Source organism: Manacus candei, unplaced genomic scaffold, assembly GCF_025592945.1.
Source record: "Manacus candei isolate 608988 ecotype Guabito, Panama unplaced genomic scaffold, ASM2559294v1 h1tg000026l, whole genome shotgun sequence".
In the NCBI taxonomy this organism is placed as follows: Eukaryota; Metazoa; Chordata; class Aves; order Passeriformes; family Pipridae; genus Manacus; species Manacus candei.
In genome coordinates, this window is record NW_026138074.1 from 2,889,915 (window position 1) to 3,120,356 (window position 230,442).

Here is a 230,442-nt window from a genome sequence, read left to right on the forward strand (position 1 = left end):
AAATTATTTTTTCTGCATGAAAACAAAGGGGGAAAATCAGGGCAAACAGCACATATTCCCCAAACCCAAGTTTTTACTCAGGGAAGTAAATCAACATTTTTTATTTCTCCTACTGTACACAAAAGTAATTTCCCCTTCCAATAGGTTTTGAAACTCAGAGATGTCTCATTGGAGAGACATTTCTAAGATTTTTTTTCTTTGTTAAGAGGAAATTATTCCCCTGGTAATAAGTGAGGCAAAATCTATCTTAAGGTAGTGACATTTTTGTTATTTATGCCAAAGGCAGACCAGGTTCTTAAACTGGGGAACAAATGGACGTTCTCCTCAGCCACGGGGATCTGTTCTGCTGAAATCCCTAGACTGGGTGAAGGAACCAAACAGGGTTTTTGGAGAGATAGAGAGGGAAAATGACATTAGGATAATTTAAGGGGCAGCTAATCCACAATTGCCTTATTCCTGAAAGGGAAGATGTTCAGAGAATTCACGAGTTTTACATGAGGCCCAGAGGCAGGGCAAGGTGCCGGCACTGAACTTGGCTGTGACGTACCCAACACTCACCTTTTGGTGGACCCACCATCCGCTCACTCAGATCTTCCTTGGTGAGTGCCAGCTGCTCTGAAAGTCACAATTTCTTGGTGGTGAGAGATAATTCACCCTCAAGGTCTCTACAACGCCAAAGCTTGTGGCACAACCTGTGTGCACCTCCCTGTTCGGTCGAGAACTGGGCGATGCAAGCGTGTAGACCAGCCCACGGTGCACCGCAGCCTGAGGGCTCCGGGGCGGGTTACCGAGAGAGGAGAAATGGACACGGCAAGGAGAAAACGGACACTTTGGGGTTTTTTGTGTGTGCGTGTGGTTTTTTTTCGTGTTTGTGGTTGCGTTTTTGGTTTTGGCTTTTTTTTTTTTTTTTTTTGGTTGGTTGGTTTTTTGGGTTTTTTTTGCTGGCGCTGCCCGGCGGGGCTGAGGGTTCGCCGGCGAGCCTGAGATGGTGCCGGCGGGAAAGTTTGCCGGGACCTCACATTTGCTCGTTTTCAACAGCAAAAACTTAAACCCTCGTCACTTTTCCCGAAAGGAGCAGATTCCCTCCGCCTTTCCCCAGCCTGGAGGGACGGCTCGCGCTCCCCCTCCCGGGCTGCTCCAGCAGCGTTCCCAAGCAGGGAGCCGCCGTGGGACGGGGCGGGAGCGGGAGAGGAAGGGAAGGAGGGAGAGAGGCGGCCCGCGGGGCCGCTTCCTCCCGCTCTCCCTTCCCCGTCCGGCCGGCGCATGGAGCGGACCATGTCCCGCAGCCGGCAACGCTCCGCCCCGGGCACGTCCCCGCCGCCAGGTCCCGCCGGAGGCTCCGGCCGCATGGCCCGGGGTTAGAGCCGCGCCCGGCGGCGGGAGCGGGGCCATGGGGACGGCGTCGTCCCTGGTGAGCCCGGCGGGCGTGGTCGGGGAGGTGATCGAGGACACGTACGGCGGCGGCGGCGAGGCCTGCGAGATCCCGGTGGAGGTGAAGCCCAAGGCGCGGCTGCTCCGCGGGTCCCTGCGGCGCGTTGGCGGCTCCCGGCCCGGCGGGCTCATCGGCGCCAGCTTCAAGTCCACGGCCTCGGTGCAGGAGCTGGAGTGCGTGGCCGAGTACGAGCGCCTGAGGAAGGAGTACGAGATCTTCCGCGTCAGCAAGAACAACGAGGTGGCCTCCATGGTGAAGAAGGAGGCCAAGCTGGACAGGGAGAATAAGCGGCTGCGCGCCGAGCTACAGGTAGCGCCCGCTGCCCCTCGGGTGAGGGGACTGAGCAGCAAAGCTGGGGCTGCGAAGGACTAGTCCCGCTTCCCTGGGAAAGCTGTCAGGGAGGCGGCGGGTGCGAGGGAAGGCAAGGTACTGAGGGAATGGTGCGTGCCCCGGTGCTATCCTGGTGAGCCATAGGGATGCCTTCAAGGTGTGCGTCTGGGAATGGGGACCGCGCCGTGCGGTCGCTGTGGTGACCAGTGATAGAACCCGTGGGAATGGCCTGAAGTTGTGTCAGGGGAGGTTTAGGTTGGATATTAGGAAAAGACTCTTCCCCCAGAGAGTGGTTGGGTAGTGGAACAGGCTGCCCAGGGAAGTAGTCATAGTACCAAGCCTGACAAGAGTTCAAGAAGCGTTTGGACGATGCTCTCAGGCGCGTGGTGCGATCCTTGCGGTGACCTGTGCAGGGCCAGGAGATGGACTCGATTCTTGTGGGATCCTTGTGGGTCCTTTCCAACTCAGAATATTCTGTGATTCTGTGATTCTCTCTGCCCTGCAGTAAGGAGAGATGTAGGGTGCTGGGATAACATTGTAGACAGACCTGAAAAGTAATCTAACCCCTTTTATCGGTGATAAAACTCAGAAAAAAATGCTATATTAAATGTTTTCAGGCACTTCAGAAAACTTACCAGAAAATACTTAGGGAGAAAGAAAGTGCCTTAGAAGCTAAATACCAAGCAATGGAGAGAGCTGCTACCTTTGAACACGATCGAGACAAGGTCAAAAGGCAATTCAAGGTATGGCTTGACTTTTCTTTTTGTGGGGAAATGACCAAAAAAAAAAAAAAAGATGGATGTCACTTGTTCATGTTCCCTGAATGCTTCTCCAATATCTTTCATGAAGACCTCTCCTTCTTAAAAAAACCTTGAAGTGTCATAGCCTATTTCCGTTAAGGTAATCCTGGCAAAACCTCTCTGTGAAACTATGAGGAAAAAAAAAAGAAAATAAATTTTTAAATGTTAAAAGAAGAATATGCGGTGAGGCACATTAAACTAAATTCCTATGTTATTCGAACATGGGAGTATATTAATTTTTGAGAGTGACAAGAAAACATGGGCTGCAAACTGACATGTGCTGAAAGAATGTATAAACACAGAGTTCCATTGTTTCTGAATAAATTTTATATATTGCATTGTAAGGTTTAACACCTCTAGCTTAAATTAAAGAAAAATGTGTACTGGTGCATCTCTTTTGACTGCCAAAATATGATAGCCAGTTAAAGACAATTTGCACTTTCTGGAGGAATGACTTGAAAGGGCCGATACTTCTGCTGTTCCTTTGCTGCAGATGACACTTCTACCACCCAAAACAGGTCCTTGTTCTGTACTGTTTTCAGGATTCTTCTTATCCTTAATTGTAACTGGTGTTAATGTTTGGCAGATATATAAAAAGAGGATTGGTTTTGACCTTACTTAACAAAACGAAACTTGAGAAATATTTCATTTTTTTAAATTTAAATCTAGGTTTGTGTTTTTTTCCCCAGATGACAGTAATATTTTACAAACAGGACATCTGGAGATGCTTGATCACTTTCTATCATAGGAAATTTAAATTTCTGCAACAATAATAAGGAAATACAAGATTATATGTGATTGTAAAAAAATTACATAGAAGAATAAAAGGGAACCTTTGAAAAAAATATTACATGTAGTGATTTCAGAAGACAATAAACTTTAAAAAGTGAAGAGAGTTATTTGCCATTTTTAATGAACATACTAGTGCAGGCTTCTAACTTTCAGAATGGTATGCTAAGGTTTAAAATGGTAACATTTTAAAAATAAATAATTTTAAACTATGTTTTCCTGCTCATTTATGGACTACTGATGGCTTTGTGTTCACATTTTCATGCTTTTGCCTGCTAAATGAATGCTAGAAGCTTATTTTTCCAATTGAAAGTAGATAACATGAGTTCAGGAACTGATACTGAATTTTAAATTTTTTTAATTATTACCTGCTCGTAGATTTTTAGAGAAACTAAAGAAAATGAAATTCAGGACTTACTGAGGGCCAAACGAGAGCTAGAAGCAAAACTCCAGAGACTCCAGGCCCAAGGAATCCAAGTGTTTGATCCTGAAGAGTCTGATTCTGATGATAATTGTACAGATGTTACAGGTGAGAATTTTATCCCCAATATTTTATGTTGGAACATGACTGAAGTCTCAGTAAAGCACAAGACAGATATTTATGTTCTTGTGAAAAAGAGTTTTATTAATCCAGATGAAAAGCAGCTTAAAGTGGTTTAAGAGATAAAAGCAATGGACTTTGCAAACTTGTTTTAGATTGTGAGAACCCCACATTTCTAGTCTTACACATGAATAGACGATGAAGACCAAGTACTGTCTAGACACAGTGACTTGAATGTTTTTTGAAAATTGTTCCATGAACAATTCTGAGTTTTCTAGTCTTTTCTGAGTTTTCTGATCCTAGATCTGAGAGATCATGCTCTAAAGGATCCAAAAATCACACCTGAAACTAGAGGCAATCTTAGACACTTTGGATGATGACATAAACCAGTCTCAGCTGCTGCACTTCTCAGAGTAGCAGAGTTAGATATTTACAAAGATGAAGTGTATACAAAATCTTGTTTATGCTGTATGAAGTATTTGATATCATGGGAAGTGTTCAGATGGGTGCGTGATCAGTCCACTGACTTTGTATCTGATTCAAAATAGAGCAGTAATTATAGCAGACTTAAAACTCCTCAGGATGACCATTAATTCTTGCACTATAAGGGGTTACTGAGGAAAAGCTGTGTGCAAATGCTGTTGCTTAACCTTTGTTTTGCTTATTGAGATATGTCAACCATCACATCTTGGCAGGAGTATTTAGAAGTGGAAATGTTTCAAAATACGGTGATTTTTTTTTTGCATAGTAACTGTGCAGTATCTCGGGCTGCATCAAAAGCAGTGTGGCAGCAGGTTGAGGGGGGTGATTCTGCTCCTCTGTTCACTCTGGTGAGACCCCACCTGGAGTGCTGCATCCAACTCTGGGATCTCCAGAACAGGGAAGACATGGACCTGTTGGAGCAAGTCTAGAGGGGGCTGCCAAGGTGATCAGAGGGTTTGTTGAGCCTGAAGAAGAGCAGGCTTTGAGGTGACCTAATGGCAGCCTTCCAGTACCTGAAGTGAGCCTCCAAGAGAAATGGAGAGAGACTATTTACAAGAGCATCTAGTGACAGGACAAGGTAGAAAGGCATCAAACTGAAAGAGAGTAGGTTTAGATTAGATATTAGGAAGAAATTGTCTACTGTAAGGTTGGTGAAGCACTGGAACAGGTTGCCCAAAGAAGCTGTGGATGTCCAATCCCTGGAAGTTTTCAAGGACAGACTGGGTCTGGTATTGAGCAACCTGGTGAAAGGTGAAAGGGGGGTTGGAACGAGGTGATCTTTAAGGTCCCTTCCAACGTAACCCATTCTGTGATTCTGTGATTTGATGAACTTTAGTGGTATAGAAAGTAGTTTTCCTTTATATATTTTTTCTTTCTCCTTTTGTATTAAATTAACTTTTCAATTCATACTTCCATTCTTACCTCATTCTAAGTCTTTTTCAGTTTCCTGATTTTCTCCATGGAAGGTTTATTTAGTGTCTTGAATGTTGTGTATTGGTGGGCAGAAGTGTAATCCAAACATATTATGAAGAGATGCTGTCAAAGCTGTCTCAAACAGCCCAGATTTCAATCCTGACCTACAGCCCCTCTATGCTTTTTCAGTGCTGGAGCAATTCCTGAACAAAAGTTGTTAGTTCTGTGGTGGGCACAAATGACTGTAGCAATACTGTGAACTGTTTTCCTGATTTGTAATGCAAGTCAGTATTTGAACTAACAGATGTGAGCAATCTGTGTAATAGCAAATATTAGCAAATAACCTCATCCTTAACATCATGGATTTGCATTACCTTTGAACAAGCACCCATTTAGAACTACAGCACATAAAGGTGTGAGCAAGTCTGCTGAAGGAGAGAAAAATTGGTCAGTGGCATGTGGCTGTAAGTTTCAGCTGGAGTATTAAGGACTGATAATTTACCTTGTTTAGTGGCAATGAAGAGAGTTTTTTTTGTTTTCTAATTTTTAGCTACTGGGGCACAATCTGAATACTGGAATGGAGGAGCGTTGGGAAGTGAGCCATCCATGGGTAGTATGATGCAACTTCAGCAGTCTTTCAGAGGGCCTGAATTTGCTCATAGCTCCATAGATGTCGAGGGACCATTTGCAAATATAAACAGAGGTAAGTAATGGTAGTTTGTTTTGCTGGGATTATAGTTGCCTGTGTAATTTTTCTATCCATTCTTAAGTAATTCTGTTCTTTCTTAGCTGCTTTTGTGTCTGTTCTTGGGTAATTTGACTAAAGGGTTGTTTGGAATTCTTCTTTGTAAAAATAAAAGGAAATGTAGCTGTATGCACTAAGTTTAATATATGTGGTGATTATGGCATGTGCAGCAGTGATTTTAGCAAACATCAGTGACTGGTGCTTTGTTGTGAGTAAACCAAGTACTATTTTGTTGCTTAAATTGGCGATGGAAGATGGTGACCTTTCTTTCAGTATCTGCTGGTGTTCTATTTTCTGTTTGTATTCAGATTCTGTATTTTCTGAGTATTAACGTGACATTTTTATTGTTTTTTTCATTGGATTTCCATGGGGTTTGACTCTGCCTAGGGGGCCATTTATGGAAATCTAATTGCAAGACCAGGATGTATGTTTTGTTATGTAGATCAGTGCTAGATACTTTCTTGTCAATAATTGTTGCTTTCGAACTTTCCCAAATGTCTCTTGTAAATTGGCTTCTGGTACTTTGGTTTCCTTCACTGTTGTCCTGGCTCTGGAACCTCTCCTGCATATAGCTGACTTCACTGGCAGTTTCTCCCTTTTTTCTTCAGTCCTTCAGGCTGTGATTCAGAAGTCTGTGCCTGCAAAGTGGGAGGGGAGGGTCTGCCCTGTGATGGTCAGTACCTTGTGGTACTGAAAGGAGAACCTATTCCTATCTTGAAAGAATGACCAGCCACAAAATGAAGAAGGTTTTAAAAGTCATTGCTTCTATTGGGAATAAACATATACTGCTATAGAAAGCAATGGACTTTTTCTCTAGAAAAGAAAGTTCCCATAGTTTTTTGCTGTCATTTATTTGCATGGTGTAATTGAAATGCATGTAGATCTGGAGGAAAAAAAATGGTTATGAGTGAATTTATTACTCCTGCATGTTATTACTTACTTTACAACTATCAGTTTGATTTTGTGGAAACATGTCATCAATTCTTTTTAAAGGAAATATTGTAATGATAATATAAATATACTTAACATTCTTGTATTGCCACATTATCAAATTGTATGACATTATCGGATTATATGGGTTCTCTAAATTAAAATTTATAAAGTTTAAATAATTGACTGAAATGTTACTACTATTTTAGATAAGATGTATTATTCTTAATATTAACAGGTGATGACTTGTGTTTTATGCAGTGCAATGAGATGTGAAGATCTCTAGACTTCATTTTGGTTTTTTTTTCATTGACAGATGATTGGGATGCTGCTGTTGCCAGTTTATTACAGGTCACTCCTCTGTTTTCCCATTCTCTGTGGAGTAACACAGTAAGATGTTATATTATTAGTACTGATGAGACTCAACCAGAAATGAACATCCTAATTAGAGTAAGTACCTCACAAACTAATGCTCACTTTTATGCTGTTTTGTTTCCAATGTGATATTGATTCAGAAATTGGTCTAATATTTCTTAAAAGTTTTAGTAGATGTAGTCTGATTTCAAAAAAAGCAGTGAAATATTTTCAAGGACTTCAGGGGGAGAAACTACCTAGAGAAAAGAAACAGATTTGGTTAGTAGGTCTTTAGTACTATGCACGTTTAATAATAAAGCACTGTTATTCAAATTTGCTTACAGAACTACTCTCCAAAACTTCAAAGAGTCTGTGAAACAATGGGGTACTTCTTTCAAGTTGTTAATTTTTCATCAGAAAATGAAAGGCCTCTTCAGGATGTAAGAAAATGGGAAATTGAAAAAAGTTCATTAGTCATTTTGCTCCTGCATTTAACTTTGCCAAGGTGAGGATTTTCCAGACTGGTAAAACAAATGGAAACTGGTAATTTATGCAGAGCACATAGCTTATTAAAATGCATATGATGTTTTGCTCAGTACATTTCCTAAGCTAATATCTTCAAAGTGATACTCCTTCAAACTTTAGGTTTGCTAGTGCAGACACTTGAAAGGATGTATCAGCTTTGTAGCATTTCCTTTTTCTTATAGCTACAGATTCTCTTAAAATACAGCTTGAAAGATGTCTTCATAATACAGAAATGTTTTGCTTTCCAAGAGCAGCTCTCTGTTGTCCATACAACTGTGTCTTAGGAATTCAAGATGGCTGGTGCAAATATCCTCAGTGGTTTTCATTTGCTTATCTAGCCTTACACCTGTCTGTAGTATTTTGGATTTATTCTATCACATATTAGTTTCTGCTTTTGGCTGTCTCTTGGATTAATTTCGTGGCACTCCTGTTTGTTACCTTATGCTAGCTTTTGACAGTTTGATTTACTGAAGTCATGATGTTTTATGACAAATAGTGATGCAATGTGTTCTGTTTGCTCAGTGAGTAATTTCCTAACCTTCTAGAAGAAGAAACATGATTTACTAAATGAAAAACACCAACCTAGGGATACTTTCAGTATTGTGTTAGAAGTATTTGTTATCCATTTGAGAATTTTGGGTGGAGCATAGTTTTAAGGTGTGCGGGAGAGAGGGGTGTCCTTTTGCTGAAGAAGAGAAAACAAAAGATTAGAAAAGATAATATTAAGAATCACAGAGTGATCATTCCAAAACATCTGTGTGAATGCAAAAATCTGAAGATACCAGTATGCATTAAATTTAATTTTAGAGGTAGATTTTGAACTCTAGGGATTTCAAATACTGTTGTGTTATTAGAGCTCTTGTGTTAACTAGACCACCTGTTTCTGTAAATAAAAAAATTGGTCCACAGAGAATTAAAGGCTAGTTTAAGACCCTAGTAGCTAAGATTTACAACAATAGAGTGCTTTAGGAAACAACCAGGTGCCATGGATGATGATGATTTGTTTTATAGAGGAATTGGACTAGAGCTGCCATACATTTATACTCTTAGGAAGGCAATGTCAGCTGCTGAGGATATGTTGGCTCTGAGGGGTTGCTGTTGCCAAATAACCCAGTTTTATGTATGTGGGGCACAAGTGTTTAAGGACAAAATAAGCAAGGAAAAAGAAAACAAGTGAAAGATTGTTCCTGCCAATAGTATTAATTTAGAGAATTTCTCCTAGAGAAACTGATGAAAATTGTAGTGCTTGTATATGGAACTAAATATTTGAGAGATCCCATTTGCTATTGTCAGCAACCCTAAGTCATATAGTTCCTTCTGTGGAACAGGAATGGGAATGATATGTATGGATTTTATTCACATATTCAAATACAAAATGCTTTTGAGTTTGGACATGTGTAGTTCTCCTCTTTAACTGCTGTAAATTGAAAGACTGTCCTGTACCTGAAAAATACTAAAGGACTTTTCCTATAAAGATCAAGGAATACAACAGAGCCTTCAGAAAACTGATGACAGAGCATGTATAGGATGCTCATTAATCAGATATGAAACCATATTCTTTCCATACAACGCAATTACCTTTCACTCTGCAAATTGGTATGACAGGAATATCAGCTTTTAATTTACAAATCAATAATCATAAAAATGAATAAATGGTTTTAATGGTTTTGGTACAAGTAGCATAAATTTTCCCTTAGCTTTTCCTTGCTTCAGAGTTTTTCTTAAATTCTCTTTTGAAGTATTTGCTTGCCTTTTGCTGTAAATAGATTTTGTAGTGAAACCCATCTTTGGAGCTTGTGTTGATTGAACTGTTTACTACAGCAGTGTAATATAGCACAAGAATGCTGATTTCCAATCTAGTTGTTTGTTGGAGGACTGTGAAGAAGCCTTCTTGAGAAATCCAGAAGAAAAACCCCGGTTAATTTACCACAGAAAGGAGGATGACAGAGTCAGTTCAGTCTCGGTGCAACAGTTAATTGAGCAAATTTCTTACGTGAACAAAGCAAAGGTATGGCATTTAAAAATTGTTTTAAACAACATTGAGTGCTAGTAGGCCCAGATTTTAGGAGAAAATGGCATTACGCTCATTACTCTGGGTGCTCTAATGTAAGCAGATCGATGAAGCTGTAATTTATGAATGTTACAAAATTTTCATTAGCAGAGGAGAAAAAAAGCAACTTCTTTTTTCACTAAAAAAAAAAAAATCTATGTTATAAGGATAGAATTTCTTACCTGTGTTTAGGCACTCAAATGGCAGAGTTATTTATCTGAGTGCCTCTGCAGCCACTGAAGAGAAAGACGTGTACCTCCAGAGAGATTCCTCCTGTCTGAAAATAGATCAGTTGCCATTTTTTTTCCTCTACAGGGAGAACTGTTGACAACAGTTGAAACTAGATGCCCAACTTTAAAGATCGTAGGCAAAATGAATCTTGCATAAGGAAGGCAACAGAATGGAATTTAAATGTGTTCCAGAATGTTTTTGTATGAAGTGCTAAATACTGTTCTCAACTGGATTCAGATTTGCATCATGCTTTGCCATTTACTTTTTCAGATTATTGACCATGTTGGAGGTGTGGAGGAAGGAGCATATGAAATCTATAGTTGTGTGGAAAAAATAATTAAACAGGTAGAGTATATGATGCATTTTAGCTTTTTCTGTTCCTACTCTGATTTGTGATCTTAAATTAAGTCAGTGTGATTACTATATACTACTTAGATGTAATTCAAAGTATCTTTTTGTATTTTATCATTAATATCTGGCAAGCAAAGAAATGTGCAAGTGGAAAATAAAACCCCAAACTGAGCAGTGGTTTTATGGACAGAAGAAGAAACACCAGGGGAAAGGGATCTATTCATGGCCTAAATTAGCTTTTATTTTCTCTTTGTCCACATCATAGAATAAGGAAAGACTGCATAGTCCATTCTGTCCTTATTCTTCCTTGTGGTAAGTTGCTCCCTCTATGAGATGACTAAAATCAATGTCTTGAGACCTGTGCATTGAGTTAACTTGGTTTAATCTAATTGCTTATTTATTTATGTTCTCTTCTACCCTAAAAGGAAATGAGCATCTTGGTGTTAGCAGAGTTGCACTCATACTGAGACTAACAGCAAAAATGCCTGCACTGTTAAGAATTGTAATTGTAGTTTTCTCCATGTAATTTTCTTTTTACTTAGGATATATTGGGGTGTGAAATGACAGAACTAGAAGGCAAGGATTTAGGTAACAAGGAAGACTCCACTGCTCCTGAAGAAGAAGTTTTTGGTGATGTGTTGTGGGATGCACATGATGAACAAGAGCAGATGGAAGCTTTTCAGCAGGCCTCTAATTCAACATGTGAACTGGGATTTGAAAAAGTAAGTACATTGGAAAGGTATATTCATGAAGAAAAAGTTATCATTCATTTCCATCCCTTGCTAGGCAGGATGTACTTCTGTAGAAGAATCTGTGTCTGAAAGCATCCTTGAGGCTATTACTCCTTATGCTAGAGGAAACCCTATTTCTTATATAGATGGCACATTTCTTTTCTGGGAGAGATGCCAGTTTGTGTGTTGTTGAATGGCACTGATGAAGAAGTAGTTGTTGTTCCTGCACTGGGGAAAAGTGCTATAATGGTGTGCCAAAGGCACTTTGTCCTCCTAGACTTCAGGACTTTGCTTGTGAAAAGAAAAGGCTGAATGTCTTTCTTCTTTTTTTTTTATTTTTTTCTCTTCTTTTATTTTCTTTTTCTCCAAGAAAATCCCATCTCTATCTTGACACCTGGATTTAGATTTTTAGGAGATGACTTATGAAAAGATTTCATCTCATCTTGCAGCCATGTAAGAAGAACACAGGAAACTTTAAAATAGAAGGCTGCTGAATAGCTCGGTACTTACTCATTACTGGAAATCAAGTTTTTAAAACATTTCAAGTTGTGAGTGTCAGGAACAGGGAAGGTATAATGAATGTAGGAAGATAAACATTAACGTTGTCACAGAATGTGATGCAACAGCTTATTTGGGCAACCTTCCTTGATGTTATAATGTAACATAAGCTCGCAGTTTCTGTATTATTGTATTTAAATTCTTAGTGCCCCTATTTACTAACATAATATGTTCTTTTACTTCACTACTCTTATACTGGTGATGGTTTGGAGGACTGTACCATCTTTACTACATTCTAGAGCAATAAAATATTAGAACATTAAGGAAGAAATACCAATCTAGGCCTCAATTTTGAAGACAAAATATTTCTCCCAAGCAGATGATGGGTGTGGTTTGGGTTTTTTTCGTCACCTGCTACAACATTCTTGGACATCCAAGTGAGTCCAAGTGAGTGGTGAAGGAAGGCCTTCTTTTGTGTGCTTAGTGTCTCAAAATATCATTTATGGCAGATGCCAACTTTGAAGGCTTTGTCCTGGCAATCATATCCAGTGCAGTGGAGTAGTTTGGGGAAACAGGGGGCAGGGAAGCCTGAACAAACATTGTACCCTGTTGCTTTACTATAGTAACACTAACCCCGTTTATTAGCACTGAAGGTTCCATTTTAAATGAGATTTATTTATTTTATTTATTTTACACTTTTAAAAAAAATGGTAGTAAATTTTGTGGTGTAAGCATTTCCTGAGAATATTTTCTCCATTTGTATTTCATTTGTATTGCATTTCAGTAGTTATTCCTTTACCTTAATGAATCAGTACATGCATTTTGAGTCTACATGGTTCACAATCCCAGATACTGTATTTCTGCCTTAAACAGTGGAATATTTATAATGATTGTTTCTTTTTTATAGTATTTTGAACGTCTAAATGACCTAGTAGCAGCACCAGCACCAATTCCACCATTGCTTGTATCAGGAGGACCAGGCTCTGGGAAATCTCTCCTTCTGTCAAAATGGTAATTTTTTTTTATATGAATGAAATTTAAGAAAAAAGCATTACATTTCAAATATTGTATCAGTCTAATTAGAGGTAAAACCAGGGCATTTACAATGCACTGTAGTTACTGAAACATCCTGGAAAGATTTGTGATATTTGAGTAGCAAATTCCATCTGGACTGCCTTTAACATCTACCTGACTCCAGCTGCAACACCTTACAACTGTCTTTGCACAGCATTGCTATGTGGTTTTGGTAGCTCAATAATGTTGCCCTTTTCTGATACACAGGAGGAGTTCTCTGGAGTCTTTTTAACCGAAATAAAGGAAAAATCCAAATAATTTACCATAGAAATGTATTTTGTGGTCACTTGTAAGCTATGACAAAATTTGCTGGCATGAAAATAAATCGATGATGTCATTGCATCTTAAAAGTTACTATCCAGTGCAAGGAAGGGCATTTGTTAATTGCTGTTGGTACCAGGGAGAGCAAAAATGGAATCTGATATTAAAAATTTAATTATAGCTCAGGAAATATCTATCCTATTTTGTAAGATAAACATGGAACACCTCTAGCTAAGATACTGTATCTCCTTTGGCAAAACTGATGGTTTTTGTTTGGGATATATTTGCAAAATTACACTCTGTTGAGTCTGTTTTTTTCCTTCTCTTCTGTCATTAGGATTCAATTACAACAGAAGCATTCACCAAACACGTTAATTCTTTATCACTTTGTTGGGAGGCCCATGTCTACTAGTTCAGAATCTGCATTGATAATTAAACGCCTTACTTTGAAGGTATGATGTGTTACATACCCTGCATCGCTTCTTGCTTTGGAAAGTGCCAAAATAAAATTTTCTACAGATTTTTCTACATCAGTGAAAAGTAATACAAATGTAATAGAAAAGCATTCGAACTCAGATTGGACAGGGCTCTGAGCAACCTGATCTAATTGAAGATGTCCCTGCTTGTTGAAGGGTTTTGGACTAGGTGATCTTTAAAGTTCCCTTCCAATCCAAACTGTTCTGTGAGTCTATGAAATGTAAGGCGTTATAAAATGGGGGGAATCTGATCCCATACACTGAATATAGATAAATTAAATAGCATCTCTGGGATATTCATAATAGATTGACATCAGCAGTTTCCTTTCCAGTGACCTATATTGGTGACTTATAAAGCCATATAAGCTCCTTCCAAAATTCCTTGCCATCTGGCCAATGGGAGAGGCAGGTGGTACCTCTTCTGTCTATGTGTTTAGGAACCTGAGGCTGTATTGGACCAGTTGGCACCATATTTTTCCTAGACTAGTCTCTCTCCTATGTTAATTTATTTTTAGTTGTATACTAAATACGTGGGGAATAAGTGAGGAGTCTTTTTATGCCAGGGTCTAAGCTTTCTTTTTCCATCACAGGGTGGCACTAAGGACCTTACAGGACTAAAACCTTTAGAAAAATGAGATCAGTTGTGCTATCTTTGCAATTTTCTCATGTATTTTAGAAGTTTGCCTATTTAACCTGTACAACTTTAAGTCTTTTAAGTCTCCAAATTTCTTGTCCATTGTGTAAACTCAGGTAGTCTCTCTAGAATTTACATGCTGAGTTGAATAAATATTCTTTGTTCTGCATATACTGAAAGGAATGATTTGTATGTGAACTTGACTAGAGAAATTGCCCCAAAATCAGATGGGGTTTTTTGTTTGTTTGTTCTTGTTGTTTTTTCTCCTCTTAGGACTTCTTTCAACTATCCTACATGATTTTTAAGGTAGAATTTCTTGTATCTGTTTATAATTCTGCAGCTTATGCAACACTCTTGGTTAGTGTCACCTCTGACTTTTGATCCAGCTAAACTTCTGGAAGAATTTCCCCGTTGGCTGGAAAAACTTTCTGCACGCCATCATGGCAGCATTATTATAATTATTGATTCTATTGACCAAATACAGGTATGTCTTCAAAGTATTTGCCATTTGTCCATCTAAAGGAAACCTTGACTACTGTAATAGGTTCAGCCATAGCTATGTAACAGAAATATTAGTGTTTGTTTTGCTCTAAAGAGAACATATAGAAAATAGTTTTGTAAAAAGTGCAGTGGAGTTATTTTTGTAGATAAATTTTATGTTGGGTTGTTTGGGTTTTTTTCTTCTAAATTTATCTTAACACTTTAATTTTTGAGCAGTTTGGTTACATTACTTATCGAAAGATTCAAGGCTGTGAGCTGACTTATGGGGCTTGTAAATAGCCTTGTTTTTAGGAGGTGAACATTTCAGCAATAGTATTCTATCTGCTTTATGTAGTATATAGTTGTACTGATACTTAGAATTGGATCATTTAGTACCGTCTCAAGAACTAGACCATGAATAATTTTTAAGGACACTGGAGAATTTAAGACTCCTTGCATTGAGTTGGGCAGTTAATGAAATGTATTAACTTCTGGCATTGTTTTGAACAATCTTTATATTAAGCAACCGCAATTTGTTTTTAAGCAAGCCGAGAAGGATATGAAGTGGTTGATAGATCCACTGCCAGTGAACGTGAGAGTGATTGTGTCAGTGAATGTAGAAACGTGTCCACAGGCTTGGAGGTATGTTATATGTCTGAGATGTTTCAAAGTAGCCTGGGTTAGAATTATTATTTTAAATTACAGTTACTCATTGAAGAGCAGACAGATTTTTCAAGATGTGGAGATTTAATAGGGTATGATTTTGCAACCTGTGAGACAAATGAGACCTTCTCTATTGTAGTCACAATGACAGATTTTAGCTGTTGGACAATCAGATTTCTGCTTTACTGTGATGGATCTATCCACACGACTGTATGAAAGATGATATTAAATGCAGTCAGATGCGCATCAAGAACCACAGTACCAGGATGTAGATTCAGGATAAGGTTAAAAGTGGAAATTTGACTTGAGAGAACTAGAATTTCATAGTAGCAGGGAACAGCTTCAATTACTGCTTTGATATAAATCTTTAAAAAGCTCTAGAGCTGTGATGCCTTTTTTTTTCCTTTTGTGTGCTATTTAATAAGGTTCGAATATGACTTTGTTCTCTCTTACCAAAGGTTATGGCCCACTCTTCATCTTGATCCACTGAATTTCAAAGATGTTAAATCTCTCATTAATGCAGAATGTAGCTCTGCAAATGTTAAATTGACTAAAGAGCAGGTATGTCTGTTGTAGTTTTTCCAAAGTACCTTACTTTGCTATAACTTTTAATGAAAACATGGAAAAATGACATAAGCCCAGCTGCCAAGAGAAAGTATTATATTTAGCAAACTAAATACTATTGCTCAAGATAGCAATGGCTCCTAGCACTGAAACGCATATGGAGCAGCAGAAATTTTTAACACATAAACAGTGCAGTTGCACATGTTGCTGTAAATGTGTTATTTTATTTTAGCATACTAGAAGGTTTAGTTATTTTTAATTATTATTGCATAATAATGTAGCAGTGATTGGCTGAATGGGGAAAACAGTATTTTACCTTTGTCATGGAGACTGATTCTGTAAGATAAGCCTCATGTTGGGATATAATATTAGATCCTTACTCTTCATCTTAAATTCAAAAGGAAACTTTCACTCATATGCTCCTATAGCTAGAAAAATATGCAGTATTTTGTGCAGTAGTTACCATGTCTTAGCATTCAGATGTTACAGATAGAAGAATATCTAGAACTTTTATTTCCTTGTCAGACAGTGAATGTTTTATTTGTTTGATGAATTTCATCGGTTCACAGATTTTATTTAAAATGTTGTAGGAGAAGAAGCTTGAGAGACACTGTCGTTCTGCCACGACTTGCAATGCTTTGTATGTCACTCTCTTGGGCAAAACCATTGCTTGGTAAGTTGAGATGTTCTGGAACTTATTATGCTCATCACTAGATTAGAAGACTTTAAGTGGGTTTGTTAGCCTTTTGAAATACTTTCATTTAACCTGGAATGAATCTTGTTAAGGAAACACAGTGGAGAAGTGTGCAAAGTTTTCGCCGTTCACTGACTGCGAATGCAACAGGAAGAGAAATCAGAGAGTATACAGTCACCATTTTGATAATAAGTGAATCCAAATAGTTGTATCTTTTTTCAGCTCTTCTCTTTATATATTTTTTTTAATGTTGTTCTTCTTCCTGGGTATGTCAGTTGCTCCAGTGCTTTTTAAAGGTGTTTGGAGAGTGTTGATATTGTTTTGTTAAACAGTTAAATTCAGGTGTGCTGTGTTTGTTGATGTACCAGATAGCTTGCCTCATAGATTTTTAAGGCTAAAAGGAAGTTCAACAACTGTTTAGTTTAACATCCTGCATATGATACTTAGCCTTATAATTCCTGCTGTGGAGAAAATTAATCTTCCCTCTTGTGCAAGAGAATACTTAATAAGTGCATTGGCTTATTATTAACCTAGACTTCATCTTGTTGAGAAAGATGCATTTTTAGTTAAGAGACTCCCAGAAGATGATACACTAATTGATAATTTACTCCGGGTGACTGATTTTCATTATTTTTGTTTCTGTTTTATGTTCTAGAAGGCTTAATTGCTCCTGAAAACATACTTTGTAAATGCATTAAATGAAACAGCAGCGTATGGTTTTTATCTTTATCCAACCTGATGTTCTTATTTTATACTCCTGCTGGAGGAAAGAACACTGCAATTTACTTTTTTGTACAATAAAATGTTGCGGCTATTTAGAAAAATCAGACAATATGACAGAAAGTGGGTTCTGAAACTCACCTCTTCTGTGTTTAATCTCATCAGGTGCTGTGCACCTTTTGAACCCAGTAAGAATCCAGAGATAGAGCTCTTCAGTAGTTTCAATTCCAGCTTACTCAGCCAAATTTAATATGCTAAACCTCGCCCTTTTTGTCCTCCTGCTCAGTGTTGGAAATACAGGAAATATTGATGAAATCCTTCAACAGTGTTGCCAATGTCAAGACACAGTGTCACTGTACAGGCTTGTTCTGAGATCAATTCAAGAATCATTGCAGAGTGAAAAAGAGAAAGGTCTTTTGAGAGAGGTAAGCAGAGAATGCACCACTATTTCTACAGGTAATATATAGTCTTTCCTATAAAGAGTTTTTCTTAACTTAAAAGTAAATGTAAGTTTATATTGGTTCATATGTATGATTCAGAGATTAGTGTGTATTATTAGCATAGAAGGGACAATTTCATTAATCTAATTATTTCTGTTCCATAACTATAGAACATATGACTGCTTTGTGTTAAGTATAGACTGAGCTGTTGTCTCACAAAATAAAGCAGAGTTTTTTCAGTATGATGTGATACAGAGTTAGCACTTCCTTGCTGATCACTACCCTGATCTGGTGATTAACTACATTGAACATAGTAAATGCAGTCAAAACATAGTATCTTGTGGATACAGGGCGCTGCTTATTACATTTTTGACTTCTCTTCCTACCTTTACAGAATTTCCCTCTTGTGTGAAACATTTTTTCTTATTAAGACAAGATACTCAATAATTGCTACTTCTTTGGTAATAGCAGCATAACAACCTTCATCATATTTTACTTAGATGGAAGTTCCTCATGATAAGTTATTTTTCCCCAGTGTTTTAGAGGAAAATCTAAGGAGCCATTTGTTTATCCTAGTGTCCTATTTGATGCTTCATCTATTAGAATATTGATCCATTAGCACTGAGGTCTCTTCTTTGAGAAGAGAAGAGGGAAAGGGCTTGTGTAGGCAGGATATTTTTTCCTTTGGCAAGTTATCACAGCAATAAACTGTATTTTTCTTGACATTTCAGTGTAACTAAGCTCTGCAGCAAATATTGCTAACCATAAAATGTGATTTCTGCTCTCTGTAGATACTGTGTGTCATTGGTGTCAGCCACAACGGCATGAGTGAGTCAGAGCTGATGGAGCTTTATCCTGAGCTGACTTCTGCAGTCTTAGCCTCACTCCTTCACAGCCTGCACAAAATGTGTTTGCTGACATATGGCTGTGGTTTGCTGAAGTTCCAACACCTCCAGGTAATTCTGAACATGTGCAAGTGAAACTCCTCACCCCCCGCCAATGCCAACCTCTGTTTTTAGATAAGTTCTGTTGTTAACTAGGTAGGCCTTGATGTTTGCTCATCCATTCTCCTTAACATCTGATTTGATTTAGAATCACATTGAAAACAACTAGAGCTGTGATACCAATATTGTTGAAAATCTGATCTTTCAGATCTTCATAAATTTCTGATCTATTAGTTATTAACTCTTTGTGTCCTAGAAAAAACTGGTTCCACAAAAAAAAACCAAGAAGAATAAGAGAAGGGAATATTGCCTAAATAACCAGAGCTTTGGTCTAGTATAATACAATCTGTTTGCAGTGCCTGTGTCATTGAGAGATTTTCATTCTATAAAATAAAATGTGTTTCATCTTGCATAACACTCTGTGTATCATCGGCACTTAAGCAAATTAAATGCATTCCCTTTTTTTTAATTATCCTTACTTTCAGGCTTGGGAGATGGTGAAACTAGAGTATATGGAAGAAGGTGAAAATGTTATTTCTGCCTATAGACAAAAACTAGTGGAGTATTTCACCATGCAGTTAAGGTAGGTCAGAATTCCTCAAGAAGTGCTAAATTGCCTCATAGATATTTTTTTTCTTCATATTCCTTCTTTGGCTGAGTTTAATAAATTGTTATGGCAAAATAACTCTGTAAAACCCTAGTTGTCAGTTTAGAAGTTTTATTGATATGTTACTTTTTAATCTTGGAATAGAATGAGGACTGTGAAGGGGAATGGGCTATGATAATGATAGAGTTATCAGGTGAAAACATAGGGCATGAATTTATACCGCATCAGTTATTATGTACCTGACCCCATGTGGATTTTTAACTCCCAGTGAATGCTAGGAAATTTGAGGTTGCTTGGAACTTGAAGTTCATGTCCAGCTTGCAAACTGCTTTGCATTTACATCTTGAGTTAGTGTGTCCCAGCTGTGGGCTGCTGCTTACTGCTCCTCTGAGCATCCACTGTTGGGTAGTAGAAAGCCAAGAGAGCCACAGCATGGGAGACAGAGGGGGCACAAAGGGGCACTGGGCTGCTGGAGGGCTGCAGTCCTGCTGGCAGGCACCCAATAGCCCATATGGGATGGAGAAGCAGCTTCCTGTGGAGTGCCTGGGGGTTCCAATGCCTTCTGAGGTGAAATTAAAATGAATATGTAAGAAAATGGAGTACCTAGGTCTTATAGTAATCTGTCTGTTTAGACATTCATGTATGGCAATTGTATGCTTGCCTAGTTTTCATGTCAAATTGACAAGTTCTTTTAGGCCTCTTGGGGTTTTAATTTTAATTTGTTATTCTTTCAATAGTCGAGACCGGGTGACTTGGAGAAGTGCAGATGAACTTCCCTGGCTCTTCCAACAGCAGAGTGATAAGCAAAAGCTACACAAGTGTCTTTTGAATCTCTTTGTATCCCAAAACCTTTACAAAAGGTACAAAGGTAGCCACTGCTTTGGGGATTATAAACATTTCAAAGTAATTTTTTGTCAGTATAAATCAAAAAGTGACAGATGCAGATTAAAAGTACTTAAGTAACAGAGGCTGAAGTGCTAAATGCTGTTTTCATGTAAATAATCTATTTTTTCTATTGTTACACCTGGGAGTTGGTAAAGGGATAATATTGCTGGTGAATAGCATTAGTCTCCATGAATTGTCTCTGTAGATGCTGTAGCTTAAAGACAATGTTTGTGTATATGGCCCTTTTTTTTCGAAGCTAGTGTCAGTCTGAATAGAGGGTTATCAAAGATAAGATGAGATTCTTATTTCCTTGTTAAAACAGGGGACATTTTGCAGAATTGCTGAGTTACTGGCAGCTGGTTGGGAAAGATAAGAGCTCTATGGCAGCTGAGTATTTTGACTCTCTGAAAGAATATGAAAAAAACTGTGAGGGAGAGGAAAGTATGATCTGCCTGGCTGATCTTTATGAGACCCTGGGACGGTTTCTTAAGGACCTAGGTCTTCTCAGTCAGGTAAGTACGTTTAGAGATTGTTGTAACAGCAAAAAGGCAAATTAAGCAGAGCTCAGTGTGTACTTTCTATTGCAGTTGATAAATTATTGTAGCATATATGATGCTGCCTGCTGCCATCATACTCTGAACTTGGTTGTTACAGGCTGTAGCTCCTCTGCAGCGGTCTCTGGAGATTCGAGAGACTGCGCTGGATCCAGACCACCCAAGGGTGGCACAGTCACTTCACCAGCTAGCAGGAGTGTATGTTCAGTGGAAGAAGTTTGGAAATGCTGAGCAGTTGTATAAACAGGCATTGGAAATCTCTGAAAATGCATATGGAGCTGAACACCCTCGGGTAGCCCGTGAACTTGATGCACTTGCGACCTTGTACCAAAAGCAGAACAAGTAAGCTTAAATACACTGCTGTTTTTCTTTTATGTGGAGATAGTACAAGAAAAGTAACAGGAAATATTTTCTTCCTGAAGCCAGAACTTCTCTTTGGTTTTTTTTTTGAGTTAATGTGTTCTAATGCAAACATGAGCATCCCCTCTCTATTCTTGTAGCAGGCCACCTAGGAGGGGCCTGCTTTTGTGTTTAGTTTAACAAAAAACTTGTAGAGATAAAGGAGTAGTATTGTCTGGCCCTTGGCAGTTTGGGTGTTTTTATCTGTGACAAAAAGTGTGATTGTGTTCAAGATTCCTAAATTCTCAAATCTGTACCCTCAGGTAACTTAGAAGCTTTCCAGCATACTCATTGATGCTACATTTGACATCCTTCTAACACTACAAATAACTATTTTCAGATATGAACAAGCTGAGCAACTGAGGAAAAAGTCCTTCAAAATACGCCAAAAAGCAGCAAGGCAGAAAGGCAGTTTGGTAAGGAAATGTGTGATATTTAAAAAGAAGTGCAGGGCATGTTGCGACTCTGCTAAAGAGATGATAAAATTTGTCTGCAGAGCTGACAAAGCTCGAGGGCTTTTGATAATTGTGGGCATAGGTAGTGAAGTAGCTTAGCAGCAGCTTTGGTAACTGCCCTTTCAACTCTGCTGGAAGTGGAGATGTATCAGTACGACTGGAATAGAGTTGAGAGAGATGGAAAAGAAAGAAGTGGATATATATGTTTCAGGGGTGCAAGAATTACTGCTGATACCATTGTCTGTCAAAGTGGCAAGGGAAAAAGGTGTTCTCCAGAATAGCTGAGGCATTTATCCTACCAGTGAATACAGTGCTTACTGCAATGGAAAATCCCAGTAATGATATTAGGTAACATACTGAGTTTTTATCTGTTTTTTGTTTCTGTGTTGTTTTCCAGCTCCAGGGTTCCTCTTGTCATTCTTGAGCTAAGGGTTTGTCATGTAATGCCTGTACTGTAAGAGTTCAGCTAATAACTCCGGAGTTCTAGTTGTAGCTCTAATGAAAGTAGTAAAAAACCATAAAAATGTTGCTATTTCCACAGTGCTTAAATACAAATGAATTTGGTTCATAAAGATTTGGTCCATTTCTGTAATGAGTTCTGCTGCACAAATATTTTTATTAAGACTGCAAAGATCAAAAATAGGCAGAGTGCGTAACAACGGCCACACTTTTTACTTGTGATTCATTTTGCATGTAAGCATTAACTTGGCAGCCCATTTTACAAAGATCCATGTGATGCCTTGAGTAATACTGTAAAAGCATTTGTATATGGTGTTTGGTGTTGGAGATTATATTGATTTGAAGTTTCGAGCTTATAAACCTAAGAATTTGGTCTGAATTGGTTGTTTGAGCTGTGAAGTTTGTGCAAATTAGCATGTTTGATGCAGGGAAAACGGTTCATGTGACAGCACAGTAACTTGAATTGCCTAGGAATTTTCACCAAACTTTCACATTTTAGTTACATTATAAATAAGCATGTGCCATGTAGCTCGAAAAAAGAACCTAAGTAGGATTATTGTGCTTCTTTTGATTTTCTGTCTTGAGTGTTATTAAACTTTAAAAGTAATGGTGATTGGCTTACATTGCTTTGTTCTTGCGTAGTGTGGCTTTGCTCTCCTGCGTCAAAGAGCCCTGCAACTGGAAGAGCTCACATTGGGCAAGGATACACCAGATAATGCTCGAACCCTTAATGAGCTTGGAGTCCTCTACTACCTGCAGAATAATCTTGAGTAAGTTGTAGTAATTGTGACACCTCCACTGAGTAGTCTCAGAGGTCTAAATGGAGACAAAGCATGGAGAACTAGCATTAAATGTCAGGATGAGGAACTGCCTAGTTATAATGGATGCTGTCAGTCTTATGGGGGAATCAATCAACCATTGTTTTGGCAGAGGAGCTGCTGTAATCCTGTAATGGAATAGTAATACACAACTGCAGTGAGATAAAATATGCCCTTTGGTAGAGTTGGTAGCATTTCGCAGTCTTTTCTACTTTGACAGTTCTCGCAGATTCTGCTGTGAGAATCTAGCTCGTGACATATATAAAATCCATTCCAATCTCTCCCCCATTGGCATGAAAGCTGTCTGTTGAGCGCTTTAACATGTTTTACAGTCTTTAAAGTTACTTGAGAAATGTGTCATGTGTCCTAAACCTTTACCTCATATGTCACAATTGCTTTATCCATGGAAGTACTTGATTACTATGAGGAGTTGCCCAGAAGTCTGAAGAATGTTTTGAAGATGGAGGTTGAATTAAAGAAGAGAATAGCTATGGGGGCATATAATCTGTTAGATGGGCTTTTCAGTCCTTAATGGGGGGATCCATGTTTGCACAGAAATACATTAACTATCTCTCTGTCTACATCCATCCTAGCAGGATGTATAGTTCCACACTGCATAAAAGAACTGCTGATTTGGCATTTGCTTATTTCGAGGAAAGTCCATTACCAGCTGGCAGCACCTGTGAAGCTTCCAAGCCTGAGTTTGTTCTGTTTCAAACTTCAGCCTGTAGAGATATTACAATAATGTTAAAATATTGCTGAACAAATATGTTCTGTAGGACAGCGGAGCTTTTCCTGAAGCGCTCCTTGGAAATGAGAGAGAGAGTCCTGGGATCCGACCATCCAGACTGTGCACAGTCTTTGAACAATCTGGCAGCCTTGTACAATGAGAAGAAGCACTATGACAAGGCTGAGGAACTCTATGAGAAAGCTTTGGACATCAGGAGGAGAGCATTGGCTCCAGATCATCCCTCCTTGGCTTACACTGTGAAACACCTGGCGGTGCTGTACAAAAAGATGGTGAGCACAAGCCTGTTACCTTTTCTTAGTGTGTGAATGAACTGTAATGCCTTCCATTGTTGCTGTCTTCAATCCAAAAAGAGTGGAGCATGGGAATTCTGTCAGCTATTGGTGTTCTAAATACATGCATAAAATATGTAGTAAAATGGCCTCAGTATGCTTCCAAAGAGCCCAGTAGCACTTTCAAAACACACCTTATTTAAAGAAAAGCTATTTCTGATTAATGTCCTCAGTGTCCTGCATGCTCAGTATTCACCATGAAGAATTTCTGGTTTAGTGTAGTGAATGTTTTAGCTGCAAGTGAGGGAAGCTCTTCCTAGCTGTATTTGAGTTCTCCACTGTCTGCTGTGTGACATCCACATACAAGAGTTTGGTCAATTATGCCCTAATGGAAAAATCATGTTTAAGGGCATACAAATAGTTCTTTTTACACAATGACCTTGAACATTACAGTCCAATTGAGGGTAACTTGAAGGCTTATGAGGGAGATGCTACTTTACAGATAAACTGTCTGGCTGAGCCATCTTTAGCTTATGTTGACCTAGTGAAAGATGAGGGTTACTCCCCTGTAAAATGCACTGTGGGGAATAACACGTGTTAATGCAGTACAAACTGCATTTCATAATTTTAAAATGTTTTATGAATATTTGTGTTTGTAGATGGTTGTTCTAACTATTTGATATTATCAGTGTAGTAGTGATATACAATTTCCAACTCTTGAACCAAGATCAAGTTCAGTGGATGACAAACATTTTATTATTTTACTGTTCTTCAAAGAGAAAAAAAACCTTGAAGATAATCCCTTGGATCAAATGTGCCTGTGTTTTTGCTAAATAATTATTACCTGCTATTCTGTGCATTAAATGGTTTGGGGTCACATATTCTCTGCTCGCTTCAGCTTCTAAATTTCATGCTGCTAGAAGCTGTGAAAACACTCAATATTTGCATCAAAAACCTCTTTGCCAGTTTGAGAAAGCTCTTAAAAAGAATTTTCAGTTGTACTTTAATCAAAATAATTTTCTCCACTGGATTTTAATTTGTGCTTCTTCAATGAGACACTTGTGGGGAAAAATTAAATTAAGAAAGGAAGAAATAGACATAGATAAGAAGCATGTTAACTGGGAGTTGAATATGCTCAGTATTTTGGAAAATTAGGTCATAATAAATATTCATGATAAACAATCTGTGCAAAATATAACTATTAATTAACCAAAGTTAACCCCTTATTCTAGAAACAGTTACATCTTCTCCAGGGCTTTTGTTTAAAATAGGTTTTACTGTTACTATCTTGATACAAGAGAAATGAATAATTTTTTTCCCTGTTATTTCTAGGGAAAACTTGACAAGGCTGTTCCTTTGTATGAGCTAGCAGTTGAAATTCGACAGAAGTCATTTGGCCCAAAACACCCTAGTGTAGCAACTGCACTGGTAAATCTGGCTGTGCTTTATTGCCAGATGGTAAGTTTTTCATGCCTAACATGTTTATCTTTCCTGTCCTAGACTTTTTTATGATTTGTACCTAAATGAAACCAAAGAAACTTGATTGCGTTTAAAAGGGAAATTCCTTATAAGACTTGCATAACTAAAAACCTGAGAAGGCTGCAGGCTTTCTAGCCTGCAACTAATATGAGATTCAATGGAGATGCAATCCACTTGTCGAATTCCTTAGCATCAATAGGAGGGAGTTTGTTTTCTTGTTTCCTGGATTTCTGCAATCTGGATATCTGATTTTTAAACAGGGATTAAAGCTGCCTTAGGTAAAATCAAAGAGCATCTGGTAAATCTTTCAGGACTGAGATTTTCAGAACTGCACGGGAAGTCCAAACCCTAATTAGAATTAGTGGGAATTGCATTTGCAAGTGCAAGCCAATTGCTTTGACAATCTCAATGATCATCTGCATGTGTCAATAGTATTGAGAACTCAAAACACCTTGCTGGTTAAATATGCATGACATTGCATCTAGAATGCTTTGATACTATGTTGGCAAAAAAAGAAAAGCAAATGTAATACACATCTGTAACAAAAAAAACTTTCTACTACCCAAAGAAAAAGCAGATTGAAGCTTTGCCTCTTTATGAACGTGCATTAAAGATTTATGAAGACAGCTTTGGCCACATGCATCCTCGCGTAGGGGAAACACTGAAAAACTTGGCAGTGCTAAGGTAAGATTATACGCTTCAACCCTATAAAAGCAAATTACTGCATGAAACAAAACATCCTGGGCTTGTGTACTTGCTAGGGAAGTAGAGAGCCTTAAGTACTCTATGGTGTGTATTTCAATTTAAATGATTTGAGAGACTTTTTTTTCAACTGTGTTTTACTCTTTTCCAAAGCTATGAAAGGGGAGACTTTGAGAAGGCAGCTGAACTTTACAAGAGAGCTATGGAAATAAAAGAAGCAGAGACTTTGTTGATAGGCGGTAAAGCAACTTCTCGACACTCATCGAGTGGAGACACATTCAGCTTAAAAAGTGCATTATCACCAAATATTTTCCTGGAACACGGACAAAGGTGATAAGAACCTGCTCCAAGAAAATGCAGTCTCTATTGGTATTTTAAAGCAGACAGAAAATTTGCAAGACAAATCCATTTTTCCAAGGATTACATACTATTTTGGTACTGACACCTGTCTTCACGAATGACAGGGAAACAAACGTTTCAGCTTGAAATCCTCCAACTTTGCAGACTGTATGGTACGAAGTGAGCTGCTTTCATTGTATATAGGTGCACATATTAGTTGCTAGCTCAAGTTATAGGTAATACCAAGAACATGGACTTGATACCTCTTAGCCTAAGTGCCAGGATTATAACAAGTTAAGCTGAACCCCTTGTATAAACTCTATGGGGTAGTTCTTATTTCTGTGCTGTAATAGCATGGCTTAGAGGATTTGTGTATTTTTGCTTCACCAATCCTTTCTCCCTTTTCAGAAGCCTTTCAAGTTGTTTCTGAAGAGATGGTAATTTTGAAAAATTTTTGAAAATACAGTTCCACCAAAAGTTTTGCCTGCAGGGTTATTTCAGCTTTAAGCAAACTTGCATTCAAGGGACTTGTGCAAAATTAATTGTTTTCCTTGGGAAGCTAACGTATCTAAACATATCATCATCTACAGTTAAAGCTGTTGTCAGATTCCACTCTGTTCAGTAAAAATATTTCCATTGAGGAATTGGAATGATTATGACCCAATTCCCTGTTGTTAAACCTTTAGTGATACTTTCACTATTTAATCTCACTGAATCCCTTAAAATACAACAATGTATTTGCTGGGAAAACCTAGTGATTCAAAATAGTTTGCCATCAGATAAAGAGATGATAAACCAATCTACCTGCCTCTTGTATTTCTTAACACCGTAGTTTTGTGGAAGAATCAGTTTGAATTCTGTTCTCATACAGTGCACAAATCCATGAATCAATTTAAATGCATACTTTTTATTAAAAAATGAATATAAGTGGAAAATTAATTGAAACCTCACTATAATGTTTCAGAGGCAACTAATGTAAAGACTTATTTGATCCAGTTTGAAAAATGCAAATGGTCTTCAGCTCCAAGGGGTACTTACCTTGCACCCTGTGTTTTCCCTCTTTTGGAGCAGAATTAAATATAACTCATTTCAGCCCTTATTCTAGTTAGGAGGAATTTAATATTTTAATAAGGCTCTAACTTGGCAAAAGAAACAGTATATGAAACTGACAGCACAAATATACAGCTCAAATTTGATTTTTAAGATAAAGATTTAGTTTGAAAAAAAAAATCAAAAATAGCTCTTGAAGATATTATGATACAGCAACAAGAGTTGGCACTTCCTAATAGCTCTCTGGATATTTTCCTCTTATTCAGAAAGTGGGTTTTTAATCAAAGCAGGAATTTGACCACTGTATTCCAGCCACCTTGAAGAGTTTTGAAAATGGGAAAGTTTCTTTGCAGGATTGTTACCAACTAAGGCGAGGGGCAAAAGGGAAAACAAACACCAACCAAAAACCCTCAACCTACTTAGTTTGTGTGTGTTTCTGTTGCCTGCTGTTCCCAGATCTGGTAAATCCCTTCTCTAAAGAATTACCAGATATCTGGTCTATCACCTCTGTTCTGATTTTAACATGTAAAATGATGCATCTTGCTCTCCTGAATAATTTTCCTTAATGTTTCTGATTTAAATAAGAAGCAACTTTCTAGATCTTCAGTGTTACATTAGACTTGACTACAGAAAGTAAAGCAGGATCACGTAGGACTAAGAATCCTATGGCCGCGTGTCAGCTGTAGCCACTGTGTGCTCACAAGACAGCTGTCCCTGTAGTTGCACCTCATGGACAGTAAGGAAAAGTAATTTATATATATGATGTATGCCAGGTAATAATTCTGTGTAGGATAATTCCTCCTCAAAACTGAGGGTCACCAGCTTCAAGGGAGATTTAATTACACAGTCAGAATATCAAGATTTTATTCATCAACATTCATGCAACACTGTAAAAACTGAAAACTTCTTTTATAAGACTGCCAAATAAAGCTGGACTTAACCATGGCAATGTGCTTTCATTTGTTAGTTCGTAACAAAAGAAGTAATAAATTTTCTATTATATTTTACAGTTGGAGTAGATTATACTTGTAAATGTCTTTTTAATTAAAAAAAGAATTCTTAAAATTTGGTTTTTTTGATGCTGTTTATTTTTAAATAACTTAACCATTGGCACATACAATCATCTTAATGTATTTTCTGATTATTTCAAATTTTTTGTGTATATACAAGTTGAAAGTCTGAAAGTAACATGAGAACCATTTTGTTTACTCTGTAATTGGACATACAAAAGTATATTAATTTGCTCATAAAAGTGTATGTGAAGTTGCCTCTTGTAAAGCTGTCAATCATGTGATAGCAGTCATGTCAGCCAAACAGTTAAGGCTCCAGATGAGCTGAGCTGTTGTAGAAATGAGTTCAGCCATTTGCCTCAGGATCTCCAGAGCCAGGTGTGTGCCTCACTGTTACTGTTCCCAACAAAAAGGTGAAGTCACACAGAAATGTAAGTAAAGCTTAAAATGACACTTGGATGAAGCTAACACAGACTTGGTAACACAGATTTAAGTATGAACCTTTCTAATGGTCTCATTTTTCTATTTTCCATCCCTCTTTACAGTTCATTCTGAGATCTGGTTTCTCCAAAACTGAACTCAATTAAAAAAACCAAACCAACCAAACAAAAAACCCAGTTCCATTTTACAGTATAATGCAACCCACTCAAAACCCACCTAAAACCTCCCTCACTACCTTGGGAGATGATTTTTATGTGTATAATATGACCTGATGTCAGCTGTGGAGGAAACAGATTTTGAAGTCTGTAACCATTGCTAAAGAAGTGAAACACTTTTTCACTAAGTATTCATTCAGCTGCCCTAAGCAGCAGAAGCACCGCCACAATACTGCGCTCTCTTTACACGTTGCTCCCATACTGCTACTACCATCGCTAGCTGGTTCTGTGTTGGCTGCATCATGCTGTGGAAAAGTTTTTTGAAGAGCCCAACTTGGAAATACCTGTATTATACTGAGAATTACCTTCTAAGGTAATTTCTGAAATTTACCTTCTAAGCCAAACTGAAGTAATGATCAAGTTCTGGATCAGACGGCCACAGTAGTTAAAATATTTTAAATTGATCCTTCCAGTTCTGCAGGGTACTGGCACTATAGGATGTAGTTTAACATATGGTAATTCCTTCATATAGCCCATATGATGGGAAGGGATCAGAATTACAGCTAAACTTTCAATAACCAACAAAAATATAATATTTAGATTTTAGAAGAGAGAGACAAAATCTCCTGTTCTTTCCAATGTTGCCCGTAATTTTGTTTATGAAAAGCATCTGCCAGCTAAAATAGTGGCATGCTAATATACAGTCTGCTAATGTAATACTAACAAAAAGACTTCACCTTCTTACAATGTACTCAAAACATTATCCTATAGGAGCTATTTGAGGACAAGCAGTAGTAAGACATTGATAAAAGTAAGCAAGTTTAAAAAAAATGCCATCCCAGAGATATTTAAGGCAGATGAAAAGGCTTAAACGTTCTGATTACTCAGAAAAAGAAGCCACAGCACGATCCATGCAAAGAATTTAGACCAGTGAACCACAACCAAGGACAAGTGCCAGGAAAATCAGGAGCAGCAACATGAGTGAGGCACTATCATCTGCCCTACACCTTCTCAGTCCACTCCAGCAGATTTCATCTTTCCCTTGTCCTATACTAGGTACTATTCTCATCACATGATAGGGCATATAATGTGCTATGCCTGCTTTTGTTAGTTTGTTCATCTCAGCCTTGGCCATGTTGATCACCATAACTGGTCTACTCTGGCTTCCAACTGGGAGGCCTGGAGACACACCATCTATAACGCTGCTGATGCCTTTGAGAAAGCACGCAGGAGCACCCTTGAGGAGAAAAGGCAACGCAGAAAGAATCGTGTCTTGTAGAATATACCACCTAAGGAGTCTTTCTGCTGTGCCTTTTGCAACTGGATGTGCCTGTCTCATATTGGCCTTTTTAGCCACCAGCGCGCTTGTGACAAACGTGGGTAGAGCCCTTCCCAAATCTTCTTTCGCAAAGCCCAGCCATGAAAATCATGTCCTTTTATTTTCTACTGAATATCTGGACACTAGCAATGCTGAGAAACTAAAATTTACAGTAGCACAACCCTGTATGGTAAAGAGTGACTAGACAACAGAATGTGAACAATGTAAATCTGTGTCCTTCCTGCCCCTGTAACAGTTCCACTTCTTTAGAAAGGTAAAGGTAAGCTTCACTGGAGGTAAAAAAAGAAAAAAAGTAAGAAGACTGGTCTTCTCAAAATCCATGTTGATCTGAAGTTGTACTTAATATTTATTTTTCTACATGTTTCTCATTTTGGCCATGAGTTCTTCCAGGCTTTCTTCAGATTCTGCTACCGTTTCCTTCATTATCAAATTCTCTTCCTATTAGGAACAGGAAGAAAAAGTTGGCAAAAAAATAGCAAACAACAATCCCCACACAAATTAGCTTTACTGCCTTTACACCACACCGTTTTCCTAGAACCAGGCACTTGATTGCAAGATTAGGCCTAAGTGATTATATGCTTAGACTGTAAACTATTTCACTTTGGAGTTAGAATGTTCTGGCTGCAAGACATACAGATTCTATGTTTCCCAGGTATACTAATTGCTCTTTGACTACATACAGTTTTAAAAGATAAATATGGTAAAAATTAATTAGTCACCAAAAAGCAACTGAGAAATTCACATTTGTTTTCCTTCTACCAGCCCCGAAAAGCATTTATTCTTATCACCTCAAAACTACATTCCCACCAGCTTCCATACTTAAAGAAATATATTTCATAGAAACACAAAATCATCTGCACTAATCAGATGTACTGAGGTCCAGTTTCACTGGAACTGTTCAAGATGGAATTTTATTTTAGGTTTAAAGGCAACCAAACTAGCTGGTAGTATAAAGTTAATCTACATGTATTTCAAAAATTCATAAAGAACAAATATGTTACCTTTTCTGGGATAGTATATGCTACAGTAATTCCCTCAGGAAGGTCGGGTACCGGGCCAGATGCAGCCTTCAGCTCATCTACTGAAGTTTCTGATACTAATTCGATGCCTTTGCATTAAAAGCAAACAAGAACTCCATTAAAAGGTAGAAGAAAAAGTTCTTTAATAACCAAGCTATCACAGTAAGTAAGAGGTAAGCTGCAGCTTCTTTTCCAAAACAGAGAAAAATTAAAAGCAGAAAGACCTTTGATTTCAACCTCTTCCTTCCACTATCAATACAAAATATCTTCCCTTTACAATACAGTTCTATATATGTAACTTATGGACAAGAATGGCACCTCTTCTTTGTCCTTACTATTTAAATCTTACTATGTGGACACCTCTGCCAATGGTAACATAAGATTATTTTTTAGATCATATAATAAACAGAATGTATACCCCTGTTCTTGAAACAGTTATATAAAACACCTTTACCATTACTTAAGACAATTCCTTCTAATTTAAAGCCCTCAAAGGAATATAAAATTCCACGGGATGCCTCAGCACAGTGGTTATGGAAATGACAAATGCTCTTCAGTAGATTTAAAAGGAACACACAATTAATACATTTTCTCACATCTCTCTCATCTTCAGAACATCTTTTAAGAAAGTCTTTTACTCAAGCAGCAGATACATTTTGAGCCTAAAACCTGCACGCTGCATCAAAAACACATCATCAGGTTGTGGTAAAATTATTGTCAAAACCTGTGAAAAGCCAGTAGTAATTGCACAGTATAAGTTACAAAAATAGGAACTGTAAGAATTCTATGTACCCTACAGAATGTTCACCCAAATTGAATCTTGGTACTGGGAACATCATTTAGTCTCCAGCTGATGACTTACCCCAGTCATTGTCTTCGTGTACTATTTCATCTTCCTTTTCAATTACTTCTTGTTTTGGTTGTGCAGCTTCTTTTTTCTGAAGGAAAACCACAAAAAGATAAAAACCATAATAAGCAAAATGTCATAGTCAAATTTTCAACAACAGCAAAGAAGATCAAATCTAATATTCATGTTTCTTTCAATATTTAAGATAAAGCAGTCACAGTTTAGAACTTTGTTAGCTATAAAAAAGGCAGAATACCTGCTGCTTAAAAAAAAGCTAAACCCATTAATACTCAGAAACACACAATATTTTCTTATGTCCAAGAAAATATTACTTAACTGAATGCAAGCCCTTCTTCCTACCCTTTTGCTTTAAGACAACTCTACATACTGTATATTTAGAAACATGTGCAACCATCTCAGGACAAGGCTGCTGAAAACTGGAGTAGCAATTAACGTTTTCTTTTACTACAGATTTGTATCTTGCAGTGTTCTTAAGATTTTAAGAAAGGGAAAAAAAGAAAACCCAAATCATTTTTACCTTATAATTTTCTTGCTGTTTTCTGCAATTGTGGTCGCTACATTGTGGGTTTGGCTTCATAGACATAGTTGGGAAGAAATCCTGCATTGCATTGTAACCAAGATAGTAACTCACAGTACCAAAATTTAACAGGTATCTAGAAACACAGAGAAAGAAGGAGCTTACATACATCAATTTACATTATATTTATGCAAACCTAAAACTTCAGTTGCTCAAGGAATAATTTTCCCTCATAGAACTTTTAGAATATACTCACACTACTGCAGTTGTAAAGAGTTACTGTAATTGTCTTAAATAAGCTGTAGTCACCTAACAACAGCATAATTGGATCAATATAGAATCCAATTCTCTTCTAGTCTAAGTGTGTGAGAACACATCAGCTACACTCAGAAGTATGTTTAGAGTAGCATGTAAGCAGTTTCCTCCTGTGCCTTAAACCATTGCTTGAAACACTGAGGTTCCCTGTATTACAATGTGGAAATTTTAAACACCTGATCAGAACCAGTTTAATAGTCTTTATTGTAGGGTCTAATTTGCAATCAAAATAAAGATTCAGATTAAGCTGCAATGTTTGCATTCTTCATTCAAGAAAAACATCTCTCTGGACAATTGAAAATGGAGCTTTGTTGTTTACAGGCACACTTGCAAACAGTACTTTTATTCCTTGTAACTAGAAATTTTTGGGTAATGGACAAAACCAAACTAAGGCTAAAAGCAGGCTAAATACAATCTTTTTCTCAAAGATGCTTGTAAAACACTCTGTGTCATTTTGAAAATGAGCACAAAGTTCTTCAAATATTTTCCTTGCTGATACATGCAATTCTTTTAGCAGTTGGAGTCATGCGACATTACTTTTTGAAAATACTAAAATAAGTCATATTGCTTTATAACAGATTTTTACAAACACTGTAAGGGAAATAATTTATTCTTTGTCCATGTACAAAATTTCAAAGACAAGTCAGCACTGTAGCATTTTTTGTGTATAACTTAATGATGTCAAATCAGAGCATGTTTAAATGCAGAAGTAAGAAAAAAATGTGCATCTGTGTATGCAGTAAAAGAAATTCTTCGGAAAACCCTGAAACTGTTTCTTACCCTACTGCTATTTAAAGTGGCAGTTCCAAAGCAAACACAGCAATGTTTCAAGCAGTGTATACTTCAGCACTGTCCAATCATGCCAATACCATCAGGAAACAGGCCACAGACATTTTAAAAGAACCAGACCCGTCATTATGAAAAGTTCTTTCAGGTTTTTCTTCTCTTATTGGGCTGTAAATCAAATAGCAACAACTCAGTCACTTACTTCAGAACATTTTGTACCAGCATTCCTGCCACAACACCCATAGTTGTAGGAAGACTGGCTGCACAAACTCCCTCTCGTTTCAATGTCTTCTCATCAATATTTGCAGCAACTACAAGTGGAGGAGCACACTGAAGGGAAATAAAGAAACTGAGTTTAAAAGAAGTTTTAAAGAAATCCCACAGATCACACAAAATCTTAAGCTACTGAATCAGCTGTGCCAGATCACTCTCACTAGCCAGCTAATCTCCATATTCCCAGTCCTGCTTTAAAAGGCAAATGAGCAATTCAGCAGAGCGCTGCATACCGCGAAACAAGCGGATTCACCAGGTATGATCAGCTGTATGTGTCCCGACACTGCATTTTCACTGACTCCAGATTCCATCCAGATTTGACCAAGTTCATTGCAGGCCTTATAAACACAGAAACACACACATCAGCACTGCAAAAGTTTAATGAAAAGAAAAGAAACCCAAACAATGTGGTAAATTGAGTGTGATTAAACACATCCATCTCCCTGCTTTAAGACAAAAAGGCTATGATCAGAAAAAGGGGCACGAAGAGATAGAAATTATTTATCAGAGTCAAAGTACAAATCAAAAGGCAAATTGAAGTTGACCTCAGAAAGCTAGCCCATTGTGCTTTCCTGAGGACCTGAGATTTTTTAACAAATACAGACATTAGTGATCCAGTTACAGCACACTACAGAATCTAATCGTACAATCTACTTTTACAGGCTTGGATACAGTATATCTGTGTACCTTCCCTGCCTGCAATTTATGGATCCAGTCAGCTGGAGGATAACAGAAAACATACATTTGGCATGTACCCTACGTTGGCTGCTACTATAAAGAAAAACAATTTGATTAGGTACACAGCATTAAGTCATTTTTAGTATACAGAAAGCCATATGTAGTATACAATTAGCTATAGACAGTCTTTTAAAAGTCTGTAAGATTTAACATACCAGCCTTTAAAAATACCCTTACATAAACAAGATAATCTGGAAAGACAGAGAGAGTTTATGACACAACTCTTTTACAAACCATTAGCTGCTAGTAACTTAAAAGTCTACAGTTATATTTGGGTTTTATAAGAACTGGGTAAAAGCTCAGATTCAGTTTCCTTAAACCAAGGAAACATTTCTTAGGAGATTCTTTTTAAATTCCTGTCTTTTCTACAGTCCCCACAGTTCCTAACATTGTTACAGGAGAAAACAGACTTCCACAAGCTCACGCCTTCAATGGCCTTACCGTGTTAATCGCCATGCGAGCTTCAAAGTTGTCTACACAGCTTAGAACAAGGTCAACAGGTTTCCCTTCCTCCAGTGCACCATTACTGAAATAAGCATCACAAAGTTTGCATGAAATTGCTGGCAGAACAAAATACCAACATGGCAAGCAACATGCCTGCTTCTAGAGTACAGAAGCCCAGGGGAAGTGAATTTGTAACAAAACTTGTGCAAATGCAGAATAGTGTACAAACAGCATCTCTGATCTACAGAAGAAACAATAGCTGAAGCTGGGATTTAATATATGGGCATTTTAGACTCAAAGAAGTTTTATATAGAAAACACTCACAGAACAAAGTATTGGAGAATTGTACCTTGGTACAACAGAACTGCAAATGGCAAACGTTATTTCAGACCTCCTCTGTGAAATCCACTAATAGCTATTTTATTTCTTCATTCTATAAAGCATAACTGAAACCACTTTAGAGCAGTGAAAATATGATCTCATCTGTTTTCTATAATGGGAAAAGTCTCTAAGTCCTACAGCTTTGCCTGGAAATCTAAAGATGCACCAATATAAAACATAACTGTGTAACAGCAGAAATAAATGCCAACTCTAGAGAAAACATCTAGGCAGGAATGTCTTCATATACAAATATTTCCCAGTGGTTTAAGTTATTAAACTGAAAAAAATCCCTCAACAATAAAAAAGTGAGGCTGTATAGAAGCACACATCAGCAGAAGTTGGCAACATGCTTTTCTTGAGAGATTTTACCTTATTCTGTCCATGAAGTGTTCAAAGTTGTCCAGTGTTGTGATGTTGTAGTTATGTACTTCAAACTGAACATCAGGATTAATATCCCTTATGGAGGAAATAATATGAGTCAATAGTCATGAATGCAATGATAATTTGCATTCTACTCCCTAACTTCGCAAGTGTTACTATACTCTTAAGTTTCCAGCCTGAACTCAAGAATACACCCATTTTTCTCCAAAATTCACAAATTAGATGAGAAAAAAACCCACAATATATTGAATTGGCATAGTTTATACCAAACTTCTGAGCAAAACTAGCTTTACTTAAAAAGTAGACTCACATAAAGGTTTTGGCCAATATGTCTTTAAAGCATCAATCATTCCCACAAATATTTTATACTCAAATTCCCCAATTAGATCATGCTCCTTTGCAAGTAATTAAGAGCGAAACACTGGTTTTCTGGAGCAGCATCCTAGGCAAATACATTTTAATACCCACTTCTCTAAGCTATACCTCAAAGTATGCTCTGCTGCTTGCACTTTACTTAATCCAGCTTGATGAGGTTGGAAGAAGAGTCTGTTCATGTTTGCCAGTTCCACTTTGTCATAGTCAAACAGAAGCAGCTACAATAAAGATTGTATTAACATGTGTGAATCTCCAAAGACACAGCAACTAGAGTCCTATGGCAAGGTATTTTAAACAACAAAACTACTTCTAAAAAAAAAAAACAACAAAAAGCCACCCCAAGCTAACATCCCTCTACCCCTGCAGTGTCATTCAATTCACATATAAAAGGTGCCAATTTTGTAAGTGCATGAAAGACTGAATTCTAACTGCCATTCAGGAGGAACCAATTTGTTAAGTCCTGAAAACTACTCTTAATAATAAGTAATCTGTTCATTTGATCTAAACAAAGATTATTCAGCAGATTAATCTACATGAACACTATCATCTCTATTATCACATTCCTACTTGCTATTATGTCATTAACTAAGAATGTGTGATTTATTTCACTTGTCTTGGGGTGCAGTTCTTCAAAAACAATTCTCTTAAAATACCTGCATAGTACATGGACATGTTGTTTATTATAAATTCTGAATCAACTGATGTTCTTTGCTATGCCTAAGATGCCGGTCTTCGCTCCTTCAGAAGAATAAACTTCGCAATAAAAAATTGCATCACTTCTATATTTAAAAACTTTCCAGAGTTTTAAGAGTAAATAGTCAGGCTTTGTCTGGAAATACAAACATTTGAGCCATTCTCCGAATTCCTCCTTTAGAGAAAAATCTATATACACACTACACACACACCAAATTATTTTTAACTGCTGCTAAATTTTTAGCTCTAAGTCTGCCACATGACAAACTACCATTTGTGATAAAAATATCTGTTTGATATCCACCACTTTTCAAATTCATGAATATAAACTTCTTATTATAAGACTTAATCTTCTCTGCAAGTTATCCCCTCCTTTTTCTTTGTTTTGTTCTCCTTTTGCAATAATCCAGTATGAAGGTTAGATAGATGGGCTCGTATAGGAGTACGGAGATGACCAGAATCCAAACAAGGATCATCCACATCATACAAGATTTTGCCCAAAGTAAATCAATTTTACTAGTGTTAAGAAAAATACAGACTCTTCAGTGCAATGTTTACACAAGTGCTTTCTTCACAACAGCTTTTTTATTTGGGTAAAATCAACTGAATGAAATCAAATCAAACTCTTCATAAAGAGGACTGGTCCATCTACTGTAAAGAAGTAGAAGAAAAAAAATCTCATTACCTTACCAATGCCACACCTTGTCAACATTTCAGCAGTCACACTTCCAACTCCACCTACACCTACTACTGCAACTGTAAAGGTACGGATTTTCTGTAGAAAGAAATAAAATAGAGACAAGGATATCAAAAGTGGTCCTCCCAGGGAAAAAATGCAAATAACATTTCATTACAGATAGAATCCTACCTCATAGTCTTTGACAATTCCCATTCTTTTTAATGCCATCAAGCGACTACGAATAAAAAAAAAAAGCAACATTACACAGAAAATGCTCTCTATGTTTCAAATAGCAATTTTGCTTTTCAGGTATTTAAAATCACTTTTGCTTTAAAAATAACCCCTCCAAGCACCAAACTCAAGCCTGCTGCTTTCACTGCAGTTGTGATTGCCAGCTAGGTACAGTCTGAATGAGAGAGTAGATGCTTTCCTATTAGCAACAAAGTACTAACCCTGCAGAAACTCATTTTCTTATTCAGCTGGTATGAGTAATGTCAATGAAATCAGGAGGACACATAGCTATTTTTGTAAATTAATCCCAGATTTACAGAATGAAAGATGACACTTTTTTCCGTAATGAACCATATGGCAGCAAACTAGTGAAGACTTGCACTGTCTTCTGATCAATTTGATTATATTAACTCCAATATAACATTAAAAAAAAAAAATAAAAAATTGACACTATCAGGTTTTAAGGATAAATGAAAGGATTTTAAAGTAACATTTTATCCTGTTACTGCATTTTTACATTGAAAGTATCAACGAAAGTACAGATATCGACTTGTATTAAGGAAAAAAAAAAAAAGGCATCAGATTTCCAGAAGAGAAGGGGTCCCTAGTGCTCAGCAATTCTATAAATCAAACTCTAAAATAGGTAAGCTATGAGGAATAAGACCTCGTGTTATACCAACACCTGTCCATTTATTAGCAACCTAGCTGAAAAACTCACAAGGTTTCCCCTCTCTCTTTCGTACTGTAAAACAAGATAATACAACGTAGCTCTGACATACAGCCCTGTCAGCCCAGGTAGGTGGGAAATCCGAGAGCATCCCTCCCCTGCTCCCCACAGAGCACCTGCCTTCAGCCTTGTCCTGACACCCCCCCTCCGCACACCCAGGCCCAGCCCTTAGACCCGCACCCGCCCGAGCCCCCCTCCACACGCCTCTTTCCCTTCCCCCAGACCCGCAGTTCCAACCTACGGCCCTCCCTCTTGCCCATCCTCTTTATCCCGACGGAATCCTCCGCTTCCCGGACGGCCCCTGGCCCCGGCCGCACCTGTAGGGGTTGGAGTCCGTCACCTCCGGGCTCATGGTGTCGATGCGGGTCCGCGCCGGCCGCCGCCCGCCCCGCTCCCGGGCCAGCTCCTCCTCCAGCTCCCGCACCCGCCGCTCCAGCCGCTCCAGCCGCTCGGGATCCGCCATGGCAGCGACACGTCTGCCCGGCCGCGGGAGCTTCCGGGAAGCGCCGGGGCGTTCCCATCCCGGGACCGCCTCCCGACACCCGGCAGCGGGCGGGTGTGCGCTGAGGCGGTACCTGTCTCCCGGGATTGCTGTCTCCCAGGAGAAGCCACCCAGCCCCGGCAGCCCCGGGGGCGGGCAGCGCTTTCCTGGGCGGACCGAGGCGCCTCCGAGCGGCGGCGAACGGGACGGGACGGGGTGGGACAGGACAGGACGGGGCGGGACGGGGCGGGCAGCGGCGGAGCCTCCCGGGATGGCGGCGGAGCCGGGCACCAGCGAGGTGCGGCGGCAGCACCGCTTCGACCAGGGCAGCTTGGAGCGGTACCTGAGCAGCCACCTGCGCGGCTTCCCGCGGGAGCCCGCGGGCGCACTGGCTGTCAGGCAGTACAGGTAACTGGCGGCACAGGTGACATAGGTGACACAGGTGACATAGGTGACACAGGTGACGGGGGAGCCGCCGCTCTTCTGCTCCAGCGCTCCCGGGAGGGGCCAGAGCCGCCTCCGTGGCCCGGACATGGGCTGTGAGCCCGCACTGTGAGGCGAGAAGAGGGGCCGCTCTGCTCGCTGCTGCCTGGCAGGGAAGGTGGCCAGCGGTAGAGATGTCCTGGGGATGGCGGACAGCAGCCACCGAGGGAACAGCTCATCCCTTGGCCGGCTGGAGAAGTCAAAGTTTGCAGTGGCGGCGAAGGTGACCTTTGTCACAGACACTGTGTGGCCGCAGCCAGCCGTCTGCGGGCGGGCTGCGTGTTTGGTGGGCTTCCCGCTGTCCTCAGAGTACTCGCGTGATTGTTTTATTGCCTCTCAATTTATCTGCTCCATCTTTGATTACACAGCAAATAGTAATGTTCAGAAGCACATACTCGGCTTAAGAATTCAATTGTAGAAGCGTTAGGCTATCGCCGGTTAAGCAAATCCATGAGAACAGGGCAAGGATGTGTTGAAATTCCCATTAACGCCCTGAGAGCAATGCCATGCGCAGGTGGGGTGCCACACCCAGGCTCCAAAGCCACTATCCCATAGAACGGTGGGTTCATTTGCATTCAGCAAATTAGTGTTGTGGCTGCGTGACTTCACATCGGGAGCTAATTATTAGAAGGTATTCTAAAAATACGTATTAGTTCCTCTGTAAACATGACCTAGGCTACTTTATCTGCAGACCACTAAGAAACAGTAAACAATTTTTCATTGACTTCTGTTGCAAATATAAAGCATCCATTGAATCCTCAGCTGTACCCTAATCCTCGTATGTACCTCGATTAAGGAGACTTTAGGAAGGACCTTAGGAGAGTAGCTAATAGTAAAATCTGCTAAAATACTGACAGTATTTGTGCTTTTACTAGTTTGCTTGTCTTGTAGTTGCAGTTCAAGGTTTCAGCTGGTGTAAATTTCTTTTGTGCTAGGCAGAGCATTTGTCAGTGCACTATACTTGTTAAATTGTGTTACAAACTATGCCCTAACTGCTTCAGGGAGAATGGAAATGTAATGGAAAGTGTGAGGGCAAAATTTCGCTTGATTTTTATTTTGATTCTGTAGGCTATCGCTTGCTTCCTTGTAAGACTGGATTTGAAGAAAAACCCACAACCCAAAACAACTCCTGAGAAGAACTCTTTCCTCTGTCCTGTCGTTTTGTTCAGGCCAAGTTGAAGTGCATTTTGCATAATTTCTGTTAAAAGTTTACAAATTTGTAAGTACTTGAATTTGTACTTTTGATCTCTCTCTTTGTAGCTCTGGCCAGTCAAATCCGACCTTTTACCTTCAGAAGGGTGGTCAGGCTTATGTGCTCAGGAAGAAGCCCCATGGTCCCCTTTTACCCAGAGCACACAAGGTAAGTAACATTCCTCATAAAGCTCCAGACACTTCGTATTACAAGTGACTAAGTCCCATACATTACCCGGCACATTGTTGAGTGTGTCCAGAAATGCAGTGAACTGCTGGATCAGTGAACTGTGTTCTGTGAACTAAACATTGTCATTTACTGTGCTCATTTATGTTTGGGAGGTTTTAATTGAACCTAAATTTCTGTGTCGTCTTCAGGTCGATAGAGAATATCATGTGCAGAAAGCCTTATTTTCGGCTGGTTTTCCGGTGCCTGAGCCCCTGTTGTATTGCAGTGATGTTTCTGTCATTGGAACAGAGTTTTATGTAATGCAGCATGTGCAGGTTGGTCCTCCAGTGTGAGAGATTCTTTCCTTCTCCCTACTACAAGATGCTTTTAAATTGCCTTTCTGTTAGAGCCTTACTCAGCAGTCACTAAGTTTTCTGATATGAACATAAATAATCTTCTGATAATTTTAAGAAATGGTAGCTATCAGTGATTCTCATGGATTTCAGCTTCTCCAAGGCTTATTTCCCACTTTGTTGAAATATTCAGCTCAGTATTTGACCTCCTGTTCTTGTTTTGAGTTCTCAGAAGGATGTCTTGCAATATGGCAATATTTCTTCTGTGAAAAGCATAACCAAGTCAGAGGGAAAACATTCAGTTGATAAAGTTATACCGAATCTTTGGACATCCTGCAGCCTGTTTAGTAGTGAAGATAGGAATTGATATACAATCACCTTTTCTTGAAAACCAAGCAGGATTTCAGTTCAAACAGAAAGAATAGTTTCAGAAAGAATACAGCATAATTCTGTCTGTGGTCCATCCCATCTGGGGGTGCTGTAGCTGAGTTGATAGTGCTTCTGTTAGGTTTTGGTGATTTTTGAGTGTAAGTATGCTGTATCATGTTTGTTTTTTTTTTCCTGCTGAAGGAGGATTTGAATTCAGGCCTGTTTCCTTTCATTGAGTCCTACTCTGTCATCAGGTTAACTGGGAAATTAGAAATATAAGAGTTTGTGGCCCAGTTTCTGGAGATTAAGTTAACTTTCCTACAAAACCCATGAATCAAGAGTAATAAAATATAAGAGTTCTGAAAAATTTGAAACAGATTTCTTACATTAAAGATGGAGAATTTTTCTGGTTTTGGCTACAAGAAAGTGATTACTTAAGAAGAAACCTTTCTGCATTTCTAAGTATGTAAATGTACAGTCTATCCATTCTAAGATGGACAACACTCACTGTTTTTAACAAATACATTGTATATTTAGAAAACAACCATATATTTATTCTGTTGAATAAACTATTGCACAGTACAGAACCTGATTTTGAGATTTGTTATGCAGAACCTTTTAGTAAAAAAAATTCTCTTGCTACTTTATCTGTGTGAATATATTGAAGCCATCATGCAAAACAGTGAAATTGAGGAGCTCAGAGGAGATAGGAATCTGTTTTTTCTCTTCCAATCTGTTACTGGCAGCGTCAAAATTAAAGGATAAAATGGAAAAAACACACCCATCTTTTAGATATATTAAACTGCCTTTAAGGAGGACACAAGTGAATTTCTTTGGATTGTTTGCCTCAGCATGTGCAACCCACCTATTTCTCTTCTCTCCCTGTCTGTGCCCCCCCATCTCCCTCAGGTCTTCATTGATATTTTTTCTGCAAGTTAGTTGTTAGAGGCAATGCAGCAACATTATTTTTCCTGGTACTTTCAAGCTTTGTGATATCTGGACTGAGTGCTCTAATTCAGACTTTCATCTACTGAATATATCTGTTATTTTAATTGCCTTCCATATACTAATGATCTGAGATTACTGTGAATCCCTTCATCTGCCCTGGGCGAGGAATAAAATAAATGAGGAAGGAATTTTTGTTTGCATAGAGGTGTTGATTCACTACATTTGGGTTTGGTCATTAAATGTATAGCTTTACTTCTTTTCATCTGGTGTGTACATCCCACCAAATATCTGATTTATGGTGTTTTTAGGGTCGCATTTTCCGAGACATCTCATTGCCTGAAGTGGGCCCAGCAGAGCGTTCTGCTTTGTATATTGCAATGATAGAAACTTTGGCCCTGTTGCACTCCTTTGATTTACAGTCATTGGGCCTCCAAGGATATGGTAGAGGACCAGGATACTGCAAAAGACAGGTAAAACTCTTAAAAAAATTCTCTTGTCTTGTCAGGTCTTTGAATATTTATTTGATTTGCAAGCTAAATTATTAATTATTAAAAACTTGTAAAAGTAACCATCATATATTAGCTATTAAGCACCTTCACTTAGTTCAATTATTTTGTGCACCATGTAAGGCCACTGCTACATTCAGATTGATTCTATAGTGCTATGCTCAGGGAATGATACTAATTTGCTTTTGGAATAATCTTAGATTTGGGCTGCGTAAATAGGATTGAAATAGAAATTAGAGGTAGTCCTCATTGCATCTTTTGATCTCATAGTTCACATTTGCAAATGCAGAGGTACTGGGTTTTACTGAATTCTGTAACATGATAATCGTGAAAAACCAGAAGCACATGCTTCAGAATTTTGTGCTCTTTAAAAACTTGGGAAATCAGTTGGAAAATCTGTTGGAGTGTTTGTATTTCTTTAGGTGTCAACTTGGAAAAAACAGTATGATGCAGCTGCTCATACAGATATTCCTGCCATGAACAAACTGGCTGACTGGTTAGCAAACAACTTGCCACCTGATGATAATGAAGAAAGCCTGATTCATGGGGACATGAGGATAGATAACATCGTCTTCCATCCAACAGAGGTATTTGAAACACTTCATGTAATGGAACACTTCTGTGGATTATTTTAGTGTGTGATACGTCTTTGAAAACAATAGGAGAGAAATTAACTCTTCTCTATACTGTGTATGGTATTTAGGTACCTAATACAGTCCTGGTTTTCATTGCAGGAGCTAGACAGAATTGATAGAATCATAGAATGATTTGGGTTGGAAGAGACCTTAAAATCATCTAGTTCCTTGGCCGTGGGCAGGGACACATTTCACTAGACAAGGTTGCTCAGGGGCCCATCTGACCTGACCTTGAAAGATACTCAATTTATTCATTAGTTCTAGTCCCTACTTCAAAGTCCAGGAACAAAACATTGTGTATGCATAAATCCTGTTGAATTCAGTGCAACTCGTGTCTCACTTCATTAAACTACATAAACATCTGATCCAAAGCCCATTTGACTGTGATATGGCTTCAGTTAACAATGGCTTTTGGAACAGGATCTGAATGCATGATACATGATACTAGTGGAAGCAAAGAAAAATCTCCCAAAACTTCTTAGTTATGGAGTACACATAGATCACAGGGACCCTGAAAGGGAAAAGAAAGAGATTTTTTTTCTGGTTTTGGAAATAAATATGTGTTACCTATCTATCGACATAGTTGCGTTTTCATTATTTTTTTCCATGCTATTTGCTGTGTTGTGACCAGAAAATATGCCTGGGATTTGTGACCAAGACTCTGCAATGCCTACTTCACAGCAAAGCAACAGGTCCCATTGTTGTGCATGGATTAGTTGATAGACACATTAGTTGTAGGCTTAAATGTGCTGATTTGACCCCCAGAACTGATTTGACTGAGATTTGGCAGTCTCGGGAACTCTCCCAGCTGTTCCTGATGCAGTTGAAGGAATTGATCGAGCTGTACGTAGGTAATTTCAAGTTATCTTTAGAAACTCCTCCTGTATAGGCAGGAGTGACCATGTGGGAAAGACTTTTGCACATAGTTCAAGTAGCCATGGATCGTGAGTAGGCTGGAGCAGTCGTTCAGATTGACAGACAAGCTGGATTATAAGAATTTATCAGAATGACAGACTGGGGAGTCTCAGCACACCCAGCTGAAGACGCCATTGCAAGGATGCTTGCAGCAGAAGCTTGTGTCACAGTCTGGGCAGTGATTGACTTCCTGTTTAAGAAATTCAGTTCTCCATGTAAATGTTCATCTCTACATAATATTGTGATAAATTAGGGGGGTTGATGCATGGTCTGTTTCTGTGCTAAAGGACCATGCAACAACACTGGGGAAAACACAGCAACTGTCAGTGCTACTGTTCTTTAGGATATTTTAATTCAACCATATTTTGACTTGAAGAGTTTACAAGTTTCTGACAGGAAGAACACTACTCAAAAATGTAGATTTAAATCAGATTTTCTGTGGAAAAATGCCTAACTTTCTGCCCTTATGTGAATTTTAATTTTCTACAGATCCTTAGATAGGGCCTAAAGGAACTCTTTTTGTTGTAGACAGCTACAGTGCATGTTTTTAATTTTAAATATATAGTAACCAAATAAAACTTGTGGATATTAAGTGAGTGGTGTGTCTGTGGATGGAGAGGATTTGTCTTCTAGCGCTCACTCGAGGTTTTTATTTTTATTTAAGGCTCGTGTTTTGGCAGTGCTGGACTGGGAACTTTCTACTGCTGGTCATCCTTTAGCAGATTTAGCATATGCCACTCAATTCTACTTTTGGCCTACATCTATTAAGGTCTTAGGTCAAGGATCTGTCTTGGGTTTCAAAGGCACCATAGGTATGAAAATGTAATCTTTTTGTTGAAACAAATTCTAGGGTTGATTTTTATTTGAAATGTTACCCTTATAAACAGGAATTAAATGGTAAATCTACAAACATATAATTTTGCACCTGAAAATAACTCTTCCATGTTTTCTTCATTGTTGGAAGCATGCTGATAGAGAGGTTTTAGGTAGTTCTGTTTTAACAAGCCGTGTCTTAGCTACAATATGCTACTTTGGAAAAAGTTTAGTTTGAACCTTTCTTAGAGATAATGGAAGAGAACAGAAATTTAAATGTAAATATAACTTTTATTTAAAAAAGAAATCCTACCCCCTTGCTGAAATTAGTTTCCTGACTGGAGTGGAGGTGAAGGGTGGTAGGAATTGTCACAGTTACTTGAAATTCTGGCAAATCCTTTTTCCTTTTGTTTCCCATATCATATCACAGTTACAGCATGAGAAATTACAAATCATGGTGTTTACTATGTAAATGAAATATCTCATAAAGATGAAAAACTGTTGAAGAATAAGCTGGGAAAAAAAATCATAGAAAACGTTGAGTATTCTAAAAAATGGTTGTATTTTTTTTTTAGAAACTCCTTCGTTTGAAGAACTGGTTTCCATTTACTGCCGCTGCCGGCGTATTAACACTGCTTTATCCAACTTCAACTTTTTTCTTGCTTTGTCATATTTTAAAATGGCAGCAATAGCCCAGGTAATACACTCACATTTGCTGAAATATCACATATTTTTGTGTGTATATGGGTAGTTAATTTAGTCATGGATAATAATCATATATCTATACTGTTGTCAGTTGGCTTGAGGGACAGGCTGGGCTTGCTTGCAGTATCGTGTGCAGACATTTATCTTTTCTTTTTTATTTTTTGTTTTCATCTACTATTTTTTGGGGTTTGCTTTTAGGTTGGTTTAGCTGGGGTATTTTTTTAACTCTTGTGCAGCAAGTATCTCCATTATATCAGAGGTGGACCAAAACCAATATTAGCATATCCCAGTAAAATTGTCTGGGTGGTAGGTTTTTCCTTTTAAGAGTATGTGCATTTAAGTGTTACTTTCATAGTTGAAGAAATCACTGGTGTGTTAAAGAGACAATTTTAAATGCATAATTATACCATATATGCCTCTCTTTTGGTTTTAGGGTGTATATGCTAGATATCTCATTGGAAATGCTTCTGCAGAGAATAGTCATGAATTTGCTAAGATTGTGAAGCCTTTGGCAGAGAGAGGCTTAGAGCTCTCAAAAAGGTAAGAGTGATCTAAACTACTGGTCAACAGTAAGGCAAAGCTTTTACAACATCTTCATTTATTTGAATGCCTGTGTAAGGCAGCTTATGTTATTATGAGGGTAAATCTGGTCTTACTTGTTATTCCATTGAGTGTTCTTCCCTAGGTCATCTTTCAGCAGCACACAGCACATTTCTGGAGAGCTCTTCCATCAAAGTAGGAAAGGCCAAGAGATTTTGCTGAAGGTCAAGCAGTTCATGAAGCAGCACATTTATCCAGCTGAGAAGGTAAAAGCTTTTAGTTAACCTATTTTTAAGGGAACATTTTCAGACTAGACTTTATAAAAATGTAAAACTATGTATAGAATATCATATCTTCTTGTTTTGGTTTTTTTTCTGAAACAGCCTTATTTTCATGTAGTGATATTTATGGCATTGAGAAATATTAGCAGAAATCATTATTGTCTATTTTTTTTTCCAGGATGTTGTATGCATCGTTAATGAAAGCTGAGTTACTTTTTAAACTTGTTGAAGTGTAAAAATTTCTCTTTTTAGTAAGAGTTATTTTCTAAAAGAATTTGCTAAAATACTTTAACGAAAAGCTAGAACTCTTACGTAATAAATGGAAAGATGCTAATTTAGAAATGGGAATTGCTGTTTTAAACCATATGAAGCTGAGTGTATCTGTTTCTTGCTTTCTCTTTAAGCTGTGACTTTTCTGACAAAAAATGGGATCGTGTAATGTAGCAATGTAGCCTCATTCCTGAATATATTTAATACCAGTGAAGATTTGAAATCAGATAATGAAATACCCACAGAAGTCAATAATCAGTGGAACGGAAAATGAGACGAAGCATTTTACTTCTTATCCTAGAGAGATTAGAAATTTTCCACGTTAGAAAGTTGGTTCAGCTTTTAGCCTTATGGAAGCACAGATGACTTCTGTTGCAGAACTAATTTCTTTGGCTTTCTGTTTTGGGCTTTTTTGTTGTTGTTTGGTTGGGTGGTTGATTGGTTTTGGCAGTCAGGCAGAAATGCAGAGAACATATTAATCTAAAAGATTTATGAATGCATCTGCCTATCACAAGGAGGGGTTAAGGGCAGTAACTCTTGATATGCAAAGTTTCTTAGAAGTCTGTCTGTGACTGGTTTTGGATTGTAGTTTAGGACTGTCCAAGGAAGCCTTGCAATAATCAAAGTACTTGCTTTAAAAATAAACGGACCACAATTTTTGCAGATGAGTAGTGTTGTGCTTGTAAGTTATATCTGATAACAAGAATTGTGAATCAGGACTTCTAAATTTTACTTGGGCATTTGTCTTATTGTGTCATTTTCAGAAGAGGGAACTACTTTTATTCATTCTTTAACTAGTTCTTGGCAAGGTTTGAAGTGCTGTACCTCACTAAAACATACTTGTGGAAATACTAGGATTACTGAATATATAGTTTTGCTAACAATCACTGATGCTCAGAATGACTACTGACATAATCTGTTAAGGAATTATTTTGACAGGAAGAGAAAATGTATTCTTTGTGGGGTTTTTCTCTGTTAACAAAAGATTAACTGGCTTATATATTTGAATGTTGTGACAGGAAACCTGAATCTTTAGTGTCATTATGTCAGGCGTTCATCTGTGCTTTTACTTTTGGTTTCATGCCTCTTGTGTGTACTGTTGGTAACAGGTACTTTTATCATCAGAAAATACTGACCTTCTAGCATCATCACCACATACTTTAAACGAACCCAAATAATTGTATGAAATAAGGTACTGATTGGGGTCATCTCTGTGAAGCATTTCAAGTCTTGCAAAATGAAATATGTTGCAGTTCGGTTTTCAATTATATATTTCATTTTATAATACAACTCACTATATAATGAAAACCTATAATGAATATTTCTTTAATTGGTTTATTGGTGCACAGGACTGGAAAAGACATCATATTATTATTTCTGTGTTACATGTGTTCTTAATTTAAACAGTATCTTTTCAATTGTTTCTCTAAGGAAATAATAAAATACTATACTGAACATGGAAATACTGAGGAAAAATGGAAGAAACCACCACTTCTTGAGAAACTGAAGGTATGGGACAGTAAATATTCTTAGCATTCTAGCAGTAAAAGAGCACAGATATAGAGCAGAAGAGTGTTTGGCATATCATACTGGAGAAGTTACTCTGTACGGAAAGAAACAGTGTGAGGAATAGTGGAAGGAAAGGAAGAGAGAAGTGTGCAAAAGGTGAGAGAAATGAGAGAGGAGTAAAACAAAGTGAGTTCTGTGAGGGATGTGTCTGAATTTTCAATCAAAGATTGTACCTATTATTTCAAAATAGCTATTGAAAAAAGGCATGAGATGTATTAGACAGCAGGAAGGAAGGAAGTGCCTAGTAAGCCACAATTTATTTTTCTGTTTTTTAAGATTTATTGGTATTTTTGGTATTATTATATGGTATTTTTCTCTGTTGATTCTTGCAACAGGAAATGGCAAAAGCAGAAGGTCTGTGGAACCTTTTTCTTCCAGATGTCAGTGGTCTCAGCCAGCTTGACTATGCCCTAATAGCTGAGGAGACAGGGAAATGCCTCATTGCTCCTGAGGTTTTTAACTGTCATGCACCAGGTTAGCAGCCCTGTCCCATAACTACAGCACTGAGAACATTTAAAAGTTGGTCGTCTTGCACCTTATGAGTTGTGTGTCTCAAGAAGTAAACATGACTTCTGATTTCTTACAGACACTGGAAACATGGAGGTCCTCCACATGTATGGGACTGAAGAGCAAAAGAAAGAGTGGCTGGAGCCTCTCCTAGAAGGGAAGATTAGTTCTTGCTTCTGCATGACAGGTAAATTTTTCTCCAGAAGAAAGTTAGAGACAATTGGCAAAAACTTTAAATGGTATATGCAAAAAGTAGAAAACGTCAAATTGTGTGTTAATGAATTAATACAAAAATTTCCATTGTGTCTGTGAATGTGTTTGAATATAAAATCTATGAGATGTGAATGCAGAGTGAAGCACCCTTGCTGCCCTTCCCCAGTAGTTACCATTTTTCATGGTTACAATACTGTTTGCTTTCTATATATCTTCAGTTTATTTTTAGTACTAGTAAAATACATTTTATAGTACCAAACAGATTTACAATAGAGCTCACCCTTTTTTATAATATGCTTTGGGGTTCTTTAGAAGCATACAATTAGGTGCAAGTCTGATTACTGTGATAAAGTTGTGTAGTTTTGCAGTTCTGCAGTATGTCATAGGTAGAGGTTTTAAGATAGAACCTGGAGGTAACTTGCTTTATGTCCATAGCTCAGCATTGTAATAATTTTTGCTCTTGAAAGCTTGTGGCATTCAACATCTTTGGAAAGTCTGGCTCTTGCTGTAGGAAGGTAGCTTTGGAACGTCTGATGTCAAAATCTTGATCTTCCTATGTCAGAAGGAGTCAAGAGAACTCAGCCTTGCAGAGCTGAACCCTTATTTTGCAAATTCTGTTTCACTGTGTTCCCCAAGAGGAAAGAGATGCTTTTACTTTAAAGCAAAAGCATTTGCCTATTAAAAAAAAAGTAATGGTGAAAGGAGAGAGGAAGAATCTTTCCTGTTCCAAATAATCATTGATGACATTTTGCTGACAGCTTTGTATAGTCTATTTCATGTACTATCATAAAATTAGTTTCAATCTCTTCATTTGCACTTAAGAAGAGCCCAGGGGAAGAAAAAGTCTGAGGAGAGACATGACTGTTTTCTCTAAGTACACTGGAAGGATAAAAGATTTGAAAAGATCAGGAAAGGAAGAAGGCTGTTGATCATAATGGATAATCTGAGCCCAAGAACAAGTCCATTTAAACTGGCTATGAATAACAGATTGTTGGAAGATAGAAAGTCTTTCGACCACCAGCAGTGAGGTTCTGAAAACAACTTTTCTACTGGGAGCGAAACTGTGTTATTATTAAAGTATATCTACAGCCCTGTATTTGTGGAGGTAGTACTACCTCTTCATTTAACCCAGTGGTTTGGTTTTGTTTTTACCTTCAACACAGAACCTGATGTGGCTTCAAGTGATGCCACCAATATGCAATGCAGCATTGAGCGAGATGGAAACAGTTATGTGATCAATGGCAAGAAGTGGTGGAGCAGTGGTAAGTGTGGAAACCCTAAATAAGAATGGCTAAGCCTAAATTTTTTTCCAACAACTCTTAAAACAAAAATATTTATGCTTCATTTCTGAGATGGAAATTTGTCTTTTCTTGAGTAAAGGCAATAGAATTTAAAACAACAGAAAGAGCTGAATTGAGCTTTTGTTCTATGAATCAAAGTCCAGGACTCAAATTCAATTTGGAGGCTTGGATGCTTTTTGGAACCTCTGAATTTTGTTCACAGAATGTATGCCACTATTGTTCTCTATGCGTTACCTCTTTCTGTCAGGTAACTCACGCATTTATGTTCATACCCTTTAAACTTTGTTTTTATGAAGCTGTCTTCAGCAGTTTGGATGTGAGGTTTGAGTATACTGTGTAGTTACAGTAAAATGTGGCTGTTTTTTAAAGTAACCTGTGATGTTCTTGGGCTGAGTATTTCAGGACATTTGCTTTTATGATAATTTCCGGTAAAATCAATGGATTGTACTAGAAGTGGTAAATGTCCCTGATATTGTAGTACTGTTACATTTTTGCCAAAACATGTGTGACAGCAACTTGAAAGTCATCGTTCTGTGGGAGTTTGGAAGCCAAGTAAATAAACTGAGTTGGTAAACTTGAATGTTTCGTTCATGTACAGGAATGTGTCAGCTACCTACTATGCAATACCTACTTGTGCAATACCGAGACTCACCAGAAGATAGATCTCTCTCTCCTTTCTTCTCCTGTAAAACAGGAGGCACAGTATCTTGTCCCCTGACCCAAGAGTGTCACTTAACTGCTGGCTGCTACCTTTGCTTTGGGTCAGTGTTTCCCAGCTGTGCATTGCAGTCCCTGAGGAAGTAATGGGAAAGTTTGTAGGAGGTCATATGTGCAAAATAATATTCATAAATTAGTTATGTGAATTATAAAAGGGAGAGTTAACTTAAAGTAAGCATGATTTGGTTTGTTTTAACTCTGATAAAAACAATTAGGACAGTCAGATTTGCATAAAGATAGAGGCATAAAGGCTCTGCAATTTCAAGAAGTTTGAGAAACAGTGTTCATTTGACTTTGTCTTAGTCAGAGTCTCCCTTTCTGCCTGGTTGGGATTTTTTTGTTTGTTTTGGAGATTTTTGTTTCATTTGTTTGGGTTCTTTTGGTTTTGGTTGTTTGTTTTGTTTTTTTTCCTTTTTACTCTGAGCGGGACATTAGGACATTGGATGTTTGGAAATTCCAGAAGCCTGACAGCCTGGTCAGAACCTCACTCTGTGAGCAGCCGCTCTGTATTTGTGAAGACAAGCCGTAAATCACACATGCAAGGAGACAGTTACTTTGTGGAAGAACTGGAGTTTCTCTCCATACTCTGCATGGGTGTTCTGCTTGTGTACAGTAAATCCAGTATGGCTTAAATATGTCAGATTTATGGTGTATTTGTAGACCTTCTGTCAAGCACTTCTGACTTACCCGTTCACGCCCTAGTATTTCTCAAAACAATGGACAGAAATTCTGCAAGCTTTTGTCATCCAAACAGGGAGAAGCAGCTCATGTCTTGTTTGTGCTCCTGTTGTCTGTCGTTTAGGAGCTTTTTCTTCCAGTCCATAGTTGTGTAACTTGGAACAGTGTCTAAAAATGATTCTTGTTGGCTTTCATAAGGCATAGATCAGGCATTTTGTGAGAGCCCACGGGACGTTTGAAGGCAAGGACAATATGCTGTAACACCCCATTTTCATTTTGAAAGCTAAGCTAATATGTCAGCATATTTGAAATACTTCCAGTGACTCACAGAAAACTGCTGTTTTCCTGGAATTCCTGCCAACGCTGTGGCAGGAGACAGCTTTGGTACCTCTCTGTGTAAAAACTGTAAATCCATGAGCTCAGTATAGAGACAGAGCCTCTCTGATTTGTCAAGCAAGGCCTCTACACTTTGCTGGTTGGTAAATGCCTATGATGATGAGAGATGTCAGTACCTACTAAAACAAAACAAACCAAACATAAAGTATGAATAAACAAAAGCAAGTGCATTTTTTTGTTCTTGGACTTTATTGAATCTCCATATATTTTAGCAGATACAGTTATTGGAGTGCTTGATGAATTTTAAAAATTCTGAATAGAAATTCCAAGCCCTGTATCTGGAGATTAACTTAACTTTTTCTTACATTTACAGAGATCTAGAACCTGCCTCCCATAGAGGACTGGCCTTGTTGAAGTTTAGGGTAAGCAGAAAAGGAGAGGTGAAAGGTCTCCGTAGTTATGGAGAAGGACTTGCTACTTTTTCTGGAGGCTGTTGTTGTTGCTATATGTGGAAACACATAAAGAATGGCTTTTTCTCCCCCTCAGTCCCTCTCAACTCTCAGCCACAAACTTACATATCATTTCAAGCTGCAAGGAATGATATGGAATGATAGCTGAGTTGAAAAATGGAACTCAGTTATTAGGCAGATGTTTTACAAAATAGTTGGAGAAACACAAGGGTATTAACTTTTGGTACAAAAGTTCCTGTACTGCTGTTTTATTGATGATAGTTTCTTTCTCTGTTTTAATTAGATGTTTAGACTTGTACAGATTGTTCATTACACAGCTATTTTATTGCCTGGTACACGTTAAAATTTCAGTCTTGGCTTTTTTAGGTGTTTGGGTTGTGTTGTAGTGGGGTTCGTTTGAGTTTTTGTTGTTGTGTAGTAAATATCTCTATTGTTTCTCAAAATGTCAGTGTCTAGTTCTTGCATGATGTTTAATTCTGATAAACATGTTCCACTTTGAACTGCTCTGTAGTGTATTGGCTAGTGTACAGGTTCAAAAATTCATCTGAAAGTTAACCTGCAGAGAAACAGCTGCTGAAACAATACCCCCCTAGAATAAGTGAACAATTCCCTTGGTTATATAAGATGATGAAAGTAATGGAGAATCTATATAGTGAAACTAATTGTTTCTTCTGTCTGATCGTCGTAATTCATAGAAATTTCTTCAGGTCTTCCATTCTGCTGTTGTCTTCTCCAGTACCCATAATTTTTTGCAATTTTCATAATATGCATTTTGAAAGAAGCACCCAGAAAGGCATAGAGAATAGGGTTCAGGCAGGTGTGAAACAAAGCTATGCTCTTGGTGACCTGGAGTGCAACATCTATGGTTTTACTTGCATCGCAGTCAGTGATCAACATATAGATGATATCTATGGCTCGCCAGAACTTCACAATGTTGTAAGGTAGCTGAGTGATTATGAAAGTAGCCACTACTGCCAGCAGAACCATGAAAGGTCTAGACTTTTTGACATTTGCAGATCTAAAGATTGCCCGAGCAGTAGCAGAATAGCAGATCAGCATTACTAGGAAAGGAAGCAGAAATTCTAGGATAATTTCCAGGATTTGAATGGTTGATTTTAGGAGTGTTTCCATGTTCATTGGAAATACAGGAAGGCATTCATTCCTGTCATTGTGTTTTTTGACTTGATTAAATACTAGTTCAGGGATACTGAGGAAAGTGGCAGACAGCCAGACACAGATGCAGGTAACACTGCAGTGTTTGCCAATTCTTCTATGGCCCCGGGATTCAGAAGTGGCCCTATATCTATCAACACTGATACAGGCCAGGAACAGCATGCTGGAGCTGAAATTCATGGTGTACAGAGAAGAAGTGAGCTTGCACAGTGAGTTTCCAAGTTCCCATCCCTGCACTGCATTTGCAGCCCAAAAAGGGAGGGTGAAGAGCAGGAGCAAATCGGCAATGGCGAGATGCATGATGTACACATCTGTCTTAGTCTTCGATTTCTTGCAGTAGGCGTAAATTGCAACCACTAATGAATTTCCAGCGACTCCCACGGTGAAAGCCAGTGCATAGAACGCAGGAAGGAATAATTTGGTGAAATTTCTCACATCGCTTTTTTCACAGAGAAGTTCATATGAAGTGTAATCTATAACATGGTTGAGATCATCCTCCTCGTCCCCAGTCCAGTAATCAGTTGAGTTATTCATATCTCAGCCTGTGGCAAAGCTACAAGACACAGAAAAAGGGGGAGAAGGGGATACCAAAGGGGACACTGAGTTTAAGCTGTAAAATTCCTGTTGCAAATAAACCCCTCCTTCAGGGTTGCTTATACATCTCAAATTTAAAAAATTTGGATATTGAGAATACATTTGTGAATAATCAAAGTAGAGCTAAATGGTAATGGAGGCATAACAGACCGTCTCAAATTCTCACATGGAATAGAGTAACTGACAACATCTATGTGTGCAATCCATAAATGGATTCAGCAGAAATGCTTTCATTAACGTTGGCATTTGAGATTGCAAGATGCTTGGAGTGCCCCTCACTGATTTCCACATTTCAGTCAAGGAGCCATCATTGCTTTAGCTGCTCTGTCTCACTTATGTTTGACAACGTTCCATTGCAACATAACTTTGTCTGTACCTTTATAGGGTTGGAATTACACTTTTCTCTCTACAGCCTCTGCAAAGCAAGGAGTACCGGTTGAAGGCTGTGAATGCTGTTACAATTGAATGCATAAGTGCCTTAAAGCACTTAATTACAGAATCCAGCTGGGAATGCTTAATCAAACTGGATCACTAGCGAATTTGCTTGAAAGCAAAGCCGTAAACATTTCAGCGCAAACTGCAAGAAGTCTGTATGACAAGCAGATTAAAATTGAGAGACAAACAGTAGTATTTGGTGCCTGCTGTCATAAATTTTGACACATTTCAGATATGAGGATAATATAAGGAGAGTGTTTTTGTTTCTCAGGCACACATATACATGCCCACTGCATAAAGTACAGCAGTGGAGTCTGTTGCTGAACCAGCAGTAGGACAAACTTAGTTTAGTCTCTATCCCCCAAAGCCAGCTTTGCCCACATGGAATTTCTTATAGAAAGCAGATAGCTGCGGGTACACAGCTGGAGGCTTCTCAAGATGTATGAGAGAAAGGAATTTTATCTCATACAAACTGCCCACAAGTACCCAAACAGCTCAGAAGCTCTGCTGTTTTTTCCAGTACAATCTCATGACAAATTTACTCCATAAACACTAAGGCTGTGTTTTCACTGCCAGCTTAGGGTTGGAGTTCCTGTCTTCAGATTGTATCTTAAGCAAGTTGTGTCCTACAGTATTCTCTTCTTTTCCTATAATTGTGTTCATTGACTAATGTGCTGAAATTCTTTCTATTGGAAACTACAGTCCTGCAGTGCCCTGTTTTCTTGAAATAAATGGGATTAAGGTTTCTTAACTGCAGTAGCAAAAACTACCTGAGAATGAAAAACATTTGCCCCCTTTCTCATCATCTACAGTGTTTCAGAATATGAGGTCAGTGTTGCTGAGAGCAGATTGTTATCTGATATTCTGCCCCAGAGCTACAATTCAGCTTTTTCAAGCTTGCAAAAAACCCCAAATATAATTTCTGGTTTCTAGACAATGGTTGAAATGAAAGGTTGCCAAATCTTTATTATAAACAGTATCTCTTTAAATTTTTTTAATGTGTTTTGTCTACCAGGAAAAAATAAGTTACTGATTGATCTCATAGTAAGGGATGCAGACCAACTAAATAGAGAGAAATTAATAATTTCTGTGTTTGTTTGATTTTTTTTTTCAGTGATTCTGATAGCCAAATATTTTAAGAAGTGTATTAGTTTGAAATTAACTGTTTGATTTGGCTTCATCCTTAGTGACTTTGTTGGATTATTCTGTTAACATTTCAAAACACTCCCCATTTAACTTTAAACGGTGATCACTCTTATTTTAAATCTTATAATCTGCCATTTATTGTTACCTAAATGAGATATGCAGAATGGAAAAGTACAATCATTCTATTTAGTACTTTGGCAAGGGATGTTCTATGCCTAACAAGCTCTGTTAGCAGGATTCTCCAGCAGCAGTAATCTTTTGCAGCTTTATGGTACTTTGAGGAGGGATTTAGTTATCAGCAGCAAGTGAATCTTTTTTAGTAGAAGAGAAACTGCTGCAAGGAGGGTTTAATCCACTTAGCTGAGATTTGAAGAAAATTAGAAGTTAAACTGAAAAGATTTAGTTGTGGTCTTAAAGCACTTAATTACAGAATCCAGCTGGGAATGCTTAATCAAACTGGATCACTAGCGAATTTGCTTGAAAGCAAAGCCGTAAACATTTCAGCGCAAACTCCAAGAAGTCTGTATGACAAAGCACTTTGGCTGTCACTCTGTGCTTCGCTGCCTGATGGGCTTTTGCCTGACCTGAGCTTTTGACAGAAACAAAGTCACCTAAAATGCAGCAGCTGATATTTCTCCCTTAAAAACACATTTCTGTTTTGGCTAACATACCTATTCGTATTTGTGATTCCTGTTACTGTTGTTTCTCAGGCACACGTATATGTGCCCCCTACAAAAAGCAGATTAGCCCCTTCTGAGTTGGGTGTCGAACACTGGTGGAACAAGCTTAGTTTAGTCTCCATCCCACACAGAGAGCCATGCCCACGTGGAATCTCTTACAGAAGCAGATTGCTGCGGGTACACTGCATCTTGCAGCTGGAGGTTTCTCAGGATGTTATGACGGAAAGGAATCTTATCATGTACAAACTGCCCACAAGAACACAAATAGCTCAGAAGCTCTGCTGAGTTTTCAAATACTGTTTTCTAGGAGGTATATTCATAGATATATTAACTCTGCAACTGCATGTTTTCTTGCAGAATTATTCCAACCTTCCAGTCAAATACAAAGTCAATGTGTTTAAACTTGACATGGGATTGTACGAGTGCATGTTGAATGAAGTTAATATCCCCAGTTTAAACAGAAAGATTTTTTTCTCTAATGAATTAAGCAAAATTCTGTCCTACTCAACAAATCTAATTTTGATACTGGAAATGAGCGTGTGCCGTAGTGAAATGATGTCTCTCTGTAAAGCCAACTTAACTAAGAGTAAATGTATGTAAATAAGCTAAGTATATCACACAATATACAGAGCAGTAAATATTAAAACAAAACTAACCTTATTTTGTCAGCAGATGAGTAGCAGGTACTGCAATTGAGATGTGCTTCAGTGGAGTGGTCTGAATTGGTCTGACACATTGCATTTTGTCTTCAAGCACCACACCCTCATCTGGAAGTCAGTTGCACTTTCATTATGACTTGCCAGTTAAAAAAAAATATTTAAAAAATTATGCTTTCCTGGAAACTCTTCTCATGTTGAACACGTACACTTCCTACGTTCCTCCCTCTTCCAACTGAATGTGAGTGTTCTTTGGAAGGTCAGGACTCTCTTACTATTTCACTGTGCTGTTGGTTGTTTTATTCCTGCAAGTCCAAATTTTTTTTTTACATCATCAAAAGGCTTTTAGCAAGCCACACATTTATAAGGTAAAAAGGAGAGAAAGAGGGGTAGGTTCATCTGGAGCTGAGTTACTGCCCCAGAGTCCATAGGGAGTCACTATTTTCCTTCCTCAGGGAACTACTTTGCTTTTGATGGCTGCCTACATAAGGTTTTAAGGGATCCTTGTATCCACTCCTTTAAGTAACTTTTTAGGGGGTACAATAGAAAAATGAGTTTGGTTTTTCTGAGAAGGGGGAGGTGGTTCCTTCAGTATGTGAAACCAGAAAGATGGTAAGAAAAATATGTGAAGGCAAGTGGTAAATTGTCAACCAGACTATAAAGCAGATAATCCTGCATCCTGTGGGAGAGTTCAGGGACTTAATGTTGCCAGTCAGACCTGGAATCAAATTAGTTTGGTAACATTTCTACAGAAACTGCAAGCCAGACAGATACTGTAGAAGAAAACTAGAAAGATGCTATTACATCCATGAGGTTTCTTCCACCTGTAGTGTGCTATCTACATTATAGAGAGTCAAAACTTTTACAGGAAAGGGTACATGGAGACAATCTGCACTTTACGTGCAGATACTAGTATTTCTGCACTGAGGTGTGGACTTACCTCTGCTAGGAATTCCTAAAATGATTGATTTTGCTTAAATTTATACAGTCTCTACAGCTTCAAATTGTTGTCTTGTGCAAGAGTACCTTGTGCAGAGTGTTGGGAACCTTCTGTGATCTGTTTGGTTAGAGAATGGTGCTGATAACACTGAGGCTGTGGGTTTGATCCCCACACAGGCCGTTCACTTAAGAGCTGGCCTCGATGATCCTTGTGTGTCCCTTCAACTAAGAATACTGTGTGAAGTCTGTGAAATCCAGCTTTGTTTGAGTTATCCTGTAGCAGTCCAGTGAGTTTCAGTAAATGCAATATTGAAGCCAAACAACAGAGAGAGATATTGAGCAGACCAGAGGTCAGATTTTGGTTTTTCTGGCACTCTGATGCACCTGCCACAGCTGGGTTAGCCATCTGTGTGTGCTTCAGTTATTTTGAAATATGTGAAAGGAAAGGTTCTTATAAATGGTCAGTTAAGAATGTAATGGGCGGATGTTTTCCAAATACTTCATTTTCATTCAGAACGAGAAGGTAAAATGGGTTGGGAGAAGAATTGGAATCTAGAGAAAGAGTGCCACAATATTTGTGCATATTTCTGCAATTTTTTCGTCTTGATTTATCACGGTACTTCAGTGTTATTCTTCACAGGGGCAGATAAGACATTTGGGTTGCTTCCAGCTTATGTCCTTGCAAGTCATGTCATGGCTTAGAGCCCTGAGCTATATCTCTTTAAAATAAATGAACCTCTCAGTTCTAAATAGGCTTGGTCTCAATATGGTCCCCAACAAGATAGAATAATCATTCTAGAACTGAGAATGCTCCCAGGGAATTGTGTATTGCCTGCAGAAGTCCCCAAGAGGTTCTTTGTGCAGACTGTAGGAAGGCAGCTCGTGTAATTTCTGCACTGTTTATTCCAGTGCCTAAGCTCCTTGTAACTTTGCAGAGTGCAGGGAGAACAGAACCTTCTAGTCAGAGTACAGAAACGATACTGTCCATGTGTGTGTTTCAGGAGGACTCTGTGGGCTCAAAAATAACAAAAATTTTTTAATAAGTAAGAGTGAATGCAAAATGGATCTTATTTAACTAAAAGCACTTGTGACTGTGTAAAAGTGGCATGAAGGTTGAGGGGAAAAAATGTTCCTAAGCTCAGCAGCTGCTCTCACTGGCACCATCCGAGCCTGTGAGCTCCAGCTGGGAATGACCAGCAGCCACATGCAGTGGCAGGACTTGCATAACCCTTGCAGCTGCAGAACCCCAGCATTGCCTCTGTCTTCACTGTTTGATTGCAGCTACATTATAATATTTACCATACATGAGTCAGATGCCTGCAGGGTTATCTGGAGAAGATGAAATAAAACTGTAGAATACAATATGCTAGTGGATAGGAATTACTGTAGGCTCTTGGGAAGGTTGTGTGGGGTGTCCCTTTTCTTCATTAGGAGATCCCCACATCTCGATCAGTACTGCAGTGCCGTCCACCCTACTTGGTCCAGTTTCTTCGTGTAGGAGGGTGCAGAATGTGTTTATCAGTACCTGTCTAGGAATCTGACAAGTGTGTAATGTCACCATAGCCCCCTTATCTTTAGCAGAGAGAAGTAACCCACTGAGCTGACAGTGCAGCAGCCAACATGGCAAGAATCATAGGTATTCTGGGCATTCAGGTAGTAGTTTATCCTGCCTTAGTCATCTTAGACTCAAAAAAATTGAAGACCGAATGCTGAAAAATAGGTAACTAGTTTACAAGAATTAAAGTGCTAGTGGCTTCTGAAAGCAGGCTATATGGCAGCTTCTTCAAGTACAGGTTGTACTTCTGTGTCTGTGCCACATTTAGTGCCCTTTCTACCAGAAATATAAATTGACTGTGTGAAGATCAGTAATCTTCAGCATGTTATGCTCCAGATAACAAAGACTAGGCTTCTAGTAGGATTGTGGCCAACGCTCTAAGTAAATTTTAATTTACCGTTATCTTTGCCTATCTGAGTGCTATGAAGAGTTAGAAAGTATAACAAGTTAGTTAAACTTAAGATTTTTCCCAGTGTAGCAGCATTGTTGTTTAAAAGTTTTGTACAGATTGTAGAGTCATATATGGAAAAGTTTACTGAAAAGCTTATCAATATGAAAATATGGTTAAACCTGACCTTCTAAAATATCTATTTGTTCAATTGTGAGTTTCTTGCAAAATTACTTCTAACTCCTACCACATAACAGGCTTCTGCGACTCTTCCCCTGATCATTCAGCAGCTTCTTTGAATTCTGTAAGTAATGTAAAAATGCCATTTATAAATGAGAGATTTATTCCATCCAGGCTGTCAGCATTCCTTCCAAAGCATTGAAGTCTTTCAGTGTCTTGCATTAGATCAGAAATTCTTTCTGGCTTTTATAGGTCAAAGTCACATAAAATTTGTTTAGGGTTTCCCGGACTTCAGACTCTAAGGAGTGGAAAAGCCAGGAATCTGCCTTCCTTTGCTGTGCTCAGATAGGAATAAGAACAGATGAAATGGAGGTATTCATTTGCCTTCCAGAAATTTGTACAAATTATTTAGGGAATCCAACCAGATGTTTAGCTCTCAGTGAACTTTTCACTGAGTTCAAGATGAAAGCTTTCTCTGGTTGGGTTCTTTTTCATACAACATGGTGAAATTTGCCTTTTTTTGAAGCAGGGATGTGACTTGAGGATTATTTACAAAACAGTTTTTAAAGAGATTCCAGAAAGTCAAAATATATTTTGTTTTAAACCTCACTTCAAGGTAGATCTGGTTTAGAAAACTGATCTCAGGCAATTCTTTACCTTCTGTGGAAAAGGAGAAGTATCAAATGCCCCTTACACAGAGAGGCAGCGTTTCTCTGTGTAGGGTAGTTTGGGATCTACCTTTTTCTTTTTTTTTTTTACCAAGCTGATTTATCCTCCCTGCCAAAGCTTTTCACTCAGATTTTTAGCTCGTTAGCATTGTACAGCTCATGGGCCACAAAAATAACCCCACTCTGGAAACAATGGATGAATATCATATTACAAGAGAGGAAAGTAAACAGCTGGCAGTCTGGCCCTCAAAACAGGCAGTGTTTATCAGAATGAAGTAAATCTCTCTCCTGCTTCCTGGCCATCACAGTGGCTGTTTGTAGGAGGAAATAGCTCAGCTCAAAGCCAGGTGGTTGTATTGTCTAGACCACAGGCTCCCAAACCTTGTTCTAACAGCTGCCAAAGATAAAAAGTCATCTTTGTTTCTGACCTCAGAACAAACCGAGTTGGTATAGATCAAACCTTGAATTAAATCTCTGCAAAGCTTGTCATCTGCGTTGAGATGCAGTAAAAAAGTTACTGATTGTTACATCCATCAGGTATTTTCCCTACCTTTGTGAGGCTTTGAAAGGAATGAGAGCATGCTTTGGTACCAAGAAATCTTAAAAGAAAAAGGCAGTAAGGATTAAGGTTCATAGAAATTTTAATCAATGGTAGAGTCTTCTTTTTAGGACTTGTAAATTAAAATGCTGGCTTTGTGCTACAAAGGTATAATAAATATGTCTGTATAACAAACATTTCAAATAATGTTATCAATGGTTTGAAATGCTAGCAGACTATTTTCAGGTAAAAATTTCCACTTAGAGCCTTCTTTGAAGTGCAATCTAAAATCATTTGTGCAAAGGTGGAAAAAACCTGCATTCTAGGGAAGTTATGCTGACGTAGTAGCAAAGTCATCAGGGTAACCCTTTCATAGTCTTATTTGCATAATTTAGTTATAATCCCATTGGCGTTCCATTCCCACATAGACCCTCGAGTCTTTATAGTTTAAAGATGTTTTTAAAGAAGTTTTCCTTTTGAAAAATAGCAGCATCTCACTTTGAGAGATGTGTTTTTGCATCACACTTACTTGCTCAACTCTAATGGAGACAGAAGTAATTAGATTCCATTTCAAGTATCTTCTTGTTCCCTTTTCCTCAGAATAGATAATGGAGCTGGATCCTGGAGGGTTTGGATGTTTGGATTTTCATGTTCCCCTTCCCACAAGTCAACTTCCTTTTACATGTTGAGTAGTAAGATGTATTTTGTTTCAGCCTAATTACTCAGAGTGTAAACACAGCAGTAGATTGTATCTCCTGTATCAGGAAAGGAAGGCAGTAAGATTTCTTGTTATGAAGCTTCATTTGATTCTACACTGAGATTTTTAAATTGAAAACTAATTTTGTATTTTTCACTTTTTTTAAGGTGCTGGAAACCCAAATTGCAAAGTTGCAATTGTAATGGGCAAAACCAAAAACTCCTCAGCATCCAGGTAAGGATTCCTGAGAGACTCAAGGAGTTACCTAAAACTTGTTCCCTGGAGGAGTCACTGCTTGAGAAAACTTTATTGAGTGAAATGCCATTAATTGCCTTGATCAGTTGGATGTGCTCGTGAATTAGAGAGGAGTTTAAACCTCTACATGTGTCTGATGCTGCCCAAGCTCCTGTTTTGCCATCAGCTGGTGATGACTGAAACCTCCCAACCTTTCTACTGTTATCATCTTGCATTGGCATGCTTTCCACCCCCATCCATTGCACCAGCTCTAGTGTTTGTGCAGCTGTGTGATGAATTGGATAGGAAATTTTGAGGGGGATTCAACTAACTTTGTCTTGGTCACATTACTTTTAGTCTGCATCGGTTGTTTAACCAACAACTATCTCTGGTTTACAGTTTATTTTGTAAGTGTAGTATATAAAGCAGTTAAGGTAGAATTGCTTGTTTAAATAATAAATCCAAAACTTTTCAGAGCTTCCCTGAACAGGATGGTTATAAGTGGCACACCGGAGACCTGAATTTATCTACTAACTTTTTCACAAAGTAATCTGTAGGTATAGAAAGTTAAGTTTGTACCATGAGATGTTGGTTATGTGAAGTTGTGTAAGCAGAGAGCATTGCAGATCTTTAATCAGACTTACTCATTCCACTCTTGTATGTGTAAACATAATACTTACCTCTTCTTCTTTAAAATAAACATGTTGTTCAACTTATTACCAAACTAAAATTGCCTTTTGCAAAAACTTACACAAGTGATGAATTAAATGCTCCATGGTTGGTTCTATTAAAATCACATGGCGTTTAATGCAAAAGAATTGGAACATTTATATCTCTGAGTTGGATTTTAGCCCAAATCCCATGGATTATCTGAAGTTTTTGGCTTTGGCTAGGTTCCACTGAGAAGCAAACAGTAAGTTGCCTACAGCACACAGGATGGTTTGCCCGGTGGCTGTACAGGTGGTGGCATCTGTTGAGCTCTTGGAAGCTGAAGAGAAGTTCTTGGAGGGGATAACGTGACACTCCACTTGCTAGAACTGGAGGCTGAATTCAGGGACCTAGGGCATCACCTCCAGTTCTGGGTGACTAATAACTGACCTTAAATATTCATAAGGAATGTAAACATGGGGATTTTTTCCCCTAAACTATAGGCAAGCCAAGATGATGATTCTGATAATGTTGTTTTGAGGACAAAACAGAAAGGCAGGGCTAGGAGAATTGACTGGGTGATACAGAAGTATGTGCACAGAAGGTCCAGCAGTAGGAGTTTGGTGCATTATGTGCCAGTAATATATTTTCACTTGTTGACTGGTGGTTCAAGGAGTGTTGAAGCCCCACTGTGTGTGGGCAGGATGGTGCAGGTGTTACAGGTAAACCTCAGCACTGGCTTTATGCGAGTGCTAAACTGAGGATAGAAGATAAAAAAAACAGAGGAAGGGGACAGAAGGCAGACTCAGAGTTAAATGTAAGAGGTGTATTTTGTCTTGATCAGGTACAAGCAGCACAGTATGGTTATTGTTCCCATGGACACTCCAGGGCTGAAGCTGATAAGACCCCTCTCGGTGTTTGGCTATCTGGGTAGGTGATCATATTTATCAGATATATGTGTGTTAATTTGTTAGCAGTCTCAGAAGCTGCTGTAATGTTAATAAATATTGTATATGAAATAAATCAGTAAAATGCATATATAGAAAAAGGGTTGGAAGGAATTGAAGGCTATGTTTTTATCCTCCTTTGTTTTACTCTGCTGTTGTGTTTTCTGTCCCTGTAGATGAGATCCATGGAGGACATTTTGAGATACACTTCAATGATGTGCGAGTGCCTGTCTCCAACATAATCCTGGGTGAGTTTCAGCACTTACTCATTTCTAATACATATAGCAATGAACCAAGCTTTATGAAACAGTGGTTTATTTAATGAATCATCAGAAGTAATTGTAAACAGCTATGGTCAGTTGAGCCAGGGTCTCAAATACGTGTAAGAGGGAGCCCAATATTCCTTTAGCAGCCTATCCGCTGCTTGAACGTACCTTGTTTAGAGCAGGAGGAAGCAGGGCAACTGTGGCTGTCATTCAAATATCACTGCCCTGAAGTAGAGCAAAGCAAAATCTGTCAGTGGCCTTCTTTTCCCAAAACCAGTTCTCATAGACTTCACAGACTTTGTGAAAGAATGTCCTACTGTACTCTATGGCCAGTTCTTAGCAGTAGTGAAAAAAAGAAAGAATAAGCAGCACTGTGACCCTTTGCAGGGAGAACTCTGTTCTACTTCTCTTACTTAATATAAATCCTGATTTCTTCTATTTCCTCTCTGCTTCTTTTATTTTGCTCAAAGAGCTTTCGCTCTTGAGTAGCCCTGGAAACCTTGAAGTCTTCCCTCACATACTCATTCCAAATCTTATAGATGTATTTTTCCATGGAAGATTAACAAAATTTAATTTCAATCAGCTAAATCAAACCTTCTCAAAAACCATCTTGGAGTGTGCTTTGTGATGTAAGTATTATTAATAGTGTGTCAATATAGATCTGATTGGAGTAAACAAGCAAGAGTTCTGCAAAATAAACTTTTAAGCAGCTCGCCTTTACCTCTGGTGCTATGAGCACACTTCTGCTTGGAGCCATGGATCATTTCAAGAGAGAGTCATGGAGTCTTCATATGCCTGTTTTTCTTTCCAACCAGGTGAGGGCAGGGGGTTTGAGATAGCTCAAGGTCGGCTCGGGCCAGGCCGGATTCACCACTGCATGAGGTCCCTCGGTGCAGCTGAAACTGCTTTAGAGATAATGTGCCAGCGCTCTGCACAGAGGGAGACTTTCGGGAAGAAGCTGTATCAGCACGTAAGCATGTTCCCTGTCTCAATTCACATGCTCCAGGCAGTGACCTTTGTTTTGCCCACACACAACCTTCTGATTCTGGTAAGGGACACAGAAGTAGATGTGCCCTAACCTTGAATTCCTACTCATAAGGCTTCGGATGGCAAAGGAAAAAATCACATCGCAAGGCTGCCATTTTTGGCTATAACCTATGGGATCTTTTCTTCTTTTTTTCCTTTGCAATGAATTGGATATCCTTTCCTGGATTTGAATACAGATTTTGTCACTGCATGGTTTTCTCTGCTTTCACTGATCTATTTGGACAGGTATTTTTTCAGGTATACAGCTTATGTTTCTATAGTTACAGTATAAATTCACCATTTTTATGTATACAGTTTGTCACCTGAATGTTTCCATTCACAATCACTGGAAACACTCAGGGGTCTAAATCTGACTGAAAATTTTATTTCTTCAGTCAATTATTTGTAGTTACTTATGAAAGTAAAGGCCAAACTAAGGTCATGTTGCGATTTTTGCTCTTATTTTGCTCTGGAATTGAAATACTGTTTCATGAGCAACTGCTTGCTAAAATAATAAAAATATGACAATCTGCCTTCCGTAGGAGGAACCATCAGCATTTGGTAGTTGGCCTCTCACATTTCAAGTGTTCCTCAGTTTTCCCAGCAGCTGGGATGACTTTATTGGAAAAAACAAGTAAAAGCAATGGAAAAAGGAAACTGTATTAATGTCTGGCACAGAGTATAGCAAATTGTTTGTACAGATCCAGAAGGAACAACCTCACATATCTGTTTTCCAGTCACGTCCTTGCCAAACTTCCATTCACCAGCATAACCTAGAATTATTCAGAGCTGCATGAGGCCCATTCTGTTTTCTCAGAAGTTTGTTACATTAACAAGGATGTTTGATGAAGCCACAGGCATGATGTGGAGGCAGCTGCAGGGCTTGAGGATAACTAAGGAAAAGGTGAGGTTGGCAGCTGCTCTGAGTAACAGGCTGCCAGTCACCACCACCCCTGGGGCAGTCAGACCCTGGGAGCTGCAGGCAGAAGAGCATGTGTGAACATGCCCACCCTGATTCTGACCATCTTTGTTGGCACAAGCTAAGCTGAGCCTCCAGCCTTCGCACTGAAGCAAGTGCTCTACATTTGCTTGTATGTCCTGTGCCTGCCAAGGCTACAAATCCAGAGCCCCGGGAGAAGTGTGTCCCTGAGGCTGCCTTAGGCTCCAAACAGCTTTTGCACTGACAAGCATCACACATTTTTTCTACAGTGGTATGTTAGCTGCAGGGGGAAATTAGCCAAGAGGAGCCGGGAAGGGCTGCCAAGACTGTTAACTTCGTATTGGATCAAGAGAGCTTCTAATTTATCATCAGGCAGATGCAGCAGGCACCACCCTGCAGGTGTTCTGGCTCTGTCTGTCACACACCACCACCACCAGTTTAAGCAAAGTAGAAGGAATTCCTTTCCCCTTTCTCCCCACTGTTTTATACTGGGGCTTGTTACAGGGCGAGGGGGCTGTGAGTGCAGTTAGTGGGTAAAGCAGAGAGTAAAAACCAGGCTTTGAAGGACTTCAGGAAAACGGCCAGCATGCAGTGTGTCTGACCAGGACTTCAAAAGTGTGCCAGAATCTGCAGGTTTTCCCCTTTAATTCTTTCCTGCCAGGAAAAGAATTGCTCTATCTTGAGTATTTTTAGTGTTTTCTTTATTATTTTTCACATTAGATGACGTGCATCAAACTACCTTAAATTTGCACACGAGTGTCTCTAAGTTGACAGAGCCAAAGGAGCAGATGCACTTTAGGGTGTGCTCAGAGGTATTAACTGATGTTCCCCTTGCTGGCTTTGGTTTCTGCAGGAAGTTGTTGCCCACTGGATTGCCGAATGCCGCCTCAGCATAGAACAGGCTCGTCTGCTCACACTGAAAACAGCCAGGAAGATTGACATGGTGGGCAACAGAAAAGCGAGAAAAGAGGTGAATTTCTTCTTTTTTTTGCAGCTAGTACATGGGAGATGCAAAATCTGTGCATTCAACTGGTTGAAAGACAAACTAAAACATATTGTTAAACATTATTATTCTAATTGTAGAGTATGACTTCATGTTGAAAACAGAGAGCCTTAAGATATGCTTTTAATTGTCAGAGGATTGCGGAGTGAGCTCAGAAACTTCAAGATGAATCTGTTCAAGCACTGCTTGCTTGTTTCAACACAGTAGGATAGTTTGGGGTGACTGGAAACAGTTTTACCATACCCAGGGAATAGGAACAGCAGAGCCCTTATCCAAGCCTGAGAGGAAGGAATGTACTGTGAGATACTAATCTTCAGTAGAGCTGTTAGGTAAATATTCTCACTTGCTTATGAAAGTACTACTGATATTGTGAGTTCTCTTCTAATTACAGGTAGCCATGACCAAAGTGGTTGTTCCACGAGCTGTGCTTAAAGTGATTGACTGTGCAGTTCAAGTGTGCGGTGGAGCTGGAGTTTCTCAGGATTTTCCTTTGGCTTTTATGTGAGTAAAGGGAGACTTACCTGTAGATTCTAAGTATTCCCTCTAAGATCATTTTATAACACCAGTACATGCTGTTTCACTTCAGGTAGCTTGAAATAATAGTCCATATACCTTTAAGCTATAAAACTTAAACCAATTGTTTTTAGAGTTCAATTTTAGTGCAATTACCCTTACCAGAAAACCGCAGAACCTGGCACTTGATCTAAAATAGTTCTTATCAGCAGCAAAGAGGATCTGCGTTTAAAGATTAATCTTGTCCCTTATGGCCTTCGGGAGAAGCAAAACTTCTGAATTCCCAGCCCGCCCATCTCAATCTTGCCAGGAAGATTTTGTGGCAGTATCTCCTGTGTGATAGCGCTTTTCCAAGAAACCAGTGTCAGAACGATTCTGTAGTAAAACCAGTGCTGAAAGCTCCCACTGTCAGACCCTCTGGCTGCTGTGGCAGGGTCAGAAACCTGCCCCTAATTCAGCTCTCCCAACACAGGTTTGCTTATATCCGGACCTTGCGCCTGGCAGATGGGCCTGATGAAGTTCATCTCTCAACAATTGCAAGGTGGGAACTGCTTGACCAGTCCAAGAAGCTCACTGCAAAAATCTAATGGCAGCATAGAGCCTTCTCAAACGGAATGGAATAGAAAATTTAGGAAAGGGGTTTTTTCCAGTTGTTTAAGGTAAAATTGAATGAATACAAAAACTCGAAGCAATTCTTCTCTCCCTCTTACAATCATTACACTTGAGAATCATGGGCTTGCTTTTAAGAATTAGCAGAATGGTATCTAAATAACAACTTACCTGGGTTCTTTGTAACACTAAATAAAATCTGTTTTCTAATAGGCCTAAACTGCTTTCTTTGTTCTGAGCGAAAGCCCTTTATCCTTTCATTGTAGGCAAAGCAGTTCTGAGTCAGAAGTCTCACACAGTTTAGTTTACTGCAAGCTAGGCTGAACTTTTAGTTTTTGATTAAATGACAAACATTGGAAAAAGGAAAGAAAGGCATTACCTTCAAAGTTCAGCTGTACTCCAACCCTTTCTCCTCTCCAGTTCCTGCTCTCAGCTGCTCTTCTAGTCCTAAGGCTACATTCAGTCCTTCCCCCAGCTCCCCCTCAAGTGAAGCTCAGGGCAGCACAGGAGACTGGGGTCAGCGTGTAGCTAGGTCAGTTTGTCTGCTACTCCTTGCTTCTTACTCCTTTGCTGCGTTTCTCCAAATGGATCTCCTCACACTTTTTCTTATTGGTGTTCCTTTTGTCTTCCCTTGCATCTTTACTTCTGTCTCCGTTAGTGCACCCTCACAAGCCTCCTGTCTCCTGGTCCAAGCTACTCCCACCCTTAAATATGTCTAAGCACAGGTAGCACCTTCCTTCTCCAAGGAGCTGAAGTTTTAGCTGGCACCAGCAGTGACAGACATGGGGCAGTTTATGGCCTCCTCTGCTACCAAAACAGGCTCTGCCATTTATGCCCAGTACACCTTTATGAAGTTCTCAAAGGTCATAGTTCCTCAGCTCTGCTCCTCTAATAATCCTCTTTGACATTAGTTACTTACAAGAGAACTTGCCCCTGCAAGAACAGAACCTGGCATATTGTGCTGTTGGTAGCCCTACTTCCTGTAAAGTTAGGATAATCACTTTTCAACTTATACAGGACTGATCAACATTTAACTTAAGGGTACAAGTGTTTACTGTTTGTGCGAACAAACAAGCCCCCCCTCCTGCTGGAGCTTGGAGAGAACACACTCTGCTTGGCTCAGTCTTCGGGGCGAGCCCACAGCCTGAAGGATGTCCAGCTATAGCTGTAGTAGTCAGACAGGGTGGTACACATACCTGTACGTGGAGCTGGAGGCATTCCACAAAGTTTCTTACCTCATATTGATTCATTATACTTAAAAACAAGATTATAATGTCTTTTGGGAAAACAGTAATTCTTGTTTACATTTCCATCTACCTTACTTTCCTCTTGCTTCCTGCCAAGATTGTTTCCTAGGAAGCTGAGAGTGTTACTAAGTCAGTGGCTGAAATGCACTGTATGTGGTTCAGGAGTTGTGCTCCAGGCTGTCAAAACCTGCACAATGTGTTTTTTCAATGAAGAATGTCCAGGGACCATATTTAGCCATGTTCCAATTAGGATCTCTGACCACCCTCATTTCCTGCACCTTCAAAGAACAGCTACACAAGAACAACACCTTTATCTCATTAACAAGGCTCTTAATTCCCTTTATTTTAAAATTTTATGTACATATGAATGATCTGTATAATGTACACTCAATATAGAAAGTTTTTATATACTGGATAATGTATAGAACATTTCACAATTACACTAATTTCTTACATAACATGTCAACTTTAAGGTTTTTTTGCTGAAGCTTTGTCAATTTGGTCAAGCCAGTTATACATACGAATGTCTAATGCTGTTTGATCTGAGGAAGAAGATAATAATGTTAATGATTAAGGACATGAGTGAACTGGTGCAGAGACAAAACCCTTTGCAGGTCATGTTCAATGGGAGTGATCACATCAGACTGAGAAAAGAAGGGATGCCCATTTAGTGGGGTTCGGTGAGGTCAAAGTTATTTTAGCCCAATTCCTCTAGACTGTAGCTCAACTCCAGTCATGCTAATTCATAAAATATAAAAACTAGGAAAGTTTGATTCACAGTCTTGTAAACAAATATAAAGGAACAAAATGTGCTTATGTACAACAAGAAAAAATTCTTGTGTACCCATTTCAGCTGATCCACAGAGTGCTTTCTTGTGTTACAGTGTGGTAGTTAGAATCACTGACTTTTTCCTAGAAAAAAAAAGTCATAGAAAAAAGGAATAACACTGTCATAAACACCCAGAAAGGCAGTAAGTTCACTTCAATGTACTGGAGGAAAGTGCAGTTCCTCATCACTGGCCAGTCTGCCTTTGTCTCTTTCACAAGGATTTCCAGTCCTTAACTGACATCTCCCACGTCGTTGTCTACTGGGGGTGGTACGTTGGGCATTACAGATGACGTTGTCCCTGCAGTAAGGTAACCAGCAACTCCAGGGCCTTTCGGGAAGGAAACAAATACTGGCGATTAGTTTTCATTCTACAGGCTGATTGAACAGCTTTATTCCCTCTGGTAACACATCATCTAAGTCAGACACTTACACAAGAACATTTAGGAGTTTTTGTTAAGATTCTTTGAAATCTAGGAACACTAGGAACTAAGACTTATTAGTCCACTAAGTGGAGTAGCTTGTGGAGGCCATTCTTGGACTTGCTCAGTGTTTTTTGTTCTGATGTGCCAAATAAGTTACAAAAGAACCCCAACCACTAGCAGTACCCATCTCACCTTCTGCCACGGAAGCAGCAGTAAAGAGGGGGTGGCCTTCCTTTGCTAAGGAAAGGCCCTGCCGTGGAAGTGAAGTAAGTTCAGGCATGCGTTCCACTACTGGGCTCCTCATGTATGCTTTCAGGGTTGTAAAGGTTTTTTCCAGCTGCATATTCCAAGGAAGCTCAGTGGGCTGCCCCATGAAGGAGCAGAACTGCCTAAAGCTTGTCTAGGCAGCATTTTGTGCCTTCAGTTAGGAAAAGGTAACGGCATTCTTAGAATACACAAACTATGTACTGGAGATGCAGAGCTCCTTAAAATTAGTAAATCTCCATTTTGATTACTACGGGGCAGTTAGTTTTGCACTGCAGGCAAAGCCCCTCTCCCTAAAAGCTTGGAATTAAAAATTTAGTCACATAGAAACTTTCAACAAATGCAATAAAAACTCACATTGCAGCAAGAGGTGTTTCAACAGTAACTAATGACTGTAGAATACTCCCCATCCACAGCATGTTCCTGCACCGATACAGTGATCAACTTGGTATTAGACCTCCAGCCTACACTGCCAACATTCAACATGGTGAATTCTATTGGGTCCTGTACTCTCCCCCCTTAAATCATCCTCACTGAGTTCTCACAAATTTACTATCCCTTCCTGTCCCACCCTCCTCCTCAACTACGCCCCAGAGCCAGAACATCAGAGCATGGTTTGTCTCCTTGTGAACTGTCCTACGCTACTACTGTGAGGAAGAGAGCAAAGCAAGCAGTGCCTTTGGTATTTAAAAGCGCTCTGCCTTCAGGAGGGGACCTCTCTTTGCCAGCTCACCGGTGGCACCTGCCAAAAGCCACACCCACTGTTACTAGTGCAAAAATTCCCCATAATTATCTTGTGCCTCAAACTTTTCCACTATGGAGGATTCCTAACATAGTTCAGAAGTTCAGTTCCTGTGTAGTACCAGCAAGTACCAGCCACTGCAGTTATCAGTGTTGTGCTCCTGTGTGCTCGAAGAAGGCGAGTTTATCAGTGTTTGGCACTTTGGGACCACACATTTGTCACAGCTCTATGACATGCATCTGTTGCTTGGAATGCAGCAAGTGCAGTGTGCGTTCTATGAGATGGTATCTACCTGCTTTAGAGAGCTACACAGAAGTTAGCAAGCTGCCTGACAGAGCAGATCTAAAGCCCACTTCTCAGGTGAAGGGGACTGCTGCCAGTTAGAAGGGAAGGAGAAGAGACACCTGAGGGAAGAGAAACAAGCAAGGGAAGTTTCAAGGGAAGTGCAAATAGCAAAGCAATTTGAAGCAAGACATAAGGCAGAATACAAGATAAGAGAGGTTAAAAATAAAGCTTTTAGTTTGATTTCCATCTACACTTTGCATTTGTACAGCATCTTCATTCTACATTGGCAAGCACTTAAACATTAGGCAATTTAAAAGCAGCACAGGCCTTAAGGCAATTGGAAAGCTATATTGTCCCCAGTCTCAAGCCTGACCACATCTGGTATAGTGGCAATTCTTGGCCAGTAATCACCCAGCATTTTCTTCATATTTCTGTATTTACGGTATTTATGAAATACCAAGGAAATTCAGTACCAACTGAATCAGGTGTTCAGGTATTCTTTGTCAAAGTGGCATTAAATGGTACAATAAACAGAAAACTCCTGTTCAGAACTAAAGCACAGAGTCTTTCCTGTGTGGAAAAATGCATCAAGTGTTGTAATATACCTACTCTCAAACTCTAAGCATCTGCTTCTAGACCATGTAATTCTGGACCTGAAAGGCTCTTGCTTCATTTTCTTAAAATACATGTTAGTATCTTGCAAGAAAAACTTTGGTCATCTGATTTATACCTCACTAGTTCAGTTATGCTCAAAAGCTTTACCAAGACTCCTATAGTGGGTTAGGTGAGAAAGTTCCATGTGGCACACGGATGTGTTCACACTGGCTTTAAGGGCCTTAAAACATCACCTGGGAGGCAAAGCTCTTAAAACCGAATGATTGTTCAGCGGATGGCTACTGAGGAGTCAGAAGTTTACATCATGTGTTGCTTTAGATAAAGTTTGCTACAATGTCATTACTTGCTATATCTGAAAATATGTGATAGGAAGTTTTGGACTGTGATACTGTGTCTATCAAGTGCTGCACAGGAGTGAAGGAAGAACCTGCTGTGATCTAACTGTTTAGGATTGTGTCTGCACCATGCCATTAACAGCAACAAGGTTCTCATCAGTTGCTGTCCTTTGTGTGTGCAGCACACACAGCTAAAATGCTCTTCTACACTGCCAGTGGCACTGAGGTAGCACCCCTGGGGTGCCATTTTGATCTTGGTGGCACCAGCAGGGGACTCACCCAGGGTGCACCACTGCTGCAGTCAAGTGTATGCCACCAGCTCCACATACACAAGCATGAGGCCATCTTGCCAGTGCACTGAGTCTGCCTGGAATACAGCCTCAAACTCCAAGCTATTAACATTCCAACTTTTCCAATACTACTACTAGCTGCCTAACACTAAGCCGTGTAATTCACATGGCCAATTAATACAGGCAGTCTAACTGATTTTGAAGACAGTTTGTTCCTCCCTCCAACCTTGGAAAACCATGTGTTCTAGGACTGAAAAAGACTGATCCTGAGAAAGCAAGAAAGCTACTGTCACATTCATTAGTTCCAATTACATCTCTGCTTTATCACCACAGAGTACTTTCAAGTCTTGCCAGTGTCCAGATTCCATTGCTCTGATATTTTAGAAGTAGGTACAGCAAAGACTACCCAGAGAAATACATTCTCAATCAACAAGAAGTTTGGCTTTTGATGAATGTTTTAAAAACTTACTGTATTTTTACAGCATTGAATGTTCAGACCATGGGATGGCACTAGATCCTGGGGATAAACAGTATTTCCAGAGTCCAGTCTGACAATTAAATAACTATTCAGTATGACTCGGCATAAACAGGAAAAAGTTGCTAACCTGTGAGGTATCCTGCTGTTTGCGTATCAGAAATGAACAAGTCGTGTTTCTGATCCTTGAAGGCACTCCACACAGAAGAACGAGACAGAATTTCATTTACCTACAGTAATTGAAAAGATTAACACAGTGAGCAAGTGACATTTGTCATGTTCTAGGCGAATAAACTCATTTTCTAAAACCAAACCATTCCAAAGGGATTACCAAAGAGCATGGCAGTAGTTCAGGCTGTGATATGGAATTCACACACATTTCCAAGGAGACTTGCTTTTCCATGTTAACTGTGCAGCTGAACACATAATGCTCAAAAAAAGTCATTTAGTAGCTTGACTTTGTCTCTCATTCCCCAGTTAAGTGACAATGAAAAGCAACCGTGCAAGCAGCCACTTGCCACGCACCTACAGCTGAGGCAGAATAGGACTTCTCCTGTACTGTAGCAAGATAGGGACAACTTGGAAGAAGGACCTATCCCCAGTTTCCCTCTGTTTCAGAAAGCTTTCAACACAAGGGTAAGTGAAAGGCACCAAGGACTTGCACAGTTACTGGGGCCAATTTTACCAGCTTGAATATACACCCATAAAGCTGCTGCAGTTGTCTATTTATTTGGGAAACAAAAAAGCAATTTACATTTATAACAAGTTCTGGAGAGTTGTCAGTAGAAGCCAGCTAGCTTATAGAACATTTCTGTACTTGGAATTTGTCTTGTTAGTGCTCTTCACATGCATTGAACCAATGACTTCTAATAAATAGAAGTAATGATAAATAATAAATAAATAAATGTAATGATTTTGTAGTTACAGGATGTGAACATTTTAGGTTGAACGATGCACATGACAGGCAAAAAATTAAACAAGTGATGTTCAGAGTTTGATCTTCAAGTGTCAAAGCCCAGATGAAGACTTATCAGTACCTACCTGTTCCCCATACTGCAGGCTGCGAGACATGGATTTCAGAGCTTTAACAATCTGAGCTTTTGTTGCAGATGGACTTTCCAGGTTCTCAAGACCAACACCTTCAAGCAGCTTCAGAAGATAAGGGACCAAATCTGCTTTCAAAGCCTGCAAACATACCCAAATGAGTTGTCTTAACATGGACTAGGAAGTTCCATATAGGTGTTTACATTACTAGCATTAGTGTGAATGAGAAGTGCCAACAGCTAACACTAATATGCTAAAGCCAAGGCTCATCCATTTTTCCTGAGCTGTATGAATACATGAGTATGTATTGAATACGAATACAAGAGAAAGCAAAGATCCTGTCCAGCAATTCTGCTCTGTCCAGGTGTAAACACAGTTGAGTTAGCTGGCATTCCTACACTACACTTTCTCAGCAGACACCAGTCAACACTACCCTACGCATTAAGCTTCAACACTCAGGTAACATCCTCGAATAGGTCTGCATTTTAGATAAAGAACTGACTTCTCCAACAAGAAAAGCACATTAGTTAAGTTCTAGGAGGCTTCCCAGATGCTATCTAAATTGAACAGTACCTCTGTTCTTCTGAACAGTTTAGATGTATCTAAATGTAAAAATACCACATTTTTACAGTCTCAGAATGCACTACTTACTTGGGCTACTAAGTCAGTTTGTTCCTTCTGAAACATTCGATTCAGTGTTTCACAGGCTACGCCAACTATATCCGATCTCTTTTTCATTCCATTCATGAGAGGGCTGATGGTCTCTAGTGATGCCATTGCTCGAACACAAAGCTATAGAGAGACAGAAACATCCAGAATACTTTATTTTGTGCCAAGATTAATGGTTACTGCAGATATGGTCAGCCAAGACCATGAATTTCTCAGTCTTTAATCTATCAATTCCCCATTAATTAGCTATAAGTCCCTGCTCATCTGTTACACAATATTTATAGTTAGAATAATGCCTTTTCAACAATACAAATAACTCCAGGTTTGCTTTTTCTCAAGCACTTAAATGATTCAGTACCTCATTGTCAGACAGTATGTGCATGACACGAATGGCACTTTTGGGAATGGCATTGTTCTTGTGATTCATAGCCTGGATTATCTTGTGAAGATGACCAAGTGGAGGAACTTGATCAGCTAGCTGAGGCTGGGCACTGAACAGGCACACAGTTGCTGTGGTAATGGTTTCTAAAGTTTCCCCCTGCAGAAAATCAAAAATCAACACAAAGGATAGCTCAGTAAAGCCTTATGTATCATCATCATAGTAACAACATTTCTCACTTACTGTGCATTGTAGATTTTTTCCCTAATGCTTTTATGTCACTTGGCTCTCAAACTATTAAAACAAGAAGTTAAGAACATGATTATCAGCTCCAGTAGTGGCAGACATTCATTAGTTCCATGAACACAGACCACATGGGAATTCCTAAGCAGTATTTCCAGCATCTAGAGAATCCAATGTCTGGCTGCAGCCTCTGCATGCATCCATGTGCTAACCTGCCTGGTGGAAGTATGATAGCATGGATGTTCAGGCTGACCACCTGAACATCTGCAGCCTGTGCAGCAGGACTCACCACACCTGGGTGTATTCCACATGCCCCTACAAACAGCTATCACATCTTTGCAATAAGGATCTCCGTTTTATTCAACATGCAAGTTAATTTCTGCCCTGCAAGCCTCACCACAAATCTGTCTAAACGCTGTTTGAGTAATGAGAAGTTAATGATATGACTAAAAACTGAATTTTAAACATTGTTCTCATTCAAACTGTAACACATTTGCTCTACCCATTACACTAATTGTTAGGTGGCAGCCTTCTGTAGGTCACGTAAGTTACACTAGAGTGGGAAGTCAGTTTTGCAGAAGGACAACAGAAGTGTCAAGAGCTGAAAACTTTTAGACATTGTAGAACAAGTGCCATTTTCTTAAGTCAGCCAGTCATGAAATAATTAAAAGATACTTAATTTGTTAAGCCTCATCTCTAGTGCAAAATAAGCCTCTAAGACATAACTTAAGCTAATTCTGGGGCTTCAGGGACTTTAAAAGCACTGACTCATGTTCAAAAGTAGCCTCAATATATCAACAATGTGCTTTTATAAAGAATCAGAAAGTAGGCGAAAAAACCCATTCATGTTGGGAAGAAAGTGTGAGAATCTAAGTTAGACACTAAAAGACTAGTAGATTAAAACTGTTAAACAAATTCAAAGAGTAGAATCAGAAAAATCATCTTACATGGGGGTTATTTTTCTCCAGTAGTTCAGTAAACTTTTCCAACAGTGCAATGAGAAATTCTCTTGGTTTCCGTAAAACCCAGGCCGGCTGGGCAATAAAAATCCTTAGGAAGACTCCCCCCACTGAAAGTTCACCTTCTGCCTCACCATACACCACAGCAAAGTCTTCAGGCAGCTGTTGAATTGCAAAGTACAAGGAGTTATTGGCGAGGGTATTTGTGAGAGTAGCAACTGTTTCTCTACATGGTCAGGGTCACTAACTAACTGTATTTTCTGAAACAGAGCTGGGCAAGACCAATAAACACTTCATTTTGAAGGAACATGAGGTAAGAAATGACATTAGAAGGAACAGTTCAGGCAGTACTACTACAGTGAACTTTTCTTTCAAAAAATGTAACTGAACCTACAATTGCATCAGTGGTAAACCCTAGTTCAAGAGAAGTGCCAACAGCAAGGCTGATGATACAACAGCCCTTTCCTTCCTTTCTTGCCCACTTCAGGGGGAGGTTTCTCACCATCACCCTAGGGAAGTTTCCAGTTCTCACCTGGATCAAAATAGCTACCCTGCATATGTTTAAAAATTGGTTTAATGTTGAACTAGAGCACTGTTGGGAGGAAGTCATGTCTGGCCTTTCACAGTTATTGGGAAATACTACAAACTGAAACACCTCACTTATTGACCCGATGCAAGCACAGTATATTTTGAGACTTGGTGACTTAAAGTTATGAACATTTACCAAGGGCAAGTTTTCTACAGCTGTGTAGTGACAGGACTTTTTCCAGCAAACCGGTATTCTTTGTTGCTGACTTTTGATGCATTTTAGAATGATTTGAATGATCTGAAAATTCAGAGTATGTTGGCAGTGGTTTTGCCAGTAAGTGTCTAATTTCAAGGTACAACTAGTAATGAAAACATCAAACCAGCTATGTTTTCAGTTACCAACAGTTACGTTCATAGCTCAGCAGTGAATTCCTGTTGGTACTTAAACAGGAGAGCCTGCCATGCATCTATTATCAGCTGGCTTATAGTCTCCCTGGACGGACTCAAAGCAGAAACAGTATACTTTTACCTTCCAGTTGGTGTCAGGGTTGTCCCTCTGAAGTTTAAAGTGCCTTTAAAGAGAAAGTAAGTTTTAACAAGCAGTAAAAGAAGCAGTTGTCTTCCCTACTTGACACCTCAGTCTCCCTCCATCATTGTGAAGCCATCCCAGCTTCTAACCCCCATTTTCTTCCCATTGCAAGCCCCTCCAATTCTTACAGCAGTGAGCAAATACCTGGATTATGCACAGACTGCTCTTGCATCACTGAGTTACAGGTACAATACACAAACAGTGAACAAGTTTCTTTTCACTGAAGCAGAGTTTTGTCTGACAGTTCTACAGCAACTCTGGTTTATTGCCACTAAGAATGTTTCAGTTAAGGATATACTGTGTCAGTAGGTCTTCACATACTCAAGCATCATTTCTCGAACTGTTGTTGATACTCTCTCCCTGGAGCTGTCATTCCAAATTAATTCTGGATTTTCATGAGTTCCCTCAAAGATATGAACAGCAGCTTCAGGGTTGTCTCTCATGGCATCCATGAAAACTCCAGGTAAAAATTTCATTAGTGTAATTCTAACCTAGAAAGGATAAACAGAATTGACATTTAGTATATCATATGACATTTAGTATATCATAAGACAAACTAAATGACAGGACAAACTAAATGACAGAAACACAGAGAACTCCAGGAAGTCCAATTATCTGTAGTACTATAATTGCCAACTGCTACAACAGAACACTACAAAATAAAATAGTGCCATCATTTCAAATAGCAATAACCAATGACAGGTCTGAAATCTAGGTCTCTAATGCTGAAGTCAATACAAATAGAAACCAAACTGCTTATAGCAGTTAGAGAAAATACAACGTCTAGAAGTCTGCTCACAGATTAAGGGTTAACTATTTGAAAAAGCCAGACTGTTCTATACATGAACATTTTAGACAGAGTGGTTTTTTGCTTGTCTTTAAAGGGAGTTCCAACATGAGCTGTTACTATCCTTACCTTTGGACCCACCAGCTTATCTGCAGTCATTTTGGCAAAGAGCTCTGCTGTCTGAGCTCGGACCTGCGGATGTGTGGAGTTGCAAAACATATCTAGTAAATAGATTAAAGCACCTGTAACAAAGAGTTAGAAAAACATTCAAATTTTTTTCTACTCACAAGTAGTAGGAAGAAAGAGTATCTACTTTACATCCAGTGCTGCAGAAACATTTGCTTTCAGTGTAGTACTGTACCTTTTGCCATGGCCTCTTTAATTATTTTTGTGCTAGATGTCAAAGCATACAAAGTTTCAAGGACAAGCTGCCGACCTGTCAAAATAAAACTTTGTGTCATACAGATTATGAACTAATAAAAGATGAACATAACTGATCTTAACAGAAAGCTGTATCAAAACAACAAAGCTTATGACAATTGCAAGCTTACTCTGGCTAAACCCAATTAGTTAAGGAATGTCAAAAATCAATCATACATTCCAGTACAGCATAGCTTCATAAGTAGATGTTTACTACCTAAATTCCCTAAAATAATTAGTCAGTGGAACACTACACAATTCAAACCCAATCAGAATACCTGATGTTTCAGCTCACGCATTTAAGACAAGAAATCAGTTACGCAGAACATTTTTTTAAATCATCCTCCCTGAAAGAGGATTAGGGTTTTAACCTAAAACCCAAGTGGTAAGTTCAACCAGCTGCATTCTAATTAATTTCTGAGTTGGAAACCCTTTACCTTGCAAGACTTAAGAATCATATAATACATACTTGAAGGTAAGGAATGCAGGAGTGCCAGTAGGTTAGAGAGAACCATTGACTCAGCAATGTTGTTAACACATTCTTGGTTACTTGTTACTATGTTCACTACCTGTAAAAGATCAGAAACAACACTTGATTATAATCCAGCTTTTAAGACACTGTCCAGAAAATGCAGTGTGTGGTGAAGTCAGTCACTTCACTGGCAAATAGAGTTGATATTTACAACATTTATTCCTGCCACCAAATTGTCTTGTCTCCTCAGGGAAAAAGGGAGCAAAGACTCAGGCAAGAAGCTATCACCTGTTTCTCCGAGGAGTAACTGACACCTTAGAACTCCAATCTTGATATTGTTTAGATGCTACTTTAACAGTTACACCATCAGGTTTGTTTATGGTTATTGTGTAGAACATCTAGACAGGTTTAGTGGTTTAGGGTACTTTTGGTTTTGTTGTTGTTTTATTTGATTTTTGCTGGTTGGTTGGTTTAGTTTTTACCTCCAGAGCCAACTGCTGCACCAGGCCAGCTCCATGAACACGCAGAAGGGAGAATATCAACTTAAAGTGACCTATGCATTCACATTCAGAACCTGTAAGATACAAGATAAGTTACTCTTCATGTTAGCCAAAGCACTCACTGAAGGCCATCCCAAGCCCATATTTTGGTCTACAGAGAGGTGTTAAAGACTACATGGCTTTATACAGTCTGCCACAATAGTTGTAACAGCTCGTACAGGACAGCATCTGCTAAAGAGTTAGAAAATTTTAAACTCCTCTCTATTAATCTACCTTCCACAAAGTCTCAGATCAACGATATTCCAAAAGCAGAGGATACTTCCTCCCTCTGAAGTAAGTAACTGAGCTAGTTCTTGTAAGAATGCAAGTAATAAATTGCATCATTTTATTTATCCTTGATCATCAGTACTTGTCTTCAAATTCACTTGCCCTTTCAGAATGTCCCAGCTCAGAGCAGGGTTGCTATATGCAGCAGTAACAGCTGCCTTCAGGGTTATAACTGTAAACACAGAATATCCAGTCTGAGAACAATTTAACCACCTATTATTAGGAGCTACAATAGTAGCATGATTTCCTTTTAGAACTGGAGAGTGTCCTAATCATTTGTTTTAGGCTTTTCCAGTCCGTATGTTGGTATGTGCTCATAAACTTTTGCTGATATTAGCTGCCCACTCTCAAAAGCATTTTCTCCTCCTGCTTTAGTAAGGCCTCAACACTAATGACATTTAGGTGTTTACTAACATGCAGTACTCTGTTCAAAGAAGTTCTTTTTGATGCAAGGAAGTTTAAAAAAAAAAAAAATCAGTTAAAGATTCTTCGAAGGATTACAGGAAGTTCCATCCAGGAGGCTTAAGTGTTCCTGGCAACAGCAGGCTCAAATTAGAGTGAAAACCTAGTGATTCAGAGATGAAAATAGATAAGGCTTGAATTTCACACAAAACTTAAACACATCTACTGATTACGTTCTCCAGGTGAGGAAAAAATAAGCAAGCCTTTATGGCTTATCAACAGTGTTAAAAGTCTGTTAACCAGCAAAACAAGCTTCCTTCTCAGCGGAAGATAAAGACTACAGAGGTCCACAACTTTTAAGGTTGTCCACAAAAGGGTATATGAAGTAAGTTCCATTTTAAGCCTACCTGGGTTGTGTTTTATCACGTTTCTCAGAGCCTCCAGGGCCATTTCAACTCTCCGTAACCGATCTCCATGTTGATTGGACTCCACTTTCCCAGTCTGTGTTATTGCCATTAGCGTATGAAGGTACTGTGCTTGTGAGCCTACGTAATCCAAAAGGCTCGCAGCAAATGCTTTAGGAAGCTTTAAAGTAGAGATAAGAGCATTTTTAGCTCTGTGATGCAACAGTATTCCCAGTAGAAGAAAATGTATCCAAATAACTTGTCCTACAATTCACATATTCCCTTTCTCTAGACAGGCAGACAGAAAACACTTCTCTTTAATCACTACAACATCTGGAAGACATTAATCCTATTTCTATCTAAACATACCCTTAAGATGCTGCCACTACTTCAACAGATATATGTTTGCCCATAGATACAGATGGACTGCAAAGCCACTAGGCAGAATCACCATTGCCTAGAACTACTGAAGCAACTCAAGTGTCTGCAGAACAAGCTTGTAGAGAAAAGTCATTAAGACATCTGAAGCAGCACATCTTAGTGCAGACTAGTTCTTTAAATTTCTTCTGCTCCAGTAAAGGCATGTCTCATAACATACTGGTCTTGAAGAAAATTTCCATCAGATTTTGTATTTTCTCCATTCTGTACTGGCAGATAAACAGCAATTAGCAGCATTCCAAACACTAGTTTCAACAGGAAGGTTTTAGCTACATCTCACCTCTAGTTGGAAGGTAGGGACCTCATTGTAGACTCTAACAAAAATCTCTCCCACAATAAGTTCCTTTGCATGGTCACTGAAGACAAAGTCAGATCCATAGCTCTTGTCACAATCACCCTTTAAGCAGAGATAAGCAGCAAAAGCTCAGACAGAAAATCATCTTGTAGAAAGTGTAAAGCTATAAACTGATAATGAAATAGGCAATACTTGAGCAGAAAACTTAATGCTTCAGCAAAAGTCAGAAGCTCAGATTGAAACATAACAAGAAATAAACAAGCAAACTCTTAGGGTTTTTTGTTTTCTTTTAAAAACTACTGAATGAAGAAAGTGACTTAGGAGTAGTCAACAATAGAAATTTGTATAAACTATAACGCTGCATCACAGGGGGATGTACCAAAACACAAAACAGTTTAAAAAAAAACAGTAGCAGGATTTAAAGTAAGAAGTATCTTACTCTCTTAATCATGCTTTCTTGTTGAGATTCCAAAAACTCAAGTAGTTCAGCTCTTGTCCCATTGTTCCAGATCAAGTAGGGGTTCTCTGTGTTACTGTTAAGCATCTTCAGAGTCTAAGAAATAAGGAATTTACATGATGCAACATTTACAACAGTTTTCGATCGTTATGCATAGTAATCAGCATGTTTCACAATGTTAGTTAATCCAATCTCATTAGCAATGAGACCAATTACAAAACCAAATTGAAAGTGTGAAGTTTCCCATACTGGAAAAGCATACTAGAAAAACAGTATGTACAAGTTATTCGGTCTAGTACAATCTATATTACAGGGTTTTTTTATTGTGCTTTGAGCCACATTTACTTCAGATTCTCCATCTATTTTTGGTAGTGAACAGCAACTATCTGCAGTATCTCTTTATAGATGACTTCCTTGGTACCACTTTAAAGAGATAAGTTTAGCCTTTACTCTCCATCATCTAAGCCTTCAACAATTAACTCAACTTCTTTGTCCCTATATTTGTTTTGCAAATACTATTCTATAGAGCACTGCTCCTGTCTATAGTGTTCGAGGTCAAAGCAGTTTCTTTTCCCTGCAGTTACTCCAACTGCAAAGAAAAATCACACTGCTGTTCTCAGTATCCAGTTGGTCTAAGAGAGTTCAGTGTTTTAGAAGGAACCAGGTACTCCTTCCATAAATCACTAGAGAAAGTTTTGGCCAACAGACATTTACCTCAGTAGGACTGACCACAGCGAGTTTTCTGGCAATATAGGGTGTCAACATTCCAGCCAAGCTTTTCCTGATTGTTGGGTTTTCAGGGGTAGCTTGATCATCAGAAAGATACCCTCCAAGGCGACTCAAGGCCAGGAGACTGAGCTTAGCAAGGCTATTTGCTACCTCCTGAAAAAGACAGACAGTTAGAGAAAACCTAGAGCTTACTGAAGAATTATCAGAATAACCAAAAGGGTTGTTCAACACTTTTGCACCAGAATGAACAGCACTGATATTCTCTATTTATCTTGGCTTAATAAGTGCAGTAAGACATAAGCACTGATAAGCAGGAAAACCTGGGGCAGGAAGATGAGCTGAAAGCTACAGAAGCTATTTAATGTATTGGTTTCTGACCAGACAACAATTCCTGCTCACACAGTCGAATATCAGCATAACAAATCTTTTATGAGAGTGATACAAGACTTTATAGCTACAATAGTGTTCAAAGTTCATCTCATCCAGTAACTGAGGAAGAAATGTCATACTGAGAGGGTCACCATTTGAGGAAAAAGCAGATATTTTCCATAAGTTCTCAGTACCACTAGACAACCCTTTCAGCTGAGCCTCAAAAGACTGATAACAAAAATGTACATTTCTACTGTTAGCTATTGGTAAAAAATCTTTTGCACTAAGTCCATTAGAAACCGCAGGCTTTGGCAGCTTTAATATTTGAACTCTTTAAAAAAAACCCCAAACCCCCAAAAAACAACACCCAAGAAGTATTTACACCGCTACACAAAGATCCCTTTCCCAAACTGCTTTGTTACCATTGCTGTTCATGCAATTCAATGATCCTAATAAGTATTTGAATACACTTAAGTCTATTTGTAAGAGTTGGCAAGCAACAACCATTGGTGTCTGATAGCATGCATCTTGGGAACATTACCTGGTGGTTTGAATCTTCACTTTTCTGAATCCCACTCTCTTCCAGTGTATAGTCATAGTTGAAGAGGTAACCCAGTAAGTACCAGAGAACACCAGCTTGAAATAAGTGTGTTTGTAGCCAGTAATCTAAGGCAAAAGAGCTAACGCACTCTACTCCTAAAGCAGCTACTCGTGGTATGGTCTGAGGGAGAAAAAAGAAGTTTGCCTTAGTACTTGTAACCAAAGAGTGCCAACTGGTTCCCTTGCCAAAGATTTAAAGCCAAAACTAGCTGATCCTAGAGTACTATCCAGGCAGCAGAGAGAAGAAAACTGAAGTACAGGTAACATCTGCAGTGTCTGGTAACCACCAACATGGCTAATTAGTCAGCATCTTTCAAAGGGAGGAGTACTCAAATAGTTATTTCACATTATTAGAAATGAGCATTATCTCCTGATTTAGCACAGTAAACCAAGCAGCTAGATGTGTCAGTTAAAAGGCTGAATCTTTACAGTGATTGCATTTTAAGCCCACTAAATAGATTCCAATGCAAGCGCTGAGAACAAGGCAGTGGAGTTCTGTATCTCCTCATGATTGGCTGGGATCTTTCAGAAGGGTTGATTGGTCAGTGCAACTACGAGGAAAGGCTGAGAGAACTGGGTTTGTTCGGCCTGGAAAGGAGAAGGTTCTGGGGCTTTGCAGCCTCCCAGTACCTGAACAGAGCCTATGAAGAAAGATGGAGAGACTATTTACAAGGGCATGTAGTGACAGGACAAGGGGGAATGGATTCAAACTGAAGAAGAATAGGTTTACATCAGATACTAGGAAGAAATTCTTTACTGTGAGGGTGGTGAGGCACTGGGACAGGTTTCCCTGAGAAGCCTGAGATGCCCCATCCCTGTTCAAGGCCAGGCTGGATAGAGCTCTGAACAACCTAGTCTAGTGAAAAGTGTCCCTGAACATGGCAGCGGGGGTGGAATTACATGATCTTTAAGGTCCCTTAGAACTCAGGCCATTCTATGATTGTCTTATCTCCTTTAAAAGTAGAATATTCCCCTAAACATTTGACAGTTCAACACCCATTTAGGCAAAAGAAAGGAGCGCTTACCTTGCCATAATACAGTAGTCTACAGAGGTCCTTAATTATGTTAGGCATTTCTGTAATCTTCTCTCTGCAGTCCTCAAACTGAGCTGCTACACTGTAACACTTACTAATGTATCCACATACCTACAAAAAGCAGCATTTTATTGGTTACAAGTAGAGGAAAATGCAAGTTTACAATCCTATTGTCAATATATATACTACTATATCAATATTTTATATTATGTATATATATACACACTTATATTTATTATCATTTTATACATATACTATAATGTATCAGCTTCTCAGAAGACTATATAATCATTTACAACTGCTGCAACTTACCTGTACAGACATATCATCTGGTTTACTAGACCGTGTCAAGACTGCTACACAACGATTAAATGCTTCTTGCAATACCTGTGAGGATTGGATGATGCATAAGTTGAGTCACAAAAAAAAGGAGATAAAAGCTGGCAGAAGTAAAACATTAGTTAGTAAACTCATTTTTAATGGCTGAAGGGAAACATTTGACAAAAATCTGCTGCTTGCTCAAATGGTTTGTAGGGGTAAAATTCCTTGCAAGTGCTGGTATTAACCTCTGGTGCTTTAGAGCTGACAGCCTTCTCACATGTGAGGTAATACCTCAGTCAGTTTGCAGATGATACTAAGTTGTGTGGGACTGTTGGTCTGCTGGAGGGTAAAAAGCCTCTACAGAGGGATCTGGACAGGCTGGATCAATGGGTCAAGGCCAAGAGTATGCAGTTCAACGAGGCCAAGTACCAGGTCCTGCACTTGGGTCACCATCACCCCATTCAATGCTACAGCCTTGGGGAAGACTGGCTGAAAAGCAGCCTGGTAGAAAAGGACCTGGGGGTGCTGGTCAACAGCTGGCTGAATGTGAGCCAGCAGTGTGCCCCAGTGGCCAAGAAGGCCAATGGCATCCTGGCCTGTATCAAAAAACAGAGTTGGCAGCAGGACTAGAAGTGATTACCACCCTGTACTTGGCACTGGTGATGCTGCACCTCAAGTATTGTGTCCAGTTCTGGGCTCCTCACAGAAGAAGGGCATTGAAGCACGCCCAGAGAAGGGCAACGAAGCCGGTGAAGGGTCTGCAGCACAAGTCTGATAAAGAGGAGTTGGGTTTGTTTAGCTTGAAGAAAACGAGGTTCAGGGGGACCTTATCACTCTCTACAAGTACCTGAAAGAAGGTTGTAGCAAGGGGTAGGGGCTTGTCTCTTTCCCAAGTAACAAGAGATAGGACAAGAGGAAATGGCCTCCAGTTGCACCAGGGGAGGTTTAGCTTAGCTATTAGGAAAAATTTCTTCACCAAAAGGGTTGTCAAGCATTGGGACAGGCTGCACAGGGAAGTGAGTGAGTCACCATCCCTGAAGGTATTTAAATAGACACGTAGACATGGCACTTAGCAACATGATTTAGTGGGACCTGGCAGTGTTGGGACTAACAGTTGGACTCAATTATCTTAAAGGTCTTTTCCAACCTAAATGGTTCTAATACTGTAATATGTGCAATGAAAAGCCCTTCTGCTTGAGTGACTTGCTCACATTTATCAGTTCTTTCACATACAGAATGCAGCAGCTCTCAGTAGTGTTTTGTAAAGGCGTAGAGAAACATCATATGTAGCTTGCTTATTCACAGTTCAACAGACAAGCCCAGGTTCAGAAAGGGGTATATTCTGCTAGATGCTTCTCCTATTGGATCCAGAATAGAGATAATAAGAATGGACAAAGGTCTCAAGACCAGAAGTGATTCTCAATTGCACCTGATGTCCTATGCATTGAGGATCTAGGATTTTTAGCCGTGGAAAAGTTAAACTAAAGAGAAAAAAAAAGCATTTCAACACGTTTCTTTGCATTTACCTCAATTCCATTTTCTCTCCTCAGTTCTTCTGCATTTAATGCTGAACAACTGACAGTATGGTAAGCAAGTTCTGTAGCAGCAGGCAACAGAGGAGATTCTTTGGAAAATAAAAGGTCATCTGATGTTTCAATGGTAATAGTTTTTATCAGCATAGGATAGCCTGCATACTTGTAAGGTTTCAAATCTGAAAGACAAAAAAAAGTCAAAGCTTCCATGTAGGCACAGCCTAAGCAATTTAAACCACCACAAAATTATCAGTTGAAGACATATCAGATATGTAAGGACTAGGAATGAAAAAAAGCCAACATCTGGGAAAACTGGAGCAACACTGAGCAGCTCACACAACCTGACTCCTTGTCACATAAAACTGTTCATGCTAGAAGCTGACAGAGCTTCATAGAAAGAACTCATTTAAGACCAAAAAGACTTAAATGGAGCCTTCAGTTCATTAAGCCCCCAAACTCAAGAGCCTTCCCAATGACACTTGTCTGTCTCCAGAGAAACAGAAGTATAGCTTTGTCTGTCTGTCTTAGGCCAGGATTGACTAACAATAACCCTATAAGGACCTTACCCAGTTTGGCACAACAATCATATATTTTAAATAATTATATTTTTCATTGCTTTGGGTTTCAGTCATGCTAAAGAACAATTTGATTTTGCATACGGATCCAACTGCAAGCCAACCCATGTAAGTCTATACCAATGCTGTCACTACTTCCACACAACTGACAGAGTTATGATTGCATATGAGGTTCTTAATTTACCATTATAATACAACACTTACACAGTAAAACACTATTGACTCTGCAAGACTTGAACATGCCAGTAGCTCCCAGCCTGGGACTGTACCTAGAGTTAAGTGTAAGGGTATTCTAGCTAACCCTCTTTCCCAGTCGGGCAGTGAAAGAGGTAATGTAGCACAGCTCACCAGAGGACTCTAACCCTGGTCAGAATTCCTGCAAGAATACAGCCATCTGGCTATTAAATATAAGACTATCTCATAACCAGAATCTGTCATCTGGGTGACTCAGTACTAGTGAGGACTTTTCTGCCTTGACAGAATTCTAAGTATGAAGGAATATTAAAACCGATTAGCACTGGAGCAGAGAACTTCAAAGAGCTATTCATGCTTTTTTGAATTAAGTTTTACTGCAGATGAATTGACTTCATGAAAGAAAATGTCCTATTTTGAAGCCCTTTACCGTAGCTACATAATGCTGTGGCAAGTCAGAAACCAGACCAACAAAGCACAGTCTCAGGAACAGAGGAGATTAAAACTTACTGAAATGACCACTAAAGAAATGAAGACAAAACCCTCTTCTGAGGCAGCATGCTTACCTTCCTTATGCCTGTTGAAGAGGATGCTTTGAGTTTTCAAGATCAAAATTATGTTTTCTGGATCTGGTCCATCTATCACCTTGGCAGATTTTGTGCATAGAAACTCATATGCTTTATTAACTTTTTCAAACATATCCTGCAAAAAAAGAGGAATAGTCATAAGAGGTATAAAGAACCCTCTAGATTACTGAAGCATCAGTTTAGACACAGGTAAAATAAAGCATTTAGAATTATAAGCCACAACACTAGTTTTATTGCCTCACTACACTTCAGAAAATACTCCAAACACTAGTTCACATATCAGTTTTCTTTTGTCTCCTAAACTCTGCCATAGGCAAGACACTTAATCAATCATACTATGATGAAAGCTTGATAGTGAGAATGGGTAGAGGATACAATCCACCTTTGAAAGGGAGCAAATATCTTATTTAGGTCCGGTGTAACTCTCTAAAGATGCTTTCTGATATGTGGGTCTGATCAGACTAAATCAGTTTACTGTATAAATCCGAATATTCTTTGAATGACATAAGTTAAATTACTCATTAGTAGCACTAATCTGTATTTTAGTATTCATCTAGGGCATAGCTTTTAAAAGGAAGAAAGAAAATTCAAGTGCGCATTTCAGAGTTCTTAATACACCTAACAGTCAAATTTGTCCCCATTTTATTAACACCAGAAATTTGTGCTGTACATACCCTGCCTTCTGGATTCTTGTCTGGGTGATATTTTTGAGCCAACCTGAAATAAGCTTTCCTGATCTTGCTTTCATCATTTCTACAAGAAAACAAGTTCCATCCATTACACTGAGTAACATACAAAAAAGCCAACCACAGCAAAACCAGCCTGGATTCTGACAACAGTACTAAGAGTAACTAACAGTAACTGCAGTTGAGTGAAAATTACAAAACTCTTATTTCCATTTGAAAACCCTGCTTTACCAGCTTACACTGAATGAGGGGTCATCATGTGACCACAGAATAGAATGAAATTTTTGAAACAAAGTATTTTAAAATACCTCTTGTACCTACTATACTAACCAGAAGGTGCTGAAAGTCCCTGAGTATTTTAAATGAAGAATCTAAATGAGCTGCAAGTGATCAAAGTCAGTATTTCATGACTTATAGTAAGTGCACTGTTCTTGAAGGATAAATACAAAAAGTGTTATTGGTTCTCTTCTAAAGGCCTGAAGTCAGAAATCAATGGCAAGACAGGAGGTAAAAAATTCTAAGAATATAATCACCATGGAAAAGGACAATACATCGGAGGGAGGATGATTAGAGAAATAAGTTCCACTTTCAACATATTCAAGTTCTGCCATATTTTTTGCTCACTATAGTTGAGTCTAATGCTTGTCCTTTAAAACAGCAGAGCTCAAAGTACTTTTTTCCCTAGTTTCAGTTCATCTAAACACTTTTAAAATTATTCTCTCAAACACTGGAATTGTATTTCCAAGCTTTGCTTCTTTTTAGCAAAGCCATCTTCCGCTGTGAAAGAAAGTGCTACATGTAACTAAACTGGTACCCCTAAGGGTTCCAAGTACCGAGATAAGAAACTTCAGTTTGTTCAGGACATAGAGTTTATATAAAAGTAGTTATACAACTTTAAATACTGAAAACAACTTACTGGCTTTGTCCTTTGGGTAGGTTAAGAACTTCATAAGCATCATCTATTGACATTGTAGGTGGCTTCTTCTCTACCTCCTTCTTCCAAGCTTCTAGTGTATCTTTCAGCAGTTTAATCTAAATAATTAAAATTTAGTAGTGTTTCATTTATGCTGACACCAGTATATAATTTTTAATAAAATGCTACTTTATTAATAAATCCTAAATTTTATTCAAGATAAAAGTATGTTAAGATGAAAATGACTAAGTAAGAGTCACATTAGAAGGTGGAGAATCACTTAAATAACATGCAGTTCACATCTTGATACCATAAAAAACTGCAACAAAGCTGCATGAATAAAGGTCCTTAGACAGATCTAGTCCACAGACTTGTACCAAAAAGATCTCATCAATTCAGTTAATGCACTGATCCCATGTTAGCTCAGTTTCTTCTGCAGCATGGGCAAATAAGAACCCCAAAGTGATATTTCCTCCCCACCCCCCAATCAGTTGAGGTTCACTGAAACACTATCTGAAGGTTTTTTGGATGCTTTATTTTGCCTTTGAAGTATGCACCACAAGAACGATATATTTATACTGTTGTTATATGGAAAGAATACTATGCTGCTTCAAGATAAAGTAGTGTTTAATGTGTTTGCTTGTGGACCAAAATTGAGGATAAAGCAGTTAGCTGCAAAAAGCCTAGCATCTGATTTCCTTAACATTTGTTACAAATCCCACTTTTAGGACTCTGAAGGATCAAGAACTAAATGAACCCTAAAACACTTCTTACTTACTGGATCTTTAATTGGCCAGTCTGGAAATCTGAGTGTATCACAAAGATGCTTGAGGTAATAAATATTACAGAACAGCTCATTTTCCAGTTGTGGATAGTTGATAACTGGGATGGGACAGTATTGGTAGAGTGCTCTTGTATTGCTCTGAAGACGAGGGGTGAAGTCAGCAAGATGAGCAGCAATCTTCTCTATCATAAGACGCCTAAAAGTTACAAAGTTCAGTTTAACACCTGCCAAGCAATCCTCAGTTTAACACCTGCCAAGCAATCCTCAGTCCTCACTCACTGTACAGGTGTGTTCTATGATTTCTTCTGGAAAGATTTTCCTTAGTAGTTTCAGAATAGGATTCTGTCCTATTCTATTACAAAGCTACTGAAATGCCATGAAAATTAGTTTATTAAAAACAATGTAAAGTGACAGTCTGCCCTCCTCAATACCTCTTTACTTTCTGGAAGACCCTAATATTCCAGTGTATTGGAATATAAGAGGTATATCTCAGAAATAGGTGCTGGTAATAAAAAAGTACTTATAAATGAGTAAGTATAAAGCACTCCACACCCACAGTGAAGTCTCCACTCACAAAAGGAACTTAATCAAGATGTAAAACATGTTTGTCAGATGTTCAGGGAAATATTTCTCTTCCTGCTGCCAATTCTGCTCCCCCTTACCCTCGTTATCTTTGACTGGAGAAAGGGGCAATGCAGGACATTGCTCTTGCAGAAGGCAAACAGAGGAAGTAAAGAAACAATGCAATCCAGGTATTTCCAGCTTTTCTGAAAAACAGGACCTCTTCAACATAAGCTGTAGTTCAGAATTATTTAGTCATCTGACAGAAAACAGTTACCTCATTTCATTGCTCCAAATTGCTTCTGGAGTGTCAAATTCTCCAAGGAATATCTCAGAAAATTTTTCTGGTTCATAGTTTTCTAAATAACACACCATTGCTTCAGGAAGAATATGTCCGAGTATACTTCTTTGAACTATATCTTGACCTTTTGGCTGCAGAAGAGATCATATGGTTATCTCAAAGGTAATTAAATTCAGTGTTGCTAACTAACTTGAGATCGAAAAAACTCTTCCCCCTTTCCCTTATAGTTCTTAAATTTCAGTTAAAACAACTACAGGTGGTCTGCAAAACTATTTGGAAACAAAGGTAGTTACTTTTGCAATCTACTCACTTCTTCAGACTTGAAAGCTTGTTTTGTATGCGTGTATTTCAAAAACCTAGAAGAGAAACAGCAGTTATTTTCTGTTTGATACTTAAAGTACCCTTGAATAATAAGCATACCACCATAGTCCAGCTGGCAAATCTCATACACTTACTTCGAGATAAAAGAGTAACAGCAACAGTTGTATTAATTTCTGTACAAAGTCCATTAAATGTTTGGGAACTCCACAAAGCTAAGCACCCTCATGTTATAAGTGTTGCCTTATGTTTATCATTTCAGTTTGAAAGTCTTGTTCCTGAAAGCTTGTTTTCTCCCCAGACAAACAAAAAAGATACTGATACCGACAACCTTTCCCTCCAAACCTCTCCCCACACTGTTAAGATCATCATTGCAGCAATGAAAGAGGGTGATCTTAGACTGACTGCTGACAGTCCTATCTCATGAGACTCATCATGGAAGCATGCAATGATTTCCCAATGCATTTTGCTGTACAAGAGACTTCACTGGAATTGTACGACAGCTTTTCACGAACTACTGCATTTAGAGGAAGAGTAGTGGAATGAACTGCAACAGCCACCTGCATGTGCAGTGCATCTGTCAGGCAGTACAGACTGATTTAACTGCTTAAGCTTCAATACTGAAACAGGCTTTTAGATTTTCCACCACTTTCAATAGCAGCCTACTGCCAAAAGCTACATTTGCATATAGATAGGCTGTGTCACTGCTCTTTAGTGCTTGCAATGAATTAATCTTCTACAATACGCCATGGCCAGTTGTACTGCTAGAACTGTATGATCAGCCCTGTTCTCATTCCCTCCCTGGAAGAATCATAAGCAAATCACTTTTCTAGGGAGTGACTAGATCATGGGGAGGCAATTCTTCTAGAAGAAGAATTTCATGTTGGTTCTAGCAAGCCACACTCCCCTGAGCATACAGAGATGTAGAGCAGCAGTCCTTCTGAGCATAACTGGTCAAGAGGTACTTTTGGTTATGCTTTTTCCTCACCTTGCAATAGGAAGTACATTGGAACCCGTGTACATCATTATGAAGAAGAACACTCCACTCAGATAAAAACGAGGTAACTGAGGGTTATCTTGCATGACATGAAACAACAATACAGCAACTTTTTCCACAAGGATAGGGTCAAAAGTCAGTAATAGCTGAAATCAAAACACAAGCATTTACATTAGCTGCAACTAGTGCCAAGTTACTTAGCCAAAACTGAAATTTTAACTAATTCAGTACTGGGACAACCCACCTGCAGGAATTTCAGTTAAAGAATACTTCAGCCTAAAAATAAGAAGTTTGAATTAAAGAATATTTAAAGTTGGGAGGGACCTCTAGAGGTTATCTTGTCAAACCCCTCTGCTCAAAAGCATGGTCATCTGTTGCTTGTTGACAAAGACCAGGTCCAGGTGGCTTTTGAGTATCTCCAAGGATGGAAATATTTCCTAATAAAACATTGGCTGAAATGGCATGAAATTTCTAACAAAACCCTGTGAAATCAGCTGCTTCTTCAGAGATCTGCAGGACATGACTTAATGTGTTTGCCCCACTTACAGTATTCACACAGCAAAGATGGTAGCATAAGTAAAACTTTAGATCATTTAGGGACACTTCTGAAGAGTTACTTACCTGAGTGATATGAGGAAGGCAAGTACTATCTGACAACAGCCTTTTCACTCTAGGTAGAGGTCTTATGATAGCATTGTCTTGATCCCTAAAAAAAAAAAAATCAAGTAGTACAGCAGTAAGTACACATGTGCCTTTTCTCTTTCAAGAATGAACAATTTTATTAAGAATAAGTATCAGGTTGTTGAGACCATACTCATTGTCTTTTATTGTTAACTTCAAAGTCTGTTGTTAGACTTGGTAAGTTTAGTGTCCTGTATCGAAGCAGATGCATTTAGGTTAAAAGAGAGCTTGCCTGTAAGACTACATCACTGAGCATTAGAAATACACATAGCTTCTGTATTCATTCTTGCAGTCCCTTTCACAATATTAATACTGTCTCATTTACATACTCTCTATTTGCCTACAGAATCACTACTATGTAAAAGGTTCTTTAATACAGTTCCTTAATGCACTGCTTTCTAAGAAAAGCTTAAAGATAAAACTTATGAATTCATACATCTGCCAGATAAAGTTAACCACTTCTGCTGAAAATTACTGTTTACCTGCTGGGAAAATATCCACACATGGTGATTAGCATGTTGAGGACAAGTGTGGCAAGGTCAGTCTCATTCAACACAGGCTGGCCACTGGCAAGCAAGCACCACTTCAGCTGAGGGATGACCTGTAATGGTCGCCAGCCATCCATACCTTGAGCCCAGCACCGTGTTTTTGAAGTCAGCTTTCCATTGTTCCATAGTTCCTGCATCTATTGCAAGATTAGAGATGAATTCAGTTGATTCAGCATTCAGACTTACCTTTGCTCCTAGACACTCACACTCAAGGCAAGCTTTCAGCTGCTGTATGGCAGGCTACTGTGGTTGCATGAAATTCCAGTGAGTTTATAACTCTGTCATGGAATCATGAAGTAAAAGTTGTCAGATTAGTTGCAACATTACTGAGGCATGGAAGCATAGGCAGCCTTACCAAACAGGCTGTGATTCTTGGCACAACATCAAGCCTTTTATCTAGCTTCAATCCTTACTCAAAGAGTTACTTGGAGAATTTTCTTTAGGATTGTTTATGGTTCTCCCTCTCACTGTTTGAAACACACACCCAGTCATCAGGATGGAAATAATTTGTCAGGTTGAGAGTTTGAAGCTGACAGGTACCTCTTGAAAGCTGTAAGGCCCACTCCTTTCCTTGTCAGCATTGCCGAAGTACCATTCTTTCTCGCTCTCCCTCTTCGCATCAGGTGCTGCCTCAATCACATTGCTCTAAAAGTTGATGTTTAAAAGAATAGCATTAGCTTCACAGTGTAAATATCACATTTCTACAGTAAATGTGAGAAGTACCATTATTTTTTTAAGAACTGTCCTTTTAGTAGAGTAGCGTATGAGTAGTAAGAAACAAAGGCCACATACCTGCAAAGGGACTGTAGCTCTGCTTGTATGAAGATGTGCCAGAGTAAGCAGATCCACAAGGATTCTGATTCCATTTGAATCCATAAGGTCCTTCACATTTTTCTGTTAATGAATGAACTGAGTTACCACAAGCATTTTCTACATAAGAGTTGTTATAAGTACTGAACAGTTTTATTCAAGTAAGAAGTGAACATGAGAAAAGTTCAAATCATTCTCTAAAGTGACCAGAATGGCACAATTACCACAATATCTACACATTTCCTTTGGCTTTCTCACCAGTAAATAACAACTATCACATCCCAGAAAGCTGTATAAAAATTGTTTTAAAGCTTCCTCAGTACTTGAATTTTTGTTCAAGTTAACCCCGAAAGACTAGTTCAGACCACTTGATACAGCTGACAGACCAATAAACTACTGTTAAGTGTAATGTCCACCTCACCTTATTGAGGATCAGCTTGTTGAGAAACAGTATCAATCTGTCCCGCTCAAGCTTGTCAGTGCACTGTTGCAGCAGAAGAAAACAATTCAGTATTTCATACAACAAACTAGAAAAGCAAACACAGTTGCACCTGCACAGCCACATTTCTTTTTTATGCCTGTAATGAAACTGCTGACTTTAAAGTGCCCAGTTTCATGCACAGCTAATAAATGCAGCTTTCTGCCACTGAGGAGCAAAGGCCTTCTTGCCCTTCAACCCTGTTGTTGCTCTGGATCAAACCCACTATTCTGTTAAACCTAAGCGTTCTAACGGGCAGTGTTTGGATTCCCAGTGAGCCAGTTAAAACAAAAATAAGAAAAAGAGAATGCTTTCAGCCAGCAGACAGAAAGGGTCTTTGATATTACATCCCTGGTGAGGTTATCAAGGCTCAAGGCAAAATAGCAAGAGTTCAGTTTCACTTGCAACAGCCATATCCAAACCCCATACTGATGCTAGCAAAGAACTCCTGCAGACTGCATGGAAATGTATTTTGCAAGCCAAATCAGCGGTCAGACATAACAAACATTTCAGAGGCAAAGTAGACTAAAAATCTAAGCCATCATGTGTGCCTATTTAAGGCTACAGTTTCATTAGGTCTGGGGCTGTTGCTACTACTCAAAGTCAGTTGAAATAACGTGACATGGAACAATGTTCTCCTCTTAAAAAGCTTCTGCATTTTTCAAAAGCAAGCCAAAGTTATATCTGCATTTTGTTGGCCCTAAAGAGACTAGTTAGAAATACCTCTACGATCAGCAGGTTTTTTTAGTGAAACTTCAACTGAAACAAGGGGAGATACTAGGAACAGCTGGTGACAGGATGGAAAAAAGTATTCATGCCTCAGTTTCACATTCTGTAAACCCAAAACTTGGGTTTCACAGTAACTTGAAGGATCTGAACATTTGTTGGACTAGTTGTGTGTTAACTACTGTATCCAGTAATTTAAAATAACTCTTACCCTTTCTAACATCCCAACAATGTACTTAGTATCAGAAAATGGTCCTATTTCTTCATGACATCTTCCATAGACAATGGCCAATGCTTGCAGGCATAAGCATTTCATATTCACTTTTGGGGTAAGCAAGAAGCGATGGTAGAGTTCATTGAAGAATTCGTATCTAAAGAAGAGATGAGATTTTAGTAAAGAAAACAAACAGATCTTGGAAATGAAATAAGATTTTAATAATGTCTCACGATTTTTTGATTGCTCCACTGTCTTCAGTTTCATCTTCTTCCAGTAGCAATCTTAAATAATAATCCCCTATTTTTATTTCCTCAGAAAGGCACTCATATTTTACCTGTAAACACAGAACACATTACTTAACAATACATATTATTTCTCCTTCATTAAGCTTTTCTTGCATAACAACACTGTACTTGATTGCATCCAAAAACTCAACAAGGTTAGTAACCCCTCCTAAGTCTGAGGAAAACTGAAATCTGCTAGTTTGCTGTTAAACACACACCTATGAAATATAAGCCACCTATCAAATATGCTGCTCCCCAGAACAAATGAAGTTTCTCATCTTACTGAAATCCCAGTTTCCAGCCTCTAAGTAACTTGCTTCTAGTATCAGCTAGCTTTATTAACTGAACTTGGATAATACACAATACATTTCAGTGACTCAAGTTTTAATAAGTAGTTATTCCATTGCAAGGTATTTCACTCCATGTTACTACAAGTATGAAACACAAGCATGACCTAATTATTAGTTATACTTGCTATTGTGCTGGCTAATAAAAGCCTAGAGGCATCAGAACACACATCAAGAAGCTGAAGTAAAATTGCACAATCAGAGCCATCACTAACTTCAGAGCAACTACATTAAATTTAATCATATGCCTCAATGCTCAGTGGTTTAAAGCATTTGGTAAGCACTTCAATTAGAGGTACCTCTAACATGCCACGAAAGCCACTCTCTACAGCAGGTTTTCTTATCTATAGTTTGCAGGCTACTGTCATGAGGCCACAAAGTTATCTACAGATTTGACCACAGCATGTGATATAAAGATATCCTGCTAACTAGTACACTTTCAGAGCAGTCTGAAGCCACCATCCCCCCTTGGCAAAGTGACAGGTTCCACAGTTGATAGGGAACCCCTTTTCACCACTATGCAGTTCAAATACTTACAGCAGTATTCATTTAAAACATTTAAAAGCAAATCTCTGAGACAGCAGCTGTTCAAAAATCATGTTACAGAAGCCCCTTAAATCCGACACCAAAGTGTCCTGGGCTGTAGCTGCAAGAACGCTAGTGATACATTCCAGTAGCATAAGCCACACGGGAGTGCAGTGTGCAGGTGGGAAGTCTGTATTACTAAGTTTTAAATCTGTACTTTCGATTCTGCCCCAGTTAACACTGTGACACCCAGAAATCCTGTGGCTGACCTATACCTGATAGAAACTTTAAAAGATAAAAGCCAGTGCATGAAATACCAATCCAAACCTGTACTTTGCTATTTACTGCATCAAGGTAAGAAGGAACCTGTAGTTGTGTGATAGAACTATTTTCTATTTTGGCTTCAGATACTGCTGTTCCTAGAATGTGAGCAGAGTACCCTTAATCTATAATTTACAGTGCAGCATGGTTTTAGTCCCATAACCTATTCATGATTTGGCAACGCAGTATTTAACAGACTTCAGTTCACTGAGACATGAAGGAAATATAGACAAGAAACTTGCCATCAGGAAGAAGTGATTTCTGAAACTACCCAAAACAAGTCTGATGGAGCACATTCAAAACCAAGTATGACTTATCTGGACAACAATGTAACACCAACTCTTCTCTTAATGCAGGACTACACTGAGGGTTCTGATCAGTGTTTCATCTCTACAGTATCACTTGTCAGTCTGAAGAGGTTTCAGTTTTGCAGAGTGTACTGGACAACAGTACCTGTTCACAGACTCAAGACTTAGCAGTTTATTCCATAACCCCAAAAGAATCCTAGCTTGCAGTCAGGGATCATCAATACAAGATTCACTCATGTAATTAGATAGAGAAGCGACATTTTAAGTAGACATATTTTACATATGCAGTTTGTCCTACAGTAGATCATATACCTCAAACTCCTGATGGTTCCATGAGATAACATTAGCACTACCAAGTTCTCTGTCAATATTAAATGCTCTCATCTCAGACTCAAGAGTATCTCTCAGTTCTTCCCGTGTTTTGAAGTTCCAAATCAAGTTTGATCTAGCATGATCCTGAAGAAATCTAAAAAAGAATTTACATAGTTTAAACCCCTAAAAACATCATCTGAAAGGCAGAAAAGACTCAGCCAGCAAGGCAGGAAAGATCACTAGCAATTACAAGGCACAGAGCAGTGGTCTCAGGTTTGTTACAGTAATTATGGTCGCTCACTTGTAGCATGTTTTCATAGTCACATAGGCCAGCCCAGACTGAAGCACACCTGTGTCATCTCTTTGGGCTCAGTTTGTTATCTGCATATAGTTGCTGACCAGGAGATATGTCAGCTATCGACCATATCTGTCAGTAAGGGCTACAAGTGAACAGGGCAGCAGAGATGCACATACCAATTCCATTTTAAACCAACAAAAACCAAGTAGTTCATATAAGCAAATAGAAGTCGATGCCTGAAGTGTCACAAGACAATCAGTAGATATTCTTCAGCAGCAGTTACAGAACAGCTTTTGGATCCAGAGACTGACTGAGAATAGCACTTTAATACCCAAGGTTTAGGAGAACTTAATACCCAAGTTCTTTCATGCAACACTATATTTGACATTTAAAAACATCATTCACTGAATGGAGTAGTTAAGTTTATGGAATTTCCCCAAGCTTGTTTTCATAGTTTGTTGAACAGTCAAGATTTATTAGCACGCTTAAAAAACACCACATCCCTAGCCAAAGTGATATATCTTTTCAGATGGAAGCCCCTCCCTTGTAAACTCTGACAGCTGTAAGAGCTCACAGGTAAGCAAGCTGCATTTAGGACCTGTGGCACTATTTGAAATTCAGCATCCATGTGCTGCTTTCTCTTTCGCTGCCTTAAACTCATGTTTGTTCCAATTAAAGTTAAAACATCTTGAGTAGCTTACAGGTTGAAGCACCAACAAACTACAATGCTTTCCAGTGCTATTTTGCTTGGCTTTCAACATCATTTAGATCCACACCTGCAGTTTGTTATTTACCTTTTGGCTCAAGGGAAAAAATGATGTAGTTTGATAACATTTGAAAAGCTTTCTAAATTCCTCCCTTTCCTAAAGAGAAGCTAAATCCTTAAGCATAACTTAGGATTTTTTTTTTTTTTTAATAAGTAGCTGTTACAAAACACTTGCACTGCTTCAAGGAAGGCAGATATTGGGAAAGTCACAGCAACTCGGAAGATACTAACAAAAATATCCAGTCAGCTAATAACTTGTACCTGAGACCATCATATTAACTTTAGTATTTTCACCTGTAATAGAAGAGATCCCAGTTTGCCTCTATTTTTATTCTCTGGCGTCGTTTCCTTAATATCACTGGCTTTTGAATCATGTTCTGCAAAAGAACCAAATTTAACAAGTTAGTAGAAGCACATACTCCACATTTTCCTCTTTTAAAATAGAAAGCTGGGTTTTTTTACACTCCTTCAAAAGCCACACTAAGTTAATCCTCATTAATAATGTCTCCTTTTCTAATAAGTAGTAGCAACAGACTTGCACAAGTGTTATTTACACCAGGTTAAGTCATGCCAGAGAAACTTTCAGCTGTTTAACAAATCATTTGTTTAGAAGCAAGTTATCCCTGAGAAAAGCTTAGTTCTCATCACCATAAGCATTCATCAGCTCCAAAGCTGATTGAGAGGAAAACTCACAAGAAGAATGTTTTGCTCTTGAAAGGAAGTAACTAGAGCAAGTCACAGAAATAAAATGCAAACCTGACTTGGTCAGTGAAAGGTTCCCTATTTTGATGAAGCATGAAATCAATGTTATACTCTACATGAGGTACCACATGCAAGTAGAAGGTCCAAGCAACAGAATCCACACAAGTGGCAGAGACATATAGACTCACCATATTGTTTCTGTCCTGATTGTGATGAAAAGTTGGAAGAAAAAGAAAAAGTACATTTAACAAGCCACAGCCACTAAAGTAATTTAAACTGGTAACATCAAACTTGCTGCTACCTTTTCCAAGCTACACTTGCACACATTTACTGTGAAATGATACAACTCAGAACTACACATAGAAAAATGACTGTTTAAACTCAGTATCTAGACAAGATGTTCAAAGCGCAATTTGATCTTTCACCACTGTTTTTCACATTTCTCCATTTCTCCTAGTTCAGCATTATTCCATAAATATTACCTGTCAAAATTGTGCACCACAGTCTGCATCAAACTTCAGCTAGATTTTACCAAGTTAAGGTTTCCCTAAATTAAAGCTTATTGTTACATCAGATTATATAAAAAAGACAGGCATTGTGCTTTTCATCCTTCCTTGCACATACAATAGATTATTTCATTTCCAGAATGCATAAAAACAAGCTTAATCAAGATAATAAAGAAAGTTAAGGGAAATACCTCATAATTCAAAGAGTTTGTCATATAGAACACAGCAATAAAAGTCAAGGAAAAAGAAGACCAACAGTAAGAACTCAAGCAGTTATAAGCTATCCTCTTATAATATCAGATCAAAACAGTTACTTATCACTTCTGTCTTAATTGTGACTTTACGTACAGTCTTGTGTTGCCATTTAAGCACTGTGATACCTATAGCCAAGGGAATCCTAACCTGGTGTCCCTGTCCACAGGAGGAGGGTTGGAACTAGATGATTCTTAAGGTCTCTTCCAAGCCAGGCCATTCTACGAGTTTATGATTCTTTAAGTAGGTTCCGTAATTAAAATATCAGTAACAAAGTACATAATTTTGAATGCAAAGAATATTCAGAGTTTCTTTTAAATGTACAATTTTGCCATGTTTCAAGGAATTTCCTCTTCTGTATAGTTAACTTAGAAGAAATGCACATAGGCTGCATTTTAGTTTGATAAGGTTAGCTAAAGCTTAATACATATCCTGAAGGAATAAATTTGCATGCTTTATGTTCTCCCTGGAACCCATTTCTAACCTAAGATGAAGAGTAATAAGAGGTAGAGAGTTTTGTTCACCAGCTGAGTGTGTGTCCCTCTCCACACTCAATCAAGTTACTGTAACAAATAGTTTCAAATACTTTTACCTCTTTCTGAGCTATGCCCATTCGATCTCTCCAGTGCATCAAGACTAGATCCACTTTCTCTTTGGCAAATTTTTCAACTTCCTTTGCAGCTTTTCCAGCCAGTCTCTGCCACTCTGGCACTTTATTAAACTTGCCGTACTGATCCTGCAGAATAGAACAATTAATTCCTTACAGTTGTGGATTTATCAACATCTTTGATGCAGGTCAATGCAACAAAGTGTCTGTATTAGAGTCACTAAGACTGTACATCTACATATGGCATAGGTAAGACAACTACATTTACTTACAGTTGCAATTTTTAAGTTATCTCTAACATGCATCCTATCAGCATCTTTTTCAGGAACAGGATCAGCGCTGTCAAGGTACGCCAGCAAACCTGGTGGCTAAAAACATTTAAAAACAGTGTAAACACACATGTGGCTAATGAACAGCAACCATCACATTAGGCAACAAGATTATTTCTTTAAATTAAAGATTTCAAAACAGAATTTGTATACTACCCTGAAGCAAGTATGTAAATCTACAGCATTTTTTTGCTCTTATTAGTAAAATGCCACCATCCTCAACAGAATCATTCAGAGAGGCCTACATCCTGTTTCTTAAAGCAGCACTAAATGCAGCTAAAGAATGCAGGAAGAAGAATTGATCCCACAGCAATACTGAGGGGAATGAATAACACTAGAATCCATCCATATCCTCTAATATGGACTAAATGTTACATGTAACATTAGAGATGAGACAGTCCTATTTGACTAACCTTTCCCTAAGAGAGTAATCAAGATCAGGACAGTTTGCACTGCCAAAAATGAAGGAACTGCTATTTTGAAACTAAAAGTTAGTAATTTCCCAGATTACAACACTATTCTTTGAACTAACTTCACTTTGCATACTCTATGTTCTCCCTGGAACCCATTTCTAGCCTAAGACGAAGAGTAGTAAGAGGCAGAAGTAACTTGAGTACTTACTGAAGTAACTTTAGCAAGAACCTTTTAGGAGGCTGTAAAGGTTTAAGAACATAACTACCAGAAAACAAATTTATCCATGTTACAAGCAAACAAAGTTGGACAGGCATGAAAGCATTAACAGAACTGTTGACTTAATTTATTATTAACACTATATGCATTAGAGATATGTTTACAATGTCTCCCACATTTTTGTACTTTTAATTAAAAAAAAGAAGTCAGACACCTTATTTTTAAGTTTTGTGTCATACACTATTTTAAAAAGCAGCAAGAAAGTAACAGAAGACTTTTAGAGTCCGATATGCTTTGAACTAGACATCAATATCCTTTACATATCAGATGCCAGACTGCTGGTCTCCCCAGTAAGACTACCCCCTTGAAGGGGAAAGGGGATCTGCTTACTATATAGACTGCCCTAAGTTTTTTGGTACCACTGGCTCTCAGATTTTACTCTTTCGTTACTCCATATCCCATTTTTACTCACCAAAATACGTTTCAACAAGTTCATAGCAGTTTTGTTCTCAGCTGTCCAGAGGCCAACCAAATGTCTACTTAACTGCCTGAAAAAGCCATTGAAATTAACAAGCTGCAAGTTAGTATTTTAACAGATTTTTAAACCACTAAACTGTCACCCTTACCATGCTGATGAAATGAAGATGAGCAAGAGCTTCGTGCTCTTGAGTGAGTAAGAGCACAAAGCATTATATTGTTCAAGTATATGCTTGGCATGCTTTTAAAGTGTGGTCTTTAGAAGTTTCAGTGAAGTTAGTGAACAGTAGCAGCACATGCTTTCTGATCTAGACCTCAAAGAACACTTGAGCAATAGAGCAGAAACATCTAATAATCAAGTGTAAATTTATCCAGTCAACCTTAAGTTACAGCTAAAGTTAAGAGTCTAGAAACCATCAAGAACCACTACTTGCTCTACCTAAAGTTCTTAATACCAGTTATTGGTTAGAAGAGCCTTTCTGGGAGCCTGCCTTCTATGCCAAATGGCACTTTCTGCCAACATTTGTCACTAGGGTTCTACTGCACTGAACCAAAGCATTGCTTATAAGCAAACCATAAGCAGTTGCACTAAACAGGACTAGTAAGACAGATGGTTTCACACTCTTTCCTGCCTGACATACAGTGGCATTAAGTTCCACTTGTCCTTACATTCCCTAGCAACTCTAAGCATGTCAGGAATGCACTGCGAAAGCTTCAATAATCTTGTATTTGGGTGGAAACAATTAAATCATCACTCATCCTCCCCAGCATACTCTCAGAGCTCATGCTCACAAGTTCTACTGACTGTTTTGTTCAGGGAATGATTTCCCTGAGGAGACTTCTCTCCCAGATAGGATGGGTAACTCTACCTGCATGCAAGATGCCTGAGATGTGCACACCAGCTTTTATATAGCTGAAACTTTTTAGAAGTTCCAAACATTCTACTTGTCTTTTCTTTCCCTGAATCTCTTCATTTAAAAAAAGTAAAAAATAAATCAGAACTTGAACCTTTAACGAGTAACCAACCCAAGTCCACTTTGGCCAAAAAATATTCAAGGGTTTATTAAGTAGCTGCAGTCTCAGCGTAGCTTGCTCTAAACATAACCAGAATCTGAGGAAAATACTCTCCTAAAAACCTTCAAGTTTTCTTCCCTCGCCTCCCAGTGCTTCTAATGTTAGCTAGGCCATTACTTAGTTTTTTTAAAACATGATATATCAAGTGAGACAGACATACCTATTTGTAAGCATCCTTTGATCTGTGCTTATTGTAAACATAGCAGTGTGCAAGTGACGAGGTAAGGCACCTTCACTGAGGGCAAGATCTTGCATTTTGGTAGCAATCTCTTTGTCTCCTTCCTTTGGAAACAGGGCAAGATGATTACTAAAGAAAGAACCTTTATTAAGCTGCTTTTATCCTAGTCTACAGTTCCAAGGCCTTCTTGACCATCAATTATACCAACTAATATTAAAAAAACAGAAGCTAGAGTATGATTTTTTTAAGTGGAAGCTCTCCACAGCAACTGCTCAAAGCTGTAGTAAAGCCATGGACCAGATAATTGATAGATACATCTATGAGGACAGTCACTGAAAAGGGTAAGATGCATGTTTCCCATCATAGATCAGGAGGTTGGTAGTACAAGTAACATTTCCACACTGCAAGAGTAAATTAGGGTTAAACAGAAAGTAAGAGCCACATATAATTGCTTGTTGCTTGACTCTTGTCAACAGTAACCATTTAAGATTAATAGCTGCTGTTCAGTTTAGACAGCCACATGGATAAGACTGTCACTCAGTCAAGATACATTAGTTGCAATGAATACAAAAACCCTTTTGTTGCATTTTTATTTGTCTAAGTCCCACTATAATTCAAGTGATAGGACTTTCAATAAACAGCATAGCAACTTTTAGCTATTGTTGTCAGGCTTATCAATGGAAACTTGCAGATTTATAATACCTCTATGTCAAGTGTTCATTCACTTCCATTCCAAGAAAGTATTAGATGGATTTCAGATGCATAAGCCATTGTGATACAATGAGGCACTAACTTAAGCCCTGAATTTCAACACAGGAAGTGTCAAGAGTCAGTTAAGCAAGGTCACCCTGCAACAATCACGAGCAGCCCTTCAGAAGTATGGACTGGTTCCATACATTATGTGGTATGGAAATCAACAAAGCCAAAGCAAGAACAGAGGTTGACACCACTAGTCTGCTCTGGGACACTACTGCCTGCTAATCCCAGTCCCATTCCATCTGGCAATGCATCCCAGAAAATATGGCCTCTCCTCCTGGAGACACCCTCTAACATGCAGGACAAGTCTGGTGGCTCTGAGGTATGTGAGCTAATACAACATTAACAGCCAAATCTCGACTGCAGTATGAAAACATGCAAGGCACTACACCTTATGTCCCAACTCACATGCTTTCCAAACCCCAAACGTAAGATAAAGCAAGTTGCTATATTAAACCACTCACAATTAAACAGGTGTTCTGTTCCTTGCTTTCCCACTTCCCCCTCCCCACTCCCTATCTTGAGAAGCTAATATAACCAACTTTTACTGGTAAGCAATTGCACTTCCAAAATAGACAATACATATTTAGCATGCTATCCCAGCTAACATTGATAAAATCTCACCTCTATTATTGCCTTCATTACCAAACCTGCTCCTTTCACAATTGCCATGGAAGGGTGCTAAAACAGAACGTTGACAAAATAATTATTCAAGCGCAAAAACGGAAGATTAGATCATCCATGATTCAGTTTCCTTCACTCATCTACATGGCTGGTCTACCTCCAATTCTGGATAAAAGTTAGTTTTTCAGTTTTGTAAAAGCTTGCCTCAAGAAGAGCTCCTACCCTAAACCTTTAAACAAGAATCTCTCATGCAACTCCCAGACAGATTTCGCAGAACTGAACAGTAGTATATATCAGAGAAGCTGCAATAACACTGAGGAAACTGTCTGACACAAGCTGACACTAACCAAAAAGCAAAAGAGCCTACTGTTTTTACAGCAAAAAGGCATGACATTTTAGCTAATAATCCTAGAATTCTTACAGGTTTACTACTGAATAGGATGTTACTCTTGTTTTTTAACTCTTAACTCATTTACTGAGAGAAAAACAAAATGGCAGAAGATACTCCAAAGAGAGGAAGATCTGTGCATCTGCTGAATTAGCTTAATGTTTAACCGGTATTTTTAAGTGTTTTTAGAAACCAGTCTTAGACAGTCTATTCTACAATGATTTGCCATACCACTTACTATAAAATAACCACCCCAATCTGATATCTGAAGGCAGCAATAGGTCATTAAGAAATTTGCCAAGGTAGAAAATGTTTAGGGACATTAACCAGCTGAACAGTAGACAAATCCATCTTTCGGGAGAGCAAGAAAAATTTCGTGTTCACTGACTACCTAAAGTCTATAATAATAGTAAAAAAGTCTTACCTGAAAGAGCTTAAATAGTGTTCTTCCATTAGATGCCACCATTTCCAACAACATGTCAAACTGCTGCCCCTCAGTAGTCTCACTATATGGAGCACATAGGGCAAATGTCAGGAAGTCCAGAAGTGAACTAATTACTAGGGCACCTGTCCCATGATCCTGAAATTAGGAAGACAGGTATGTAATACAGATACAGCATTTCTCCCCTGTCCAAGAGTATTCATGATGCTGAAGATGCTCTTCCCTGTCGTACCATGAAATAGGCTGCAAGCAAAAACTACAAGTTTAGAATATGCCATTACTCTGAGTATGGCAATACCCTGGTAAAGTATTGGCTAAAGCATATCAGACACTCATGACTCGTATAATGGTGTGCTACAAACTACTTTTTCTAGTTGAATCCCACAAATCCGAGTTTACACTATCCTTTTAGTTAAAAGAAACAACCAGCTTCCATACTAAACATGCAAACATTTGTTGCAGGACATTAAAGTTCTGCAGCACAGACAGCTACATTCTAACCTGTCAAGATCCAAACATAATTAGATAAACTTCAGAGCCAGACACATCTGTATTTTCTGTGCTTCAATTGCAGGTGCAAATGCATTCAAAGATACATCCAAGTAGGACAACAACATTTTCATAGTAATTAAAAAAAGCACTTAAAGAAGCTACCTGTTTTCAATATTTGACTTACCACATGGGAATTGAATTTCTCTAGTAGATTTTCTAGGAACTTCTTTGAAGAAAGAAGGGAAGCTTTGTTCAACTGCTCCTGCCTCAAGTCATAGTCATCATGCATGGGCTATAAAAAAAAATTATTTATATGCAGTCACATTTCAACCCTCAGTTTTTAACAGCTGTAATCCAAAAGCCACCCTCTGAACATAAAAAGCACATCCTACTTCAAGTTCAGCAGGAAATCACTGTACAACAAGTTATTTCATGTCTGAACACACTGCAGGTTGAAGGGCAGTCCCTATTTCTACATCTTTCAGTAGCCTGAAGTGAAAGAATCTGAAACTTAATACTTACACACATAAGAGCACAAAGCATGTCAATAGCAGCGTGGGTTACACCATCATTGTTCCTTTTGAGGGCTTTCACAACCTTCACTCCTAATCGTTCTCGAAATCTTTTGAGAGAAAAGAAAAACCACCAAGATTAGAAAGGAAATAGCAATCTTAATTTTAGATAAAAAGTGTAGTCGGTGACCAAAAGGGGCCTATTCCCATTGCATTCAGCAAGTCAGTACCTTTGTATTTTCATAAATTTGAGATTCCTTGGTAGGAAAACTTTAGTAGTTACTACAGTATTAACAATATGCCAAGCACATTCACCAAAATAGAGACATATTTCTGTAGTTACAGGATACTATTTACAGAGAAACAGAACTTAATAAAGGTCTCACACTAAGTGCTTTTGTACTCTTCACATCATTCAGTTGTTCCATAGTCTCTAGTCAGAAATATTTCCAAGAATTTTTCATTTTCAGAACAGACAGTTTTTCTGCTTTCTTATGCTATTTAATTAAGACACAAGCTCCAAGCAGCCTGTACTTACTGCAGAAGCAAACAGCTTCCCAACACTGTCTTAGCTTGTGTTGAGCTGAGGATAGCAATAACATCAACATACTTCAAGTACTAAGAACTGCCTATTTCAAGGACAGATGAAGGTACATTTTAGAAGTTTTACCACTCGGAAAAACATTAAACCATATTTGACTCAAGACAGAGTATTCATCAAAGGAAGAATCAGCTTTACTTGCCAATGATTACTTGGGATTCTCAATTTGCATTAAAGCCTGGTGACAGACTCGCACTACTGAATGCAATTGTGTACAGAGTCTTCCAGTCTTTTTCAGAAGTGAGTCCTAACTCCATTTCTCAGTTTTAGAGATAATTTATTAACAAAAGCTCAAGAAGTTTTCACCTACTACTTCCAAGCTTGAAGAGACTTATCACTTACTTTGGAAGCTGAGTAAAGGCAAGGAAGCCTGCTTTTGAAGCCACTAGTCGTCTTACTGCTTGGAATTGGCTTTCAAGCTCTGCATTAGATGCTGCAATATCTCCCTCTTGGGAGAGCAATGCTGTTATGGCATTATTAATGAGTTTCTCCTTGTTTTCTGAGAACAGCCCCTGGTTAAAAAAATAACAATCATTTATTTCTTTATGCATTAAAAACATCTTAAAATGATGAGTAGAGGATTTATTCTTACATCTTGTGTAACTGCATGTAGTACTCCACTGTAGGAAATGTTAGCATTGAATCTGAACACAGCATCTGCAAAGTTACCATCTGTAAGAAGACATAACAACAGTTAAGTGCACAGTACCTGACTAAATATCTGGATGCTCTAAAGAGCACTATAAACCCATATAAGAAGCATTAGCTTACTTGGAGGAGTAGCCAAAAACCTAAGATGAAGGCTTTCTACTTCTTCATCTACAGGCATACTGAGTAATCCCCAACGCTGGCCTTTGTGTGTGGAGGTCATTTTCACACAGACATCTCTATTACCAGAAGCTCTAACTCCATCCAACAAGCTAGCCAGGAGAGAATCTCTGGGTTGGGACAAAGACACACAAATACAATTTATATCAGAGAAATGATGCCAAAGAACCAAGTTATAAGAAAAATGGGGAAAAAATATTCAAACATAGAATGAAAGGCAGCAATACTTGGAATCTCTTACTAACACTAGTGCCAACAGCTACACCTGTGGAAGAAGTGTTCCTTTATTCACTCTAAGAAGAGAGCTGACTTACATCCAGTATAGCCAGCTGCAGCCTTTCACTAATGGGATCAATTCTAGATTATCTGTTAATGAGTTACACATGTTGCGAGCCAATTCATCCCTGTGCTTTCTGCAAAACCTCACTTAGCAGGATTAGACTGTATTACAACTGCAAGTGCATTCAGGGACTATGCTGTTGGTTGTTTTAAATAGAATCAACTAAGACTGTCTCAAACAGAGAGCTCAAAGGGTTCACAGCCTTCACATTTCTGTATCACTTGAACTGTGCTTTCTTTCCTTGTCTCAGATATACTCCTTATCCGAGTACAGCATACACAGAACAATATTGCTTAGGAGAAACAGGCTGTATCTAACCATCCAACACCCTTCCATGTTTATCAGAAAACTTCTGGACAGATTTGCTCAAAGTCGGAAGGAAGGTAAATGGGAGAGATTTAGTTCCTGTAACAAATCTTCATTTGTAAGTGGCAGACTGCTAGAATAGGAAGGCTTTGAGTTAACACCTCCAATGGTCAGAGTTCATGGAAGCTGAGAAACTAGAAGCACTACAGTGGCAACTTCCATTTGAATTTATAACCCACAGGAGATCCAGTTACCTTTCTGTTGAAGAGTACTTCCGAATTTGTCCTTTGATAAATTCAATGGTGAAAAGTTGTGGGTTTTCACAGTCACATACTATTGCAAATACCTGAAAATAAGGGACAAGGATCACATTCATGAAGCACTGTTATTTAGCTAGTCTACAAATTAAGTCTGTCTTACATATACTAACAAATCCTTATCTTTTAGTGCTTCTATTTGAAGAAGTGGTATTGCAAAAGGATGCCTCTTACCTCGCCTAAAGGTTTCAAAGTCGCAATGTTATAGGTAGCTGGATCCCGCTCAACTAAGCAAGCTTCCGTAAGAGCTAGCACCCTTTTCACAGGTTCCTTATAAAACAACAGAGGCATGTTAGGAAAGAGAATACTTAGCATCTTAGAGGAACCGAATACGTTCAAGTTTGATGCCCTTACCAAGTGTCTAGGTGTTATTTTTTGAACAACAAACTCTGCTAAAGATGTTATAGATTCATCATTGCTGTATTTTCCAAAGCGAAGATTCAAGTACTGCTCAAATTCTAGGGATTCTTTCCTTATTCGCAGAGAGATACCTATGAAGTTGCCAGCATGCTCTATTGCACTCTTGATAATTTCCTCCCTCTGCTCAGATGCAAACAGGTGCTGCAAATTTCAACAAGAAAAAAAAAAGTGACAAATACAGCACAGCTGAAGAAATCAGAGTTCTGTAAATAATTCTCCACGATATATCCAACAGTGGAGAATGTTCACAGCAGCTTGGCTTGCCTTTGCTAAGTGCATTGTATAGAGGTATTTATTACACAGAAGATCCATTATTAAGTTTACATTTGCCTTTAAGGAAAAAATCTATAGCAGCTATTCCTAAAGGATACCCTACTACACATTAGCATGCCATTACAGTGAAAGTTGGGCAATAGACCCTGACAGTCTGGCAAGAGGAGCAGGAGAACCACAGTGGTAGCCCCAGCTGCTATTTGCAAGGACTGCTATCCACCCTTGCTAGGCAAGCTTAGAGCAGCTCTAGAGGATGAAGTATATATTGCTAGTTTTATGCATGAGAAAAGCATGCAGTAGTACAAAAGACGTGGAAACCCTGATCTAGGCAGCAGTCCAATTTTGTTAGTAGTGACTGAGGTAGCTATATTTAGGAAATAATTCATGGTTACTAATGTAAAGATCCTTTTCAGCTGCTTGCAGTACAGTACACAGAAACCCTTTAAAGATTTTAAAACCAACATCACACTGCAGTATTTCCCAAATAAAGCTCTGATTATCAGATCACAAGAGGCAACAGCACCACTGATTAATCTATTTCTGAATAGAATCCCTCCATCAGTTAGGTAGATTAGTGACACACTGCCTGTCACTTCTGTAACTTTGAGAAATGACAGGAAACTCCAATGTCCACATTACATACATATTCATTACCCTAAAAAACTAGATATTTTATGCTCTGCAGTTCTTAAACAAACAAAACAACAAAAAAACCCAACAAAACCCAACTCACACATGGTTTTCAAATATTTTAACTAATTGCCTTTTGAAATCTGTCCATAAGCCTTGAGGTTCCCCAGCAGGGTCCCAAAGATGCACTTGTACACTCAAACTATGTTGAACCTTCATTATTAAATATGCAGCTATAAACATCCTAAGAACCATACCAAAGTATTTTGTTTTAATACTCACCAATCTACTAAATCCTCCATAAAGGATACAGAAGCCTCCCTGATAGCCAGTAATATCAACAAAGCCTTCAATGTTTCTGTAGTCATAGGAGCACAGGACTTTATTTGTTGCAGGATCAATTTGGTCAATACCTCCAGGAGTCACTTCCAGAATCACAGGTTTCCTCGTATCACTCCAGTGGTGTTTATAGCAGTTATACCTCTGCAGAGAGAGCTACTTTTAGACCTCTACACACACTTCTTTACTATACAGTAACAGTTCTTTTCCTATCTAGTAAGTTCAAAAAATTATATAATTTCCCTTAATGCTCTTATCTATATCAAGAACACTATGAATCAAAGGAAGATAGCTGTCAACTGACAAGGATGTCAAGCTTAAACAATGTTTTGTGAAGAAAGAACAGCAACCCCAAAACAGCCATTCCAAAAGGGCATAAGCTTTTCTTATTACAGAAGGTGGTCTTTTCACAGACCATGATCACTATGATTTGACAAGGAAATAGCTTTTGCACCACACGCTATTATTCAGCTAGTTAAATTAAGGTAAGCTTATCACTGTAGTGCAAATTTTTCATCTCCTGCAGTCACACTCCCTTACAAATACAGACTTACTTAAAACAGCAAAAGTTAGAGGTCTGCTCTAAACTCCAGTAAGACAAAGGAGACCCCCATAATCCAGCAGTGTTACTATGTTCATGACTGAGGATTTTTCTATACAGTATTTTAAGTTATTTAAAGCAACTTTAAGCACTTCTATGACCAGAAGAAAAATATAAAGTCCAGCTCTGTATACTGTCTGGTTTATTACTGTACTACCAAGATTCAGTAAACACCAATCCTGCCTGTAATCTGATTTATAGAAATCCACCAAGGAAACAACATTCCTACATGGAGTGTTCAGGATGTTATGCAGAAAAATATTTAGAGTTAGAAAGTGAAGTGCTATAAGTAGTAAACGTTGACTAATGAATAAAAGCTTATGTTTTTCTTCTCCTTTCTCTCCAAGTAAGAGCTCCATATGGCACACCTCTGTATTCTGGCAGTAACAGTCAGAGTCCACGCACCACCATAAGGCTCACGCCAAGTGAAGAGAGCTCAAATATTCTACTTAAAAAGGTTCCTTCTGCTTTTGAACAAACTCTTAATCTTCTCAAAGACTTCAGATCCAAATTTACACAAGCTATTTTAGGTACTGCCCATAGCACAAGCATAATACACATTAACAAAGTAGAAGTTTAAGTCTTTACTGCACATGATCCAGACAAGCCAGATACTTACCCGTCCTGTGATTTTTCCTTCCGAGAAGTCTGTCCTGAATCTCTGTTTTTAAAAAAGTTAACCATGAATGAATGCAAATATGAGAGCCAATCTATCCAGAAAGTCTACATTTAAGCTATTTTATGGGACTCACACTAAGCCTCCTCAAAAGGCTCACCATTCCATTGCAGTTTAACATATTCAGTATTTGTCGCTTTACTGACTGTTTACAAATCATGCAGTAGTTGCTGCAACTGACACTAGATCAAATTCATTAACATAACACCTCAAAAACTTGCTTTCCTACGTTTTATGCAAGGAAAGAAAGCATAGTAAGCTATCTCAAATGGTAATAGTCACCAAGTACTTACTGCTTACTTGAAAAAAAAAATTAAAATCTTACCAGTGCCTCTGTAAGGAGTTCTGTTCTGTGCTCTGTGGAAAACTTAAGTGTCTCAGACTTTCTTCCACTCCCTTTGCGAAAAGTGAGACTAAATTCTGTTCCTTGTCCTTTTCCAACAGGAGAAATACTGCAGATATCTCCATAAGGCCACTAGACAATTGAAAGTAATTAAATTATACTGTTAGTAATTTTAAAGCTACATCTCCTCCATTCAAAACCCCTTAGCACCTATAACAAGGGACTGGCTGGAATAAGATGACAGCTAGCATGCTACGTGACAGCATGAGCCTGAGCTTCCTCTGATACTGTGCAAAGTGAGTAAGTGTCCTGACTCCCTTCAGGGACATAGCTTTACAGTAATCAAACTTATCCCAGTTCCTTTGGAACAGCACACCCAAAGGCAAACTACTACTGTTGGCCAATTAGGACAAACTGCCTAAAAGTACAAAACCTACTGGGTATTTGTGGAGTTAGTGAAGGTGACACAGGATTTCTGTTAGGTGTGCTTTTGTAGCATCTATGATATCTCCTGTTTTTTCTGAGATCTTGTGAGACTGGACGGTTTCTAAAGCCTGAATGCCACTATTTCCTCTGGGTAATGAACATGAGTCAGAAATCAACTTAAAAAATCGTATTTACCTGATTAGTAATTTCTAGTGTGTTGGGGTTGTATGTGGTGATGGCATGGGTTCCAACTGAAAAGACTCGTTTATACCTGGAATACAAAAGAATATTAACTTTCTCCAGAAGTCACAGAAAAACCCCTTCTGAACTGCAAAAATTATGTTAAGAAGCTATATACAAGTCATTGTTAGGAAATGCATATGGTATTTTCTTTGTTGATGGTTTGCAGTTTACCCTAATAAATACAAGTTAAATACTATTAAATATATTTACTTATACATATGTTTTCCTAAGTTAATGGCTAAGTCAGGATCAAAGACTCTCAGAACTTGCACTGAAAGGGAGTACCGGAACAGAGTAAATTCGAAAAAGACCATATATATAGGGGGAAAAAAAAAAGAAAACATTCCTGCAATAGTCTAAAGCACCTGTCTGAAGCTGTCTCCGACAAGAGTTGTAACATGAAATAATCCAGTTTACACACCTGGTCACAGTACTATAACAAGTCCAGGTGTCACTATGGCCAAGCCTAATTTTCTTCACCTTGAGGAAAACCAAGGCTAGTGAACTCATAAGTCTCAGATCACTGGAGCTATAGTTCTCTATGCAGCTAGTCACTGTATCACAAGTATGTTAACTGCCCCAGTGCTTAAAGAACACCTGCAGCACAGCTGGTTGGCTGTGTTTCAGAAGTATCAGAAACAAGCAGCAATGAGCTAAAGCTAAGAAATTTAGTTGCATTAAGTGGAAAGTGGCAGCCTTACTATGGTTTCATTTCCCAGACAATCTTCCAAATATACCCTGAACCAATAGACATTCATATATTTATCAATCTGAAACTTTTGCAACAAAACTAATCAGAGTTTGAAATAGTAGATTCTTAATAGTACCTTATTACTTGCACAAATTTCACATTATAGGATACTTCTATCTGGAAGTCGTCTATCTGGAAGCCTGAACCAGAGCCAGTATTAGGAAGTATTCTCTGACTAAAGTAACAGGATCTGAACACAGATGCCTTTCTTGAACCAAATAAAAATACTTTGGCTAGTTGTCCATATTAAAACTGATTCCATGTAGGAATTTAAGTTCCAGCTCTGAGTAAACTGTAGGTTTGCTTCAGAAAGATACAATCAACAAGATGACTGACTAACTAATCTGAATCTGTGCCATATTAGACACTGCATCAAGAAGCAGCAAGTCGTTTCTTCCATCCCTTTCTGCATTCTTGTGCTGCAGTCCTTTCTTCTCTCTCACTTGACAGGTCTGCAGCACAAGCCATCATTTCTGTATAAGGTCAAACTTTGCATGGGCTTCAGATATATTCAGAGCAGCTCCCTCATATCCCTTCCCTCATAATAGGAAGGTCAAGAGTATCTGACAGTCAATCTCACAAAATTCATACCCTTCCATTTTCCCCTATTATTCAAACAAACTGCTGCAAGTTGAAGCCATTACTGACCCAGAGGAGTTTATCTCTAGGAATTAAAGCAAGTGCTTATTTTCTTCAAAGCTTGGAAAAATCTGTATTGAAGCAATCTGCCACCTTAAAGATGTTTAATCTACTTGAAAAGCCTATTTGTTTCTCCACATAGTTGACTTTTCCTTATTTTAGATGCAGGTCAAGAGAAGTTGTTCTAATGAAGCAGAACATTTAAAGCTACTCTAGCTGCTGATAATTCCACTATATTCAGTCTGTCAAAGAATGCTCCAGTGCTTAGTTCATAAGAAAATCCCTTGAATATACCAACTGTTCCCTCTCCTCTTGTTTCACGATTTAGGTAGGTATTCTGTCTTTTATGTGTCTTATAAATAAGGTTTGTTTAAGTTCTTTAGAACAGCACATCACAAGCAATAAAGCTGTTTATTATGTGCTCAAGGTTTTGTTACTCACTTAATGTTAATGTACTAAGAGCTTCACAGTGCTTTGTGGCAGAATAAGGATCTGCAATGATCACATATAACTGAAAGACCAGCTTTCAAACATTACAGTCCCTTCCTTTTCCGCCCTCATGCTCAAGCCTGCATTTCAATATCTAGGAAGCATATTTATTATCCAGTATTCTAAATATGTGATGTGACAAGGAACATAAGACAAAACAGCAGATTTGCTGAGTTACCATTTCCTTTGTCTCCTCTCCCTACGTAAATTCAGGAGACCCAACTCTTGTTGTATGAACAGAGGAGATTTAAAAGTCAGTTCTTACATGTAGCCTAAACATACTCTTGTCCAGAACTTCACCTTTAAATATGCAAGGAAGGTATTTATACTTGTATGCCTTTAAGAGTTTACTATTAATTATCTCTCAAACTACTCTGCAGTATATCTAATGCCAGGATGTTTTGAGAAAAGCTGAAGCAAGTATCCTCTTCTCAGTAAAAAGGCTATTGCCTATTCACTAGTTTTTTCAAAGCACCGTAGAAGTCTTTTTTCAACCAGGATGAACCTGGTAGACAAATTGTATAGCACCATACTCAATAGAAAGTGTTCACTAGTTTTAGAGAACTACAGATTAACACTGGAGCATCATCATCTGTATTACTAGAAAATACTTTAACTGATATACACATAGCCCATACTCAAAGTGACAAATCCTATGAATAGTCAAAATGGTTCAGGCTCATTTAGCACCACACATTGCTTTCTTTATTATCCACAGATTATACTGAGAATGCATAAGTATAAAGTCCACTATGAGTAGACTTAATAATTCCAATATAAAACTACTAAAAGCCATATCAGCTTCTGCTGCAATGTAACAAGAGGTAATTACTCACTAAATACTCCTTTCCCCTTCAATACGAGAGAAGTAACACACCACTGAACTTTTAAACTAAACGTGTTTTAGACTTTAGACTTAGCCTGAAGTTCTGTAAGACTTCATAGTTTATTAGAATGCTACCATCAAAGTTCAAGATCATTCTACTCTTAAGTTCAACAGCTTGCATCAGGCTCTTTAATGAAATGTATTTGACAAAAGAAGAAATCTGAGTTTAATGTATTTAGTTTTAAACAAGTGGTTCAAATCTCACACAATAAATTTGCACATATGCCACGGAAAATTCTGAGGGAGAAATCAGACATTTTCTGCTGGGCAACAGAAAGATTAGGAGGGACAAACTGTTCTGATGTTCTACCCCAACACAGTATCTTATTATTACTAGAGGAAACAGTTTATTCCTCCATGCCCACACAATTCCAAATGCATGGATCATAACTTAGGTAAGACCCAATTTACACAAGTATTGGATAGAATTCTGTCAAAATAAATTGAAATATTAAACTATTTATTTCAAGTCAATCAAGAATCTGCCCTAGCAGGGGAAAGATTCTGCCCTCAGAACACTGCTCAGTCTAGTCTGGACTCTGAACTACCCAGGGCTTTAATTTTTGCCGACAAAAAGGCAGGGAGCTTTTTACATTAGACACTGAAGCCCAACCCATGGTTCTTCAAACCACAATTGAAAGACCTGTGGCTGCTGCTCCTTATATCCCATCCTCCTCTCCTTCCCAGTATTCCCAATCTTTGATAGGATGAATTTGGCAGACAGACAAAAACATCCAGTTTCAACTTACTGGTCAATCAACAGATTCAGAAATGACCTCTTTGTACGACCACTGGAATCAAGCAGTACTCACACTTCCAGGGTGCAGATAACCCACCCTCTTTGTTATGTTGTTGATAGCAAGAAAACCCCCCAGTTCCACAATGTATGTGAAAAGCAACAATGGGTAAGTATACCAAAGAAAGTCCTATGACACTTCAAAAAGTATACATAACAGCTGACTTCAGACACAGCATAACAGATACCAGCTATGATCATTTAATAGATACTTTTATTAGAGGTTCCCTAGCTTTTGCAGCATCACTGAAATTCATTTTTAGATCAAAGGGATGAAGTTTATTTCTATTAACAGAATTCTTCAAATGATCTCAGTTAGTAGTTTAATAGATAATCTATTACACAACATGTTAAGTACATGTGTGGACTAGTGACCCTCATCTATTAAAGTACATAAGACATTACTCCTCTCCAAACCTGTTCTAAGAAGTATTTCCACTTTCAAATTAGTACTTTACATAGTAAGTTCAAGAGACTCAGAAACTAAGTCAGGTGGTCCATTTCATAGCTACACTGAAGCACAGGAACATGTGCAGAGGAAGGCTATAATGCAATATTTAAAATTCAAACAGATTCTAGTGAAAATACAGTCAGTTCAGAGACTGAGCAGCAGGAACCTGTACTTCAGTTTTCACCCATCAGTTGGATGCATTTAAATCCAGTAACAGGGAGAAGTGTCACACAAAACATTAAACCCCCCTCCCCAAAATTAACAAACTTCAAACTACTTACTTTCCCCTCCATGAATGTTTTGTTGTGTAGAAACAAGCAAGATCTCTGTTTTCTCTAATTATATTCATTCTGTGCCAAGACCTGAAAACAAAGGAGACATCCTGTTAGTACTAAGGATTTTTATTTAAAACCAAAGTTCACTAATCATCAATATGCTTCAAAACAAAAACACTGGGGTTTTAAACATTCGAGTCACTGTTTTGTCAATTCCACACACACAAAAAAATTAGGAATACTTAAGTTTATCAAACAGTGCATGGACTAAGTTGCACATGGAGCTGCACATGAATTATTAGTTTCTCCACCGAATTTGTTACACTAGCTACTCTTTAACAGTATCAGGTTCCAGCAATTTATGTCTTGTTTGCCCTATTACAATCACTCTACTTTCACTGCACCTTTGCAGATTCACATTCAAGTGTATTTTATATCACCTCCAGAATGCTTTACTTCTGAAAAGTGTTTAGTATCAAAATTATTTGAGAACCCTATAACCGTAACTCCAGCTAAGCCAAACTCCTATTGCAATTCTGAAATAAACAGTAAGGAGATATCTGGATATCAGCTTGTTTTCCAGTCTGGAACAGAATCTGAAGTTGAGAAACTTATTAGCTAAGCATTGTGTTTAAAGAGCTAAGAACCCCTCCTGTGCTGTAAAAGTTTAAGCAATCTCACCACTAACATCCCAACACACTTATTTCACATAAGAATATCTATTCCCCAAACACACACTCAGGATTTAGTTAAACTTGTCCACAACTGCTTGAGTGGATCATTGCTTTAGGAGCTGCTAAGTTCTAAGGAATGCTTCTGAACACTATCTTCCATGACTGAAACAGATGCATGTTCAGTACTTAGGAAATTAACTTCCTTTTTACTTCACAATGCCATAGGCAAGGTACTTAAGCAGGGAATCTCTGCTTAAGTACAGAAGTGAAGCTGTCACTCTCAGTTTTATCTACAGCATTAGTTTTATTTTCAAATGTGTCAAAACAGGCTTCCCTGTTACTGATTAATGACTGGTACTACTCTGAGGTTCGCACCATTAATGTGGTGGCATCCCCAAAAACACCAGGCACTTATGCTAGTCTGCAAGAACTCAGAGAGGTTGCCCAAAGTAACTCTAAGGCAATCCAATCCCAGTCACTACCCCACTGACTCATCAAAGTTACATTACAACCCCAGTTATCTTTTTACATTCAGCTAACTCTACTTGATTTGGCAAAGGAAGAGTTCTTACTTTGAGATGGATGACCCGTAACATTACCTCATCGCTAATTTCTACCCTCTACAACTCCAGGCTATTTTCTTTCTGAGCAAAGACTGCAGCAGTTATGGAGTCATAAACATGAAGAATGGATAGCCTGATTGAAATGAACTTGAGAATTCCTTCCCTCAGGTGAAGAAGCAGCACAATCATCACTACCTACTGAAGAGAACTTGAGGTACTGCCTCTGGAAAGAGAGAAAAGCAGTATTTACATATTTCAATCTTTGAGTCGAATTTTCAGAGTTAATACTCCAATGACCAGTGCCAAGTTAAATTCTCTAAACCTAGTTTTTGGAAACAAAGTTTCATGAGGGGCAAGATATTCAACAGTATTATTACTACTGATTGCTTACACCTACCTGGACTTGGGTAAAGCATTTGACACTGTCCCACATGACATTCTTGCCTCTAAACTGAAGAGACATGGATTTGCCAGATGGACCACTCAGTGGATAGGGAATTGGCTGGACGGTTGCACTCAAGGAGTTGCAATCAACAGCCCAATGTCCAAGTGGATAACAATGACAAGTGGCATTCCTCAGATGTCAGTATTCAGACTGGCACTGTTTTAACATCTTTGTCAGTGACGTAGACAGTGGACGCTCAGCTGGTTACCCACAGAAGCTCTGGATGCCCCACTGGCCCATCCCTGGAATTGCTCAAGGCCGGGCTGGATTCAGCTTTGAACAACTTAGTCTACTGGAAGGTGTCCCCAACCACGGCAGGGGGGTTGGAATGAGATGTTCTTTGAGGTCCTTTCCAACCCAAAGCATTCTATGATTATTCCTCAAATTCTTTTTTTCACCTGGTTTAAGAACTATATTGTATTATTATTGCCATGGATTGGAATAAACACAGTACACTCTATCCAAACTGCTTACTGTACAGTAGCACACTTTGGGTCAGATCATTTTGTGTTTTAAAGTTATCTTTCAGAACAAAGTGCCAGACACTCGATCTCCATACCCTTCTTTCAAAGCCATTTTCTTGACATTGACTAATGTATTAGTAAAAATAAAATAAGAGGCTTATAACAAGACTAGCTCCACTAAGTATGGGATTAAAAGATCTATTTATCTGTAATTCCAGTTTCACCAATACCAGACTCCTCTGACCAGCTCTATTAAGTCTCCCAAACCTGAACACCACTTGCTTTAGGGTATTTAAAGCAAGATGTCCTCCTGTTGCAAACATCTACTCTTAATAATACAGAACTGAGAAACACTCCTTTATGAACTACCAGCAGCTTCCAGTAATTTTAACATCTAACTGGATTCAGGATACTGATACATGAAGTATTGTACATGAAGTGGAAGTGACAAATTCACTAGACTTTTTTTTAGATCAAAGCTACTAAAATCATTAAGCTTTGATGCTTTACTCACTGTGCTTCTGGACAGTGATTGTCACTATCCCTCCCACTGAGAAGACTACTACAGAGGCAATATAAGCCAAAATCTAGTAACAATTATTTCTTGCACACATTTTCCAGCAATTTAACAGAGAGAAAGGCTAACAGTAGCCTACTGTTCTGAGCTGCTATGTTGAAGTCCGGCAATCATTTTTCAGTTGTCTTTAGTTCCACAGGAAGAGCAAAAATAGATAAGCAAAAAGATAAAAAAACAGTTCATGCCAAAGACAGACATTTTAGAAGAAACCAAGTTTTCTTCCTTCACTCATTCTGACAGAACCAGCGTGGCATCATTCTCACTATCAACAATGTGATACAATGTAATTTGAGCACCTAAGACCATATAACCATTCACTTTGCAGAACACATCAGGATTTATCATTAATCAAGTTTAGCCATATTGCCAGTGTAAGCTACAGTGGCCTGCTTAGATTTATCATATTAATTTCCTAAAATAAGAGAACATTCTTGTTACCTTTACCTCTTCTTCCTGTATTCAAGAGACCATCAAAAAGCTGACTGACAACACAAAAATTGAGTTAAATTTGTTATTTCACTCATAAAAGCATCCATGACAATAAGGTCCCAATTTTAATAATCATCTTAGGTGTCCTTTGGTATCCAGTAGTCGAAAAAATCAAAACTTCAAAGGTTATTTTGAACACTTTGCAGCACAGCCATTCCATATCCCATACTCATGATTCTTAAAGGTTTGAAACCAGAGAAACACCTAGTTCAGTTGTTCCATTTCCACTGGAGCAGAGGCAACGAGTATTTTGAAAGTATATAACGTTTTATAAACACGTTTTGTTTGGTTGAGAGAGTTCAGCCAGGCTGAATGCAGTCTGGTCAGATAATCTGAGGTTCCTGCGTGCAAAATATTGTCTATGACTTGGAACTTCTTTTAGAAGCCTAACTAAAGCACTTCCCCTAAACATGCCCTGGACATTTTAATCAGCTTTTACACAGAACAAAAGTTCAGCAATACTTTCCTATTTGGTCCTTTTAGTACTGTAAATAGCAGTGAAACAGCTTTGGGGGAAGAGCTGAAACCACATTTTTGCATGCCTCATGTACCAGAAATAGCAACCCCTTGAACTAAGGGGTCTGAACTGCTTCCAGGACTCCCCCTGCCTCAGAGTTCAAGCTATATAGAAACATAGAATAGTTTTAGTTCAAAGGGACCTTTTACACGAGTAGGTATATTACACAAGCTGTGTTAAACTTGCATGCACTTTCCACTTCTCCAGGATTTCCCATTCTTCAGGCAAAACTACCATCTGGGAAAACAATCTATTTCAGGAAATGGAGAAAAGTTAGTCTCCAAGTAGCACTTGTAAAGCTAGAAACAAAGCTGTGACCTTGCAGGCATCAAAGCAACAGGCATGGCTGTAATTATACATAAGTGTCCTTCAGTTTAAATAAAGTCAGAAGTTTGAACACGGGTCCAAAGTTTAGTGCAGAATTGAGACTGACTCTTTTCCTGATCAAATTATTCCTCTACTACTACAAAACTTGCAGATCTTTCTTAAATTAAGGTTTAACCAATGCTAAGGTAGGATTCAGAGCCTCAGACATGACTATTATTCTGTTCCACTGGGGGGAGGAGAAAGAAATGCTGATAAGAAACTGAGATTTCTTGGGGGAAAGAGGAAGAGAAATGCAGATAAGAAACTGAGATTTCTTTTCAAAGATTTATTCCAGCACGGCTAAATACAAGTTAGAATTCCTGGAAAGTCTTGACTACACAGGGACAGATACCCATAGCAAGTTCAAGTGTGACTTTTCTGAGAGAGAGATGTACTATGAGCATAAAATAAGGGATCAACTAGGAAAAAAATAAGAACAAAACACCGAAAAAAAATCCCCAAGGTTCTGTTAATCTGTGGATCTACATATCTACCTTCTAGCTTAGAGGTCTGGAGTCTGATTTCCAGTCATCTACACCTCTGTAGCTTTAAAGGCATTATTGAAATAAATGAGTTTTTCTGCACTAAAATGTTTTAGTTGTCTAGGTTTCATCTGCCTCTTTCACTGCTGTGTGCACTAACTTGCAGAGTTTTATCTTCACACAGATGCTTTTTAACAAGCAGTAAACTTTTTTTACTTCCCAGAACAGTACTCTTCTCTTAAAGTACTACAGTCTAATTAGCTGTGGAAACTCACATTTCTTAATCTGTTGTGCAGGAACTCTCAGTCCTTTTTGTAAGAGGAGAAAGAGATAAGGCCCACAAGATCCTTAGAAGAGGTTAAGTGCAGCCTGCCTCAGTGATAGCAGCAATCCCACCTCCCGTGATCCAAGACATAAACAGGCTGAGAATTTTAATCTTAATACTACCCAAAATGACAGTGACAATATCAGTGTCCCTCCTCCAGCTGACTGCTCCCATTTCCTCACTGAGAACCCACATTAAGGACAAAAACAAGTGTGAAAGATTCTGCTTTTCTTTTCCATCTACATTAGCATTCTGCTGGATCCGTGAACCCATCTGATTCACCAGCTAGACAGGTGAGTATCAGAATAAAAGGGTCTAGTCACTAATGGGGGCAAGTAAGAAAAGTGCTCCTTTCAGTCATAGTTTAGCCATCTTGTCATATTTCTTCAGAATATTGTTCTGTTTTATTAGTGAGGCAAGACAGTTGTTAATTTTTTTGACAGAATAGGTTTTTGGAAGCAAATCAAGAAGCTGAACAGTTGAAAGTTAACACCTCGAGATACGGTTGAATGCCAGCTGAAGAATTATTAAGTCAGTAAGTTTAACTTGCTGAGCTTCAAAACGAAGTTAAAAGCAAAGTCACCTCCTCAGTCTGAAACACAGATCCAGGCCTCAAGACCAATCCCCAGCATAACACTTAAAATCTGGAAACACACAGTGATTCAGTCCCTCAGGACAAATATGTATTTGGAAACTATGAAAAATGCCACATGACACACAGAGGATCGAGCAATACACATGAAATAAATCTTTTTAGAAATGTATTCCAACAAAGTTAAAATTCAAGGGTAAACTTCCTGGAAAGTCTATACCACACAGGGACAGAACCGCAGCTCCGAGCCTCCAAACACTCAGATATTTGTTGCAAGTGGAAAAAAATCATCAGCTATAATGGAAAGGAGACAGTAGTTTCTAGTTCAGTGTTCTGCCACTTGGCTGCCCACAGCAGGCAGGAATTAGACAAAGTTGCATATCTATGAACTGAAGCAGGCTGGAGCCAAGCATAGTTTTTACACCTATAATAATGGTCCTGTTATTTAGAGCTTATTCATGGCAGACTGTTTAAAGACCATCTTCCTAATGCAATCCTAAAATGAAACCTGAGTCAGTAGCAGTCCCTTCAACAGCTTCCCTCCTTTTCTCACAACATGCAAGTTGCCTATATAGACAATTGTATAATAATCAAGAAAAGACTTCAAAGAACTTAAGTTCTCAAACACGGAATATTTTCTGAAATCCAGTATTATTTAATCAGCGCCAAGTAACAGGAAACAAAGCAGTTATCTACTCAACTTCATCTTCTCAGACCATCATGGATGTATTTGTGAAAGAGCAGAGGAGAAAAAGGGAAAATACATTTCAGATTACATTAACTTCAAAAGCAGCCATATAGCAGAGATTAGGTGCATTAATAGGAAGTCCCAAAATAAGCTTATACGCCTATTTTTCCCTTCAAGCAGAATGCTCAAACATTCCCTCAGCTTCAGAGCACCAAGCTGAAAAGAGGAAAAAAACCCTCCCATCCAAACTGAAGTGCTAAGACAACATTTTTTACGGTCCAGAGCTTGGCTCTCAGCAGAGACACATCTATCAAGGTGCAAGCTCCATTCCACCCAACCTGCCCGAAACACTGCTGGCAGCTCACTGCACACAGAAAACCATTCAGCATGCCTACTTGTTTAGACTTCCAGAAAACAAAAAGCAAGTGAAAAGCATCCACGGGAGAAATTCAAACACTCTGGGAAAAATAAGCGCATTAAGGGTAGATTTTCTGAAAGATGCATTTAGTTCTGCTCATGCTCATGATGAATACTGTTAGCACTCAAAAAAGAAATAAAATCTCATCTCTGTGAGCACAAATCTCCACATCTCACTCGCCCTTCATAAATTATTTCCCAAAGCATGTCATCATGGGTATATTTTTATCTGAGGCCAGCAGGAGGTAAATAACGTATATTTTCTAAATGGACACGCCAGTATTCATCCAAGAAAGAGGACAAATTCTGCCCGGCGGCTACAGAAGCCGCATCAGGTGCAGGGCACTCCGAGGGAAGGACCGGGCAGGCTGAGGCTGGAAAAAACCCCAGCGCGCTCCTGTGCTCGGATACAGGAAGCGAAGGGCTTGAGAGTGGCTTGTGATAACACAGGTACCACTGTGCTGGGGACGACGGACGCCCGCTCACCGCCCCGGCCCCTCACGGCTGGGGCAGGGACCAGGGCTGCGCCGGGGCAGCATCAGCCCCCATGGCCAGAGCGAGCGCTGCCTCCAGCCCTGCCCACATTCCCCACACCGCCCCGCCCGGCCACCCGGCCCCGAGCAGCGCCCGGAGCTGTGCAAGGAGGCGGGGGCCGCCGCCGCCCCCTCACCTCCCCCGCCGATGGGATTTACCTGGCCGGGGAGCCCGCGCTGCCCGGACCTGCCCCCACCAGCACTGCGCTTTCCCAGCGATCAGGGCGAAGGGGCGCTGAGCGGAGCCGTCGCCCCTCAGCCCCCAGCCGGCCGGGCGGGCAGCAGCCGCTACACCGCTCCCGCTGTCTCAGAGCCTGGCGCTGGAGGCCGCCATCTTAGCTCGGGCAGCGACACCGCCCCCTCGGCGCAGCCGCCGTCCCGCCCGGGGCCGTCACGGGACGCGGTCACCTGACGGGCTCTGCCTCTGCCTCTGCCTTCCCCTTCCCGCCGCCTCGCCCGCCTGCCCGTCCGCCCTCCTGCCTGCCTTCCTTCCTTCCCACCCTCGCCCCCTGCCCTGCCCTGCCCTGCCCTGTTCTGTTCTGTTCTGCCGGGAAGCGGGGCGGTTCCCTGCGCACGCGCCGAGGCGCCCGGTGCAAATTCCGCCCCCGCTGCCCTCGCCCGTCGCCTGAGGAGAGTCGCTGACCCTCGGTCTGGCGGCCGAGCGTGTGCGGCGTCAGGCTGTGAAAGGCACGTCGAACAATCAAAACCACGCTTTTTAATTATCATCCTCATTATTTGTGCGGTTTTAAAAGTAGTGTTAAATGCCACGTTAACGTTGCTGAAGCTGAATCACTGATTTATGTAGTTAGCTAACCATCCTGGAGAGTTCTTACGGGACTCTTGGGCTCCCCGTCGACTTCCCCGCGGTCTGTACCATATGTAAGATTTCCCGAACATTTTGCAAATCCGTGGCAGCATTGTAACATTTCCTTAAAATTCCTAATGATTGGCGTGAATATTTTGAATATTTGAACCTTTCTAAATATGACTCTCATTGGAAGATATGATCTTACCTTTAAAAAAAGCCTTTCCTTTAAGATAGTGTCATTAAAGTCTACACATGAAGGGAGAAATGAGGAACAAATTGTAACTGGAACTAATTATCTTGGAGAAAAAAAGATCAAAATCACAGTTAATTGCTACTTTTTAATATCCTTTTCATCATCATATAAACTATCCTTTGTATCTTATATTTTATGTAAGACATTTAAATACTAGTAAGTCATTCTTTTGATAACTAGTTCTCTGAATCTGGGACACCATGGTAAAATAACGCTAATGGGAAAATAACATTACTTTTGGGAAGCTGATAAATTGCTTTTGCTTACGGACCTAAAAGAGAAAAAAAGATTTAATGTTTTATTAATATACTAGGAATTGCAGAAATCTAACTTCAGAGGGAGGTCGTATGACTCAGAAGAGTTTCTTTGGCTGAGTACATGGAAAAGTTTTTGGACAGGCTTGGAGCGATTTATGGTTTTGTTGATTAGTTGGCTCAGAGTATTTTTTTTTCAGGGGGATTATATTTTTTCTTAATACTTTTTTGTGTGTTTTTAATATAGGTAGGTAAAACACATCCAGTAAAGCAGTGGCTTGTTAGATTTTTATTACTTGAGAACAAAGAATAACATTTGCATAACCGTGTAACAAAGTAGTAATCAATATTTTAATAGTTTTTAATCAGACAGCACAGATTATGTTTCATTATATTTATTCAGCTCAAGCTAGTATTTCAGTAACTATGTGTTTTCCTCTATTTTTGGACATGCTTTTGTGTAAGTAGTGATGTTAACTTTGTAATGTGAACGATTGATAAAAGGAAAGGAGGACACAGATTAAGATTGAGAAAATATGAAAGAAAGTGAAATAATAATTTTGAAACTATTATTCAGAGAAAAATAAAACAAGAAATGTGTGTTTAGCAGTTCAGACAGGCAGTAATGGAAATGATATTGTACAACATGGTACAATATCTTTCAGAGATTAAAGTAGACCAGGATTTCATAACTGTTTAATTGTAAAGCATGTGTGAAATTACACTATATGCAGACAACGCCATTCTAGTTTGCTTGTTTTTTTCTTAGGATATGATACTATGTATTTTTAGAGATAGGGTCTCATTTTTCTGTTTACCTTAAGGTTTGTGGAAATCTGGAATACAAAAGTTGTGGCTTTAACACCTTCTTCCAATATAAAAGTTTATGATTTTATTTTAAAAAGCTATAAAAAAGAAAGTGAACAAAATCCTCACTCCATTAATGCCAATGGTAGATTTATTATTAGCTGTGTCTGACACAGGTAGTGTTTCGCCCTTGGTTTTCCCAGTCACTTACAGAGTCAGGAATCATATTAGAGCAATTATCATTATTAAAATAAGAATAACAAAACACAGTTTTGATGCCTTCTTGAAAGATAAAATGTTAAATTGCTTTGGAGAAGCAAATCCATATTTCTTTCTTCTAAATCTTTCATCTGAAGTACTGCAAATGTCAATCTGACCTTGTCTGTTCAAATACTTTAATTTCCAAAAGAGTTCAGGCCATCTCCAATCTGGAGAGCAAGGTCTCTCCTTACCATCCTATTATTGAAATCTGGAAGGAAGGAAGAGTTCTGGTCCACTACTAAATAATTAATACTCCACCAGCTATTTTGGTGATCAGCACCTGTTCTGACAGACTGGTTTAGGATGGCTGAATTCTTCAAGCACACTACAGTACAGATACAGGAGAGAGCCAGTGCTAGGATTCTCTACAGCCACAGTAAATACAATGATTGTAAATACAACCTATAATAGCAGAGATCCTAATATTTTTAAAGCAGATATATTGTGGTTTACAGCAATAACAAAGAACAAGTTTCTACCTAGCCTGCAAGCATCAAGCAAAGGACAAATTAACTTCCTTTCCTGTCTCAAATGATGGGGCAGAATTTTGTGTCATCTGTTTGGAGAAAGGAGAGATTCTTCCACCCTTCCTTATCTTACAAGAAAATAAGTTCCTATTAGAACTGGGAATAGTTTATTCACAATTTATTTGGAGAGTGCAGGACCATCCACTCTGAGATCGACTACTGTTTTTCTACCATGAAGTAATGAGGATCTGTCCAGCCTTCTTAAAGAGTGGATCTAAGTGGTACACCACAGCTTAGTATAAATTTAGGATAGTTAAGAGGAAATATACTTACTAATTGTAATTTTTAGATGACCAAATAACAATAACAATATCCTTTGATTACTAAATCATAAGACTTGACTGAGAGAGGGTAACAGAAAGATTTTGAAAGGGACAAGGGGGAGGGAAATGTACAAGTCCCACCTGACACTAATTAAATAGCATGCCTTTGAAAACCTCTGTCCTGAATCTCGTCACTTTTATTCCTAATTTGTTGCAGATGCCAAAATGCAGGTTACACAGAGGGCCTTCGGGAAAATCAGACCCACATTACTGCATCAGTCTTCTACTCTTTGTTATCCCAAAGATGCATTAAGACTATGCTGACAATTTGCCAGCAGTTCAAAGCTCACATCAAATTTTTATGTATCTTGACATATTTTGTCTAAAAATACATGCAGATAGTATTGATAATTTATCTTCTCTGTGCCGTTAATTAAAAGGTAACTTCTGGATGCTCGCTTTTAATAATTCTAAATTTCCTGGTAGACTCATCTAATGATAACTCGTTATCTCCACTAATAGCTTGATAATACCTGTAGCCTAAGCTAATTAGCTTCATGATAAATTTTGTTGAATTACTAATAATAACCCTCAATAAAGTGATTCATGCCAATCTGTATTCATATTGATAGCTTTCCTTTTGACTACAATAACTCTTGTTTGGATAATGCTTTAATTATGGCATGAACATATGATCAGTAAATACTCCCATAACAACTTTTGATCTCTTCGTCCACCTATAGGCCTGTGTAACCTGGTCTTTTTGGTGTGTGTTTGAAAGATAATCTACAGATTATCTTTTAACTCTTTTGCCTTCCAATAGGTAGGTTCCAATATTAGTTGCAACCCAGTGTTAGTAGTTTATGTGGGTGCATCTGGTGTAAGAAAAGTGAATATAACAGATTTACTTAATATCTCAGATGTCATTCATGGTAAAATGAGTCTTTTCATGGAACTAAATAACAATTCACAATGATGTAACAGCTACTAAGAGAATGACAATATATTTAAAAAGTGTGGTTATATTTTTTCAAAGGAAAAAGTAAAGGAGAAATGTATTGTTTGTTGCATGTGAAAGAAAACAGCAACTATTTCATAGAGCAAGTCTTTAACTACCTTCTTTTTCATTGCATTTAGCCAGTTTGCATGCATCTGAAAAAACTCTGTACACATATTTTCAGTGGAAACCTTGATAAAATACGACAGTGAAAATTGCCATATACTTGGTTCATCATGGGGACGCTTCAGCTTAGGTAAACTTACCTAAGCCTGCTTAAGGTAAACTGCTCTTTGAAATATCTGACTCTTGGGGACCATTTTGTGACAGAAGGTACTGCAGATGTCCCAGTCAATATTTCTTTCCACTGTTGACCCATAGCCCATGCAGTGGCATGGTCTGAAACACGCAGAGGCATTCAAGAAGGAGTAGACAGTGAGAAAGACAAGGGGCCAAGGCAAAATAAAAGCTGGAACGTAGGAAAAAAGGGCCAGAACTGGAGAGCAGGTGCTAGCTAAGAGAGAAAAGTGGTGATCAGTCAGCTTTGACAGGTTAGACCTGAGAACTGGGAAGATAGGAAGCACTGTGAGGCTACAATTTTGGAAAATTCTACTATTAACAGAACAAGTGCCTATGTAGGGAGAAGAGGACTTCTTCTCCAGAAGACTGATACAGACAACTGACAGAAGAGGGAAAGCAAAAGGAGAAGAGTAAGGAAATACCTCAAAATACCTAGACCTGGCATAGGGAAACACTATTAATGATACAAGTAGCTGAGAAGAAGGACTGGGAATGTCTAGAGAAGGAGACAGGGACTGAACTGAGGAATAGAAGCTGAATCAACATAGGGTGCTAGGAAGAATCAAATGTAGAAGAAAGGGGCGGGAGAAAGGGTTTAACAGAGCAACAGGCTGAAAAAGACAGGACAAAAGAGGCAGCACACAATAGTCAGCTAAACTAGGACCCACGATTTCTGCAGGATAACTCAGGCTGAGAAAACTATTGCTCATAGGTATTTAATATCCCTTTAGTGGATGCCAACTTAATTCTGGTTTTAGTTACTATTAATATTCTTGTCAGAGATCTGTGTTGCAGATCTAGATGTGATATATGATATAATCCCACATCATAATTATGTAGAGTCTTAAAATAAACCCGGAGAATTATACATTTACACACATAAACAACTATACAATATTGTCATTGTAAAACCAAAAGTATTTAAGAGTTAAAAAATTCCAGAAGATTAGGATTACCTTTGCTAACAGTTGCTTGCTTATGTACTATATTTTTCCATGGGAACTTTGCCTTATCTTCTCCAGAATATGAAAGGACTCATTGAATACACATGCATGCTATACTGTCTTCTATTCACATTGCTCAGTTTGCTGGCCCAAGATTTATTTAGTGTATACTATGCCAACTCTATTATTCAAGCCTCAGATTTACTCATTTCCATATTGACATTTCTGTGGCATTCTTCAGTACACTGAGTGCTCTAGGAGCATGAATTAATTTATTTTCACAACATCCTTCTGCTTCTAATATTTGACTAGTTGAAAGTACATTAATGTTTCTTTTTCTGTATAGTCTTGTGTATAATGTCCAAATATCCCAGCACAACCTTTAAAAAATATGCATTTTTTTTTTAACAAAACCACACTTCTCCTCTAAAAAAAAAGGCAGCAAAATTATCTCTCCTTGTCTCTTTTTATGGACAGGAGAACCAAAACAGATGACAGGGTACCTTGCAGGCTTCTTAAACTTCTTGATCTATGTGACAGTATGTCATGCCATGTTTTACATGTCTTACATATTTAAGAACATGCTCCAGTCTTATGAAATTCCCATACTTAAGACATGGAATTGTCAACTTCTTTGTCAATTTATTTGTTACAGTTTGATGCTCAGGACTAGGAATGCTACTAATTTGAGAAACTGGACATTGACAGAGTGGCCAAGATTTATGTTCAGCAATTAGTGTAACAAAAAAAGAAAAAAAAAATCCAAAAAAAGTAATTCTAAACACTGAAATATTTCAGGAGCAGAGTGAATTAGTAGGACAGTAGGAAAATTCAGTCATAGGAATGTTTTGGTAGAACTACTCAGAATCACAGTGTTATTCCTTGAATGTATCTATAGCTGCAGTGCGTTCCAGGTATTTAAGTTTGGTCATCTAAATCAAAAGGACCTCTGAAAACCAAACAACAGGTTCTCTCCTTATGCAATACAGTTTTCATCAGCAAGAGTTATGAAGTCGCTTATATATTCTTGACTCCCCATTGCAACCTGTACAGCATGTAGAGGAAAAGTAAGTATAAATTCTCTGATTCCCTAGCCTGGGGACAAATCCCAGAATTAGAAATGAGTGAGATTACAATGCCCAACAGAAATAATTGTGGACAAAGCAACAAAGGAATTCTTTGTCTTGCCCACAGTGCCTCAGAGAGTCAGAAAAGTCTTACTATTTTCAGAGAGTAAGAATGTTCTTGAGAATATCCGGTCTTTCTACCATCAAAAATTGTCCATGAAACACAGAGAAGAACAGAGGAGATTATAATGACATAACTTGAAGGCCAAGCCTTTGAAATCATAGCCATGTGAGAAAGAATGTGAATCAGAAGGATTCTTTCTTTCATTTTTCTTTTTTTTTTATTTTAAAAACCTTCCCATAGTCCAGTGGTATGCTTTTTACCATTTAGAATGACTCTGGTAGCTGAGAAATGCAGACTAACCATTTATGAATGATACACCTGCAAGGTGGTTTTGCAAAAGCGAAAAGAACATTTTGTGGCCTAATAATATTCCCCAACTCTAATTCTTCTGTGAACAGATCACTACTAATAACAGCAGCAGCAATGAAAAGGCTTCTGGCTGAAAGATCAAATTTTTATAATATATGGAAGTTGTATTGTTTTTATAACAATTTAATCTCAAGCATTATCTGTGTACTGGTGAGCGACCCCCATTACCAACAATAGCTTAATTCCCTATATGCAGGATCCACAAGCAGAACACATTTTCATGATGGATTTTAAAAAAATGTATTTTGGTTTTATAAAAGTTCAACAACATAATTTAATAATAAAACAAAGAATGTAATTATCTGTTTACTGGCAGTCAGGAAGTCCACATCAGTTCAAAAGCTATTTTGCTGAGCTGTGTTCAACTTCTCAAAACTTTCAGTTGTTTCGTTATGAGATTTCACCAGACACCCCTGGCTCCAGCACCATGGCACAGAAAATGCCCAACACCTGCTGCTTTGCACTTTTGGATGCTGCTGCTTAATATCTACCCCTGCTCTTCGCAGAAACTGTTTACAACTATTTCAAAGGTTAGTATAGCCTTGTATGTATGTGGTTTGTAGTATACCCATCTTACATACAAAGCTTAACTTAAGCTGCTCTCTCCCTACCCCTGTCCCTTTTTGCCATGGAAAACAGAAAATTAACTGTAGTGATTTTGCTTTCACCTCACTTCAGTCAGAATGCCTAAAAATCATCAGCAATGGTATTTTAGACTGTATTCCTGTGCGTAGCTTTACATCTTAGTGTAACTTTCTACTGCAAAGAATGGCACACAAAGCCCTGGTTGTCCCTGCATGGCAGAGCTGGCATGTCACACACTGATGGTAGAAGGTGCATCTGATTTAATTGGTATTTAAACCTGAAACTCCTGATAGAGACAGAAAAAGCCTTGATCCTGGGAGCTGTGCCTCCCCTCGATGCAGACAGATCTCAGATCTGAAAGGTCATGCACAGTTACCCTACCCAGTCCTTGACTCTGAATCTCCAAATAGCAACCAACATAATGCAGGCTCTCCTTTTCCCTCTGACAACTTTCAGGACTTGATTTCAGTGAAATACTAGAGTCCTTGACAATCATTGTGTCATGTTTGTGTTGTGATTTCAGCATAATGCTGCATCACTCTTCTAAATCAGTATCCAGTGTCATGTCAAATATCTACAAATAAGTAATTCTGGTATTAAAACATTAAAGCCTCCTGCCATCTCAGACTGTTGGATGGATCAGAACCTGTAGGTCAGGGCAGGCAGCCACCAAGTCTCCTTGGTACTTCAGGGCCAACAAACTCCAGCTGGCACACAAGTCTCTGACCTCCTTGTCCCCGTAGCACCAAGGAGACCCGGAGCAAGCAGGATCCAGACAAACAGAGGTGAGTGGCTGCTGACACTTGGGGAGTGCACTGAGGAGGCTTTTTGCTGAACCTTGGACCTGATCATTCATCTTGGTAGGAAAAAGCAGCAGATTAAGACACTGTCTTTGGCACGTGAATCATTGTTGGTGCACCTGCAAATAATGACATGGCGGAGCCCATGGAGAAAAATAAAATGATTGAACCCATGTAAGTGGGCTCACTGGTATTCCCTATGGGCATATTCTCACCCTCATTGTTCACAGGCAAGAAGTTTGGTCATTTACGTGAGAAATGTATTAAATTCTCTGTGCAATACTAGTGATCACTAGTGCTGGTCTGAATGAGGGTGGGGCATATTACTAGGCAACACACCCTCTCTTTGGAAGAAGGCTTTGAAGAGATGGGCACAGATGCTTATGAAGCTGGGGTGATGAGTTATTTACAGTGGTAATCAGATTACATCCATGTTAACAGAAGGAGAATGTCGCATTATACTGCAATAATGCTAAACAGCATTGCAAACATGGGACATAGAGAAGCTAATAGTTTGCCTTTCCCTTGTTATTGAATGACATCTACAGTGTAAGAATTCTGGATGCAGTGAGTCATAAAAAGAGCATCGGTCAGCATGGTTTTCAGCTCTTTCCTGTTTCCTGTAATAAGCAGAAGCAGTGATTTGGAAAGTTCTGTTTTCTTTTGAGTTGGTAGATATTTTTTCTTAGGTCTTTACAGTTTCACCTTCATTTTCCTCATGCTGTTACTGGTTTCGTTTTTCTCAGTATGACGGAATCAAGGATTCCCTTACCTATTTCTCAGTATCGCAGAGATGCTGGTATTTCAGCTTCCAGTGATGAAAGAGTATTTCATCTTTAATATCCAGATCACTGGGTCATTTGGCTGAATTAATGGAAAACAGAAGTAGATGAATCTGAGCAAGCACAAGAAGCAAGGCAGAAATACATGCAGCAAGTTAACACTCCCTCTAGCATCCATTTCAGGCAGTATATTATCCATATTATCTTCCCACACTTTTTGCTTTGCTTTGACATAGATCGTGACCATCAAATGGTATATGAGGCATATGCTGTAGTTTTTAAGCATAAGCATATGGATACTTATGTAACCATATTTAGTGCTAGTTTGTTTTTTGGCCAAATTTCCCTGAACTTCTGCTGTCCCATTTTTAGTGTATGGCAGAGAGGCATGTAAGAAAAGAAACTTGAATATATCCTTATTTACACCTCTTAATTTATGGAAAATAAGAAGTTATTATTGTATTATACTAATAAAACAGCTAGGATTATATGAATTAATCAGTTGTTTGAGAAATTACTTAACAGTGAACTGAAATTAGCTAGTGTGCTTATTTAATTAGTGGGTTAGCAAGTAAGTGCTATCCTCTTGAGAGGAGGGTACCCTAAGTTTAAAAATGCTTGAACTGTCCCTCAATTGAGGTGATGTTATAGCAGCAATGAAAAGGACTATATTCTCTATCCTACAAGCTCAGAATTCTTTTGTTTCTGCTTTTAGTCCAAATTCCATTTTGAAAAGAGGAATATCTCCCACCATTAGAGTGTCAAGAATAAAATTCATGCATATATAAACCAATTTCATAATTGTTCAAGCTTTTCATCAATACTTTCCCCTCACAATCTGCAAAAACAAGTGATTTGTTAGCAAAAAAGGCACTAAGCCTTTTTTGAACTGGACATGTTCAAACTGAATCTTTTATGAAGAGGTAATTATTTGCATAATACCAGATATGCTGATTAATTACTTCAGTGTGCATCTTATGATCTGAAGTGACCTGACCCTTACAAGAAAATGTTTCTATGCAGAAATAAGATTGAAGTCAATAAGGTATACAGCCTATTTTATATAGAAATAGCCTAAAACTGAATTGTTAGTTCATTGTATTTGAATAAACTAAGCATTTTGGTAGTCCTTGAGAGAAAATGTAGTATTTTATTTATTTATCTTATGTTCTTTTCTTATGTAAAAGTGGCTAGCAATAATGTCTTTGAATAAAACTTGTTTTTCTCTCTGACCAGTGCTTAGAGATCTGGTACACTCAGTTTTTTAGGAACACTAATATAGCTTTCGACAGAAGCACAAAGTGATGACTCAGCACATGGCAGATAAAAGACAAACTGTTCAGTTTGGCCCTAAATTTATTTTAGTTCAACCAGTAAACAGAGGCACAGCATGGACTTTGCTGATTAAAAGAAAAACTAAAGAAACCCTAAAACTGTGTTTGTCAATGTTGCAAATTGTAACAAGCTTATAACATAGGATTCTGTTTCCTTTTATTTTCAGGTCCTGAGATAGCTATTGGCTTCAGGCATCCTTATGCATATATATATATATATATATATATATATATATATATAAATGTTTCACTGTGGATTGGTTTTAGTTTTTTTTTCCCTCGAAAGATTTATTTCTTCCTCTCAAGGTCCTAGAGAGACTTAATAGCCCTGCCCAAAATTTGAGATATTTGCAGCTTACCATGTTGTTCCTTGTTTCACTGCTCATGTCCTTACTATATAGGCAGACCTACCTCTGCAAGCCTTTGCTTATTCAAGTGCTCTTGGTGTGAGTGATCAGTCAGTGGAACTCTGCATGTGTGATGAGGAAGCACACAGGTGAGGATTTCCAGGAGGTGGCTGCAAGTATATTGCATATCTTCACATTCTCTTCACTATTTTTGATCTTGTATGTACTTTTTTTGTCTGTTCTTCATGTGTTGAGTGTACTTCAAGCAGCATTGCTCTGTACTACAGAAGGCAACACAAAGTCAGTAACCAGTTTCTGATCATTAACTTCAGCTATCTCAAGTGCCTTTTTTTAGTGTGATTACTACTATTAAAAGCAGTATTGTAATCACCAAGAAGAGAGAAAATGCTGGTGGAAAGTCTAGTCAGCATGGAAATTTAATATAGCACAGATAAGCTTGGAATCAAACTGGCTTTTATTGTATCATAATTTTCAGCAGTTACACTAGTACAAGATCTCGAAGGAGAATTTGGAGGTGGGAATTTCCTTGCCATGAGTCATTTCTCAAGTTACTACAGTCATATCCATTAACAGCTTGAGGGTTTAGAATTTTTATGTTCTAGATTTTCCCAAAATTAGAAAACTACAAAGTTTCAAGCTTGCTGGGTCTGAAACAGCTGTTTCTAGAATAAGTATGTTCTTCATTGATTTCTGATGGAAAGCTTGTATCTGTGTGTGGCAACAGCATCTGACTTCAGATGACAAAACGTTGAAAAATCCCCAGCTGAAATTCGTGCAGCCAGACTGAGTGGTCAGATATGATGGGTTAGATCAGTCATTGTAATCACCAAGAAGTGAGAAAATGATGGTGGAAAGTCTAGTCAGCATGGAAATGTAATATAGCCCAGATAAGCTTGGAATCAACAGCTACACTGATCAAAGATGTTTTTTTCTCTGTTTTTCCATTTGTGGGTTCTGTTGTACTAGCTGACTACAGGAGTTAAGCACAGATTAAAATGAACACAGGTTAAGAGGAGGTCAGAAAAACATAATCATCCTCTGATGTTTTGCCATTGAACATGACTGAAGTTCTTGTCTGTGAAAAAAAAATCACTGGTTAATCCCTGAGCCAAGTGTAGTGAAGTCTGCTATTTTCTGAGGCAGCAAGATCTCTTCTTTTGACACTGACTTACCTATCAACTTCCTGCATGTTATCTAGAAGAAAATTGTTAATAATATCTTTTCTACTCCTTTAAAAAAGAAGTTAGTTCTGGAAGGGCAGAACTGGCCTCTTAACATCCAAGATGAATTTGGCTCCAGATTCGGAAGCATCAAAGCGGGGTGGATCTCATTTAAAACAAGTTTTCTTGTGATTTAGGTGGGAAGCTGCAAACACGGAGAGCTTGTCTAGGCAGTAGGTGGCAGACTGCTCCCAGTAATCTGCAGGAAGTTGTGTCTCAGCCTTTCTTAGTGCCGACCGGGCTGTAGCTTAAGGTGATGTGAAGAGAGATGTGAAGATGGAGAGATTCCTAGGGTTCAAGAAGTCTACCTGCTTTCCTAGAACATGCCGGGGATTCTCCGGTCAGCAGTTGCCAGGAGAGGGGATGTTGCTTCTACACGCCCTGTATTATCAGTTCCTAAAGTAACTGTGGCAGTTTACCCTGCCCTGCAGCAGCTGGGTGACCTTGGTCTTGTTTTGAAAGATTTGCCACTGTTGATACTGAGTTAGCACTCTTATGGCTTTGACATCTCCACAAATCATTATGCTTGTAGGTTTGTCGCTACTCAGAAATCCCTCTTAACTCCAGATACCTCAAGAAATTTTTTAACCAAAATAGAGTTTAGCACATGGAATTATATGTCTGAGGATGTCTATAGGTACACCAAGGCCTCCAATGATCTCTGCATACACAAAATAGCTTCTCTACAGTACCCAAAAAACTGTCCAGTCTTTTGACAAAGCCTTTTTGTTTTTTTTTCTTTTCTTTTTTCTTTTTTTTGTTTTGGTGCTTGCTTTCCCTAGATGATGCTAACCTGGAAGAAATCTACTTCTCTCTTTATAGCAGATTGTATTTCAAATTCAAATTCATCTTGAGGAGTTTCCCCAATGCCTTGCTGCTAATAATTAATGCACTTAAGGAAATACTTTGTCCCTTAGCTTTTGTCTCTTATGTTTCATTGCAAGAGAAGCTTGTGGTGCTTACATAAACTGTTTTTCGCATCGTGCTTGTTTCTCATGCCACTATTTTGCTGCCAAATACTCTATCTAGTGTGTACCAAGACATTTCCTTCCCACCTAGGACTAGGTTCTTGTATCAAAAAACCACACAACACAATGGTTTGTAAACACTTGGTGGAGCTGCCCATCCACTATGCAAAAATATTGGATTTGATTTATGGAATGATATGCTTAGCATTCACCAGATTATCTAAACCTGGTTTTGTCACCAGAGAAGATTTAAAAGCAAAAGAATCTATAAACATAGATTTTCATGATAGGAAAAGCGTCATAAAAGTACAAATAACCAAATATTATGGAATTTACATATTTATTAAGATTATGCTTATTTTAACTGCTTCTGTATTTAAGATAACTTTTGAGACTGATCCTTTAGGCTCTGCTAGTGGTTAGTGGGTGGGACATCACATGAGTATGCAGAAGCATAGTTCTTTTGTTTTTTCTTTCCTGCTCAGGCTATTTAACATTTCTACTGCATGCTTTGGTTAGACTAACATTATGCCATCAGTCTTCAAGATGCTTTCTCTTGCTTCTATCTTCCTTAAAACATGATGGAATTACTTTACAAATTACACATGATGAAACATATAGATTGTCCTTTCTCAAGAAAAAAAAAAAGAAAAAAAAAGGCTTTGTCAAAAGACTGGATCTCAGAGTGTCTTTTCCGTTTGCTGTGTTAACTTGCTGTCAGTTTTACATCAACTGCTTAGCATATAAATGAAAGACTGCTTTGAGAATTGCTCTGAGAATGGGATATTGCCCAGCTATGCACAGTTCCCCTCCTTCCTACCTCATATACACTCATTCAGACTTAGGAAAAGTCATGAGCAGTCCTGTCACAGTAACATTTACTAGGGCTCAATGAACATGTAAGCACATGGTGAGATACAAAAGCATCTCCAAGAAGAACAGAAAGAACAGCTTCAGGACCATCTCAACCATTTCTTGGCAGAAGAGCTCATTTTCAAAATTGTTAGATTTTATTATTAGAAACCTCCCCAAACCATACTATTCTGTGACCATTCCTATAACATTTCCAGTTTTCTTAGAATTTACTTTGAACACTGAAGTTGAGTATGGTGATTAAAATGAAGAGTTGAGGGGATTAAAGACTCATTTTGTTCACATCTATGGCCAAATATCTTCGGTGGTTAAAATACGTAAAAGTAAGCTTATACCACTCACTGTAGTTTAGTATCTTTGTTGTCCTTCACCTCCATCCTACCAGTAGTTTAGAGGTCAGAGCAAATACAAGAGAAGACAACTCAATAATTATGCTGGAGATAGGCTAACTACACATGGTATGGCTTAATATTACCTTTCTTTGCCAACTTCTTCTTTCCAAAGATTCAAGTGAACTGAGTGAATTGAAAGTTAGGCCTGCATTTGTTAAAAGGAGATTTCCGTATGCTTATTTGAAGAATCTTTGAGACTACAGTGTTTTTTGATCCACATCTTCCTTTACTAAGAAAAGAAGAGTCTGTTCTGCATAACTGGATTGATAAGGCTCTCTTCCACCAGAATATTACAGAGGATACACAAGATTCTCATGAAGAATCTTGTGTACCTTACCACTTATACCAGTGGCAAATGGTCTCATCTATATACAAGTGTAACATGCTATGTCTGAATTGTTCATTTGACTGCCCTGGAGGAGGTGGCCCATTCTGTAAAAGTATTTCTGTATATGTATTCTAATTAAACAAGTGAAGAAACTGGTGTACAACAAGCAGTAATTTACTAATCACATCCATTTTAATCTTGAGTGCTTGTGGTTCAAAGATTCTGAACAAGAATCTACCTTCAGATCTGCTTCAGCTCTTGCTGCTTTCTGAAGAGCAGACAGGAGATACTTTGAGAATACCTTGGAGTGGAGAGAATGAAGGAGCTCCACTTCCAAGAATTACTGGAAATTACCTCAGACAGCTCAATAGTTGTGGGGATTACAGAATTTTGCTAGTCTTCCTGTAATTATTTATCCAAATGCTGTCATGACTCGTATTTTAGAGAATGCAGGACATATGCTTACCTATTTTGGCCTTGAGTTACAGGTTTTTCAGTTCATATATATTTTCATTCTCACCTTCCTAAGGATAAAACTTTATGATCATTCTGCATTTTGCAACTTTTCTTTCTATAGTTTATAGGGTAGATGAGCTAGCAGAATTTCTATCTGCTCTGAAATCAAGGACTCCCTATAGGAACAGAGCAAGAGATTTAGCTACTGTAAACAAAGCACAGAGAAATTACCTTTTTTGACATGGACATGACTCCAGCTAAATATATAGAGAGATGGAGCCAGGAAAATTTTGGTTTACCTGTATCTACTTGAACTGATAAATTGTATCTTTCATCTCTCTACAGATATTTTAAAAGGTACTGGAAAGTCGGTCTGCCGGATGGAAAAATTTGACAATGTACTGTTAGTCTCAGGAGAGGAAGTAGTGTCATTCTACTAAGAGAAATTACAGAAATTAGCACAACAGGACTTGGTCTTTTTAACTGTCTTTCCAATTGCACCTGATCTCCTAGACATGGTATTGCAGGTCTTGCCAGTGCTATAATGCTTTTGGAGGTGAAGTTGCCTAGTCATAGAAGAGACCATGTAATGTAATAGTTCAAGTGATGTGCTGTTATTTCAATAGCAACTCATGTTTATTTATTTGAGTATTAGTACTCGGCAACTTCTGATGAACAAGCATTATTGTCTAAATTAATAAAGTTAGCTGTTAATAGGTAAATTTCCATCTTTCATCCCCATCTTTGTAAGAAATGCTATACAATCCTAAGCAATATTGCTGACAGCACCTCAACATGGATTTGTATGGGCCAGCCTCTACCCATCCATTTCAAATTCCAGCATGGTAAATCATTATTATTCTTCGTAGAGTAGAAGTTTTAGCATTTTTTATTTGTGGAGAAAATTTAGAAATGTAACTGTTGTCTTTTGGAGTTTAATACAAACTTAGGAATTTTTAAACTAAATAGATTTTCCTTTTTTTCCCCCAAATACAGTGCATATGTTATTCTGCTTTCTGTATCTTACCACATCTAAGAAAATGTATTTCAGTGAGAAGAAATATTATCATTTGGATCAAATTACATTACAGGTACAAATGACTATAAGTGCTCCAGGGTGAGCCAATGTTATTCTGGAAGTCAGATGGCTATACTGTGCTAACCCCATGTGTGCAATATTCAGGCCTGTGAATAAATAAGTTCCAGAACAAAATCAACTCAGTAAGAGGAGGTAGTTGCTGACTGAGCTGAAAAGTACTCTGTGTGCACTACCGTCTACCATATGCACCAGAAAATCCTGCTGCAGAGCTTCTAGTTGTTACTGTAATTATTGTAGAGACAGATGATGTCACTGCTAGAGAGCAAACTGAAGAGCTTGATGTCATCAAAGTTAGCATTATTCATGTCAAAACAACAGTGCTCTAAAAATCTGTTCTTACAGAAACAAGAAACCTGAACATTCACTTTTGTTTGGAAACTCTAGATATACTGAAAGCTCCATTATTTTTTTAGTCAAATACAATTGCAAATGTCGAATCATTTCTTTAATGTACTTTATTGCAGTGCTACAAGTTGCTTGGACACAAGATATTTTCTAATCCAAACCAGTCTGCAGATTATACTTAAGCAAATGGTAAATATGGCTGAAAAATTAGAAAAGCGAGAAGCTTGTTTGGCATATACAACCTTTTACTCCACTGGAGAAATTTTACTTTATTTAACACAGCAAGACAAAATGCCTTTACTTTAAGTGAGATTCAGGGCCTACTTTACTAATGTATTACTTCTTTAATGTACCTTCATTTATTCTGAAGTTACGTCATCTAAACTGTCCATTACATTTGGTGTAACTTGTGTTCACTGAATCCTTTCTAAAAGTGCATGGACATTTTCAAGTATGAGTATCTGTTAACAAAAAGGTGTCCCTACAACAAAATTCCTTCATGACAACTCCTGAGCAGCTAGAATTGCCTCATCTTCTGAAACTCTGTGTTACAGCTCAGGCTTGAGTAATATAAACCACAAAAGGTATTTCAGACACTTCACATTTTACTTTCTGTCTGAATGTACTTCTTTTTGTAAGAAGTAATCTTGGAAAAAACATGCCTCATTCTGCTTCTTGTGGAGTGCAACTGACTGAGTTTCTGATATCTCAAAACCAGTTCTTACTGCCTGTTATCAGTCAATGATACATCTTCACTCTTCAAGCATCTGACTGCCTCTAATAAAAGACATAATCTATCCTTAAGTGGGTACTAGCAGCATTGTGGCCATGGTAATACAGAGCTCAGCACCAGGTAACCACACACACACACACACACACACACACACACACACACACACACACACACATATATTCAGGAGCCAGGATGGGTTTTGCAGTTTGTTCCACTGTGAGTATGGTCCTAATAGTAATGAAGGTAGCTTGGGCACCTGTAATACTTTTGACTGCAATATGGACAGTCCTTTAAGTTTTTGCATGAGAATCAGAACTACTAGTTATAAGTTGAAGCTTGTACATCTAAACCATCTGATTAAGGGACAGCCTTTCATCTTTTTCACAGCTTTGCCCCAGGTTGTTATACATCCTGACCATGTAAGAATCAAATCCATCAGTTGATTATGGTATTTCCTAAAATAAATAAAATGGAAATGTCATGGATACTACTAAAAGCTTTTTACTGAGTGGGAAATAGTGTTTCAGTAGCCAAACTTACCACAGGAAAATGCAATGTTTGGGAAGTGCTACGTTCCCACAAGCCTTTGTTATTCTGTCTGATTTATGCTATTTAATATCACTACATATAACTACTTCACAGTGAATGTCAGTCCAGATGCAATGTATTCACATTGCTGTGATGCTTTGCCTGAGCCAAACAGCTGCATCTCTCAGCTTTCTCTAGACTTGTGCATCTCAACAGGACACATTAGATTGGGCACATTAGCTTGAACTCGTATCTGTTGGGCTGAACCTGCTGTTGGCACCTGTTTTTATAGTTGCCTTGACTTTTAAAAAGACTTCTCTGTGGTAATGGAATTCACAGTATCATCTTCAGGACTACAGGATATAAAAGTCTTGATTCAACCCTTGAAACATATGATGATAAGCAGGATTTTATACAGCAATATTAGTGCTTATTATACTAGTTTATGATACTAGAGAGCAGTTATGGAAACATTCCCTGCCATCAGGAGCTTATAATCTAAACAAAATATATTGCACAGAATACAAAAAGCAGAATCATTGTTTTCTTACTTCAGTGCATGTCTTGCTAACAAACAGAATTTTAAAAAGAGCAGGGAGTTAAACAGATTATTGTAGATTAAAATTAAAGATGATGACAAGTGTGATAGCTTGAGGAGTTATTGTAAGAGTGGCTCAAAAGAATAAAATTATGGACAGGACCTGAAGCAGGACAGGGAACAGTGACATTGTGGAAAAGTTGCAGGGCAAAGGATCGTTAATGACTTAGAGCTCAGAAAAATAGGAAATCAGTGTAGTGGCAGAAAATAGATTTTAATGTATTTACTTATCTGTATTACTGAAGTTGTGGACACTGACCAAGATGCTGTTGCACTAAGCTTTTTACTTGATGCCTGGATGTGTGACAGAGATTATTCCAGTTTCTACTAATTTCAGTGAGAGCTATAGTAGTGTAACTCCTTTAAAAAGCAGGCTGAAGACTTTTATTAGCTGAAGGCCAAGGTCAGATCTCATTAATAGATTTGCATGAATAAATGCAGAAATAGTATGTCCATGTGATGGTATGAATCTTTTTCATACAGTGATTGCAGTTTCTGCTCACTAAAAACATTTTCCCATGTATCAACAAAATATTCATTTATAAGAAGTAAAGAAAATATTACAGACTGCGATTTTGAAGAAAGACTTGTTAAGCAGCGAAGGGCTAAGTGGTAATAGACAATATTAAAAAAAAAAAAAGTATAGGCAATAGCATCCCTTCACCCTACCCATTGATATAAGATTGATTAATAGTAGTAGAAAACCTAAAGATATAAATTAAAGTGATTCCATCCATCCAGTAATTCTTAACAATTACATATTACTACAGTATTTCTCACTGAAGTTGTTTAGAATTTTAGGAGCTAGGCCACAGATACCTCAGCTCTTCAAATTTATTGAATATGCTTTGGAGATTAATTGGACCAGAGCAAACTGATGGATATCAGCAACTTCAAGTATTGTTCAGTGTCTAGCTGCTCTCTCTTTTGTTTCTTTACCTCCCCTTTAAATGTCTTGATAATTGCTTCTGCGCCTGCAGCGTCCATAATGATAAAGGAGGTAGAGCAGTACAAGGTTAAAAATGGACAACAAGCCAACAGCAACATCAAATCCGATAAAAATATCTGTGAAGGACAAACAACAAAGGAAAAGGGAGTTAATGAAAGACATATATGTATATCATTTTAGATGCGGACATAACAGTCTAATTACAAATATGTACAATGGAAATATAATATGTTTTGTTCGTATTTCTGGCAACATCACATTTTCTGACACATGCAACATAAGAACATGTACTTCAATCCTAGAAATGCATAGATAGCTTCCTGCGCATGGGCAAATCTTAATTCTGGGTTTCCACAGGGTAAGAGGGGAAAAAAAAAAGAATTTCATCAGGGATCAGCAAAATAATGAATATACAGAGGAAGGAGGAAATACTGGGACTATGGAAAAGTCTTCTCATTCTTCCAGGCAATAATATTTGGGTGGGAAGAGATTATCAGCTCTCAGCTGTAGGCTGAGGCAAATAGCCACTATATTTGCATGGATTAGCTGCACTCCATACAGCTGAGGTTAAGTTATCCTCAATACATAGTATGTGTGCCAGAAATACAGATGCACCACTCTGTGCATTTGCAAGCCAGTTTTGCTTTGCATCTACAGAAAGTCTGATGCATCCAAGATACACGGGACCCTTACATAGCACCCACACCCATAATTCTCTTGGACATTTTCAACAAGCAGAGCTCTAGTTTTGACCGTGGCCTTTAGGCAGCTCCTTACATGAGTATGTTCAAAATAGCACTGCCTTCACACTGGTGGGCAAGTCTACTCTTCACATTTTCAGAGAAATTTAATTTCTGTTGACCTTCCTTCTCCATAGTAAATCTGGCCCTCATTTGTTAAAGGGAAATCTGTCTATTGTGTGAAAGGTACAAAGTTTGAAACTGTTGATACAATTTCTGCCTCCATGTCTTATGTGGAAAATACAGAACTGTTACACTACCTTTCACATTGTCTTTCTTCCCACATTCTTTTGACCAATTTTCTGTTATCACAGGAGAAACTAGTTCAGCAAACTTCTCAAGTGGACAAGAAGAGGTGCATCCTGGCAAAGTGAGCAGGTAAGGATCCTTTGAAGTGTCATTCCTATAATGCATTTCGATGCTATATCGCCTGATTAACAACATGGAAAAGTTTTTAAAAAAAGTTCTTAAATAGAAGATTTCCTATTTGGAGACAGCATGTTGGAAATAGGCTCTAACATCCTACTCTAGAACCTGTTCTTCAAGAATGGAGGCTTTGTGAAAGACATCTGCAAAACCCACTTTGCTGAAGCTGGTTATACTGCTGCACAGATCACCAGTCAGCTGAAAATGTCCTTCAGAAGGCTCCTTGAATGGCAACAGCACCAGGTTCTTCTAAGCCAATTGGTTTGCCTTCGGATTTATGAAAAGTCTTGGAAATGTTCTTGCTACATTTGAAGAATCAGGAAAATTTATTTTATCATTTACTTCTATCTGATAAGGCTTGTTTTCCTCTTCTTCCTGTTTTTCAAAGCACAAAGATACATGCACATCCAGCAAATGTGTTTTTTCTTAGTTTTAGTATAACTTTGTGCCTACGGACTGCTCACTGAAGTATCCGTTTAAATCAAAATTGTATCTCCTCACAATATTTGAGAGGAAAACGATTTTGGGGAAGGGGGAAACAAATTCCAAACACTTCTTGTTCTTGCACAGATAAGAAGATACTTGCCCGTTGCTTTCTTGGTAGAGTTCAAAAAACTGGCAAGCAGCATATGGTGGCAGTTTTCCATTGAAAATATTGAGAGCAATCTGGAGAGCCCCAACTGTGGTGTCATGCTATTGGGGGAAAAAAAAATCCATCCTTGAAAGCCAGTTAAATCAACTAGCATTTATGCAGAGTAATTAGACAAGAATAGAAAGGGAGTGGAAATCAAGATAAAAGAAACACTGTATAAATTTGACCATAAAACTGTATTCAGTATATTCACCTTTGGGAAAAACATGGGTTCTGCAGACAGCAGGAGACATTTCCAAAGAGTTACTGCAGTATGTGTCTTACACCATCTGGCAGTATTTTAGAGATAGGGATACTGAGGGAAAGCAAGATGTGGTCTCAGTAATAAATCTAGTTTTTCAGTGTATTTTGCTACTCCTTCCTCCAGTAGAGTTTTTTGCTCCCAGGTCAGATGAAATCAGTGTAAAGTAATGTACCAATGTGTTGCCAAGGTTTTGGCACAATATATAACCAGCACATCAAAGGAAAAAAAAAAGAACTGGAAACAATTAGAATAAATGTTGGAGAAGCAGAACTTAATCTACAGCATTTCAAGTAAAGATACAAGTTCTTTTCTTTAGATAGTACACCAGACAAATAGTTGCATGCAAATTGTTCTCGCTTCCACTTCAGAATTTTTTTAGTTGTTGTTCCTTCTGTTTGGATTCATACAAGAAAATCTCAGTTGGCTTCTAATTTTATGAGCCAATTACCCATCCACCTGTAGTCTCTTCCTCTCCCCATTATCCCTCCTCTTGCAGGGATAGCAGGAGCAGGAGTTGAAGGAAGGAAGTCCCAACACTTTGATGCATAAATGTTGTAAGCGTCTTTATATACATATCTGCTAGGCCTATTTATATTATGGTCTAGCATCTATGTTTTAATTATTTTTCAGGTTCTGGAACTTTTTAGAATGATCAATTTCAAAAATAACAGTCTACTTGTACTCAAGATATTAAAGCAGAAGTGCAAAATCTGGATACATTTCTTTTTCCTTTTCAAAAAGAGTGTAGTATTGCTGGAAATCGTGTAGAAAGGACAGCAAGAAAGATTTAAGGTATCAAATGGTTTCTATATGAGGAAAGATTAAATAGGGTAAGACTCCATCTCAGAAAAGGAAAGATGGAAGAGGTGTGACAGAAAATATTAAATTCATGAGTGACCCAGAAAAAGTGAATAAAGATTGAGTTTTTCTTGTTTCTCAACATATAAATGCTAGGAAGGACCTAAATCAGTACCTTTTTACTTTAACACACAAGTCATTGTCACAGGATGTTGCAGAGGCCAAGAGTATAAATGCATTTAAAAAGTGATAATATAAGTTGATAGAAGAAAGTCTGTCAAGAGCTATTAAACACAGAGACACAGATTCTACCTCAGGCAGTCCCTAAGCCACAGATTGCCTGGAACCTTTTATCACTCTGTGCTGGCATTATTTTCACATTCATCCATGCCTTTGTCCTTTGTTAAAGACAGAATAATGAATGAGCTAAGTGGATCTTGCTCTGACCCAAGTGGCTCTTTTAACCCTCTAAAATAAATAAAATAATAACAATTTAAAAAAAAAAGAACAACAGAACACAGAGGAGAGGTTTGGAGGTACAGCTGAAGTTCTGCAATATGCCACTACCTTTAGAGCACTTAAGGAAAAATGAACCATTAAGTCGTAGGAAAACTGAATGATAAAATGCATAGTTTTCTTTGCCAAGTATAGTTTGACTTAAACTGAGATGAGAGCTGTGCTTATGCTGTGTTCTTGTACTGAGTGGTGTTCAGCTTATTAGCTGAATTAAACTGTATTATATTATTCTTTCACTTAACTTACAGGGAAACACTGATTATTCTCATTAAGGGTCTTTTACTGGTAAAATCAAAGCAAGATTTATTAAAGATGAAAATACTCACTGCAGAGTAGACCTCCATTTTTCTTGGTTTTGAAGAATTGGCAGCTTGTTTAATACTATTTAAAATAATATTCACAAGGACACCTTAAAAAGATAGGAAGAGGAAAATGAAGGTATAACATTTGCTTAGAAACAAAAAAAGTGAAAGGTTATGAGGTTCAAATATGACATCTACTCAGGCTCCATACTTATTTTTTTAGCTTACTACAATTTCATAACTAGAGAGAAGGTATTACAGAGGTAAAATAGATGATTCTTCATTGAGGTCAAGGGAAGAGACAGGATTCACAGAAAATCATCTAGAACTATCCTAAGAACTGGGGCTAATGACACTTCCAGTTCTGTTATGCTGAGATCTCCTCTCCATCCTTTTTTATCTGTTTCTGGTGTTACAATAATGAGAACTGTGCTAGTCTCTTCCTCTCTACATTCTGAAGAAATATTTTAACTATTTATTTCCAACAAGTTACACAGTATGGATTCTCATTTTTTTCCAAAGCTCTTTTGTAGTCCCTCTCTGGACCAGAGACATTCTAAAGCCAAAGGGATAAGGGCAGCAGAAATTCCCTGTAGCACAATTTATATCATTCTAAGGAAAGTGGACATAACTGGCATACATGTGAATACTAGATAAACAGTCCTGATCAGATTATATGGTCGTCTGCCAGCTAGTGGGCTTTAATGCCAGTTCAAGCCTGTAATTACTGTATGGCTGGACCCAGAGATCTATGTATGCCTGGACAATGAGTCTGCTAATAATTCTTTACCTAGAGCTAGACTGCACAGTACATGTATTAGAAAACCTAGCCCCAAATGTTCCAGCCTGCAGATATTCAAGCTCTGTTGTTTGCATTTCCTGCTCATGGACACCTGGGGATCATGTTGGAGAAGGAGAACTTAATCTAACCTACTATAAGATGAGTAATGGTTTTACCCATGAGGGCCTGATTTTTTTCCTTTATATTTCTATAGTATTTCTTAAAATTCTAATCCCTTAAAAAATCTGGAATAACAAAAGAGAGAAGTTTTTACAACTTGTTGCAATATCTCATCCATGTAAGTGTCAGTGTTCAGCACATATTTTAATGCTTAATATGGCATCCAATCTCCATAGTTTCAAATGAAGGTTCTGTGTGAATAATTTTGCATGAGTGACAGGATGTTGCCTTTTATTATAAGCATTGTCTCCTCCTTTCTGAGAACTATGCATTTTTTTATTTACCTCCTTGTAGTCGTGATTTCTCTTCTGTTTTATAAAGCCCAAATAGTGATAATAAGGACAATTCTGCCAGTTTTTCCATCTTGGCAATTACATCTTTGGTGGCCCATACAGGGAGAGTGTAATTGTGAATACCCTAGTGATAAAGGAAAACAAAATAATGTTTATAATTCACTGGTTTCCATCATCCTGTTGCCTAGGCTCACACTGCTAAGTTTAGAGTCTCTGAGGCTGTCCTGCAATTCTTTGCCCAGTGTGGTTTTACTCCCCAGCATGCGCTGAAACGCACTTTGTGGGGATGGAGATCAACCTGAAGTGGGTGTATAGGAAAAGCAGAAGCACCTGTGTGAAGGGTATTCTTTTTAGGTATAATGTCTTCTTGCTATAGAGATATATGTTTTTGGTGGGAAATATCGCAGGCGTATATCTTGTCCTCTTCCTTTCCTCTGGGTCTTCAGGTTATACATCTCTAATTTTTTCTGCCTTTCCATGCAGTTGTCCAGATACCAGTTCTGTCACTGACCAATTACAGACAAGTGTCACTCTCCAGTCAGGCAAGAGTGACAGTGTCTTATTTTTTTTAATAGCCTCAATGTGTGGAGGTTGTGTTCAAAAGGCTTCATGTGCTGCTGGTAATGACTGGGGCTGAATGGAATCCATTCTTATGATCAGTCTGATTTTTTTCACTGGTAGCAATCATCACCTCAAAAATTTTCAACTGATAGATCTTGATCTTATCTCTCATGTTCAAAACCTAAGTTTTTTATGTTTACCTGTTGATAGGTTAAGGCTGATAATTTAATTTCTCTGTTAAAAATCACAAATATATCATAGGCAGCATGCTCAAATAATTCTCTTGCATGATATTGGGAAGGAAAAAAGGGAATAATGGGAATGAATTTTGGTATCTGTTCTTCAGGATAAAACATGAAATGGAAAGAACAGTTTCCCAAGCTGTAAACCATGTTTTTGGGTTATCTGATACCAAAGTACTAAATTATAACTTATATTCAAATATATATATAAAAACAAAACCAAAAAAGCAGATCCAGAAGAGAAAGCAACTCATTCCTCTGAAAACACTTTGTCATAGTGTAATTGAAACCCAACATTAAAGTTATATTCTTCCCCAGCATTTATTGACTTATTATTACCTCACAATGTAGAGTATCATAGGTATTCCAGAGCTGGAAATTATCCAGTATTTTAAGATTATTTAGTTCAAGTCCTGTGTTAACAGCCATTGTTTGTATAAAATCCTGGGGGGAAGAATGAAGAGTATACAACAAATATTCAATACATATGGAACATATATGCATATAGATCCATTAACACCTGGCATCACAATAATGTTTCATTTTTCACAAGTGAAACCCCTGTAGCAGAAGATTCTGGTTGCAGTTTTCATTTTGTAACTTCTCAAGTACTGGTCTCTGTTTCAGACGCTGTTTTTCTTGTCCCTGCTATGGATAAGTTTGGTGTCACGCTCTTCCCTCCACTCTGTCACACTCTTCTCTCCCTCTTCTGACTGCTCCAAGAAGCTACCTCAGTCACCTCAAGCCTTCAGATATAAGGAAGATACTAAGGGAAAAGGAACATGAGAAAAAAGATGAGGAGAAAATACAAAAATGAAGGGAGGTGAGGCAAAAAGAAACTGGAAAGGAAAGTAGGTTTTTACTTCTGCCATTGAAGGGGAGTTGAATATCTAATAGTTCTGAATATCTAATAGTTCAACAACAATTCCCATAGGGATTCTTTTTATGTGCTACCACAGAAGAATAAAGGGATACCTTAATATCCCTTATTCCCATGTTACCCGTTCATACTGTTAGCTGAGATAGAGGATAGTTATGAAGTCATAGTTCACCACCCATTGCAGGTGAGTGAGGCTGACCAGAGGAGATGAGCGAGGCTGACCAGAGTAGCTGAGCTAGGGGAAAGTTAGAAATAAACCAAAAAAAGAAAAATACTGGGTTTAGCCCTAGCAGTAAGCCTGAAGTGACTTCGAGTGTAGTCAGGGTATGAAGACCTGAGCCCCCTGCTTTATTTGTGCAGTCAAAGCATTAGAAAGTGCAATGGTAGGCAAACAAGAGGGCAGCAGTAACCACGATCTAGAGCAATTATTATCCACACGAACATGGTTGCTTGAGGCAAGTATACCATCCACGTACCTATATCCTGCTGCAGCCCTGGAATGGAAAACTTTGAATCTCTGACTGTGAAGATTTGTGTCAGGGCCAAAACAGAAGAATGTTTTGCGATGGATCCAAAATGCATGCAGAGAAATTTACATAAATCAGACTGTTCTCCTGGTTAGGGTTGCTTTAGTTCTCTGCTGTAGTGCCAACTTCAGAAAGTCAGAGCAGGAAAGCATAAACCTTTCCAAGTTTCAGATTTCTCAGATGTTTTAGAATTAGTTTTGTGCTACCCTGTAAAATTAGAAATTGCTGCATCCAGAAATTTCTCTTCCTCACAGATAATTGAATTCTAAGTAGTCTCAGAAAATTAATATTAAATTCACATTTTAAAAGATTAATGTAGGAAAGTGGGAGAAATATATAACGTATCAAACATACTTTTTGATCCTATTGGCCTAAATTTCTGATTGTAAGAGTCCTCGGGATTTTAATTTTTTTTAATATATTTTTGCATTTTAGCAAAAGGAAACAATGCAATTCCATAATTTCTGAATCTTATTTACTTTCCTTCTTCTCATTTACTTTTTATTTCCTTCTTATTTTCTTTTTATTTTGTCTTACCATGTATGGTTGTATTCTATTTTGAAATTCACTGGATGTTTGTGTTTCATTCTGAAGTTTATCAAAAAGGGGACAGTCAGGCAGAGGAAAGTTCAGCCTCTGAAACCAGAAAAGTAAAAGTTAGAATAGTTATAAAATTATCAACACCCCTCTGTTTTTTTTCTGTTGCTGAGATTGATGATGTAATATTTGTTAGACAGATCCATGGCTGTGCAACAGTTACTCCTTAATTGTTTGCTTGGCTACCTTATTCATGAAGTTGGTTAACATAGGCAGTGGACTGTGGTAGTTTGGCTTTTCAGTGGCTACTTCTTTGGATAGCTTGATTTCTGTCAGTTGAGCTTATTTTGGCAAAAAGCAATTACGTGTGTCTAGCAAGAGATTGGATCAGGGTACGTGATCAGACTACCATTTCCTCCTTAATTTCTGAATCCCCCCAGATGCAACTTGACTCCACCTGGTCCTGGAACCTGAACTGCTTTTGCATCTACACATCCTGCTCTCATCTCTGGAGATAAGTGGATCATGGTAAGCATTTTAAGTACCACTTAGTGGACAGAACTCCAAACAAGGGTGACAGATAAATTGTACTCCTGAAATCTCAAAAAGCTATGAGCCTAATGGCTCTATTCTTATTTAGGGATACGGTTCACTTTTAATAACTCCAAGTGTATGCATTACAGGGTTACCTAATAGTACATATTTGATTTGAACCATGTGTAAATACTTGCATTCTTCAAACACTGTGCTCTAGCCAATATGGTTTATACCAATTACAGAAAGACAAATGATACCTGATCCAGCATAAAGTGTCAGTAAAAAGTCATGATGAGCAAAACAAGCTTGTACTGGTTCAGCACTTTATGTCACATCATTAGAGCATTTTTGACCCAGCACTAATATTAGCCTATAACCATACAAATCATGTCAAGGAACTGACTTAATATACAGTGGAGAAAATAACTTCTATATCTATGGCTTATGTATGTGCAAGAGTGTTTACTCTGTCTTGAGGTGAACATTAACAGACTGCGCATCTCTTTTCTCTTTGGTTAATCAACCTGAAGTTTGCAGTAGCCACCAACTCTAGCCCATTTTCAGTTGGGCATATTTCCAAGAGTACAATTTTTCTGTAACAGCAGCACACTAGAGGATGAAGGCTCAAAGTTGCAATATGAATCTGGGGAATGTTGTTTAATTACACAATAACAAATGTTTCTCTTGTGGCATGGTTTAATTATCCCTCTCTAGGTGTTATTAATTAAGCCACTCCCTTTGACTTCATTAAGCATTACTCAGTACTGTTGCCTGTCAAGTCTTGATAGATCTCAGTGGCTTAAAAATAAACTGTGATTACCTTTTTTTACAAGACTGTACTTGGCCTCAATTTCCCACTTTGTGTTGCTTGGGGCTTGAAAATGCCTTCGAACATCTGCTTGGTTTAACAAGGGAACAATGTTTTTTCCAGGTGATTTGCATATATAACAGGAGTTTTGAGTTGCTGCAGAGGTGTGATTCAGTGAAACATCAATACCCAGTCGGAGCAGCCGCACAAACAGTGAGGTACTAGAGACTCCTAAGAATGAGCTTGCCTTCTTCAAACGGGTCATTACATTGCACTGTGATTCCCCTAAGGGCTTTGAGGTATTGTTTGGGCAAAGCCCTGACCACTTTGATGCTTTTCTGGTCTTCTGGTGAAAGAACTTCCCCTGGTGTCCCGCATTTAAATGGCAGTGACAGCATTCTTTTCTGTTGAGGAACAGGGCTAAATTTCTAGCTGAATCACATTGTGCCTAATCCAGTTTGTGGAAACCCTTTCACTCTGTACCTGCTTTCAAGCATGGTCTCAAAGAATGGAAGAATACCAAAGGGAGTCAGGTGTGGCCACCTCCTGATGACAGAGTCTATTCTCTGACGTTGGTGACAGGCAGTTATTTAATAGGGGATTTGTATAAATTTCCTTAAAGTCAAATTCTGTCCTCAAAGGCAGAAGAAAATTAGGCTTTCTGTCATTATATTCAATAGCTTTTCATCCTTGTTGGACAAACTGTTCCTTACACAGTCCTTGTCACAAGAACAAGTAAAATTAAAATGTAAACATGAGTCAGCCAGAGAGAGCTATGTAAAGTAAAACTTCTATAGGACCTATTATTCAGGTGGATCTGCTCTTATGATATGCAAAAGAAGTGCTAGGATTTCATTAAACGTTTCTATAGTACTGAGCATAAAAGGACCCTTCTCTTTAATTAGAGTGCCTAAGTGCTGCCAGAATAGGAAGGTATAATTGTGAGGTCGTTACAGTGGCTGGATAAAATTCAATTCCTTGAATAAACTATGAAACAAACTTGCCAAAGAGAGAATTGGTGCTTAGAAAAGCATTTGTTTCCTGGAAAGGTTTAGGGCATCTTCCTAGCATACTGTCCGAAAGTGTTCTGGTCAAGAGAAATGTGCTTTGAAGAAAATGGTAGTGTGTATGACAATTGAGGTATTCTGCAACTACAGAAGGAGGATTTTCATGTAGCTATTACAATTGACCTATGATATACTTGTCAGCCAGTAGCTGCATTTGATATTTTCTACTAGACTGAACTCAAAAAGCATAGAAAATATTTTTTGCTATTTCCATTTTTTCTCTTTTTTGCTTCTGTGAAAGTTTAAGACATTATAGGAAGCATCTAGCCAGTACTCACCCGCTCTGTTGATTTTTGAAAAATATGAACTGGAATGGGTTGCCAGAGAAGCTCAGGGTTCCAAATTTGGCTGCTAGTTGGTGGAAAGAGGCCGGAAAGGTACGACTGGGCACTCATAATGGTGCGATCATAATCTGTACTTTGGATGTAAAACTGAAGATAGAATGGCAAAGAGTTAAAGATAAAATAGAAGCTATAAAAATAATAGGGAAATTTTACCCAACTCGTGAATCCTGGCTTCTTGTTTTCAGTGTTATGTTTTTGCATATAGTCAAAACAGTGAAACCATAACTGAGCTTTTTGGGGCCTTACTTCAGTTTCATAAATGGAATTGCCAAGGCACCTTTTAATTTGGAATCTAACCCTCAGATTGAACTGAGAGAATAAGAAAGCATGATTTAAAAGAAGGAAGCTCTCCATCTTTTGATATTCAGAAGAACATTGATACATATGGACATGGTGCTCAGGGACATAGTTTAGTGGTGAACTTAGCAGTGTTAGGTTAACAGTTGGACTTGATAATCATAAAGGTCTTTTCCCACCTAAGTGATTCTATAATCTATCAGCTATACCTCAGGAATGTTAAGGCACTTAAAATCATAAACTTCTCTTGGAAGCTTGGCAAAGTTATAGTCTTTCATACCTTCTCATCAATGCTTCCCTAATATATAGACCAAAATGGTAGTGGTATCTTCCCCGCAATGGATCTATACTTTATGATAAGCACATCCAAAGAACTGTTAGACCTCTGTTTTACAGGATGAAGTATGTGAGCATGGCCCATTGCATGACTGAATAGGCATTCATTTTTCAACAGGGTAGAACAATTTGGAGTCACTGTATAAATTCCCAATTCGTTTGGTGGTGTAGCTGTTCAGTTCAGGAAAATTTGGCGGTGAGAGACCCAAACTGAATGTAGGAGCTGAAAGTTAGATTTTAGTCTGTGTTTAAACCTTGACATAAAAGTCTGACTTCCAAAAATGTTCTTCTATGATGATGTGCTTTTATAAATCCATAGTTCTGCTATGCCAGAGAAATGTGCTCCAGACAGTTCTGCTATATACCTCTTGCCGGTTGTATGTGCTGTTCAAGAAGGTGGAATATCGTTTCCGCATGTACTGTCCGAGTTCAAACAGCTGCTGCATTCCAGTCTGTGAGGCAAGCATACAGATGACTATTAGATTAAGGTGACTGGAGAATCTTAATGTAGAAGTTTCTTTTCTGTTTTCTTTTTTATGTGTGTGTGTGCCTTCAGTTTTTAAGTAATCATTAAGTGTATAATGTACGGTTGCTGTGGTTTAACCCCAGCTGGCAACTAAGCACCAATCAGCTGCTCATTCACTCCCCCACGGTGAAATAAGGGAGAGTAAAAGTAAATCAGGAGAGTAAAAGTAAGAAAACACAAGGGTTGAAGTAAAGATGTTTTACATGCAAAGCAAAAGCCACACATGCAAGCAAAGCAAAACAAGGAATTTATTGACCGCTTGCCGTGGACAGACAGCTCTTCAGCCTCCAGGAAAGTGACTTGGGAAGACAAACACCATAAGACTGAATGTTTACTCCCGTTCCTTCTTCTTCCCCCAGCTTTATATGCTGAGCATGGCACCATATGGTACGGAATATCCCTTTGGTCAGGGGGGGCAGCTGTCCTGTCTGTGTACCCTCCCAACTTCTCATGCACCCCCAGCCAAACTCACTGTGAGGGCTTTGACTCTGTGTAAGCCCTGCTCAGCAGTAACAAAAACATCCCTGTGTTATCAGCACTGTTTTCAGCACAAATCCAAAACAGAGCCCCATACTAGCTACTGTGAGGAAAATCACCTCTCTTCAGGCAAAACCAGCACAACTGTGTATGTTGTAGATGATCTAGCATTTTTAACAGAAATACTCATTTATATCTGTGAAAAAATTATGTGTTCTGAACTGCTAAGACTGCAGCATCTGCTACAGAAAGGCGCTGCACCTGATTCTATACAAATACAATTTCCACGGTGCTATAAGTCTGTAGGTGCTAAGTGATAATGTGTGTTACTTAGTGACAGCTGAGAGAGGATGACTGACAACCTAGTATTCATCATTGTCATTGCTCTGATGTTTGATCAACATGATAAATTTGTGGCTTACACTTCATGCTTGAAGGAACGTTCTTCCTTCTTTATCTTGGTGTGCCTGCAGTTGTCTTAGATTGCACACTGTCTTTTCTGTTATTCATTTCTAAAACCTGAGATGAACTTTTTAATTTTTAGCTGTCAGAGAAGTACATTCTTTCCACTGTTAATAAAAAGGAAATAAAATACCAGAAATCTCTGAAAAAAGTCTATGCCAAGCAGAAACTTATTTCCTCTTACTACATAAGCTAGGTACCTGAGGATAGTAATGTGCTGAGTGTCTTAATTTTACAAATCTTTCAAGTCTCCCTTCAAACATTAAATGCTGACCTGTCTCTGTTTCATGCTTCTGTGTCATGACAAAGAGTTATTAGGAAATGCATTGGCCTTTCTTTGCTCCAGAACTTCATATGTCAAATACAGTTAAAGATCTAAGGCTTGATGTTGAAATGCCAGAGCAAGAAGTAGGTTCAGTGCATCCTAGTGAAACTCTGGACTGCAAGAAGCCTTGTTAGAAGACATACTGTCCCCAGAAGCAACCTTAGGTCCTGCAAGTCTTCCCTTATTTTGTGAGATGGTGGTTTTCAGTCCAATGCTGAGATGTGGACTCATCACTTGACCTGGTGCGCTGGTGTCATTCTCTTACCCTTTCATAGGACCCGGTGCTTAATGGTCACTAGAACTTCATCTGTGTTGAGAGTGCAACATTAAATGGTAGTTAAACTTGCCATTAACTTGAATGCAGGCACACTGTCAAAAAGCTCTTGCTTTTAGGAAGGTAGTTGTAAAGCTATGATGAACAAGATTTCAGTTTAACAGTAGCTGGATGAATAACATTGCAAAAATGTTTATGAATTATGGGGTATCGCTAATACCAACTCTCAGCACTTGAAATTTGCTAATGTTTTTGAGACACATAAAAAAAATCTTCCCACTTCCTATTTTATTAGCGTATATAAATTCTTCTAAGAAAGCCGACATACCTTGGTGAGTTGTCCAAATCCCTGGGGCCATTCGCTTTCTTTGTGTGGATCAGTTGGAAAGTTTACAATTGGTGTTCGGTCACCATGTCGGAAAACCTAACAGTATTACCAATAAAAAAACCCTTAGTTTAATGCTATTAACATTCTTTTCTTATCTAACTAGAAGTCAAGCATATATTATACTTCCAGTACCATTTTTCAAATGAAAATATTAGAGAGTCTGCAGAAACCTAGTTAAGTAGGATTGGAGTACATTCTTTACATTCAAAAATATGTATAATTATATAGAAATTAAGTGAGCATAAACCCGATGATTCTTCCTCCTAGAACATAAAATTAATCACCAAAGATGTTAGTGCTGGGATTACATTCATAGCTAGGTATCTAGACAGGAAATCTGAAAGGAAATGCTGGAATACACATTCATAGGGCTCCAGACAGCCTTCCAAAATGCTGACCCAACTATTGCAAAAGTTACCTTTGCTTGTCAATGTTCCCATAACCAAACTCATTCCTGACTTAGCAGAATAAAACGACAATGTAGAATCATGGTATATTTGTTCATAAAAGGACATCTATTCCCTAGTACCTCAGTAGTATATAACTTTTTCATAATTATTACTCTTCGCTGCCTCATTAAGCCACATCATTCTTGCCCAAACATCAGAGACGGTTGTATGGGCTAGTTAGTTTGCCACTCCCACTGGGAGGTGTTTCATGTTTATATTTTTCAAAGTAAACACCAGCAGTGTGGCTTAATGTTTTAATTACAGCATACCCCCTTTCCATCAGCCTTCTGTACTGAAGTGCACAAACCTGTGCCAGAGCAGGTACTTCAAAGATGGAAAATACTGTCCATTAAAGGCAAATATAATTGGATTTCTCCCTCTGTTCGTTTTCTACAGTAGACAGCAAAGTTTGCTGAACCTGAAATGAATATTTTGCAGCAAACCAAGCAGTGTTTTTCATTATCATCAACAACATGTTGGTCAACATGAAATTGCATAGTTTCAGGAAAAAAGCCCCACGCCTTTTTTTTTCTGAGTTCAAGAACAGGAAAATAGTCCATAAAATATTTTTTTTTTTTTTTTTTTTGCTTCTCCATGCAATTTTAAATTCTCTATATATCTCTCTTCTTACTAATTTGGAATCTCAATTGATTAGTTATAACCATTTCTCGGTGCACCTCTATTGAAGAGGAGAATAAGTGAAGAACTACATTGTCTGGTGACTGATTCAATTGCACGCAAGAAAAACAAGTGAGAAGGACTTTTGTGCCCCTGATTATTTCCTTGGTGTTTTGACATGCTGATATACATTGGTGTAAGGTAGGATTCATTAGTTTCTCTGGACAAGCTGGTGCCTCTGTAAGGAATGAAGGTTAAATTCCCAATTCAATGTAGCTGCATCCTCTTGTTAAATTATCCAACTTCACGGAAAAGTATTTTTAGGGGTAACTGACAGTTGCTCAAACTGACTGACATGTTAAACGACTATTTTTTTAGGCAATATTTAAAAATGGATCAACACTTGGCCAATAAATATGCCCTTTTTACTAGTGAAAAGTAACTGAAAATGTGTTAGATTTTAAATACTGTTTTGTGATATTTATACTTCATGTGTGGCATAACCCTCAGCGTGTATTTTACTGTCACAACAGTCAACCCCTAAAAACTTTCAATAAGCCAGAACAGAGAAGCATTTTACCTGAACAGAGACTAGCATGCAAAAGGGATCAAGATTAAAAGATATTCAAATATATTGGGGAGCAGGAGATGTAATGAAAATTATTTTCTTTCTTTGTAACCTTAGGAAATTGAAGCAGTGGAGGGTCCGCTCTTCCAAAAAGCAGCACAGCTTCTTTTAGTTCACATAAAATAGGAATGAGTTCAGTTCCTTGTTTATATTTCTTCACCTTAATTTCACAGTGACATATGAATATGACATGAACACTAAGTTGGAAGTATCAAGGGGGAAACAAATACTTCTAAGAGCAAAAGCCTGTTTTTAGGAATTGAAGGATGAAACTTCTCAGGCTACTGATTTTTTTTTGTGCTCAAACCTCCTTCTTGCTTGCTACTTTTGAAAATGACCTTACTTCAGCTGCAGTTGCAAATGAGACAATGACCTTATGAACAAACACTTAACCTAAAAGACTAACTTGTTCACTCATTGCTACCTTTTAGGAGACTTTTTTTTTAAATTTAAAACTCTAATAGGAGCTTGTATATTGGAAGTTTATGTTTTTCATTAGAAGACCTGATAGTGTTAGGAAAAAAAAATGCATCCCTACAAATCTTGTCTTGCTCATCAATATGTACTTCTCAACACTTATAATTTCAACTTTGTTAAAAAGGAGTTGATGCTTTAAATTAATCTAAAAATAGGTGTGCTGCAGCATTTATTACTCCCAGCCTCCAGATTACATTCCTGACCTTTCAGAAGACACAGAACATGGTAGAATAAGGGAAAAGGAGAAAGGAGGCATCATAAAAGGTGAAAAGACATTAGAAATCAAGAAAGAAGGGAGGGCAAGGAGAATATACACAAAAATATACACAAGAATATACACAAGGAGAAAATACTCAAGCAGACCTGTTTATTTCAGCAGTCCTTTCTGAAGCACTTTACCTCAGTTCTCAAAAGCAATAGGTGCACAGTTATCCAATACCTCTCTTTCAACTCTGATACTGCTTGAACCTGATTTGGTGTCTGGGTTCACCCAGTCACTCTTTGCAACTTTAGGAGGGTGATCACATCAGATCAAAATGGTCACATGACTGAGACTTTGGCCAGCATTTGCTTCCATTGTTGCCAGGTGAAAAATCATGTTGGAGAAAAACTGTTGCAGAGGAAAGGGTGAGCTGAGAATACAGCGTGTATAGTATACATAACATATTCATTCAGAAATGCCATGAATTACAGTGAATTATCTGTCTCTGAGTAATAGTGAGCTTCTTACAGACAATTTTATTGACAGACTCAGCTTCAAACAAAAAGATTTTTTACTTTGAAGCCAGCAATAGGAATGAAGAAACAAGAGTGAAGTGGAAATATCATGCTGTCAGTTCAGGGAAGTGGCAGATGCAGAAATACTGAGCATGTTTAGTCAAGGTTTCAAATGGCTTGGCTTGATTAGACAAATCATGCTCAGAGATAAGATGCTCAGTAGACACTTTCTATCCTGCCTTACAAGAAGAAAGATGAAATCACAGTACCTCAGAAGCCACACCTCTTTGCATGCATGACAGGTGAAATGAGTGCATGTGTGGAGTCAGAAATTACAAGTCAGGACTTCTTTATGCAGAGGCAATAAAACAGTATTTTGTTTCTACTTGGGTACTTGATTGTCCTACATATTTCCTATTTTCTTCTGTCTGGTTTAAATTCCGTTCACAAGAATTATGGTGAAGGCTAATGATTACATGTGAGAAAGAAAATTTAAAAAGCATTTTGATAAATTGACTTGAATTAGAGCTTTTCAGACAAAAGGACTTGTGGCCAATAAACAAAATGCACAGAATCAGCATAAAGTTGGAAATTGTGAGGAGAGAGCAAGACATCCTCCCAGGCACAGCTCAATTCTACAAGTGAGCAAAAAGGCACATTTATCTGGTTTTTTTCTCCCATGCAGATGTATTTTATATTGTGCAGCTCTACTAAGAAAGTTTTAAAAAGTCATTATGATGATTTTCACAGTGCGGTAATACTGTCTGGTGAAAACATAGTGACTCACAGAGTACAGCTGGAGAATGGCTATTGAATTACCTCAGAAAGATGCCTTTTAGACTTACCTTGACGGTAGCCATACCCTCATTATATCCCATTATACAAGTGATATGTTCTGGGCCAATTCCTATCCTATTTATTTATGCTAGCAATTTTACTCCCATGAAAATTCAGTGAGTTCAGAAGGCAAAATTCAATTGAGCACACATAAGCCATGCTTTGAGAAAAAAGATGCACATTGTGATAAGATTCAACCTATTGTAACTTTTTAGGTGATTGGTCAGCCTAAGCAAATTTATCAGGGATAAAAGGAAGACAGTTTAAATGAAATTTACCTACTATTTTATTATTAATTGTGATAAGCTACCCTAGAAATAAATATGTGTTTTGGTAAGTGGCTTCATAGTTATGGTAAGCAGATGATCTTGGAAAGGAAGCCTCTATCTCCATAATGGTGAACATTTCCTGTAAGTCTTTCTGCAAAACCATTCCTCGTTAGAACACAGTAACAGCTGCAATTCAATAGAAGTCGCTTTCCCTTCAAGGAGTTAATTCTCCAAGGCTTACTGTCTGCTTGTTTTCATCTGTGTGTCCAGTTCTCCTTGTTATCATTGAAACAACATTTAAATATATTGCTATATACAGAATATTACTGGAATTAACATTGAGTCGCTGCTGTGTCAGCAGGAGTAGGACTGGTTTTTCCTGTGCACTCTGGCCTCCCTCCAAGTTATGCATCTATAGTGCAGCCAATAGGTAATAAGACATAAAATACTTTATCTAGAGCCAGATGATATGTTTTGGACACAGCACTTCTACCTGTTACCTGTACGTACACATAATGTCTCAAATAGAGAAAGGTGGAAGGAGAAGATCTTCAATTTCCTATTTATAAATGCAAATTCCAATCCCCTCAATTTTGTATAGAAAGTATCACTTTAGACTATTCTATATAACTATTCTTTATCAATGTACCTCTTATTAAAAAAAAAAAAGAAAAAACTATGAAAAGGACTATGGTTCAACCTTCATAATTCAAAGTATTACATTGAATTAATCTCTCTTCTTCCTGAGCTATTGGGGAAAGGGACATTGAAGTATTGTCTAGTTACTTTAAAATAAGAAATGGCCCAGCAAAAAAATAATTACAGTAAATTTTCAGCCTAACTGCAGTTAATGCAATGTGTCTCAGATCTCTACATAAAAATGCCTATTTCTGTTTCTCAGTAAACTGCTGTGACAATTCAGTTATTGTGAAATGGAAAATACTTTTTTTTATGGTAATTTCTATATCATAAGGTTCAGCTTCCAAGCACAGAATAGGTAGGCCATAATCACCAGCTCTTGAATTATGAATTGGAATGTTAGCTAAATTAAGGAAGAATAGGCAAACATAGACTTTGCATCTCTTTACTCCTATTCACTAGGCATCTACCCCAAAGCTAACTTGTTCAGATATCTTGAAATAATAACTAGAGGTTAGGAGATGAAAATTCTTATAACTAGAGGCATTTTTATCCATCTTTAGCTAAGGTCTTTAAACCCAGTAAGCAAAAGGGCAGTAGTAGTTATTTCTAAGTTAGAAGATAGGCATAGCAGCTGCCCACCTTGTCTGATTTGACAGACATGTAAAATTCCCTGTATTCCCCACAACAAAATAGAGAACAAAACTACTTACTACAACCACAAACTTCAGTTCTCGTTCTGCAGTAGTCTGTTGAAGCAGAATGAGGATAAGATGAAAAGAAAAACACAGGATCCTGGACAGGTTAGGAACCTGTATCATCACACCCATCCTGGCAGAGGAGGAAAAAAGGCTTTGTAGCTCCAGCAGCTGCTCAGGCTGAACAGCTGAGATGTCAGGCTGTACTTTCAAAAGGGGTGGAACTGCCGCTGGTGCATTTCAAATGCAAGAGGAATGTTGTGTGACTACGCAACAAATTGCATTGCCCTTTGTTTTCAAATTACTGTTTACATTCTTCTTAAATCATAATTCAGTTCCTTTCTTTCTCTGATATTTTTCTCTTTTGGAGTGTAAGGACGAGGTTAAAATACAAAGGAGTTGCTAAGCATTCCTAATGTTTCAACCTACCTGTTCTGATTCCACTTCTCAGGGTTTGGAATTTTTCCAAACTACAGCGTGGTCACGAGGATGAACTCAGAACCAAGAGCCAGGCAATACTCTTTTCTCTTTGCTGCTCAGCTAGTTCACTTTTTGGCTTCCCTCCCCTTCTTTTTTCTTCCCTCTTCTATATTATTACTGTGAAATCAGTATAATTATTTCAGACAGCGTTTCATGTAGGTTAAAATTGCCAGTCTCTTAGATAAAATAGTTGAAATCTTGCAACAAGTATGCTCTTTAAGCTCCTTGCTGGGCAGTTATTTGCTCTTCAATTTGTGTATGTTGCTTTTCTTTTCCCTTGGACTATTTCTGTACTTCCCCTTTTGTAACTGCTTATATCAAGCAGCCTCAGATCTCTAAGACATTTCTTGTGAACAAGCCCTGGAGCTCACATTTTTATTATTACTGATTAAGAACACTCTTTCTGACAGTAGCTCACTGTCTTTGAGAAGATTGCTCAGCTTGCCTCTGCTGACTTCCTCTCTATAAAATAACGATATGTGTAGACTTGATTTCATAAGGATTTTCTGAGTAAATTGATTAGTTTGCAGAGACCTATGAATAGAATTCTTTAAATGTTAAAACTTTAGGTCCTTAGTGTATTGGCATTCCATTCCTGTTGTACTCAAACCTGTCTCAGGGTTTCCTGTTGAGCTCTCTGCAACAGTATTCTCTACAGAAGGTTTTTACCATTTACCCCAAATTTTATCTTTAGGGCCCTAAAGCCCACTAAGCTTCAGGTGTTCTCTCCTCTGAGTTGTGTGAATGTCTTTATGTATCCACTTTGCCTGATGGATGAGTCTGGAAGGGAGGAGTACCACAACTCCCAGACTTTCCCGTCTGTCTTCTCAGTCCATTACTAGTTTTCAGCACTTAGACTTCTTTCTTTCTCCACTGCTATGTCCCCACCCTTCTTTTTGATCTCTCCTGATATTTTTGCCTATGCAGAAGATGTAAGAGAGAAATCCATGCTTCATAACTACATAATACTATGCCTTTCTGAAAAGAAACGCGAGATGATGATGTTGCTCTACTAATTAAAGAGTACAGATCATAAAATATACTTTCTTTAGAATACTTCAATATGCCTTAAAAATCCGGGATGGAATTCCTACTTTTTTTAATCTATATAGTTTTCTAGATGGGTGGTTCCTAAGGTCCTTGATCAAGGACTTCTTGTTAGCTCTCGTAATTTTTTCTTTTCCTTTCTAAGCCCTTACCATGAAATTTATAAGTGATTACTTTTTTTATAAGAGTTGCTGGTTTGTTGTGTTTTGTTGATGAGTGACTAAGACTACTGAAGTCTCATTATTATGGAACCCTTATAGTGACTTCACCTTAGACATGATCTCAATTTTTTTGTAATTCTGGATGGCACCACTCAGAAATATTTGAAAATATATAACAACCCCATTTTATAGAAAATCTTTGCTAACATCTCTTAAAAATGATATTTTAACCCAAGACCAAGCATATGACAAGTGGTTCTGCTTTTTGTGGTTTCACTTTTCCCTTTGGCACATAACTTTGCTAGTGGGATTATTTTATGCTTGCTTTATTTAATGTAGACATTAAATAAATGTCTGCACATTCCAAAATGAAAGAATAGCCCATTCATGTGCCATGGTGGTTAAGACAGGGTCCTGTAGGAATTCCATATGCAATCTGTAGGTATGTTGGTATCATGTATTTTGTTTGGAAATTTCCTTGCTTTTCTTGAATTGTCTCCATTTCTACTGGGCATTTGGCAGCTATAAACTTGTCATATTCTGCAACACCTAAATCCTGGATCTTTTCAGAAAAAGATAATAATAATTAAATTATATATAATAAATATATATAAAAATTATATTATATGTAATAATAATAATAATAATAATTTAAAAATCCTTCTTAACTCAATCTATTTACAGTTGTCCAAGCATTATAATGCAAGTGGACCTAAACAATTTGAGTCTTGTTTATGTTAATTTGGCTCATTGTCTTATATTTTAATTATCAAATTATGGCATAACTTAAACACAATTATCCATTTTAAGTGCATGTATCTATCTTAGAGGCTTGCTGAAGCATAGCTTGATTGACTTTGAAGTGGACTGGTTGCAAAAGAGCCCATGCTTTAATGTACTCAAGGGTTACCTGAGGTAACCACTGCTGGTGGAGCTCAACCTACACACAGAAAGGGTGGAAGTCATTGCAGTCAAGGCAGACAGGCGTGAAGCTGCTGCCAGCACTCATGGACCAGGTTTCAGTAAACAAAGTGACACATTTTTCAGGCACCATTTTGAAGCACTTCTGAGAAAAACAAAAGACTATCTTGCAGTCCTATGTTGGGGTATTTTCACTCAACTGTGGAAAGTGGGAAGGGACAAAGGAATTAATTTGTGACACAAGAAGAATTAACTTACTTATGCTGGTGACAGAACATGAATCTGTATCTTGCACTACAGGAAAAAATGCCCTAAGCCCAAAGTTACTACTCTAAGGCAAGCAGGGGGAAGAAAGTGTCTACTCACTATGTCTTAGTAAATTCCTAGTTTGTCCCAAGTTTATAATATGCACTTGGTTAGAAGGCACAGAGAGAATTTCTCTTTGGTCTTATGAGATTAAGATGTTTGCCTGAGACACAGAAGCCGAATTTGTAGGTTTTTGCAGGTTTACATATTTCCTAGAAAGTGAACAGCAAAGTGAACAGCAAATAAGAAAGAGACAGAAAGCACTATTCATCTTCACTTTCCCCTCTGAAACTCTGCAGTCTGGTGGTGATTTTGGTTTCTGGAAGAGGCAGAGTCAGATCCTTCCGGTAAAGGAAGGATTTTAACTTCTGTCAGCCACATCTCAGATGAGTACCATAAGCACTAAGTAAAAAGAAGGAAAAACCACTTCTACCACTACCATGAAACAAATCAAAATTAGTCAATTAATTTGATCCATATTTGTGAGTTATGCAAGGTTTGGGTTGGTTTTTTTTTCTTTCTTTCTTTCATTTTTGGTAGTCAGTCAGCTCAGTAAATAACTCAGTAAATAAAGAGAAAAGGAAGTGCTGAAATGAACAAAAACAATAGTCCAGCCTGTCCAGTGCCACATTTCCCAGGGAGCACAAAATTACTGTTGCTTTTCTGTTGTTCATTCCCCATCTTGTTGGCACTGCTTCAGCATATGACAGGAAAATTACTGAACATCACAAGGTGTATCCACTTATATTACAGCATCTATGACTATTTAGGTTATTGTATCATTAACAAGTCTTTTTTAAAATATAACTGGTCTGTCTACGCATTGTTTGTGAAAGAAGAGAGGGAGTTGCATTTTCAGGTGATCCCACTTTTTCAACATATTTAAAATTAAATAGTTTAAATAATAGTCTAAATATTTCTAAAGCCAAACTGTAATATTTTTTTCATCATTTTTACTCATTTCTTCTTTAAGAGGAACTGAAATGAACCTGTTTATGGCTTCATACCTGCAAAAGACTACAGGACTGATTTTTCCAATCAGTCAGCTGGTGAAGTTGTAGAAAAACATAGTTTAGAGCAGTTTATTATTCGTTCATGGATATCCCACATTTATATTCCTACAATAAGATCTGGGCTTGGTTTCAGCCTTTATAAACACTGATGTTTATTTTTTCTCGGACTAAGCGAGGTAAAAAGGAAATCTTCCTTTCTGTGTTTCTACAGTGATAGGCCTAAGAATAAAAATCATCACAAAGAATGTGTGTGATGGGGTTTCTGCTGAAAAAGGATGAGGGGAATAAAATAATTTAGAAATACCTTAATTTGTGAATTAAATTTGAAATTTATTTTCGCTCAGCAGAAATCAGAATGTTCAAGGTACATTCACTGGGCATGTAGCATGGATGAAGTCGTGGTCTGATCATGTGATGGGAAAGGGGGACCTTACATTGGTGTACTGTGAGCAGTGACCTCAGCTAGGATGCACTTCCATAGCTGAACTGAAGTGCTGAGACCAGGGTCCATCCAGGTCCGTAATCCCCCATCCCAGACAAATCTGTGGGACAGACAAAGGGTCATCATGCAGTTCTGAAAATCCTTGGGAGATGGATTTGGGTGAGGAAGGAGGGGAGGAGCTGGGAACTGGAGACTAAAGAGAATCATGAAGAATGTCTCAGCTCTTGCATTTTCTATGTAAGCCTTGTGCAATCTGGGAAACCAACAGAAAAGTTGCCCTTGCCTTTGATGGGAGAAGCACGAAACCCCCTTTACAGCTTTTGAAATTCCACTTCTAAACATTTGGCAAAAAAACCATTAAAAGCAACTCAAGCAGCACAAATTGGCAGAAGTTCAGAAAAAGAAGAATCAGGAACAAGTTCAGAAGAAATAAAAAAATGCCTAGAAATTTGGTTTTGACAGCCAAAGCTATGATCTGTTAGAAGTCTGATACCAATAAAGATGGAACCTTAGCTTTTCCTTTCTATTTCCTTTGTTCTAGTAGTTTTTTTTTAATTACTTCTTATTAAGGGAGGTGCCATGAACAATGTGTTTTTGAAATGTTAGCTTGCACTAACTTTCCTGTGAGGGCTGCAAGGCCTAGGAAGGCTTTTGGCTGGTGTCTATTGTGGGGTGTTAAGGTAATACAGAATAAACAAGCTTGTTCTCCTTTTGTTAAGAAGTAGCTAGAACTGGTTGTCTCATGTTGTCAGGAAATATTTTTACCCTTATTTGGATGCTATAGTAAAGGGGTTCCATTTTTTGACTAGAGGGAATAATTTATTTTTATCTCTATGTTTGCTGCGACATCTAAATACAATGCTTCTAGATTAACTATGAATCCTATAATGGCTTGAGAAGCACAGGAATTGTTGCTTGGGACCTGCTGAGAAGAGAATAGGTGTTTACAATGAGAATTCTGAATCTCAGATTCTTGTTAGAGGGGAAAGGGATCCTTTTATTATTTTGATTCATTTTTAGCTTAGGGAGTAGCAGCTATCTGCTTATGAGGTAATTCTAAAAAGGAATATACTTTTCATAGGCTTAGCATCTATTTTAAAAGCCTGGTCCAAGGAACGGAAGCTAGAATGGCAAAATTTTCTGTATCTCATCTATTAGTCTGGTTCTCTTTAAAATTACCTGCAGGAAATGAGACTGGTGACAGAGGTCCTATCCACTGTGAGAAAATAAAAAATAAAAAAGCAAAGAAGTGCTCACTGTTTTCAGAAGGCATTTACACCTGATTGTTCTGATCCAGCTTTTGTAGTAAGAACACAAACTGGTTTTGCAGTAGCAATATTAGAAAATGTAACTAGTGAGGGATTGCCCAACATGTTCTGCATGCTTTAGTGAGCACGTGGCTCTGGATTTTTTTATTCTGTAGCAAGTACTTTTTGTTATTAATGTCAAGAGCAGTGTGAACTTACAGACTTCCCTGAGGCACAAAATTCATATGATCAGATCAGAGTATACAACCAAGGTAACATAACGAAAGAAAGGTGTTTGAAAAGCTATTTGAAACCATAAATTGTTCTTCTTTCAAAATTAACATTTGGCCTTGTTATCTTTTGGAAAGAATATTTGAAAGCCTCGTTGGATCAGCAAATTGTATGGTAGGTCTTCATGGTAGCTAGCCTGGCTCTTGTAGGCTTCTCTTATGTCTAGATTCATGGTCCATTTTTTCCATGTCTCGCCTTCCTTCTACATAGAGGTGGGATATTTGTGCATGTCTAAGACAGAAAAATGAAAAAGAAATATATCTCTTTGCTAGTAAACAGACACTATCCTAATTTTTGTGGCTTCTGGGATCTGTTTGTGTTTCATTACTTCTTGAATCAATTAAAGTCTAAGGACACTGGAATGACTCCTCCTTCTAGGGTCTTCTTTTGAAGCACTGCTTCTGTCACCAATTCTGGGAGTTCTTTCCTCATTCTTCAAAAGAGGGCAACACTCCTTCAGAGATGTTTTCTAAGCTTACTGTAAATTTAGGCGATAGCCCTTTAAAACACTGTAACTACAATTACATTCGTGAATTAGTTCTCACAAAATCCCTTTGGAATTAATAGGTCTTGAAAATTACTCTGGTTTTGTACTGCACTTGGATCTTACCACCTGATAAAGTAAAGCAAATATACATGAAGGATAAGTCCCTGCTTTCAGTAATTTTGGGTTGTGCTGAGGAATGTTTTCTTTTGATAAAGATCAGGAGACTGTTCACGCTGATGGAATTTAAGGAGAAATGTTAGACTGTAGTCACACCACAGTGTGGAAGGAGTTGTTTCATAAAGCTAATCACACTGAAGATCATGGGGGGAACACCTAAAGATAAGACAAAAAGAGAGAATCATTCTTAGCATGTGACTTCCTCCAAAAACATGGCAAACCTGTTAATAGTGCCTCAACAAGAGGGTGGCTGAGACTAAGTGTGGAAGACTTAACAAATTTGCTCTCATTTTGGTGGAATTAGAAAATTAGTCTTATGAAATGGAATTAGTCTTATGAAATTTTGAGTCAATTCACACCGAAATCTTCCTGAGCAGCAAAAAGAGTGCAGAGAGAGCATAGTTTTATCTCCTTCCCAAATATGCTGAGCTAATTTTGTTTCCTATGTTCCACAATACGGTCATCATGATGTGGAAGAACTTGACTCTGATTTGTACCACCCTCAAATACTGCTGCTGTATTGTGTGATCCGTAATAATAATACTTGCATAAGCCCTTTATTTCCCTGTAGTGGGGACATAAGTTCTTTCCATGAAACTTAAATTAAACATTTTCCAGAAACATCTTTATATGTGGGAACTGGTGTCTCCCTGTAGAATAGCTATTTAAGTTAATTTTTTGAACTTAGTCACTCCTGGATTTCATTAAGAAAATGGCATTTGTGGACTTCTATTCATCAAATGCTCTGATGCATGTATAATCAAAGTATTAACATATGCATTAGCAAAGAATGATATTTGACATTGTTTTTGACAAATCTGAAAACAGCTGAAATCAGTGATGTTGCAGCTGTGCATGTTAGGTGTAAATGTGACCTGTAAACTCTTTGCATCACTTTTCAGCTTAATTTAGCTTCCTAGTGTTAAAAATCATCTGTTTCAGCCTATCTGCTTTCACTGTGAACTGGTAGAGCACAGTGGTTTAGCACAGTGCAGTCTGTCTGTCAGAGTGCTGCACTGTGCAGGCTTGGGAGCAGTGGGCCTTGGCATTTTCCCAAGTGCACAGCAGATCGTTAAAACTGCCTGCAGGAAAAGCAAAATTGGCTTTTCCTAAATAAGCAAAAATAAATTAGGATCTGGCCCCAACAGGTACACTCTGAACCAGGATAAAATAGGGGAAAGTGTCAAATTTTGATATGACAATATTGAAAATGTGTTGATTGGAGCATCAGGTTTGATTGTAACCTCTTTTGTGGTCCATGTGTGTTTTCAACACTCAGGATTGCTGATGAAAGCAGTGATGCTGGATTTGGTGTAAAATGCCTGAACACCATCTAACTTCCACTTCATCAAAATTTGAGAATTGAAACAATGTGCAGCCTTTGTGTTGAACTTGAAGGCTAAAGATTTGTGGTTTTATTATTGTCAAATTTTGATTATATGATGGATTTTTTTTGTTTCTTTACTTAGTCAGTTACACAGTTTGCTTTGTGAAGGAGGGGAACTAATTTTCACAAAACTTAGATTATTAAGCACCACCATATAAACATGAAGTATTTATCACTATTTTCCATGACTGCATTAATAGCTTAGCCAAAAAAAACCCTCATCAGAAACAACCTCTCTCTCCCTCTGCCAAATAACCTTTTGCAATTAAATGTGGTAATTTCCTGATATGTTTCCTGAGAATTTGTGAGCAATTACTATAGTGAAGAAATTTATTTAGTGAATCATTAGTTGCTAATTTTTCATTCATTCTGGCTAAACTATCTCTGTTAATGGGTTCAAGATATTTAAGAGGAAATTATTTTCACCCAGATGAGTTGACTGGTCTGCATTCTTCTAATCTCTGACATTTCAAATTCTCCTTGAGATCAGTGATTCAAAAAAATTTTTTAATGTTAGATGCAATATTTGATCATCAAAAAAGTGGGGTCTGTTTGCTTTTTATTTCCCTTAAGGAATACAGAACTAGATAAAAGACAGACAATGTCATTTTCTGCCTTCCTGTTCCCTCTTTCTGCAAAAGTAAATACTATCAATGGTCAAAACGAACATTTAAACATCTTAATATGGAGATACAGACAACCTGCTAGGGAATGTGTTAGTATGCCAATGTGTGTCTGTGTATCTTTGACATTCTGGTAAGTACCAGTCTGGTATACTATTCAATATTCATCTCTCTTAATCTCCGAATACCTCCTGAAATCAAGGGAATGCATAATGTTGCTAATCAGCTTGAACAGTTAGAGAAGATAAGGTGACTGTTTTAAGTCAGTGCATTTATATGTGCTTCCTGAGTAACTGAAGGTCTTTTTGACTGTACTGAAACTAAACAAAACAAAAAAAATCACATGATCAGCCTTGACTTCGTTTCATAAGAAAGCTGATCTGGAATGGGTAAATGCATCAATGGAGTAGAAATTATGGCCATGGGTACAATTCTGTCTTACTGGATCTGCATATTTTTCAATTTAGACCAGACCCTTGTGAAAATGGTTGTTGCTTTAAATGAGCTGTTGGCAGAAGGTCTAATCATGACTTTACTTTGGGTACATGTGCCCAAAGCACCTAACTTACCTCTTTTGATGTTCTACATCTTACATTCTTTTGTCCAGTAGTGTACGAGGACCGGAGAGACCAACTGAGTAAATCTCTCCAGTGGACAGCGAAATTTGCAGCCAGGGAGAGTGAGAGGGTGAGGATCTCTCAAGGAATTATTCCGATAGTACATTTCTATGGTGTATTGCCTGTTTCAAAATACAGGAGGGTCAAAATAAAGTTAGCCATGCAAAACCACACAGTCTTTCCATGTTGTAGAGATTGTATTTTGGGACATACTTTCAGCCAGCTTATTTTTCTGGTTGTTAATGTGTTTATGTTTTATTAATATCATTAGTACTCTGAAAAGGTCCTTTTAAACAATAGGGGGTCAACGCCAGTTTGCATGTAGTATGTCATCTTTGTCAAGAAGTTAAATAGATTAAAAGGAGGGAGTAAAACCTCTCATAACTGTAATGAATCAATATATAGAAGGTTTTCAGGTTTACTCTGCTACCATCTACTAAACTGAGTCCAATTATAATAATTAAAATCAACCTATAATATTTTCCTGCACGGTGAACCTCGTGTATCCAGTTTAATTAGTCTGGGGTAAATTGCTTTTTTAGAAATAAATAAATTGTAAATTAGTAAATTGCTTTTTAGAAAAAGTACATGTTTGAAGTACAGCTTGAAGGTACTTGCCCATTTTTTTCCTGGTAAAGTTCAAAAAAATGACAGGCACTGTAAGGAGGCAATTTCCCATTGAAGACATTGAGTGCTGTCTGCAAGGCAGCAATGGTGGCTGCATGCTGTGAACAGAAGAAACCTGTAATTAAAGGTCTGCTGAAAATGATTGCATGAACCTATTATTTAACAATAAGTCCAGCACATTATCTCTCCACTCAACATTAACGTTATTGTGTGGCCTCATTAATAGTTGCCCTCTGTAACATTGAGCAAATAGTGTCCTTTTATGGCTATATAAACTGAGGTACTGCATGTATAAAATATACACATATGTAAATATTTAAGAAGCCTTAGTCACTTGCAGTTTTTACCAAAATTAACAGGAGTTTTAAAAGCTCTTTCAAAAGGAACTAGTGTTTTTTTTCCATTAAATAAACAGTATTAGAGATCAGATCAGTAAGCTCTTTAGCTGATATATACCCGTTAGGTCATACTCTAATGGCAGTTTAGAAACAGGAGCTTTTTACTGAGAGCGATAAAAAAAATTCCTCCTCCAATAACAGCGTTTGCACATTCTAAACCAAAATACAAAGTCACAATTGAGTACATGCCATCATAAGACCTTCTCAAGTAACTGTAAATTCATTTTTCTTTTTTTTTTTATTTTTTATTTTGCTCCTGTAAAAAGATGCAGAAAGCAGGAGATTTCTTTCTGAATTATCTTCATGATACAGGCTTAGTAAAACATGAGGCATGGTTTTTCCAGTTCTCTACTCAATCAAAACAATATTACAAAGAAAAAAGCCATGACATCAGGTGGAAAATGGAAAGCTGCAGGTTTCAAAGCAGTATCTGTTCATTAAAGAATGAAAATAATCAAAAGATATTTAAGATTAACCAAATAAAAATGCTTGTAGCTATATTTCATGGTGGAAATAAAATTTCATGACTTCCACTGTATTTAATAACTGCAGAAAGGAAGCATAAAAGAAACAGAAATCACTCACCGCAGAATACATAACCATTTTTTGCCGGTGTGAAGGGTTTCTAGCATTTGAGATACGCTTTAGAATGGTTTTTAAAAGAATACCTGAAACAAAATGGGGAAGCAGTGACAATGAAAGAGATGTTAACATCTGCATTGATCGTTGCCATTTTAACAATCAGTTTTAAATGCACCAGATTTATTCAATTGACTTTATTGGTAATTTGTGCAGAGTGCCCTGATTAATTCTGACACTATCTTTTATATGAACAGTGGACCTATTTTACTTCTGTGTAAAACGTTTTGAGGATCTCTAATAGCCTCAGCATCTTCAAACAGTGCATTCACAGCTACTTTGTGCCAGCAGACCAGTGCAAGAAGAGCACAGTAATGAATACTACCCTGCTGTGTGTGTAACTCCATTGATTTCTTGATTTTCAGAGAAAAAAGGAAGAGCATATCCTCCAGACTCAGGGCCTTCATAAACTGTACAGTTGTCTGTATTTCATTAATGTTAACTGCTGAAAAGTTGTACGACAAACTACTTGAATTAAATCAATGGCTGTGCTAGTATGTTAATGTAAGTTTATCATCTCAACAAATAAAAATCCTAAAAGGAGAACTGTACAGACAAGCAGAATTAGACAGAATAGGCTTCAGCTACTGGCACATTTTTAATAGCAATTGTTAGCAAGGACAGATGTTTGAACTTTGTGCTAAGTTTTGTAAGTTGGAGCTTCAGAAATGCGACAAACTGATTCATGCTTATATGTTTATTTGTCTTTGTAGCTCATAGATCCTGACTGAAACCCTGTCCATGTAAAATGAAAGGAAGCTCAAAAGGTGGCAGTGGATGAATGGAGGAGAATGAGTGACTAAAAATATATAAAATATTTTTAAATTTCAGCTACTATTTTCTGAGCAGAATAAAGTTTAGAAGCAGTTTATAATCTCATTTTAGGACTCTTGGTAGTGGAGTATGAAGACTGTAAGGCTACAAACTCACCATTCTAGACATTATTACAAATAATACTTTCTAAAGTAAATTACACATGGTGGCTTACATTAAATTCAGACTGATTCAGTTCAGTTAGAATCTGTATATCACTTTGAATTTCTTATACAGTGTAATCTAAATGATACCTCCATTTTAATGTTAGATTAGGATGTTCATGATTCATGTCCTCACCACCTTCCTTCCTATTAATCAAAATCTTTCAGTGCTGACCACCAATATCCACATATGACGGCATCTTTCATACATCTACTATGGAATCTGTAGCAATGTTTGTTATATCCCTTTCTTCTTTCCCATCCTAATTTTGTTTTTAATTGGGGTAAGAATTTGGCTTACCTCCCTGCAAACGTGACTTTTGTATTTGTTTGTGGAACCCAAATTCCGCCTGCAATAACAATTCTGAGAGCTTTATCAGCTTGGTCCTGACACCACGAGTAGCCCAAGCAGGTAAAGTGTAATTGTTAATATCCTACAGTGAAGAAAGAAAACATGGTGATTTTCTTACCAATTCCTACTGCTAACTGTTGTTTGTTCTGGCACAAAATGCTTGTCAGAACAAATTCGGAATGTTTCACTTAAGTAACATTTTCTCTTTGTAATAAAATGATGACTGTATTTTGCATTTAGACAGCTGTAACACTCCTATTTATAGCATCATACCACTTGAAAGAAACTTGAAGGGCAGTGTTCAACAAGAAGAGGAAATATACTAAAAATTATGCAAAAAGCAACTGGCATTATTTATGTTGTCAGATGAAAAAAATCACTGCATGACTTTTCAGTCGTCTACTCGGATATATCTGGAGATCTTTACTGGAACAAATCCTATATAAACATCAAGATTTTAAGGGCTGGTAACTCTGAGATATAAGTGGGATACAGAGATCAAGTGGAAATATGTACAGCTGTAATATGGATGTACCCGAGTATGAGGTAGATGTACAGGGATGAGATATATATATAGATGAAATTCATATCTGCTTACACCAGGTCTACTGGATACTGACACAGTCCTTAAGCTAAACTGGAATGAATTAGTCTTTCCTTGGGGATGCAGTCCAAGGTATACTAATGATCACAACTGTGAGAAGGGAAGATATGCACAACACTTTGTTTGCACTAGCCTGAATTCCCGTTTAATCAATGTTTGTAACTTTGGAGCAATGTAACCTTTGGACTGAGCTCACTAAAAGGAGTGTTCTTGTAACAAGTGAGCTCAAAGGAAAATGTCAGCTACTTAAAGGGTTTGTTTAAACAAGAGGAACAATAGAACTGTTGGGTTAAACCAGCTCAGATCACGTTATCCATTTCTCTTTTGACAAATGTGATTTGTGAATTGAGGAAAGAATTGGCTAGTAGCATGCTATTTAAGACAGTGCTGTAGGCAAGCGAGCACATCAGTCTCCAAGTTACCTGAAAGTCAGGTGACAGCCAAAAGTAACAAATGCAGAGAGATGCAAGCTACTGTAGTTTAATGAACTGTATAAGGACAGTCTCTCTGTTTCCTTGAAAGGGTGATGGTGACTTCTATGGCAGATGTCTTAACTGATACCCATAGAGTCTTCAGTGAGTAGTATGAAAGACAAAAGCTCATCAAATCTAACACCAGAAGGAAAAACCCAATTAACTTTTTTGTCTTCCACAGTTTAGCTAGATCCCTGATGGGAGCTTTTGATTTTGCACATTTCTCTGGTGACACAGCTTTCTGTGTATAATATAAAAATTGAAATAAAAAGTTGCAGTCCTGAACTATCCTGCATCGGAAAATGTGAAAGGGTGACCTCACTGAAATTACAGTGAGATATCCCAACATTTTATCACTTCTTTTAGCTCAAGGACCCTGCTTAACATTCCATTCACGATTGCTTTGACCAAAGTTGGACCTCTGCAGAAGCTACAGGACAGAAGTTAAACTCATTAGCATCACACACAAATATTACATGTAACTTGTGAAATCTGACTTAAAACTGCCTCAGTTTTCTTGGGAATATCCAATGAATGGATATGAACGAATGAATCCATATGAACGAATGAATAACCTATTTATCATTAATATTTGAGTTTATAAATAGTTACACATGAAAGTATTTGCAGCAAAATCTGCCTTCAACAACAACTTTTTAACACAAGACTCTGCAATTTTCACTTGTGTCAGCCAAGATAAGTCTAGACTTTGAAGTTATATGAAGAGGGACTTACTGCTAAATTAAGGGCAGTCAGGCTTTTTTTAAATCACAAATTTACCAGACTGTGGGACCCAGATGCCCATGACAGTTTGGCACCACAATATCCCTTTTGATATAAAATCCATGCTTTTGTTGTGATACCCCTGGTTCCTTATTTAGAACAAGCTCCCAGACTTGAACAAATATACATTTGTGTCATTCCAATGGCTTCTTAATTCCTGAAAATACTCTGACCACTACTGTTCCTGTGCAAATAACTTCTCTTGCTTATACAATTTGCATAAACTCTTTGTTGAAGGATGCTTATATTTCTTTGCCGGCAACATATTTTATTCATGTGTATCTTCATGATGGTGTTTGGAGGAGTAACAACAATTTTATCTAAAGATATACTTTTGTCTGACAGGATCTTGAATTTGATGGGCCACTGGTTTGTGTTCATTATAGTGGATGACCCACAGCAGTCTGACACAGTCACAGTATGCTTACAGGATTTTCAGTTGTAAGTTTGATGTTAGGTGAAGGTTTCTGGGGAAGAGTAGTCTATGGTGCAAAAAATTTTGAAGGACAGACCTGCTGTCTTTTGATGTCTTACACACAATAAGAGGTAAAACTAGTTTTAAGAAGGTATTGGAATTTCTATTGGACTTGATGATCCTAAAGGTCTTTTCCAACCAAAATGATTCTGTGATTGTATTTACCTCATATTGTAAAGTGTCCAAGAGCTTCCAAATTCTTTCAGTGTTCAACTTCTTCGGTGAGTATCCTGTATTAGTGGCTAAAAACTTCAGAAATGGCTGGAATACAAGAATAGCAAATTTGTGGTATACGGGGCCTTTTTACATAATTTCTGCATGCTGCCATACTAGTACATAGGAACTGTTAGAAAGAAGAGAGTCTTTGCACTTAACCAATGAACCACTGCTTAGATGCAAGAGAATTTGGCCTATTCATCTAGACAAAGTTGGGGATGTGAGTTCAGACTTGAAGTATGATGGTTGTTTATGCCTGGTGGAAATGTTCAAAAGGAGGCAAAGGGGACACAAATACATGAAGAACTCTGGCAGAAATCCAAAAAGTGCTTAAAAGAAGTGGGATAAACAGAATTATGATGATATTGGTACTCAGGAGAAGGAAGGTATGATACAAATTTGATAAAGCTGGGAATTGTTGTTTACTTGCATATAACACCCAGATGCAGAGCCACAGATAGGTGGCTGAGGTTGGTGGCTACAGATAATAGAAAATAAGGTGAGTTTCATAGTGTCATTTTGAATACACCTGTGAAGAAGAAGGTTGCAGCAGAATAGACATGTGATTACATACTCATGCAAAGTTTTTGATGGTGGAGAAAGACAGGAAAGGATACCATATAGAGATGAGAAATGTAAGTGAGCACCTGAATGAAGACTTTCAGTGTGAAGCATGAACAAGTACTTAAGGAAAGCACTGAGGCTGTTATAGAAATTCTGGGGAATTGAGCTGTGAGTGTTCTGTGGAGGAAGAGGAATCTGAACTAGTAGAGAGTTATACAGAGAGAGATGTCAGAGGTCTTGCTTTACACAGGAGTAAACAGAGAGAAGTATTGAAGTAATTTAAGAGGCATTGGCACTGATTTTATCTGAATTTTGTTTTGTCTGGCCTCATAGAAGCTAAGTTTTTGTAAGGAAGTCAATAATTTATCTTTTCTATGACTTGCAATTTTCAGTTGACAGGAACAGCCCAGTCCAGTTGGATCTGTAATGTTGTAATTGTTTTTTTGTATGTCGCCTACACCCACTGTAAAGATTAGACATCTGGAAGAAGCATATTGATTGCTATATTTTAAACCTACCTGTTATATAATATTGAAGAAGTGGTACATTTTAATTGGGTTTCCAGAACTGAAAATACTTTACCTTGTAGTGCTTGAGCTGCCTTTGGAAATCCCTTGTTGTGAAGGTTTCTCTCAGAAGTTCATTGTATTTTGGGCAGTGTGAGAAAGGTAAGTATAGCAACTGAAAAGAAAATTGCAAAACACTAGTTAGGCAAGGTGCATCTTGTTCTGCAATTCAATATGCCCTTGCAGGATTGTTGTTCTGATTGGCAGCACTAGTTAAGACAAGCTGAAAAATAATTTGGGAATGTAGTTTTCAAGGATATTCATCTTTAGGACTCTCAGAATCATGCTGATGACTACTTAGAAAATAATCTTTAAATGTTCAGAGGGAGTAATAGCTGCAGTAATTCAAAGTTAAAGGATTCATTCACACAACATGAAATTTGTCCCTTGACAGAAGACTGACACAAGACCTCATGAACTCCTTTGTTCTTGGCTTTTCCAGGAATGATTTCACTCATTGCCAAGCAACAGCTGGACTGCAATAGGAATCTTTGTCCATAGGCAGCTGTATTGAGTGGACTTACCACAGCTTCATTTAGTTCAGCCTAAATTGTAGAAACTTGTGATGTTTCTTTAACTCAGTTTTGTCTTTCATTAATCTAAGACATATGAATGTTAAAGGCTACGTGTGACTGGAATAATTTAAGAACTTTTAATTTCATTCATTTATTTAAGCTAAACTGAGTTTATTCTTGTTTGAAGTTTTTTTGTGTTAAATTTTAAACAAAAGTTAAAATTTGACATTGAGATATTCTTAGTGCTTTCTCCAATGTGCTTTTTTCCTTTTTCTAGCAATGAAGATCCATCTATATAGTCCCTACATTAAAATAAATTTTAAAAGAACTTGAGAGTTTTGAAGGGATAATGAGCTTGGAAATCTTCACAGCAGTTCCTTGATCTTTTTAGAAATACAATCTATCCATTCTAGAAGATAGGAAAATGTTTCTGAATTATAGCCATAGGTTTATGAACAGGCATGACTTCACTAATAAATGATAGGTTTTTGTTTTGGGTGGTAGGATACATGTTGTCTCAAGTTCAGCCTGTATATGTAGTAGAGATGAATGAAGTTAAATAGTTGGGAAAAGTATGAAAAATGTGCATGTGTTCATGACTTTTTGATTTTTTTAAATAAACTTACTTTCTCCCCTAGATGTGAATGAAGTGCAGCACCTACTTGCTGAGTTTGCTAGTTGTGTTGATACTGGACTGTCTGCTGGGATACCACCATGTGTGACAGTGTCAGAAGCAGCTCCTGACTCTATGCCAGGCTGTGTGTGTGAACAGGAAGACACATTTTTCCACATCTTCTCTCTTCATGCTCTCATCACCCCAAGGTGAGAACCTATTTAACCTGATTCCCCCATCATCACAAACTGTGTTAACTAGACTTATAAGCCCGCACAATTTATCTTGCATCACATTTGCAAACCTTCTCTTTCAAACTGGGACTCATACTGCACACATCTAATCTTTTCTAACTTTTTACGATAGGTTTTCCATACACAGGAAACTCCAGCTCCACTCAGCTGCCCAGCCTTGTCCTCTAGGAGGTGTATGTGCAGGCTACAGAGCTGCTATCCACATGCTTCCACTCCTCCAAGGTGAGGAGTTGAGGAAGGGAGATAAATAAATGAATTGCCCTATGAACTCCTGTGCTTAAAGCTCCGAGTCCTCCTTCCTTTTCCCTTTTACTTCTTTCACCCATCCTCAAAGTGCATGCACTCACTTGCAAGGTGCATGGAAAAAAATCCTGTGACTCAATTCTCACTGTAATGTAAGTTCCAGAACGATTCTTTTGTCTCAGGCTGCTGACTGAGAAATGTTGAAGCACTAGTGATATTAGGTGTGTTTCCTCTTCTCACACAAAGAAAGTCATGTTTGTGATAAGATTAGGATTGATCTACTTCTATAGTGCTTTACTCACATTACAGTTTAAATATTTTTCTCTGTACCTAAGACTTCTGGTTTTTTTCCTATTTTGTTAAGACCAGGTCTCTGATACGTAAGTTCATTCCTGTGGAAACTCTTGTCAATATTTCTATTTAGCTTATTAGGCCTTTCTGGACAATTCTTCATTGGCTTTACCATGCACTTTTTGCGGCATCTTCATCTCATATTCTATGTACTTTACTAATCATTAAGGGAAAGCAAATGCCTCTAGTTTATACTCACATTATCATGTGACAGTGGCACTGTGTGAACTGGAATTGGTTGCCAAAGGATTCTGGGGTTCCAAATCTGCTCCCGTGTCAGTGGGTACAGTCCAGCAAGACTTGCCTGAGCACTCATAAGCGTGTGATCACAGTCAGTGCTTTGAACATAAATCTGAAGAAAAAAAAAAGAAAAAGTTCTGAATGTCATTTTTCCCATTAGATTTGCTTTTCTTTCCTCTTGGTAGGAAAGAAGGGGTATGGTACTGTGCTGGGGAAGTTGTCATTAAAATGGGGTGGCATGAAGAAGGAGGATGAACAAAGAGTGAAGCTGCAATAAAAATTCATTTCACAAGTGAGCTGCAACATGATAGCATTTCCCTTCGGAATGGTAGTGGAAAGCATCAGACTCACTCTATTTGGCCATTTAGTATTTGGGACGTCATATGTGCATTGAAAAGCTGGAACCTAAATGAAAACTAAACTGTATCTTCAACTCCATCTCAAAGTGGCGTTGGAGATATTTGACATAGATACTCTCCCATACAGTAGTGACAGATCTGAACCTGGTGTACAGCCTGGTTTTCAGTTGACCATCAGTCTGAATGAAAGCTGAACCACAGTTTCACAGATAATATGAAATTACATTGAATTCAATCACTATTAGTTTTCTCCAACCACACCAGGTTTAGACACTCATGCATCCAGGAAGTCCCATTAACATCCATGACAAATATCCTCCCGCCCAGATCCAGCACTTGCCTCACTCTGCTTGTATACAACACTCAGGAAATGAGAGTATCTCCTCCGCGTGTACTGGCCAAGCTCATACTGTTGTTGTATGCCAAGCTGTAGAGGTAACAGAACAGAGTAAGAGGCTAAAGAAATGTGCTAGGCATTCATTCCTACAATGACAACAAAAACCCCAAAATATTTCATATTATTTTCATAAAGACATTTTTCCTTTCACAAGTGAAGAATGAAAGAAGACATGGGAAAAAAGCAGTAAAGTTGCTGTGTATCTAATACAGGATAATGTTAGATGTGATTTCCTGGTGGAAATACAGTTTTGTATTTTGCTCAATGGAAAGATACGTGTATGTTTATCTGAGCTAGTGAGACTGGCTGAGGGGCAGGGTGACTTCAAGCAGCCAGAGAGATGTCCCAATACCATTTGTCTAGTTTCAGCTCTATTGTTGTCTGAGATGATTAACTGAGAGTGCAGACAGAGCAGCCACCTGCCCATGAAGACACATACAGGATATGAATCCCATAGAGTATCACGAGTGACTCCATACGGAGGCTACAGTTTTAGCTTGGGCAAGACCTAATTTTTAAGAATAGAAGACTTGAAGTAAAAGTCATCCAAGGCTTCAGGTACTGTGCTGCAATGCTTAATTATTATTAACAGTCTGAAACATTTGATTCTTGGTTCTTACCTGACTATGTTCCCAGCTTTCAGTCACTGGATCTTGTTATGCTTTTCAATACCATTTTCCATCACAGATCTTATTCAGAGTTAAACAATAATCCATAAAATGAAATCAAGTCAGTTAATCTCTGTGTTAAATTAGACTGATGACAATTCTCCCTTGCACCAAAAAGGGTTTTCCAGTCTCAACATTTTAGTAGCTCTTTACTGAAGATTTTCCAAATTACCTACATAATTTTGTGAACACATGACAGATGAATCACAGAATCAATTAGGTTGGAAAAGACCTCTGAGATCATCGAGTCCAACCTATGACCTAACACCACTAAGTGCCGCGTCCAGTCTTTCTTTAAACACCTCCAGGGATGGTGACTTCACCACAGTCAGGTGCAATGTCCCTGTAATAGTTTCAATATTTTCATCTTTTTACTTGCACCTGGTGTTACCTGACCTAAATTTAAATATATTCCACTTTGCTCATGTAAACATTACTGTTCACTGGGATTACTCATTGCTTCCTAAAGTAATTTTATAGGATCAGAGGATAATTCAGACTGAAAGGGACCTCAGTAAGTCTCTAGTCCAACCTCCTGCTCAAAGCAGAGTAAGCTATGAGGTCAGACCAAGTTACTCAGGGCCCACTGTGTGTGTATGTGATCACCTCTTTTTGTTGCTGAAATTGTGCATACAGTTTCCTAGGGTATATGTGTGGCTTAGGCTTCTGCCCCAGCTTGCCTAGTGCGTATGTTGTGAAATCCTGACACCTGAGTCTTGAATCATTCCATGCCCTGGAGCAAGCTGGCGTGGAGAGCTGAGCTTGAGTAGTGTTTATATGGAATGATTGAGTCAGAGCTGAGTTAAAGCATAGTAAGCCGGTCTGTTACTCCTGTTTCTTCAAGGGAGGTGACATGGGAAGAAACAGGCTTGATTTTGCATTGGAGATCATCCTGGTCCCCTAAGAATGGTGGGGAAGAGGAACCCCTCAGGCAGTTTGTTCTATTCTGATTTTGGCAGAGACCTGGCAAGTGACTAATTTCCCCAGGAAAGAGACCCACTGGACATAAGGGGGGGGTGTGTGCCTAACAGAGAGACACACCTCACAGTTTGCCTCCACATGCACAGTAGCCGTTTATCTGGGACAACCAGAATTCTGGCACACCTAAACTACTTCAGTGAAGCTGCCTGGTTCCCAGAATGCTGTGAAAATAACTAGTGGATTTTTCCATCCAGACAACTTATCTTGGGGAAAAAAGGAATGAAACACAGGTACACAGATACTGTGGGTACTGCTGGTGGGAGTGGAGCAGAAGTAGGGTTAAAAATACCTAATGCCCACATATTGCCTTACAGTCTGATAGTGCACGAGTTCACCCTTGGCTCCATTCATAAGAGGTGGCAGCTAATGGAAGTTACAGTCAATGCAGACATAGTTTCTGCAGTTGCCTCAGCTGCTGTGATAGCTGATAATTATGTGCAAGCTCAGTTCTGCTGTATTCCACCAATGCCTGCATTAAAATAGCATCATAGAATATCCTAAGTTGGAAGGGACCTATCAGGATCATCGAGTCCAACTCCTAGCCCTGCAAAGGACACCCCAAGAATCCCACCATGTACCTGAGAGTGTTGTCCAAATGCTTCTTGAACTCTGACAGGCTTGGTGCTGTGACCACTTCCCTGGGGACCCTGTTCCACTGCTCAGTAGCCCTCTGGGTGAGAAACCTTTTCCTGATATTCGCTTAAACCTCCCCTGACTCAGCTTCATGCCATTTCCTCAAGGCTTGTCACTGGTCATCAGAGTGACCTTTAAATCTACTTTCCTGGTCATAGCATGAGAGGAGTTTCTACTAGTGCTGACCTTAGTAGTTCATGAGCTAGGAAACATTCCTACTCAACAGAGATTCGGGGAGGGATCTGTGAGTACTTCCACCACCTTATGCTACTGTCGGATTAAGCTTTATGTGTGGTCTCACGTAAACCAAGGTGGTCACCAATGCCTGACTGTTCCCAGGAGACCCTAGTCTGCAATCAAAGAACTCAACATGCTCCTGTTGACCACAACAGGCTGACTCAGTGTCATTTAAAGTTAGTGAGTGCTGTTGCTGTAGTTTTCTAGTAAGTTCTTTGGCTGTCTTTCTGGAGATCTGTATATGGCAACTTGATAAGGGCTTTCTCCAAATGGGAGCAAAGTTTCAAACCCCAAATATCAATACACTATCTTCCAATATTTCAGTATATTGCCACAGGTAAGCAAACTCACCTTAGTAAGCTGTCCATATCCTTGCTGTCTTACAATTTCTTTGTGCATATCAGTTGGAAAAAACTCCTCTGGTGTGTGATCACCATGGCGAAATACCTGATAAAATAGATGAAATTCCCTTTGTGTTACTGGTATTTTTGTGGTAAATATAACTTATTAGTATAGTCACAAGAAATATGCAATGAGAGTGAGTACTGTATGTGACAGATGCTTTCTTTAAGTCTAGATAGCTACATTTCCTGTTTGATTTATTTAGGCAAATATAACTGGGTTTTTTTCCTGGCATTTGAGAAGTAATTAGCTCAAATAAATTTTTGCAAGTTACAAAAACTACAATATATTGTAAGATATTGAAGAGGTTTTATGTGTTTTAGGAGGTATAGACCACAATATTAAATAAACAGAAAACAAACAGAAGCATGTAAGTAATTTTGCAAAAATACTTGAACATTAATATTTTGCTATGACCAAGCTGGAATTCATAAGGAAAAAACCCAAACTATTGATCAAGATAACAGGCTGACTGCTGTGAAGTGCTCTGTCTTGGCAGAAATTAGCCTTAAAAAGCCATATGTTGACTTTTTCATTACAAGGGGCGATAAAAGTGTCATCTGATATCTAAATAAAGACTAAACTGTTACTCTGAAAACATTGAACCTGATCTGAAATTTCACTTCAGATAAAAGATATATTTATAAAGATACATCAGAATTTTTCATTCCTACAATGACTTCTTTCCTTGTCCAACACAATTCCTGTGGATATGTGCCATATAATTCTAAAATTTTAACACCAGATTTTTTTTTTTTATTTCTTATTTCAAGCAGGGAGAAATAAGATCAAAAACTGCAGCACAATAATTATGTAAGTGATTTACAAGTACGCGTAATGTTCAGAACAAGATTCAGGCTTCCTGCAAACAAATGGTATGTCATAATCATTGGAAACAGCATTTGTTTCACAGTACTGGTTCTGTGTTGCTTGTCCAGTGTCATGGTACACTTGTTTGAGTTTCACATACTGAAATTTGTTTTGCATGTTAATCCATTGAAACCACTGGAAAAGTGGAAACTCTTCCATAGTAAAGAGGATTTTGCATAGTTGGTATTTAGTTATGTAATCCTCTTTTACATTTTAAAACAGAGTCCGTCATTATTGTCTCTTAGTGCTATAAAGTAAGCATTCTGTATCCATCCAGAAAGTAAAGTTCATCTAGGAATGTACAAAGGAGATAACATTTTAAAATCTTATTTAAAATTGGGACTTTTTTTGGACAATGCAATAACGAATTTTGAATATGCAGGAAACACTTTAATATTAAAAAAGTACTCCCTCCTCCCTACCCTAGAGTAGAAGAGCAGTAAGTGACAGGTTTTGAAGAAATTCCATCTGCCCATGAACTATCTACTTACTATGGACACAAACTTCAGTTTTCTTTTAGCTGTCGTTTGGTGAAGAAAGATGCAGAAAAGGCAGAACATGAAACACAGACTCCAGATTCCACAGACCAGCTGCCTTGCTCTCATCCTGAGGGTAGCTTTCAGCTGTTTTACACACCAAGTTGCCTAGCTGGATGTGGTGATATGGTAGATATATGGCTAAGAGGGGTGGAGTCAGCTGTGCTTAGTGAAGTCTGAAAGTGGACTGTGAACTTGCCTCCTCCTGCCTTTTTTCCCTTCTAGGGTTAGTGTTTTTTAGGGAAACTATAAAATGAAAAGTAGATTTTTCATTTGTACTCAATTCCTGTGTCCCATGTATAACGTGGAGTGGAATTTCTGAGTCCTCTAATTCCTGCCCTGGCACTTGCAAGGCAGGTGAAGGTAAAAAATGAGAAGTTGCCTTCTATTATTTGAGCTAGGATTTAGTATGGGTCAGTCAGCTTTCCCAAAAGTGAAAGTGCTGCAGATATCTTACTGTATGCAAAAGAGCTAGTAAACCATCTGCATTCCTAATGCTCACACAATTTTCTCTGAACACTTTGTACTAGAAGGCTAGAAGGAGCAGTGCTGACAAATGTTCTTTCATAATGAATCTCTGGATTCTTCCCTGGATTTGACTGTGGTTTGCAGGAGGAATAAACAGCAGAAGGTTTTGTTGCATAGGACCAGGAATAAGCCTAAGTTCATTGCAAAAAAAAAAAAAAAAACAAAAAACCAAAAAGAAACAGAAAGAAAAAAGGAAATTTTAATCTCTTCAGTAGATTGACTCTGTCTCTAGTGTTAAAGCCTGTTCCACTGTTTTCTAGAACTATCCCCCAGAATTTTGTACAGCTAGTTAATTTTTTATTTTCAAATTTCTCTTGCTGCAAACCCTCTCATTATTACAGTGTGCATAAATCAAGAATTGTTTCTGTCATTAAATACAAAATAAAATTTTATTAAAAAACAAAATAATAAAAATTAAAAAATATCTAGCTCAGACACCTGGGCAAGAGACTGGATGGATCTTGCAAATTATTGGTCTACATTCAGTGTTAATGGAAGTCCTTTTAATATGTTAAAATTGAGGGTGATTTCTTAGTCATCAAAAGCTCTCAGTATGTAAGTATTTAAAAGAAATTAATGAAAAAAATTGTCATGTTGCTACCCAAAAAGATTATATAATCTCGAGCTAGTATATAACAAAACACATATAACAAAACTTTCCTTTGAAATTATTAGGTATAGACTTGTCTAGAGGGATCTGTTCTCCTTCCTGAGGTAACAATTTTGTATCTTTCACACCATAGATTCCTCTATGAAACATTCAGAGGTCAGACTTTCATTTCTGCTTTTTGCCTGACAAGTTTAACACAGTCATGCAGAAAGAGAAAAGTGTGGGGAGTTGCCCACGTTCATTGAGAAAGAAAATTCCTTTCTTTCTTTCGTTCTTTCTTTCTTTCTTTCTTTTTCTTTTTTTTTTTTTTTTTTTTTTTGAGGGAACCTGGGGGAGATATGGGTCAGCTGATTAAAGCTGCTTACACCCTGTACATTTTCTTGCCTCCACTGGCTGTCAAACCTCAAAAAATCTCTCTGAAGGGTCTGTGTTTTGCTGTTTCTAGAGGACATGACATCAGACACTACTCCTAAAATACATTGCTCTGCCAGACAAGGTTTTTAATTAGACCAACTGAGAAAAAATAGGCAAGTTCTCACAATTGCAAGGCTCCATTCAGGTTTTTCAGATACTGTATGTATGTCTAGCAGGGACAGCAGATCTACAACAGGAGCATTCTTTTCAAGCATCCATTGCCTCACGCTTTGAGATTTCTGTAATAAGGGAGGTGAAATTACTCTTACTTTGGGGATGACAAAATATTAGTGTCAATATTGGTATACAAATATTTGTAATATTTGTGTAAAAATTGTGTAAATATTGTGTAAAAATATTAGTGCAAAAACTGATACTTGCTTCCTTTGATCTGATCATGGCGCCTCTAATTCTGTGGGAGAAAACACATAAAGGGATGGAGTTATTTTAAAGTACACCATGTTGGTTAATTCTGTTCCTGTTCAAGGTCACAGAGGGAGAATGAAATGGTGCTCTGTGCCTGAGACTGAAACTCCAGAGAGCAGGATATGGAGCTTTCTTGGCAGCTCTTACCTGAGAAAGAAATTCCTTGTTGTAGGTTGTGAGAGGTGTGTTAACTACAGCCATTTCAAAGTCAAGGCACCTGCTTCTTTAATATGCTTGCAGTCTGTGTTAAAACAACAGCTGAGGTGGAAGAAGAGAAGATAATAATAAAGGTAATAAATTAATCTCTCACTGCCTTGGGAGGACAAAAGAAAATATATGAGGTGTAGATCACATGCCTTTATCTTACCAATAAACTTGATGAAATATTTATGGGATCATGATAAACATAATATTTTTAAGCAAGTAAAGGTACAGCTTTGTGTTGTGTCCTGTATTGTGATATCTGAAGGTAGTTAAGAGATGCTGTTGGATCTCTGATGCTGTTGAGGGAATGTAAATGTTCATTAACAATGCTTCAATGCTTTAAAATAGGTTCATGGTTTAAGTGCCAATATTGTATTTGAAAGCTTATTAATCCAAAGGACAAAATTTGGCCCTCTACCCCCAAATTATAATATGAAGAATCCTTTCCAGGCTGTGGTGCTTACCCACTCCCCCAGCTTTTAAGTGTGGGATTAAATCTGCTTGGTATATAACCATAATGTAGGATTGGACTTGCAGCTTGAGATGCTACTTCTTTATTGGTGGTGGAGAAGGAGGCAGGTGGAGGAGGGTCTTCAACCTTCTCACTCTTCCTCCCCTCCTTCTAACTCCTTGAAATGACCCCTTAGTGGGATACTTATTCCAGCCTCTGGTGTTGAAGTCATGACTCTGTGGCTTCTGCAGTTTTGATGTCCATGTCCACTTTCATGACTTTTCCTTATCATCTTTCCTCAGCCCCAGTAAAATCAGGGCTGTATCTGTCAATAGAGTTCCATGTTTACTCTGGTTTACAGTGTACTTCTTTGTCTCCTGCTTACACTCTTTAATGAAATGATAAAGAAAAGTGAGGGTATCATTCATTCAGCTGCAATAAACTAACAGCCAGAACAAAAAAATTCCTACTCCAACCCACTTGCTTAGTATCTAAATAGATAGGTATCAGCTGCCTTTATTTGGCTAATGCTTAACACAGATTTCTTTGGCCCTTTATGCTAGGAAAACAAAGGCCTTTCATGTCATGTCACCATGCCTGTGTCTCAGGGACACATTACCCCCACCTCAGACAGAATTCTGCCCCAATCAGATACACATTTTCTGTTAATGATTTCAGTGCTAACATGCAGCAATACTCTTTCAGCTCATTTTAAGACTGAGCTAAAGGCATGTTCAGCTGCCCTGAGGAGCTGGGTCAAGACTTGTCAGAAGTATGAACAAAATGGAGCATCTTTGCCCTGCTAATAGGGTAATATGCACTGGTAGTTGGGGCCCTTATGAGCTGTGCATGATGGTCTTGAAGCTGCTGGAAGAAGACATCGCTTACTGCCCCATATTCTCTGTTTCTTCCTTAAATGACAGCAGGAAACAAGAGACAGCAGTTGGTGTTGGGCCTTGTGAGGAATAGGGCTGTGGTCATTCTTAGGCCATTCGGTGTTCTAGGCAATTGCCTTCTGTTTGGGTTCAAAGCTGCACTCTTGATGCCAGTCTGAGATAAAGTACTTTTTTTGCCCAGTGGCCAGCTTCTTCTCCATTACACTGATGCAAATATAAAGTAACTGTTTGGAATTTGATGAACTTATTCCAAATATATTTTCCTTTAAGGTTTGCACATTCTTCCACTGAATATCTTCTCAGCACATTCTGATCTTCTGCATTTTGTGGCTGTGTTTGGGATATGTGCATCTGCTGCTCCAGATCCTCTTTTGGTATGAGCTAGACTAACTCTTTGACTTTTATAGAGTTGCATTGGCTTACAGGGACTTCAAAACACAGGAAAATGCTAAATTCCATTTCCCCCATTGGTTCTGATGAAGAAAAAATATTATAAAACTGGATCTCTGTGTTAATGCAAAAAGAGATCAAGTTCTAGATCTAACCTTCATCTCGAGTTTTGCTGGACTATAAAACTCCCTTTTCTCAAATATGAGCACTTTCTCTTCAGTTCCATGTGATTCATCATCTCTGTGATCATAAAATAAACAACTCAAGAAGCAAGACTGACATGGAGGAGTTGCAGATTAAGATGCAGTTTGATAGTTATGTTTTAACACATGATTACTATAATATCAACACACTATCTGTAATGCTGCTGATGCTTTTGAAAAAGCACACAGGATCACTCTTGAGGAAAAAAGACAACACAGAAAGAATTGTGTCTTGCAGAATATACCACCTAAGGAGTCTTTCTGCTGTGCCTTTTGCAATCGGACATGTCTGTCTTGTACTGGCCTTTTTAGCCACCAGTGTGCTTGTAACAAATGTGGGTAGAGCCCTTCCCAAATCTTCGTTCGTGAAGCCCAGCCATGATGACTATAATATCAGATCAAAGGGATTTATCCCTATTTATTATTCCACAAAGCAGTAGTACATATTTTGTTCTTAGGCCATCAGGGAGTCACAAACCTGAATTTTGTACAGGGTAAAAGTCCACCATTCTTTTTCCCCCCCAAATTCCATGAACAAATTCAAGTAACTTTGCTTGGGTGTGATGGATGGCTGTATCCCATAACCAGACTGCCACTGCAGGAAAGAGGTAAGGTTTGTAGGAAATGGCTAGGAGACAAAGGTCTTTAGACCAGTGACACTATCTGATCATTTATACTTACTAATGAGTTGTATGTTGTTCTGACAGTGGGAGATGAAATATTCTCATACTGAAGGAAAGAACATTTTCTTCCAGCCAGTCATCACCACAGCTGTCTAGCTTGGGCATAAAGCAGAAGTGTTTCCTACAGGTGCTGACATCAGTCCAAACAACAACCTCCCTGTGTGTAATCAAGCATCAAGCTATTGTCCTTGTGCACCTTAGAATACCTGAGGGGTTTGGATTGCTGCTTTCTTTAAATTTTAATAATTATATTTAACTTTGAGGTAGGCTACAATAACTATGATTAAAGTAATTGTTCTTCTCAGCTGGAATGACTTCTGATCATGCCTAGCACAATGCTGCAAGATTTGAAATGCAGGTATATGTGAGGGAAGAAATGTTCTTTCAACACTTCTTTATTTCTATTGGAATTAAAAAGAAAAAATCCTCTATAAAAAACTCAACTGAGGTAAAATATATGCCAGTGATTTCTCATAAATATTGGACCTTGCTGGTAATCAGTGTCATCTACCCATTTGGATGGTTTACTTTTTGGTACTTAAATCTTGAATTAGTAATGAAGAATTGGTAAATTGGCTGTTTGATTCAGAGCTGTTTCTTCCCCTTCCCCCCTTTCATTCTGTTCCTGTGCTTTTATCATCCTTTAGGCTCTTTGATTACTGGAGTTTTTGGTTTTATTTGCTTTTCTTCATTTTAATCAAGGAAGCATTTTATGCTAGGACACAGGCATACTTTCATGGCACCTTTCAAATCTTTTTCAATCAGATGTCTTCTTGAGAGGCTGGTGATTGCCACAAACAATTTCTGAATGAAACTGTCACAACTGTTACAATGGACCACTGTGCTTTTATGTCACTACACTGTGTTTATTAATACTAACTAAGCCTAGAGGTGGTGTTACTTCAAAGCTGTACTTGGCATTTCCAATGTGACTTTTATCAGGGAAATATGCATTGACTGTTCATATGGTTGTTAGAAGCAAACTCTGTACTTTTCCTTTAGTTCATATATCCAGTTTCTCTCGCATTAAATCAAACTAAATATTCCTTATCAGGATGATAGAAATTTTCTAATTTTCACTTAATTTAGAAGTGACATTGAGCTAGCTCTCTGAGCTATTTTGATCTGCCTTCACAAAGTACTTCAAAGAGATGTCCCACTTTCTTACCTACTATAATCCTTGTTGTCCGTTTGTCTTCACAGATACAAAAGGTATAAAAATGCCTTTTGCAGAAATGTGGGACAAACTATCCAGAGGGCCATAGCTAAAATGATGAACAGACAAAATGGTACTGGCAATCACCCTGTTGTTTTGTTTTGGGATCTGTTACTAACTGAATTGGTGGGAGGGAGAATAAGTCGTGTGTGGGAGTGGTAATAGCTTCAAGAACCCATTTTTGTAGAAAAAGAAGTGCCAGTAAAAGGAAGATACACTTAAAATCATGCAGGGAATTGGCCAAGGCCTTTCTGAGCAGCTGCCACTGCAGAAACTGATTAGTGTTGCCTTCAAATACTGTTCATTCTTGGAAACAATTGAGCAACCCATTAATTAGAAGCTTAGTTGATAATTATAGTGTGGGTTTAGTTTTACAAAGTGTAGGTTTATAGGTTTGATTTATAACATGTTGGGCTTTCCAAGAAATTGGGAAAAGCACTGCACTAATTAGTACAGTATACTTTGATTTTTTAACCCAACCAAAGTACCTTGGATAACTGTAGTATGATCCATGCTATTCTACCTGAGTAACTGACGTGGACTTTGGTAGAAGCTACATGATTAGCCAAGAGCAAAAAATGGATAAGCAAGATCAATGCTTCAGGTAAAGGAAAAAAAAATGCTACCCAGGGGAATTCTGAGTTTGAAAAATGCATCATTAGGTTCATGTTCTTATTTAAATCAGTAGAAGCAAGGTGGTAGCCCACAAAATTATATTTCGCTAAGCAGGATAGAATTGGTCAACATTCCTCGTGCGATTCTTCACGTTTTACACACACATTGAATAATTCATAACGTACTTTCGGTTAAACTGTGAGTCTCTTCTAATTGGATCAGAGTATTGTCCAAACTTATTTTAAAGCAGACAGTGAGAAACATGCAATAGGATGAAATAAGAGTTTATTTCAGTGCAAACCAAACAAAAACTATATGTCTTGATCCTGTAAGGTCCATCTGTTTTTTTCTTATTTTCCTAATTTTATAAGCTTTATAAATTTTATAAGAAGTAGAAGTAGATTTTAGAAGCAGCAGCCCTTATTCCTCACCCTTTAGTTTGCACATTCCTCAACCCTCTCACCCCATTCCATGCTCCCCATATCAATTCTACCCCTGAATTCAGTAGAAAATGTTTAGTCTTTCGTCAAGGCAAGGCCTGTGCTGTTTAGAGAGCACTCATATCTTGGCCTGAACAACAGAGCACAGTCAAGAACTGGGTGACCATGTACCCTCTGTACTCTGAAGATGATGAAGATGATGAAGAAGTGGTCCCAAAAGCCCCCAGATCCAATTCCCGGGGGTGGACGAGGGGATGGACCAGGGCAAAAGCTACGGGATGGACAAAACTTGGATTGGTCTGGCAATATCATAAAATGTAACATCTCAGGCAGGGCCTGCACGCATCTTGTAACATCTATGCCTAGGCACAAATTAAACCCTTTCTTTATCTCACCCTCAATTAACTGCTCCGGAATTTTTTTCCCTCAGCATCCTTAGGCATCATCTAAACCTACACAAGGAGATAGTACAATAGTTGGAAAAATATTTACCTGTATCTCTAGGCACCTCAGATAAATATTTCACAAAAGCATATTGCCATCTAGTGTTAAACTCTCTTCTGTTCATTGTGTTTTGGGTTACTGTAGCTGCAGTAGATTCCTGACACACACTTCCGTGAGAATCATTGGAAATCCCATAATCTATTGAGAAATGCATTAGTGCAATCAGACATCAAGAACACAAGGTCACATTTCCAAATTTAAATAAAAATTGAGTTCAATAATTTTCACTCCTCTATTAAGGGTTGATGGCAATATAAGTGTACCCTGCAGAAGTTACAAGATTAAGTCAGTGTCCAGTTCTTCTTTCAGCATTATGAGAAGTGGTGAAAAAACAATACAGTGATTTTTATATACTTGTATTATTAACTCTTAAATAATTTTCTCTTCATATATTTTCATTTATGTTGTGGTAGGAGTTCAGAAAGAGAGAGAGGCACTTAGATTAATTTTACAAAATGAGACAATTTGAGGGGTCACAGAGATAAGCTGGGGTACTCTAGTTTCTTCTCTTCCACTTTTCACAGTTACTTTTTTTCTCTGCTCTATGCCCCTCAGTTCTGCGTTTTATTTAATGTAAAAGATGGAAATTCTGTATAATTTATTTTTTATGGTATTCAGAGATGACATAGCTTTCACATCTCTCTTTCCACGTTTTCTCATAACTTTGGACTCACTTGGTTCATAGCAATGACTTCCAGATAGTGAACTGGAGGTTAGAGTTTTATCAACTGGCTGGAAACACTTCCTTTTAGAAAGGGATTTTACCTCTATGACATCCTGCTTTATAGTTACATAAAACTTGGCTTTACTTCAGATATTGAAGCTGTAATTTCCTATCTCTATGACTTATGTTAAAAAAAAAGAGACATTTTCATGGAACCATTTATCAAAAGCTGTTAGGTAGGCAAGGAGAAGGAAAAGGGAGAAGTTTACTGTGTATTTCATTATCTGCTGACCTTGTAAAGGTAAAAGTAAATACAGAGTTTTATTTATTTCCTATGTATGTATGTATAACTTAGCTATTGTACTGCTAATACATCTTGTTTCTTTTCATCCTGAGAATGAGCAATGAAGAAGCGTAAGAAGCATTCTTAGCTCTATGAACATATTTAAGAATAGCAGGTATAGTTTCTGTACTTGCATTTGAACAGAATTGTCCAAGTCAACTTATCAGCATCTCTTGTGCTTACTATCTGTTACTAAACCAGTTTAAGGAGCTGGTTTTGTTTCAGGTAATATTTTGTTGTCAGAAAATCATGTCTGCAATGGAATTTTTTCCCCATACAGTACCATATTATGTTTTCTTGTCTTTATCTTTTGGTGCACAGTTCTGATCCTTACTTACTCTTTTTCCAGTAACTAACATTTAGTTGATTGGTAGGTTGGTCATTTCTGGCAAATTTCATAGCACTTTCACTACCTTCTGTCAGTAATGGTCTAAGAAAATTACTTACAAGATGTTTCTTTGTTTTCCTCACCATTATCACCTTGTGAAGCAAAGAATATCTAGGTCTACACCCTGCTGTTTAAATTTTAGTTTCCTGGAAACAACATTTTGTAAATTATTGGAAGGCTTAGTATGGCTTTGTTCTATTTCTAAACTGTTAGTAATGTTCTCTTGGAAATCTGTATTTTATTGAAGTGATTGTAGTTTTAACAATAACATAGGCAGCCAGACACTTGGGAAAAATTACCAGTAAAATTTGGGAAATTATATGAATTATTTCCCTTTAAGAAAATGGGAAAAGGAGAGATACCACTGGCTGATACCTTTATGCATTTCTAATTGAGTTACCATCCATCTCTAAACCCACGGGATGGGCACAATGTTCTGGGACTGCTCTGTGTTCTATACTGGCTCCAGATTTATTCTGTAAAGTAAATGACACTACTATGGAGTTACATTGGTAGAACACTTCCTAGGGATGATACAAGTATTGTGATGTATTTCACTTGGCTATCCCATTGGATAACTGAATTTTCCTTCCCTTTTTGGTAAGTTGTTGGCAGATAATATTGCTACTTTTCTAAAGACCAATAATTTCTGCTCCCATAATCCATGAAAAGAATTTTTTTGGGTTTTTTCCTCCTGTCTTAGCTGTTGGCTATCAGTCAATCTCTCTAGTGAACAGGAAGCCCTGAATTGATGCACATGGATGCTGGAGAAGGATTATTTCTCCTGGGAGAATGATTTCTGCTTCTGCTTACATGGGTAACACTTTTATCAGTACCATCTATAAGACAGCATTGTTATAACAGCCATTGAATTAGTTTGAATGAAGCATCATATTTAAAGTCCCTACAATACTTATTCAGAAAATTTAAATTTGAATTAGTATAAAGATCTTAAGCACAGACCCAATCTTATTAAGAAAAGTAGGATGCTTTAACTGTACTTATAACCAAACCCAACCAACCAACCAGAAAAAAAAACCCCAAAGACCCAGCACAAGTAGTGCTGCCTGCAAAGCAACACTTAAAAACTTTTGCTCCATAAGAGAGGAGATGGCCAAACTTCTAGTCTCTGTGAGCCACAGACTGATATTTTCCTATGGCAAAAAGCCAGAAGATGCATATTTCAGAGACTTAAGAGCTCTGGGTATGGTTCGGAAAGAAGGAACAGCTCCTCCCTTAGGATCACACACTTCACTGTGGGAAGTAGAACAAATATGTAGCTGTTTCTCAGCACTCTTTGTGTCAGAAGCTTATGCTGGTTTGTTTCTTCACATAGTCAGAGATTTGGATAAAATTTCACCCTTTATGTTCATTGCTGTTGATTAAAAGATGAAGTTTTGACCTTTGCCCAAATCTTTGTTTCTAATAAGTATGTTGATTCCTGAAAAGAAAAAGGAAGGTTTTTGATCCTGAGGACCAAAAAATTTGCTTCATGTGAACCCAGTCCTGCTGCATGAAGAAATGTCAGTCACATCGACAGTGTGAAAGTAGATTGGAAACTGTGACATCTCCAGCTGTGAAGCTGTGGGGGAAACTGTAACATCTACTCAGGAGAGAAAAATAGTTAAAGAAATGGCTGTTATAATAGCCAAGGACTTGAGCAAAGGAAAGGTCATTTCAAAAACTTGGCCTTATAACACTCTGGCCAGATGAATGGCTGAGAGTGTGTATTGGTTGGACTGGCTCAATAAAATGGAAATCATATCACCTGTTTAACGAAGTACCAAGTTACTGTAGCTCCATTTCCACAGGAAGAACTCCAGTTAAATGGCAAAAAATCAGAACCCTTGAAGTATGGATATCTATAAACTATCAATTTATCTGTGAAGGCAGCTATAAAGTAGAGTTGGAAGGCCAAACAGAGCAGGTGAAATTTGTGTGCTATAAAATTGCCGCACACAGGGAGTTTGTGCAGTGCTTGAGATCTTCCTCTTTATATTAGTTAAGGACTTGTTAACAAAAGCTAGATGAGAGGGTAACTCATCATCAATTGTTCTGTCTTACAGTTTGTCTAATCACTGTTATTATTTTTTTCACTAATTTAAAAGTAATGTTAGATACATCTGGCAAAACTAGTCTAAAAGTGTCTTCTATTTACTGTTGGTAGTAAAAGTAAAATGAGGCACTGGTGTTGGCTAGTTTGGTGTGTGTGGCAGCAGTCTTTCCTGGAGAACATTAGGGCCTTCTTTGGATAATTAATACAGCATGGAATTGAGGAAGAAAAATATTTGTTGTAGGCAAACAGTGCATTTGTTGTACTGGGTCTCTGTCTCTGTGTTTGTTTTAAATTGCATCTGTGACTCAGCTGCAACGTGTATATACACATGCCATGTTTGCCCACACAGACACATGCATGCAAACTACTGGTCTCCAAAAGTCCCAGTGACCTGCCTTGCAAGAAATTGTAAATTGTTTTTGCTATGTTGTGTAGAAACATCTGATGCTTGGTTGCTTCAGACTCTACCATCTCTGATCTGTAAAACATGTTTCTTTTCACTGTGTTTGTCGCTCAGGGAACATCAGACTGCCTTTAATGTCTTTTTGCTGGGTAAACAGAGCCAGGTCAGATTTGTGCTGTTCTTGAACTTGGGTGAAAGTGAGGCAGTGGAATACCAAACATGAATCTTCTCTCTCTTTCTGGTGATCACCATGTGCAATACAAAAATTAATATTCAACTTATGTCATTTGTAAGACTCGCAAAATAATTAGCCAATGCATAATTCAGTGAGTTAATTTTCAAGCTCTGAAAAACATATGTTTTTTGATGTAGTGCCATAGAGTACATTTAGGCCTATAATATCTTCACAGGAAAATACAAACGTGAAAGCAGGTGTATTTCCTGTCCTAGGGAGCAAACAAAAGCAACCTGTTAACAGAAAGATCTAGTTCGATTCACCTGACTTTCCCTTTTTGGTCTTTTATGTGCTACAGTATTCAACTTGTAGTTGTCACCTCTTTGCAATATTACAAGAAGAATGTTGTATAGTCAACAAACTCTTCATGTTTTCAGAATTGTTTCTCAGGGTGAACATTTAAGTAATGAGAAGAAAGGCAAGCAAGCATAGATTTCCTGTCAGTGTTCCAATTGTGTGAAATACTCTGTACTAGTTTATAAAAGATTACATGTGGGCCTCGGTGATTTAAGTAATTTGGATAAATTATATATTGTACTAATATTTGATGCAAGCAGTCTTCTTCTTTTCATGATTTTTAGAGGCAAACATTAGGGTTTCAGTTTTGTTCATAATTTGTGCTGCATATAAATTATGAGGGTTACCCTGGGAGACATTCTTCCTTTGAGCTTCCCAACCTAAAATAGAAGTATGTGTAGAGTAAACTTGAAAAGGACAGCAGAATCAAATACTTGAAGTATTATACATAATAGTGATGATGTGATTGAATAGTTTTGTACTTCCATGGAGCTGCAGCATAACAACTGTGTTACAGTGAAAGAAACAAAAATGACTGGTGTGAGACAAACAATGAGGAAGTGAAGAATCACATTTTAGTGCAGTAGTTGGGTGGAAGACTATTACTAGGATGACCTATTTTTTTATCTTCTGCTGCATGCCAGATTTAAAAGTCCATGTGTCAATAATATTTTTTAAAACTGCTTTATGTTGGTCCTATAATTGAACAACTGTTTCTCTACTAACTTTTTTCTTTTCAAGGATAGCATCCTTCCTGATCATGGCAGAGCATCTGACAGGTCCTAACACCACAGACGTTGCTGTTGTAGGCTGAAGCAAGAACGGCCTTCCATATGGCCAACTACTCAACCCTCTTTCTTTTCACAGAAAAAAAAAAAGGAAAAATACCCCAAGAATGAGAGAATGAGAAGGAACTGAAGTGCTGCCCCTTTCTGAATTCCTTACAATTGAAACCTTTGTGATTCCACATAGTATGTGACCCCTTTTCCCTGTATCGAATGGGACTCATCTCTTAATCTCATCTTGCTCACAGAAGCTCTGCAGTAATTTTCAACTATTTGTAGCCTATTTTGTGTTAGTACAATGGACATCTCAAAACACCAGCTCAGCCTGTGATTACTTTTCAGAAAAGAATGTGCAGTTTCAGGAAGGTAAAGAAAATAACATCATTGGTTGTCTGCTAGACACTTACATGGGCCTTTTATCCACACCAAGACCTATGCACTTTTCACATCAGCTCTGATTTGTGACTTGAAGCAACAAACCTATGTTTGTGTAACTAAACTAACACAACACTAGGTAAAGCATCCAAGCCATTATTCCTTGAACCATCCCTCTTTTGAAATCCACTGAATAAAATGTGACCCACCTCTGCAGCTCTTGTGTTGCTAACTTTCCATTACATATTCCAAAAGATGTAGCTGTCTGTACAGTAACTCTGCAAGTCAGTGTGGTGTGATGAGAATGGATCATGATGTTTCTTTAGTACAACTCAGTGACATTGCCTGGCCAGTCTTTGATTTTCTGGTGAAAAAAAAATCATAAAATAATTAAGGAGCAGGTCCTCTCTTCTTCTGTCCTCCTCCTCTTGGCATGCCCTGTGTTTTGCAATCCACTGGAATGACGTTTCTGGTTTTTGCCTTCAGTTTCACAGCTGATGGCCAGGTTTTCACATGAGATGAAGTTAACCAATATTCAACCACTGCCCTGAGCCACAACACACGTTGCGTCTTCACTCTTTCTCAGCCTTGGAATATAAACCCTTATATCATGTCATCTATGGGGATATATCTGGTCAGCCTTATTGGAAAGAATGGATGCATGGTGTTTGGGATTTTCAGGCAACATTTGATAAGGACCTAGAGAGAGCTAAGGGAGTTTTTACTGTTAATCTCTAAGTAGGGACAGAATCACTCAGGGAAACTTGGCCAGAATAATGACAGATCCTGAGAATTTTTTTTCATATCTTAGCAAAAGGTGTGAAATGAAGGTATCCAGACAAATGATGAAATACAACACCCAGAAAAGATGACCACCATCACAGACCGCAGTCTTTTTTAAAAGTATAGCAGGACAGTCAACACTTCTGGGCAAAGTGTCAAAAAAAAAAAAGTATATAACAGTAAATGAGATGAGGTGGTACAGATTGCTTCAACCTTGCAATCCTTGCCCCTAACTAATACTGAGTTTTTCTCCCTGTTTAAGTACAGCTTTAAGGTCGGTTGCTGGCACTTGCTTATTTCTTTGCTTTCCGAAAAGACAATGTAATGCTTCCTGGCTCATGGTTTGCTGCCATGTGGAAATATCTCTGTTGCACTGGGCTATTTTATCTGTATTCATCTTTGTTTCAAAGTCTTTTTTCTCTTTGTTCATTGATCCTATTAGCATATTTTTCCAGCTGAAAAACATCAAACAGTTACTATGTGGATATTACTATGCTTTAGAAATGGTCTCCTTTCCTACTGAGTTGTAATATGCTCTTTGTCCTTGGATTTGAAGCATTAGTCAGCTCGTGATTTGGCAGTCCCTATACTGCATTTCTCATCAGATGCCATGTGTAATGGACATGTAGCTGAGTTTTATGGTCACTGATACAATTTTCAAGCTTTCCAATAGCTACTAACTTGAACTTTATCTCTTGAGAGGAGTAATAATTAATCTGGATGGTAAGTAAATAACATTTTCATTGAACAAATAGCAGGTTGTTCCTTCCCCTCATACACATGTGAATAGAAATTTAATTGCATCTTGGGGTATGTCCCAGTTTGGTGACTATGAAGTCCAATGCATAGTCACAAAGCCAGGGAATCACACTTGAATCCAGGATATCCTGGCAAAACACTGCAGTAGCACCCAAGCAGTTTTGGTTTTTTTTCGTTTCTCTTTTTTTTTTTTTTTTAAGTGAAGTTCTATTTCATACACACACAAAAAGTAAGATCAACAGCAACAACCAACTAGTGTTATCGTGGAGTGGACTGCTACCAACAAATGATAAGAATCCCAATGCCTCAGACAGTACTAAGAGTGGCAGATTAAGGAGAAAGATAGAAGGGTGTGGGGTCAGTCCTGGGGTTTTTTTGTTTGGTTGGTTTTGGCTTGTTTGTTTGTTTGTTTTTACAAGGGGCTAGAATGCAACATATATTTTCAATAGCTGATCTATATTTTCCTTCTCAGAGTAACACACAGTGTTTTCCATACAGGTCTTTCCTGGTTGAGTTCTATCATCCTCTGTCATCCCAGTCTCTGTACAAAGGATGTGCATCTATAATTTCACAACCATTTTTAATGCCCAAATCTGTCCAGAAGAGTTCAGTGAAGAAGCATGTGTTTTTACTGCATCTGAAATTGGCTCATAATACATTACAGTAATGTCCCTTCAAGAAATAGCTGGTGGAAGACTCCAATTCTTTGTGCTGCTTTGCTACTCTTCTACTTTCTGACATTAAATTACTCAGGCAAGATGTTTCATTTGAATATCTATGGTATAAATTACCAGTGTTGTTCTTCCCTAGCATTTGCTTGACAAATTAATTACCAATACAGTTTTGTGCAGCCTGTGCATTTGCAAGGCTGTGTAAGGTTGCAGCTGAGGGTTCAGCTTGTGTAAATTAATTATAGGTGCAATTGACCTTGTGTGAAAGTGGCACATAGCAGATCCAGAGCCTCTGTGTTTAGCTGTCACTACAAAGCACCTGCTCTTTGTATTTCTGATTCAGTCAGTACAGTGAGCAGAATTTTTTATCTGATAAGAGAGTGTGATATCTCACTCTGGGAAGCAGAAGACCTAGAGAAGGGAGGTAACACTTGAAGAGGCTCTACCTCAGGTGTCTCCATTATCTGATGCAAATGTGTAGAGGGGCCTAAAATCCAACTTTATTCCCATAGGGTGTTGGATTAAATGGCATTCTGGACATTTTAGGGCTGGCCTAGCTTGGCTGCTATGGGGAATGGCAGTGCTACATAGAAGTATGCTAACATTCCACTTGTGAATGTCACACACCAGTTGGTGGTACCTGTGAAGCCTCCTTAGCTCTTCTGGAACATCTGCCACATAGGAAGGAGACTTGGTCAACAAAAATAAGAAAAGGAGAGGACATAGTGTAGCTCAACACTGACTTAAGTTCAGTAGGGCATCTGGTTAGCTAACACTCACGATTCCTAGATTGTCCAAATACTTCATTACTTTGCTGAATTAGCACTATCATTTGTCTACTTGTTTCTCAAGAAAAACATTTGGAAATTGTTACATGTATAGTTTATCTGCTGTTCTGTTTTTTTTAGCTTGGAATGAGGGAAAATTTTCAAGGATACTTTTTTTCCCCTGCAGGTTTCATCATCTGCTTATTTCTCAGCTGAAAGAATAATATGTGAAATCAATTGGTTGCTGTGGGAATGATTATGCACCTTGTGATGACTTCAGGTAGGGAATGAGTGAAAGGATCAGACACTTCTGAAAGAATAAGTAGCTTGTAAAACTTCAGATGTCCTTGTACATATATAGCATATTAAAAAAAAACATTTTCTGAGTGTAGCAGTGCCTTCTAAGTGCTACCCAGAGCAGAATTATAAATATAGACATCAAAATTATAGCATGTATAAACTTTTACAGTGAGACCTGAAGTGATGAACACTGCCAAGGCAAAGTGCCACTGGCATGCTCTGGGGGTGATGTTTTGTGAAAAATTTTGGAAAATTCTCTAGACTGGATGCAGCTTCTAGCTGCATCAACATAAACTGGAGTAAGTTTCCTGGAGTCAGTGGCACATGTAGTTAATTGGTGGTGAGATGTGAAGTCAGAAGCTCAGCCTGAATGTATAAAGAACCCTGCATAGTTTTTCTTATTTCACCTTCTTGGTCTGAGAAAATGCTCCTCTCACTTCAGGCATTTTTCTTTTCCTTACATTTTCCTTCAGGCTTCTTTTTTCTGGGCAAATGAGCTGATCCCTATTTGATGACGATGAAAGTGTTTCTGGCTCTTGGGGTGGGGGGGCTCGTGTTGGTGAAGCTGCAGAGAATCACCAGGGCTGGAAGTAACTTCTGGAGGTTTCTGGTCCTGCTCAAAACATGTTTAATCCCACAATCTCTCTGGGTCCATGTTTTGACCACTCTGACAATAATTTCTTTTTTCCAATGGAAGTTTCCTAGGTTCCAGCTTGCGGCTATTGCCTCTCCTCTACCACTGTGTAACTGTGGAGTCTGGCTATCTTCTCTACTTCCTCCCATCTGGTAGTTGTAGACAAGGACTCCACAAAGTGTTCTCTTCTTAAGGTTGGACCAATCAGGCTCCTGTCAGATGTCTATCCCACCTCCATCAGTCTAGTGCAGGACTCCCCTGTTCTAGGTTATAATTAAATGATGCTAAAGATGCACTAGCAGTCATTGTTTCAAAAAGTGAGCCTAAAGGTGAGAAACTTACATGAATAGTCTCTGCTAGCTATTGTGTTAGAATGCTACTTTGGAGTAAGTAGAAAGTTTCCATTTACTTCAAGCTATTTCCCTTCAATACTGAAGAAAGCAGCTAGAATTTTGTGGTTGAATGTAATGTGTCTAGGATTAAACATTAATTCTACAGAAAGCTGATCTTAATGTTTGAGATGTTTCTGAAGGGCTACCAAAGGGTGGCTTGAACTGGAACTTTTTCATGTAGCATGTCCTTCATGCCAGTGTTTCAGAATTAATTTCTATTTCACAGGATCAAACATCAAAATTTCAAACTCAGCAACAATTTAACTCTGCAACATTTTTATTGTCCTTCAGCTCTGCAACTGTTAGACGCAAATGAAATACAGGGAAAAGGGTGGTTTTTATCTTTATCGTACAATGAATGATCAAGTGCAGTCCACATGGAGTCCTCATGTGTTTACATTTAGTCAGTGTAATGCTGATCATATGGACAAATAACAGAAAGTGGAAATCAAGAGATCCAACATTAATACTAGAAGCTAAAGCCACTACATATGAATATTTGGTTCTCTGAGATCTATACCATCACAGAAGATGAATGTATATACCTCACAGCACACAAGTTTTGATGATAGCACACAAGTGTTGCTTTTAATCATAAGCTTCTGTGGTGGATCCCCTACATAGGCTGAAGGGAGACAGCCTGCCTCACCATAGTCTTCACCACAGGCTGCAGGGGAATCTCTGCTCTTGTACCTGAACCACCTCCTTCCCCTCCTTCTCCACTAATCTTGGTGGCTGCAGAGCTGTTTCTCTCACATATTCGCCTCTCTACTCCTGTTCTGTAACTTTTGAGGTTTTTTCCCCTTTCCTCCATCTTGGAGCCATCCGGCATTGGCTTTATCAAACATGGAGGAAACTTCTAGCAGTTTCTCATGTAAGCCCTCCCCATAGCCTCCCCTTCCCCCTACCCAACACCCCTACAGAAACCTTGCCATCCAAGTCAATTCATATGGGTAGAACTGACTGTTTTAACTGACATGCAGCTCTACAAAATCAAAGCTTTTGCACATCCTCATTTTTAAAGCTCTGCTTTGGCTCATGTCTCCAAACAGTGCACTGACTACATATTAAGTAAAATCCTGGCTTCACTGAAGAAAATGGCAAATGCTTTTATTGATCACAGTAGGGTCTAGATGCTATTGTCTGTATGTAACATGTAAGAAAATGGATGATCTATGAGCGTATTCCTAAAACAAGATGCAGCTCATCCTCTGGCATGTGGATGATTGGTAGAGGGAAGGGTCCTTAAACAAAGAGACATTGTCCAGTTTTTGTCAGGGCCTTCAGACCACTAACAAACTTCTTTGGCTCTGAGCAACCTCACCTGGGATCTCCATCCACACCTATTAATGCCTCATTTAAACTGGCAGCTAGATGATACTAGTTTGTTCTGATGTGGTACTGATTATTCATTCTTCTCACAGAAGTAAATGGTTTGGGCAATTCTGGGCTGTTAAATCAGCATTGTATCTTCACAATATGTGGAAAGCCAAAAATCTTTGGGAATTCCAGATTTTGTGTAACAAATCCACAAAAAACACCAGCTGTGCACTGCTGATTTGTAGCAACCATTTTGAGTGAACTTCTGTTTAAACAACACGGAAATCCTGGAAGAGCAGGCAAAGAGGGTTTGCCAAAGTTGGGTATATTTGGACAGATGGTAAGTGGTAGTGGGTCAGTCTCTTAATCACCAGAGTTTGCGCTGTACTTCAAAATGAGCTTGGAAATGAATGGCAGATTACATTTCTTCAGGGCATGTAAATCTAGATTTTTGTATAAACCAAACATGGGGTTTGTTCAAGGGAAGAAATACTGTCTGATTTCCATATGAAAGACCACATCAGTGATGAGTAAGCCCTTCAAAATCAAGACATATTTTGTGCCCTATTCTCAAAATGCTGATTTATAAAAAGAGAAATTAAAGATTCAAATAAATGACTTTCAGCATTTGGAAGAAAGATTTTCTTCTTCTTGCCCTTCTTTGAAGGGTTGTAATTTTTGTGTCCAGATCTGGATCTGCAAGTTGTAAATACATGTGCATGTATATACAGTAATCCATACAATGCAGTAATGTGGTAACATGTGGAGGTACTGTGAAGTGGTAGTATGTATCCTAGAGTCAAACTTATCATCCTTATTCTCTGTATTCTGGTGGTAGCCATGGATTAGCATGAGATGACATAGAATTGCCTGGTTTCTGTTATCTGTCCTATCATCTCTGAGGATTTTTCATTCCAGAAAGGCATGGGTTTAGTTGCTGATTATCCTTGTCTGAGACATTTCCTGTTCTTTGTATCTTCTTTTCTATCTTCTCTTTTGCAAGTTTCCTTACCTTTCTGTGAGAAATGAAGTTGTTTTATATGACTGGTCTTTTTTCAGCTACAAGCTCTTAAGATGATGCAGCCATATACTTTTATTTAGCATAAGCTCTAGTCCTTTCTTGCTTGGGAAAGAGATACTAATTTGAAAGTATAACCACTTGAATAATATTTTTTACAAACAATTGGAAAAACAAACCAAACTGCTTAAATTGGGATAGAGAAAGCAATTTTGAGGAAAATGAAATTTAAAAAATAGGTGGCTTTGAGAAAAGGTTCCTTTAAACACGAGGGTGATGCCTTTCTCTAAGCACCCAGGTGAAAGTCTTGCCTTGGGAAATTCTTGCCATTGTCTCCAGGGCATAGATGTACCCTGTCCCTATGCCTGAGACAGGTGACTTTCCACCCTGGACCATCTCTACTGTTTTCATACCCATGGGGGGAGCAGCCCAGATGACAACTACACTTTAAATAAACTCATAGTTCTATACAACCCTTTTCACAAAGTGGTTTTTAACTCTCAGTATTCTGTCATTGGCTCTGATGTGAAGTTGGTTTCTTCATTCTTTTTCCAGTGAAACTTATTTAGTGCTGAGTATTTGGGAAGGTATTGCTTTGTCAGTACTTTCTTCCCTAGCAGACAATAAGTTCCTCCTTCTAGTTTCCATTGCTCCTCTCTACAAATGCCCAATGTATTGACAAGAGAACAGAGATTTTAGTGTTCTTTCTTGGCTTATTTCAATCATTGTGTCTTTAGAGAAGTGAGCTTCTCTCTTAAGGGAGAAGTGTATGAGATCATATGGTATTTTCCTGATAAGACCTATGCTTTACTGACAGCTATGTGTAAAGTACCTGACAAAAATCTCTTGGTGACATCACATCATTAGTTTCTACATTTAATTCTGTTCATTAATTAATCAGTACACTTCCAACAATTCATTCTTAGGAGTTATGCTGCTATCAGGTAGGCTCTGAATACAGTACTTAACTGCCCGACATTAAAGAGTGGATATAGAAGACTCTTTTTCATTGGAGAAGTGATATCTTCATTTACAAATAAAAATTCCCAAATATCTCAGAGGTGAGCTCCAGAGATTTGCAGTAATTTGGATGAACTGTTAATTCCTTTAATAATTCAAGGAAAACAGAGTTATGGGGATTCAGACAGGAATTGGAGGGATCAATGAACTCCTTATGTCTTTATAGTAAAAATGACATTTTAAATATTGCAGTAATTGGTGATCTTTAGATGTTTTAGTGCAGTATATGTATGGATGTCTGTGATGGTCCCTGTACCATCTAACTATGCCTCTGACTCTGAAGTGTCAAATACATAAAAGAAGAAATTTTACATATTATTTTTAAGGAGTTTTTTTTTTTGTGAAGACAGCATGGAGAACTACCACTGGATATTTTTAACCTCGTGACCAGTTGCCAGTGATGATTAGTAATGATCAATTATCAGCAAAGAAAAGGCTGAAAGGTCTTAGCATTAAAGGTAAAAGTGATGACAGGACAGATAATAACATTGGTGTGTCAGGGCACAGATAAGGAGTCATAGCCAGGACCAAATCTTAATGTTCTCAACTGCTCTTTATAGGTGAGACATTTTAACTACCCCCTTGCTTTCTGTGTGATGAATTAACTGCACAGCCCATATCCTCCTGGAGAAGTCTGTGGACTAGGATGACTCTCTGCCCTTGCTTACCTCCCTTTGAGTTGGTGACAACTCTCTCTGAAGCAATTTTGTAACACTAAGATTATAAGTTTAGTACTTGAAATTGCCAATTTTGATTGGTCAGGAGTAGGACTAGGAATACTGGGAGTTGGTGGTTACAACAGCAGGCCTGGCACAAAGCTGAAGCCAAAAAGCTCCTCAGAAGTCATCCATGGGGCTTTTCTGGGTGAATTCTGAATCTGGGCAACAACCTCCAGAGAGGCTGGTTCTGAGGGAAGCACTTTGGAAGAAACCCTCCAGCAGGTTTCTTCCCAAGGAAGCCAATTGATATAAGTAGCCTGAAATAAATCTTTAACCTTCTTAGGAGTTCTGACCATCTCTAAAAGCCTGACCTAAATGGAAGTCAGTCCTGCTGGCTTAGCACACTGCACAAGAGGCCAGCTGTTTCGGACCATGTCTATCTCGAAACCTGGAAAGGGATGTGCTCCTAGGGATGCAGGGGCAGTGGTCTACTGTGCACATATCTCAGCTTAATATTGCTCACTTTTAAAGATGCTGCTTATTACAAAAAATAGTAACAGTGGTAATGATCAAAATTATTAAAGTCTCTTTTCCCTTAAAGTAACAATTTGCTGCCATGTTGAATTTTGTCACCCCCAGCTTCTCCCAGGAATCATGCATTTAACACTAAGCTCATCCTCAAAATGTTTTATCCCTTGATGTGTTTAATTAAGCCTGGCTGTATTTACAGTGCTACCTTTACCTGTGCAGTGTTTTTCTACAAGGATTTTTTTTTCTTCCTTCACCCTCTTATAGATAGCTTTCCTATGTGGTATTATCTGTGCAATTATATTTTATTTCTGAGGGTTTATGACTTAGTAGTTAAAAAAGGCAGTTAGAGTGCTTGCTCATTTCTGAATTGGCTGTATGTGGTTTTGTTTCTCTTACTAAATTATATTTAAAAATTTTGAAATTGCAGTTTCTGGCAGCCATGAGTGTAATGAATGTAAATACTCTGATACTTTCCCTTTAGAATTCTTTATGTTTTAGTTGTAGTGTATATATAACAACATATAAGTATGGGAGAACCACTATGGTTTTGTTGGTGTGTGTTTCTAGCTTAGTGTTTAATGGAGAGGTTCAAAAAACTATGAAGGTGCACATTTCACTGTAGAGAAGAGCTGTTGAAGACTTTATGAGCTCAACTATTTAGGGAAAAGTTTTCCTCCTCATCTTTTCCATTTTTATCTTTTGTTAAGTTAGCTAACCTGTCAAGCTAGTTTTGGGTGAGGATTAAGAAATACATTGAAAGAATTGTCATCTCATTCTCCTAACATAGGAAAAAGTATATTCACAAACATTCAAATGACAAAGGGTTCAAAAAGACAGAACAGAAAAAAAAATCTGTTATATGTTCTCATATTCAAGGTCTTCTAATACTGTGCTCTTTTGCTAGTTCCCATGAACATTAATGTCAGAAGCAGGAGTTGTTGTATGGATGGATGCCACAGGCTATATTGCAGCTTTATGGCCATTTTTTTTCTAAAGTGGTACTAGAGAGTATGAGGCTGTTAAGGATATTTCTGTAAGGAAGATATGTAATGTTTATAACAGGGGAGGAAAACGCTCTGAGTTTTTCTGTAGGTATCAATATCAAATAATTCATTTTATTTTTGAGCTAATGTGGCCAAGAATTAATGTTCTGGAGAAATTTTTGCTGTATTTATTATATCCCTGAAATGCTATTAAGCTGTCATAGATAACTGCAGGTTGTCACATAGCCCTTATGTTTTACCCACTGGCTTTGTGGGCTTTTTTAATAACTTTTATATTTTGAATGCTTTTACCTGTCATGGCTCAGAGCTTTGACTCAAATAAATATTTAGGAACCTAGATGCCTTGTCTTAAACTTTTTCCAACTCCATTGACTGAAAATATATCTTGATAAATTTTTTGGGTTTTGTTCAGCAAGGACTATCTTGAGGAGAGACTTTCAATACTTTTATCCTGTGACAAACAGGCATACCTAAATATGATATATAATATTAGTTCACTGTTAAGCTTGGAGCAAAACTTTTGGTTTCACTGGTAAATACTAATTTATGCAACCTATATTCTTCATGGGAAATTTTTAAAGACATTCTAAATGCTATGTTTCCTAGATAAAACTTTTGAGATTGTCACTGCTTCATTCAAACATAAAAATGGATAAAAATGATACCAATCCCTTTGTGTTTGTTCTTTCAACATTTCAGCTTATTTCTCCATGTAAGAACAAGCTCAGAGAAGACTTCATTAGAGTGGAAGATTTTTGGAATCATAGGCAAAAACTTGGACAAGGACCCAGCGTTCTCATGGCCTTTTACCAAAGGAAGATTTGGGACATTTGTATTCTGCCTATCACCAAGCACTAGTCGAAAGTGGGGAACATCTGTGTTTGTTTTTTCTTGCCAATCTTCAGTCTAACTGCAGTAGTTAAGGAGGAAAATCTTCTGAAATTGCAAGTCTAACTCTCTGTCTTCAGAGAATTTTACCTTCCATCCCCCATAAATCAATTTATAGTGACATGTCTTGCAGATGGTCTATCAGCAACCAAATATTTAGTGCAGCTGTCCATATAACAGAAATTCAGGGTCCAGGATAACATGTCCAGTTTTGTTTGCTAGACACTCAAATAATGGAACCACTGGTTTGATGTATGGTTGCATAATTTTATGGAAAGAAAGAGATCAGTGCCATTGCACTCAGACAAAATAGCTCTGTCATTTCAGTTTTAAGGCTACAGCCAGGTACACAGTGGTGTTCCATTTGCCTGTTTTTTAGGGATTAACACTGTATTTACCTTCTGAAATGATTAGCATAATAGTGAAGAGGGGACTCCCTTGCAAATTGTGTTGTCAACAAAGATAATATAAACTGTGACACAAGCTAAAAGGAAGAATACTTGCCATGTAAGGGAGAAAAGGCAAAACAAAGTTAACTGGTATTGATTGTTTTGGCACAGGCAGATGTTAAACATACACAGCAGACAATTACAGTACAATTAGAATTATAGAGCTGACTTCTAACCTCAATTAAAGGGAAACTTGGTGAGGGCAATATGACAAGGAGGAAAACTGTTCTCTCATTTTATCTTGTGAAGTGTTTCTTTCTCTGCTTTTGTGGACTGTTTAGTTAGGCCTTTCATTTGTCTTTGGTAGATATGTTAATTCTTTCTTCTTTCCAGTGAGAAATTGCATGATTAAAAAGGAGAAAAAAGGTAGACTCTGAAAACTGTGAGGAAATCTCAGAATCTCAATTGCTATTAATGGTTGCAGGTCTTCTAACTTCAATGTGCCTCCTCAGGAACCCTCCACTAATTTCTCTTTCCTAATCTTTCAGAGCCAAAGTGACTTCCCATCATCACTGAGTGACTCACTGGAAGAACTAGAAAGGACCTGAATGTGGACACCTCTGCTTCTTAAAACCACTCTTTGGCTCCTTCCCAAGTGAGCTTTGAAGATGGAAATCCATCCTTCTAATGAAGGTACTTAATAGATAGCAGCTGTTTCTCACAACTACCTGAAGACATATTTATCACCATATTCTATTCTGTGTAGAAATGACTTTTATTATTGTTAAGGCTGAAGTATAACCTAATAAGTCATCTTGTCACTTCTCATCCCCTTCTCAGTATTTTGTTTGTTGGGGGGGGTTGTTTGTTTTTGTTTGGTTCATTTTTTGCTTTTGGTTTTTTTTGCTATTTTATGGAAAACTGCACATTCCTGGCACGTGACTGAGTGTGAAATAATGAGGACCAGAAAAGTCTGCTTATAGTCTCAAAGCAGTAAATGTTACTGTTCATCTGAGAATCTGCATTATGACATACAGTGATACAGTGGAAGCTCCATCCACACTGAGTTTTCTTGAAAAGTTTATGAGGTTGTTCACTGAAATACTGTGTCCTTGGGGAAAGAAGCAAATAAATGTATTTGTCTAGCTAGCAGTTTTTGATTTTGCAAAAAAATCTCTACCAGTCTTAAGTGAACAAAGGTGAAAAAATGGACTCTGGCAGCAACATCTCTATCCACAAGACAGTCCATGCAAGGGTCTGTAAAGGTCATGAAAGATTTTGTGCCCACAGACCATGTTGTTCTTTCTGAAATATTACTCTGTGTCTGGACTTGACTGACTGGTGAATAATTAAAAAAGAGAGGGAATTTTCCGGACATGATTATATAAAAGAAAAATCCTACTCAAACTTCAATTTGTATGATGATGACTCTTATGTAAGTATTGTATGTATTAAAAAGGTCCTGCAAGATGTTCCCCCCAAACTTGGAATATGATCATGTAGTTCAAATGGATCCTCTTGATTCAAAACAACAGGATAATGGTTCCAATACTTTATTTCTACCAAAAGCCTTGTATTGCATTCAGGTGGTTATAAATCCCTTTCACAAGCTGTCAGACAGATATGGCTGAACTATTTGAGCAGCTGTAAGATAGAAATGAAAGTCTAGATCCTGATATGAGAATACCAACCTAAACATTTTGAGGATTTCCTGAAAAAAACAAACGCTCATATCTGAAGGAATTGTGGGGGCTGAAATGTTTTACCCCTGAGATTTTGCACTGCAATTAATCAACAGCATGGATATATCTTCTCTACTTTTGTGATGATAAGCCTCGACAGGTAAGCCTTCTCTAGACAGAAAATTTCACTTCCATACAGTCAGTTTGTCATATTTTGAAGAGCAGAAACTTAATTTTTAAAACAAACATCTGGAAATAGAAATGTAGGTTAGGAGAAATATGAGGTCAGAGGCAACAGGCTTACCTCAGCTGTCTATTCTGAGGGCCCAACATTTTTCTAATATTGAGTTCACTCTGTCAAGAAAAGCTCCAGATACAGTGTTGTATCCCCATTATGGTGGTCACTGCTCATATTAGTTCTGTGCAGAGAAAGGATTTGTGTTTGAAAGAAGGTACTGGCAAAACAACCAGTTTACATGGATCTTCTGTGAGTGACATGGATGGAAATACCACCTATTATGCTAACTTTGTCCTATGCTCTAAGATGTGTCAATGAACTTGTACCTTCCTTCTTCCTCTAAGCTTTTCCATGGGACTGATAATGGGGAAAAGGGAGCATCATCTTTTATATGATTCCAATGAGACAATTGGGCATATGAGGTATAAGTTTGGTTATTTTGTTGTCCTAGAAACAATTTATTACGCAACTGTCCAGATGTCTAAGAATGGCTGCTAGAAATTTCCAAAGCTACAGTTCCATCAGATATCTTATGTAAAACAAATGCTTCTGTCACAGACATTTTATTTTAGTACAACTAAAAAGAAAAGCTTTATATGTGTAGAAGTACTTATGGCGGGATATAGAAGGAAGGTCGCAGGTGGCTGTGGGAATTTGATGCTAGATTATGGAGACAAATTAAGTTTGCACTTGCTTTAAAATGATAAGGGATTTGGGAGTGTCAAGCAGAAGTACTTTGGCCCTAAAAATGATGTGATGCAGCTTATTCCCTGCCAGAAAAAGAACCAGTAAAGCACTTCTGAATAAATGCTGACTGCTGGTGAGGACTTTGGGAAAAAATACAGTTCATCACTGCTCAGCACTTGTCTTCTTGATTTTAGTGAGTAATTAAATTGCAGTGGCCCTTTTAGTGATCTGAACTACACACAAGAGATTCAAAGCCCAAAATTCAATAGTTTGTGCTCTCCTGTTTCCTGACTAATCCTGTAAGATGCAGTGGGTTGAATGGATGATCTAATAAGACAACATAACTGCAGTCAGCTAACTCTTCTATAGAAATTAATAATGAAAGCTCATTGAAAATAGAGAAGAAAACTCATTTATGAAGGAATAATAAAATAGCTAAAATGGAAAGTTGCCTATTGGAGAATAAGATTTTGTGAGCAAATTTTTGAAGTATAAACTATGTTTACTGTACTGCCTGCGCCTTTGATTTCTGAGTTTCTTGGGTCTGCTCCTTCTAGTAACCACACTGACAGAAAGTGGCCTGGGAAGGTGGTTTTATGCAGCACATCATTCAGAAATTTTGAATGTAGAATCATTTATAAGTGCAAATACATTTGAGATACTTTCTCACTGTCCAAGGAAGCTTGCAGAACATTACTACCACATACACACAAGTATAAGCTCTACATTTATAGAAGGAAAGAAAAGGTACACATAGAATTGCAGAAGCTGGTTATTGTGTCAGTTATTAAATTGTTCCACTATAACTCTGTTACACACAGTGAAATTTTTTCACCCTTCTGGGGGAAAAGCTACATGTGGAAGATACTTTGCAAGCTATAGAACTGACTGAATAGATCTATGCCAGCCTGGACATATTTGCTGCCAAATATCCCACATTTTCTCAAAACTTTCAACAATCCTCCCTCTTTCTCTGAAATAAAAGCATCCCAGCACTTTCTCCTTGCTCCAGGACTTGAGCACCCCTGCCTTCTCCAGCTCATCTCTCCTACTTGTCTCAGACCCTCTGAACCCCTAATGCTGTTCCAAGCCAGTGCAGAAAACAAAAAAAGGAACTAAATAAAAACTGCAGATTGTTTTCACTGCAGCTTCTGCACCTTCTGCTTTGACAGCAGCAAGATGATGCTCTCTAGCATAGCAGCTGGCAGTTTACCATACTGCAGCTCTGCAAGATATATCAGGGGTCAAGGCTTACCAGCTGTTTTTAAAAAGTTAGGGAGTTGTTTCCCTGGAATAAAGTTGAGCTAGTGTTGTAAGACTGTCTGTACCAAACTACCTTAAGGCATTATGAACTTGACAACTTACTAGTAGCAAATTTAACTTGTGGAATTTTCTGTTGCTGGGGGAGACTGGAAATTTTGCAAGGAAGTATGCATCTGCAGTCACCTGCAGATGCAGGGGTGCATTGCAACTTATACATCCCTTTCACAAACCTGCAGCTCTTTGGTCCTATGTTCTGTGGTCATCTGGACCAAGTGTTCTTGCTCTTTCAAGGGAAAATGATGCAGTAAGTAGCTTCCTTTTCTGAGTAGTGTGGAGGCCTGGGCAAAATATCAGAGCCTTTATCTCATAAAAAACTCAGTTTAGGCCACACCTTTAGTGAGGAACAGTGACAGAATGAAAACCTATCACCTAATTCTCACTTAAAATCAATTTGGCAAGCATCTGTCATCTGTAACAGTATCTGACTTCACTGATTGTGAAAATGTCACTGAAATATTGCTAGTTTCTTATGTTGGGCTTCAAGGTCCTTTGGGCAAGGTTTTTCACTATTTTTGAAGTGTCCAGCACACAGGAACTTTGATTTGTATATAACAATAAGGTCCCTGACTGTACATAGGTAGACTAATGACACTGGGCAGGCAGAAGATAGTTCATTTGCTGGACCAGGAGACAGTCCTACAGCTCATACCTTTGAGGCCAGACCTCTGCTCTAGGCTCTGTTGACCCACCAACTGGATGAAAACCTGTAACTCTGAAGATCAAGAAATTTAGAGGAAAGAGAAGAGTCTCTTGCAGCTGTTGGCCATACTTGATTGTCCTGTCATCCATAGGATGCCATTATCCAAAATGGCATCACATGTGGTCCAGCTTCTGTGGGATAAGAATCAGTTTTAGGACTCCAGTATCTTATGTTTTTATAGCTACAGTGGAACAGTGATGAGTTTATAATGTTTTGACTCCTGATATTATGCATATACAGATTCTGGAACATCCCTATGATTTATTTTGCAGTTCATTGCCTGAAAATCCACTGTTCAGAAGCAGATTGCTATGCCAGGAAATAGCCATGTTGGTGTTTCAGAAGGTATGTAACTACGGATGCTTCTTATGGGAGGAGCCTGGATTTGTTACTTGCCACCAACCTGGGGCAACTTTTCATCTGACTTCTGGATTTTGCTATTGGTTTTGGATAAAATGGGCAAAAGTCATTTTTATTTTAGCTCCAGGGAAGATAGTGGAGGTTCAGCTGGGATTAGTTAGGAGCAACATATAAACTTCAGCAGTCAGAATCAGGATACTTTGCTATGCGTCATGTTGCTCCTGAGGCTCATTCTTTATCTGTCAGAACAGTCTTCTAACCAGTTTTTTTGTCCAGTCCTTAAGGATGAGATTGGAAGGCAGCAATTGGAAAGCAGACTGGCTTGTGCTGCAAACGCTCAGTCCTGTAGGAGCTGATCAGGTCAGAAGCACCTATCTCCTCCCTGTATGCCATCACAGGTTATGCTGTGTTTGAACCAACACTGTTACACTGAGGGGCTTTCATGTCATGGACAGATTCTGCTCTTTCCTTTTACTGAAGAAACTGAGAGGTCTTTGGCCTGTACCAGTTACTGTTCCCACACATATTATCGTCCACCCTGTAGTGATGTCCTTCTGGGGTTTTGTTTCATTTTACTAGAAGTCTTTCCAATTTTATGCTTGTTTTTTGTTTGTTTGTTTTGTTTGGCTTGATTTTGTTTGCTTGGTTGGGCTGGGTTGCTTTTGGTTTGTTTTTGTGGTTTTTTTTTTTTAATTACAGATCAATTACATTTGTGTGTGCAAAGGCCAAAGCCAGTGCTTTGGCATAGCATTAGTTGCTGATAATGAGACCACTGGATATAGAGACCACACTCCTCCTCTGCTTCTGTGTGTCCCTGCAAGGAATGGGCACACTCTAGTTCTTAATAAATGTGTTTTCCTTCTTAGTTTATATTAAGATCTATAACATGAATCACAACACAGTCCTGATGCCTGTATTATACTCCTACTGCACACACCTACAGCTATCTCACCACAAACCAGCTCACAAATTACAGCCTCTGTCTGCTACTTTGTGAGGCTGATACTGGTATTAGAGTGCTAACTTATTAGCAGACTCTTCTCTCTAATCCAGTAACAGCAAGAGTAATAAGTGAATTGCCCAAGGTTTGACTGAAAGCAGTCAAGTCTCCTACTGATTGCAGGGAGGGTAGGAGTAGGTTTAAGGTTGATAAGACACTAATTTCCTTGGAAAAAATCAACCAGGAAAGATTTTCTTTCTTTCAATTAAATAGTGGATCTTATGGCAGTGACTGTTAAATTATGCTCTTTTTCTTGTGTATGTGTTGTCACTTCTCTTGATGTTTCCCCAAAGATATGCCATTTTGGGGGGAAAAACATGTTCAGTCAGCCATCACTGTCTTCCTCTGTGGTAAGGAAAAACAGACATATTGTATCATCAAAAATAGCATTTCCTGACAGCATCTAAAAATATACATCACACATCACTAGCTATTTTAAATAGTTAGCTAAAGGAAGAAAACCTCTCCAACATATCTCAGTTATGAAGTATTGACATATTATCATTTTACATAAAAGAACCAGATCCTCCTTAGCAGAAACTTATTATGAAGTTACCAAGCATTTTTAGTCATTTTGAACAATAGAACAGAAAGATACATTGGACTACTTAGATCCGCTGAGGATATAGGTTTGGGAAATGCCCACAGAGAAATTACGTGAATCGATACACTAGGTACTCACTCCAACCCCTAGAGAATATTGCCCAGTTCTTATATAAGCTTAAAAGTTCCATTAATGATTCAAGATCAGACTATAACACTAAGCAAAAATCAGGGCTGAAGGGAAACCATACAAACCATGGGATATAATTCTGTACCCCAGCATCATCCTGAAGTGCTTTCCTCTACTCCAGAATAGATATTTAGCATTTGTACAGAAATTAATTGTGAAAGCTGTAGCATATCTTGAGGGTAGATTTTGCTTTCCTCAAACTTGCCTGGATTTTGGAGCTAGTAGGAAGTGCAGCATCTACAGATATTTCAGGTGGTAGGATGGGAGTAAGGAATTTAATGTTGCTTTTTCTTACTCTATTTGCCCTTCAGAGAAGCTGATCAAGCTGTGAAGTATGAAAATGTGCTGCACCTTCTCATCAACCACACTAATACTCTTTCCATCTCAAGTATTACCTGACACTACAAGAATGTCTGCAGGTCACTGTAGGGGGCAACACCTCAATTATTATCTTTTGCTCAACAAGAAGATCCAGAGTGAACTTTAGTCCTGGAAAGAGGTCAATTTAAGCACTTCTGTGCAAGTAAAAATGCTTTCTTCTGAAAAAGCTTAGTGTTACTGCATTCATTTTCTGCATATCCTTACTTTGCAAGTGGTCATTCTCATTTTTGCTCTGACAGGTTGGTGACAAGAGGTCATCTGCAGTCTGGTATGCCTTACAGGGCAGGGGCACATCCCTGTGGGCTCTGAATGAAGTTTGACTGCCAGGTCCATGGATGTCTAAAGTGTCCTTCACTGAGGATTTGACATCAGGGGTCTTCTGAGGGTGTCCATCTGATCTTCATTGCTCAGAAGACTGAAATACTTTATCAGCATGTGTCATGGAGTAAGAAATTCAGACCTTTCATTCTTTTGAGCTTTAATCTCCCTTAAGATTACCATTTTATCTGGATTTTCCCTAGTTTTATTTCTGTTAAAAAAATCTCTTGCTGACCCTGTGTTTGCCAGCAGGCACATAACATATGCAGAGTGATTTTGTGGTCATCTTGTAGTTGCACAGTATGGAATGGTAGAGGTTTTTCAGGGCTCATAACAATAAACTTCTATTTTGTAGTCACTGTAGTCTCTAAAATCCAGGTAGGTCCTGCACTGTGAATTGAGAAAGCCTGGTATTTTTGATGATGCTTTTGACTTGCTGTGAGACCTTGAATAAAAGACATTCCCCCTACATTGCCTCAGTTTACCTTCCCAGACACTCCTTGTCTATGTGTCTCTGAAACCTCTGGAACACAGAGGCAAATATTGCACACAGTTGCAAGTAACGTCAAGAGGTGTTTGCTTGTTTGCTCACTTTTGGAATTACTAAGTCTATGGAACTGAAATAAATAGAATTTACGCTGTATGAATTACAGAATATAGGAAAGCCACATGAGTTGCATAGCTCCTTCCTGGAATGGTAATAAGCATCTATGGATGCAGTGGAGTTTTACTGTCAGCATGAAAAGGTTTAATGGTGAACAGTAAAATAGCATAACCTGGTCATGCTCTACCACTGCTTCGTGTCTCTGGATGTGTTTTCTGTACAGCCCCAAAAAGTGTTGCTTTTGTGCAAAAGAGCTGATGTGAAAGGTGTTCTACTCACTGGCAGTATCTTCAGTTTCCTTTCTGTTCGCAGAAATGTGTGATGAATTTACAGGAGGCTTAAGACTTAACCAACAGAACTGGCATGAATTATTCCTTTATAGCAGTATTGGAATGCTTCTCTATGAGAATTCTCTGACAGCATAAAAGTTGTAGTATTTCAGAATACCTATTTCCCCATAGGAAAGACATAATGGTTTGGAAAAAGGTTACATGTACTCTGGAGTGTACTGTACACAGAGATCATCATTCTGAAATAGCTGTCCCTCTGCCACTCAGTTTCACCAGTTAGGCATGCCCTGGGAGAGTAATAATGTGCAATGAGGATAGATCTATGGATGTGACACTATCAGTGTGTAAACACAGCCAGGAAGAACTAGCAGGTCATTAATGTCATGTGAGGAGATGGAAGACTTGTTATTTTCACCAGATATTTGTCTGTGAGCTGAGTCCTCTTACAGCATCTTCTTTTAGAGTTAAAATTAAGTCACGAGAGTTTCCTATTTAGATTTCTGTAGCACTAAGAATGGGAAATGTTTTGTATGCTGGGATCTGTGTTTTATGAATAGGTAAATACCTTTGTTTAGTGGTGAAACAGAAATATAAAAGTAAGGATATTTCACAGTCAACCTTGGGATCTATATTCCATCTGCCCATCTGCAGAATGCATGTTTAAAATGTCTATGAGAGGGTAGTAAACACCTGGACATTTTGACAACTACAGACAGACTGTGGGGCATAATCTCAGCTTTGTTCCTTGTATTTTATATTGTGGTTTTTTCTTACGTTAGTACTTGGCTGCATCTTTGTTTCTTGAGGAGTGTTTTTCCAGATTCTTTGTTAGAATGCAAGTATCTTTTTTACTTACAGATGATGTGCCTATCGATATGGAGAAGGAAAAACACAATAAATGCAGTGTTATCTGAGCAACTGGCAGACTGTAAAGACAAAAGTGTGAATACATTTGGAGCTCCTGAAGGATAATTGTGGTTTGGGCGATTTCTCAATGGCAAGTTACTTCAGTTTTCTTCCTTATGTTATCCTTGTTTGAGAAGGTGTGAGGCTCAAAGTATTAATGCTTAAAATTCTTTAGAAACGCAGATAAATGTCCAAGTGCTGCTGCTATTACTGTTATAGTGAAAACTCCAGACTGAGGGGAGTAAACTCTTCCCTTGCTGTGCTGTAGCTGGTAAGAAAATAAATGCAGACTTGTCACCTTTCCAAGTGCTGGAGTAAAGGGTTAGTCATCCTCTGCCCTCAGATTTCCACAGCAATTTTTTTATTATCATGCTTCAGAAGTGAAGGATTTTATGAAGAGGAATACTTCAACAGAACAGAATACTTCAACTGAAAATAAATATGTTCTGGTGGCAGTGTATTTGGGCTATGAACTATTTGTGGATAATGAATTAGGCTTTCTCTAACAATCAATTTGTGCAGCATCCAGGTAGGGGGGAAAAAAAAGTGTGGATACTTTCTAACTGTTTTACCACTTTTCAAAAAATGCTTTTGGCAAGATATCAGCAGGAATTAACAAACATTAATAAAACTTGAAAGCAACAGCTAAGAAGTGTTTGATTCAGAGGTGTTGCCTGCTGCCATCCGAATTGATGGGCACTCTCCAAGCATGGTAGGGCTGTAGAGAGAGGAGATCCCACTTTGATGGAAATCTGTGTGGGGTGGCCCCAGCAGGAATATGAAAGGCTCACCTTTCACAGTGTGCTGTGTAATGCTGACAGAAAACAACTTCTGTTAGCAGAGCGGCAGGCTGGAAAGAAGATCAAAAAGCACATCTGGGAATGTGACGGATGGGCAGCACAGTGGAGATGAAAGACCGTGCAACTCCACTGTCTTGGGAAGAGTCACAGAAAAGAAAATAGAAGGTGAATGGCCTGGGGAGAGCTCCAGCCAAGGTAGGAATGTGCTACCTTCTGATTTCACACAGCTGTGAGCAGAGCCTAGGATATCCTGTGCAAACCGCTCCTGTTAGTTGTTGGTCAAACTCTGGAATCATGAGGGCCCTTGGCACCAGGGTTGGAGATGGCTGGCCAAGGTTGGGGCTGTATCTGAGAGGTGGCTAATGTGGAAGATGTGCTCTTCCCCTGTCATGGACAGAGGGCATGTTCCAGCTGATGGCCAAAGGCATGGATGAATCAAGACAGACAGTGGCCCGGGCAATGGAACAGATGTAGCAAACAGTGTTTGAATACTTGCAATTGTATAGACACTGAATGGTGGCTCATCTGATTCTGTATAGCTTGTCAGGGCTCTTACAGAGACCTCCATGTCCCGTTGCCTTTGTAGCTAGGAAGTGTGAACTTTAAAGTGCTGGGAGGGAGGCCAAGGTGCAGTCCAGAATAAAAACTGACCCAAACAGGAGCAGGAGAAGAGGTGATGGCTGCAGTAACTTCATGCTGATGTTATCCTATTCAACTGGTCCCTTTTATTTCTTCCTGGTGATCCATATTTGTTTCTGTCCGTAGCTAGGAAAAATACCTCACTTACTAACTTCTCTCTGGAAGGAAAATCTCAACACTCATAAATAGTATTTTTTGTTTAGGCCCTCAGTGTCCCTGTTACCAACTCTTCCAATGAGTCCTGCATAAAAAGATTTTAGAGTGGTTACTTTCAGGGTGCAGCATACTCCAGCTACTCCCTAAAGGACAAGGACCCAAGGGTACTTCCCAGGGCAGCAGGAGAGGACCTCACAAATCAGGGCCCATGCCACCATCCCAGAAGCGAGGCAGCCCCAGCCCTGGGCATCAGGCATCTTCATGGGCACAGGGATGGGATGGGATGGGATGGGATGGGATGGGATGGGATGGGATGGGATGGGATGGGATGGGATGGAATGGGATGTGGACCCAAATCAGTGGGGTCTGTGGCCAGGCAAGGCTGTAGGATGCGGAAGACTGGCCCTGGTGCATCACTGATGGGGCAGGGTCTGACGGTCCTGGACATGCTGGACATTGGTCAGGGTTGAGAAAAGCCCCCGCAGGCTGGGCAGAGACAACCAAGGCCGGTCATGCCCTCAAGGCTTGACTGTTACGGTGGATGGCCTCCAAGAACCCAGAAAGACTTCAGCAGCTGATTTGTGTGTGGCTAGAGAATGGCATATGAGAAATAGCAGGCTCTTTCTTAGCTAATGATGACCCTTGAGAGCAGTCTGTGGATAACAGATGATGCAGGCTTCCCTCCAGTAAGCAAGTGCAAATCTTTTGACAGGAGCTGCTGAACCCACTGATTCATCATTGATCAATTTGCTGTGGGAAATAAACACTGTGGCTAGATAGGACACAGTAAATAGGGTCAATAGCATTGAGGCTACTGCATGTTGTAAGTTACTTTTTAGTGGGAAACCTTCCTGTGGAACACCTTTTTCTGGAGCTAAGCCAATTTGCTGCTCAGGCACAGGAAGGTAATTATTATCCTAATTGGCTTCAGCAATACAGCAGATGCATAATGAAAGATTGTTAATAAAATGATAAAATATGTCATTAATGATAATGTTGATAGTCCTGAATATTGTTTGGAAAGGAAAATAAACCCAAACCTATGGTGAGTGAAAGAGAGCTGGAAAACTTAGTAGGTGGGGGGTGAGGAAGGAGACAGAAAATAAAAATGGAAGCCCAGATGACATGCCAGATGTAAGGTCCTTGAAGAGATGCAGGACACATACAGAGAAGATAAAAAAGGAACATAGAAAGGATAAACCCACAAATTTCTGACTTTTTTCCATAGGCTACCTACATGGAGCATCAGAACTGTTCTGAGGCACAGATGTGCACATGTCCCCTTTTCCTTTGGTCATGAATTAGAACTTCAGCTAACATTTTTGATTTAAGCAAGGTGCTATATAAAAATGCTTTTAGCAGATGTTTGAATGTCTTCTTCACAGGTTCGGGTCAATCAGGGTAGACTCTTGGAAATATTTTGTTAAGTTGAAAAAAAAAAGTTGAAAAGGGACACATCAGGAGATAACTCTTCCTCATTAAAACTTAGGTATAAATCACAGTGCCCTTGAAGTTCTTCTCGTTACCTTTAGCCTCCATCTTCAGCAACTATGCAGAAAAATATCAGCTCAGCAGTGTTACCCACAGTACAAAAGAAAGCCTTTCTGTAGGAAATCTAAGGATTCCTCAATCCTTTTATTTATGACGCAAAACGGCTGAAACATTGAAACATCACAGACCCCATTTTTGAAAGCCCAGTTATAGGCTGAAAAAAATACATGCACGCACAGCTGTCTAAAGAAAGGAGGATGACAATCTTTCTTTTTTTGTTTAATACACTTGTGTATAAGCTAAAGTCAGGGAGAATAAAAGTCAGCACTTTAGGGAAAACCTTAAGCAACAGCATGTAAGAACTTTTCATGCTGAATCAGACCAATGCTTCATCTTATTCTGACACCTTATCTTTGTGAATTCTAACATTGCCCCAGTGGACAGGTAATTGATGGAGAATAACCTGTGCATTGGCAAAATTTCTTCCTAATCTTGTCAGTGAGGGATTGGGATTTGCTGTGCATTATGAAAAGCCGCACTCCTAAGTAAGTAAATTTTTACACAGTCATAAGTTCTGAAAAGTGCAGTTACAAATATAACAGGTGGGTTTTTCTCAAGCCCTTGTTTTGTCATGTGATTTGCTGTGACTGTTCCCCATGAAATTCTTCAGAGCACCCTTGTAGTCTGACAGGGCAAGAATCTCCTTGTAGAGGATCACCTTATTCTTGTTTCACTTGGCGTATTTTATCTTCTTTTTGAATTTCTGTTGCTCACACCTGTTAAAAACACTTCTTATGTTGCTAGGAGAACAGAAACAACAAGAGAAAAAATGATCAGCATCCTGCTTCACGTGTTACTAGTAAAAATAACTGCAAAGAACACTTTTCAAGCATCCTTTTGTGTAAATGCTTTCTGTGTATATTTTCATCACCTCTGAAGGCCTCCACCATTCTTGCCACTGTGGTAGATCTTTCTCTTAGCTCTATCCACAGCATCTGGCAGAATGGCTCAGGCCTCTTTGTTTACATCTGACACCTCCTCACCCCGTCCTTACTACAGTTTTTGCTAACCAGTTGTGGAAAATATGCTGTGTGCACACACATTTGCGGGGTAATTCTATGCCTCTCTTCTGAAAATCTGGGATTTATCCCAATCCAGATTGCTCAGATTGCCTGAAGTTTTCACTGGGTTCACTATACACTTCCAACTATAAAGTTTACCCTTTTCTTGAATAAGAATCAGTTGCTTAGTAGTAAGTACTTCCCTGTGCTCAAAACCTGTAGGTGAGTTGAGGCTGTTTGGTTATTCTTGGGAGTTTTGCACACCAGGTGCTGAAGTGGGAAGGGTGTTATTGGAAGTTATGGATTTTCTGTTGGCTCTTAAACAAATTCTTTCAATAAATCACACTTTTAATCTGTGCCCCTGTTTGCCTTGTCACATCCACTGTATCTAGTCATCTGCTTTGGCACAGGGACTGGTTGCTTATTTTTTTCCTGCAAAGTCCCAACCCAGGGGGCTTCAGTTTCAGCTGGGATCCCTGGCTCCTATTGTAATACTAGTTTCAGCAATTAATGTCCCCAATTTATGCTTCACAGAAGTCAAGCTGGTGTCCAGGCCAGCTTCTGCAATAATAAAAATTGAACTTATAAAAATTGAATTTCAAGTTTAGCAGAACTAAATCTGATATCCTAAGACATAGAAAATTAATTTTTCATCAGTCTTGAATTTCTCACATAATTCCTGTTGATGCATTTATGAGCTTCTGGATCTGTCCATTCAGTGCCTACTTGACTGGAAATCTGCCTTCTCTTACCTGTTCCAGGATGCTTGCAGTCTCTTTAAAGAGTGGGAGGTGAAGAGCCAAAACAGCCATGTGCAATAATAACATTTCAGGTGAACATACTGACACCATTGCACAATACAGAAATAAAAGCCAGGCTGTGGCTGCTTCTGGGTCAGCTATTGAAAGAAGCAGGAAATCATATTGTTGTGACTAGTCTGTGAATGATCACTGCCAGACATTGGTGAATTTACTTCTGACTCTTTAATTGCTTTGCAAGGCTTGGTGGTAAAATTACGTTCGTCTCCGCATTAATTCCCAGCTGTTTTGCAGGAAATCTCAAAGGCTTTCTGGGTCTGCCAATGAAAAAGAGAAAATACTCCAGGATGTTCTTTCTTCTCCAGTCATGAAGCCAACCTTCTCCTTTTCAGAACACCACTGTCGTGGCCTCTCTTTGTTTGCCCTGGACATCACAACTGGCTTTCCACGGCAAAGGGTAAGGAGATGGAAGAAATGGTTTCCATAATCATTATGGCTAAAAAGAAGGCATTACCTAATGGCATGACTACAAGAGAGTTGCACTAGAGGTAATTTTGGCCTAGGAAAGCTGCTTCTGATGTTTAAAATAAAACAATAGTAAGAGAACGTAGGAACAAATTAGAAAAGTTAACATTTTTCTGCAGTGAAATACTAAAGAATCTTATAAATAAAACTGGAATTCATCAACTGCATGAAGGTGTCCTCTTTTTCTGTTAAACACTATGCAGAGCAATAGCTTAGCTTTGCATCAGAAGATACTGAAATAAAGCTTTTCCTCTATTTCTTGCTTAGAGGATATGTGAAGAGGAATTTTTCTGTTGTGATTGTGAAAAACTGATTTTTACCTTCATAGACTGTTACCTTATTATAGAGAACAGGCTTAATTATGTCTTTAAATGGTGAAGAGAACAAGTAATTTAAGGGTTCTGGATGTACTTTTATTAGTAAAATCCCATTTGGTACAGTACCTCCTTATTCATATTCTCATAAAAAACAATAAAAACCACCATCTGTAGGATATATGACATATGGGTTATTAAATATCTTCTATGATATCAGGGCTCTAAGTGTTGCCAGGAACCATGGTACCTTGCAAAGAAATACCTCTGACCCTGACGGTAGAGACTTTTTATTACCGAAACACAGATCGTCTCTTGCTGTGTGTGAACCCTCAGCACAAAAGGACCTGAATGTTTTTAAGCAAACCATTATTTCTAACAAAAGATGCTTTTTCTTTCTCAGACAATTGTTGAGAGAAAGCAACGGACTCTTACTGTTAAACAAGCTTTAGAGTTTTTCATTCCAAGTAAAATAGCTTGAGGCTGGCATAATCAATTGCTGTTTCACAGAGTGATAAAAATGCACATGCTACGCAATAGCTAAAAGTCTGTCAAGAAGCAACTGCCATGGCAAATGACCAAGCACACATTGGCAACAGCATGGCCAAAGTGTAATCTTTACCCTTTATTAACTAATGGACCGAAAAACCCACACTAAACTGCATCTTTATTTCTGGGTGAAATATCCTGTTTTATACAGAAAAAGGTTATGATGGACCAATTATTATGAACTTGGTTTAGGTTGGAACCTTTTCTCATTCTCAGTTTTGCTCTGAGGGCAGTGGAAGGGGCACAGAAAAAGTATTATGGGCTGCCAAAAAACAGAAGAGACTGGTAAGAGGAAAAAGTGTTGGTATATTAACATATACTTGCCAAATTACCACCAAAATGTGTTAGGTGGTATAGGTGCCCAGTATAATTCCTCCCAGTTCTACCATTTCAGTAAGGAAAACTTTATTCAATAACACAGTACCACTTTAAAACATAATCTCTCTGTCTAGATACTGTGATTTGTCTTCACTTTTCCATGGTCTTTATCTAGCTAGTTTACATTTTTAACTGACTTTTAAATTCACCCACGTTAAATTCAAGTATGACAAAAAAGCTTGCAAACAGCTTCCTTCCACCGTGAACTTGCGTCCTTCATCTCTTGCCACAATGTGGAAGGCAGTTTGGTTGTGACACCCTGACCAATGCCTGTTTGCAATATTGCCAGATGCCACAACAACATCCTCTGTGTTGGACAGGTCTTGCATCACCAGTCCATTGACCAGTGAAAGACCATATTGGCTGCCTGTACTGAGCTTGAAGATCCACACAGGGGTAAGTGGAGCCAAAATATTGATACTGTAGTAGGAAAGACAAATAACCTCTCCTAACTACTTCTCTGATAACATGAAGACTCATGAAAAATGGGGAATGTGGCACTATGGGACTTGCAGTAAGGCAAGTCCTCAATATTGTGAAATGTATATCTATGTTATACACTAGCTATAGCTGAGTGTCTTTTGAATACAGTTACAGAGCCTATAGAGAAGCTACGGGTCCCCTTCTCTAGTGGACTCCTTTGTTTTAGGCAGTATTAAGTTCTGAGCATGGCCACAAGTTCTGCAAACTGTGCCAAGTGCGTGGTTGCCTGCTTACTCCGATCTCTGCTGAGCTACATGGTTCTTCAAAAATTAAGTAAAGCGTTCAGGCCAGAGCCGTACGGACGGGTACTGCAATCAGTAGAACTGCAGGCCTGAACTCCACAGGTGGAAGCAGAGTTGCCATGAACTCCACATTGCAGTCCACTGACAGTTGCATTGCTACAAGACGGGAGAGGCTCTCTGGCATCACCGGTGGCCACTGTCACGGTAGCCACAAGAAACCCCCTGAGACTTTTTGGAGGAGGTTAAGAAAGGATTCAGTTTTCCTCTGTTAAGTTTTGGGCAGTGACAAATGTTTTTATTCAGAGGTAGGATTATTTTTGTAGTCTTCTCTGTTGATTAACTTGATATCACTAAGCAGGGCTGGCTTTGTGAGATTGCACAACAGGGTGGTACCCACTGGAGAAGGGTAACAGTGCCACCCATGGCAAAATGGCATAAGGACCCCTTAGCTAGCTGAGTAGGCAAAGGTCAGGTGATTCTATGTACCTCAGAATTCTCAAACCTTATCACTTTCTTTGATTATCTTCCTTTTGAAATATTTTTTGTCAAGAAAGGAATGGTTTAAAGAAATAAGGATGTATTTGCCTTTTTCCCATTCTTTCACTTGGCGTCAATTCCCAGACATGTCAAGATAGCTCAGCAGGTGGCACTGAAGATAATACAATCTTACCAAGTCAGTGGCATCAATTGCTACATCAGCTATTGCTTATGATTGTCTTGCTTGGGATAAGTCTTGTCTCATGGAAGATGCTGGCCACTACTCAGACTCCTTACAGTCATGCCATGGCATGAATGGCTGTGACTCAGCAGTGGCAGCAAGAGATTATATTGCTTAGTTTTCTTTTGCTAGAAAGCACAGTGCCTGCCTTCAGGCTAATGTGTACCTTCTCTTGTCACAGTACTCAATACCACATCCTACAGTCAGCAATGGTGTCAGCTTTATGGATATTTGGTGCTACAAAGCTGTGCTAAGGGACCCCAGAGTGATTAAGAATTGAAGCCAAGAGTATAAGGGTTCAGATAATACCACACATCACAAGACTGCCTGATTGATTTCTAAAACCATTTGGATCCAAAGCTATAGCTGTAGCCACAGTAGATTTTTTTTTGTGGGTTTTGTTTTCTTAATATATAATTCCTATGTCATTTTCATTTTCTCTAATATGTCTAGTAGCTCTGAGTCCTCTAAAGGCAACAATGTGCTGGCAGAGGCTCTTGGGAACCATTGGTTAAAATTCTGCTGCCAACACGATGAGATCTTTAGGATCATTTCCTGGACTGGGAGATCAGCTCATCTCTGAATACAATCAAAGCTACCAATATGTATCTATTGTGCCTATTTTGATACACGTAAGGACCACATACAAGACTAAGAATAGCATCACTGCTGACAGGAAAAAAACAGACTCTGTGCCACCTACTCATGATGACTATTGTACACACAGATTCATAACTCTAAATCTCAGGAAAACAAATCTTGCTGGTTTTGGATAATAACTTTGTTAAGAATAAATTCACCGAAGAAAATGTAAAACTGTAATTAATACTCTATCAGCATAGATCAGAGATGAGATCTAGGACAGTATGTGTGATTTCTTTTCCTGGAAACACCCTGAAAGAACCCGGTTTTTCAGAAGGCAGGTGATTTGAACCTCAGCTTTCTTTCATACACCTAAGCTTTAAAACACTAGTTACTGTAGAAATCATGTATTTGGTCTCTAATACAATTAATCCAGGTCTTTTGCAAGCAAGCGTGTCAATAAAGTTCCTAAGCAAAACCTAGGAAAAGTCTGTTAGAAAAGTCAGATGTAAATGTCAGGTGAGCAGATCCATGCTTGCAAGGGCAGCAAACACCAACTTTTA

At 38.4% G+C, this 230,442-nt stretch overlaps 7 protein-coding genes across 9 annotated transcripts; 2 read left to right on the forward strand and 5 right to left on the reverse strand.

The window, feature by feature from the left end:
* Positions 1-1,204: 1,204 nt before the first annotated feature.
* NPHP3 (nephrocystin 3) lies at positions 1,205-28,607 on the forward strand. The gene is made up of 27 exons (XM_051789087.1): positions 1,205-1,741; positions 2,380-2,505; positions 3,730-3,880; positions 5,838-5,990; positions 7,279-7,412; positions 7,661-7,821; positions 9,702-9,849; positions 10,393-10,467; positions 11,016-11,195; positions 12,610-12,713; positions 13,375-13,489; positions 14,488-14,631; positions 15,172-15,269; positions 15,749-15,851; positions 16,445-16,527; positions 17,555-17,693; positions 18,500-18,664; positions 19,138-19,235; positions 19,997-20,119; positions 20,467-20,656; positions 20,799-21,040; positions 21,438-21,513; positions 22,654-22,781; positions 23,609-23,849; positions 25,182-25,307; positions 25,897-26,012; positions 26,184-28,607. The coding sequence occupies exons 1-27, from the start codon at positions 1,391-1,393 to the stop codon at positions 26,362-26,364; spliced, it is 3,951 nt and encodes a 1,316-aa protein (XP_051645047.1). The 5' UTR covers positions 1,205-1,390; the 3' UTR covers positions 26,365-28,607.
* A 595-nt stretch (positions 28,608-29,202) lies between these two features.
* On the reverse strand, positions 29,203-39,289 carry UBA5 (ubiquitin like modifier activating enzyme 5). Its single transcript, XM_051789130.1, has 12 exons — positions 39,109-39,289; positions 38,023-38,068; positions 37,840-37,929; positions 36,570-36,679; positions 36,075-36,161; positions 35,322-35,406; positions 34,376-34,480; positions 34,072-34,199; positions 32,769-32,904; positions 32,246-32,321; positions 31,366-31,472; positions 29,203-30,802 (listed from the first exon to the last, which is right to left on the reverse strand). The coding sequence occupies exons 1-12, from the start codon at positions 39,252-39,254 to the stop codon at positions 30,719-30,721; spliced, it is 1,200 nt and encodes a 399-aa protein (XP_051645090.1). The 5' UTR covers positions 39,255-39,289; the 3' UTR covers positions 29,203-30,718.
* Positions 39,290-39,501: 212 nt separating this feature from the next.
* Positions 39,502-69,290, forward strand: ACAD11 (acyl-CoA dehydrogenase family member 11). The gene is made up of 20 exons (XM_051789139.1): positions 39,502-39,680; positions 41,016-41,115; positions 41,325-41,450; positions 43,094-43,255; positions 43,714-43,878; positions 45,506-45,653; positions 46,230-46,351; positions 46,793-46,899; positions 47,045-47,165; positions 48,882-48,959; positions 49,355-49,493; positions 49,606-49,713; positions 50,903-51,001; positions 63,058-63,124; positions 64,617-64,702; positions 64,896-64,967; positions 65,801-65,955; positions 67,805-67,921; positions 68,346-68,455; positions 68,940-69,290. The coding sequence occupies exons 1-20, from the start codon at positions 39,544-39,546 to the stop codon at positions 69,052-69,054; spliced, it is 2,334 nt and encodes a 777-aa protein (XP_051645099.1). The 5' UTR covers positions 39,502-39,543; the 3' UTR covers positions 69,055-69,290.
* On the reverse strand, positions 52,155-59,203 carry ACKR4 (atypical chemokine receptor 4). The gene is made up of 2 exons (XM_051789131.1): positions 57,926-59,203; positions 52,155-54,967 (listed from the first exon to the last, which is right to left on the reverse strand). Exon 2 carries the CDS (start codon positions 54,946-54,948, stop codon positions 53,887-53,889), a length of 1,062 nt encoding a protein of 353 aa, XP_051645091.1. The 5' UTR covers positions 54,949-54,967; positions 57,926-59,203; the 3' UTR covers positions 52,155-53,886.
* A 1,342-nt stretch (positions 69,291-70,632) lies between the features above and the next one.
* On the reverse strand, positions 70,633-126,731 carry DNAJC13 (DnaJ heat shock protein family (Hsp40) member C13). 2 transcript variants are annotated; one of them, XM_051789086.1, is made up of 56 exons: positions 126,504-126,731; positions 119,219-119,299; positions 114,878-114,953; positions 114,239-114,388; positions 113,857-113,898; positions 112,580-112,780; positions 111,329-111,535; positions 111,149-111,244; positions 110,912-111,003; positions 109,955-110,121; positions 109,776-109,855; positions 109,526-109,695; positions 108,593-108,692; positions 108,255-108,362; positions 107,561-107,716; positions 106,749-106,805; positions 105,351-105,472; positions 104,112-104,187; positions 102,953-103,048; positions 102,666-102,809; positions 100,908-100,990; positions 99,550-99,703; positions 97,683-97,786; positions 97,447-97,606; positions 96,453-96,515; positions 96,014-96,115; positions 95,762-95,866; positions 95,156-95,358; positions 94,614-94,698; positions 93,984-94,138; positions 92,988-93,033; positions 92,654-92,808; positions 91,810-92,011; positions 91,035-91,150; positions 90,107-90,185; positions 89,412-89,547; positions 88,073-88,257; positions 86,538-86,612; positions 86,217-86,336; positions 85,133-85,312; positions 84,208-84,375; positions 83,476-83,589; positions 83,022-83,138; positions 82,307-82,484; positions 81,153-81,244; positions 80,668-80,767; positions 80,140-80,214; positions 79,908-80,020; positions 79,313-79,482; positions 78,932-78,974; positions 77,863-78,036; positions 76,652-76,831; positions 76,276-76,416; positions 75,622-75,765; positions 74,711-74,810; positions 70,633-71,480 (listed from the first exon to the last, which is right to left on the reverse strand). In XM_051789086.1, the coding sequence occupies exons 2-56, from the start codon at positions 119,284-119,286 to the stop codon at positions 71,383-71,385; spliced, it is 6,723 nt and encodes a 2,240-aa protein (XP_051645046.1). In that variant the 5' UTR covers positions 119,287-119,299; positions 126,504-126,731; the 3' UTR covers positions 70,633-71,382. The 2 variants fall into 2 exon arrangements, with proteins under 2 accessions (XP_051645046.1, XP_051645044.1); XM_051789084.1 differs by lacking the exon at positions 126,504-126,731 and adding an exon at positions 120,486-121,552.
* A 16,343-nt stretch (positions 126,732-143,074) lies between these two features.
* LOC127471799 (prostatic acid phosphatase-like) lies at positions 143,075-165,087 on the reverse strand. 2 transcript variants are annotated; one of them, XM_051789121.1, is made up of 12 exons: positions 164,958-165,087; positions 164,544-164,661; positions 159,137-159,232; positions 157,110-157,196; positions 156,046-156,198; positions 153,356-153,454; positions 151,751-151,855; positions 150,600-150,732; positions 149,379-149,461; positions 147,429-147,535; positions 146,677-146,846; positions 143,075-145,792 (listed from the first exon to the last, which is right to left on the reverse strand). In XM_051789121.1, the coding sequence occupies exons 2-12, from the start codon at positions 164,658-164,660 to the stop codon at positions 145,674-145,676; spliced, it is 1,269 nt and encodes a 422-aa protein (XP_051645081.1). In that variant the 5' UTR covers position 164,661; positions 164,958-165,087; the 3' UTR covers positions 143,075-145,673. The 2 variants fall into 2 exon arrangements, with proteins under 2 accessions (XP_051645081.1, XP_051645080.1); XM_051789120.1 differs by lacking the exon at positions 164,958-165,087 and having other exon boundaries at positions 164,544-164,805.
* Positions 165,088-173,629: 8,542 nt separating this feature from the next.
* Positions 173,630-187,769, reverse strand: LOC127471805 (prostatic acid phosphatase-like). Its single transcript, XM_051789133.1, has 10 exons — positions 187,656-187,769; positions 186,244-186,339; positions 183,317-183,403; positions 182,577-182,729; positions 180,418-180,516; positions 179,221-179,316; positions 176,670-176,802; positions 175,338-175,420; positions 174,346-174,452; positions 173,630-173,849 (listed from the first exon to the last, which is right to left on the reverse strand). The coding sequence occupies exons 1-10, from the start codon at positions 187,767-187,769 to the stop codon at positions 173,693-173,695; spliced, it is 1,125 nt and encodes a 374-aa protein (XP_051645093.1). The 3' UTR covers positions 173,630-173,692.
* Positions 187,770-230,442: the final 42,673 nt, after the last annotated feature.

What these genes read in the sequence shown, in the direction of transcription:
- UBA5 (XM_051789130.1), bottom strand. Translation starts at nt 39,254, where the DNA reads ATGGCGGATCCCGAGCGGCTGGAGCGGCTGGAGCGGCGGGTGCGGGAG. An exon ending in CTGGTACAAAATGTTCTGAA is followed by an intron (nt 32,905 to 34,071) that starts GTAAGTGACTGA and finishes CTGTGTTTCTAG; the next exon opens with ATACCTGTTAAATTTTGGTA. An exon ending in AACAGCAAGAAAATTATAAG is followed by an intron (nt 32,322 to 32,768) that starts GTAAAAATGATT and finishes GTTTTCCTTCAG; the next exon opens with AAAAAAGAAGCTGCACAACC.
- NPHP3 (XM_051789087.1), top strand. Translation starts at nt 1,391, where the DNA reads ATGGGGACGGCGTCGTCCCTGGTGAGCCCGGCGGGCGTGGTCGGGGAG. An exon ending in ACCTAGGTCTTCTCAGTCAG is followed by an intron (nt 20,657 to 20,798) that starts GTAAGTACGTTT and finishes TGGTTGTTACAG; the next exon opens with GCTGTAGCTCCTCTGCAGCG. An exon ending in CAAGGCAGAAAGGCAGTTTG is followed by an intron (nt 21,514 to 22,653) that starts GTAAGGAAATGT and finishes GTTCTTGCGTAG; the next exon opens with TGTGGCTTTGCTCTCCTGCG.
- ACAD11 (XM_051789139.1), top strand. Translation starts at nt 39,544, where the DNA reads ATGGCGGCGGAGCCGGGCACCAGCGAGGTGCGGCGGCAGCACCGCTTC. An exon ending in TCGTCTTCCATCCAACAGAG is followed by an intron (nt 43,879 to 45,505) that starts GTATTTGAAACA and finishes TTTTTATTTAAG; the next exon opens with GCTCGTGTTTTGGCAGTGCT. An exon ending in CTCGGTGTTTGGCTATCTGG is followed by an intron (nt 64,703 to 64,895) that starts GTAGGTGATCAT and finishes CTGTCCCTGTAG; the next exon opens with ATGAGATCCATGGAGGACAT.
- LOC127471805 (XM_051789133.1), bottom strand. Translation starts at nt 187,769, where the DNA reads ATGAGAGCAAGGCAGCTGGTCTGTGGAATCTGGAGTCTGTGTTTCATG. An exon ending in GGCAGCTCAAGCACTACAAG is followed by an intron (nt 179,317 to 180,417) that starts GTAAAGTATTTT and finishes CTTGTATTCCAG; the next exon opens with CCATTTCTGAAGTTTTTAGC. An exon ending in CTTTACCAGGAAAAAAATGG is followed by an intron (nt 173,850 to 174,345) that starts GCAAGTACCTTC and finishes ATTTTGAAACAG; the next exon opens with GCAATACACCATAGAAATGT.
- ACKR4 (XM_051789131.1), bottom strand. Translation starts at nt 54,948, where the DNA reads ATGAATAACTCAACTGATTACTGGACTGGGGACGAGGAGGATGATCTC.
- DNAJC13 (XM_051789084.1), bottom strand. An exon ending in ACCCTGACACCAACTGGAAG is followed by an intron (nt 78,037 to 78,931) that starts GTAAAAGTATAC and finishes GCAATTCAACAG; the next exon opens with CTGCCTGAAGACTTTGCTGT. An exon ending in TGGAGAAAAATAACCCCCAT is followed by an intron (nt 76,832 to 77,862) that starts GTAAGATGATTT and finishes GATTTTCTGCAG; the next exon opens with GGGGAAACTTTAGAAACCAT.
- LOC127471799 (XM_051789121.1), bottom strand. Translation starts at nt 164,660, where the DNA reads ATGGGTGTGATGATACAGGTTCCTAACCTGTCCAGGATCCTGTGTTTT. An exon ending in GCACATACAACCGGCAAGAG is followed by an intron (nt 156,199 to 157,109) that starts GTATATAGCAGA and finishes TTCTATCTTCAG; the next exon opens with TTTTACATCCAAAGTACAGA. An exon ending in GAAGAAAGACAATGTGAAAG is followed by an intron (nt 145,793 to 146,676) that starts GTAGTGTAACAG and finishes TGTCCTTCACAG; the next exon opens with ATATTTTTATCGGATTTGAT.